The 288,358-nt window shown below is 42.3% G+C and overlaps 1 long non-coding RNA gene across 1 annotated transcript; it reads right to left on the bottom strand.

Moving 5' to 3' along the window:
- Positions 1-84,650: 84,650 nt before the first annotated feature.
- On the bottom strand, positions 84,651-284,850 carry LOC144773483 (uncharacterized). The gene is made up of 3 exons (XR_013599988.1): positions 284,702-284,850; positions 166,653-166,723; positions 84,651-84,776 (listed from the first exon to the last, which is right to left on the bottom strand). It is a non-coding gene; the product is annotated as an uncharacterized LOC144773483 (long non-coding RNA).
- Positions 284,851-288,358: the final 3,508 nt, after the last annotated feature.

Below are 288,358 nucleotides of genomic sequence, written 5' to 3'. Positions count from 1 at the left end.
TCCCAATTATCCTGTTGCGGAACATTCGTTTACGAATGTCCCTAAACTGTTGTTTCCTTCTACTTTCATGCATAGAGTTATCTCTTACTCTAGCAGTAACATTTCTCATTGGCCTTTCCTTACCATTTGAATTGTTTCTCCTTTTCTGGACTGAAACATTTTCTGTAGTAATATTTGTTTTACTAGACATATTTCTTATGACTGTTTTTGGACTCTTACCCGGTGCTTTCTTGGTGACTTGACAAATCTTTTTGTTAGAGGACTGCTGCATTATTCCATGGTCCTGCTGTCTTTGACGTTTTGCAGCCTTTCTCACTCTTTCTTTGCTTGGCATCCTAAAATCTTGAAATAATCTGCAGTTGAATCTGTGGTAAAATATAATAAAAAATGTTATTAACCACTATTACCCAACAGTAAATTAATAACAGTCATCAAAAACTTAACACACTACTTAAGTATATAATATACTGAAGCCTATCTCCAATTTTTCACTGAACAGGACTCATCTCTTCTTAACCTTGGATAAACCTCACCTACTCTGTGTCCCCTGCACATAATTAAATGTAAAGGGGCAGATTTATATTAACTAGCACATCCCCAGGGATGCACCAGTTAACGTGCACCGCTGCTCTGCCACCCACGGTGTGCCGCATTTACAATCAGATAGGACAAAGCTACATCAAAACCCTGCGCCTGCTTGAAGCAGGCATAGATCTTGACGCAGGTAGGCTGAAAGCTAAAGCAACAACTAAGTGTCGTGTGCAGAAGTTACAAAAAAGGAAAAATGGCGTTTAAACCAGTAATGAGCCCATGCTAACTTAACACAGAGTAAAAATATCCAGGATCTACATCAGTTTGGGGTTCACGAACCTGGCAGGTACAAGGCACTAAGGCTTTCCACCGTGCATGTCTCATCCCAAATCATATGTTGTTTGTGAATGAAACAATTTCCCAGACCAAATGCTTTGGATTGGCTACTTCTAAAAAATTTAACACCCCTACTATCCCGGAGTTAGAGGAATATGATAGTTGGAGTAATTTTACTCGTTGTCCATTAAAGATTTACAGGCCCTACTCCGTAATTCTTCCTTTAACATTTCCAGTATAAATCCAAAAGGTTGACTGCTTTGGCAACGTGCCTTATCCACGGTTTAATAACGCTGCCTTTTGCTTTATATAAGTTTTCAAATTGTATGAAATATATACCAATAGGTCGTTATTAACCTTTAGGTAGTGGTTTTCTTCATGAGGTCTAGTCGCTTCCATACACATACAGATTTTCAAAGATGATCAAGAAGTTTATCTGAATGGAGAGGAATGCACTGAGACGCCAGATCATTCACTAATGTGTAGGCACATACAGTTACACGGTTCATGCAACAAACACCGACCAAATATGGCTTGCGTGTTGCAAGGCACACCAGTTCCTGCTATCATCCCCACGTTCAAGTTCTTGGAAAATGGTAGTTATTTGATGCTCAATAATGAAGATTGTTCTGGGTTAATTAAAAGTATTCATTTTATCGTAACAGTAAATGAACGGGTTATTTGCTGCAGAAATGTTCTATTTCCTCCCACACATGAACATACGGAGTTTTCAATCTGGCCACAAATACCAACCTTGGGAGCACATTTCAACGGCATGACAAGAATAAGAGCTCTTTTGTCTCAGAGAGAGGTGGCCTTGACTTCGGCCCGTGAAACTTTCGTGCTTCACATAGCGAACACCCGTACAGAGTTGCAGACCCTTTTAAATACAGATTCGCCTTTCCATTTCAGCAAGATGGTTCGGACTATCTCTAACGCGTCCTCCACAAAGGGCCTGGCGCACTTTTTTAAAGTTGTTACCAGTGGTCTCGTGACTTCATTTGAGAAAATCTTTGGAGTCATCCCTGCTTTCTTTCATTCTATTTTTTCCACTCTGCTTCGTGGATTCCCATTTTTACTTGCATTACCAGCGGACCCTCTTGTGCTTTTTTACATTTTTAAATATGGATGTCCCTCCTGTGCAAGCTCCCGCCCTGCAGCTGCTGACACTGTTCCGCAATCGCATGCTAGAATATTATGGCACAATGCCGTTGGCGATATTAAGCACGGCATATGGATTATCTTTTCGATTCTCCTACTTCACCTGTGTCCAGCCTGTATTTCACTGCCTGACCTGTGATTTCCATTGGGCCATTGATTTGTGTCTCTGCGGACCGGTTTCTCCTGACGTCGACTTTAATCAGCTGATGACTCCTATCATTACTCACGAGTTGGTTTGTCCTGGCGAAAGGATTATGGCTGTGGCATTGATGCATGGACTAATTGGTCCCTGGAATTTACTGGCGGCAACACAGTCTTTCTTGGAACAGAGCTTTCTTGAAAACCCACCGAGCTGTCCTCTGATGTTGATAGAGGATCCGGTGCTGGGAGAGCACGTATGTTCTTTTCCGCTTTTAAATTGGATGGCTGAACTCTTTTCGGATGAAGACGGTGACTTCCTATTGGAGGCTGTTGCAGCTTATTTTGCATACACAGTTATGTCATAGACCTTTTTCATGTTTGATATGCTGAGTACTAGCATTTCATTGACAATTCATTGACTTATTTGTCAAGTTTTTATTATTTAGCTTGCCTATTGGCTTAAGACTTGATAAAGTACTTGGCTGTTTTATTTTTCTTTAGCATTAAATTTTCCTAGTTTTTAATGTTTTACCTTGCGGACTGTCCACATATAAACTTGCAATCTGCTCTCATGAGATGGCACTTCTATTATCTTATTCAGTTCGTTTCCGGATCATGGGGAGGTGTCATCTAGGTCCTGGATATCTTTACACCGTGTTAAGTTAGCATGGACTCATTACCGGTTTAAACGCCATTTTTTCCTTTTTTGCAACTTCTGCACACGACACTTAGTTGTTGCTTTAGCTTTCAACCTAATAGTTCATCGTGATTTACATGACAATAATATGTTATTGCTCTACTATCTGCTTTACTTGTTAAACTATATCTGTACAGCGAGTGCTGAAGTTTCAAGAACAACACGATACAGAATTGTTATGAGGTCTGATCTCCACGACTTCATACTCCTAACATAAGTGCAGCTTCTGCCAATTCTGGGCATGAGGCGGGTTTTATATTGCTTTGCAGAACACACATACACAACACTTGATGCGGTTCACATGAAGAGAGAGCTGGTGTATGCTGATGTGATTCCTTCAAATCTAAGACACTAAAGTATCGGCACGCCCTAAACCAACACAAAGAGACCTTCTTAGCAAATAATATATTATGTGTATTAGGGAGGGTGAGATATAAGCAGCCGCGGGCCGTGGAGGGAGTTACGGTGGGGCAGGGAGGCGGGGAGGGGGAGGGGCAGGGTGGAGCCCTCTCCACCCTGCCCCTCCCCCTCCCCGCCTCCCTGCCCCACCGTAACTCCCTCCACGGCCCGCGGCTGCTTATAAGTGTTGCTAACTCTTATTCATTTACAGCATGTTAACATACTGTCACCATTCGCTTTTTATGTACTACTAACTATGCTGGTAATTTTGCTACTGATAATATGTGTACTTGTATAATCTAAGATACTACGCCTGAGAAGACGGCATTAGTAAATAAACATTTCAAATACACATGTGTTCTTCTTAACTCCATGTTCTGGTTTCTAAGAAATATATAACGACCGACTGTTCATGAGTTCCACGTATCCTGAGGTACTATAAGTTCATATTCTGGATTGTCTAAACATTGAGAGTTTGTTATATCCAATGTGACACTGTACCTAGCTTGCTAAGGGGTTTTGATTACTAAGGTGAGTTTTGGGACACCCTAATTCTCCGAGGTTCCAATCCTCTGTCCACAGTTCTGTCTGAGAACAGAAACCCTGCGACAGGGACACCCCTGAGCCTTGCTGGAGCTTCATCACACTTGCGATACAACTCCAGCAATGCGCCACCTTTACGGCACAGATACGTCACGCATCTGTGCTGTTTTTGCCCCATGATGCGCCGCATTGTAAATGCAGCACACCATAGGTGACGGAACAGCATCACAGAATGACTAACACATCCCTGGTGATGCGCCAGTCATCATAAATCTATCCCTATGCTTCTTATCTTGTTAGAAATGAACCGCCATATGTATCATCAAAGTTTTTTGCATTTCCTAAATAGCGAACTTTAAGGAATAAATAGCGATTCTTTACCATTCCTAGTTTGCGATGACCTATTTGCTAATTCCAAATTACCCATTCATTTCCATGCAGCAGGAGGCCCATAGGAATGAAGGTGCAATTTGCGATTAGCAATTACCTCATCGCAAATTACGAATTTTTCCGAGGGTGCAGGGGTGTCTCAAGAACACCCTGCTGCACCCCTGAAAAAGAAATTTGGGGGCATATGGCGCACATAAATTTTGAAAACATTCCTTTACCTCAAAAACGATTTTCAACTCATAATTTGAAAACACTGCACATGGGGAAATGACTTAAAATGTCCTTAAGACACATAAAAGCGTTTTTTGATTGCCTTTGCAGCATGTTTCAGTCACCTTTAACATGCCTATGTAACGCAAACATTCAAAATCTAAATTTGCCATGCACAGGTGGGAGCATATTTACAAGCAATTTGCTCCACAGACAAACTTCTTACATTGAAATGGGAAAAATAACATCAGAGACTCTCAATTACCTTATAAAGAAGCAGACACCATTATGTCCTTCTCATCAATATTAAAACCATTGCTTTTTCTCAAAAACGATTTACAAGTCATAATTTGAAAACACTCCACAGCTCCTATGCACATAAAAGCCCTGTCAGTACTAATACTTCACATTTTCTCCAATTACAATTTCTCAAAGAAACAAAATCTATTTGTAAAACACTTGAGACAAAGCAACATTTGAAAAACACAACTTTCTTCATAATTTTCTCCTTAAAGCACACTATTTTCTATCTAAATTAAAGAAATCTTTTCTCACCTTAGCAAATACTTTGAGTTTCAAAACAGTCTCAGAAACACACCAATTTGTCTTCAGCAGAGCAAAAGGTATGCACTCCAGAGTCTGCAGCTATCAAAAGCACAGAAATGCTGTAATTCCTCACACATATCTCTCATGTCACCCAATCAAAACTCTTCCCTCACTTTTTTTCAAATGAAAACCCTTCCCCCCTCTGCCATTTCATGCCTTTTCTGCATAGCAACCACCTCTTGCAAGACCTCTGGTGTTTGCAAGTTCACACAACAATGTTGCAATTGAACTCTGAACTCTCAGTGCACCTGCATATCCAGAGCATTCTTTCATTTAATGATTTTTTCTTCGCCACTCAAAATACATCTTTCAACGAACTCATCCATGCACACTAACTTTCTGTTTTCAGCAATCAAAATCCACCAATCACTCTTACTGCTTCATTAACACATTTTACACTCTCATTTTTTCAACTGCCATTTCATTGCCACACTTCATCTGACTGCAGGAGAACCTTCTCTCGCCATGTTTTCTGTCTGGATTGTTGGACATAGTTATATCTATTGGGCTCAAAGGTACGCTGAAAACAGGAATTTACCTAACCTCAATTTACAAGATGTGGAAATTAAGTGGTTTGGCCACAGAGGATTAAAATGTCACCAATTGATACCATTGGTGAAAACCTTTATGCATTTGCCAAAACCTGACCTGTTAATTGTGCACTGTGGAGGTAATGATTTGGGCACTTTGACTGGGGTAGGTCTGGAAATGCTTTTAAAGGACACCTTTGAGCAATTGATGGCACTTTTTCCTCAGACTGCCTTGGTATATTCAAATATATGCCAAAGACAGAAATGGAGGTGGTCGAACCAATTTTGTCCACAAATTGAGAAATCGAGGAAGCATGTAAACAAATCTGTTTCAGCTTACATGAGAGACCATGGAATGGGCTCCCTGTACAACAATAACTTGCGTTACTACATGCAAGATATCTACAGAGGAGATGGAGTTCACTTCTCAGATGAGGGCAACAGAGTTTTCATTTTGAATTTAAGACTGTGCATTGGTACCTACTTATAAGTACCTAAATGTACCATAAACCCAAAAGCTCTTCTCAGAGCTACCCTACATCTGATCACTCACAATTATTATTTTACTCTAACTTTTTTCACTAATTTTCAAGAAAGTACGCTCCCCAGAACGCTTCCCGGTTCGCGAACCGGGCGCACTCCACGCAAAAAAACTAAAAAAACGTTTTTTGTTTTTTTTTTGCCCTGCGAGACCCTTTCAAAGCCACCACATCAAACCTAGGGGGTCAGGGACGATCTACTATGCCCCCTTATGGTCATTTGCCCCTTCGCTTTGGCCTCCTCTTGTCTCTCGATCCTACCGAGAGACAAGATGGCGGCCGCTACGGACTGTTTGGAATGTTTACAGACGCCGAAGAACCAATCAGCTTCGCAAACCTCCGTAACGCGAAAAGTACGCGAAGCGGAGCGCTGTTACAGATATATATCTTTTTTTGAACGTTAATTTCTCAAAATCCACTGGAGCACATATATTGAGACCTAGCAAAGGCACATCGGGCTACCAGTCCCTACAATTTTGCCAAGTTTCGTGCAAATCCATTCAGCCGTTCGATTATTATTATTTTTTTTTTTTTTGCCCCGCGGGGCCCTTTTAAAACCTCCACATCAAACCTAGGGGGTCAGCGACAATCTACTATGCCCCCTTATGATCATTTGCCCCTTCGCTTTGGCCTCCTCTTGTCTCTCGATCCTACCGAGAGACAAGATGGCGGCCGCTACAGACTGTTTGGAATGTTTACAGACGCCGGAGAACCAATCAGCTTCGCTTCACAAAGTTCCGTTGCGCGAAAAGTACGCGTACTGGAGCGCTGCCCGGTCCGCTGTTACAGATATATATCTTTTTTTAAACGTTAATTTCTCAAAATCCACTGGAGCACATATATTGAGACCTACAAAAGGCACATCGGGCTACCAGTCCCTACAATTTTGCCAAGTTTCGTGCAAATCCATTCAGCCGTTCGGGCTAAAAGTGAGGCCAACCGCCCTATGGAAATTAACATGGGAAAAACGCGTTTTGGGACCCCCCTTTTTTCTCGGCCCCCCCTTGACGAACCCCCCCAAAATTTTTAGGGGCTGCTCAGAAACAGAATGTGCCATTTTCCTGAAAATTTCAGCCAATTCCGTCCACAAACGCCAAAGTTATTAGACATAGAATTTTCAAAAATCCCATAGAGAAAAAATCCTAACTATATATACCTACTGGCGACCGCCAGTAGGTAATATATATATATATATATATATATATATATATATATATATATATATATATATATATATATATATATATATATATATATTCACCAAAAAAACATTGGTTCCAGGAATGTTATAGTTAGAATTTAGCATTTAAAAAACCTTAGAAATTCACTGAAAAAACCATAGGTTTCAGGAACGTTATAGTTAGTTGGACATTTCACTCACACAAAACGATAGAAATTCCCCTGTTATAGTTAGTTGAGCTAACTATAACTCACACCCCCGCAATGCACTGCTGATGACATCACATATTACATCATTCATGACATGATCAATGACATCACTGATGACATCACTGATGACATCTCAAATGACATCACTGATGACATCTCTGATAACATCATCCAGTGACTGTGTTTCTTTAAAATGTAAATATGTTTTATATATATGTGCCAAGCTATACTGAAGAATGAATGAGTGTATAAGAGTCAGCATGGTTGATTTAGTAGGTGTGTTACTGGCTATATAGGTGAGTGATTCTATATAGGTGAGTGATTCATTGTGTCTTGCTTAATGCATATGTTAGAGACTTATACACACATTCACACAGTTTAGGTTGTCAGTTGGTGTGTAAGCGGTTGCATGGGTTGGTTAGCAGCTAAATGAGGATCTATATGGGCTATTGATTTGTAGTCTGAGTATCTTTATGGGTGCCTGAGTGTCTGGGTCGGTGAGTGTGGGGTGTGTTTCTGTGCAAAGATGTGTCAGTGGATAATTCACTGGGTATATGTGCTCATCTCTGTATCTCTAAAGGGATGTATGGCTGGGTGAGTGTGTGTACGGCTGTGTTGGTGAGTGAATGGATGCCTCAGTGGTACATGTGTAAGTAACTGCATATGTGAAAGGCAGTATATGTGAGTATTGGACCGTATAAATGACTATATGTGACAGTGAGTGATTGGGAGAGTACCTGTATGGATCAGTGTGTACTTGTATTACTTATTGTATTAGAGTGTATGTATGTGTGAGTATATATTTAAATAAGTGAGGTGGTATGTGTATAACTGCACAGGTGAGTAAATGAAAGTGTGATTGATTATTTCCATGACTGACTAGGGGTGTAAGTAACTCTATGAATGAGAGGCGGTGTGTGTGTGAGTGTATGTATAGATATGTGATTGCATATGATAATGCTGTATTAATGGCTGGCTGTATGTATGAGTAACTGTATGTGTGAATGAGTGGATCTGTGTGTACAGCTAGGAATTAGAGAGTGGATATGTAGTAACCGGTATTGGTGTGTTCATGGTTTTGAAAATTATAGTTTGTATTTCAGAGTGGGTGTATCAACTGTTATATTAGAGTGTGATGAGGTGCATCAGATTTTCACATGGATGATGTAATCAGTGATGTCATCAGTGATGTCACTGACCATGTCATGAGTGAATGAATGATGAATGAATGGCTTTATTTCGATATGCAAATATCATAAAAGCAGAAATACAACAATTTTAAGTTCAATAAGAACAGTCACATTCTATTTACACAGATAAAATCTTATAAAAACAGATAATACAAGCATTAAATAGTCAGGGAAAGCCTATTCAAATGAATTAGCCATGTCCATTTTAAAAACTTCGACACACCGCAAACAACCAGGGTGCGAGTGTCGGGTTTTAAAATACGAAGTGCCTCACTATACTGCCGGGTACCCAACTGTCTACATAAGGGTTTGAGCCATCTCCGCCTCGGCAGTACATATGCTGGAAATTCGAAGAAGATGTGGGCGACCGTCTCTACACGTGATGGGCAGGTCGCACAGGAGGAGGAGCACAGGTGAGAAAGTTTACAACGGGCAGTAAAATCGCCTACGGGTAATGTCCCCACTCTGAATTTGAAGTACAAAGCCCTGTCTGTTGGGTTGGAAATAATGTCAAGATAAGGTTCATAAGCCACCACTTCCTTCATCTTCAGAAAGTCATCTGTGGATTTGCATGGTTTCACATTAGTGGAGTTGTTACGAAGGATCCAGCTCCAATAGAGCTTCTTAAGAACAACTTTAGGGGGGCGGTCCTGGCTTCCCAAGCATCCCCAAGACCCAAAGCTCCTAGCAGCCGTTTCACATCCCTCAGCCACTTGATCTTGGACCAGCCCTCCAATGACATGACCTCTGCTAAAGCCTCTGCATATGAGGCCAACTCGGGCACACGCCACAGTTGCCCCCAGAGCAGCAAGGGGCGAATTTGGGCTTGATCCTTGATCCATTTACAACCCAGGTCCATTAGCACGGGTACTGTTGGGGTGCTCTGCGGGAGAGCCATCAGGTCTTTCAGAAATGTACTCTCTGATCTGGCTAACACTTCAAGATTACACATACCCCACAGTTCCGCCCCATACAAAGCAGCGCTAACCCCTCTAGCTTTGTAGATCTCCAAGACTGGGGCAATAGGCTTAGTTGTAGAGGAGCGTTGCTCCTTGAGTAATGCGCCTCCCACCCTTTTGTGGCTCAATAACATCTTTTGAATGTGCAAGTTCCAATGCATTGAATCTGAGAGACGGATGCCTAGGTAATCAAATTCAGACACCCTCTCCAGGAGCACGGAATTCAGCACCGGGGGGCGGCCCATTTTTTTAGGCGGGTTCAAAACCAGGAACTTTGTTTTATTGGTGTTGATTATCAAGCCCCTTTGCGCGCAAAACTCCTGATAGCTATTTAGGAGACTCTGCAAGCCCACGGGGGTCTTTGAAATGAGGAGGGTGTCGTCGGCAAAAGCAAGGTAGGGATACGCTTGCCCGCCAGGGAGGGTGCATCTGCAGGATGTTTTAGCAGATTCTCCACCACTCCGTTCACATAAAGAGAAAACCGAGTGGGGGCAAGCACACATCCCTGGCGGACGCCCCTTTTTACTGGGATCCTCCCGTTTTTTTCGCCATGCTTGCCCCACCGCACCTGTGCATAGTTATCAGCGTGTAGCCTGACCAAAAGGGACAGGATATACGGGGGCAGCCCCATCTCAGACAAGACTCTCCACAACCCCTCCCGTGGTCGTAGGTCAAAGGCAGTCTTCAGGTCTATGAAGGCCAAATAAAGACTGCCTTTGACCAGCACCACCACCTTCCAGTAGAGAAGAACCAGTCTGAAGGCCTGTTCTATGGTCCCTGTTCCGGAACGGAATCCGGCCTGAAGGTCCGATAGGATGTCATTCACGTCTATCCACTGGAGGACCCTCATCAGTATTACTTTCCCCGCTACCTTTTGGGTTGAGTCAATTAGGCTAATGGGCCTATAATTGTCTGGGTCGTCCCAACACCCCTTTTTGAATATTGGGACGACCTCCGCCCCTTTCCAGGACTCTGGGACTGATGCTCCGTTATTAATAGCATTTAGCAAAGATGAAAGCAGCTTCCCCCACTCCTTCATATTAGCGCGCAACAGATCGCCCGGTATCCCATTGGGCCCAGCTGCTTTGAGGGGCACCAGCGAATTTATTACACTTTCGACCTGCCTTGGAGTAAAGGGATTGCCCAATATATCCCCCGAGGAGTCGACTAGCAAGAGGCTACTATGGGTGGTCGCCAGGGTATGCCCCTCCATAGAGGTATAGAGGGACAGGAAGTGATTGTACCAACTGTGGGCTGGAATGTTGCATGTGATAAGGGTACAGTCTGGCCTATCCCTTGTCCTTATCAAATTCCAAAACCCTCTAGCATCTCTACCTTCGCTTGCTTCTATTAGCTCGGTCCAGTACCTATCCTCCCATTCTTATTTTGCCGCATTGATGGTCTGTTTATACTCCTTCCTAGCGAGCCTGATCTCCCCCGGGCATTTGCCTTTAACAGCTGAAATCAAGGCAGATTTTGTCTCCCTGCATTTCTTGGTGAACCAGCCTGGTTGGTTCTTGGTTCTGTTAACTCCACCCGCTAAGAGGTCCCTATTCGGGAGTAGGAAGAGATTACCCAAGGCCTTGATCGTATTACAGAAGAGGCCTGACACTTCACTGTTCGTCAGGGTGTGATATAATATGTGACGTCATCAGCAGTGCATAGCGGGGGCGTGAGTTATAGTTAGCTCAACTAACTATAACGGGAATTTCTATAGTTTTGTATGAGTAAAATGTCCAACTAACTATAGCGTTCCTGAAACCTATGGTTTTTTCAGTGAATTTCTAAGGTTTTTTAAATGCAAATTTCTAACTATAACGTCTGTAAAACCTATGGTTTTTTCTGTGAATTTCAAAGGTTTTTTAATCTTAATTTCATATTTTTATATTAATAAAACCTATATTTTTTCTAATTCTTTTTTAATATTTTGCAACTATATTATCCTTTTTTTAACTTAAAAAGTATGTAACATTTTAAATCTTCCCCCCCCAAAAAAATGTATATCAGTTTTTCTTTTTTTTACAGAAAACTAAAGTCCCGTACTGGTAGTCTACAAAACTCCTTCAGCACGCGAATCCTATCCACCATATTGAAATAATGCGCATTTGGATTCCAACGCGTTTGTGACACCATGTCCCACATAACAACATATACGGATGAGTTCGCGCCACCTACTAGTTTGGTATGCAACGGATAGGCAGTACCAAGCAGCGCATTACGTCATGTATGAAGGGATCACGCTTGCTGCGTGTTGCATATGAGACAAGTGCACACTGCCAGGACCTGTCTTACATCATAGATGTCTGGTGTTGCTCTGGGTACGCCATTCCCTAATTTTTTTTATGTCTCAAAAGTATATGTAAATAACTTTAAGGTGTATATGACAGCAAGGGATAATCTAAAATATTTTAAACATTTACAAATTTCTAACTGTAATAATCATATTATAGTAAATATATTGTTTCAAAATTGCATCGGGTGTGGTCTCCTTCCGTACTGAGTGCGCAATTACCATGTGACCTTAAAAAAAAGCTTTTGATTAGTTCATAACATTTCCAATTGTGGCAGTTGAAGGACGCTACCCATTTTAGTCATTCTCTCTACAGCATTTCATGAGACACACCTCTTCTGCTTAGAAAGCTTTTCTGAAAGGTTTTGCTATGTACACATATCTTGCACTACACACAACATTCAATGATCATCTTCATCAATATTCATCGTCTGTAAACTAGCCTTCCATCTATGATAGCCATACACCTAAAAGTTACATTACCGAAGTTTTCCCCACTACCAGAGGTAACATAGGTACATACACTGCCCACAGCACAATGTAATGTAATATGGCCCAGGGGCAGTATTAAGCATAGATAATGAACACACGCACACAGATAGATAGTGGAAGTGGGTATGGGCACGTGCGCTCAACACCTTTTTATTACTAGGGTCACATATCCAGTGACGTCTGTGGTGGATGCGTGTGGAGTCCGTCTAAATCAGCCCTCAAGGAATAGTTGCTGCTATCATCTACTACAACAGTAATCATTGGATCACACACAGACATTCAATAATAAATCAAACGTTTGTACTGCAGTAAGGTAGGGACAGTAGTGAATTAATACAGAAAATATTATATTGTAAAAGAAACACAACTTATGGTATACTGAGACAAAATTGATAGATCTGAAATATTACAAAAAAAAGATCGTATCATAAAGGGTCCATCAGTTCTAGTGCACTCAGATAGCCACATCAAAATCATTCAGTATGTCAACAACCAGTGATGATGTGTGCTGTAGACGGGCAGGCCATACTAGGAGTAATATCTGTTGCCATCAACAGAACATCATCTGCAATAGCAACTCAGTCTAAATTGTGAACACTGCTGTCTACAGTGTAGGCCAGAGAGAGCGGTCAGCAAGGGCCCACAGCTACATAAGGTGGAATTCAGCTACACAGTTTGCCATACATGAAGCAACAAAAAGCGTGCCTGAAGTCTGTAATAATACTATGCATGGTGTAGACAGAGCACACTGTCTTTTCCTACAGAACTGCATCATCTACAAGACTAACTCGATCTGAATTGTGAGCACTGCTATCTGCAATGTTAATTGTAGACAGTACTTACACAGACATTCATGAATACTTTCTCTCACTTCCTCTTCACAAAAGACAACAACATGAATTGCAGAAAGATGTGCAATAAATAAAACAAAACAATTCAAATACCATTTCTGCTGTCTACAGTGTAGACTATTCAGTGTTCCTTTGGACTTGCAAGATGAATTTGGTTATTGTAGTAAACCTATTAGTCATTTCAAAAAATGTCTTCCAGCAAGTATGCTAAAAACATAATGTGTGTATTCCAATAGATATTGTAGTTACTTGACTACAGGATTCTATAACTAAACAATCAGCACTCAATCTAATTTGTGAACACTTCTGTCTGCATTGTAGGCCAGACTCACTATTCATTAACATCTGACAGCCATGTACCGTTCAATTCAAAAGCATGGACTTGGTTGCAGCAGATAAGAGGGGGTACACAGAAATAATAACAAACTTCAACTTCTCACATCCTCAATCATACAATCAAGACCCCCTTTCACTGTTCAGACCTGCTGTACCACGGTGTACTCTACTGACTGGTGTCAACCAAGCACAATAATCATGTGCCACGGTTAGCTACGGAAGCACCGAGTCTGATGCACCTCAACGGAGGGAGTTCTATGAAAACCAAGCAACAAGTAATATCGGACATCTTCCATTGTGGAATCAAGACACCGCTCCACTGTTGGGACCTACAGTTGCTTGCACCTAGTTGAAGGGAGTACCTTCATCTCGACTCTCAGATGAAGTTCTAACATCCTCCATTGTCGGATCAAGACACCGTTCCACTGTTGGGACCTAGGTTGTGATGCACCTCATCGGAGGGGGTACCACAAATCATCACAAACTTTAACTTCTGACATCCTCAATCATAGAATCAAGACCCCATTCCACTGTTCGGACCTACTGTACCATGGTGTAGTCCACCAAATACAGTCAACCAAGGCCATTAATCATGTGCAGCAGTTAACTACGGAAGCACAAATTCTAATACACCTCAACAGAAGGACCTCTGAAAATTAACCTGCACATTATATCGGACATCTTCGATTGTCGGATCAAGATAGCGTTCCACTGTTGGGACCTAGAGTTGGTTGCACCTGGTCAAAAAAAGTCCCTTCATCTCCACTCTCAGATGCAGTTCTAACATCATCCATTGTGGGATCAAGACACCGTTCCACTGTTGGGACCTAGAGTTTGATGCACCTCATCGGGAGGGGTACTCAGAAATCATCACAAACTTTAACTTCTGACATAGTCAATCATAGAATAAAGACCCTGTTTCACTGTTTAGATCTGTGATGCACCTCAACAGAGACAGTTCTGTGAAAACCCAGAAAAAGGTTATATCGGACATCGTCCATTCTAGGATCAAGACACCGTTCCACTGTTGGGACCTAAAGTTGGTTGCAGCTGGTCGAACGGAGTACCTTCATCTCCACTCTGAAATGCAGTTCTAACATCCTCCATTGCGGGATCAAAACACCGTTCCACTGTTGGGACATACAGTTCGTTGCGCCTGATCAGAGGGGGTACACAAAAATCATCACACACTTTAACTTCTGACATCCTTAATCATAGAATCAATACCCCGTTTCAGTGTTCAGACCTGCTGTACCGCGGTGAACTCCACTGACTGGTGTCAACTAAGCACCATAATCATGTGCAACAGTTATCTACGCAAGCACAGTGTCTGATGCACCTCAACGGAGGAAGTTCTAAGAAAAGCAAGCGACAAGTAATATAGGACATCTTCCATTCTGGGATCAAGACACCATTCCACTATTGAGACCTAGAGCTGGTTGCACCTGGTCGAAGGTGGTACACATAAATAAACACAGACTTTACCTTCTGACATCCTCAATCACAGAATCAAGACCCTGTTTCAGTGTTCGGACCTGCTGTACCATGGTGTACTCCAGCGACTACACTCAACCAAGCCCAATAATCCTGTACAACAGTTAGCTACGGAAGCACAGAGTGTAATGCACCTCAAAAAAGGGGGTTTGATGAAAACCAAACAACATGTAATATCGGACATCTTCCATTGTGAGATCAAGACACTGTTCCACTGCTGCGACCTAGAGTTGCTTGCACCTTGTTTAAGGTCGTACACAGAACTAATCGCAGGCTTTAACTTCTGATATCGTCAATCATAGAATAAAGACCCCATTTTAGTGTTCGGACCTGCTGTACCGCGGTTTACTCCACCGACTACAGTCAACCAAGCCAAATAATCCTGTACAACAGTTCGCTACATAAGCACACACTGTGATTCACCTTAACAGATGGAGTTCTGTGAAAAGCAAGCAGTAAGTTATATCGGACATCGTCCATTGTGGGATGAAGATACCGTTCCACTATTGGAACCTAGACTTGGTTGCACCCGCACAAAGGGAGTACCTTCATCTCCACACTCAGATTCAGTTCTAACATCGTCCATTGTGCGATCAAGACACAATTCCACTGTTGGGACCTAGAGTTGATTGCACCTGGTCAGAGGGGGTACACAGAAATTATCACTGACTTTAACTTCTGACATCCTCAATCATAGAATCAAGACCCTGTTTCACTGCTTGGACCTGCTGTACCGCATTGCAATTTCAACTTCATGCATAGCAATGGCTGCTTCATTTTCCAGTATTGGTCGTCCAAGAAGATCGTGACTACATGGACCACTAGTTTCACTATCTTGAGAACTTTCATTATTAATTTCAGCTGTAATAGTCTTTTCCTGTTCAACTTCATCATTCAAAATTTTTAAATATATAGCAAAAATTGTACATGCATCGCTACCTTTACATGTATTACAAGAATCTTCGTAACAGTCAAAGTCTCCAAATAATTCACTTTCACTACACCATGGCTTAAACAGTTGCAGAAGTGCTAAATAGTCAAATTCTCGCTTATCTAAAGTTTCACAACTAACTTTCTTGTGGTTTATGAGATTACTCTTTGCATGTTTTACTAAACAACCATGACACCCAACTACTGTATATCTTCCTTCTTTTACATTCTCTTTAACATTTCTTTTCAAGCTGTAATGTTGAAGTACTTCATACAGACATAGATGTTCCAGATATCGACTTCTTTTCGGTTAGTACGTGTCCAACATATTAGTTTTAAGATTGTCTGTACTTTCTGTTTCATTTACTGCTAATTCTTCAATTTCTTCAAATGATTTCAAGACTCCATTTCGTTTGCAGGCAAGACCTAAACTTACCCAAATGATTCTTTGTGACTTTGAATTTGAACTTGAAGAGCACAATCAGTCTAAACATTCATACAATCCAATTTCTCGGTGGGAAAGCGTTTTCAAAGTAAAACTGTACAATTCTTTACTAAGGCTTTTCTCTTGAGCAATTTCTTCCCTCAGTTCTTTCATCTCTATTTTTTCTGATTTTGTTATGTACAATGTACCATGACATGCAACAGGAATTGCGTTATCTGCAGCATACTGAATGTCCATGTTCGCATTCTACATTTTTTAAATGACTGTATTGTAATCATTGATATACTTAGACACTTCTCTTCTTTTTAACTTGTAGTTATTCTTTGGAGATTTCCGAGTTATTGTGTGCCTTATAGAAGAAATAATTTACTCTTCCTTTAAAAATGACTGGACAGGAAAAACCAAACTGACATCTGGTGTAAAATGTTCCTTTAGACTTGTATTTTCTTCTGCAATACTTTCAGCAACTGTGACTTTGGAAACATAAAACTTGCTATCTCAAGCTTCTATTTCCTCTTCTCTTGGTATCCCACATGTCACATACTATTCAATGAAAGACAATACTGTTTCATCAGAATCATTTCCAAATTTAGGTTCATCCTTGTTCCATAGTAGCATATGTAAATGAGGTGCACCTCTTGCTTGATACTCCTTTCTCCAAAAGAAATCGGTAACCTCTCCAAGAGGTGTATTCTTGTTATTCCAGATAAAAGACATCATAGGTTGAAACCTATCATTACAATATCTGCACACATTTACAGGATCCAATGAACACAGTTCACCAAGAGTCTTTATTTCAACATTTTTTATATTTGAGTTTGCATCTCTTAAAAAAGTCAAGTAAATCTTCCCATGCATACTCTCCACAGCTAAGTGTGACAAACCATGTTCTTGTACCTACGTTCCGTAAGATACACTTGAGTTCTTCATGACGACAATACCTATACTGATTTGTTCCACGTTGAGATGCCATCAAATTGATTAAGTGTCCTTCTGAATTTTCATCTCTTTCTTGAACTTTCTCCACAAATGCTTTCACAGAAAGAACTTATTGATTAACTTTAGTTTTAAGTATGTGGTTCATTGCAAACAACAGATAAGACACATCACTTTCAAACAAAAGCTGAAATATGTATAAAATGCACTGTCGAAATCTAGGATATTCAGAATATAATCTGAAATTTCAAATGATCAAATTAAGAAAGTGGTCAAGTCAAGGACTGAAGATATTTATGAACATAACATAGTATATCCTTTGCATTCAAAAGAAGTAATAGGAAGCAGCATTGAGGTATTTGAAATTAAAAAAACACAAGGAACTGCAATGATTGTATGGGAGAAAACCTTGCAAGAGCTGTCTTGATTTAGAATGGAAACAACAGTCAGAAAAACATATTCCAAAACAATGAATAGAAAATTGGAATTCAAGTTATGCACCTTTGAAAATAAGAAACATGGAAGATTCCATCAGCTTCAAATACAAAAGTGTTTTATAAAAAATACTTTTTATCCATTACAGGCTGAAGGAAACATCCAGCATGTAGCCATGTTTGTAATATTGTGAAAGGATTTCATGCACTAATCTACCTTGCTGCAATTATGTATGAGGGAATACTAGGGTACACCTAATAACAACATTACAAAGCCTGTTTCCCTTTATAGGCATTAATAATACTAGGCTAACATAGATTATTATCATATTTTGGGTTTATCACCCATTGACTAGAGACTTTTCTGTGACTATTTCACAATGAGGCCCATGAATCAGAAATGGCCTAAACTTATATAAAGCAAGGCAGGAGGCCTTCTTATTAGACATGATATTATCTGTTTCCACATTTCAACATGGTGCCTAAAACAAAATTCAATGTTAGGTATTAAAAATAGTGCTTTTCCCCACTATTCCCTTTATGACCTTGACGACATGTGCATGACTATAAGCTAAATTATCTAGATCAGTGGTTCCCAAACTTTTGACTCCTGAGGACCCCCATTGAGTCACCACTGGAAGCCGGGGACCCCCAAGCAATTTATATGAGTTAAATTTCAAATATTAAAACAGTAATACAAAAAAAATACACACGTGTGCACACAAAACAAATACTCAAAGTACTTAGGCGCAGATTTACAATAAGTGACGCATCCATGCATTTCAGCAGAGATGCGCCACTTATTGTGCACCATGCCTCCGCCACCATTGATGCGCCGCATTTACAATGCTGCGCCTCATGGGGCAAAAAAGCACAGATGCATGACGCATCTGTGCCGTAAAGGTGACGCATTGCTGGAGTTGCACCGCAAGCGCGACACAGCACCAGCAATGCTGGGGGCGGGGCCCTATCTTGTTAATGCTGTGTCAATCCTTATGCCTGCTTCAAGCAGGCGCAGGGTTCTGACGCTGCATGGGCCCCAAAGTGACTGAGTGAAATCTTGTAGATTTCACTCAGCCACTTTTAGGAGGCGTTCCTGCGACGGAACGCCTTCTTCTGGCGCAGGGCTTTACAACGTGGCACATCTCCCAGATGCGTCATGTTCTAAATACCCTGCACCATGGCGCGTCTTTTGCGCTGCCGCTGCATCACGAAAGTGGCGCAACAGCGGCTTAATAGAGGCGCAAGAGGCTTGTAAATCTGCCCCTCAGGATTTTGGGGCCAGATGTACGACCATTTCATTTAACGCCTCGCAATTGGCGACACATTGCGAGTGGCACATTGCGAGTCGCTAAAATGAAATGTACAACAGTGTGTTTAACACTTTCGGATTCCCAATGGGGTCGCAAATTGCGAGGTTCATTAATATTATTGAGCCTCTCGCAATTTGCGAACCTATTGGGAATGCCAGCCCTCCTAGGTATGGTGGCCTGCTGGGCTCTGCAGGCCACCATGTCTGTGACTGCTTTTAAATAAAGCAGTTAAAAAAAAATGCAGCCCATTTACCGTGCATTTAAAAAAAAAAAAAAAATTAAACGTTTTCGTTTCATTTTCTAAGGGCAGGCGGAGGTCCCTGGGACCACTGCCTGCCCTTAAAAATAATTTTGCATGCATTTGCAAAGGGGCCCATTTGCGAATGCATTACCATCTACTTGAAGTAGGTGGTAATTGTGAGTGTTTTGCGACCGCAAAACATTTGTACATTGTTTTAAGACTCGCTATTTGGATGGGAATGCCCCTTCCAAATAGCAAGTTGAAAAACCTATTTAGCGAGTCGCAAACAAATTGCGACTTCGCGAAATAGCCAATGTACATGACTCAATACGTTTTTGCATGTGAAAGTTACTAACTGGTACCATGCAGTTTGCAAGCAGCTCTCTGATGACAGTTTAGAGATCCCTCTGCTACATTACGATTGTCACTTATGAAGTGCACAGTAACAAAAGAATCTCTGTGATAAAAGCAGTAATCACGAACCTATGCACATAAAATGCTGCTTTTAAAAATGCATGTTACACGTTCTTTGCAGTAGGCACATTAACCCTCTGTGCTACATTAGTTAAGTCAAAGCTGCCACTAAACAAAGCTCTCCTCACGCTCCAGCAGGTACATTAATCACTGTCTTTATCTTGACACTTTTATTGTTGCTGGAAAGCTGCTAATTATACAAGAAACTTTTCTGTGCTTTTAAAACTGTTGCCTGCGGACCCCCTGGGAATGTGTCACGGACCCCTGGGGGTCCGCGGACCACAGTTTGGGATTCTAGATCATCATAACTGTTCTCCCCTTAAATATAGTAGAATTGACCCTTTGAACAAAACATTGCTTATTTCATTCTATAATATGGCAGCCACGATCACCCGTAATTGATAGGGCTAACATATTCAGAATACTAAAGAGGGACCAAGTATTTTCCCATGTTCTTTATAAATGGTGCCAATCAAGGATGTCACGCAAGCAGGACCAGAAAGGCCAACTGAGGAGGGGTTTGAGCCTGTGACGGGTAAGCAACGTAAAATTCACCACTATATGAATGCCATATTAGATCCATAATTGCAGCTGTGTTCATGCAGAGTTAGCATATATGAGCTCCAAATTAAATGTAGAAATGTTCAGGGTTATACAAGAGTACACATAATCTTGTAGTGTATATATACAGATGACATATCTTGTAAGGATCACTAACCAGAGTCTACATATATGAGATTCAAGTGTAAATTATTGTGTGCCAGTCCACAGAATTATGCTTGTTGAAGTCGTATCTAAAACATGTTTACTTACTGATGGTACAAACACTGAGTTACCTAGAGGGGAACAACCAAGCATATTTATTGGAAGAAAAACGTAACTTGTTAATGTGTACAACTTTTTTGCAAGCGTGAGTTGAGAGAAACGGTCCTATCTTTGCCCTGAAACCGCAGATCTTGCTTAGCTGGAGGACTTAACCTATGTATGTATGGGGTAAACCAGTATCCGTTTGCATACCCTGTTACTCATAAATAGATGGGGGCAGAATTTCATTTCTACCCACACTTTTGTTTGGCATCTAATCTCATAAAAAAATCTTACTGTATCTTTTTGGTTTCTCCGTATTATCTTTCTTGCTCAATGCGCAAATTCAGTATTATGTATTGGAGACTAAAAGTTACTTTGGTGACAATACAACTTGCAAGCCAGTGTCTAACCGGATCGGGCAGCTTACTTCTATTGTCCAAACTAAGCACATAACATATAAGGGTGCCATGATATAATATTAATGCAAATCTGATGAAATATTTTCACAATCCCTTTTTTAAAGCTCACCTTATGGGATATGCATGTTGGGTATCACAAGTAATTTATAAGTACCTTTCACTCACCAAGGTGGATACACTTTGGGGGCGCTAGAGGGCGCACTAGCAGAATGGCCGCACTGATGTGAGGCTCCTGCTGCCTGGACTACAAATCCAACATTTATCCTGTGATTCCGCCACCCGTGCTCGACCTGACCACACTGGCCCATGCCTGTTATCTCACTGCGGCTTCGGTGAAAGTTTCAGTGCTCCGCCGCCCTCCTATCCGAAGTTACGTTGATAAGAAGTTTCGGCCGAAGCGGAGCTGTGGACCTGCGGTGACCGCTGGCGGGGCTGGCGGCCTACGAGAGACCGAGGCTCACCACGAGGCAGGTGGGCCCCCACAACATCCTCAGCCGCGCGGCGTCCCTGATCTGATGCGATTCAGCCTAGACCCATACTGCGGCCCTAAGTGCGTCCGGTGGGGCTGTTACCTATGGATTGGGCGCCCATTATCTCGCACCACTGCTTCTGCTGGGAGCGTTGCGCTGATCGGCGATAACGGCCGGTTAAACTGGCGGCCATTTCGTGAAAGGGTTGCTACCAGACGCTGCTGCGTGGATGCCCTTGCCGAGCCCGTCTTCTGGACACTGGCGCCCACGGATTGCAAGAGGTACGCCTAGTGACTATTACTGTGGATTTGGGTACTATCTGCGGTATCGTTCGCCCCCTGCGCCTGAGCTGCGGTCCGTAGTGCCCGAGGGATCAGCGGAGGACCGCCGGCCTCGAGCAGAGAGCCCGCCCTGCACCCTCCGCCTCTGTGACGGGAGCTACACACACGGAACATGCTTGCAAGTCTAGGATTGCTGAGCCCTTACTACATCGCAACTGCAGTGTGAGGCAATCTATTCTCTGTTCTCTCTGCTGGGGCCTGAGGAGTCGCCATTTTGCCACAGACTTACTGCTTCGGCTTGCTCCGGTGCTCATCTGCTCTTGCTAGGCCTCCTCCTTAATGCTACCCCTTCTATGTGCCGTGGGTAATGCGTGCTGGTGAGAGGTGAACTGCACAGCGTTGGCCCGGGCTGCTCCCCGCGACGCCATCTTCCTCCTGCATTGACTGTGGGGCCTCGGCTCTGGGAGGGCGACCACTGATCGTGATCACTTCGCCTCCTGTTGGCCTGTCTTGCGCTGTGGAACCTCCACTGCTTTGACCCAATATCGCCATCCCTAAGTCTGGCATTGGATTGCTCTCCCACTGCACGACCATTCGCTGACACTTCGCGAGGGGGCGCTTCCTAGGGAGCCGCGCTGGGTCGCTTTGCGCCACTTCCAACTCCCTTCGCACTAATTGAGGAGGACTTTCGCTATCCTCTGTTGCGCATACCTGCTAACGACTAACCATGGGCAAACCGTATAATAGACAGCCCAAACTATCGTTCGAGTCAGCTACGGTCAAAAAAGGGCTGCGCAGCACACAGGAGGCGGGAAGCTCCCAAACCGTCGCTGGGATGGACACGGACTCCAACCCTGTCGCCACCGACTTTCAACAGATGCTGCATGAAATGAGGCAGGGGTTCGCTACCATAGTTGACAAAGTGGACAGGATGTCATCAAGAATGGACGCCATGGTACACAAGCTGGATGCGCATGAGGAGCGCATTACGGCGACTGAGCAACGCATATCCGACCATGATGATACGACGGCCTCCCACGCGACACAACTTGCAAGAATGGACAATGTGCTATGGCTCATAGCCGCTAAAAATGAGGAGTTGGAAGCCAGAAGTCGTCGCAATAATATCCGCGTGATTGGGATTCCGGAATCTACCAACACAGGACGCATGGAGGCTATGTGGAGAAAATACTGATCGCGGCGGTTGGCCCTGAGGCCCTCTCCAAGCAATTTATTGTTGAACGTGCTCATTGGTCCCTAGGCCCTCGACCTGCTACTGGAACCCCGCCATGACCCATCATTGCCCGCCTTCTGAATTATCGGGACCGTGATGCTGCACTACAGGCCGCTCGTGCCAACCGTACACTATCCTGTGATGAGGTCCACTTCTCCATCTACCCGGACTTCACCTCGATAGTGCAAGACCAACGGCGTAAATTTTTAGAAGTCAAGAAAAAGCTGAGGGCTCTACAAATTGACTATGCGCTGCTCTACCCTGCCAAACTGAGAGAGACACATCAAGCAAAACAACATTTCTTTATCAATCCTCAGCAAGTGGAAGATTTTGTTAAGAAACTTCAGCGGGAACGTGCAGAGAACAAGCATAATGGTGATGACAGACAAGAAGACTTTCATTCGGCAACTGAAGATGAATGACACTGGACACTGACCACTTGACTCCTGTGCTGTCATTTACGTGCCCATTCTGGATTCCCCTGTTGGGCCCTGATTGTGGTGGACGCTTCGTGAACTCCTGAGGTCGTTGGTCGAGCGCTGGACTATGGTGGTAAAGTATTCCAGGCATCCCCCCCCATTACCTCGGTTGTGCTTTAGGTGGCCGGACAGAAAAAGGCATGAGGAGTGGGGGGTGGTTATGTGCGCTACTAGACTACACCCCAAAGGGTATACCCCATTGTGTTTTTTAACACTGGTGCAAATGTTTGGAAGTTTAGATGTTGTTAAAGGGAGGGGGGATGGGATTCCTGGCAAATTTGGGTTGCTTCAGTGGGTGGCGGGTGGGAGCACTCGATTTGAAGTAAAATGTAACCTTGATGCTAGCCTACTTAGGTGTGTTGGCCTACAGGTTGCAATCTCTATAATTATTCACTGGCAGTATATGTCCTGGTGCAATCTAACTGTGGCGGTAGCTACTTGCTTTAATTTTCCTGTGTATGACTGGATGCCGCGCACTTTGACATTTCTTTGTATGACTTATGCAACTAGACCCTGCTGGGTACTTAAGAGCTGGCCCTTTGCGCATTCTTATATCAAACTCTTTGCAATGCTTGTGTTCTTATTGTCCAAGACTCTGCAGGGAAGGTTGATAGAGTGGCGGGTGGGCGCACGAGGATTACTGTATTATACTGCACTGAGTGTACTTGATGTTTTGACGGCTCTTAAAGCCGCGTTACTGGGGGTTTTGTACAGGGGGAGGGGGGAGGGGGGAACTGTTGGGTTGGGCTGGTTCGTTCTCTCGTTATTCACGACATCTACTGATGACTCCCTTGCAATTGGTGAAGTTGGCCTCGAAAGTTGTGTGCGAGATATCATTCTCGTGGTGCAGGTTACACACACAAGCGACAAATTACTCAGGGACACTGCTGTGCGGGTCATGCTTTCATTTATGATGCTTCCTCACAGGCTCTTGGCAATGGATGTGTTAAGTGATAGGGCTATACACTACTCATGGGTGACGCTGACCTAAATGTATTGACATGGAATGTTAGAGAGCTAGGAGATCCCAGGAAGCGGCGGCAAGTTCTATCTTACCTGGATCGCCATTCAATACACATCTCCTTTCTACAAGAAACGCACTTCAGACCACAAATTACTCATACTTTTGCCAATAGATGGGCAGTCCATGCTGTATTTTCGTCATACTCAACGTACGCTCGAGGTGCGGCGATTCTGGTGCGGAGAGGCACGCCCTTTGTTATGGCTGGATCCAGGGTGGACACTCAGGGGCGGTACTGCATACTATGGGGGCGACTGGGACATGTGGCGGTTACATTAGTCTGCTGCTTTGGCCCCAACATAGATGACCCGGGATTTTTTGCTGAGCTGTGGGCGGCTATTGTGGGGACGGGACCTCACCACCTCATTTGGGGGGGGGGATTTTAACACGACACTAGATCCCACACTGGATAGGTCTCACCCGGCCCCACAACACTACACTAAAGCACGTACGGAATTACGCGCGGTGATCACAGACTTTAGTCTTATAGACGCATGGAGGCGCCTCCACGTTAATATGAAAGAAGGCACGCACTTTACCGTGCAAGCGCGCTCCTGGGCCAGACTTGACTTTATATTACTTACATCCCAACTCTTTACCTCACTTGCTAGTGCATAACACCTACAGAGGACCTACTCAGACCACTCCCCTGTTAAACTCACTCTGCGCTCAGCAGACCTGGGCCCCCCCTCCACTGCTTGGGGAATGCAACCCTCACTATTGTTAGACACCTCCTTCCAGGAGGAACTTCGAGATGAATGTTTAGACTTTTTTAGGAGAAATAAAGACTCGGTTAAAGATGTGGAAACTATATGGGAAGCATTCAAAGTGACGCTACGAGGATTCTGCATAGCTAAGGGTGCTGGGATTCTGAAGACTATTGTTGCTCGTATACTGGCCCTAGAAACTAAACTTAAAACTTTAGAAACAGTGTTAGCCACTACTCCCTCCGATGCGGTCCTACTGCAGATAAGGGAAAATGTATCAGATTACACTGCAGAGGCTGAGAGAGAATCGAATTTTAGAGGCAAATACTGGACTGCTCGCCGATATGGCGAGGGCGACCGGGGAAAGCTCTAGCATCCACGATTAAAATGATGCGTACGCCAAACATGATAATTGAACTTGAGGGCCCAGACGGTGTGGTGGTGCGTGACACTGCACAAATCCTCAATACCTTTGTGTCCCACTACAGCACGGTGTACACCTCCTCCAGAATGGGAGTCTTGCAGCTGCAAGACTACTTGGCTGATATTTCTGTAGGCTGGCTTAGCGATGCCCAACGAGCTTTCCTTGGTGCGCCCTTTGAGCTAGAGGAAGTAAGGGACGCAATAATGGGTATGCAATCCGGAAAAGCCACTGGCCTTGATGGGATCCCGATAGAATTTTATAAAACCTATATTGATTTCATGGCTCCTGTGTTGCGTGAGGTGTATGAGGATGCCCTCGAGGTCGGCCATCTTCCGCCCCCTATATGAGAGTTGCACTCATTACATCGCTGCTCAAGCCTGGCAAGCCTTCGAATAAATGTGACTCCTACAGACCACTTTCATTGCTCAATTGTGATGTAAAGATACTTGCCAAACTGATTGCTAATCGTATCAGCCTTCTGCTTCCCACTCTGATACTCCCTGATCAATCCGGATTTGTACCCGGCAGGGCCACTTCTCATAATCTGCGTACCTTTTTCTCCATCCTCAACTCAGTACATGAAGACCTACCCATGGCAGCCGTATTCCTCGATGCCACCAAGGCATTCGATTCCCTGGAATGGGATTATGTGTTTGGCGTATTGGAGAGGATGGGCTTTCCAGTGATTTTCCTCTCCTGGATTCGGCTCCTTTACGATCACCCTATTGCTAAAATCCTTATTAATGGTCGACTGTCTGAGGCATTCCCCATCACCAGGGGAACCAGGCAGGGGTGCCCCCTTTCACCTCTCCTTTTCGCAATAGCCACGGAGCCTCTAGCCGCAAAGTTACGTCAACATCACAACAACAGTGCCCTTCGTTGCTTTCAAAGGCAAATATTAATATCAATGTATGCTGATGTTATAACTTTGTATATACGCGACCCATGTGACAATTTGAACCCTATTCTACGGGAATTCATACAGTTTGGTAGACTTTTGGGTGTCCAAATTAATTGGAGTAAATCTTGCATATTTCCGCTTACCCCTTCCACCTCACGTTTTGAATTGGATTATCCCATTGCCTGGAGCGACGGCGACTTTAAATACCTGGGTATCCACATAGAGAGGGATAGGGATGAACTTATGCGTGCTAATTATGGCACTACTATGAATCGCATCACTGATAATGTCGCCCGTTGGATTACCTTGCCTCTGTCTATGGCGGGCAGAGCATCTCTGTTCAAAATGGTGATCCTCCCGCAACTACTATATCTCTTTCTAAACATTCCGTTCTACCCTGGCAAATCCTTTTTCCGCCAACTCCGGTCTGAACTCATTACACTTGTCTGGGGCGGTAAATCATCCGTCTAAAATGGGACGTCCTGATTCGGCCCAGCTCCCAAGGTGGTTTCGGGATACCTGATTTCGAATTTTACTACCAAGCGGCTCAGGCCCATTATCCTTATTTCTGGTTCCACCAACCTAGATACATGCCCCAACTGGCTGCTGAGCACTGGCTGGCCCACCCTCTCCCAATAGATGGCGCTCTCTCTGCAGTGGTGTCCGGCAAAGACAAAACACCCACGACAATATTCAGCACGGTTACCGCATGGGCCCGACTGGCATCAAGGCTTGAAGTGACGATGCTGTATGCCCCGGCGCTACCTCTAGTCTATCACCCTACTATGCCCTTACTGCAAGAACCTGGATTCCGTACATTGCTCCACAGGATACATGTGACAACCTGGGGGGACCTCTACCACGACGGCACGTTTCGCTCCATGGCACACCTATATGAAGGGATACAACCTACATCACTCGACGTATTCCTCTACATTAGGCTTCGCCAAGGTATACGAGCACTTACATCTGACTTCCCGCACGAACCTGTCGCCTTTACCCCTTTACAGCTTATACTCAACACTGACGTCCCTCGCAAATTGGTATCCCTAATTTATAGGACAGTCCATACACAAACCGAATACCCATCTTTGGAGGCCAAACAGAAGTGGGACCAAGAGCTGGATAGGCCCCTCACTGACAAACAATGGGCATTCTGCCTCCAACAGACGGAGCGCATCTCTGCTAGCAGCAGGCATAGGATCATCCACTATAAGTTCTTACATCGACTGTATTACACCCCTGTCCGTATGTGTAGACTCCGACTCCGCACCACGAACAATTGTGACAGATGCCATACCGCCAAGGCTGACTTCTTACACTTAGCCTGGACATGTGCCGCAGTTCAACTCTACTGGGTTCAGGTAATGGCTGCACTCTCCATCATGATTCACACTGACATAACTCCCTCCCCAGTACTGGCGCTCTTGGGCTACGTAGAACCCATACAGGCGGTACATCGCAAATTTATTGCGCTGGCTCTTCTAGTTGCAAAGCGGAGGGTGGCGTGTCGATGGGGAAGGGGCAGGGCCCCTGAATTCAAAGACTGGCTGCACGATCTCATTTATTGCCAGGAACAGCTAAATACGTATTCTGAACTATTACCGACTTCTTCACGGCCAAGCGATATTTGGGACCCACTGAGAGGTTATCTCTCCCGTACTACTACCAGCCCTGACAACACCTCGCAGGCCTCCGCCCCCCCCCTCACTGGCTCCTCTTGATACCCAACACATTAGCCACATCTATGCTTCTCGCCTCATGTTCTGACATATCATGGTCATTACACTGCTTCAACTATTGGAAAGACAGAGTAGACTTGCCAGCATGTGCTAGCTTCCCACAACAAGTTACCCCTGCTCTACCCTCGATGAAGCCGACACCTCATACACCTGTATGTATCACAAGAACGGTCAAATCGCCCCTGGATGTCCTCTAGAGAAATGAATGCTTGCTATGATATCTACTATGCTTGCCTGTCATATTTTCTTGTCTCCTGTTGATGCCTTATTGCCGTATTGTACGCCATGTGCCACGGGCTCGTTAATCGCTTGTATTATGCATGAAATCGTGATGTGTAACACTAATGCACTTTTCGATGATAGTTTCATTGTAACATTTTCAAAAATAAAGTTTTAAAAAAAGGTGGATACACTTTGCAATTAACAAATACGTTTAACCGGAGGCTCTCCTTACAAATTACAGCCTTGAGAAAGCCCCTGCCATACAGCCTCACATATGGTGAAACCCGTGTTGGCTGATTTGGAATTGTTGTGATCCAACAGGAATCTTGAGTTCCGGTCTGCAGAGATGTTCGATTTCCCCAGAAGGTATTCCTCTTTGAGAGCGACCTTATGTTCCAGACAGAACATCCAAAGTTTATTTGCTAGATTCGAGAGGTCCGCAGATTTGGTGCGCTCATGAGGGCGTAAAGCCCAGCTGTTAGTTCTAAATAATTTATGTGGTGAGATGATTTCTCTTGTGACCAGATCCCACCAGTGTTCTGATTGAGAATGCAAGCTCACCAACCATGAAGGTTTGCATCTGATTCTGAACCAAAGATTGCTCTTCCGTTCTAAGCGTCTAGGTTCTCGAGTCACCAGGCTTTTTCTGATTTGGCCAAGGGGCAGACGATAGTCCGAAGGGAAGAGCCTGAAATTGGTAAAGGAAAATGAACTTATCTGCTCGGAGCCGAATTTAAAAGAGGCAGATTGTTGATGGCTAATCCCTTTCATGTGTTGCTATTTTTGTATTCTGGAATCTTTTAATATTGTGATGTAAGTGGCTGCTTGGACTGCATTAAAGGAATAATGCATAATGTCAGCCTCCGTGTCTTTAATGAAATCCAGATTTTCTAGTCATGTTAATATGAGAATCGCAACTGTCAAAAACCAAAATTACACACTGCAATGTGATATAGTTCAAGAATTGAATTAAGGAGAATAGAATGGGATGACATTTTAGAGATCATTTAAGTATGAATCAAGGGAAAAAAGAACAGCTAAAGAAAAAAGATATATTTGTCATTGTTATTCACAACATAGTTTTCTTTGGAACTATTCAAGACAACAACTGAAAAAATTGTTTTGAATTGATGCACTGAACATTCACCTGCACATTTGATAATTGTAAGAGTTTCAGTTCGTCCAAACCTCAAGAATGGACTACCCCTTGACAAAGGGTATTATCCAACAGGACAGGAGTGTCGGCCCACATTCTTTTGTCTAACTTCCAAGGTGTTGTGACTAAAATCTTGTTTCAATATTTCAAAACATTGAAAACTTACTAATTCCCAAGTTGGGATGGTAATGTTTTAAAAAATGGGAATGGGTCCCCTTTGGACAGCATCCCACTTGTGAGTTTCAAAAATGTTTGGGTAGGAGGCAGTGGTTAAGAAGACCACTACAAGCACTAAAACAAGCTTTTCAAAACAGCAAACTTTATTTTTAAACACAGCCCCATTTCATTTAAATAAAACTGATTGCAATAAATCACAGATATAGTGGTCTGCTGATCGGTTGGATGACGTTACAATGCATGCCATTACCCCGCATGCCCTTGCAATGCAAATCTTTACTCCGACTTGCTGTTGGGGGTGCGCTGAAAGCTGGAATATTTTAATTTACTATTCCAACTCCAGTGTGAACAACAGTAGGGAAGGTGTTGGAGTTAAATCCAACACCTTCTAACGCCTACTACACACCTTTCGCGTTGCAGCGGCATACGGGGTATTGGCATGCGTTGTAACGCTTGCGGTGTAACGGCTGTTTGCCTTGGTGATCCTATCAGGCCACCATCCCGATCATGGCCTCCATTTGCATTGAGTTGTAATTCGTGAACTACCTCATTAATGTTCATGAGGTAGATCCCTTTATGACCTACTGTGAATCAGAATTTTTTCAAACAGTTTACCAGCTGATAGATGTATTCATAAAATTCTCAAAAATGCAGGTCGCAATTTGTGACCAGTATTTCGTGACCAGTTTTATATATCTGGGTTCTTTTGAATTTTGCAATATTACTTATATTTTGTAACTGACTTAGAAAAATGAAATGTGTGACAAAATTCTCTTTTAGTAACTTAAACAGCATTTCCAGGTCCACACCTACATACGTTAACAACACTGCTAACGGGGGATAAAATCAAGACAAGGGCAATCTGGTGAGGTTATAATAAATGTATTATTTGAAACTACGATTTGATAAAAAAATAAACCATTCAAGCTAGAAGGTACAAAGAAAATAACTAAAAACATCGAAATAATTTCCATATGCAGCTGTTCCTTAGTGTAAAATATCACTACATCGCGAGAGAGCTCGAAAATAACTTTGAATATTTGAAACGTACTGCAAGCCATTTCGCAGGGCTGAGAAAAACCATACGATTTGATGATAGATTTAACACTTTATGGCGTGCAAAATTCAGGATTTAATTGTTTTAAAACGTCAGTATGATATTTCGAAAACAGCTGCTTATTTGGAAAGCTAGCTCATTATTTCACATTTGATGGGGATGTTTTGGTTATGATCAATGCTACTATGTGCAATCCTGCAGTCTATTTTCATTTATTTTTTAATCAGTCTTAACAAATCAATTTCTGTTGAAGTGAGAAAAGTTCGGCTCCAGTCATCAATCCTTGCATACATCTTGATGTTTGTTAATTTGTCGCCATAAATAATTTGAACATCTGCTTCCACATCTCTCTTGTGATGTCAAAGCTGTTGAACCTCGGGCTTTCAGTGCCTTTAAATTAGCATGAACTCCTTCTGCTTCACTTCTGGAATGATCTCATATTTTTTGAATATACATTAGTTATCCTTGACTCTATGCACTGTGGATAGAAAAGAAAGCAGCATTCACCCAGTCTTGTTTTCATTTTGAGTCAGATCGAAATCTGGTGACACCTTAATGCACAGAGAGCAGATGACATAAACTTCACGTGTCCTTGACAATTTTGCACCGGTGCTCGGCAATTTGTTGCTGTTAATAGTCGTTATTCAGAGAAAACATAGACATCATACTCTAGTCCATTTTTAAACCAGCTACTTTTGTTATCTTGATGGAAAATGTATCTGTATCCTAGCATTGTTGAAGGTTCAGGGGGGGTAGCCACACTTTAGCTTTATTATTGTAGATGATTAAATCGACTATCCTGGTTTGAGTGGTAAGCCACAACAGATACAATATGAACTTCATTGCGAGTTGCCTTGGAAAGCATCCCAGGGAGAGAAACACTCTGGGCAACTACAGGTGACCTGGTAATCCTGGATCTGGTTTTTTGGAAGTGCAAACGTTCACTCAGTGATACTGAATATTATTCTGGGAATGGTTGTAGGCAAAGTCACAGCCAGTTCCCAACCGACATCCTACTGCATCACAGGAGAAATAGTCAGTGCTCCACCCTTAATCTTTTTCCCTTCCAGGTCCTTCCATCAAAACACTATTTTCTTCTGAAGCCCCTGCAATTTTTATAGAACTCTGGCATAGAGCACAATGTCTTATAGGATTGTTAGTAATTCTACAAGAGGGAACACTGTATTTTATTGTATTTGGTCAATTGATGGAGGTTGATTCATGGCACAGAGCTCTTTGGTACTTCCGTATATAAGTCATTCACTACAAATGAGTACTTAGCTGTATAAAATGCTTCAAAAGATGTTTCCTATCTCCATGAGGTTGAAATTGGCGTATTCTAGAAGCCCAGCGTATGTTTTTCATATAGTCGCCATTGATTGTGTGATCTCGTTTTTACATTATGAATCGGCCACTAATCAAGCTGTTGTTAAAGTACCATATGATTTGTCAATCCGGGGAGGAGGATAGTGTATTCCTAAAACTGGCAGGTCATGGAAAAATGTTTGATTTGTTTATAGTGATGTTTATGCAGACTATATAATATAAATAACAGGGATGAGGTAGTTTTAAGGATTTGAAAGGACACCGGAAAAAACACCTAAAATGAGTGTTACCAAGCCATGCAAGGCTACCTTGGTGTGGCCCTGTGAGACTTGGTAAATCTGAAGTAATACAAGTAGCGCATGCCGCTGCCTTGCATTACTCTGCCGTATGTAGTCGTTCCACGGTTTGAGCGTTGGTGTTCCCACGCACCCACCTTTAAATGTTGCCACATTCCATTCCCAGATTTACCAAGAAAGGCAAACCTGGGAATGAGTCAAAATGGTACGCCTTCACAGGGGAGGTACAATGACAAGAAATATATTCACCACTCTTTATTGTTTTATTGTTTTCTCTTTCTAAGTGTGCCGCACAAGGGAGCCTGCATGGTGCAAGGCAGCACATTGTGTGCCATCGCAAGGAGTGGACAGTGTGAGAAAGTGGTTCCGACTTCCTAGTCCAACGAGATTGTTTGTTTGTTGATCACCTGATTTTGGACTTTTTACTGTGCGAGAACCTCATGATCTAGGACTCACCCATGGTAAACTCATGGTAAAATGGACTGCACTTGTTTACCACCTGTGGTCACCTTTTAAAATAATGCTGCTGCGACACATCCAGGGTAAGGGTCACTGGGCTGGTTACATGTAGACATGCAAATGCATATGCACATGGGTGAGGGCTGCACGTGGGAGACACCTGTCATGCGCAGCCCAAGAACTGTTCTCAGGTAGCCTGGTGCAGAAGGGGCTACGCAGAAGTGGGCTGGTGACCTGGCATAGGCCTTTATTGGGGTGGTACACATGTAGGGAAAGTCAGTGTCCTTTACTGTCTTGACTGTAGTGACACTCCATTTCACTCCTATGGAAATGCAGCCTGAGAGCACAGCTCCAGTTCCCCCAGAGCCACAGACTCCTGGGTCGTACCAATGTACACTGTAATCTGTGTGAGAAGAACAGTTTTGTGAAGTCCACAAGCAGATCGGTACAGCTTATGGGTCATCCAGAAATGTCATATTTCCCTGACTCTGCTCAAGATCAGAGCCCAGGCATTTTGTGACGCTGCTGGACTGGGTTAATTACATTTATTTCCAGCTGCAGGAACAAAGGCCTCACCCATCAAAGGAAGCAATTAATAGTGTCTAAGTCAGCTCTGAAGAGGCTAACACCATGGACAGTTGAAAGGAGGAACCCCCTAATTGTCCCCTAGACTCTGCCTCTGATTGAACCTCAGGTGATTGAGCCCCAGGACCACAGGGGTATGCCCCAAGGGCCAGGAATGCTGGTTCCCTAACAACCCCTGTGGACGAGTTGGGGAAAGACTGGGAATCTGCGCAATGAAGGAGAGAACCCCAGAGGAGAAATAAGATGAACGACTGGTGCAGGGAGCCAGTGACACTTGCTCCCTATAGAAATTGTCACCTTAGAGAAATGAAGAAAGTGCTCCAGATCACTAGGGTGCATGACCAGGATCAAAATTATTCCAAAATTGTCAAAAGGGTGTCTGGGTGGGACCGGGTACCCCGACAGAGAAAGTACATGGCACGAGGCTACTTCAAAATTAAAAGGTAAATCCAGTGCGGCTCTCCTTGGCAAGCGAGTGAGTTGCTGTTCAAATATGCACCTGCACTCCGAGGAGCGACCCATAATGCCTTACAGGGCTGGAGTACCTTTTTGTGTTCTCCCCCATTGGGTGACCCCTGGAAATCTGGGTCAACCCCAAAAGGATACAAATGTGTGGGGGGAGCTGGAAGAGCAGTGCAGGCTCCACCCAGAAGAGAAATGAAATGTCCCCACCCTCAATTAAGGGTGTCTCAAACAAAATACCCCACAAGGGTTTGACGGGTTTTCAATCCCTCTAAAAGTTAGAACTTTTGTTTTGCAGCCTGGATGTTGCTTCCTCTAGGGATAAAGAATATGGCTGCAAGGCATGTGGTTGCCAGATCAATGTAGCGATCTCACCAGGAACAGATGACTTGGACCAAATCCCTCCCACGAAAGCCAGCGAAAAATGATAACAACTGCCTCTGAATTCAGCTGGGGGAAGGGGAAGTGGAAGACAAAACAAGAGAGACTGCCTCTGGACACTGGTGCTTCTTCTGGAATTTTTCTTGTAAAGCTTCCTGAAATAATAACCACAACAATTATGTTTCCCTGCCTATAACTCTGTAATGTAATTTTCCTAATAACTAATATTTTACCTTTTTAAACCAGAGACCTAGCCTCTCTCTGTGATGTTCTGTCTTTGAATTGTTTGATCAATTATCCAAATTCTATTTTACTCTTAAAAGATGATTAGAGAATGACAGTTTGTTATATCCATTTGTGGCAAACAATTCCATGAATTGGTTTCAACCAATTCGTAAATTATTGCATGCAGTCTTAGTAAATCACTCCTTGTAAATATTGGTTAGCAGTTCTTTATTTTGTAGGCTGGCAATTAATCATCTCTCATATTAGTTTTTTTTAATTGAAAATACATGAGACAATAGGAATAAATCAGTCACATACATAGAATATATGCTGCAAATTTCCAAGGTGTCACAAAAAGGAATAGAAATAGAAAACAATATTAGCAGCATATGAATTAAACAATACAAAGCAGGAAGTAGTCATCAGTATAACACATCATAAATTAAGGTGTGAAGCTATAACCAAAATGGACAAATGAACAAACATCAAGGGATCCAGCTAGCCACGCATTTCACATTTCACACTCCAGATATTGCGAAATTGTGCCCCATATTTGCCAACCAAGCTTCTTTTTTCGATGACCTTTGAGGGCATATAAACTATGCTCCATATTATATACAGAGAAAAGCCGTGCCCTCCATGCCTCAAAGGAGGGCGGTTCTTGTTGAAGCCAGGAAGATGCCATAGTTAGTCTAAATACAGCTGCAGCTAAAAATATTAAAAAAGCCTGTTGCTTTAACATTCCTAATGCACCAGATCCCATCTCTACTCCTAGGAGAATCTGAGTAGCAGATAATTGCGTAGAGGTACCAAAAATCTCTGATAGAAAATTCTCCAGCTGCGTCAATAAACTAACTAAAAATGGACATGCAAAGAAAATATGAACATCATCTGTAGATGGGTGACCTCAATAAACACATTTCCCTATTTGGTCCCCTGACCATTTTGACACCTTATCTGGGGTGTAGTACAGATTAAAAAGTGATTTGAAATGTTGGGCAGATAATTTTGCGGACAGGAATAATTGACTAGCCAAATCAAGAGAAACTTCTATTTGTATATCCTGCCTCCCCAGTTTAATCACCCATTTACGATTTTGTTCTGCCATATCATTAGCCTTAGTACTTAGCCTGAGGCCATATAAAGTACCAATCCTAGCTGCTTTGATATTTCCTTCTATCAGGGGATTAGCTTGAATGATGCCACACATATTCAAAATTCTCCCTAGGTAACTGATACTGTTCCCTGAGTTGTTCAAATGATTAAAGACCACTTTCTGAATGTAAATCACCCACCAACCTTATTCCTTTTAATCTCCAATTATGGACCACCCGATCCCACAGATCAACTGGTAAAAATGTTGGAGATACCAATGGTGTATACCAAGAGATTTTCTCGAACCCATACATGCTCCTTATTGCTTTCCACACTTTTGTACGCAGCCCCCAAAACCTTAAATCTAGTGCGCTTGTAGTAGCTCCAATCTAGGTCTAGAAACAAACAGTTTTTGGTTTTTGGCTTTCACTCCCATTAACATCTGGTATATGGAGGGACACTCCGCAATGTCAAGAGGGCCAACCCCTGTTAACAAAATATTCATGCCTTGGATCATACTAGCGTAATAATACAAAGTGAAATCCGGATCCGACCAGCCCCCTGACTTTCTTGGTAATACCATATATCGCACCGCCCGGCGGGCCTTGCCCCTGGACCACATGAATCGCATGCAAATAGATTGAAGCTGTGCCAAGCTCGCCTTTGAAATTTGTAAGGGCACGCATCTAAAAAAATTACAACATTTTAGGTAATATCATCATTTTTAATAGATTGCATCTCCCTACTAGGGAAAGATGAAGACATTCAGCCCGATCTAACTGTCTCCTTACCCCCAACAGAAGAGCCTCCCAATTTGACTTGACCAAGGCAGTTGCGGAGACCCGAAGCTTGACACCCAGGTACGTAACCTCCTGGCATACCCTTAAATCAGAGTACGACGGCATATTGGCACATAGCAACTGAGTTTTGGCCGTATTCAGCTTATAGCCGGAAACTGCCCCAAACTCTGTAGCTAAGTATTCAATCTCCTGCATCGCTGTAGTTGGTCTAGGCGTGACAACAGCGACGTCGTCGGCATAGGCGAGGACCTTAAACTGATAATGCTGTATGGCTATTGGCTGAATTCTAGTACTGGATTCAAGCATTTTTAAAAAAGGTTCAATATATAATGAAAAAAGAAGTGGGGAGCACGGGCACCCTTGCCTAGTTCCCCTTTGTATGTGAACTGCTTCCGACTCGAGTCCCATGGTGCTGATACGGGCCACAGGTTGGCGATATAATGTCTGCAATGATGTAATAAACTCTGGCCCAAAGCCCCGCGCCTCATTACATCCCATAAAAAGCACCATGAGACTCGGTCGAAGGCCTTCTCGGCATCCAGTAAAATTAAACAAAGTGCCTCCCGAGTTGTATTAGCATAGTCGAAGAGAGTTATCACCCGACTAACATGATTTGACGTTCCTCGATGCGGGATGAAACCATGCTGTGTAATAGAAACTAATGGAGTAATGACTGAAGCTAGCCTATTAGCCAATATTTTTTAATAAATCTTCCCATCCGCATTTAAAAGTGAGATGGGCCGGTATGAGCCGGGTACATTTACAGGTTTATCTTTTTTGTGAAACACAACTATGCATGCTTCATCCCAAGTCTTGGGGACCGCCCCTTTCTGAGCCATTCTGACTATTTCTAGCAGAACTAACTTCAATACAGAAAAAAAAGTTTTATAAATTTCCACAGGCAACTTGCCTGGGCCTGCCGCCTTGCCCACAGCCAACCCATTCACCGCTAATTCTAATTCCTCTAACATTATAGGAGCATCCAACCTTTCTGCCTCGCCTAAAGAAAGATCTGCCGCACAATACTGACGCATGAGAGTGGCAGCACTATCCTCATCATAGTCCTCTCTACGATAAAGTAATTCATAAAACTGTCTAAACACCTCTAGAATACCACTTTCATTCTCAACTGAATGACCGTTCGAATCTAAGATATTATCTATCCGTTGAGCTGCTTCTCTCAATCTTAGTTTTTGGGCGAGGCATCTGCCACTTGCCTCGCTATACTCATAATGCAATTGCTGTTTGATGGAAAAGTTTTTTGCAGTTTCCTGGGACCAATGAAGATTTAGCCTTGCTTTAAGCCGTGCCACTGCCGGTGTCAAAGCAGTTATATCATTACAAGCGTGAATGCCCAGCATAAGCGATTCCTCGGTCTTTATCAGCTCCTGATATAACTCTTGGAATATTGCTAACCTGTTTTTTTTTATTATACAATCCCATACTCAGGGCTTCACCTCTGAAGGCGGCCTTAAAGCTATCCCATACGCAGCCTACATTAGTACTCCCACGATTAATATTAAAAAAAGTAGTAATCCATTGCTTCATATAATCAACAAATTGCTGATCTAATAATAGTTTACGGATTGAAAGAAAACTCCCTTGGCCTAGTGACTGTTACGATACCAGTTATTGAAAAGACTAACGGGCCATGATCTGAAGTAATTCTTGGATATACCTGAATAAATGCCTGATTCAATAGCAGTTGCGGAGGAAAAAAATAATTGAGTCTCACTAACTTTTGGTGAGGGAAAGAAAAAAAAGTATAACCAGCCTCCTCCCCCCGAAGAAAGGCCCAAACATCGACCAACCCGTGTGCATCCATTAACAACTGCAAAGCTTTAAAAACACACGGTTTCCTACCACTGTACTTCAATTTCCCATTGCATAAGATATTGGGTGCCAAATTTATATTTAGGTCACCGCAGAGGATCAGAGGTGTAGGCCAAGTTGAAAGCTCGACGTTTAAGAAATCTAGAGTAACAGCTTCGTCTATATTAGCCCCATAAACTGCGCAGATCGTGAATATTGTGGAACCGATAACACATTCCGCAATTGACCACCTACCCAGCCCATCAGTTAGGATTCTTCTCGTATTACCTATGTGTTTTTTGACCAGGATTGCAACACCTCTGGACATACCAGAGTATTTAGTGCAGACTAATAGATTAAATACCAGCTCTTCAAGCAGTTGCCGTTTTGACCATACTATATGGGTCTCCTGGAGACAAATTATATCGCAATAAAGAAGACGTAGCTCCTGTGCCACCCGCCGTCTTTTATTGACTGAATTCAGCCCCCTAACATTCAGCGTGCTTATCCTAATACCCCTACCTGCCATCAAGCTGTGCCTGGGTTCCCTTCACTAGCCACATACCCTGACTAAAGCAGGCAAAAAGCACTGGAAAAAAACTCATTTCCTTCCTGTACTCATGTATTATTTTCTTTCCCCCCCCGCAGGTCCCCCCCAACACCCCTCCCATAAACCCTTGAATAGCACGCCCCACACACCCTCACCACCAAAATTGAGGCTTAAGGACCATGTCCTCTGCAATGTAGAAGTGATATGTACAGTGCCCCCCCTTTGACTCCCCTGCCCCCCACACTAACTCTCTCACTTGTCAAGTTGAGAATAATCCCGTATTAGTTAGCTTCCCCTCACATGATTCCAGATACCTGTATTAAACATCATACAGATTACCCCAAAAACTTAAAAACTCAAAAATCGAATGTTTCCTGTACACCCCCAGTGATCAAAATTCATTAGTGAACAACAGGTAGACAATTAAGCTCAGAGGGGCGAGAAGGGAATAATAATAAAAAAAACTTCTTAAGAGAGAGAGAATCTCATTAATCTGAAAAGAAAAAGATTCAATATCCCACCCGCGACAAAAAATATAATCCACTGCCGCTACATGATCATTTGCTGGGAAACAGATATTAACAGATATTAACTTTAGCTTTTCTGCCCCTTGTCCATATCATTTAAATAATCCTGTGCAGCGGTCCCAGATGTAAAGTATCTAGTTTGACCCTTTAAAATAATTTTTAGTTTAGACGGGTTGAGCAAAAAGGCCTGGGCACCATATGCTTGAAAAGGTGCAATTAACTTCCGAAGTTGCCATCGTTCATGAACCGTTGCTGGGCAAAAATCAGGGCGCACAAAAAACTCGCACCCCATGCCAACCCGTTTTTTCTCAGGTCGTGCCAAACCATATAGCGCCTCTCGCAACAGATAGTTATTGAGGCAAATTAAAATCGCCCTAGGATATGAATTTTGATCAGCTTGTCGGTCATTTCTACGGTGCTGCACAGCGAATGGAAACCTGTGCGCCCTGATCACCTCAGTTTCCCAGTTCCAGTTATTGAGTTCAGGAAAGGCTTCCTTAAAGAGCTGAACAATACATTTCCGTGGGTCTGCTCCTTCTTTTAACTCCGTTGTGCCTAAAACGCGCGGGTTATTACGTCGCGCGCGATTCTCTAAATCCGTGAGCTTCCAGTCCACGTCTGTTTTGGATTTTTGTAGAGTCTCAATGGCTGATTGCTGTTTAACCAGACAGTCCTCAGCTGAGGAAACTCTTTTTTCCACCTCTACCACATGAGTGGAGACTTCGGCACAAGTCTTTACCAAACGCCGCACTGTGTTTTGGAGTTTCCTTACAGCCCCTTGTGTGCGTAAACCTTCTGCTTTAGTTTCAACATGATGAGCCAATATACTCTTATAGATTAAACCAAGAGTAATCGAGTCCTCCTCAAGATCCTCTTCCCAGTTTGGCTGAGCAAGTGGTAAACTCTGCTCATACAGTGGTCCTTCTCTGGTCTCCGCCAGCTTCCTCACTGTTTCGTAGGGAGGGGAGTGTTCAAAATCATCACCTTCCTCTTCCTCGAGAACATCACCCCAGTCACCTGGGTTACTGAAACTGTCCTCATCGTGCTCCTTGTCAGAGGCAGTTGTTAAATCAGACATGGAGTAGAACTTGCCCTCGGACCCAGCATACTCCAAATCGCTGCCCTTCTCCGTTGCTAATAAAATAGGATCAATGCTCGGCCCTAACAAAAGACCACTATCACCTGTGGTTGCTGCTATAGTAACTGCAGAGTCATCTATTAGTATAGTACTTATATTACATGATAGATTCCCTGGGGCAGGGGTCAGTAGAGCATCTCCTGTAGCAGGAATCGTTTCGTCCTGAGTCAGCCCATTCAGAGCCTCTGGAGCAATTTGCACAGTACATACTGCCTCTGAGCCCGTTTTCGCCTTCACTCCCTGTTTTTTATTAAAGATTGCTGAAACAGTCCGCTGTTTCAGTGGAGTATCCTGATTATTCTGTATACCCTGTGTTTCAGGGGCTGTAGCTGGCGCCTGTTGTAATTTAGTACCGCCGGCGATACTCTGAGTGCCTCCGGTGCCTTGTGATGTTGCGGCAAGATTATTGATACTGTTACAGTTAACGCTAGCTTTAGTGCCTTTGGCTGCACCAACATCATCATTGCTAGGAATGGCAGAGTGCCCTGTATTCACCATATCAGCACTGTGACCCAGGGCAGTTGCACCACCCTCTATCACTATGCCTGCGCGTGTATTCGCCGATGTTCCCCCGCGGGTCCTTACACCACCTCTACCTTTTGGCGCCATTGAAATTGATGCGTTACTCACCGCGCCTTGAAACTGTTGCCGATATCAGTAAACTGCTCAGAGCTCCAGAGATACCACACATACCAGCTGCTTACTGTCGGTGAACCGATGCTCACTCTCACTCCTCGGAGCTTTACAAATTACCGGGTCCTGAGGTCACGAGCCGCCATAGCTGAAATAACCACTCTCCATGGCTGCTACTCCAGAGCGGTCAACTCCGGCATCTTCCCGGCGTCTCCAAGCACAGCACAACTCGTGACCAGCCTCATGTGGAGCCTTCGAAATCGGCATGGAGGCGTGGATGATAGTTAGAGCGAGATGCGTTGACCTCCAAAATCCAAACGAATCAGTGCACAACTTCTCTGCTACTACGTTACTGCACCGCTGCTACAGCTGTTTTTTACAGCACACGAAATCACGGTCCGTGCCGGGGGTAAGGGGGAGCCATGGGGAGCTCTGTACACAACACCTCACACGGCCACTGCTGCGGGAGCCATCTTGCCCATCTCTCATATTAGTTCATAAGTCTTTTAGTCAAATAACTTGTAGTTCAGAAACAAAAAGGCATTTAACCAACTTTAAATAATGTTCTTGAATAAACCCATGAAGTTCTGCGAAAGGTCAAAAACACTACTGTATTCCAAGACGCTGCTTCAAACTTGTAGATTGTAAATTGGAAAATAAACACGACTACTTTAGAAGTGGAAAAAGCTTCTCTTCACAGAATCTTTTCTTCAATAGCCTGTTGCCTCAATTCTCCTCACAGTAATGCTTGCTGACGTTCCACTCGAACGACTGGGGTATCTGCTGACTGAGACGTGCGCTGGAATTAAATTGCAAAGCACGTCAGTATTTACACTGTGCAAGATAAAAACGAAAGTCTCCAATACTTCCCTTAACCCCTCCCATACTCATGACGAGCTCCGCTCGTTATGAGCCACAGTTCCCGTGTGCTCATGACGAGCTAAGCTTGTCATAACGGTCAGAACGCTCACACGCGGGGCTAACTCCCCTGCTGTTCTGAGCGTTCTAAGGAAACGGGTGTAGCCATGATGAACTCAGCTTGTCATGAGCACACAAGCACTGTGGCTCATGACGAGCTGAGCTCGTCACGAGCACTGGGGCTCTGTGCGCGCCCTCCCGCCCCCCAGCACAGCGTGGGAATTACCCCCGCGGCCAAGAGATTAAGGGAGGTAAACTGTGGCCCCAAGGAGCCCGCTCACTAAATTCTCCCCAGGGAAAGAGGGTGCTGCTACTAACGTCCGTCCCGCAGGTTTTTTTCACTTGAAGTGCGCCGACGCATTGCGCACAAAGAAGAGTCTAGAGTATAAAAAAACTATACCGAGAGTTCTTCTAGGAAGTGTTGAATTGGGCATAATAAAGAGTAGAGGAGACACTAAATCCATATAAAGTAGATTTACCGGAAGTCTTCCAGGTAGGACCCAATGTTATCCATCGTGGATATTTTATGGGAGACAGTCTTTCAGGCTGTACTCTTGTTTCCTCAGTAACTAGTTTGGAGCAAGACAATGGCATCCTGACAGTGGTCTACTGTGGACCAATGTGAGTTTTCATGTGAACAGACACCCTCTAGAGGTAAAAGGGTGAAATTGCACAGTTGTGTTTTTATCGGTGGGATGTCCTTTAGGGACAGTGTTAAAAGCACAGTATTTCATAATGAAAATATTTCAAAATATATGCTGAAGCTTATAATTGCATATTGTTGTAATTAAACATGTGATTCCATATAGGGGCTCAATTTGAATTGTGTTATTTAGGTGGAATACACAAATCACTCCAACATGCACACACCTTATTCTTGCAAAGGCTTTTTTTAGATAGTGAGACTGACAACCATTTGTAACCAAAGTATAGATGCTTTATTACCTGTATTAGGTAAACTGTCAATCAGGGTTCCATTTACTTATTGCAATGGCTTCTATGGTGTAATGCTTTATTATGATTACAGCCACTCGTGATCAAAGTTGCATGCTTTATTGCCAGTAGTAATTGCACTCACACTAAGTTATGCTCAAGTATTGCATTGGAAGACAAATGAATGCTTTGACATGTGATTTGTGGAATTCAATCTCCCTTTTAGGAGGGAGTGGTAGGAAATAAGTTTATTTAGACAAGTGTCCATAAACATTCTAAAAACACAGTTCACAATTAAAATCAATAAAATGTCCCATCTTACTGCTCGGCAACCTCTCACATTATAATCATCATAAAATTCTATTTAACTGACCATAAAAACTGAGCAGTTGCAACTGCCACATCTATATTGCGCATTTCTGATAAAAACTCCACAGCTTTCCCCCTACCGTGAGTACCATATTTAGAAAACAGAAGTCTTAAAAACTTAAATTGATTTGCCAAATGAAAGACACAATCCATTAATATATGCAGCAAGGAACATTTTACATTCAAGGGGCAGGGACAGAGACCACTATTAATCTGAACCTAGGCCCTTGCTTGGGCGGAATGAGTAGATTGGATTACATCCCACCCTAACCCTTAATATTTCATTTCATAACCCTGGGTCTGGTAGCTGCAACAAATAAGGAAAGACAGTATCCTGACCCAGAGTAGAAAGTGAAAAGCTAATAGATTGTTTCTTGCTCAGGTAAAATAGGTTGTTGGATTCAGACACCAAGTCAATAGACCCTTATAATACCTGCTTACCTGGGAAGGGGTACCAGGATGCCATTGTACCAATATCTGTACCAATATCTGTATGGAGGTTCCTATGGGCAATTAATCTGGTTCGTACATCCTTTGCTCAACTTCTTTCACTATGTTGGATCTCTACCCAACACATTTTAGAAACTTTGGACACTTCATCATCAGCAGAGCGTGTGTTGAAATATCTTAAGGCCTGAGTAAAGGCCATCAGGGTCCAGGAAGCCAACTTCCGCTTTCTCCTTATGGCTTGTACCATAGTGCCTTGGGGGCGAGATAAAAGCCTTGTACGTACTGCCTCTTCTAATCTATTCCATTTATATGTTGGATCAAGGGAACATATCTCTCCCCCATAAAGACCCATTGGGGAATCTTCCCTTTGTAAGCCTTTAATAGTGGAGTATGAACAAGCCCCCCAAAACTACAATTACATCTTTATAGGCAACTGGCTTGCAATAGGAGGAAAAAGAATGATTACGCAATTTCATCCAAAATTATTTCCATCAGCTTTGGCATAGTTAAACATTAATGTATACTATTGAGGAGTGTGTATAATAAATTTACTTTTCCTTTTTCAGTAGAGAAAGCACATACTGGACAACCATTTATTGAGAGTTATTATTGAGTATTTGTGATTATAGATTTCTAGCCCACACCACCTACCTTGAGTAGGCCTTGGGCTGCTCTGCTTCACTACCCTGAGAGAGTCAACATTACAATGGGGGGTTTTGTTCCCAGTGGAGGGCAAATGCGGACCCATTACTTGTGAAGGCCACACAACTTATGATGCATTTTCCAACAGACAGGAATGCACCATATAATGTTAAATCTGATGCATTCATGCCCTCTCGTTATTATGCAGCGCAGAAAGATGTTGTGCTGCGTTGCATGAACGTAGGCTGTTTTTGCCCACAGTGGTTAGTTGGAAAGCATAAGTGAGAAGAGCTCTAAGAGATTTTTTTTAAAATCAGCAAGATAAGGAATTTACAAAGCAAGGCTCATTCTAGAACATGGTCAAATGTTTTCCTGTTGGTATCATCTGGGTTTTTTAAATGATTTGTGCGGAACGATTGGTGGTGCTCATGTGGTATTTCAGGATTGTAAGTTGTAACTAGGCTTGCCCAAAGTGTGTATTATGCCTGTGTAATCTTGCATAATTTCAGAATTTCACTGCATGTGAAATTATCCCAAATTCTCACCATTTTCCATGAAGAAAATCTTGCTTGATTTTTAGCAACCGGCTTCTGTAAAAAATTTCTTGGAGCTCGACATTTTCTCCTCAAACAAAACCTTTAATTTTTTAACAAGTCACATGCCCACATGTCACTTGAGTTTTTTGTGTGAGGTATTCCCCATGGAGAAAGTTTACTCCAGGTGTGAACAAAATATATGTCCTGCAATATGAGTAATTTTATAAATATTGCAATATTTAGCTGAAAACCCTTCAAAAATGCTCTTGCACCCCGTGTTATGGTCTGCCTTGGGAACACAACTGTCACCAGATTAATATGTGAGCATCAGTAGAGAGGGGTTTTGGCTTCGCCCACATGTTGGGAGTCAGGAGTAAATGTTTTGGTTTGGCAGAAGTATTATGCTTCTACAAAAAGTTACTTGTCCTCCACAAAACTGTGATCAATCTGTTTCTTTGTCCTGCTGCCTGAGCCTGAACTTTCAGGGTCACACACATGACATTGTAATGCTTTAAAAGGGTCTTAGAAGTTTGTTTGAAAGCAGTATGGAATGCCCAGGTCTACATTCATCTACATGAGATTTTAGGTATGGCTTGAGATCGCAACTGTCACTTACTAAGACAGGGGTTTAGGCTTAATCCACATGTTGATTCCCCTGAGTACATGATTTGTTTGGGTCACATGTGTGTGCCTTTGCTAAAAATACTTCTTGTATGGCACTTTATGGCTTGTGGTAAAGCTTATGCTCAATACAGGACTGAGTTAGTCATGGTGACAAGTCATGGATCATAGCTATTGCCCTGATCTGTTTATGAAATGTTATGATAAAGGCACTAGGCATGACATAATTATTGTGAACATCATATGTTAAAGTCAATAGGCATTTAAGTGTTGATTGTTATTTCTCTATATTAAACCCTACTGAAACATATTTTGTTACATGGAATCTCACAGATTACCACAGTAGACATTGGTTTTGGTGTTAGTTACCCCATGTGAAAAACCATTGATATAGAAGGTTTGCTCTGTGAGACTCCTTGTTAGGCTGTCTAATGAGAGACTGTATTTGCATTTCTTTCTAATTTTACGACTGTGTGTCTGATGATTGCCTTGTGGAAACATTTATGTTCAAAGCTGCAAGCCTGAGTAGGTTATGATTACAAGCTATAGGCCTTATTGGTTTTCTGGAAAACGTTATATCATGTGTCATTGGTCTGGACAGCTTATTATGAACCATTATGATAAAGGCAGTTGGTCTATCTTATTGTGAAAAAACAGTTTAAAGCCAATAGGCCTTTAACATTTGGGGTCTCGTGTGACAGGCTATAGGTCCAAATTTTGTTACGCATGATCTCAAACATTACTGTAGTAGGCAGGTTTTGGGGATTGGTCTCCAACTCTCACTTTTATGACTGTATGCAGGATAGTTCCCTTTTAGAAAGTTTACCCTCAGAATAGTAGGCTTGAGTTTTTTATGGTGGCATTCCAATTGTAAAGTTTAAAGGTTTGATTGTTCATTATGACTAGTTATATTAACAGCAGTAGGCTTGGCTAACTTTTTTTGAAAAGCATATGCTAAAGTCAATAGGCATCTAAGGGTTGATTGTTATTAATCAGAATTAAAGCCAGCATATTTTTTGTTGTTTTGTTTCTTATGTTAAGTTGATGTAATCATCCATAAGGTTTACTAGGTGCTGAGCAGGTGTATGGGTTTGAGGTCCTCACGTAGTTATTTGAAGAGCCAGGTCTCTATCTTCTTCTGAAACATACGTAGCAAGGAGGAGACTCTAATGTGTAGTGGGATGTTATTCCATGTTTTGAGTATGATGGAAGAGATTGAGTGACCTCCTGTTTTGATTTTGTGGATGCGAGAGGTGTGTGCTTGTGAAGATGAGGCTGAGTCTAGGTGGCTGGATGATTTGTGAAAGTGTATGCAGCTGTTGAGGTATAAGGGTCCAGGTTTGTGAAGGGCTTTTAATGTCTAACTGAGGGCCTCATCCAGTCCACTACCAAGGTCATGCAGTTGGATAAGTTGGTCCTGGTGGTGACTGTCTTGTTTGTCAGGGTGAGGATGAGTTGAGTTTAATTTGCATAGGTGAGGATGGTGATGACTTGAGATCTGATGATGTTGGAGAGCGGTGCCAGGTAGATGTTGAACAGAGCCGGGCTGATAGATGATCCCCTAGGGTATCTGTATATTAGGTGCTTGTTGTCTGATCCGAAAGGAGGCAGTTCGACTCTTGAGGTTTGTCCTGTGAGGAAGGAGCAGATAGATTCAGGTGAATGCCGTCCATGGATGCCAGTCCAGTGGAGTCTTCTGATGATTGTGTGGTGGGAGACCATGTTTTGAAGTTGTGGGGAAGTCGAGCAAGGTGAGCGCCTTTATTTATCCTCAGTCTAGAATATTCCTGATGTCACTAGTTAGCTGCGATGAGTGCAATGTATGTACTGTGGTTCTTTCTGAAGCTTTATTGGTGGAGCTCTTCTCACATAAAATCTCATAGATGACTTTAGCAGGCAAGGGTTTTTGTGTTGATTACTCCATCTGACAAACCATGGGTACAGAGTATTTTGCTTTGCCATCTGTAATTGTGTATACATTTGAAATTGCATGACCATAGGCTTTATTGGTATGCAGCGTTCCATAGGTCTGGCCTATAAATTAGGAAAGGGTATTAAAAAGGCAGTAGGCCTGGCGTATTTAGTGTGAAAAACTTACGGTTAATCCAAAAGGCCTCCAAAGGTAAGCTGCTGTCACCGCATTATGTTACAGTCCATAGAAAGCTATCTGGTTACAAGTAATCCCACAGATTACCATAGTAGACAAGGGTTTAGGTGTTGGTCATCTACTCCAACAAACCCTGGGATCAGAATTTAAATGTGATACTTGTTATGACCTATTGAGAGGAGTAGTATATTGTTTTGCCAACTGTAATTTTATACATAGTTGTAATTGCTAGTTTATGCCCACTTCAGTAGATTGTTGTCTATAGGCTTAAAAACTGATAAAGGCTAGAGACCTGATTGGTTCATTGGGAAACATTATATCAGGTTCCTTAGGTGTGATCTTTTTGTGATGACAACTTATGACAAACAAGTAGGCCTTACTTACTTATACTGTGAAGCATGCGTTAACGACAAAAGGCACTCAAGAGTGATTTTTTATTGCACTGTGCTAAGGCATACAGGCTTATACGTGTGTAGTATGATGAACATCCTAGTGTGACTACAATGACAGACTAGAGTTTATGAGTCCTGAAGACGTCCAGAGTGGATAAAATGCATTGGCCTTGGCTACAATAACATTTAATTCTATATGAAAATTGAGAAAATTAAGAATGGATTATGATTAGAATTTTTGACTGTCTCTTAACTTTTTCAAATAAGGATGAATGGTGGACATTGCTTAACATTATGTAATTAACGATGCTACATACATAGGAGACTGAACGATCCTTTTGAATGCTAAGTAATATTTTATTTGATCCTAAAATAAGGGATTGATTTATTGTTAGGGAATATATGGGGGCTGATCTCCCATTCTCGTGCACCTTTTCCATTCTTGTGCGTATACTTATTTTGACATGATAATAATGGATAATGATAGGCGTGTTGGTTTTTGTGCTGCCTCAGCCACTGATTGTAAATCCTTTGTTGAATTTTTATATTGTTTTGACCTCTGCATTTTGTTCATAATTATAATTGTATTGTGGTATATATAATTGATGTCTTATGGGAAGCCTTATAAACACAATAGTGGGTATGAGCTCGTTACTGTTTTTTTGTGTGAAATTCTAATGTTTTTTTACTTTTATATGCTAACTATAGCATCCCTGTAACCTTTGTTTATTTAGGTAATTTCTAAGGTTTTGTATATTCTATTTGTTAACTATAACATCCCTGTGACCTTTGTTTTTTGTGTGAATTTCTATGTTTTTTTACATTCTATTTTCTAACTATAACCACTCAGCAAACGTGACTGCTAGTTAAAAAAACCATAGACATTCACAAAAAGTCCCTGCTCATGACCCAAGGACTAAAACTGCACATCACCATAAAACTCTTCTACATCTGGCACACTACCATGCAAAAGTGCTTTATGTATTCCTCATAAACATAACACAGGAGTTTTCATATAATACAGCCTCATAACTAAATTGTTGAGTGGTATAACTTATTTTGTTTTTTAAACATAGGCTTGGAAAGATACGTAGGCAGGTTCCTAAGATATCAATGGATTGCTGCCAAATAATAGAAACACTACTACAATTCTATGTATACAGGACCCTGACTACGCCTTCATTTTACCTCTTCTGCAATACCACCTTCTACATTTCTAGATAACATCACCTCTTTTGCAATAGGACAAACATTTCTCTTTAATCAATAGCATGAACTAATCTGTTATCCCTGAGATAGCTTTTTTCACTAAAGAAAGGTTCTGTACAAGGAGTATGTATCCATTCTCCACTCAAAATTTTACAACAGTTACTTTTGTTCACTAAACTTTTCTTCTGGTGTTGTCTTCTCATGCGCAACATTATCTTGTCAGAAGTCTTTATTTTATTTAGAATCAAAATGAAAACCTTCTTCTTAAACCAAAGGCCTTATCAACTACTCTCTCAAAAAGTTATTTCTGTTTCACTGCATCTCTCCTTCTTTTAGACGCATTATAATTTATCACTACATTCATCACTACTCTACTACACAACATCCTGGTTTCTGATATCCATAAACTGCTTCTGCCTCCTGGTTATGTTGTGTCCATGTTTGTTACAATCTTTTCTCTTCTTTCAATGTTCACTTTGCCCACTCTTGTTGTTTCCCATAGTCATAATTGTCTTTTCATTATTTTGTGATCTTTGCAAATGTCCACATATATTTTTAAGAAATGACTTTGTCCTCTTACCAGTAGCTATGTTTTCTTTAACACTTTCTCTGCATTTTGTCCCTTTTGTAAATTATTTCTGCAGATATACTGTTCTTGCTTCTGTTGATTGTTCATCTGAGCTTTTGTAGGCATTCTAAGTGTGAAAACCTATGTATATCTTGTTCTGTTAAAAAATGAATATTTTAATTTTTATTTTTACCCTAGCCAACATACATACTACTTTAGTAATGACTGACACATGATACAATAACAGTTTTATGGTTTGTTGCAGTTTTAAATCTACATATGAACCTAGCTATATTTCTACATGCACTTACTTCAATATATGAAACCCAAAGCAAAACTTTATGTATTAGTTATATTTAAACATTTTAGCACCATGTCCTACAACACAGCTTTACCATATCCCACTTCTAACTTATACATGGTGAAAGACCAGTTTATCCCTTCTCTAGTAAATTTTAAAATGAACATCTAGCTAGGGGAATGTATTTACAAACTCCACGCACCACTTTTTTCGACACACCATTGGCATAGTGTGATGCTCCATATTTACAAGGTGAAGTAAAACCACTCTGAATGGTACACCACTCTCACACAAAGCAACTCTAAAATGGCAACATCTTCAACTTTCCACTCTATTCACATAAGAAAGGCAGAAAATGAAATCATTTCTTCCATTTTAGACTACTGCATCTCCACTTGTGAATGGTTAGCATCTGTTAACCCTTTCCCTCTCTTTCTAATCAAGGTTCCTGTCAGTGTGTTTTCACAAAGTTTTCATAATCATCGCAGAGAATTTGCAACAAAAACAACAGGAGCTCAAACCTGTATCTAGCTTAATTTTTCTGAAAGTTAAATACTACAGAACAGTTTATTACATAGTCCTGAGTTAGAAATTAAAACTTGCCATTACTTACATTCTGAAATATCTCTGAGCTCAGCTAACACACACAGGATCAGTGCTTTGTCCTTTAAAGTTATATAGTAATTGGTATAATTCTAATTTGCAGAGATAACCTATCTTTAAGTCTCTAGTGTAGGGTAGAGCATGTAGGTTTAGAGACCACAGTTGACATAATGCACGTAAGTGTGTAGTTCTGTGGTGTCCGGTGTCATTTTAAGGCCAGGTCTTCCTTGCAGGCTAGTTTTAAAATAGAACTATGACCAAATTCAACTTCCTAACTCCAAAACTACAGGCATGATTCACAAAAGGCTTCTGCACTTGTGACAGAGATCCCGCTTTCTTTAAGGGACTTTCGCACTTGGGGTGGAATCCCCACAATGAGAATTATCATTGCAGAGATTTTGCCCTGCGTGCAGATATTTCCCCAAGACTGAGAGGCTCCGTCACAAATGCGGAGGCCCTGTGGACATGAGCAAAAACTTCTTGTACACCTATAAATAGCTCCTTGTTGTGTCTTGTTGTAGCAACTATTGGATATTGAAGGATGCTTTTGGTACATTCTACCCCTTCGAAGATGGCAGATAGTTTATGTAATTCTTGTAATGAGGTACGAGTAAAGATCTAAAGGTACATTTAGCACAGAAAGGAGATCTATCTCAAGATGGTGTGATACACTAATGTTATTATTTGCTTTCATAGTTACATGGAAATTAAGATGTATTGACCATTTAAATTCATGCTTATTAGCCAGCATAAAAAGGCTGACTGTTTACAGGCAAGGTGAAACCCAACATATCTGTTTTAATTATGTCACTGTTTCCACTTTATACTATTACCAGTAACAGAACAGAACCACCCATGAGCAAGGCGTGCTGTCCCCGAAAAGTGTTAGGTTTAAGATTTGGCATGTGTCTACATTAATAAACAAACATTTCATCAATATTGATGTTGAAGTCATTTTATTGTCCCCTGAGTGCGTGTCTCTGAACGTGGTGTGAATGGAGGTGATTCCTGTATGTGTGTGTGTGTATATAGATATATGTGTATATATATTACCTACTGACGGTCGCCAGTAGGTAGTTATAGTTAGGACCTATTTCCCACAGGAAATCCGCAACATTCTATTTGGAGTAGCTTTGGCGCCGATTGACGAATCTTCACGAAATTTTCAAAACTCGTGTGGCGCTTTGGTCCGCTCCTATCCTGAAGGATTAGGGGTGACTTGTCAAGCGGGCTGAGAAAAAAGGGGGGTCCGAAAACGTGTTTTCCCCATGTTATTAAGCATAGGAAATTTTAGACACAACTACAGCCCAAACTGCTGAACGAAATTACACCAAATTTTGCAACAAGGTAGCCCTTTTTTAAATGGTGTAAATCCGTCCAGTAGTACCTGAGAAATTAAAAAAAAATGTGGTGAAAAAATCATTTTCCCATAGCAAACTTTAGACACTGTTATAGCAAAAACTGCTGAACGGAATTACACCAAACTTAGCAAAACAATACTGCTTGGCTCAGAAAGAACTCTTTTTAAAAATGGTGTAAATCTGTTCAGTAGTATTTGAGAAATTAAGGAATAAAGATAGTGATATCTATGGCCACGATCATGAGCTTCATGTTAATTGGCTGTCAACAATCCAAACCAGGAAGTGTTGGCAGCCATCTTGTGCCTCAGTAGAACCAAGGCACAGGAAATTAGGCAAACAAGTGCGCAAAATGCAGAAAGAGGGTAGGGTAGAAATACCCTCAGGGCACCAAAAATATATATTTTTAAAAGTGACAAAATCCACGGAGGGAGGGACGATCCTGCCTCGAAATTTAAAAAAACACCCACGCTTTGTTTATTTAAAGCTCCCGGGTGGGCCAGGTCCCGGGGGGCATTTGAAAAAATGTGTGGGAGCCCCCAATCCCCCTCATACTGTCCCGGGGAGCGCCACCCCCAGGGCTTTCAAAATATTTGCGGGGAGGGACACAGCCCTCCCCGCAACCCCGGGGACCGCCCCCCCCGGCTTTTATTTTAAATAGGCCCCCCAAGCCCTGGGGACCGCCACCACTGGGGCTTTATTTACATATTTGCTGGGGGCTCATGGCCCCTCCACAGCCCCAGGGAAAGCCACCCCACTGGGCTTGTTTTATAAAAAATAAACTGCCTGTGTGGGGGGGTCAAGCACCCCCCACATGCCGCAATGACCGCCACCTCTCCGGGTCACTAAATATTTGAAGTAGGGATCCATTGCTGACCCCCTAGCCCCGGGGACCGCCACACCGGGGCTTCATATTAAGTGGGAGGGTCGCTGCATGGCCCCCCTCGTGGAGCCAATGATGGCCCTGGAGACCACCACCCCCCAGGGCCGGCTGCTGCAGTGTCTCGGGGTGCCCACCCCCAGGACACTACTATTTGCTATGGCAGGGCGGGAGCCTCGTGGCTCCCGCCCTGCCATAGAAAACTTATTTTTCATTTTGAAAGAGAGAGCAGGGAAACCTGCTCTCTCTTTCAAAATGCAAACCCGATTGTTTTTCCACACGGGGAGCTGCATGTGTGCAGCTCCCCATGTGGAAAAGCAATGCCGGCTCCTGAAGGACGCGGTGAACCGGTGGGACAGTGGAAGCATTGGGGCTCCCCCACGGTCCCGACCATTGTAAATAGGCCCCGGTGAATGGAGTCCCCGGGGAGAATATAAATTAGTGATAGGAACGGAAAAAAATATTTACTGTAAAATTTGGATTCGCGCACCCAGCGCGGCGCTCAACGCGGCCCCATGGTGTGCACGCATTGGGTGCGCGACGCCAAGCAAAAAAAAGTCATATTTTTTAAATATACATCAAGCTTATGAAGGAATATAAAATCGACATTATATAATATTGGCTTCATGTATCCAATATATCAATGCTACCCACGGAAAAAAACCCTTGTAAATACACACGAACCATGCCCATATGAAGAAGTGGGCCTAAACTGAACGAACGCCATTTTGGTTTCATTTCCCCGTGTCTCGTTCGTTAGTTAGGAAAACACAGGACCTGCTACTGTATAGAGAGCCTGTGAGGCCGGCCTGGGCTATGAAAGGACCATTGATTCTAACTTAGGAAACTCAAGGTCGCATCTGTCTTTCTTGTAGGATGAGCACATTCTTGTAGACGCCATGCCTGTACTCCCGTGCCCTAGAACGAATGGGAGGCACCTTTACTGACCTACCCCCGGAATAACTTGAGCTGAGTTTCGAATTAATGAATTGTGCCTTATATGGGCTTTCCTGTTGGCTTCACGAGAAGCGGTACTTTTCCATGTACGGGGTTTTCATGAGGTATGCTGAAAGTATATATGCACTGTTTTGAATATAATCCAGCAGTCTCCTCTGCGCACCTTTGAGGGTTGTGACGAGAGTGGGACTCCCCTATATAGGGCGCTATGCAAAATAAACGATTGAACCTTCTCCATTGCCGACTGACTTATTCTCGTGAATTGCATTGTAAGTCCTTTGTTGACTTTGGAACGAGCACTTTGGAGAAGTGGCTCAGAGAAACAGTTAACTGTGTATGGAATTTGGTGGTTAGTGAACCACAGGGAATCTGGGGGTCTGACGTGGCAGTGGAGTGACTGCACGGGCGGATGCCGTACAGACTTGTTTGGTGACTATTTGAGCCAACATCGGACGCCTTAGTGTTGCACGGAGGGTGCTCACTCGGCCGAATCCTCTTCGGAAAAGCCCTAGGAGCAACTGGGTAATCTTGGGTTCTGGAGCTAAGTGCCCAGACGCCCGGCCCAACAAGCACAGGACTATGGGATGGTCTGTAAGAGGGTTCGTGGTTCACCTGTCTGGTGATCTCAGGGCAGTCTTTGGACTGTCTCTTTTCTGAATCTTTGGTGGTCTGAAATCCGGTGTGATCGATTCCCCGAACAGGAGTCGACGGGCTCTGTTCGAGTAGAAAACATGTCATTTGGTATTTTGAATTCATTACCGAATTGCTTCTATCGATCGAAATTTATGCACTTTATGTATGTTAAGTAAGTGAGATCATCTGAGTTAGGAGTGAAAGGGTATGTGATGAACGGACGCATCCATGTGAGTAAGTCTGGTTGAAAGGGTATGAGTTATTGAATTTATAAACATGTCGTGTTTTAGTAAATTGTTTTGGGTGCTGCCATCGTCGGAGTGGACGACTGGAAGAAAGACAGCCTGCTTCTCTGGAAGGCAGCCCCAGTTTTGATATGATATGTATGTCAAACATGGTATTTCCCCCATCTTGTTCAATACATTATGGAACAAGTATACTAAAGATAACTCAGATTTACAATGGCCTTTAACGGGGTCTTTTGATGAAAGAAAGATTAATTATTTGCAGAACAAATTGTTTATGAAGAGGAGCCGTCAAACCATGTTCGACTCTCTGAACCTATGGGTAAAGGAGGCGAAACGACAGCGGATAAGAGAGGACAAATTGGGGAAAATTAAAGCTAGACAGACTGTTACCCAAAAAGCTGTAGCATATGAAAAAGAAAAGGTAGAGAAAAATATTGAACAGATGGATAGACAATTTCGATTACAGACAGATAAGAGTTACGTGACACGGACTGATGCAGAAGATGAGATAGAGGAATTATTGGAAGCCCGTCCCCCACCCCCATATGCCCCTCAAGGTTTATATCCTGCAGTCCCAATAGCTGGGACAGGGAGGGCTGGAGCTCCATCTTGCGCAGCGGTACCCTCAGTCGCTACCGCACCGGTAGCCGCGCACCCTCCGGCTCCGTTGTTTTCTCCTCCTACCCTTTGTCCAACTACCTCAGATTTGATTACTTTTCTACCTGAGCCGGTGGCTTTTTCTCCCTTGTCCCAGGTACTTTTGACATCCCCAGCCGCAGGATCAACGGTCTCCCCTATGGGAATGACAGCGGCCCCTTCCGATGTGACACCGCGACGCTCCGTAGGGGGTTTAGAAGGCCGACGAGTTTTTACGCGATCATCCTTAGGATCGGAAGAGAGACGGGCTGTTGTGGTTCAGGCATACCAAAGGGATGCGGAATCCGATTTATACATTAGAAGATATTTGTGAAAGATTTCGAACCAGTTATGCAACAATTGACACTAGAACGCATGGCAATTCGATTAATTTCCTTATGGGAACAATGTTTTGAGGAAGGGCTTGCTCCTCAGATACTACGTGATATCAGGGATCGAGCTTTTAAGTTCGAAATGCAAGTCAAAGAGGTGTTCCACAATGTTGAGACCCTGATACAATACCGAGAACTAATGCATAGAAAGTGTTCAGAATGGGTGGCGCAACATCCCATGAGAGAAGTGCACCCAAGAGATGGAAGTGGAACAGTGACCAGAAATCGTGTAGAGGTACGTTTCCAAGAGCAGTGGGTTTATACTCCTTGGAAGCGAAGTGAGGTTCTTACTTTAAAAGCCCAACTTCGTGACCCACGTAAAAATCCTACAGCCTATTATAAAGAACTCACAGAAGCCGCAAATTCAGCTAGTATGACCTTAGCTGATATTGAGCTATTTTTCGGCCTCCTGATCCCGGTAGATATATGGAGACAGGTGCATGACTCAGATCATGCTGCAGAACTTGGAGGGACCTGGGATCAGATTAAAGTATGGGACGAAGATCGAAAGCTGGGTGATAAACCTAAGGATAAGATTTTAGCTATACCTGTTCGAATCATAACATACATGCAAACTCTTATTCCTCCACGGAAAGTGGATTGGGATAAATTAACGGCTTGTAAACAGAAAAAGGATGAAAGTGTATATGATTTTTTCACCCGGTTTGAGAAAGTATTTATCGACTATAGTGGACAAGATCTGTCCACGGAAGGTGGCTTACGATTATTTGTGAATAGATGTGTCACTAATTTGTTGCCTGAAGTAATTGCACGGTTACAGACTGCCGAGAGTACATGGACCACTTCGACCCCTTCAGTTATTCTCAGCATGGCCCAGTATTATGAACACTAAGAGAATGAGAGTAAGGACAAGTCTGATAAAAAGGTTAAGGAGTTAAAGACCCGAGTGCTGTTGCAACAAGTGAGTAGGGGGAAAAATGCTGGAAGAGGTTCATTTCCAAGAAGGGCAATGATGGGTCGGGCAGAGGAATGGGTCTGACTCCGAGCATAGGGATAAATCAGTGTTCCAATTGTAGGCAAGTGGGACACTGGCGAGCTCAGAGTCCATTATTATGTGGTCGAGGAACTTTTAATAGAAGAAGAGGAAGAGGATGAGGTGGTAATGATTGGAATAGCATGAGACGTGGGGACATGTCCGGTGGCGAGACAGGGAGGAATTACTTTGATGATCCTCAAGGTAGACAATACTATAATGAAGATTATCGAGTGGATGGTTATGATGGAAATAGTTATGCATGAGACAGCCACGGACAGAGCAGGGGCCACATATCAGTACCAGTTGACCAACAGGGGCCTTATGTACAGGGGCAATTGATGGGGACATCTGAGAGGTTTTTGGTGGATACTGGAGCAACGAATAGTTCTGTTGCTCATTCACTGGTCCCAGGGGCTGCTCTGTCTGGGCAACATAACGTATCGGTGGGTTTCTCAGGAACTCCTGTGGTAAGCCCCATTTCTAAGCCACTTCCATTTACTATCAGCCCAGCTTCTGTGGACTCTCTGTTTTTGCTTACTTCCAGTTGTGGCAAGAACCTGTTAGGATTGGACATATTAAAGAAGTTGCATGCTCGCATATACTGTTCTCCTGACGGTGTTTATTTAACCATGCAGCCTCCTACTAAATGCACGTCTCAATGTTTTGTCAAAAACGAACATCTCCCACCTGAATTTTCCAAAATTCCCCAGACCCCTTGGGCTCGAGGGGACACTGATGTAGGATTGTTAAAAATACCCCCTGTATCAATTACTTTGAAACCAAATGCACATATGCCACGTATCCCACAATATCGAATTTCGCCAGAAGGCGAACAGGACTTATTGCACATTATTCGTGATTTAATTAAGAAAGGAGTGGTTGAAGAAACAGCTGCTAATGTTTGTAATAGCCCCATCTTACCAATTTTGAAGAAGGCCCCACTGGATGGTGACCCTGACTATAAAGATACATATTGTTTTGTAATTGATCTCAGAGAGGTTAATAAAGTAGTGATTCCCCAATATCATGTGGTTCCGGATATCACTGCGATTCTTACTATGATTCCCCCTACTGCCCAGTATTTCTCAGTGATAGATTTGAAGAATGCTTTCTTTAGCATTCCAATACACCCTGACAGACGTCATATTTTTGGATTCTCATTAACTGGTCGCAGTTTTAGATTTTGTCACGCTCCCCAAGGCTATACTGAGAGTCCTAGTATTTATAGCCAAGCACTAAAAGCAGTACTGGACGAATTAGTCCTACCTCCTGGTAATGTTCTCATCCAATATGTGGATGACATATTAGTGGCGTCAGACACAGCGGAAGGCTGCAAAGAAGCCACTGTTAAATTATTATGTTAAGGACAACAAGGGGCCCCAAGTGAATTAGCATCGGACCTCAGGGAGCATATTTTGTGAAACAACAACGGTCCATGCAAAAGAATTATATGCAAAGCAATGAATATAGACTGAATCAGTTCTATAGTTGGGGCGACATGTCCAGCCGGACAGAGGTCTTCAATTGTTTACTTAATTGAAATTTTTCATACACAGGAATACCTTCAACAAATCACCAGTGTGGGGCACAAGCCTGTACCCAAACACAGTCAGATCAGTACAAAAGGTAAACAGAGGAAAAGAGCAGGGCTTTTCAAGGCAAAAGCAGCGATTTCTGTAAAGTATTGGGTGTACAGAAATATCAGTTAAACACCATTACATATAACATATAAATCAAGCATTTGTATATGGTCTACAATGAGTCGACGGCGTTTCGGTCCCACTACTTAGTCATGGGGACCATCATCAGGACATTTATATTTGCCTTTAACATTATAAGCCTCTAATGCTTAGAGAAGGGAGGGAAAGAGAAAGTATATATACATTTAATTTATGAACATTTAAAGCATAATATTGGCATATTTCCAAGTGACTTAAGTGAATGGTGAACCTGTTTTCTGTGAAGTTGCAGATCGGGGTTTAGAAAAAATAAATAAAAAAAATAAAAAACTGTTAAATTATTGACCCATTTAGCAGCTAACGGTAATAAGGTATCCTTATCCAAATTTCAATATTGTCGACAGGAAGTGACCTACCTTGGTCATTTACTGTCGAAAGCGGGGAGGAGACTGACTCCGGAACGAATAACTGTTATTACTAACATGTCTGTGCTCCATACTCAACGTGATGTACGTGCTTTTCTTGGCATAACCTCTTACTGTCACCAATGGATTCCTAATTTTTCTCTTCTGGCTGGACCCTTGTTGCATTTAACTACCAAAGATGTACATGAACCCTTGCCCTGGACGGATGAATGTCAGGATGCTTTTGATTCTTTAAAATCTGCTCTTTGCTCTGCACCTGTCTTGGGTACTCCGGACTACAGAAAACCTTTTGTACTTTATGTGCATGAGGTGGACGATTGTTCACTTTCAGTGTTAACACAGGGTTTTGGCGGAAAGCAACGACCCTGTGCATATTTTTCGGCAGTATTGGATAATGTTGCCAGAGCCCTTCCTAGCTATTTAAGGGCTACTGCTGCTGTGGCGGTGGCCATTCGACAGTCGGAGAGGATTGTTTTGAATACTGACCTCACAGTGATGGTACCGCATGCTGTGGATATATTATTGAATCGAACAAAAACCCAGCACCTTACGACTACGCAATTGACTGGTTATGAATTAACTCTATTTGCACCCCACATTACTAATAAACGATGTGCCACTCTGAATCCAGCCACGTTACTACCCCTCCCTTTCAGTGATCAAAAGGACGATGTCCATGATTGTATATTTCGGACTGAAGAAGAAACGAAGGGACGTGCACACCTCACTGACACCCCTTTATCTGAACCCCAAGGGGAGTTGTATGTGGATGGCTCATGTTTCAAGTTACCAGATGGCACGACAACAGCTGCTTATGCTATAACTACTCTCAGAACAGTAGTGGAGACCGCTTGGGTTTCCGATCATTCAGGGCAGTCAGCTGAACTAAGAGCATTATTAAGAGCATGTGAACTGAGCGAAGGTTTGAGAGTAAATATTTTTACCGACTGCCAGTACGCCTTTGGTTGTTGAATGCATTAACCTTACCAGAGAAGGTAGCCATCATTAAGTATAGTGCACATAAGAAAATCACTGATACTACAGGGGAGGGAAATTCCTTTGCTGACCAAGTAGCAAAAGATACAGCGCAAACTAAAATGTCGGCTATGTTCCCCAGTGTATCAGCCAGATGGGTGGCAGAGACCACAGTGTTTGACAATACCATTGAAAGGGTTAGAGAATTACAGAAAGAAGCCACTCCTGATGAACTATTAAAATGGGAACAGGAAATAGGGCGGTTGGATAAAAACAATTGTTGGACTGATTTGACTGAAAAACAGCGATGGCTTTTGCCCAATGCACTGGTGTACGCAGTTGTAGTGATGGCCAATGGGACCGCTCACATTGGAGCGAAAGGTATTTGTGCATCATTTGACCCTGTGTGGAACAACCCAAATATTCCAAAAATTGCTGCCCATGTGGTTAAATACTGCATGGTTTGCTTACAGCATAATTGTGGAGGAAGGGAGACAGTTCTCAGTGGAAATTTTGTGCCCCCTTGTTTACCGTTTGAAGTAATCCAAATGGATTATATTCAACTTGAAAGGGTAAATAATCTTAAGTACGTGCTGGTGGTGGTGTGCGCTTTTAGTAAATGGGTTGAAGCATATCCTACTAAAGACAACACCGCTATGGCCACTGCAAAAGCCCTGATTAAAGAGTTCCTGCCTCGATTTGGTTTGCCTCGAGTCATTTGGACAGACAAGGGGATACACTTTAATGCAGAACTTGTCAAACATATTTGTAATGGATTACAGATCAAACAGAAATTTCATGCAGCACGACATCCGCAGTCTGCAAGACTGGTTGAGGAATATAATGGAATACTAAAATTAAAGATGGCAAAGATTCAAGAGAGCACGGGCTTGAGCTGGCCTGATGCACTGCCCCTAGCACTAATGTCATTAAGAGTAACCCCCATTCGACAGCTGGACTGTCACCTTATGAGGTTGTTTTTGGTCGACCAGCCAATGTGTGGGGTGTCCCGAGACCTAGGTCCTTCCGAGATCTTGATTATCCTATGATGACAGATTATTTGTACGCTTTAACTAAAGATTTGTGTTCCATTCATCAACAGGTGTCAGCTGTATTGCAGCCGCTGTCGGAGGGTCCCGGACATCGCTTGGAGCCAGGACAGTGGGTCCTCATTCGAAATTATCAGCGGAAATCGAGTTTGGAACCAAGGTGGAGCGGCCTCTATCAGATCCTTTTGGCAACACGGACATCAGTTAAAGTGGACAGGAAGAAGCACTGGATTCATGTTTCGCATGTGAAGAAATTACCCCTACTGCTCCCTTTTGATCAGCAGAACCGAGACGGAGTTCTAACGCAAGAGGGAGAGTGGAGGTTGAGTTTTGTGCCTTTCTCGGATGCCCTTGAAATCAGGCAAGAGGAAGGATAGTTGACATCGCAAGGAGACGAATCAGCCCCAGTTTCTGAATCTTTTGACAAGGCTGATTCCTCAGAGGTTTCTGAAAATCTTGTTGCACCGAATGTCCCTGCTGCTGTGTTGTTCCATGACCAGGAGCAACCTGGCCATCTTCGATACAATTTACGGCCCCGAAAACCACGCGGTACCCCAGTTCCGGATTTTAGGAGATAGGGAAAGACTTGAGCTGTAGGGTTGGAGATAGCTCTCTACTGGGGTACTGAGCGAGACACTGGACTGAACCCGTTGAGAGCTTGGAACTGTCACATTGCTCTGTTCAGAAAGAAAGACTGTGTTACAAAAAGGGCCTAAATTGCAACGTTGGAATCGAAGTGAGGATTGTTTCTTTTGAATGAACAATAGGAGCCTGCCTGTGAGGCTCTAAACGGACACAGGAAGAAGAAACCCTCTGGCAGTTGGCTGGCACCTTTTTCCCGAGTTTAGTTTGGACTTTTAGTTAGGATGTACCCCTTTGCCTGATTTGCCCTTGAGGGCGAACCACCCCTTGCTCTCCGACCTTTTCTTGAAGCTGTTCCCATGTTTTCCAGTTGGGCTACCAGAGTGAAGATAGCCTTTGTAATAACTATCACAGTAATTATGATAATATTAATGAGTGTGTTTATGTAATTAGAATTTAAATATCCTATGCATAAGGTATTAGGTACTACAGCAGCCCCACCTGAATATTTCTTTTATACTTTGCCTCCCCATGAGGAAAGACATCGAGAGACATATGCTAAAAATGCATTCATTGAAATGTTGCATGAAGCTCATAGCACTACAAATAAGACAAACTGTTGGGTCTGTGGCCTTTTACCATCTGTAATGCATCGTCACGATTTATTCATTTCTCTGCCATTATCACACTTAGCGAGCTGTGAGGCCTGGTTTTAGATGCTATCCCTCATGTATCTGCATTATGTAGCTGACCCCATAAGATATACCGAAAAAGAATATGAAGCTGTTTTAAGGTATATAGAACAACATCAGGGATTTGACGCTCTGGGAAACCAGGGAGAGGGATCTTTAGATCCAGATGCCTGTATGAATATGTATACCACTTATGAAAATGCTACCTGGTTAAAGGAAAAAATGTTAGATTTTGAACACTTTAACTCCACCCAATATTTCCAGTATTTCCAGGACCGTAATGTTACTGATGACAAGGCAATGCCAGTTCATATATTAAATAGTACTGCTTCATTCTGTATTAAAGGACAGGGTCATGTAAGGGTGGGTGATAGTAGATGTAACTAAACCTACTCTTTACGCACCAATAGCACCCCACCATTGATAACCCCCCCTAATGTGTATTTTTTCTGCGGTGAGAATGCTTACACTGAGCTTCCCCGAGGATGGGCAGGGCAGTGTTATCTGTCTTTCCTTTATCCTCCAGTATATATAGCCCCTTCTAATTATCATAAGACACACCAGCTGACTAAACGCAATTCAGATCTCTCCCGAGCCAGTAGAAGTATCGATGCTGATAGTACAGACCAGACTGATACTGCTTCACAGCAGTTTGTGGACATAGCAAAATGTCTTTTTCCTATATGGGGTCCTATTTTTACCAGTAGAGATAATAATAATAATCTTTATTCGGAATTTCTAAATTAGAAATCCATAAAAGCATGTTAATACGTAGTAAAACAATTTGTATGAAAACAGTGCACAGTGGTTATATATAACAATAAATTCCACATCTGAGAAAGGCGATACATTATTTGAGGAGATTGCTTTTAGAGATTTTTTCTATGGCTATATATACACTTCAAAAAATTGAGAACATGGTAACAGGTAGCTTCAGTGTCCAAAAGCTGTAAGCACAGCATGGCAGGACGACATTGTCTGAGACCCCAGGATTTTAATAAAGTCAATAACCAGATCTTGCGATGTTCCTGATAGAACTTACAAAACAAGACAGTATGGAGGGTAGTTTATATTGACTTTTCATCGCAAGGACATAAGGGTGGATTCGGGTCCCAAACATTTGCTGTTGGAAAGGCTACCAGTCTGTGAAACATGTTTAGTCTGAATCTTATCAGTAGGGAGCGATCAAAGATACCAATGTTAAGTTTTAGATAGGGCTGAATTAAAAGAGTGGATTGGACCATTATCGCGTGTTGAACAGACGGTTTACCTACTTCAGATTGTACTCTCAGGTTTTCCAAATGTCCCAGGGCTAATGCTTTTAGTTGTTTCTTCGTAAGTTCTCTGATTTTTTCGGGGTTTGAATAGTATTGCTCTGCCCCAAGGTCAATGCAGAAGTTCCTGATGTAGGCTAACCATTTAATTTTCAAAGCGTGATCTAATGTCATGGCATCTGCCACTATCATCTTGGTAAGGTCATTTTTTTCCGAAGACCAGATCCGGCGCCATAAAAGTAGCGGTTGGATTTTTGCAAGATCCTCAATGTGTGGAACGCCTAATTCAGCGTGGCAAGCAAAGGTTGAGGATCGCTTTGGAGCCATCAGAAGGAACCTTAAAAAATTGTTTTCTGCTATTTGCAAGGAAGTGACGTCCGTGTGACCCCATAGACTTGCTCCATACAGGGCTGTTGGTATGCATTTGGCCCTATATATCGTTAGCAGTTCCACGGGCGGTCGCTTTCCCAGTTTTTGTGAGAAAGTCACCAATGCCGCTAGTGCTCTTTTAAAGCAGTGTTTCCTCGCCTCCACTGCCTTTTTCCAGGACAGTTTGTTGTCTATTGTGATTCCCAGATAGCAATATTCGGTTGCAGAGTCTATTTTTTGGTTATTAAGGGTAATATTTTTCAGATGTTTTCTCCCAGCACCTGCCGTCATCACAAAAGTCTTTTTCACGTTTACGTGAAGATCTAGGGTACCCATATACTGAGAATACCTGTCAAGAATCTTTTGGAGTTCACAGGGGGTCCGTGCCAGGAGGACAGCGTCGTCCGCATAGAGCAGAGCGGGAATCGGGCGTTGTTTTGCCTGTGGGAGGTCCCGGGCACCCTTAAGAAGCACAACCTCCAAGTTGTTAGTATAGAGGGAGAAAAGAAAGGGCGCCAGGACACATCCTTGTCTGACTCTGCGCTCCACTCTAAAGGACGTTGTCAGCTCTCCCTTTGTGCCAAAACGGACTCTGGCAGAGGGCTTGGAGTACATTTCCCTTAAAAAATTCAGGAGTGGCGGATCTACCCCCATTTGGGCTAAGAGGGACCACAATGTGGTGTGGGAAACACAGTCAAACGCCGCGGATAAATCCACGTAAACCATGTAAAGTTTATCTTTTTTGGCGTGTATATATTTTCCAAAAATCACAGAGAGGTTATGGGCTTGCTCCACAGTTCCAAAACCCTCTCTGAAGCCAAATTGTAGATCGGACAGTATACCTCTCTCTCCCACCCAGTCCTGAAGTCGTTCCAGGATCACCCTACCTGCCATCTTTCCCAATGAGTCCAACAGAGATATTGGGCGGTAGCAAGCGGGGTCCTGGCGGTTGCCTTTCTTGAATATCGGTACCATAACAGACCTTGTCCAAGATTCCAGGATTCCTTTCTTTGCTGCTGCCGTACACACCCTGGTGATGATCGGGGCCCAAAAATCTGTGTTATACTTAAAGAGGTCAGCCGGGACTCCATCCGGGCCTGGCGCTTTTCCATTTTTGCTTGAATTCAAGGCCAGAAGGATCTCGGAAATTTCAAAGTCTATTTGAATAGGGTAGAGCGGAGTTTTTAAATTCTCATCTTCAATATCTTTCTCAGAGGATGGTTTTTGAAAGATTTTAGAAAAATGTGATACCCATTCTGACTCATCTATCGCGACTTCAATTTTTGGATTTGTGTCGTCAGCCAAAAAAGAGGTTCTTATTACTCTCCAGAAAGACTGACTGTTCTTCTCCTGTGCACTAACGTGGAGTTCATCCCATAAGGCTTGCTTTAATTCCGCTTTTCTTTTTTTCCTGGCTGTGAGATATTCCTTTCTTAAGGCGGATATAGTATGAGGATCCCTTTCATCTTTGTTTAGTGCCACTTTCAGTTTTGAGTGAGCCTGGGTACATTCTTGGTTAAACCAGCCTTTTGGACGGCATGCTCCAGTTTTATGTTTTGCTGTAAGCAGAGACTTTGCTTTTTCCATAATTTGTGCAAAGTTATTAAGAAGTTGGTCATCTTCTATCGGTGTATCTAAGCATTTCTTAATTTGGGGGTATACTGATTTTATCAAGTCTTTGGTAATTTCCTCTGGATTAATCTTCCCCCATTTTATTGAGTACCCATTCAATTGGCCCAGATTCAGGTTATCCTGGGTCAGTACACTAGCTATCGTCATAGGGAGAGATTGCTGGTGATTTGTAGTCAATTCCAGTTTAAGAATAGCGTGATCACTTTGGGTATTTGGTATGACTTCAAAGCTGTTTACTCTTGGTTGTAGACTGGCTGATATTATAAAGTAATCAACCGTAGTACTGAAACCTCTTCCTATATAGGTCGGTTCTAACAAGCTAGTTCTGTGATCCGGGATATTTGCTATTTGAAGATCCAAATCTGATAGGAGATCGTTCATTATTCCACCCACGTTATTATGGGAAAAATGGATGAGGAAATCTTCTTTTGTCACCATACCAGGACATTTTTGGTCTGGCTGGGTACATTGATGAATATTGAAATCTCCTGCCCATATTATAGACAGTGCACCCCTTGCTCCTTGTTTCTGTCTAAGGGATGTTAATTTTTCGTAAAGGTGGGCCAAAACTCTCTGGAGCTGTATTTCCTCAAGATTATTATAGAAGTTGATGAGGACTATAAACTCATTTTTAGGTAAAGAGAGACCAATGATCTGGAAGTTAAGCTCCAGTTCAATGATGTTTATTTTTATGTTTTGGACGGTGTTAGCTATGTATATACTTAGTCCTCCCTTTGGTCTACCCTTTTGTCCCCTTAATGCAGGGGAAAAGTATGTCTTATATCCCTGCAGGTGAAGTTCTGATTGTGACCATGTCTCCTGCAGACAGACTATTTGATGTCTGTGTACATGGTACATGATGGTTCCATCCTCCAGCTTTGGTCGTAATCCCGCGATGTTCCAGGAGATCACGCTCAAAGCTGGGTGATTATTATTGGGGGCAGTGTCTGTTTGTAAGTTTTTGGGAATGGGTGGATCTTCGGGGATTAAAAGGTTAACTGGAGCTGGCGGGATAGCTGGAGTTTTAGGTGTCTGTTCTCCAGGCTGTGGTGGTCAGTCCACACACTCTAGACCACTATACATGTTTGTTAATGGTAATCCGTTCCAGTTGTCCCAGCGTGGGGGTTCTCTATATTTTCTCCACTGTTCTTGCCCTCTCCATTCATCCCTTTCTCTGCCTCGATAACGAGGGCCTACTGTGTACCAGGGTCCCTCTGTTTGCGAGGGACCATCTTGAGGTATGGGTGGGTAAAAGAAGGAAAGACGTTTTATTCCTACCCCCCCCGTTTGAAGTGTGGTCCTCTTCTGAGCAAATATGTTCCACTATTCTGGGGTCCTCAAAAGTAATTAGGACGCAGTCCCCATGTATTGTTTTTCTGCCATGGCCAACCCAAGGGGCTCTTCTAATCATCAGAATTCTAGTGGAACAATAGGGGGGTGGTGGTGGACGGTTTATACTGAGCCAATGTTGTATCTTGTTTTTTAATGAACAATTTGGTTCGAATTTTTGGTCTGTCAGCTCTGGAACGCCTGTCAATATAGCAACGAAAGGACTCGCTTCTGGTGGGAGTGTTACTGGTCGTGTTACAGGTCGTGTTTCACCCTGTTGTTGTCTTTCCCTCGGTCGGTATGTCTGGGATTGTTTGGTTGGTGGTTGTTTATTGTTTATGACTGTGATAGTGCCATTACAGGGGGTACTATTTTTCCCTGACGGGATTGTTGAAACTAAAGTGTCTGATGGTTTGTTCTTTGTTGGTATTATAGCTAAAGGTTTCGGGGCTATGGTAGGCACAGGTATCGAGCTGTTTACTTGGGCCGCGGGGATTATATTTACCGGTTTTGGCGCCCCGGGTTTTTGTACTTTATGTGAATTTTGTGCATGATTTGATGAATTAGTTTTCACCGACGCTGTAAGTTCGGCTACGGCTTTTTCTAGTTTTGCCAAGGTGTCTTGGATGGGTGAAAGAGATTTATGTAGGAGAATTCCAATTTTTCCCAATAGATCTAAATTGCAATTACTATCAATTTCGTTTGGTGGTGAGCCCTCGGATTCCGCCACAAAATTCGTGGTGGGTGAAGCATCATGATGTATACTAACGATGTGCCTACTCTGGTTTGCCAGCATGGGGGGACTAAGTATGTTTCCTGTTTCCTCTAATGCGGATGTAGTTTGTTTACTCATTGGTGTTTCATTTGTAACTACGTGATTTTTTCTCTTTTTTATGGCTCCCTCCCTCCTCCCTCTTGCCTGTCTTGCCTCTTCAGGAGTAGGGTGTAAATTTAGATCAGGAGTTTTTTCTAGGTCTGAGTCAGCTATTAGTTGAGATTCTGAAAGTTGTGACACCGATAGATCAACTATATTTGGGAGGCTCTGCCTGTTGTTAGTCCCACCCTCGCTATGTCTTTGACCTTTGGTTGGGACAGGCGTTCTAGCGGTTGCTAGATGACCCAGTGAGGATCGTCGGGCCTCCAAAAGGTCTTGGGATACTCTCCGTTCTATGAGTAAAATACTCTGATCTATAAAAGTGTTAGCCTTTGTTATGAAACTGTCTAAGGGGCCAGTTAATTGCCCTTTTTTTGCTGCTGACTTACTTCTGCTTCCCCTTGGAGACATAATTGTTTAGGTGGAGATATGTTCGGAGGATTTATTGGGCTAGATGTTAGAGGGGTAGCCCGGCCCGGCTCTGTCCGGCCTCTAATGGCCTAAAACGGCCCGCTCTTTGCCCGGTCTTCGCCCCGAGCTGCGTCCCGCGCTGCGGGAAAGTTGTGGTAAGTTATAGGGGGCGTAGAGGGCGGTGGGCGGGCCAGCAGGGAGAGCGGACCGGAAGGTGTAGGTCGGTCTCGCAGGGACTCCTGGTTCCTGGAGTCCCTGCACGCTCGCAGCCCCGCTAGCGCCTCTCACCCGGAGCCGCCCTACAGCTGCAGAGTCTTCCTGGTTTGCCCCTGCGCCCTACGAGGCGATGCGGCACCCGCGAAGCGGGTGCGGCGAGGTGTGGGCGGTGAAAGAAAAGGAGCCGCTGAAGAGCAGGTCAAGGTAAAGTGTCTCCGTGCCAAGTTTGTTTGAGTCCCACTGGAAAGGTAGCGAGGGAAGGTTTTAAATCCTCAGTAGGGCGGTGGGCGGGCCAGCAGGGAGAGCGGACTGGAAGGTGTAGGTCGGTCTCGCAGGGACTCCTGGTTCCTGGAGTCCCTGCACGCTCGCAGCCCCGCTAGCGCCTCTCACCCGGAGCCGCCCTACAGCTGCAGAGTCTTCCTGGTTTGCCCCTGCGCCTTACGAGGCGATGCGGCACCCGCGAAGCTGGTGCGGCGAGGTGTGGGCGGTGAAAGAAAAGGAGCCGCTGAAGAGCAGGTCAAGGTAAAGTGTCTCCGTGCCAAGTTTGTTTGAGTCCCACTGGAAAGGTAGCGAGGGAAGGTTTATATGGGGTCCTATTTTTACCAGTAGAGATGTCAGACGTCTCTCTAGAGTAGTGGAAAATGTAGTTCAAACCACTGCTGGAATTTTAACTAACCTGACGGTAGAGCTTCAGGCTACGAGACTCGTTTAGCTTCAAAATCGGATGGTGCTTGACATCATCCTAGCTGAAAGAGGAGGGGCATGCCGCATGATCGGCAGCTCTTGTTGTGTGTCTATTCCTGATTCTGCTCCAACTATACACTTAGCCATTCAAAAATTACATCGCTTAGCTGCAGAAGTTCATGCTGACACTGATACCTGGTTCTTAACCGGGTGGTTCTGGAACCTTTTATCCACTTGGGGCTGGAAAATCTTTATGATTCTTGCTGGAGCACTAGGGGTGATATTTGCTTGTTGCCTGTGCCTTCATTGTGGACCGGCATGCTGGTCTTATTGCGCTGCCAAGCTCAATTCCTCATTGACAGTTTCACGACAGACGTAAATTGAAAAACAGATAGTGCAGAAAGAGGTTACCGACCTCATGCACATAGATGAAGGTGTGTTCTTGGATTAGAATATATGTTCTATCATATATTGGCTACATCACGCCAAAGGGCGCTCTGAAGGAATATAAAATCGATATTAAATAATGTTGGCTTCATGTATCCAATATATCAATGCTACCCACAGGAAAACCCCCTTGTAAATACACTCGAACCATGCCCACATGAATAAGTGGGCCTAAACTGAACAAACGCCATTTTGGTTTCATTTCCCTGTGTCTCTTTCATTAGTTAGGAAAACACATGACCTGCTACTGTATAGAGAGCCTGTGAGGCCGGCCTGGGCTATGAAAGGACCATTGTTTCCAACTTCGGAAACTCAAGGTCGCATCTGTCTTTCTTGTAGGATGCAAAAACAACAGTGATGGACAGAATGCAGAACAATGTCATACATTCACCCCAGTACAGAGATCTGGGCCTAAATCCATTGTTTTTTTGCACTCCACACCACCCCAGTTCAGACATGGCCATATGCAAATCAGCCTTGACCCTGTGCCTCATGGGAACAGTCCAGCCCGAACTGCCAAGCCATGTCTTTTCTGGACCGGAATCAAGCATCCTAGGACCGGTTTCTGGCTATCAGCCGTCTTCAGCCAGGATAGCTTGACTCCCGTGGTGTGGAGAGCATGGGACTCACGTCTGAGCATACCCATCCCACTCGTGGTGACAAATGCAAAAACAACAGTTGATGGACAGAATGCAGAACAATGTCATACATTAACCCCAGTACAGAGATCTGGGCCTAAATCCATAGTTCTTTTGCACTCCACACCACCCCCGTTCAGACATGGCCATATGCAAATCAGCCTTGACCCTGTGCCTCATGGGAACAGTCCAGTCCAGCCCAGTCCAGCCGAACTGAATTTGTCACCCTGAGTGGGATGGGTATGCTCAGACATGAGTTCCATGCTCTCCAGACCACTGGAGTCAAGCTATCCAGGCTGATGACGGCTGATAGCCAGAAACCGGTCCTTGGATGCTTGATTCCGGTCCAGGAAAGACATGGCTTGGCAGTTCGGACTGGACTGTTCCCATGCCATCTTAGTTTTAATGCGCAGAAGCAAACGTTTCCCTCCAAGCAAAAGATACATCATGTCACGTGAGTGTGACAGACGCATGCGCAGTAAGAAATCCCGCGTAGCAGCAGCCATATTATTGAAGCGGTTTACCATTAGTAAAAGCACATATGCAAGCTTCCCTCAGATGTCGTGCGATATTAATAATACAAACATGTTGATTAGTACATTAGCGTTATGTCGAGAGTACTGAATTCAAGCAAATCACGTTACGTGCGAATCCTTGCTCCATCACCTTCTACAGGATTTTCATACCAGTGGTTACTAGAATGAAAAAAAAACTTTATAGACATATTCGTGATCTAGAGCTTAAATGAATTTTACAATTACATACATACATATGTACAACCTAGGAACACTACCCTATATTCATGGGCTATGAACACTGACTCTGACCCATGCTGTGAACCACAAAAGATAATAATATACAATAAGTGCATAACAATAACACACAATCTCTTCTCTCACCCAAATAGTGATATTACGCATACATTTTTGACCAATTTTTCAAAGATATATCAAAGCTGTCTAATTTAACAAAGAACTAACTGAATCTGTAGGATCCTGTGTCATTTCAGATAGGTACCTGAACTTTACTTACTAACCTTTTACTAGCTCTGGGCTTATACTAAGGCAGTCAAGCGGATTACGACTTAGCTATTGCCAAAACATTCAAAAGGTCAAGAAATAACTAGCAATCTAATTTGACTAGGATGTACTGATTGCTATAAGTTTTACCTCTTTTCAATTTTTGGTTGGAATTTAACTGGAACCGACCCTCATCTTTTGGTGATGGTTACTCTAATTAGCTGCATTATAAATCACTAAGACAAAAGATACAGCTAAGTATCAGTGCCCAATTATTTATGAACAGTGTTATTAGACCTTACACCTTAAGACTCTATACCTTTACCACTATTCAACACAAAGGAAAGGACTAAATATACCTTTATCCATAAAAGCGATGATACAAATCATCAAATGTGTCCTAAGCCATACAGATGGGTATGAAGGGCTTGTGTTACCTGGGAACTAAATAAAGAGCACAGTATAATATTACTATTAAAAATACTGGCCCAATATTATGGATATTAGGGATGTTAACTCATATACTTAGTCAATACTTACCTCATCTGTTATGACATTTCCCTTTATTAGGCACTAACTTTGTGGCTGGCTCAATACTTTCAAGCGGAGGCTTGACAAATATATATTTCTTCTGCAATTGCAAAATGTTCGCCATTAGCTACCTGATGGCTATCTTGACATTGTCGACATCAAATCTATATCTGTCTGAATATAGGTCAAAATGTACTGAGCTTAAAGGCTAGGATAAGCTATCAAAACAAGTGGATTCCTGTGTGCATATTTTAACTATGGGATTGTTTGGATGATAGTCTTGAATCCCTACATGTTGAGAAGGGAAATGGATTGCCTAATTAACTATGCAAACACTTAAGTACAATACCAAGCATAATCATACTAATGGCATCATCATTGATACCCATTCCTGAAGTACATGTGATGATTAAATATTGATGTGGCAGGGTATGCTCAGACGTGAGTCCCTTGCTCACTTTGCCACTGGATTCAGGCAAGCCGGGCTGAAGACGGCTGGAATGCCAGAAACCGGTCCTCGGAAGCTTGTTTCCGGTCCAGGGAAGACATGGCTTGGCAGTTCGGGCTGGACTGTTCCCATGAGGCACAGGGTCAGACTGATTTGCATATAGCCATGTCTGAACTGGGGTGGCAGAGTGGGCTAAAGAACGGTGATGGATTAAACCCAGATCATTTGACTGGGTGTGAGCGTTTGATTGATTCAGATGCTCCCTCCATCACCACCCCCTTTTGTACCGCTTTTGGCCGCCATAAGTGTGGCAGGGTATGCTCAGACATGAGTCCCTTGCTCACTTTGCCACTGGATTCAGGCAAGCTGGGCTGAAGACGGCTGGAATGCCAGAAACCGGTCTTCGGAAGCTTGTTTCCGGTCCAGGGAAGACATGGCTTGGCAGTTCGGGCTGGACTGTTCCCATGATCTATTTAAAACAACAAGGGGACCCCAATTAGTATCAGCGAGGGACCTCGGGGAACTTATCGTACAGACACAACAGTGGTCCCTAGCAAGGAGACAATAATAACCAACATAAATATAGACCCAGTCAGTTCTATATTGTAGAAGACATGCCCAGCCGGACAGAGGTCTTCAAGTTTTATATTTCAATAAACGTTTTGCGAAACAATAATGCACCTTCAACAATTCACTTTCGTGGGGCACAAGCCTGTACCAACCCACGACAATACATAGACACAGACAACATACACAGAAGGGCTTACAAGGCAAAGTCAAAAAAGTCTCTGTAAAGTTTCAAAATTAAACAGAGAGATTCCAGTAGGTACCATTACATACTTTCATGTAGTAAATCATTGTACTGGTATATGGTACACAAGGTCGACGACGTTTCGGACCCCCTTACTAAATGCTGGGGTCCATCATCAGGACAGAACAGTAGTTGCCTTATTAAAATTTGAGCCTCTTTAGCCTAAAGGGAGGAAGGGGAACACAAAATACAATAAGTTGGAGTTTAACCACACACATAGGGTTGGTGACATTGTGTGGTGGTTAATAACCATATTTACCAGGTCAAGTGAATTTTACATTCTAGTGTCAGCAAGCACGTGACTGAGTGTTATAAAACTACGTTCACAGTGTCTAGGTGAGTGGCAATTACCCATTTGTGGAGGGTGAAAGATTCGCGATTTTAAGATCAGGTGGGTGACTATGTAGTCAGATTAAAAACGGCGCATTGGTGCCTCAGGATTGTGAGGTGAAGTTTATGACCGGCGCAGTGCAACAATTCAATTGCAGGTAAGGTGAAGGTGAAGTTCTCAGGAACGATCGGCGCAGTGAAATAGTTCAGTTGAAAGTAAAGGTATATAGAGCTTACCAAGGGGCATAAGGTTAAAGAGCTCACAGGCGAGCTTGAGTTAAAAATGATGGGACAAGATCGGTAATATAGTTAGTCATCGGTATGACTTGGTGAATCTGAAAAATGGGGGGGAAAAAAACAGCAGTTATAAAAGGAACGGCCAACCTCGGTGCCGGTATTCATAGCAGGGTTTAGGGGCTTACCGGGATTACAAGAATAGTGTGTCAAGGTCCGGGGACGGAGCGGGCAGATTGCCACAATACCGCTTGTACCTATGAAATGTTCGATAAATCAGAACAGGGGAACGAAAGCAGGAATTTACACAACGCATGTCTGTTAACACCTGGCGGCGGCTTACCTTGCGGTCCCGGAGATACTGGGAGCGCAGAGTCGCGCTTAGGTCCTGGATCCAGGGGGTGGCCTGCGGGGGAAGGGAGGGGTAATGGCCTGGTTAGGCAGGTTGGGCAGGATAAAAAGTAAAAATGGGGGCATCAGAGCGAAAAAGTGCGCGACTGGTCTTACCGGGTTAGTCGGCTGCACCGGGTTTCCTGGTCGGAGGTATCACGTGACCGGAGTCATTTTAAAGAGGTTGGCCATTGGATGGGTGGGGGGCATGAAAATAAATGACGGACCAACCGCGGGCGGCCATCTTAAGTGAGGCCATAGACAGAAGAGTAAATAAAGGGAGTAGAAAGGAAGTGAGAAAAGTGACTGTTGTGAACAAGTAATAATTTGTGCAAAAACATTATTTACATCGAGTACATTAATTCAACCAGGGCATTTCAGAAGACTCCTTTCAGAGGGAAATATAAAGTTCATTCACTTCAGTTCTTTAAAGAGAGGGATCATATTAAAGTAGTCCAATCCTCTTGCTGGTTAAGGCCAGAGTTCAAACTGTCTGTCCTTATGATCCATTTGAGTTCCTCCTTATTAAGCAGAAGATTGAGGTCTCCGCCTCTCGGGGGCAATGTTACTTGGTTAATCACCGTCCAGCGAATGTCATTTTCGGAGTGCTGTTTGTCAATGAAGTGCTCCACCAATGGGGCATTGGGAGTCCTGCAGCGTATCCTGCTGTTATCACTCCATTTAGACCACCCTCCAAATTTTCCCCCATGGCGGGCATGATTCCTAAGGAAATCTTAACATTTGAGAAGGTGGTCCTTAAAGAAACCAGTGATTTGGCGAAATCACACATTTTCATACCTTATAATATCTCCCTAGAAGAAAAGTCTGCAATCTCTGCACTAAAAAACAACGCCACCCTTATTATCAAGCCAGCAGACAAGGGTGGTGGAATTGTACTACAAAATATCGATAACTATAAGAGTGAGCTCTTACGCCAAGTATCAAACACTGATCACTACTGTAGACTCCCCACTAATCCCACGAAAGAAATCCAAGCCCTAATCAGATCCATCACTACTGAGGCTTTGGACAATGGATACTTGACAAAACATGAGTATGACTTTCTCAACACTCCCACCCCTAGGACGCCAGTGATCTACACTTTGCCCAAAATACACAAGAGTCTGGAACAACCTCCAGGCCGCCCGATCGTTTCGGGCTGTGGCTCTGTCTTGGAACCTTTGGGCCACTATGTTAATTTTTTCTTAAAAGACTTTGTCCCAGCGACTAGGTGCTACATAAAAGATAGCACTCACATGATAAATCTTGTTGAGAACTATCCTTTTAATCATAACACTCAGACCCTGTGCACCCTCGATGTCGAATCGTTATATACGAACATTCCCCAGAGAGAGGCATTGCTTGTAATGGAAAGTATCCTTGACCAAAGAACCCGTCCACACAGAGTGCCTACTCTGTTCATAATTCAGCTTCTCGAAATCTGCCTTACTCAAAACTTTTTTTCATATGATAATGAGTATTACCAGCAGGTCCGTGGCACGTCCATGGGAGCTATTTTTGCTCCAACCCTGGCGATCCTGTACATGGATTGGCTGGAATGCAACACAATCCTTGTTGACAGCAATCCTTTCCACCAAGGCATTCTTACATGGAGACGTTATATAGACGATATCTTCATGATATGGGGTAATAACACTGACACCTTTCCAGCCCTACTACATTGGCTTAATAAGAACTGCAGTGGCTTGACATTCACTCTTACTCATAGTAAAACATCCATCCCCTTCCTGGATCTAAACATCCAACACCAGGATGGACTACTATACACCTCGCTATACCGTAAGCCTACAGAGAGAAACACGCTTCTGAGCTACAATAGCTGCCACCCTAGGGCCTTGAAAGATAGCTTACCATACTCGCAGTTCCTCCGCCTGAGAAGGAATAACTTTTACAAAAAAGATTACTTTTCTGAAGCGAGCATTCTAGCAACTAAATTACAACAAAGAGGCTACCCCCGCCGCCTCATAAAAAACTCTATGAAACGTGCTTGGTACTGCCCACGAGAGACCCTTCTGGTACAAAACCCCAAACCCGCCACAAATAAGTTGGTTTGTGTCACGACCTTCTCTAATATCTCCAATAAAATCACGAAAACAATCAAAAAAACTGGCATATTCTTAACTCGGGGCAACTAAACTGGGAACGCCCCTTTTTGCTTTCAAAAAAAGCAAAAACATTAAAGACCACCTTGTGAGGGCAGCCCTGCCATCCACCACCCCACCAAAAAGAACGCTAGATGACCATTGGGCCACTACACCTCTTAAGGGTCATGTTAAATGTGGAACGTGTGTGGTATGTGATCTTACTATTGAAGGCAAAGAATTTGTGTATAAGGAAACTAAAAATGTGTTAAGAACATTTACAAACTGCAACAGCTGTAATATTGTATATGCAATTTTCTGCCCCTGTGACCTCATCTATGTGGGGCAAACAAAACAAAAAATCAAGTTGCGTATCGCCCAACACCGGAGCAGGATACGCTGCAGGACTCCCAATGCCCCATTGGTGGAGCACTTCATTGACAAACAGCACTCCGAAAATGACATTCGCTGGACGGTGATTAACCAAGTAACATTGCCCCCGAGAGGCGGAGACCTCAATCTTCTGCTTAATAAGGAGGAACTCAAATGGATCATAAGGACAGACAGTTTGAACTCTGGCCTTAACCAGCAAGAGGATTGGACTACTTTAATATGATCCCTCTCTTTAAAGAACTGAAGTGAATGAACTTTATATTTCCCTCTGAAAGGAGTCTTCTGAAATGCCCTGGTTGAATTAATGTACTCGATGTAAATAATGTTTTTGCACAAATTATTACTTGTTCACAACAGTCACTTTTCTCACTTCCTTTCTACTCCCTTTATTTACTCTTCTGTCTATGGCCTCACTTAAGATGGCCGCCCGCGGTTGGTCCGTCATTTATTTTCATGCCCCCCACCCATCCAATGGCCAACCTCTTTAAAATGACTCCGGTCACGTGATACCTCCGACCAGGAAACCCGGTGCAGCCGACTAACCCGGTAAGACCAGTCGCGCACTTTTTCGCTCTGATGCCCCCATTTTTACTTTTTATCCTGCCCAACCTGCCTAACCAGGCCATTACCCCTCCCTTCCCCCGCAGGCCACCCCCTGGATCCAGGACCTAAGCGCGACTCTGCGCTCCCAGTATCTCCGGGACCGCAAGGTAAGCCGCCGCCAGGTGTTAACAGACATGCGTTGTGTAAATTCCTGCTTTCGTTCCCCTGTTCTGATTTATCGAACATTTCATAGGTACAAGCGGTATTGTGGTAATCTGCCCGCTCCGTCCCCGGACCTTGACACACTATTCTTGTAATCCCGGTAAGCCCCTAAACCCTGCTATGAATACCGGCACCGAGGTTGGCCGTTCCTTTTATAACTGCTGTTTTTTTCCCCCCCATTTTTCAGATTCACCAAGTCATACCGATGACTAACTATATTACCGATCTTGTCCCATCATTTTTAACTCAAGCTCGCCTGTGAGCTCTTTAACCTTATGCCCCTTGGTAAGCTCTATATACCTTTACTTTCAACTGAACTATTTCACTGCGCCGATCGTTCCTGAGAACTTCACCTTCACCTTACCTGCAATTGAATTGTTGCACTGCGCCGGTCATAAACTTCACCTCACAATCCTGAGGCACCAATGCGCCGTTTTTAATCTGACTACATAGTCACCCACCTGATCTTAAAATCGCGAATCTTTCACCCTCCACAAATGGGTAATTGCCACTCACCTAGACACTGTGAACGTAGTTTTATAACACTCAGTCACGTGCTTGCTGACACTAGAATGTAAAATTCACTTGACCTGGTAAATATGGTTATTAACCACCACACAATGTCACCAACCCTATGTGTGTGGTTAAACTCCAACTTATTGTATTTTGTGTTCCCCTTCCTCCCTTTAGGCTAAAGAGGCTCAAATTTTAATAAGGCAACTACTGTTCTGTCCTGATGATGGACCCCAGCATTTAGTAAGGGGGTCCGAAACGTCGTCGACCTTGTGTACCATATACCAGTACAATGATTTACTACATGAAAGTATGTAATGGTACCTACTGGAATCTCTCTGTTTAATTTTGAAACTTTACAGAGACTTTTTTGACTTTGCCTTGTAAGCCCTTCTGTGTATGTTGTCTGTGTCTATGTATTGTCGTGGGTTGGTACAGGCTTGTGCCCCACGAAAGTGAATTGTTGAAGGTGCATTATTGTTTCGCAAAACGTTTATTGAAATATAAAACTTGAAGACCTCTGTCCGGCTGGGCATGTCTTCTACAATATAGAACTGCCCGGACTGTTCCCATGAGGCACAGGGTCAGACTGATTTGCATATAGCCATGTCTGAACTGGGGTGGCAGAGTGGGCTAAAGAACGGTGATGGATTAAACCCAGATCTTTTGACTGGGTGTGAGTGTTTGATTGATTCAGATGCTCCGTCCATCACCACCACCCCCTTTTGTACCGATTAAATATTGATGGCATCGACCGCTATATTACATAAATAAATGGCAAATTCTCCATACCACCATTACCCATGAATTGAATAGAAGCTGCTACACATTTCCTTTCCTTACTGCTAACTAATCTAACTCTCAAGTAGAACCTACCTTATTACAACAAAGGTTTGAGCTTTATCTCCGATCAGTGATGACTAAAGTTGGCAGAGATATATCTGGATGATCTGTAATGATATATATTCCTAACTCGACCATGTACAACCCTTACTTTAGAAGTGCTGGTACGTATTTCAATACTATATTGGATAGTAGGTATTTGATTTTTGATAATCATACATTAAGTACTTAGCCTAAACCATATTACTGCGTGTCCCACTTCTCAATGTTCTACCCTATCAAATTTCAATTAAATTTAATTAGACCCCTATATAAAGAGACATACCCAATTGGTATTAACAGACAAAAATATAAAACCAGGGTGATAGTAAGCCAAATACCAGATGATATAGAATAAAAGGTGAGGGTCACAAAGGCCAGTCTCCTCAATGAATCTATTTAATCGCCTGGTCCCAAGGTATCTCAAGATTCAGACCTTTCACCGATGTTCCCAAGATAAAAATCCAGTACACTTCTCTAAGTTTTCCGGTCGTTTCAGTGGTCCTACCTTCTTTTGGACACATTTTCTCCACAATATACCAATGCATATATTCAGGTGCATGGTTTTTCTCTACATAGTGGTTTGCATAGGGACTGATGTTTTCTTTGTCCTGATAGCTGACCTGTGTTCTGTCAGTCTTACATTTAGTGATCTACCGGTTTCCCCTACATATCCCAATTTGCAGGGCATATTATCAGGTAGATAACATTTGATGTTTTACAATTGTTAAGGCTATTAGGTGTTATCACTTGCCCATTGAAGTGCAGTGTTGAAGCTTCTATAGCTGTGGCACATGACTTGCAGTTGGTACATTTAAATGTACCAGTTACTGGATATCCACCAGTAATGCGCGTTTGCTGGTGGGTACTGGTTTTATTCATGCGGGAATGTAGCACATGATCCTTTATGTTTTTGTTGCGTCTGTACGAAAACATGGGTTTGGGGATCACTCCTGTGCTAGATGTGTCCACATTTAGAATTTGCCAACTGGAGCAGACAGTCTATCTGATACTCTCGTTTAACATAGAATGTCTAGTGACAAAAATTATTGAAGATTCCTTCTTGTCCTTGACACTATTGAGTAGATGCTGGCGGTCATAAAACTGAGCTCTTTCATAGGAGTCTCTTACAATTTTTTAGGAAAGCCCCTAGCTAGGAACGTACTTTTCGTTGCTTCTGCCTTAGCATCAAAATCACAAATATTTGTACAGTTGCGTCTAAGACACAAAAATTCACCAAAAGGGATGCTATTTTTTTGAATGGCCTGATGATAGCTGTCATAATGTACTAGGGTGTTCCTGGCAGTTGGCTTAATGAATAGGTCAACTACCAGGATACCTGTATCGTGTTTTCTTAAAACATCCAAGTATTCCACCTGGTCCCTACTGAGGTTGTTAGTGAAGTGTATGTTGGTATCACACACGTTTATCCATTCCAAAAACTTCTGCAAATTGTCATGATTGTCATTCCAAATAAAGAACAAGTCATCTATGAATCGTGACCATTTGGTTACTGACTCATAGAAGGGGCTATTTCATTGAAGACATACTTCTTTTCGAATTGAGACATATAAATATTTGCCACCGTAGGGGCACAAGATACACCCGTGCTAACACCCTGATTTCGCTTGTAAAGCTGATTATTAAATTCAAAGATGTTATCAGATAACACAATTTTGAGGCACTCTAGGACACACACTGATGGGCACTTGATGTTATAAGCATGAATGAACCAATGCACAGCTGCTATGGCTCCATCAATGGGGATGTTACTATAAAGTGCCTCTATGTCCATAGTGACAAAAATTGAGTATCTGGAGAGAAGGCAATATTTTTCACAAGATTGATAATATGGCTCGTGTACGGGATACATGAGAGCATAATATTGCATCAACATATTTAGTCAAAGGCTCAGTTGCTGAGTATATGGTGGTGACTATTGGACTTAATGGGGGGTCTATTGTGCGCTTGTGGACCTTAGGTATAACGTAGATGTTGGCCATCCTGGGTGTCTCAACATTTAAATAGGTCCATTCTTTATCACATATATCACCGTCTTGTAATGCTCGATTAGTAAGCTTGCCTATCTTATTTATTACCTGTTTAGTAGGGTCTCTCGCAATTGGAAGATAAAAGCGAGTATCACTCAGCATATTTTCCATTTCTGTCACATATGTTGAGGTCTCATACACTACAATGCCGCCCCCCTTATCGCAAGCTTTAATGATCCTATCCGTACAAGTTTTTAAATCCTCTAAAGCCCTATATTCCTCTCTATCTAGATTGTAGAAAGACTTCTGGACATGTCTAGAAAGGTTGACAAATTTATTGTACAACACATTCTCAAAAACAGTCACCTCAGGTGTTAACTGGTCAATTGTGGGGGTAAAAGTAGACTTCGGTGAGAGTCCCGATAGATTCAAATTATCCCATTGATTTACTTGATTAGAATAGAATATGCGAAGTCTAATCTTCCTCATAAAGGACTGTAGATCTCTAAATAGTTTGAATTTATTGACCAGAATGGGGTGCAAATGTCAGGCCTTTGGATAGTACTGACACAATTGTGGGAGATGGCAAAGACCCACTCAAATTGAATATCGGTATTGTGTCTACTCCCTCCAATATTTCTTGTTTCGTGTTTCCAGGAATTGGTTGAACCTCATCTATGGATTGAATTGGAATTGATTGAAATCCATTTGTGGATTGGCAAGGAACCTCGGCTGATACTGGGGGCTTCCAATTGCTCCGTTGGTTTCGGCGCCTCCCTAAATAAGGTAGTGGACCCCTTTGCCTACTGTTATTGAATCTATGTGCTTGAAATCCATTAAAAGAAAATTGGCCTTCACCATCCGAGTCAGATAATTTTGTGACTTTCTTACCATAGCTGTATTGTTTATTTGTAAATTGATCAAGCTGACTGAACTGACCACCTTCTGTTTGATTATAAAACTGATCAGCCAGGTATGGATAAGTTGTCTCCTACTGAAAAATCTTATATCCTTATTTAGTTTTTAAATGTTTTGTTTGTTTAGATATTCTGTATAAGAATGAAGGTCTTTTTCAATATCCTCTAACTTCTATTTAGAGTCTTCAACTATACCTGATGCTTTGATTTTATTTTCAAGGTCCAAAATCTCTGATGCCAATTGCTCTATAAACTCTTTTGCTGTTTCTACAATTAGCATCATATAGTCCTGTGAGCAACGATTTGATATCATACCCATCGTTCCAAAAATTATTTTATTTGGATAAATAGTACAGGGATGTTCCTAACTCGTAGACCTTGGGGAATTACCCGGGCCTTAAAATATTTCAGCATGTATTTCCTGTGTAGTTCAATATGCTTCATTTTCTTCTTTAATGCCAGCAATGTAATGGCATCTTCGTTTTTATCAGCAACACTAGCTACCTGATTAACAAAGTTTAGTGAACTACCTACCATATTGGCAAATTGTTCAGCAGTGAATCCATAGGTGGGTAAATTGGACATGTCTATAAAAAGAGTTACATTACTAACCTCTGAATCAGCTAGATATAAAAATAATTAATAACCTATCCAGTCACCAAGCTATAAAGTGCATGCAATTAAACAAAAAAACAAAAAATGGAACACACCAATAACTCAAGCTCAGACTCTTAGACCAACAGATACATATAATGTAATACTACAAACACAATAAAGGATACCCCTCACAGACAGGCTGCAAGATACTTACTCTGGAAAACACACGGGCCCCTGAAAAAAGGATACTACACTCACAACTATTTTGAAGATATTTTGCACTGGGCACGGTGCTGGTTAAGCATAGAAAAGCAAATAAACTCCAGACACACAAAACAATATATGTACCATAACAACTGACATAAGTGATGTCATTTGAGATGTCATCAGTGATGTCATCAGTGATGTCACTGACCATGTCATGAATGATGTAATATGTGACATCAGCAGCAGTGGATTGCAGGCGCGTGAGTTATAGTTAGTAGAAATAACTATAACGGAGGAATTTCAATGGTTTTATATGACTGATATGTCCAGCTAACTATAACAGCCCCGAAACCTATTTTTTTTTCAGTGAATGTATATATATATATATATGTAAATGCATTCGCCTTAGTTATTAATAAACAGAGCTGTCTTCTCACCCCGGCTGTGGCTTCTGCTTCTTTCACTGGAGAGGAGGTTGTTGTTTCATTAATTCTACGCGTGTTCCAGAAGCGCGTTCAGAAGCCCCTTCATCGCGAGTGGCCTGGAGACTCTGGCCCATGCCGCTGCATTGTTGTTTCTTCCTTGCTTTGGAAATTCTCCAGGCTCGCCAGCAGTTCACAAAGACACGGAGCGGTGCAGTTAGGTACTTTACCTTAAACTCAGACGGGATTCACTATCCTCCCGCCTTCGCCCATTTCCTGATCGGACTGACGGCAGATGAGGTTACGGGGACCCGAGGCAGCTCTGCAACTTGGGGGGTCCTGTCAACGCTGTGCAAGTGCCCTACCCCCTGCTATTTTCCCGGACTCTATCCGGAACGTCCCTAAGTTTTACTCACCCGGGAGCCACTGCTGCAACCTGGGAAACTGAGTCCCGAGATCGTCTGGACCAGCTGAACTGAGCTAATTTGAGCTTAGGGGCGGAGCTTACATTGCACCTACCAGAGTGCGGGTGGACTCATTTAAACTGCACATCGTGGGATTCCTTTTGAACTTTCACTGGCGCTGACGAAGGCCACACCGGCCGAAATGCATTCGCCTTAGTTATTAATAAACAGAGCTGTCTTCTCACCCCGGCTGTGGCTTCTGCTTCTTTCACTGGAGAGGAAGTTGTTGTTTCATATATATATATATATATATTACCTACTGGCGGTCGCCAGTAGGTAGTTATAGTTAGGACCTAGCTACCATAGGAAATCCGCAACATTCTATTGGGAATATCTTTGGCGCCCGTTGAGGAATTTGTGTGTAATTTTCAAACATTTTGGCCAGCTCCGCTCCGCTCCTTCCCTGCAAGTTTCGGGAGATTTCGGGAAGTGGGGGCGGAGAAAAAAGGGGGGTCCCAAAACGTGTTTTCCCCATGTTCATTTCCTTAGGATGTTCTGACATGTCTACAGCCCGAACCGCTAAACGGAATTACGCCAAACTTTGCAAAATTGTAGGGACTGGTACGCAGATGTGGCTTTACTATATTTGGTGAAAAATGCTCCAGTGGTTTTTTCAAAAATTAACTTAAAAAACACATATATATCTATAGGCACGCTCTGAGCGCTCACCGGTACGCGTACCGGGGAGCGCACCCGGCGCGCTACGGGAGTGCGCGAGCGGAAAGCTGATTGGCTGTCGGATGTCTGTCAACATTCTAAACAGTCCGGAGAGTCCGCCATCTTGTGTCTCGGTAGAATAGAGACACAAGAGGTTAAAAAAAGGGGGAAATGATTAAAAGGGGGCAGGGTAGACACCCCCTGACCCCCTAGGTTTTTTGAGGGGGGGCCTAGAAGGACTCTGAAGGGCAAAAAAACTTTATTTTTTTTTAATTTTCGCGGGGTGAGCGCTGGGTGCGTTCCCAGGTGCGCTCTCCGGTACGCACACCCAGAGCGTACCACAGGGAAAAACATTGAAAGAAAATAGTGTAAAATAAGAATTTGGAGTGCTTAGAGGTAGGGTAGCTCTAAAAAGAGCTGTTGTGTTATGTGAGTGATTTAAGTACTTATAAGTAGGTACCGATGCAGAGTCTAAAATTCACTTCAATACAATCACTTCGCTACTACTTCATAAATTAGAAATAAAAATGAATAATATGTTAACTAATTTTGAATTTGTAAATATTAATTTATTGTTCAGAATCTTCATAATTTAATAGAACTTGTAGCATGTCCTCATCTGGAATTTCCTCTTCAATCATATGATCAGGAATGTCCTCATTAAAAGTGTGCCATGATGATTCTATTTTATCCAAACATTCGATTAATTCTTCATCAAGAGATTCATCCCAAAAATTATCCGTGTCATCTTGAATTTCAATAAATATCGTTGAAATTTCAAATGAAATTTTGTTGGTCTCCTCATTTTGATTCATTTCAATTTCAAATTTCTTGCTGTAAATTGCAGAAAAAAGTAATCACTTTCAATTATCGTTTCTAGTAATACATAACATAAAAGTAGCTTAATCAAGTATTTAGTTCTTTAAAATTAATTGGGCAGTGTATAGTATCAGATAGGAACTAGAAATATAAAGCACTGCATGTGATGAAGCCTATCCTAATCCATAATTATAACAGAAGGACTGTAAATAGCTAACAGAAAACATTTTCAAAATTATCTTAAAGTGTACAGCATAGTTCCCCTTACAAATTAACAACTACAGACCAAAAACAGGCCACCTATATATAAGCAACACATAACATTAATTTCTCATTACATGTAACATCCTGCTAATCTGCCTAAGATCACACTGTGAGTGAAACTTAATTCACCCATCAGTGTGATCTTAGGCATATGTCCACGATGTTACATGTAATCTACCATGTCTTTAAAAAACATGTACTTCCATATTTTTAAAGACATCAACTAAGCATATTATTCACCCAGATCCATTTAAAATCAAGCTTGACTCACAGTGTGATCTTAGGCACATGACCAGCATGTAACATGTAATCTACCATGTCTGTCTCTGCAAGCAGTATGTGTGTCTCTGGTCATATTATTTCACTGTCTCTACAGACCAAAAACAGTCCACCTATATATAAGCAACACATAACATTAATTTTTCATTACATGTAACATCCTGCTCATGTGCCTAAGATCACACTTTGAATGAAGCTTAATTCACCCATCAGTGTGATCTTAGGCACATGACCAGAATGTTACATGTAATCTACCATCTCTGTCTCTGCAAGCAGTATGTGTGTCTCTGCTCATATTATTTCACTGTATCTACAGGCTAAAAACAGGCCACCTATATATAAGCAAGACATAACATTAATTAGTAAATCGTTTTTGACACAAAGCAAAGCACATGGAATGTAAATCCGCCTTTTGTTGTATACTAATGTTTATATTGTTTACTTATTGTAATTGCTATGTAATAGGTTTGTAGTGGTCTATAATATGTTATTTTTGTTTACCACAGATTATAATCATCTATACAAACAAAGAAAAAAATGCCTTCGAAACAAAGACGTGAAAAAGTTTATAAAAGAAAATTAAGGTCTAAGGAAAAACAAAATCAAGAACCAACCAAAATAAAATCTTCAGAGAAAAAAAAAATGCTCCTGGTAAGCAAACAAATTTTTTTCTCAGAAACTTAATGAAATGTCAAGAAAAAAAAAATTTTTTTGCAAACAAGAATGAAACACCTGTAATTAGAAAGAAGACAGGATGTCCCTTTAAAAATGTTAGACCCATACAAGGAGATGATATTTTCTATACCAAAAGAAGGAGAAATCAATTTATTGAAATTCGTAGACAAATGTTTTATAACAGAATAGTATGAAAATTTATTAAAAAATGTAAAGAGGTATCATAAAAATACCGCTTTTTACAAGAAAAAAAAACATAGTTAAGATTGTGGATCAAGCATTTAAAGTGAAAAATAAATTGTTTAGTTTAGTAATGAATAGAATTCGTCCACTCGATAAGGTAATCAATGTGTTCAAATCAAAATGTAAGTGGAGGAGAGTAATTAATCGGACTCATTTCTGTGATGTTTTTTCTGGAGAATGGAAGCATAGTTCAAGTTGTGAGCCATTTTTTAATGAAGAAAGTTACTTTCAGGATAATGATTTGGTGCATGCAGTTGACACCAGTGGTCGAGCATATGAGGTGAAGGACGGTTGTCCGGTTGAAAAAGAAGAGATTGTGCCTAGAAATACAGAAGAGGTGTTAGCTGATGAAGTTTTAGGGAGATGTCTCAAGGCTCCAGTGTATACATGGAATTGTAGTAGTATTTGTAGTGTGGGACAAGATTCAATTGATTTGTTTCGCACTTTCTTACGGACATATACTAAGAAAAGTGTGAAACAAAAAATGAAAATTTTACAAGAGTTAGATCCTTGTAGAGTGAGAGAAAAAACAGGTTTGCAAGGGCATTCACTGGCTTGTCTTTCAAGAAAAGTATGTCAGAGTGTTTTTCACCATTTTAGGATGTTAGCAGTGCATCATAATAAAGTGAGGAAATTAGTGAGAAGGTTGTATTATGCAAAAAGTCCAGCACTTAAACTAAAACAGTTAAACAGTGCTCTTTTGCATGGAACTGAATTAGATGTCAAAAACATTTCTGATGAAATTGAGTTTTGTTACTTTGGTGAAAAAGATGTCAGTGCAGAAATTGATACAGTAATAGAAGGTAATGTAGAAGAGAATGTCGAGATTTTAAGTACAGAAAAAATTGAAAATGAAATTACAAAGTTTAAGGTCAATTCAAGTGAAAGGCCTAATTTTTCTTATGTGTGTTGTCAACAAACTCATTATAAGCATCAGACTAGATTAGTTGATTTATATAAAAAGCGAAAAGATAAATAATAATGAGTGGAAGGATTTTGCAACTTATTTGTTGGTTGAAAATTGTTTTGATTTGGGCTCTGATCAACGTATTTGTAAATATTGCTATAATAAATTAAATGAAAACAGAATGCCTGCTAGAGCTGTTCATAATTATCTGGAGTTGGTAGACATTCCTTCTGAATTGATGGATTTAAATACCTATGAGTCTATTCTGATTCAATGTGTGCATCCTTTTCAGGCTATTGTTCGCATGAGCCTAAGACAGGGAAATTGCCTCCTTCAGATTTACAGAGAGGATTAAAGGGAAGAGTTGTTTATTTGCCTCTAGATTTTAAGAAAACTATTGATACAATTGGTGTCGAAAAAGTAGAAGACGAACCTCTGGTTATTCTAGTTAATGGTGTTCCGACAAAAAGTAAGAAAATCTGGCAAGAATTAGTGGATTTTAGGAAAGTCAAAAAGGCAACGTTGTATTTGGTAAAAAATAATCAGTACTATAAAAATGTGTATGTGGGAGAAGAGGAAACAACTGTACAAGACGACACTGATGACTCTGCTGGGCAAATAGAAAAAGTTGATGTCTCTAGAAGTGAAGAAATGTATGAACATTATAGTGTTCATCCATTGCATTCCAAAGAAGTAATGGGGAATGCTATTGATTTGTTTCAGATGAAAAAAGCCAAAGGAAGTCCCATTAGTGTATGGGAAGAAAGTTTGGAAGCTCGTTGTTTTCCACAGTTATTTCCAACAGGTGAAGGTGGACGATATGACGACCGACTTGTTCAAATCCTGCATCTGAATACCGGACTTCAAGATTATATGCAGAAGATCCAAGGTTTCGTCAATGCATTCCATATTTGTTCCATCTACTGTTTGAGAGTGACTTGTCTGGACTTTCCTATGCAGTAAACCATATACTGAAAAGCGGAACACATCTACAAAATGTTTCGGCAAGGGATTTTATGGATAAAGTGAAACTGCAAGACAGTGTTTTGGAATCTCAGCTAATTAATCTCATGGCATGTCAGCGTGGTACTAACGAGTATTGGTATCGTCGTCATGGGGAATTGAAATGTATGCTAAGAAACTTAGGAACTCCTACATGGTTCTTCACTCTTAGCTGTGCTGAGTATGCTTGGGAAGACTTACTTGAATTTCTACGAGAGGCAAATAAAAACATTGAAGAGATTGAATACAAGACACCTGGAGAACTGTGCTCTTTGGATCCTGTTAATGTATGCAGGTATTTCATTCATAGGTTTGAAGCTATGATGTCTTTTATTACGAACATAAAAAAACCTCCGCTTGGAGAGGCGTTGGATATCTTTTGGAGAAAGGAGTATCAAGCAAGAGGTGCTCCTCATATACATATGCTGCTATGGATTAAAGATGCACCAACATTTGGAACAGTTTCAGATGAGAAAGTGATGAGTTTCATTGAGCAGTATTCCACATGTGCTGTTCCGAAAAGTACAGAAGAAAAAAATTTAAGACATCAAGTTTTACGCTTTCAAACCCATCGTTGTGGGAAATACTGTCGTCGAAAATACAAATCCAAGGACAAGGTCTACACGAAATGTCGTTTTGCATTTCCACGTCCAGTAACATCGAAAGGAAGAGTCAACAATTTTATGTCTTCTCTGCAACATACTGTGACAAGAAAATGACCCAAAAATACATACAACCTAAGAAGAAATGAGGAATCCAAATTCATAAATGACTACAACCCAGTCATTTTTTCCATGTGGAATGCTAACATGGATATTCAATATGTGGCTGACAACTCTATTGCTGTGGCTCGATATGTGACGTCTTACATCACAAAATCAGAAAAGACGGAACTGAAGGAAATGTGGGAGGAAATTTCACATGAAAAGAGTCTAAGCAAGAAATTATACAGTTACAGTTTGAAGATGTTGTCGCATCGAGAAATTGGAGCATATGAATGTTCTGATCGGTTGTCATCAGCAAGTCTATATGGCAAATCTAGAACCATCATTTGAGTGAGTCTAGGTCTTGCTGCAACACGAAACCGAGTTTTGAAATCTGTACAAGAAATAGAGTATTTGGCGGAGAAAGAACCAGACAGTACAGATATTTTGAAGACAAACATGTTGGATACGTACTATCCAAATATAAGTACTCACCCTGAGAACGTTTGTCTCTATGAAGTCTGCAAACCTATATTTTTAAAAAGAACGTCACAGAAGACATCAATAAAGGTGTATATGCTGTAATTGGTTGTGAAGGCTGTCTAGTGAAACAAAAAAAAGGCCATTTGATTAATCATCGAAAATTGAGTTGTGATTCTCCAGACAAAAGGGAATTTTATTACTTAGCTCTTTTGCAACTCTTTAATCCTTGGCGTACAGATGAGGAACTACTTGGAGATTTTCTTACTTATGAAGATTCGTTCAATGCAACCAAGGATACGATAGAATGTCCTGTTTTTTCAAATTATCTGCAAATGTTGAACGAGGAAATACAGCAAGAAGCTACAATTGCAGCAGAGATTGCTAGAGACAGTTCTCAAGATAGTCAGAGTTCTGCTTCATTGAGTCAGGATCCACTAGGAGGACCAATTATACAAAATGAAGCTGCCACTGCCATGGATGTAGTTGAAAGAGCCATGGAACAAGCTCAGGAGGATGGAGTTCAATTAGAAGATTTGGAAAAAGAACTAAAAGTTGAGCCGAGACAAATATATGACGAAGTCACAGAACACATTGAGCATGGTTTATCTCATGAGAAAAAAGAGTGCTCATGTACATCATTTGTACCTGTCCGACTATATGTGAGTGGAGAAGCAGGAACTGGGAAAAGTTTCCTGATTAAAGCGATTGGAACATATTTGCAGAAAACAACTGAGTCATCGCTCTCTTGTGTTGTTACTGCTCCAACTGGGTTGGCAGCACACAACATTAAAGGGATTACTTTACATCGCTTATTGATGCTGCCAGTGGAGCATGATAACAAATTACAATACACCAAGCTATCTGGATAAGCTTGTCGTGAAGTTTCAAGAGTCCTAAAGAAAATGAAACTTCTTATCATTGATGAAGTAAGCATGGTATCAAATGTAATGCTTGCTTTTGTGCATTTAAGAATGCATGAAATTCTTAATACAGACTATGATGTGTTATTTGGAGGCAAACACATCATTGTTTTTGGAGATCTACTGCAACTTACTCCAGTGAAAGGACAGCCAGTGTTTAAAATGCTTACGCATGAAGATACCAGGAAGTGCTTAGGAAGCATTGGAAATGTTAACATATGGTTAAATTTCAAATATGCAGAACTGCTTCAAAATATGTGACAGGCAAAGGATGAAGATTATAAAAATATTCTACAAGATGTAAGAATTGGAAAACTAACTGAGCATGGCAAAGAAGCTTTACATGGACGATTAATTTCAAATTCGTTTCCAAATAAAAATATTCTCCCAGAGAATATTTTTAAGAAAATTCCTGAAAACAAATCTGTCATACGCTTGATGCCAACTCTGCAAGAATGTTCAATCTTCAACAACAAAATGTTAAAGTTGGAAAATCAAGAGATTGTGAAACTGGAAGCTATTGATAAAATTGAACATGAAGGAGCAACTATTATTTTGTCAAAAAAGTTGAAATCAAAATTGGATTCTTTAGAGAAGACAATATCTAAAACTGCTGGTATGGAAAAGACTCTGTATGCATCTTTAAATTGTCATATAATTTTACAACGTAATTTACATGTGGAAAGAGGTTTAGTAAATGGAGCAATGGGTCATGTTGTGGATTTTGTGAATTACCGAAATAGAGATGGAATTGAATTTATAAAAATTAAATTTGATGGTATTGAAGAAGTACAACAAATCAGTCGTTGTTCTGCCCAATTTTTGCTTGTGAAAGATTTATATGTCTGCAGAAAACAGTTTCCTGTTTCTTTGGCATATGCAGTGACTATTCATAAATCTCAAGGTTTAAGTGTTGATAGTGCTTTGGTGAATATTGGAAATTCTGTGTTTAAGGAGGGTATGGCATATGTTGCTTTATCTCGTTTTCCCTAACACACCCTAGATCTTCCCCTCTTGAGTACTCTGCTATTATTACTATTGTTTATTATTTTCATCAGCGCTGGGACGCTCTAGGGCAGCCATGCGCTTTATAAATCCAATTTCATTTCATTTCATTCATTCTCGAGTCAGAACTTTATCAGGATTGTACTTGATTGATTTTGATGAGACAAAGATTAATGCAGATCTAAATTGTGTAAAAGAATATAATAGGTTAAGAAGAGAGTATGCTCCAAATTTACCTCAATATCCTCTATTTGAAAAGCGTGTGGGAGGCCGAAAAAGAAGAAATGAGAAAAATTGTAGTGCAGTTGTAGCAAAAAGAAAAAAACTAGATGAACCGGTAATTGTAAGCAGAAACTAAATGGATTCAGATAAAGATGTTGTTGGATTTCAGTTTGAAAATAGTTCTGGTGTCAACTGCTATGCTAATGTAGTGGTTAATGTTTTTTTTCTCCAAACTGTACAAGAACAGATTGCTGAAAATCGTGATCAAACATTTTGTTGTTTATTAAATTCTGTGTTAGAGAAATGTAGCAGTGATGGAACAAAAATACAAAGTGTTTCTGAAATTTGAAATGTTTTAGACATATGTTCTGGTCTAAATCAATTTTCACAGAATATTCAGCAAGATTGTCAGGAATTTCTAATGTATATGCTTGTTGTTTTGCAAGATGAAGGTGTAGATGTAGAAAATCTTTTTGGCCTTTCTTATAAATGGCAGCATGACTGCGACAATTGCTCCTTTTCAAGTAGTACTACAATAGACACTGAAAGATTTATATATTTGACTTTACGAGACTGCAAATCAGTGTAATTTAATAATCTAGTTAGACAAGCAAATCAAAGCATGGTCTGTAGTCAATGTTAATCAGCAATGCTATCAACTTTATTTTTACAAAGATATGGACAGTATGTTATTTTAATGTTCCAATGATGTAGACCTGATTAAACTAAATTGACAATATTAATTAAAAATGTTGTGGCTTCTCAATTATCAATTTCAGGAGGAAGAACCTTTACAACTGCAGCAATTATTTACCATGATGGTCCTTCAACAACATCAGGACATTACACAGCTTATTTAAAATGTCAAAAAGGTTGGAAACACTGTAATGATACTCAATTGACTTTCAAACAACGTTTGCCTTCTGACTTACTAAATTCTTACCTAGTGTTCTTACAACCGAAATTTTAGGGAAAGTGATTGGCCTATGAAGATTGCAGCAGTTAATATAACTTTGTTTGCTGTTCAAAATTACTTTCTGAATGAGAGTGATGAAGATAATAAAAAACATGTAGTTCTCATAGAGATAGTATATGTATATCATATAGTGTGTGCTGTGAGTATTATACAAAATAAATATAAAAAGTAAGCTAGAGGTGGAAATAAAACTCTTGTTTCATATTGTAAAAGATGTTGGAGCTTTTCTTTCAGAAAGTCGGGTAAATGAGAAATTAAGAATACTCTGGACTAATTTCCAAACAAAAGGACTTTCCATATACTATTTGGCCTCGTGGAAAAGTGGATGGATCAAAAGTGAGTTTAGATATGTTTTTTCAAAATTTTACATTATTTAAGAAAAGATTTGATGGGTTTTTTAAACACAATCATTTTGATTGTGTTTTTTTTTGCCCGCTGTTATATGATGAGTACTATTGAAGTCACTGTTTTAAGTGAAATTTAATATATTCTGAGAACAGCAAAAATAAACAATGTAACATGTTGTTGAAATTATTTTGTATTTTCGATTATTAAATATATATTATTTTCCCATTCTCTTATGCTCACTTACCTATTTCCACCCTCTATCACTCCTCTTAACTCACCCTCACTGGCCTTTTTTCACTCTCCCTCACCTCCCTTCTCTTATTCCACTTTCTTCACTTATTCTCATTAACCACTCCTTCACGGCCCTTTCCCTCTCTCCCATCCACTACTTTCTAGCTGTCAGTCACTCTACTTCACTCCCCTTCCCCTTGTTTCCTTTCTTTGTTCAATCAATAATTCCCCTTCTCTCACTCACCTTATTACACTTTACTCATTCCTTCTCTCACTTCCTCTGTCCTCTCACATCCTCACTCCCTTTCCCTCACTCCCTGTCTCTTAGCTTCAGTCTCTCGATCCTCTCACTCTCTCTTTCCTCTTCCGTCACGCCTACTCCCTAAAACTCATCCACACTCCCTTACTTACCTTTCTTTGCTCTCTTACTCAGTTTCTTTCTGCCACACTTTCCTTCACTACCTCTATGTTCTCACTCCTTCACTTCCTTTGTCTCAAGCTCACTTGCTTTTATCCTCTTTTTATTTTCCCTTTTTCATCAACCTCACTCTCCTTCACTCACCCTCCCTCACCCTTGTTCCCTTACTGCAGTTCCTTCAGTTATCCTCATTCATCATCTTTAACTACCCTTCTTCTTTCTTTTGTCACGCACTCACCTTTTCCCAGTCCCTTTTTTTTCTCACTTTTCTTCCCTTTTTTCCCTTCCTTTTCTCCCTCAGTCATTCTCCTTCCTTTACTCACCTTACTGCCGTTTAGTCACTCTTTCTCTGACTCACCTCTGTTCTCTCATATTCTCACTTGTCTTCCCTCACTCCCTCTCTGTTACCTTTACTCCCATTGTCTCCTCACTGTCTTACAACCCTACATTCACCATCACTCACCTTCCATGCCTCATTGTCATTAATACACCGTTATTCACTGCTGCTTCTCTGTGACTCACTCCCCTTTCATAACTCCCCTTTCTGCCTTTAGTTTTCCTAATGCATATTCCTTTAGGATCTTACTAACCTTCAGTTTATTTCTCTCTCCTGCTCTTGTTCACTGTCACTGAATGTATCCATGTCATTATCATTTTAGTAATTTGCTCTCTCTCTATTTCTTTTTAACTCTCTCTGACCTTCACCATTCCTTTGTTTTTCTTTCTGAGTCCTTCACTTCTACTTTATCTCTTACTAACCTTTTATGACTTTTAATCTCCTACTTTGTCTCTTGTATTGTAAAATATATATTATAAATATTCTAACTTATTTTTTTTGTCTTTCACAGATATAAATTTTAATGACAATATGTAATTAAGTTTACATTACTTATAAGGTAAGTTTGATGTACAAAATGTACTTTCCCTATACTCTTTTCCTTAAGCTCACTACTCTTCTCTGATGCTCCCATACCTCTGTTCCCTTATTGCGCTTGCCTCACTTATTCTGAATCCTACGTTTACTCCCCTTTTCCTCACTCCACTCTCACAATCACCTTGTTTCAGACCTTCTCCTTTACTTTCTTTCCTCTCTCTTCTCTTACTTCATTCCTTTACTCTTTTCACTTCCCTTACTCTCCTTACTCCACTTCACTAACTCCTTCTCTTACTCCCTCTGTCCTCTTACTTCTACACTCCCCTTCCCTCAATCTCTGTCTGTTAGCCTCATTCTCTACATTTCCTTAGTCTCTCACACCTCTTCTATCACGCGCACTCCTTGTAACTCAGCCATACCCCCACACTCACCTTCTTTCAAACCTTCTCCTTTACTTTTCTTCCACTCTCTTCCCTTCTTTTGCTCCTTCACTCTTTCCCCTTCCCTTACTCTCCTTACTCCACTTCATTAACTCCTTCTCTTACTCCCTCTGTCCTCTTACTTCTACACTCCCCTTCCCTCATTCTCTCTCTGTTAGCCTCATTCTCTCCGTCCCCTTAGTCTCTCACACTTCTTCTATCACGCTCACTCCCTATAACTCAGCCATACTCCCACACTCACCTTTTTTCAAACCTTCTCCTTTACTTTCCTTCCTGTCTCTTTCCTTCTTTTGCTCCTTCACTCTTTTTTCTTCCCTTACTCTCCTTACTCCACTTCACTAACTCCTTCTCTTACTCCCTCTGTCCTCTTACTTCTACACTCCCCTTCCCTCATTCTCTCTCTGTTAGCCTCATTCTCTCTGACCCCCCAGTCTGTCACTCCTCTTCTTTCACGCCCACTCCCTATAACTCAGCCACACTCCCTCACTTATGTTTCTTTCATCCCTCACTCAGTCCTCTACTCTCACTTTTTCCTTTTCTTTCTCTGTCTCTTCACTCCCTTACTCCTCTTGTCTCACACTCACTTGCCTTTATCCAGTCTGTATCACCACTCTTTCCTCAACATCACTGCTCTTTTCTTACCCTTCCACACCCCATTCCTTTACTACATTTTCTTCACTTATCCTCATTCCCCTTCTCCTCACTCACCTCCCACACTCACCTTCTTTCAGTCCCCCTACTTCACTTCCCTTCCCCTCTCGTCCCTTTCTTTGCTTTCTCACTCATTTTCCTTTCCTCTCTCACTGCACTCCACTTCATTTACTCCTTTTGAATTTGTTAAGAATACAGCTCTTTTTTGAGAATTGGAGGTAGTTCTAAAAAAGAACTGTTTTTTCTTCTTTTTTAGTTTTTTTTCTGAACAAAAACAAAAACAGGGAATGCAAAACTGCACAACAGGAGCAAAAAAAAGGGGAAACATTAGGGCTGGGGAGGGCAGCAGTGTTCTTGCCTCCTGTGTGCAATGAGCTTGATGCTCTGCTCATCATAGCAAAGCATTTCATCGCATTGCTTGCACTTTATAGTAATGTCACTAAAAACAGGCTGAATGTTTGGAATCATCTCCAATTCCGGTGCACATCATCTCCCTGATGTTGTGGCTCCTCCAGTAGTTGTAGAGGCACCATCCTTTGGGGGATTACGTGCCAGGTCTCGGACACTCTCCCGGGCATAGTTCTGGGGTGTCCGTTGGACGTGGCGAATCATTGTGGAGTTCCCAAAACTGTACTTCCTTCTAGGGTCCCCTCTGGAAAGCACAGTTTTGCAGATTTTGCATTCCACTTTAGGAGCATTCACCTTTTTTAATCCTGAAGGTATTGAAAAAAACTTCCAAATAAAATGCTCCTTGACCTTGGGCTGAGGAGGCTCTTCCTCAATGAAGTCATCTGACTCCTCATACTCTGGCAGCCATTCTTTACACAAAATGGAAGAACAGTAAAGAACAGGTCTTGCTGTCTCCAAAGTGAAAGAAGAAGTGCAGGAAATGGGTTGGGTTTTCATTAGTTTTAAAAAAAACTGTGAACAACCAATGAAAAGAGTTATTTTAAGGTCACATTACTTGACGCGCTTACGCTGCGTGCACCGGAGCTCTTCCGGGGGCGCTTATGCAGCGCGAACGTAGGCGCTTCCGAGGGCGCTTACGCGGCGCACCTGAATGACGTTTTGCTAGCTTTTTTGTATGCACTCAGAAATAGCGCTCTCGCTCACTGCGCTCTCTGGTGAGCTTACCGGTGCGCGCACCCTGAGTGATCCAAGACAAAATAATAAAAAAAAAAAGACATGAAAAATAGATTGTAAAAAAAAAAATTGTAAAAAACAAATAAATAAATAAATAAATAATAGTTATAAAAACAGCTAATAACAAATAAACAGATTAAAAATCGTAGGTTACAAACTCGATATATAAAGGAATTTGAAATTCACTGAAAAAACCATAGGTATCACAATCGTTATAATTAGGAATTAGCTTTTAAAAAACCTTTGAAATTCACTAAAAAAACATAGGTTTCACAATCGTTATAGTTAGGAATTAGCATTTAAAAAACCTTTGAAATTCACTAAAAAAAAACATAGGTTTCACTTTTGTTATAGTTAGGAATTAGCATTTAAAAAACCTTAGAAATTCACTGAAAAAACCATATGTTTCACTTTCGTTATAGTTAGGAATTAGCATTTAAAAAGCCTTAGATATATCTTCATTGAAAAAAACATAGGTTTCACACATGTTATAGTTAGCTGGACATTTCACTCGCTAATACATGTATTCACTAAGATACACTTAATAAGTCAGTTAACCAATCAATTTAAAAAAAAATCCATTTAGACACGTATTTACCCATTTATTCTTCCATCGACCTTTAGAAATACATATATAAATAATATTTATTTTTCTGAAAGACACACATGCACTGGATGATGTCATCAGTGATGTCATCAGTGATGTCATTTGAGATGTCATCAGTGATGTCATGAGTGATGTCACCGACCATGTCATGAGTGAGGTAATATGTGACGTCATCAGCAGTGCATTGCGGGCGCGCAAGTTATAGTTAGCTGAACTAACTATAACGGGGGAATTTCACTGGTTTTGTATGAGTGAAATGTCCAGTTAACTATAACATGTGTGAAACCTATGGTTTTTTCAATGAATTTGCAAGGTTTTTTTAAATCCAAATTCCTAACTGTAACGTGTGTGAAAACTATGTTTTTTTCAGTGAATTTGCAAGGTTTTTTAAATGCTAATTCCTAACTATAGTGTTGCGAAACCTATGGTTTTTTCAGTGAATTTCAAAGGTTTGGTAAATGATAATTATTAAATGTAGTAAATATTATATTTCTTTCTTTGTATACTAATTTCTTACATTTCTTACATTTTTAATATATACATTTAAATTTATTTTACTTTTTAAATTATATTTCATATTCCTATTGTAAAATAATAACAACATTAAATAAAAAATAAAACATTTGTATTTATTATTTTTTTCCAATATATTAAAATTGAATTCAATATAATTCCTTAATCATTATTATTTAGATAATCGTACCGTATGCATATGCTAATGTAATTACACCAAATTAGGTAGAGTTTGATTCGCAGATTGTGCTTTTTGTTAACCGCATGCGTGCGGTTGGAATTCTGCTGCTGCGCTGACTTTTTCAAAAGCGCACGTGCGAGGAGGCTACCTCATGACGAGCCCAGCTCGTCATGAGCGTCGAAGGGGTTAAATGGAGTAAATCCGTTCAGTAGTTCATGAGAAAACCCAATAGACCATGCATGTAGTCTTCTATGCACCGGCAAACTTGTATTTTATACCTTCAATTCCCCAATCTGTATCCTTACATTTCCAGTAAACACTATCACACTTCTGTTTCAGTGTTGTAGTGTATTTTTTAAATGTCACGTACTTCATCATATTTTTTTTGCTTAATTTTTGTGGGGTACATGCTTTGTGGTTCATCGTATTTGCTCCCTCCTAATTCTCCCATGACTTTTAATATTTATCATTGCCTCACGTGGCCTTCCCAGCCCTGTATTCTTATTGATCGTACCTGCATGATCCTATTAACTCCTTCTGCATCATGGGGCCCTCCTATGCCTTTCTTTAATAAATTGTGCATGCATGAATTTCTGGGTCGTATTTTTGAAGTGTGTCACGTGCCTTCGTGTCTGTTCCTAAAAATTGTACGTGCTTGATGGTATTTTTTTCTGAGTCACGTGGCCCTCCCAGCTCTGTTTTGCTTTATTTTTGTGGGGTACTTGCTTTGTGGTTCATCGTATTACCTCCCTCCTAATTCTCCCATGACTTTTAATATTTATTACTGCCTCATGTGGCCTTCTCAGGCCTCTATTCTTATTTATCGTACTTGCATGTTCCTAATATTTAATTCCTTCTGCGTCATGGGGTCCTCCTAGGCCTTTCTTTCAAAAATTGTGCTTTGATGAATTTCTGGATTGTATTTTTTAAATGTCACATGCTTTTGTGTCTGTTCTTAGAAATTTTATGTGCTTCATCATATTTTTTTCTGCCTCATGTGGCCCTCCCAGCTCTGTTTTGCTTTATTTTTGTGGGGTACATGCATTGTGGTTCATCGTATTTGCTCCCTCCTAATTCTCCCATGACTTTTAATATTTATTACTGCCTCACGTGGCCTTCCCAGCCCTGTATTCTTATTGATCGTACTTGCATGTTCCTATTATTTAATTCCTTCTGCGTCATGGGGTCCTCCTAGGCCTTTCTTTAATAAATTGTGCTTTGATGAATTTCTGGTTTGTATTTTTTAAATGTCACGTGCTTATGTGTCTGTTCTTAGAAATTTTATGTGCTTCATCATATTTTTTTCTGCGTCATGTGGCCCTCCCAGCTCTGTTTTGCTTAATTTTTGTGGGGTACATGCTTTGTGGTTCATCGTATTTGCTCCCTCCTAATTCTCCCATGACTTTTAATATTTATTACTGCCTCACGTGGCCTTCCCAGCCCTGTATTCTTATTGATCGTACTTGCATGATCCTATTAATTCCTTCTGCATCACGGGGCCCTCCTATGCCTTTCTTTAATAAATTGTGCATGCATGAATTTCTGGGTCGCATTTTTGAAGTGTGTCCCGTGCTTTCGTGTCTGTTCCTAAAAATTGTACGTGCCTGATGGTATTTTTTTCTGCGTCACGTGGCCCTCCCAGCTCTGTTTTGCTTTATTTTTGTGGGGTACTTGCTTTGTGGTTCATCGTATTACCTCCCTCCTAATTCTCCCATGACTTTTAATATTTATTACTGCCTCACGTGGCCTTCCCAGGCCTCTATTCTTATTTATCGTACTTGCATGTTCCTATTATTTATTTCCTTCTGCGTCATGGGGTCCTCCTAGGTCTTTCTTCCAAAAATTGTGCTTTGATGAATTTCTGGGTTGTATTTTTTAAATGTCACGTGCTTACGTGTCTGTTCTTAGACATTTTATGTGCTTCATCATATTTTTTTCTGCGTCATGTGGCCCTCCCAGCTCTGTTTTGCTTTATTTTTGTGGGGTACATGCTTTGTGGCTCATCGTATTTGCTCCCTCCTAATTTATCTATGACTTTTAATATTTATTACTGCCTCACGTGGTCTTCCCAGCCCTGTATTCTTATTGATCGTACTTGCATGTTCCCATTATTTAATTCCTTCTGCATCATGGGGTCCTCCTAGGCCTTTCTTTAATAAATTGTGCTTTGATGAATTTCTGGGTTGTATTTTTTAAATGTCACGTGCTTACGTGTCTGTTCTTAGAAATTTTATGTGCTTCATCATATTTTTTTCTGCGTCATGTGGCCCTCCCAGCTCTGTTTTGCTTTATTTTTGTGGGGTACATGCTTTGTGGCTCATCGTATTTGCTCCCTCCTAATTCTCCTATGACTTTTAATATTTATTACTGCCTCACGTGGCCTTCCCAGCCCTGTATTCTTATTGATCGTACTTGCATGATCCTTTTAATTCCTTCTGCATCACGGGGCCCTCCTATGCCCTTCTTTAATAAATTGTGCGAGCATGAATATCTGGGTCATATTTTTGAAGTGTGTCACGTGCTTTCGTGTCTGTTCTTAAAAATGTTACGTGCTTGATGGTATTTTTTCTGCGTCACATGGCCCTCCCAGCTCGGTTTTGCTTTATTTTTGCGGCGTACATGCTTTGTGGTTCATCGTATTACCTCCCTCCTAATTCTCCCATGACTTTTAATATTTATTACTGCCTCACGTGGCCTTCCCAGCCCTGTATTCTTATTGATCGTACTTGCATGATCCTTTTAATTTCTTCTGCATCACGGGGCCCTCCTATGCCCTTCTTTAATAAATTGTGCGAGCCTGAATATCTGGGTCATATTTTTGAAGTGTGTCACGTGCTTTCGTGTCTGTTCTTAAAAATGTTACGTGCTTGATGGTATTTTTTTCTGCGTCACATGGCCCTCCCAGCTCGGTTTTGCTTTATTTTTGCGGCGTACATGCTTTGTGGTTCATCGTATTACCTCCCTCCTAATTCTCCCATTTCTTTTAATATTTATTACTGCCTCACGTGGCCTTCCCAGGCCTCTATTCATAATGATCGTAATATTTTTTCTTTCTACGTCACGGGGCACTCCTAGGCCTTTCTTTAATAAATTATGTGTGCATGAATTTCTGTGTCGTATTTTTGAAGCGGGTCACGTGCTTTCGTCTCTACTCTTATACATTTTACATGCTTGATGGTATTTTTGTGTATGTCATGTGGCCCTCCCAGCTCTGCTTTGCTTTATTTTTGTGGGGTACGTGCTTTGTGCTCATCGTATTTGCTCCCTTCTAATTGTCCCATGACTTTTAATATTTATTACTACCTCACTTGGCCTTCCCAGGCCTCTATGCTTATTGATCGTACTTTCATGATCCTAATATTTAATTCCTTCTGCATCATGGGGCCCTCCTACGCCTTTCTTTAATAATTTATGCGTGCATGAATTTCTATGTCATATTTTTTAAGTGTGTCATGTGCAGTTGTGTCTGTACTTAGAAATTTTACGTGCTTGATTGTATTTTTTTCTGCGTCACGTGGCCCTCCCTGCTCTTTTTTGCTTTATTTTTGTGGGGTACATGCTTTGTGGTTCATCGTATTTGCTCTCTCTTAATTCTCCCATGACTTTTAATATTTATTACTGCCTCTCGTGGCCTTCTAGCCCTCTATTCATATTGATCGTACTTGCATGATCCTATTCCTTCTGCGTCACGGGGCCTTCCTATGCCTTTCTTATAAATTTTACGTGCTTGATGGTATTTTTTGTGCGTCACGTGGCCCTCCCTGCTCTGTTTTGCTTTTTTTTTCTCCCATGTATTTTAATATTTATTACTTCCTCACATGGCCTTCCCAGGCCTGTTTTCTTATATATTGTGCTTTCATAAATATATATGTTGCATTTTTCTGCTCCGCCACATGCTTTGTGTTTCAACATACGTACTCTCTCCTAATCATCATATTTGCTCCCTTTTAATCCTCCGCTGACTTTTAACATTTCTTGCTCCCTCACGTGACCTATAGTTGATTTTTTATGTGCTCTAGTTGGCCTACAAAAGTTTTGCCTCCTCAGACTAGCATAGTTTTAATTCATAATAATTGTTGGATTTATACCCTTGACACTACGGTGTTGTATTGGCCCTTCATTTGCCTTAGGTTCCATAACCATTTTTCCCTCTATCGTACATCTTGTTATGACATGCTTTCTTCAAAATACATGTTTTGGACACTTCACCACTTCATGATCAGTCTTTAAGTGCAATTGCTTCCTTTTGAAAGTGTAATGGTAATTGTTTGTCCATGATTAAAATGTTAGTTTTGATAGTTATGTATACTATGTATACGAAGGCTGCTCATGTAAATGCTACTACTGGGCCTACAGCAGTAATTGTGCCACCCACACAAGAATCTCTAAATATAAAAATCAAGCATATCACTACAGGGCCTGACCGCCCTTTGTTAAACTGTCATGTTTTCAAACTGCATCCATTTGACAGGCCTTACCTCTGTATTTGTATAGACTGTACTCTATATCCCTCGCTTAAACTTTCTGCACACAACATATTTTTCAAACTACATTAATATAAGAAAGGTATTTCTGAATTTTTTGTGTTTGAGAAACGTTTGTGGTAGGTTGTTAAACTAATTTCTTCTTTAAGAAATGTTACTTTTTCAAAATTAATTTGCAGGAAGCATAACCAGTGATAATTCACCAGCACCTTTACCATCTTCAGGACCTGTTCCATCTTCAGGACCTGTTCCAGGTACACCACATTCTGCTACATGTAAATTGTGTATACTATGGCTAATAGAGTATGATGTACATGTTGGTTCCTCTTTAGAAGCTCATGTGCTTTCATATATTTTTACAAGTAATGGACGCCTTCCTCTCAAAAATATATCTATCAACACCAAATATATGTATATTTTCATTCCCATTACAGTTACTTATCTGTAAGTAATAATTTCCCATCAATGTGTATACTGAAATTCCCTACTCTGAAACCTATGATTGCTTTAACATTCAAGTTCGACTTTTGCTCAACATATAAATTTGTTATTATGTTTTCAGTTTGCAGAATGCTACCCAACTCAGCAGCCAGTTGCCCACATTTTTACTAATGTAATATTTCTGGGGAATTATAGACTGAAAATTGCAATAAACCTAATGGAGTCATCACGTTTGACTAACATTTCAATGATAAATACGGTCTCTAACTAGTGTTGTCCTGAACATTGGATTCTTCTGTATTTTGTTTTTTCATACAAGATCGTTCATAGATAAAGACATATCATTACTTTTTAACATAGTAAAGTAAGATATTGCCATTATAGTTATGAATTTTCAATTTTGTTTGTAGTGAAGCCGGATCACTGACATAACCTCGACAGACCGAATATCGACTGGACAAAATATCGATGACAAATTATCGACAACAAAATTATCGATTGCCTATACTTAAACAACAAACCACAAAAATATCGAAACCACAATATCGACTACAAAAAACAACGACTACAACAATATCGACTAACAACAATATCGATTTCTAAAACATCGATAATCACATATTTAAATGAAAAACAGTCAAAATATCGAATACAAAAATATAGATAGCAAATTGATCGATTTTTTAAAATATCGACATTACTACATCCTTGAATAAATCACTTTATTATTTAAAATTGAGTCATACTGATCATAATTATTCAAATATTGTTTATATAAATGTATAAAATATATTAAATATTTTCCTAACATTTATAACACACAATAAATACAAACATACATTTTATAATACATAAACAATGTTTTGAACGACTAAACATTTCTTACTGGAAATTATATATATTTCTCCACTTTACAAATATAAAAATAACATTACCTATACTAAATAAGGCCTTACACATTAAAAAAACGTTATTTAGCGTCATCCATATAAGGAAAGCAATTAGCATAACAGATAAAAAAATTCAAATCCACAAATAAAAACAGACTATCAATTTAAACAACCAATCCTATTTCTGAAACAATTAGACTAATACTATATAAACAAGATTACAGCAAACTAAAAATGCAGGCTACATCTCCTAACTAAAGGAAGACGAAACTCTGCAGGATTTCTGAAAGAAAACTGATTGACTTCAACATAAAGACAGCTACACCTATCTAAAGTAAGTACTACTACATTATTAGCCATCGAAAATGTAACTCTCAAACCTCACACCTATGTTTAAAAGCCAAATACCTAAAATATGTTGTTTTTTTTACTACTTATCCTACAGACAAAAAGAAAATACAGAAGACCTACACAACACCTGGACATCAAAAGATAAATATAAATAAGTAAGTATATAATTGAAATGTAAATTCGACATTTAATAGATAGGTAACTAAATAGAAACTAGCTAAAACACCTCTATCAAAATATCATAATTAGTAATAAAATATTTGTACACATTTTCTCAACTTCCACAGGTACAAAAAGATATACACAGAAAATAACAGTTTGAAGAACATCAACACCTGAAAAGAACTACTTGAATTCATCAAAAGAATTACAGGTAAATTAAAAATGTATTAAACTGTATTATTAGAATACAACATTATTTTTTCTAAAATTGTAATGACATTCTCTTTTAATTACCTCCTAGAAGTACAATACTATCATGACTGAAGGAGCTAAATTCATTTATTCACAAAAAGGGAAAATGCTTCTTTGTTACATGGGATATGTCTACACTCAAGAGAAACAAAAAGATTTGAAAGTGTTTTGGAAGTGTACGAAATATTATGCCAACAAATGTTATGGTAGAGCTATAACTCAGGAAACTACTGTTACTTATACTAAAGAACATAGTCACCCACCCAATGTAACAGAAATAGAGATTAGACAAATGCTAGATTCCCTTAAAGAAGCTAGTACTAGAACTGATCAACCAACAACTGCTATTCTGAAACACCATTTAAGTGTACTTCCCCAACATGCTTCTAGCCAATTACCATCTATCGAATCCCTTAAAAGAACTGTAGCTAGACAAAAAAGAGCAACATGCACTACTCCTGCCACACCAAAAACTTTTGAAGAAGTGCAAATTCCCCCTGAACTCTCTGTAACTCACAATAAAGATAATTTTATACTCTATGACAACAAATCTTAAGATAAAAGAATTATAGTGTTTGCCACAGCAAACAACATGACTAAACTTACCCAATGCCAAACTTGGATGATGGACGGTACTTTTTCTGTATGCCCCAAACCTTTTTATCAATTATACACCATCCATGGTCATTTCCAAAATGCAAATATTCCATTCCTTTATGCCCTTCTACCAAACAAACAGCAAGCTACCTATCAAGAAATACTAACTGAAGTCTTTCAACATACTAACAACTATTTTCCACAAAAAATTATCATTGACTTTGAAAAAGCAATGATAAACAGCATCCTTAAAATATACCCACACACAGCAATACAAGGTTGTTATTACCATTTTAATCAATGTATCTGGCGACATCTACAAAAATCAACCTTGAGTATCCAATACGCCACTGATAGCACATTTGCTTATCAAATAAAAAAACTCATCACCCTAGCCTATGTTTCACTAACAGATGTAACTGAGCACTATAACTTATTAATAGACAGCCCCTACTATAAAAGAAACGAAGAAAGACTAAGCCCTATGCTTGACTACTTCGAAGACACATGGGTAGGAAGGCTACACAGATCAGGCCATAGAAGACAACCCAAATACCAAATAGCTTGGTGGAATGTCTACCTTAGCACACTAAATAAGGAAGCTAAAACAAACAATGCAGTTGAAGGATGGCACAATGCCTTCCAAGCAACTACAGGCCGAGGAACGCCTACCCTTCACAAATTAATACAATCCTTACAAAAAGAACAGAGTTACCAGGAGCTCCGAATGGAGCAATCAGTAACTTTGATCGGACCTAAACTCACCAAAGAAACTAAAAAAATGTATAACACACTCCAAAGTCAAGTTACCCTCTATCCAACTAGCAAAGGACTAGAATATCTATCAATGATTGCCAAAACTATTCTTTAAAACATTACATAACTATACACATTAAATTAAGCATTTATTTTCTAAAATCCTTGATTTTAACATGTAACAATTTGCAATTAAATTATCAAATACATAATATTAACATATATAAAATGTATTTAGATAATGTATTTACAAAATGTTACATACAACGTAAGTAAAGCAAAATTTAAAACAGTTTCCCCACCCATAAAATTATTAGAAAATACTTACATTTCTGTTGCAGCTTCAAACGTAATCCAATTCCAAACAATCCATACGACACCATTGCAAAAACCCATACAATCCATGGAAGCCCAAAAAAAACTGCAAAAATACAAGCAAATCCATAGCGACTCCTTTCCAATGTAATAGACACGAGATACGATAGAAAACCCGAAAAAAGTAATGTTGAAAAAAAAACGCTCCAGGACAACTTGAAACTCAAAAAAATTGTGTGCAAAAATAAGAGTATATAATACTCGTCACACAACTCTGATCGAAAAAGAAGGACCTCCTCAAAAACAGTAAAACGCGACGATAACCTGGAAAAAATAAAATACATACCCACCCACACAAAAACACCCATACATATATAAATACACATATTTGTACACCAAACATATTATCTTTGTAACATTTAAACATATTACCTCACCTCACACACCTACAACTAAAACGCGGTAAAAATCAAATATCGTACACTCTACCTAACACCGAACACACAATCTTCTCTTAATAACCCTATCTACATAAACCTAAACACACCACACATACACTAACAATAACTTCATTAACTTGTAAAATACAATTAAAACAAACTTACCCTCTCTAACGCGAAGCAGCATCCAACCGCGATCTGTTGAAGCACCAAATAAGCCTAAGTAACATTAGGCGGTTAAAAAGTAGTCCCTGTATACAGCAAAATCCTCTTTAATTTCTATATTCCAACACTTAAAAAAATACACTGAGTATTATATTAAGTGTAAAGAATTATTTAATTAGTAGAAAATTATTTCTTAAATATTCATTCCTTTCAAATAATTATTCAACTGTTATCTGATACTTTAAATAATATTTGATGATTTATATATACATTTTGAAAAAAATCTATGTTAAAAAAAATTGCATCTATAACTTTGTTACAAATAATTTGTTTATAAAAATAGCAAATATTAGTTGAAACATTATGTATGTATATAAAAATTTATTTTTGTGTTTATCTATGTAAAAATTAATATTATAAATATTTTCAATATTCATAATATTAATTTAAAAAAAATATGATTTCTTTGTAAAAAACAAAAATTTAACTGTTACAAAAGAAATGTACATATTTATCTATGACAATATATTCAATGTGTATGTGAATAAAATAATTGTTATTAAATGAAAAGTACATATTACCAATTTGTTTCTTTAACTATTTAAATTACAATATATGTTAATAAACCTAAAATTATGTTAATATCATTTATGTGTTAAAAACATATATATGCACTTCATATATTTTTTTGGATAATAAAAACTGTTTAGTTAAAAATTTCAATTGAAATAAAAAATAAATCTCTACTTACAAATTATTTTTTAAATGTGAATAAACTGTTTTTCATTTATTGCATTTAACCCTGTGTATGTTTCCTTCTTTATTATTGTATATAAATATAAATTGCATATGAAATATTCTATATAAAAATGCATTTTAAATTTTTATATTAGTAAAAATGTATTACTCTTTTAAGTACTACAATAACAATAATTATAATTAAAACAACAATTTTCTATGTAATGTAAAAACTTTATTATAGTATCCCACCAATAATAATGTTTTATATAAAAAATGTTTTCTTATTTCCACTGCACCAATTATAAACTTACAAAACCATACTACACATTAAAACCATACAAATTACAATTCCCATTTCACCAATTGTAAAGTCATGCAAGCTGCTGGACACTGAACCCATACTAATTACTATTCCCACTCCAATGGGTGCAACAGTAGGGAAAGTAAATACTTCATATATTAATAAATAAATAACAAAATATTATCAATATAATTTTGTTAACAAATGATTAACTATTTAATTTAATATAATAATTAATATATCAAAATTACTAAATAACTATCATTATTTCTATTACTTACCTAGTAATACTAATTTACAACTAATGACCAATAATTATGTTGATAATTATAAATTAAATGTACATTTTTTCTATTAAATACAATAAAATAAAAGATGTATGACGTTTGAACACATACTTTTACAACGCATACCTTTACAACAAAACTTTAACAACGCAAATACCATTACAGCGCATTTATTTACAACGAATGTTTTTACAAAGCAAATACCTTTACAATGCATAGCATTACAACATAAGTATTTATAATTATCTAATATATTATTTAATGTAAATTAATAGAAAATAATTTAATAAAATTTATTAAAATGTAATTAATGTAATGAAAATTTAAATTGACCTTATTTTTACCCTGTACCCCTCTAGCCTAAAACCCCAAACTGACCCTGAACCCTAAAAACACCCCTTTACCCACAAACTGAAAACTGACCCTGAACCCAAAAAATACCCCTTTACCCACAAACTGAAAACTGACCCTGAACTCTAAAAATACCCCTTTAGCAAGAAACTGAAAACTGACCCTCACCCCTAAAAATACCCCTTTACCCACAAACTGAAAACTGACCCTGAACCCTAAAAATACCCCTTTACCCAAAAACTAAAAACTGACACTGAACCCTAAAAATACCCCTTTACCCACAAACAGAAAACTGACCCAGAACCCTAAAAATACCCCTTTAGCAAGAAACTGAAAACTGACCCTCACCCCTAAAAATACCCCTTTACCCACAAACTGAAAACTGACCCTGAACCCTAAAAATACCCCTTTACCCAAAAACTGACCCTGAACCCTAAAAATACCCCTTTACCCACAAACTGAAAACTGACCCTGAACCCTATAAATACCACTTTACCCACAAACTGAAAACTGACCCTGAACCCTAAAAATACCCCTTTAGCGAAAAACTAAAAACTGACCCTCACCCCTTAAAATACCCCTTTACCCACAAACTGAAAACTGACCCTGAACCCTAAAAATACCCCTTTACCCAAAAACTGACCCTGAACCCTAAAAATACCCCTTTAGCAAGAAACAGAAAACTGACCCTCACCCCTAAAAATACCCCTTTACCCACAAACTGAAAACTGACCCTGAACCCTAAAAATACCCCTTTACCCAACAATCCAAAGCTATAAGATTTTAAAAATAATTATATACTTACCAACACATACGTTGTAATGGTGGTATGCGTTGTAAAAATACCTGCATCCTAAAAACATGTGATCAAAATACATGCGTTGCTATGGTTTTAGCGTTGTAAAAGTTTGATTGTAAAGGTATAGCATTTTAAACGTTGTGTGCTAAACGTTGTATACCTTAAGTAAATATTACTTTTTCCTTATTTATTATTATATTACTTCCCAATCTATTCCCATATAAACAGACAACCCACTACAGAAAAGTAAAAAAATAATTTAACATAATTAGCAAATAATCAATTTGATAAAAAATGTACCAATTATATTTTAATTAATGAACAATAATTTTTTAATTAACATTTAATTAAATATTACTACCAATTAATAATTTTACATATTTAATTGATTATAATTAAATTACTTCCCACCCTATTCCCCTATAAACTCACAACCCCCTACATCACATACATTATTTAAAATAACATAATTAGCAATTACTCAATAAAATTATATTAATTACCAATTAAAATGTATATTATTTCACTACATTATTAAAGTGACAATTATTAAAATATTACTACCAATTACTAATTTTTCCTTTTGTAAATAATTATAATAAAAATACTTCCCACCCTATTCCCCTATAAACCTACAAACCACTACATGACATAAAATTTATACATTTACATAATTAGCTATTAATAAATTAAATTAATTACCAATTAAATTTTATATGATTTAAATATATGATTTAAGTAACAATTATTAAAATTTTACTACCAATTAAGAAAATTACATATTTAATTATTTAAAATTAAATTACTTCCCACCCTATTCCCCTATAAAGCCACAACCCGCTACATGACATAAAATATTTACTTTTACATTATTAGCAATTATTCAATTAAATTAAATAAATTACCAATTTAATTATATATAATTTACATACTTTAATAAATTAACAATTAATTTAATATTAATACCAATTAAATAATTTACATATTTAATTATTTATAATTAAATTACTTCCCACCCTATTCCCCTATAAACCCACAACCCGCTACATAACATAAATTATTTAAATGAACATAATTAGCAATTAATGTATTTAAATTAATTAATTACCAATTAAATATTATATATTAAAAATAAATTTAACTAACAATTAATTAAATATTAATACCAATTAATAAATTTACATATTTAATTAATTATATTTAAAAAACTTCCCACCCTATTCCCCTAAAAACCCACTACCCGCTCCTAGAAATTATTATTGTATTTGAAGAATTTTTTTAAATTATTAATTATTTATTAAATTATTTCTATACAAATAAATAAATAAATACCATATATGTTAACAATAAATGTATTTATAAAACATAAAAACAGTGTACATTTAACTATTAGATATTATTTATATCCATATTATTAGTCGATATCATGACAGTCGATATCATGACTGTCGATAACACAACTTTCGATATTTTTTAACTACTAAAAAATCGATATTTTTTACTAACGATATTACTTACTCGATATTTTAGCTATCAATATTTTTTAACATACATAAAAATCGATAAAAAAAACTTCGATATTACTTACCTCGATATTAATGCCATATCGATATTCTGGAGTCGATATTATGTCCATTCGAAATAATAACTCGATATTTAGACTGCACACCAGTGAAGCCATTTGAATATGTTTGCAACAGTTGTAACTGTCTCTAATCCCGGATCTGAAAACACCTTGACTCGTGCATAATATATTGCAAACTAAGTTTTTAATTGTTAGCATTTAGAGTCCGTTGAAAAGTATTGTGGTGTCTGCAACCAAGATACTTCAACAACATATGTGCAAAAGTTAATGGTAAGTACCCTCAATGAGTGTAAATGCAGAATATCAACATTAAGTGATATAAGTCCTTGGAGTCTTTAGAACGCATTAAGTCTCCAGTTCACATTTGTCTGATACTGGGTGTATATTAGTATGACTCAGAAAACTGAGGCATTTGCAAGGCTCTTTTTAGAGTTACGTCCACTATGTTAGAAAGCTGGCTATGCACCCTTCCAAGTTATGTAGTCATTACCACGTTTCCACTAGGGTCGATTCCGATCCGGTAAAATAATCCGGCGTACGAATCGTATTCGTAGCAGATTCCGTACGAATGGGAAACTACCGTCCGACCAGCGAATTCCGATCCGTTTCCATTGATTTCCGTACGATTTGCAACGACCCGTACGAATGACATTCGTTTACCCGTACGAATAAGCCTCGTGCAGACCACCGTACGAATCGTCATCAGTCCGTACAAACTCACTACATTGATTCGTACGGGACATTCGCCTCACTGCACGCTCCACCAATACATACTACACGCACACCCCTCGGCCAAGCCTACGCGAACACACCCACCCGCCAACGGCCCGTACCACTCACTCACACGCACAAGTACGACACGCACACCCCTCGGCCAAGCCTACGCAAACACCCCCACCCGCCAACGGCCCGTACCACTCACTCGCACGCACAAGTACGACACGCACACCCCCCCAACAAGCCTACGCGAACACCCCCACCCGCCAACGGCCCGTACCACTCACTCGCATGCACAAGTATGACACGCACACCCCCCCAACAAGCCTACGCGAACACCCCCACCCGCCAACGGCCCGTACCACTCACTCGCACGCACAAGTACGACACGCACACCCCCCCAACAAGCCTACGCGAACACCCCCACCCGCCAACGGCCCGTACTACTCACTCGCACGCACAAGTACGACACGCACCCCCCCCAACAAGCGTACGCGAACACCCCCACCCGCCAACGGCCCGTACCACTCACTCGCACGCACAAGTACGACACGCACACCCCCCCCAACAAGCGTACGGGACATTCGCCTCACTGCACGCTCCACCAATACATACTACACGCACACCCCTCGGCCAAGCCTACGCGAACACCCCCACCCGCCAACGGCCCGTACCACTCACTCACACGCACAAGTACGACACGCACACCCCTCGGCCAAGCCTACGCGAACACCCCCACCCGCCAACGGCCCGTACCACTCACTCGCACGCACAAGTACGACACGCACACCCCCCCAACAAGCCTACGCGAACACCCCCACCCGCCAACGGCCCGTACCACTCACTCGCACGCACAAGTACGACACGCACACCCCCCCAACAAGCCTACGCGAACGCCCCCACCCGCCAACGGCCCGTACTACTCACTCGCACGCACAAGTACGACACGCACCCCCCCCAACAAGCGTACGCGAACACCCCCACCCGCCAACGGCCCGTACCACTCACTCGCACGCACAAGTACGACACGCACACCCCCCCAACAAGCGTACGCGAACACCCCCACCCGCCAACGGCCCGTACCACTCACTCGCACGCATAAGTACGACACGCACACCCCTCGGCCAAGCCTACGCGAACACCCCCACCCGCCAACGGCCCGTACCACTCACTCGCACGCACAAGTACGACACGCACACCCCTCGGCCAAGCCTATGCGAACACCCCCACCCGCCAACGGCCCGTACCACTCACTCGCACGCACAAGTACGACACGCACACCCCTCGGCCAAGCCTACGCGAACACCCCCACCCGCCAACGGCCCGTACCACTCACTCGCACGCACAAGTACGACACGCACACCCCTCGGCCAAGCCTACGCGAACACCCCCACCCGCCAACGGCCCGTACCACTCACTCGCACGCACAAGTACGACACGCACACCCCCCCAACAAGCCTACGCGAACACCCCCACCCGCCAACGGCCTGTACTACTCACTCGCACGCACAAGTACGACACGCACCCCCCCAACAAGCGTACGCGAACACCCCCACCCGCCAACGGCCCGTACCACTCACTGGCACGCACAAGTACGACACGCACACCCCCCCCAACAAGCGTACGCGAACACCCCCACCCGCCAATGGCCCGTACCACTCACTCGCACGCATAAGTACGACACGCAAACCCCTCGGCCAAGCCTACGCGAACACCCCCACCCGCCAACGGCCCGTACCACTCACTCGCACACACAAGTACGACACGCACACCCCTCGGCCAAGCCTATGCGAACACCCCCACCCGCCAACGGCCCGTACCACTCACTCGCACGCACAAGTACGACACGCACACCCCTCGGCCAAGCCTACGCGAACACCCCCACCCGCCAACGGCCCGTACCACTCACTCGCACGCACAAGTACGACACGCACACCCCTCGGCCAAGCCTACGTGAACACCCCCACCCGCCAACGGCCCGTACCACTCACTCGCACGCACAAGTACGACACGCACACCCCCCCAACAAGCCTACGCGAACACCCCCACCCGCCAACGGCCCGTACTACTCACTCGCACGCACAAGTACGACACGCACACCCCCCCAACAAGCCTACGCGAACACCCCCACCCGCCAACGGCCCGTACCACTCACTCGCACGCACAAGTACAACACGCACACCCTCCCAACAAGCGTACGCGAACACCCCCACCCGCCAACGGCCAGTTCTACTCAAACGCACGCACAAGTACCGCAAGCACACATAAAGCCAACACCAAAACGACCACAAGGACCTTGCTAACGAGTCGCACTACCACACTGAACATGTCTCCTGTGTACACACCTTTGACAATCAATGTCCTGGTCACAGCCAAGCAGCCAAACAGAGGACAACACCAACACCCACCCCATATAACACCCACCCCAACAATTCACATTAAGCCACACCCACCAATTGACCAATAAAAGGGACCACACATACAACCCATCATCCTTTGCAACATACCCATTCTTGTGAGGAAACAGAGAGCACACCAACAATTGCAGCCACATACCTTCACACATACACCCTATCACATCTACACCAACACCACCCCCTTCACAATCACAAACACACACCCTCATCCATACACACCATCACACCCTCAATCACATACACCTCACACCATGACCACACCCAAGAATCCAAAATTCACTAACCCGGAGATGGAGATACTTACTGATGAAGTCATCAGAGTCGAGCCGCAGCTGTTTGGCGCATTGGTCAGACAGACCAGCCTGGCAGAAAGAACACGCCTGTGGGAGAGGATTGTAGACCAGGTCAATGCTGTTGCACCCATCAGACGCACCAGGGATGATTGCCAGTCCAGGTGGTACGATCTGCGGAGGATGGTGAAGAAAAAGATGGCACAGGATTACGCCAATGCACACCACACTGGAGGCGGTGGTCCCCGCAGACCTCCTGTATACCAGCCCTGGGAGGAGAAGGTCATGGTCCTACTGCCAGCGGTGGGAGTACATGGAATAGAAGTAGCCATTGAGTCTGGTGAGTGTACAAAAAACACAAGTTACATGGGTAGACTAACAACAGTGCCCAGCAGCATGGGGTGGGTGGCCATGACTCCAAGCAGTACACAACCAAATGGTGGTAGTTGCAAGGGGGAGGCACATAGGGTGCAATGTGTAGGGTAAGAGGCTGCTCTCATGCCATATGTCCCAGGGACACACACAAACATAATGACCAATGCACAGGGATAGGTAAATATCACATAAGATACAACACCACATCTTCTAAATATTTACTATTTGCTGACACACCTTACAGAGATGCATCATTTTGTGACAAAGTAAGGCAGTGTAGCAAGAGAGCAAGCACAATCTACCTGTCTCCATCCCTGTCTCGCCCTCTGTCTCTGTCTCCCTCTGTCGCCCTCTCCCTCTGTCGCCCTCTGTCTCCCTCTCCCTCTGTCTCCCTCTGTGTCTGTCTCCCTCTCCCTCTGTCGCCCTCTGTCTCCCTCTCCCTCTGTCTCCCTCTGTGTCTGTCTCCCTCTCCCTCTGTCGCCCTCTCCCTCTGTCTCCCTCTGTGTCTGTCTCCCTCTCCCTCTGTCGCCCTCTCCCTCTGTCTCCCTCTGTGTCTGTCTCCCTCTCCCTCTGTCTCCCTCTCCCTCTGTCTCCCTCTCCCTCTGTCACCCTCTGTCTCCCTCTCCCTCTGTCGCCCTCTCCCTCTGTCTCCCTCTGTGTCTGTCGCCCTCTCCCTCTGTCGCCCTCTCCCTCTGTCTCCCTCTGTGTCTGTCTCCCTCTCCCTCTGTCTCCCTCTCCCTCTGTCTCCATCAGTCAGTGTTTGTCCCTCGGTCACCTCAACGCACATCCCTGGGGCACACACACAGTTGCACACAAGCACTGCACAGGCCTCACAAACTCCATAGAGCTGAATGTTAAGGGATGTCTCACAAGTACCAGCAAACATCTGCTATGTGCCTGTAAGACACCCACCATTTGCTGTCAACACTGTACTGTGTCAGGACACACATTTCAGAAAGCTCTATAGTACACAATGGGCACAGGTGTAGGCAGCACAAGTCCCTCCTATGCTCATTGCTAACACAAACATCAGGACAAGGTCACACATCCTGTGCACCAACACAAAGCCACCATTATGGCAGCATGCCACATGAGGGGACAGCCAAATCATGAACAATGGACGCTTGCAATTCTCAAACAAAGTAATAGCATGGCCTGTTGTACACACCCCTTACAGAAACTCATCCCCGGGGGACAGGCGTTGTATTGCAACACTGTCCCAATTGCCATGTACCACAACAAAACACGTACTCATATGAATATGCATACAACTCATACATGCACATAACAGAAGCTCCAGTCCATTGTGCCCCTCTAAAAAAGCTTGTGCCCCATCTCATTACCTTTGTGGATGTACATAAGTACCAACATGGACATGGGTATTGACAAGGTGATGCGTCTTAGAGAAGTGCCAAGTTCTAAAGCCATGATCTAGAAGTGGGTGTACAGGTCCAGCGGTGTTGGCATTGTTTGGACAGCATGGAACAGCAAAAGACATCCATAGTAGTAGCTGATATGCTAAATAATGATGCTCTGTCTCTTACATCAACATGCTGCATCTAAAGTCTGTGCATGCTTGACGCACACATACGAATTTTCACCATATCCAGGATGTTGCGTGTAACTTACAAATGCTTTACACGTGTGGTGCCGGCAACACAAGACACAGCAATGGCTGTGTCAGTCATTGTCAAGAGATTGGAAGAATGTAAATACCACATTGTACAATTGTTTTTTCTACCACTAAATACACAACTGTACAATGTCAACAATGTATAGCTTGTGGAACAGTGATGCTGATAATGGATAACCAAACCACATGTCACTTGATATTGCCTTAACAGTGTCTGTCTCTCCCACACACAGGGCAACGTGCGGATCTCCCCCCCAGACAGGGGGGCCAAGGATCCCAGTCCCAGGCTCAGCAGGACCCAGACCCCACCGGCAGCGCCGTCCCTCAACGCACTGTGGATGACCCCAACCAACCTGGCTCCTCTGGATCCCAAACCCCTGCAGCAACTGTACCAGCTACATCTCTGCCAACCACCGGACCTATTCCCACCACATCCCAGCAGACAGGTCAGAGCCCTGCCCATGATTCACAAGAGAGCCAGTCTGAAAATGAGGGACACCCTTTGGCGGGCGCCCCTGAGGTTGGTGACAACCTCCACCCTCCCAGCACTCGGGGGGCCCGTCGATCGGATGTGCCCACAAGCGCAGGCCGTGCTCATGTGGGTCAGGGTGGTGGGAGTGGCACAAGGCGGAGGCGAGAATCTGGGCAGTCAGCTGCAGGGACCGGTATGGCTGAACTCGGTAACATCCTTAAGGCATACCGGCGGGACACCATTGAGGTAAGCCAGCTTGCGGAGACCCTCAACCAGGTCAAAGAACAGCAGGCAGAGCTAATAGCCAGGCAAGACCTGCATTATGGACGGGTGGAGGCACACCAGGCTCAGCTCTTGATGGTGCATAGGGACATTGTCCATGTGCTACGTCAGATGGCTGCCAACATGCAGCCCCCTCCCTGTGTCACAAGGCCAGCAACATCACGGCAAAGTGCAACACCAGCCACAGGGAGGGAGGAGAGGGAGGAGGAGGAACCCTCTGACGTAGCGTCCCATGCACCGTCCATGCCTGCACATGAGGGTCCCCCAAGAAAGGTGGGTCGTCCACGGCGAAGACGTTGAGGGCCTGTGGCCCATGGACTTCTCCCAGGACACTGGACCTGGCATATAGTCCCTGGGTGCAACAGCATCCCCTATGAGACTCTCCCACATGGACTTGCTGGTCCCAGTCTGCCCAATGATGTAAGGCACTGTGGGCTGGACTCTGTTGACTGAAACAGTAAGGCATCTCATCTCCAGCTGTGAATTTTGGATTCCCCCCCTTTCTGTACAGCACCTATTCACGTTTCATGCACTAGAGCACCCAATAAATAATGTAAACATCATACGCATTTGGTGAGTAATCTTTGAAAAAGCATACATGTATATGTGTCTGCAAATGTCATAAATGCAAGGTATACAACAAACAGCAGTCATCCACACACTTGGATCAGAATCTGAGTGAGGACACACATTGGTCAGAAATTTCCACAAACTACATACATGGATGGTAAGACACACCTGTGTGGGACAGTCAATGCTGGAGGGGGGATTGAATCCCAATACTGCTAGCACAGGCAGGCCCAGGAGAGTAACTTTGAGGAGTACATGTCAGTTTCAGAAAAGTAGTAGTCCATGTAGGGAGTACCTACAACTGTGTCCTCAGGTATGTGAGCTACCATCAGCATGATGCATTACTGTGTATGTGATTAATGCCGCACAGGATGACGGTGGCAGGACAGACTGTGGGCAATGGGCTGGAGCACTCTAGACAAGCACACCTGATTAGGTGACCTACCCCTATAGAGCTACAAGTACTATACTACTGTAATGGGAGCAACGCATACAGAACAACGACACACATCAGACAAATACCAACCCCGGAACGGCCAAATCACACCACACCCAAGAGACAGGGTCATGGTGTGTGTCCCATGTGCCAACTTGACTGACTGTGACAGCAATGTTGAAGTGGTGTGAGCATGTTGTGTTCTGGCACGTGACTGTAAGCTAACTGTTTTCTGATCTAGTGGTGTTGACAAGCTAACACTGTACAATATTGTGCCTATGTAAGGTGTGTGTGTGTTGGACACGCCACATGACCTGGTGGTACGTAGACCCAATGTCATGTGAATCTGCATAGTCGTGCCAGTATGTGTTGCACACACACGCATAGCAGCAGCTATGGCTGAGTACAAAGCATTTTTATAGCACGAGGGTGAATGTCTGGTGTTGTCTGTGTGTAGGGTGGCTGGAGCATGCTCTATTAATGGATGGAAGGAGGGTCATCCTGTAGGTGTCTGTGTTCCTGGATAGTGTGCGCTGCATGTTGGCTGTGTATGCAGCTGCAGCAATGAGTGAAGACATGACGGCAGGAGGGGTGTGACTAATTGCTAAACAAACACATAACACAAGGGCACCCGCAATGCACAAAGTGACATGTGGATGTGAAGGCAGGAGTGTCTGCCTCACTCAGGATCACTGACAACAAAATGGCACAGTAATCACCACACATCACAGTCACTGGATCAGGGCCCTTACGGTCAAGTGGGGCACAAGACACACAGCGTCAGCATGTGTATACAAGAGCTAGTATGTTCAAATCAAAACTGCACCAACAAAGACATGTACCTCACACACAACATAGTATTCTAGCCTTCACCCACCCCATGCGTGTGGTCAATATACAGTTACACACCTAAGAAGCATGAGGTAACTACGTTCAAAATAGTATATGTGCACATTAGACGGACATGTGTGTTGAGCCACAAGCAGGCACTATATTCTGTAGTAGTCTGACGTCATGCACAACATGATAATCTACATTGTGAGCCCATGGAGCTTTCACAATCATACATGTGCACTGTCAATAAGTCCAATTTACCCTAATCATGATGTCACCTGTAATGCCGCTTTACGAATACCTACAAGGCTGTCAACGACTGGCCGTACCTTTCTTCATCAGACTGGTGTGATGCTCTAAGGGTTCCACCGCCAAATAGCCCATTGGTCTGAGTACAAACAACAGACACAAAAGGGTGATCAGGCGAGGGAAGGAGAGGATGGGAACTGCTGGGAGGGAGACCTGAAACAGAGGCAATTAAGCATTAGGACAACATTCTCATGTCACAGACACTTCAAAAACCTCATTAGCTACACTGTACCAGTCACACCTGTGAAGTGTACTGTCTGGTGAAAAATAATGATGATTAATCATGCCATCACATCAGATACGATGCTGTGACACAGACACATAAAAACTGGGACAGTCTGTCATCCATTAGAGTCATGTGTAACGCTCACAAGTGAGCACCCATGCTAAAAGATCTATGTAGTATAAACACATTCCCAGGCACAGATGAGGTGGACCTCAGTAACAAATGGAAACATATGGAAATCCAACAACCGCTAACTCTAAAGTCTGTATCTGATATTGGATAGCCATAAGGGCCATGTAGGCTAACTTGAGCAAATCCACTACAGCTGTTAGTATCACATATGATGAGGAAGCTAATGATCGACATGCAATGAAGGCACTCTGTAGCCAGTCTTTTGGTGTGTCAAGTATGCATCACAATGCTAAACATGATATGCAGGTACAATATATATTAAGTGCAAGTGATGTCCATCCAAGCTACATAATCAGACCCTACCATAGCACAGTAATGGTGCTGGCGACCAGAGATTCATGTGAATGACCGCACTCCACTGGTGCAACACAAAAATTCACATATGCATCTTTCACACTTTTTACTTAGTCATGATAAACATACATGGCATCATGTGCATCTAAACATCACTGCTACTCACTGTGAAGGCTGGCGTAGCAGTATTCTCAACCGGCACTGAGGTAACGACATGACAGTGACATGATATACTGCTGCAAGGGGCAATGCATCCATGTTAACTGATTCACAGGACAGTTGTCTTAAGATGTGGAACATACACTGGGCAACACCGACACCACATGGTTTTATGGTAATCACACTGGACTGCCCCACAAGCTGGAGGTGAGGATCCAGTCACATTCTAATGCATACAGTGAGGCTGCAATCCCCCACAGAGTCCGTGGTTGTGACCTCTGACACAATGTCATGCCATGGTATGTGCAATGTTGCTGTGGCAATGTCTACACACATTGATGCATTCACCAGAGTATCAAAGTACAACAGATGACAGAAGGGGTGACTATCCTGTCATGGGAGTGGCCATACATGTCATAAGGTACATAATGGAGTAGCATGTATGCAAGGTGACACTACATGCACATGAACATGTACCACACGTTTCTACACATACCAATGGTAAACAGCCTCATATGAGTCCTTACCCAAATTGACTTCTCAACATGTCCAAGCATGCTCCGTTGATGTGGCTGACGTTGCAATCATAATGAGCAGTAGCAGGATGACCACGATGTACCCCAACGGACAACAGGCAGGGCGAGCTGTGGATGAGAGTGGCACACAAGGGGTCAAGTTCTGTATAATGTCATTTTGTCAATGTCTCTTGAATAGCCAGATGTAGTATGACACCTGTACATTCCAAGTGCACACATAGCACGTATGTGTGTAGCATTACAACTGAACATGTGACACAGCACAACACACATCCAAGTGATCTTGCTTACAGTCTGTTGCATACACAGCATGCTACCCATGCAACTCTATAGTCCATCTCTTACATAACAGATGAAATGACTCACCATCATGAAAAGAAGTTGCGGATGAGGTGACCGCGGATATCATCTTCACCCTCCTCGTCACTGGCATCCTGGCCAAGGCCTTCATCCTCAACGGGCGGATGTTCCAGCTCATCAGGATCCAGGTAGAGTGGCACAGCCTTCTCCACTGCCATGTTGTGTAGCATGCAGCACACGGTGAAGATGTCACACACCTTGCGTGGGCTGTATTGGAGGGCTCCGCCTGTCTTGTCCAGGCACCTGAACCGGCTCTTCAGGAGTCCAAAGGTCCGTTCGATCACCTGCCTGGTCTTCACATGAGCATTGTTGTAACGCTGGTCTGCAGCTGTCCTGGGGTTGCGTAGCGGAGTCATTAGCCACGGCATGTTTGGATATCCAGCGTCTCCTGCAATTTGACATCATGTACAAGAGTGAATCATATGATGCAGATCATGAAGTTGTGACATACTGACATACAGAGCTCACAGTGTATACTCACCAACTAGACATGCCCGGTGGTTGTGCAGCTGCAGCATCATCTGTGGTACCCTGCTACGCCTCATGATGAAAGCATCGTGGCACGATCCTGGATAACGTGCACAAACATGTGAGATAATCATGTTGGCAAGACACACCACCAGGGCATTTATCGAGTGGTAGTGTTTCCTGTTGCGATACGCTTGCTCCTGAGCCTGTGGTGGGACAAGAGTAACATGTGTACCATCAATTGCACCAATTACATGTGGCATGCGGCCCAGGGAATAGAATTCCCCCTTGACATCTGTCAACTCTTCTGGAGTAGGGAATGTAATGAATTCATCAAGGTGGAGCAACATTGCTCCCAAAACATCACCCAATACCCGGCTAAACATGGTCTGAGACATCCCTCCCACATCAGCTATGGTAAATTGGAAGGTACCTGTGGCAAAGAAATGGAGGGCTGCCATCACCTTTGCCTTGGGTGTCAGTGCAGTAGGATACCTGTGGCGTGGTTGTAGGTGAGCCTCAAGCCTGCCCGTCAGGTCCTTGATCAACTGTCTCCCGAACCTATATCGACGGATGCAGTTGCGCTCCCTCATGGCTTCCAAGTCAGGCAACGGCCTTTCCAGAGGGGGTGCCCTGCAAGACACAATTTTAAGGAAATGTCTTCAACTGTCTGACTAAGACTATAACAATGTACATGGCACAAGCAACACTGCTTCAAATAATGTAGACAATTTGGAGTGTGGCGTGGGATACACACTGATGCCAGCTCCCACACACTCCTCCGTGGCAAAGGTAAATACCTGTAGTGTGTGGAATGGATGTGACATGCATACAAACGATCAGATGTAAAGGTCTTAGTGACCATGACAATGTATCATGTCAGTGAGACACGTCATGTCAATGTCAGTAGGAGGTTGTCTGCACATCCAGAGGGCTGACTGCAATACACACACACACCACAAGTGCAATCATTTGCACTGTTCAGCCTTAGTCATGTTGCGGTGTGTACTTTCAGTGACAATGACATGACCATCATCATACAGCATGATAATTACATTTGTCACTGATGGTCTGTGATGCCATCACACATGTGAACGGGTCATTAACACACGTGGCATGGTGTGTGTACATTAGTCACCCTGCCATCACAGCAAGGACACAACATAGATGCTCCTACAGCAGATGCACAGTACTTTCAAGGACTAGTTACTTACCTTTTGTAAACCAATATCTGTAAGGAACAGTAGGCAGTAGCAAAGTGTCACATTTCAATACATACATAGCTTAGGACTCATTAGCCTCCCTGGGTGCCATCGATCTGACCAGTGAGTGGTGGCAATCCAGGCCACACCGGAACAAAACCAGTGTTGTAGATTGGCATCCGACAAGGGCGTGGCCACGTTTTGGCCGTACCTACAACGCATACACTGGCAGCTGTTACACAAACATATCCCACAGAGAGTGTGGGTAGCAGGCAAAGATGCATGTCAAGTAGCTAAACATCACTCCCAGAGTCAGGGAGGATGATGACATCTTTGCGTAGTGCCTGTACCTCTTGGATACCCTCTACAGCGTAGCAAACGGGAATGTGTTCTGTGGTTTTGAGGCCTGCATGCAGATGCTTCCTGGGATGGGGTGGTAGGACAGGGAACATGGTCAGTCCGGGTAGGGCAGTGGGGGTCTGACAACGTGCCTATGTACAGACAAACATGCTGCGTGGCTGTACATGCTTGCCAATATACATACAGTACTTTCATCAAGATAGGCCTGCAGAGGCTCAGCGTAGCGTTAGTGTAGTTGAAGGACCTGAGTGACAAGTTGGTCCTCACCGCAGCAACAGGGAGATGAAGGGCCATGGTTCCAACCGCCCACATAAACACTACACTGAACGTTGCCCAATCATCCAAATACATCTTTTGAGTTGAGACATCACCTGTGTCTGGCTAGGTGTCCACAACACTCGCATCCCCCAGTCCACCTGTCCTGTGGTCTTGGGACTGACACTCACGTGCCACTGGGTCTTCTTGACCCTCCCAATACTCATTAGCGCCAATTGTAATGAGGTGTGGCCAGCTCATTGATGTTTACATTCCCATGCAGCATTAAGAGCGGTGTTCTGCCACACAGTTACCACAGCGGAGCCGTACAGTGTGTGGTATCGGGGCCAGCACCACCCCAGAATGGCGCCACGGCTGACACCTGGGGTAGATCTGGCAGTGAGGTTGTGAGTTGAACCAGCGGGGACCAGGATGAACATTCCGATCATGTCTGTCACAGCGGTTCTGGGACGTATGCACCGCCTGCGTCCGTCACTCAGCGAGTGATGGCGTCAGGGGCATATCAACAGAGGCGCAACTGCCCCTGACGGGTACGGTGGGCCAGAAGCTGATGCGGAGTCAGTGGGCGGGGTGAGGGACATCATGGACATGAGGAAGTGCACTTACTCCTCCTGTGTCACATGCAGGGCTGGGACCGTAGGTCGTGGTGCTGGCTACGATGGCTGGTATTCTGATGGAGCCGTGTGGTCGCTGTCACCCTAATCCCATGCAGCATTGCACTTGCATCGTGGTTATTTGTTAATGCAATTACACATCTCTGACTTCTTTTGTTTACCTGACGAGTTTGGCCTGGGGAATGATGTACTAATAAGGGGCTCACATGTCTCCACACCCACACACATGCACTGGTCCTACATCCCAACCATGAGCTATTGTGGTGCTGTGCCAACTGCTGGAGTCTGAGTGGCTTGTGGGACATATCACACCTGGATTCATATGTCAGGTCCCCGCAATTGGAGCAGCTCTTGTTGTTGTGCCTGACGTGAAAACCGTGGAGACACAGACGGTGAGGGTCACTCACCAACATGAGGCCTTTTCATTCCTCACAGGCTTTGTAAGTGACATCCCTATTGGCACGGTCTTGAGTATGACAATAAAAGGTAAATGTTCAGAAGTGTTAGTACAATGATTTAGGGTACAAAATGTGTAAGCTTTAACTTAGACCGGACCTGCGTTGGTGTTGAGAAACAGACAGAGGACCTGACGTGTGGACGCAGAGGTGACATATGACTACTCAGATAACGTCATCAGGGCACACACAACGCCAAGGATACTTGCAGAGCCAGAGGATTTACACACCAACACACAAGTGTACGGTATTACGGAAATTGCCATGTCCAGGATGACATGTGGGGATATTCTGAGGTGAGTAATACTTTACTGACCTGTTCATGGCATATGCTAACAGCATGCACAATGTAGCACATGGCACACACATGACGTGGTCACACAGGGTCATGCTGTGCGGCTATGACACCTCTGTGACAGTGGGCATGTTCCTGTCATCATGTGCCAGTTCCCTGTACTGAATTGTGGCCCATTTGAGTGTTCATGTGCCTCGCTACATGTTGCAGACGTTAATCGTGTTGAAATTGTTGAATGCATGTGATGCACATGTGCATCATGATTGATGACATGTTGTGCAAGCTATTCACACATCAACTGAGGCACAGGGTCACAACCCCTGTGCTTCTTCAATGTCTGCCAAACCTGGCACATACTGATGTATGTGTGCCATGCTGATGTATGCATCCACATGGTTGACATGAGTGTAGACTACATCCCTGCTGTGTGATTTCCTGGTGTGACTCTCCCAATGGTGACATGAAGGTGGACAGGGACGCAGCCTACACAATCGTTCACTTGACCATGTCTGACGCAATGTACGCATCGTTTCCCTATCGCCTTTAGGCTCTACGCGAGCTAAGCGTACCCCAATGGTACGTGCGTGTGTACGCATCGTTTCCCTATCGCCTTTAGGCTCTACGCGAGCTAAGCGTACCCCAATGGTACGTGCGTGTGTACGCATCGTTTCCCTATCGCCTTTAGGCTCTACGCGAGCTAAGCGTACCCCAATGGTACGTGCGTGTGTACGCATCGTTTCCCTATCGCATTTAGGCTCTACGCGAGCTAAGCGTACCCCAATGGTACGTGTGTGTGCACGCATCGTTTCCCTATCGCCTTTAGGCTCAACGCGAGCTAAGCGTACCCCAATGGTACGTGCGTGTGTACGCATCGTTACACCATTCAATGTGTAGCATTGGCAATGGCAATGTCACCATACTTGTGTGTGGATTTTAAAAAATGCATAGGGAACAACTAGGGGAACAGTGTACTGTTCAAAATGCAACCAGGTTGTCATGGATACAGAGTTTTTTTAAACTCCTACAGGTGTCCTGGAAGAATCAGTTAGCAAAAAGTATACAATGTTGCGAAAGTTGTTGTTCTGCTCTGGCTCTATTTTCAAACCATGCATATGTGTGTAATGGGCTTAGGTGTGATGTGATTGGATGGAACATAGGATGCAAATTATGGTGGCCTATCACACACTACTCCTTGGACTCACAGACCCTCTGCAGCACAGATATAAGGCTGCATGTGGCTGTGGGAGGGCACTTGCCTGCACAACATTGGTGTGCTAACCACAGCTGCTGTCTCTGAATCCTCTGGACCCTGATCAGCTGAACATGGAGAGGGCACCTGCATTCACTGATGGTGAAAACAAGGCCCTGCTGGATGCCCTCCTGCCAAACTTCAGCAAGATGTATGGGAGACCAGAGGATCAGGTGAGTAATGTGTGCAATACCTTGGAGTGTGCACCTGTTGTGTGTGTGACATCATAGCCACTGTGTAGTAATAGTGGATAGATGCAATTTTGTTGTGAGTAAGTGCCAGGGTGCACAGTGTTGTTAGAAGAGAGTTATTTGTTGTAGTGTGGTGTGTGACAGCATGTCACGTGCTGCATTGCACCCAGATATAGCATATATTGTTCAGTGAGTGTCATGCTCAAATAGTGTTTTACAACCCTCTTGTAATCTGTTGATTTTCAATGTCATGCAAAGCAGTTGTGTTAGCACACAGGCCACATACTCCTGGACAATGATGCTAATGTGTGTGCCATACGTTGCCCTGTTGTCCTCATGTATTTTGTGCACATATGGGTGTCTTGGGAACATGCACCAGGTATACTGATGTTCTGTAACTTTACATTTGTGACAGGTATCTGCCTATGAGAAGGGTGAAATCTGGGTGGACATCGCCAGGGCTGTCCGGAGAGAGGGGGGGCCTCGCAGGAGGCTTCGAAACATAAAGAAGAGGTGGCAGGACATCCGGTGCTGGAGCCGCCGCATCGCCCGAGTCCAGCTGAAGCTGGAAGCTCCACGCCGGCATGGCGGCAGCCGCCAACTCACCCCCAACATGCTCCGGGTCCTGGAAGTGGTGTTCCCAGACCTCCATAGGCAGTTGCAGGAGGGACAGCAGCACGAAGGGGGTAGGTACATGTCTGTTTGTAGTCATGTGTGTGTGAAATGGTACCTGAAGAGCTCTAAGGCATGGTCACACTCCCATAGTTTGAGTGGTGTGGTCAGACAGGCAGTTCATGCATTGGAATTCGATTGTCCCTCTGTCAGCAGCTGCTTCTTTACATGCCTTGCCCTACTCCACAGTAGAGGTTTGCTTTGGCTAATGCTTGTTTTTGACATGTACAGTGTCTCAGATTGCATCTTCCTTTGCACATCATCATGTTGTAGGGGGGTATGTGACACCTGTTTGTACCTTAAATGTAGCACCACATGTGCACTATGTCTGCCCTTCTTCATATTGTGGCACTGTTCTTGAGTCTCAACAAGTGTTTTATGCACAAGTCAGCCTCAGTGGCCTTTGTCCATGGTACACTTTCTAATTATCTTGTGTTAGCTACAGGTGCACAATGTACATGTGCTATATTTTGGGCTTCTGTATACTCACACTGGGCAGTGCGTGTGTGCATATTCTCAACATCTGTGGCATGTTCTTTGTACATAGTATTGATGGTTTGCCACACAATGTGACTTTGGATGTACAAAGCGGTGATGGCAGTGTGAGGTGATGGAAGACTTGTTTCAGGTCCCAGGATGGCATCACATGGCAGTTCGCCCAGGACTTTTCTAATGTGGCACAGAGTCAAAGGGAATCAAACATGACCAGGTCTCTATTTGGGTGGCAGGGTTGGCTAATGAACTGTTATGCATCATCAGCTATCCTGTTGTCAGGCAGTGGATCATCATTGTGTCTCTCATACAAGTATTTTCCTTGCCTATACCTTGTCTCCTACCTTACATTGAGCTTTGTGTCTATGACATTTCTCCACAAGTAGAATTGTCATTATGAAGAGTTATGTGTCATGTGACTCATGATGCATGCCATGTTGAGGAATGAGGCCAAATGATTTGCAGCTGATATGTCTGATGTGTACAGGTGACTGATATGTTTTCATTCTTCTCCTTGCTCACAGCATCATCATCTGAACCTGGAGGAGACACAGGCGCGGACCAGGCGGAGGGACACACCGACAGTGCCACCTGCTTTGAGGTGTCAGAGGGAGGCAGTGGCACAGAGTGGGAGGAGAGTCTGCAGGCCGGACGACATGTGACTGACACATCTTACCATGCCGACGAATCCGAGACAGACTCTCAGGAGGGGGGGGGAATATGCAGCAATGGTCACTCATTCATCTTCGGCTGCCCTCCCCTCCTCCAGTCCCATCTCCAACCTCCCAGTCCTTGGTGTGCCTAGGGTCCGTGCTAGCCCCCGTGTCTCCTTTGTTCCCGGCACCGCAGCCCCTGCCCCTGTGTCCCCTGCTGCCCTCAGTGTTGAGACAGTGGACCTACTCCGGCAGATTGCTGTAGGTCAGACATCCATGCTGTCTGTCCTCCATGGACATACACAACTGATGACACAGGTGGTGTCGTTCATGGAGGGCATGTCATCAGCCATGTCTGATCTGCGTCGGAGTGTGGCTGCCATTGAATCAACACTGACGGCACCTCTCTACACCCAGCAGCATCTGTCCCCCCCCCTCCTTCAGAGCCATCCACCTCTGCCTCTCACATACCTACACAGCATACACGCACACGCCACAGGTCAGACACACCCAGCGCACACACACAGCATAAGAAGCTCAAAGCTCCACGCACACAGTCTCAAGGGAAAGTAGGCACACCCACAGGGAGAGAGGAGACACCTCACACACGCATCCACACACCCAGTAGGACAGACTCACAGCCCTGTACCTCCACCCCCAATGTGTCCCCAGGTTCAGGTGGTAGTTTTTCCGCCCTGGCTGAGGTGTGCAGCCAGGTTTTTGAATCTACTTTCGGCGAAGCCCCAACCAGTGTGGATGATTCCACTACACCTGCACCCACTCCACCTGTCCTTCCCTCTCCTGTCCATGCGGTGCCGGAGCATTCCACAGATGGTGCCCCCATAGTCAGCACAGCTGATTAAACGCCATGTGCAGGCAGGTTTGGGTGAGATGACACCCATGGAGGCACAAACTGTTGCAGAGACTCTATAGGACTGGCCATTGGCCTTTAATGAGCGAGGACTCTCATTTGCTTTTCTTTTGTGATTCCGCTGAATAAAGCTAATATTTTCATTTTCAGATTTGTAGTTTGTGTGATGATGTCTGTGACTGCTGGGTGCCTGGGAGCTGGTGTGATGTTCACATTTAGGTCTACTAAAATGAGTCTATCTCCTGAGGGTAATGAGGTTGCAATGGTATGTTTTTGATGTACGAGCTGGGCACTGGTGGGCACTCTGATGCTGGGCACTGGTGGGCACTGGTGGGGGTCTCAGCCACACACACACTCTGATGCTGGGCACTGGTGGGCACTCTGTTGCTGGGCACTGGTGGGCACTGGTGGGGGTCTTAGCCACACACACACTCTGATGCTGGGCACTGGTGGGCACTGGTGGGGGTCTTAGCCACACACACACTCTGATGCTGGGCACTGGTGGGCACTGGTGGGGGTCTCAGCCACACACACACTCTGATGCTGGGCACTGGTGGGCACTCTGTTGCTGGGCACTGGTGGGCACTGGTGGGGGTCTTAGCCACACACACACTCTGATGCTGGGCACTGGTGGGCACTGGTGGGCACTGGTGGGGGTCTTAGCCACACACACACTCTGATGCTGGGCACTGGTGGGCACTCTGATGCTGGGCACTGGTGAGCACTGGTGGGGGTCTCAGCCACACACACACTCTGATGCTGGGCACTGGTGGGCACTCTGTTGCTGGGCACTGGTGGGCACTGGTGGGGGTCTTAGCCACACACACACTCTGATGCTGGGCACTGGTGGGCACTGGTGGGCACTGGTGGGGGTCTTAGTCACACACACACTCTGATGCTGGGCACTGGTGGGCACTGGTGGGCACTGGTGGGGGTCTTAGCCACACACACACTCTGATGCTGGGCACTGGTGGGCACTGGTGGGCACTGGTGGGGGTCTTAGCCACACACACACTCTGATGCTGGGCACTGGTGGGCACTGGTGGGCACTGGTGGGGTTCTTAGCCACACACACTCTGATGTTGGGCACTGGTGGGCACTGGTGGGGGTCTTAGCCACACACACACTCTGATGCTGGGCACTGGTGGGCACTGGTGGGCACTGGTGGGGGTCTTAGCCACACACACACTCTGATGCTGGGCACTGGTGGGCACTGGTGGGCACTGGTGGGGGTCTCAGCCACACACACACTCTGATGCTGGGCACTGGTGGGCACTCTGATGCTGGGCACTGGTGGGCACTCTGATGCTGGACACTGGTGGGCACTGGTGGGGGTCTCAGCCACACACACACTCTGATGCTGGGCACTGGTGGGCACTGGTGGGCACTGGTGGGGGTCTTAGCCACACACACACTCTGATGCTGGGCACTGGTGGGCACTCTGATGCTGGGCACTGGTGGGCACTGGTGGGGGTCTCAGCCACACACACACTCTAATGCTGGGCACTGGTGGGCACTGGTGGGCACTGGTGGGGGTCTTAGCCACACACACACTCTGATGCTGGGCACTGGTGGGCACTCTGATGCTGGGCACTGGTGGGCACTCTGATGCTGGGCACTGGTGTTATGCGGTGCATTACCGTACCCCGAAGTCGATGACGTAGGTGCGGTACGTCTCCGTATTACACTGGTGTTGTGCGGTGACGTACCGTACCCCGAACTGGATGACGTACATGCGGCACGTATAACACTGGTGGAGTGCGGTGACTTACCGTACCCCGAAGTCAATGACGTAGGTGCGGTACGTCTCCGTATTACACTGGTGGAGTGCGGTGACGTACCGTACCCCGAAGTCGATGACGTAGGTGCGGTACGTCTCCGTATTACACTGGTGTTGTGCGGTGACGTACCGTACCCCGAGCTGGATGACGTACATGCGGCACGTATAACACTGGTGGAGTGCGGTTACTTACCGTACCCCGAAGTCGATGACGTAGGTGCGGTACGTCTCCGTATTACACTGGTGTTGTGCGGTGACGTACCGTACCCCGAGCTGGATGACGTACATGCGGCACGTATAACACTGGTGGAGTGCGGTGACGTACCGTACCCCGAAGTCGATGACGTAGGTGCGGAACGTCTCCGTATTACACTGGTGGAGTGCGGGAGTGTGTGGTGCAACGTACCCAGACATGACAGTCGTGCAATTGAGATGTGCCCGTGTGGCAACACGTACAGGTATGTTGGAGTTCGTTGTACTCACCTTCTGCGCCGTCGTCGGTTTCTAAATACGAGGTGGTGGGCGTACAGGATAGGGATGACACGGACGATGGCGTTCATGTCCTGCTTGTCGTGTACCGGGTGCCGGTTTTGCCGGAGTGTGGGTTTACGGTAGTTTGGAGCTCTCGTAGCAAAAGAGCCGTACAGAGTATGTTCAACACGGATCGTACTTCCTGGGTCGGAAGGTGCGGTCTATTTACGTACGGACGCTGCGTGGTGCGTCAGCCGACTGCAATTCATATGGATTTACGATTTGTACGGTGTTTTTTACGAGTCGTACGGAGTGACGCTTTCTTTTGTGATCGTACTTGCTGAATCGTACGGGGACGCCTACAGGTGCGATTCGTACGGGGAAAAACGCTCCGAACAGCAATTCGGAGCGCTTTTTACCGGATCGGAATCGACACCTAAGTGTTGAGAGATCACTATGTTTACCATGTAAATACAAATAAAGTTTTCATTTCAAAAAGCTATTGACCTTTAACCACTTGGATGCTAAGACTATTTTAGATCTTCAATGTAATTTCCATTGAAATCAATGGAAACTCCATGACGAGCTGGGCTCGTCATGAGCGTCGAAGGGGTTAAACAAAGCAATGTTAATAACAAGTTACTTTTCACTATCTTCCCAACAGGCCCAATGTTTCGAATGCAGCAGATGACTCCACCTTGAATTTATAAAACCAAATTTAAATCCTACTTACCTTTCACTGGTTATATGATCGCATGCAAGATGTCTAATTAGATATCTGCACACTCCTGCAATCTAGTGTTGTGTCCAGATTATTATAAAAAGTAATGTTGAGACACACTTCTTTCACCTGTCACAATTTGCACAATCCTTTTAGAGTTGGACCAGACTTCCTCTAACATTCCTACTTAATTTTCTTTTTGAAATTGAGCAATTATTTTGTTTAGCTGTTGAAATATAAATTTAAATCTTCATCCTCTTTGAAGGTCAACAAGCAATACCGCCCCTCTACACATTATTGTTCAATGGTAGTCTAAAAAGTAGTGGTAAGGTAATTCCACTATCATTAAGGTAGACATCTGACAATAGAATCTATGATAAATTTACACCACTATTCCATGGTCATAATCCAAAAGGTGTGTTTAGACTCAACAAAAAGAACAATTATGCACTTTTTATGCTGGACAGTATTGCTTCTAAACACCCTTTCACTGCTTTCTTCCATTCCTTCAAAAAAGATGTCATGGATTTACATGCATAGTCTTTCAGGTCTCTATATCTCTAACGTAAAACAAGTGTACTTGTTTTTCTTTTCTTTTGTCACTGACATATATAAACTCATCAGTCACTCCTATGGTAAGCCTTTACAATCCTGACAGCTGAGTGCTGGGTTTTGTGTGATAGGATGCCCATGCATAACCAAGCTAAGTTTTCTTTAGCTGCATGGAAACATGTAGTGTAACCTGTCAAACACTTTGAAATGCTACCCTCCCACTAGTCCTAGAGGCGGATGTATAATTCAACCGTCCTTCATAAAATAGAATTGGATGCCACTAAGTACAAAGTGTTTCTGTATTATGCAAGCCCTAATGTAATTAAAAACAGGAAACAAGAGCATTGCTATCCTCCACATTAATCTTTAGACATTTATCAAGCCTTTTTTGGTATCAACTACCCTGGCCGAAGGCAGTGGGAAATTTACGCACTTGCTCCCTTTCTTGGCTGGGGTTATCAATTCTTCTTCTTGTAATACCATTCAAAGTGCTGGCCCTTTATTGAGCCTTCTTGGTAACTATTACTCGTGAATGGCAGTAGGTAATTTCCACACGTGCAGCCTTTCTTATTACTTACATTATTCATCTTCCACTCAATCAGCACATCATCTCCACATACACACACCAACTTGCAGCCTTTCTTGGCTAAAGTTAACAACTATTCTTCTATTTCATATCTGTATTTAAAGTGCAGGCCCTTTATCGAGCCTTTTTGTTGTAACAACTACCCCGGCTGAAAGCAGTGGGACATTTGCGCAGTTGCATCCTTTCTTGGGACGCACAGTCTGTGTAATGAGCTGGGTATCCAAAGATCTACTTCCCTGATAAGACAGTGGTTACTTTGCGCGTCTGCAGTCTTTCTAACGTTTTACCTTATTCATCTTCCATTCAATGAACACATCATCTACACATACACACACCTACTTGCTGCCTTTCTTGGCTGTGGTTATCAACTATTCTATTTCATATTCGTATTCAAACTGCAGGCCCCTTATCAAGCCTTTTTGTTGTAACAACTACCCCAGTCGAAGGCAGTAAAAAATTACACACTTGCTGCCTTTCTTGGCTGGGGTTATCAATTATTCTTGAATTTCAAATTCTGATTCCAAGTCGAAACTCTTTATCGAACCATTTTCTTGTACCTGCTACCCCGGCCAAAGGCAGTAGGAAATTTGCACACTTGCTGCCTTTCTTGGCTGGGGTTATCATTTATTCTAAAATTCATTCAAATTCAAAATGCAGGCCCTTTATTGAGCCTTCTTGGTAACTACTACCCGTGAATGGCAGTGAGTAATTTGCACACTTGCATACTTTCTTGCGTCCTTTCTACTGCACAGTATGTGTACTTTGTGCACCTGCATTGTTTGCTTAGATGTGATACCCATTTCTCAGGCTCCCACTGCAGAATCCGACGCACAGTCTGTGTAATAGACTGGAAAACCAAAAACCCACTTCCTTTACAAAGCAGTGGGTACTTTGCAGATCTGCTGCCTTTCTTAATTTTCACCTTATTCTGCATCCACTAGCAGAAACACACCTACCTGCTGCCTTTCTTGACTGTCTTTGACAACTATTATTCTAATTCAAAGTAGAGGCCCTGGAAAGAGCCCGTTGTTGTTATTTTTCAGCCCTACCGCCCAGAGTGGGAACTTAGGGGCCGATTATGATGGCGGACGGACCTGAGTCCGTCCGCCACCATAGAGTAGGGGGGAACGTCCGCATGGGCAGCGGCGTTCCCCCCGTGAAGATTAGGATGTGACCGCCAGGGTGGCGGTCACATCCTCTATCCTTAACATTGCGGCGGGTGCAGCTTCAAGCTGCACCCGCCGCAATGTAAAAAATGCATACTTTGCTTTTGTATGCAGAAAGCGTCAGGCACCGCGCGGTGCCTGCCGATCTCTGCATACAAATGCAGGGGGGTACCATAGGTACCCCCCATGTGCACCCCCACCCCCTCTTCACCTAGGGGGCCCACAACGGGCCCCCGCAGTGAAGTTCAACATGCTTTTCCACGGTGGAAAATCCGCCACGGAAAAGCATCTTCTCAAGCATTTCCTAATATGGTGGACGGTGTCTGAGAGACACCTCCACCATATTAGAGCTTTTCCGCCGCGGTTGTAAGCCAACCTCGGAGGAATTTCTGCGACAGAAAACAGGACCCACCAGCCATCCTAATGTGGCGGTGGGTCTCTGGTGGGTCCGCTGCGGTTTTTCCACATCCTCTGGGCCGGCAGTGACTTCCGCCGGCCCAGAGGATGCGGAAAAACCGCAATCCTAATAGGCCCCTTAGTGCAATTGCTTTGCTTCCTTAGATGTGGTAGTCATTTCTCAGCCTCCCACTGCGGAGTCTGACACCCTGTCTGTATAATGAAAAGGATATCCCAAGATCCACTTCCCTGACAAGGCAGAGGGTAGTTTGCGTATCTGCAGCCTTTCTTATTTTTCACCTCATTCATCTTCTACTCGATCAAGACATCATCCACACGTACACACACTTACTTGCTGCCTTTTTTGGCTGGGGTTATCAATTATTCTTCAATTTCATATTCTGATTCAAAGACAAGGCCCTTTATCGAGCCTTTTTGTTGTAACTACTTCCCCAACTAAACACACTAGGTAATTTGCACACTTTTGCAGCCTTTCTTATTTTTTACATTATTTATCTTCCCCTCAATAAACACATCATCCGCACCTACACACACCTACTTGATGCCTTTCTTGGCTATGGTTATCAACTATTCTTCTATTTCATATTCAAAGTGCACACCCCTTATTGAGCCTTTTTGTTGTAACAACTACCCCAGGCGAAGGCAGTAAGAAATGTACACACTTGCTGCCTTTCTTGGCAGGGGTTATCAATTATTCTTATATTTCATATTCTGATTCAAAGTCAAGGCCCTTTATCGAGCCTTTTTGATGTAGCTACTACCTCGGCCGAAGGCAGTGGGAAATTTGCACACTTGCTGCCTTTCTTGACTGGAGTTATCAATTATTCTAAAAGTAGCTACAAACTCAGGAACAATATTTTCATTTGGAAACAAATTGTAAATTATCGTATCCGTAAAACTTCTTTCCCATGTTCAGTAATTTTTCCAATTCTTATATCTTGTAGAATAGTTCCATAATAAGCATCATTTGCTTGTCGCATATTTGTAATAAATTCCTTATATTCAAAATATGACCAAATGTTAACATTTCCAATGCTTCATTACATCTTTTACTTATACTACCTGTGGAGCATGACAACAAATTGCAATACCACAAGCTATCTGGAGAAGCTTGTTAAGAAGACTCTTGAAGAAAATTAAACTTCTAATTATTGATGACGTAACCATGGTATCAAACTTAATGCTTGCCTGTGTGCATTTAAGAATGCAGCAAATTCTTAAAACAGAGTATGACATATTAGTCTCAATTTATTTAAGGCAGAGACAATTGTACTATGACCTCAGATTCTGTTAACTGAACAAAATAGCATTCATCGATGTTTGTATCGAGTACTACCTTCGATATACACTGCAAACAGCAGACTTCACAAGTTCAATTCAGCTTTGTGTGTACATTTCTCTTCAGTTTGTGTGCTGAGAACTGCCTTCAATCAATTCTGTGCTCAGTAGAGTTGACAACTAGATACCAACAGCGCCAGCACTACAAAAACATTCAATACAATCTTGATTTATTTAAAACAGACACAATTTCACAATGTCCTCAGATTTTCTTAAAGTTTGAACAGTAGGAAATTCAGCCTTCATTTCTTTACTTTAGAGATATTTCTACTGTATGTCTTCAGATTTTGTTTAAATAAGTGACAAAAAGCATTCCTCCATGTGTGTGTCAACTACTGCCTTCGATCTACACTACGGACAGCGGTGTTCACAACTTGAAATCAGCTTTCCATCTACACTATGCACAGCATTCAAATTAGCCTTATTTATGTAAGGCAGAGACAATTTTATTAATGGATGGCACAAGAAACATTCCTCAATGTCTGTACTAAGTACTACCTTCAAATGTACACTACGAACAACAGAGTTTACCTCTTTATACCACGAGTGATATCAGTACTACAGAAAACATTGAATCCAGCCTTCCTTTATTTAAGGTAGAGACTAATGGATTCTATGTCTTCCAATTTTGTAAAAGACTGTGACAAATAGCATTCATCTATAACTGTGCTCACTAAACCCTTCAATCTACACTGCGGACAGCAGGTTTCACAACTTGAATTCAAGTTTCCATCTACACTAAGGACAACATTGAATCCAGCCTTGCTTTATTTAAGACAGACATTTGTACCGTGTCCTCAGATTCTGTTAACTGTGACAAAATAGCATTCATCGATCTTTGTGTCAACAATTGCCTTCAATCTACACTGCGGACAGCAGGGTTCACAACTTGAATTCAGCTTTGGAACTAAATTTGTCTTCAATATCTGTGCTGACAACTGCCTTCAATCTATTCTGCGGTCAGTAGAGTTCAAAACTTGATAGCAGGAGCTCCACTACTACAGAAAACATTCAATCCAGCCTTGCTTTATTTAAGGTAGAGACTAATGGATTCTATGTCTTCCAATTTTGTAAAAGAATGTCACACATAGCATTCATCTATAACTGCTCACTAGAGCCTTCAATCTACACTGCGGACAGCAGGCTTCACAATTTCAATTCAGCTTTCCTTCTACATTAAGGACAGCATTGAATCCAGCCTTGCTTTAATTAAGGCAGAGAGAATTGCACTCTGTCCTCATATTCTGTTAACTGTACAAAATAGCTTTCATCAACGTTTGTGTCGATTAGTACCTTCGATCTACATTACGGACAGCAGGGTTCACAACTTCAATTCAGTTTTACATGTAAATTTCTCATCAGTATGTGTGCTGAGAAGTGCCTTCAATCAATTCTGCGCTCAGTAGAGTTCACAACTAGATACCAAGAGCACAAGCTCTACAGAAAACATTCAATACAATCTTGATTTACTTAAAACAGAGACAATTGCACAATATCCTCAGATTTTCTTAAAGTTTGAACACTAGGAAATTCAGCCTTCATTTATTTAATGCAGACAAAATTCTACTATATGTGTTTACATTTTGTTTAAATAAGTGACAAAAACCATTTGTCTATGTCTGTTAACATCTGCCTTCAATCTACACTGCACAGGGAATGTACAAGCGCAGCGCCAAAAATACTACTCACTCAGTGCACCATAAATAATCACAAAGAAGAGTGAACACTTTTATGTCACAGTGAGACATACTGTCCCTTTTAAACGGAATTGATGCAGAATTCAATCAACAAAAGACATTACTTCAATTACTGTACCTCCACCCGACCACACATCATCACAGGGTACGTTCAAGCTCAGCGCCAAAGGTATTACTAACTCAGTGCACCACAAATCATCACCACGTGACCGTATTGAATGAGATGACTTATTTCGAAAAAATATATCATACTTTTTGAAGACATACTTCAACTTACTTCTGTGAATGGACAACCAATATTTATTGGAAATCTTGATTTTAAAGACTTTGCTACCAATGCGTCCTGCTTGGACCACACATCATCGCACACTCCAAAGAACTTTGTTGCTTTAGCTGCACACTTGCTTCCTTTATTGGCTGGGATTATCAATTAGTCTTCAATTTCATATTCTGATTGAACGTCAAGGCCCTTTATCGAACCTTTTTGTCATTTCTACTACCCCAGCCGAAGGTTAATACTCCAAAAGTAATCTGTAAAATTTGCCAAACAACTCTTTCAAAGGGTTGTCATACAAAAAATACTTCTTTAGCACAGCAAATATAGTGTGACACATGAAGAACTTGCACCCCAACAACTTTGCTTGAGCTGCAACACAAAGATTGAAGGGCAACCCACCTGCTGCTGCAACAGCATCTTCGGCAACCAGTCCATACTCACATATTAATCTTGATTGTGGTAAACTTAAATTTCTATGCATTTATTGCGATTAACTTTTGTGTTACATGAAATAGTCTATCAACCTCATCAAAAATAAGAAACAGGAGCATCGCCGTCCTCAACATCAGTCACTACACATTTATCAAGCTTTTTTGTTGTAAGAACTACCCCGTCCGAAGGCAGTGGGAAATATCCACACTTGCTGCCTTTCTTGGCTGGAGTTATCAATTATTGTTCAATTTGATATTCTGATTCAAATTCAAGGCCCTTAATCAAGCCTTTTTCATGTACATACTACCCAAGCAGAAAGCAGTGTGAAATTTGCGCATTTGCTGCCTTTCTTCGCAGAGGTTATGAACTATTGTTCAATTTGATATTCTGATTCAAAGTCAAGGCCCTTTATCTAGCCTTTTTGTTGTAACTACTTCCCCGGCTAAAGGTAGTGATTAATTTGCACACTTGCAGCCTTTCTTATTTTTGACATAATTCATCTTCCACTCAATCAACAAATCATCTATACGTACACACACCTACTTGCTACCTTTCTTGGCTACAGTTATGAACTATTCTTCAATTTCATATCCATATTCAAAGTACAGGCCCTTTATCAAGCCTTTTTTATTGTAACAACTACCCCGGCCGAAGGCAGTAAGAAATGTGTACACTTGCTGCCTCTCTTGGCTAGGGTTATCAATTATTCTTGAATTTTATAATAGAGTTGTGACAAATTTAATTAAGAAAGTGAAGATTTTTTTTAAACGCATTTTATAAGAAAAAGAAAACTATAGAAAATCTACTTGAGAAGGCTTTCGAATTAAATTTTTAAAAATATGTTTTAGTATTCAATACAATTCGATCACCTTTAATGAAGATCAAAAGTAAGTGGAAAAGAGTAACTAACAGAAGTAATTTTTCAGAGGTTTTTTTGGGTTGAATAGAACCATAGTTCAAGTTCTGAGCTTTTTTTAATGATAAGAGTTATCTTCAGAGTAATGATTTGTTGCTTGCAGATGACACTAGTGGTTGTGCTTATGAGGTTAGAAATGATTGTGCTACTGAGAAAGAGAAAGTTGTTCCTAGAAATGTAGAAGAGGTGTTAGCTGAGGAAGTTTTAGGGAGACGTCCTAAAGCTACAGTGAACACATGCAACTGTAATATTTATACTGTAAGTCAAGAATCTATTCATTTTTTACGCAATTTCTTACATAACTATATAAGGAAAAGTGTTAAACAAAAGATTAAGATGTTGCAAGAATAAGTCCCTTGCAGAGTGACAGTAAATATTGGTTTGTAAGGTCATTCTCTGGCTTGTCTTTGTAAAAAAGGTTGGACAAAGTGTTTTTCACAAATTCAGAATGTTACCAGTTCAACATACTCAATTGAGGAAATTAGTCAGAACATTACATTACGCAAAAAGTCCAGCACAAATGTTTAAAAAAGTTGAAGAGTACTCTTTTCAGCTTAGTTACTTTGGTCCCCAGGAAGACAGTGCCGAAACTGAGATATTAATAGAAGAAAATGTGGAAGAGAATGTACAATGTTGTACTGTACAAACTTTTGAGCAAGATATTACAAAGTTTAAGGTGATTTCACGTGAAACGCCACATTATTCTTCTATTTGTTTTCAACAAACTCATTATAAAAATCAAACCAGGACTGTTCATCTGTATTTAAAAAAGAAAAATGAAAATAATAATGAGTGGAAGCATTTTGCAACTTATTTGTTGGTAGAGAATTGTTTTGATTTGGGTTCCGATCAGTGTTTTTGTAAATATTGTTATAACAAATTACATGAGAACAAAATCCCTGCCAGAGCTGTGCATAATAATCTTGAGTTGGTAATTATTCCTTTCCGAACTGATGGATTTAGATACCTATGAGTCTATTCTTATTCAATGTGTGCATCCATTTCAGGCTATTGTTCGTATGGAGCCTAAGACAGGAAAATTGCCTCCTTCAGATTTACAAACAGGATTAAAGGAAAGAGTTGTATATTTGCCCGTAGATTTTTTATAAAAAATTGAAACAATTGGTGTAGAAAATGTAGAAGATGAACCTTTAGTTATTCTTGTTAATTGCGTTCCTACTAGGAGTAAGAACATCTGGCAAGAATTAGTGAATGTTAGGAAAGTGAAAAAGGCAACGTATCTGGTAAAAAAACTAATCAATTTTATAAAAATGTGTATGTGAGCTGTGCTGAGTACACTTGAGATGATTTACTTCAATTTCTTCGAGACACAAATCCAAAGATACTAAATATTGAATACAAGACACCTGGAGAATTGTGCTCTTTGGATCCAGTTAATGTATGCAGGTATTTCAATCATAGATTCGAAGCTTTAATATCTTTTATCACCAATAAAAAAAATTCTCCTCTTGGAAAGGTTTTGGATTTCTTTTGGATAAAAGAGTATCAGCCGAAAGATGCTCCTCACATACATATGCTAATATGGATCAAAGATGCTCCCAAATGTGCAACTGAGTCAGATGATACTGTGCTGTCTTTTATTGGAAAATATGATACATGTGATATACCCAAAAGTACACAAGATAAGGACTTAAGACATCGTTGTGGGAAATACTGTTGTCGAAACTACAAATTTAAGGAAAAGTTCTACACCAAATGTCATTTTGGATTTCCATGTCCTGTAATATTGAAAGGAAGACTGAACAGTTTTATGTCATCTTTGCTACATACTATCACAAGAAAGTCTCCAAAAAATACATACAACTTAAAAAGAAATGAAGAGTCAAAATACATAAATGACTACAACCCAGTCATTTTGTCCATGCGGAATGCTAACATAGACATTCAATATATTGCAGACAATTCCGTTGCTGTTGCTCGGTATCTAACACCCTACATAACAAAATCAGAAAAGACAGAACTGAAGGAGATGTGAGAATAGATTTCCTACGAGAAAAGTCTAACTAAAAAATTATATAGTTACAGTTTAAAGATGTTATCTCATCGAGAAATTGGAGCTTATGAATGTTCAGATCGCTTATCATCTGCAAGTCTGTACTCCAAATCTAGAAGAATCATTATGCTGAGTCTAAGTCTTCATGCAACAGGAAATCGAGTATTTAAATCTGTACAAGAAATGTAATATTTAACTGAAAAAAAGCCAGAAAGTATACGTATTATAGTGTACTGGTTCATAACACTTCCTATTCCAAATGTTCAAAGATCCCTCCCTTTTTATTCATTCTACTTTGACTTGTGGAAGAGGTGTGGCGCCGCGGCCAGGGCGACTGACGCTGGAATCTGGGGACCACGGTTCGATCCCCGGCTCCGGCGGCAGGTTAGCCCAGCACCATGTGACTCTGGGCAATAGCTCACTTAATCTTCCCGACGTCCCCCAGCGCCTAGAGACCCTTACGGGTGATTGTGCACTTTACAAATGTGGACTTTACTTTACTTTTACTTCCTCAGAAGGACCATCTCTTCTGAGAATCCTGTCAAATAGAAGGAATATCACCATAATAACAGCAATGGACTCATCTTCCAGCTTTTCTTCCGAAAGAGATTTCATTCCTGAAGAGCCGCCAAAGAAGAAGAAAAAAGCTCTAATTTGGAACTTATTTACTATCCCTGAAGGGCAAAAACATGTCAATGCTCCGTTAGTAACCTGTAAAATTTGCCAAACAACTCTTTAAAGGAGTAATCCATTAAAAAAATACTCCTTTGGCATACCAAGTATGATGCGACATATCAAGAACTTGAACCCCAATAACATTGCTCGAGCTCCAACACGGAGTTTACAGGAAAACCCACCTGCTGCTGCACCAAGCACATCGATTGCCGCAGCAGCATATTCACCAAGCAGTCCACACCCACAAATTGTTCCTGATTTTGGTGAAATTAACACTCTATGCATTTATTGTCATGAACTTTTGTCTTACGGGGAACAGTCTTTCGACCTAATAAAATGCTGGGAGCAGGAGCATCGCTATGCTCAACATTACCTTTTTTGACATTATCTTGTAATTGGTATCCACTACTCCAGCCGAAAGCAGTGCTCAATTTGCACACTTGCTGCTTTTCTTGGCTGGGATTATTAATTATTGTTAAATTTCATATCCTGATTGAACGTCAAGGCCCTTTATCGAGCCGTTTTGTCGTAGCTACTACTCCAGCCGAAGGTTAATGCTCCAAAAGTAATCTGTAAAATTTACCAAACAACTCTTTCAAAGGGTAATCCATCCAAAAAAGACTTCTTAGACACAGAAAATATAGTGCGACACGTGAAGAACTTGCACCCCAACAACTTTGCTTGAGCTGCAACACAAAAATTGCAGGGCAACCCACCTGCTACTGCACCAAGCACATAAACTACTGCAACAGCATCTTCGCAAAGCAGTCCATACTCACATATTAATCTTTGATTTTAGTAAACTTAAATTTCTATACATTAATTGCGATGAACTTTTCTGTTACGTGAAACAGTCTATCAACTTCATAAAAAACAGGAATAATTGATAACCCCAGTCAAGAAAGGCAGCAAGTGTGCAAATTTCCAACTGCCTTCGGTCGGAGTAGTTACAACAAAAAAGCTTGATAAATGTCTAATGAGTAATGGTTAGGATAGATATGTTCCTGATTCTTCGTGTAATACAAATTCAAAGTGCACACCCTTTATTCAGCCTTCTTGTTAACTACTTCCCGTAAATTGCAGTGCGTAATTTCCACACTTGCATCCTTTCTTCCGACGCACAGTGTGTGTAATGAGCTGGGTATCCAAATATCTACTTCCATGATAAGGCAATGGTTACTTTGCGCATCTTCAACATTTCTAACGTTTTACCGTACTCATCTTCCAGTCAATGAACACATCATCCACATGTACACACACTTACTTGCTGCCTTTCTTGGCTGCGGTCATCAATTACTCTTCAATTTCATATTCTGATTCAAACTCAAAGCCCTTTATCGAGCCTTTTTCTTGTAACTACTTCCCCAGCTAAAAGCAGTGGCTAATTTGCACACTTTGCAGCCTTTCTTATTTTGTACATTATTCATCTTCCACTCAACCAACACATCATCTACACATACACACACCTACTTGCTGCCTTTCTTGGCTATGGCTATCAACTATTCTTCTATTTCATATTTGTATTAAAAGTGCAGGCCCTTTATCGAGCCTTTTTGTTGTAACAACTACCCCGGCCACAGGCAGTAAAGAAATTGCACACTTGCTACCTTTCTTGGCTGGGGTTATCAATTATTCTTCAAGTAATTCAAATTCAAAATACAGGCCCTTTATTTAGCCTTCTTGGTAACTACTTCCTGTGAATGGCAGTGGGTCATTTCCACACTTGCATCCTTTCTTGCGACGCACAGTCTGTGTAATGAGCTGGGTATCCAAAGATCTACTTCCCTGATAAGGCAGTGGTTACTTTGCGCGTCTGCAGCCTGTCTTACTTTTTACCTTATTCATCTTCCACTCAATCCACACATCATCTACACATACACACACCTATTTGCTGCCTTTCGTTGCTATGGTTATCAACTATTCTTCTATTTTATATCTGTATTCAGAGTGCAGGCCCTTTATTGAGCCTTCTTGTTGTAGCTACTACCCCAGCCAAAGGCAGTGGGAAATTTGTACACTTGCTGCCTTTCTTGGCTGGGGTTATCAATTATTCTTCAATTAATTCAAATTCAAAATGCGGGCCCTTTATTCAACTTTCTTGGTAACTACTTCCCGTGAATATCAGTGGATAATTTCCACACTTGCATCCTTTCTTGCGACTCACAGTCTGTGTAATGAGCTGGGTATCCAAAGATCTACTTCCCTGATAAGGCAGTGCTTACTTTGCACGTCTGCAGCCTTTCTTACTTTGTACCTTATTCATCTTCCATTCAATGAACACGCCATCTACACATACACACACTTACTTGCTGCCTTTTTTGGCTGGGGTTATCAATTATTCTTCAATTTCATACTCTGATTCAAAGTCAAGGCCCTTTATTGATCCTTTTTCATGTAGATATTACCCCGGCAGAAGGCAGTGGGAAATTTGCGCACTTGCTGCCTTTCTTCACAGGAGTTATCAAATATTGTTCAATTTCATATTCCTATTCAAAGTGCAGGCTGTTTATCGAGCCTTTTTGTTGTAACAACTACCCCGGCCGAAGGCAGCAAGAAATTTGCACACTTGCTGCCTTTCTTGGCTGGGGTAATCAATTATTCTTGAATTTCATATTCTGATTCAAAGTCAAGACCCTTTATCGAGCCTTTTTGTTGTAGCTACTACCCCGGCTGAAGGCAGTGGGTAATTTGCACACTTGTAGCCTTTCTTATTTTTTACATTATTCATCTTCCACTCAATCAACACATCATCTACACATACACACACCTACTTCCTGCTTTTTATTGACTGGGGTTATCAATTATTCTTGAATTTCACATTCTGATTCAAAGTCAAGGCCCTTTATCAAGCCTTTTTGTTATAGCTACTACCTTGGCCAAACACAACACAACATGGCAGGACTATGAAAAACATCTAAATCTACAGAACTACATGCCAAAAAGAAATGCTTACTGTGTAAGTGACATTTTCCATTGTTAAGATATAAAATCTGTCAATAGAAAAGAAACATGTTCTCAGTGAAGTGAAATGACTTTTTGTTATATATTGAAACTATTTTCACAACTTCTTTACTGTTGCATGTTGTTACAGTGTTATTTTCCTCCTCACGTTCAATATCTTAAGCTACACTGCAACTATTTTCACAACTACATTACTGTAATATCGATGTTTGTAGTACTCGCATAAAACATTTTATGACACCTTGAAACTATTTTTAAAACTTGTTTACTATAATATCAGTGTTTCAACTGCTTTCATAAAACTTTTTGGGATATATTGCAACTATTCTAAAAAATGATTTACTGTAATATCAGTGTTTGAGTTGGTAACAGAAAATAAATGTGATACATTGTACTGTGTGGCTCACTACAATATTAAAACAGAAATGTGATCGTTTTTGCTGGAACTTTAAGGATACCGAGCGGGGTATTCAAGGTATAAAACACAAGTTTGGCGGTGCATGGAAGAGTGCATACATAGTCTATATGAGTTTGAAGCAGTCCATGCCTTAAGGCCCACTTTGCATCATGAGCACTTCAGTACTACCTGAATGATTCCAATTCTGCAAGAAGTGTGTCTCAAACCATTATTATTTTCTAATAATACATTTATTCTTGTAACATCTCATAATTTCATAGAACTTTTAAAATAATTTCATCATGTATTTTATTTTCCTGCTTATCAATTTGAAAAGTCATATAATCATACTCAATGTCATCTAATGCTTCCACAAAATCAGCATCCAAGATTTCGTCTACAAAATTACAACTGATATCTGCAGCATTAATTTCTTCCTCTTCGTTGTAGCTACTTACAAAAAGTATGTTCAGCTCTTCTATGACACTTTTATTAATTTCGAAACCGTCTTCCAACTTGTTTTGTTGATTTTCAATACTATTTTTCCTATTTTTTAGGTCCTTCTACAAAAACATAAACACTTCTTTCTATCCTGACTGTAATATCAGCATATTTTGTACTTGAGTGTATATTATTTTGAAAACATTCGAAAAATAAATACAACAAATACAGTGTCACTATGCATTGTGTCAAGTGCTTTACTTATCATATACAAGAATATGTTACCTTTCATTGTAATCACATACAAACCAAAACAAAATACAACACTGCAACTAAAGCACATTATATAATGGTACAAAGCGTCTCATTGGAATGTTGGGTATTAGGATAACATACACAACTCACATATAAAATTATTTTAGAAACTTGTTACTTTTTCGATGATAAGGATTAGTAATATCTTTCCGATAACATTTGAATATTTAAAAGGGTGAAGTAAGAGGTGAAGAACACAGGTAAGAATTTACATCTCAAGATGCAAGAATGGATGAAAAGGGTGGTCCAAAATCTCCATCTACAATACCCAGTGGAGACATTTTAAAAGCGGGTACACTGAAGGAATTCTATAATGTGCAATAAGTGTTGACGATTACACCACACAGAATGGGCAAGAACAGTGGATAATGGATTGTATGTGCTTGGACTATGATGAGAATACACTGTAGAAGGACCACGGTCAAGTGCAAAGATTAAATACTTAAGACATAGCAAATGAAGTGACAACAAGAACCAGGAGGGTCCAAGAGTGGTGGAGGATCGTTTTTTTAACCCGTGTCCTACCTACTGTGTTGTAAACTTAAAACAGTGACGACAGCAGTGCCTTACTTTCACTTCCCCCATTAAATTGTCAATTAGGGTGGAGGTAGAGAAAGGAAAGGAGTAAACTACATGCCTACAGATGTACTGCTATGTTCAGAACACTGGATCAAGCACTGAATATACAAACTCAGATACAAAAGAAAATACACAAAACATACACAAAGGAAATCTACACAAATAAGACGGTGAATCGTGGAGAAGTGTGGCTCAGTGGTTGAGGCGGCAGACCCGGAAGCTGAGATCGGCCGTGGACCAGGGTTCGATTCCCCGCCTCGGCGGGTCTCGGGCTCAAAAATTCCACGGACTCGACAATTCTCGCTCCGGTGCCTACTCGACTCACGGGGTCACACTCTGCGACTCTGGGTAATAGCTTGCTTAATCTCCACTACGGCCCCTCGCGGCGGGATGCCTGGCTTTCACCTTGTGGATACCCTGCCGGGGTATCTCACAGGGGAATACCAGGACGGGTTCCCTAAGCAAGCGCCTTGATACCTTCGGGTGATACGTGCGCTATATAAGTCGCAATACAATCTTGAACACAAACTGGTTAGTCAACAAAACAACAAAAAGGCTAAGGACACTGTAGAACTCATTGTCAGGTCCATGAAACTGAGCGGGCAGCTGGTAGGAGCCTACACAGGACGATGGCAGTACGAGGCCCCTGGAGAAGTTGGGGGAGTGGCCAAGCTTAAACCCCGGAGGGTGGCGTTCCCATGGCTCCTAGGGCCTTACAAGCCCCCATCTTGGAAAAAATAGCCCCCAGGGGCTAATTAAGAATGAAACGGACTTCTATTTTTTTTTCCTTTTCTGCCGCGTACGCGTACGATACACGTACCCCACAATTTCTTATTTTTTTTTTAAACTGCGACCAAAAGATCCATGTAGGACCCCCTGACCAGGTCTAGAGGGTCAGGATGTTTCTACCCTGCCCCATTTCCTTATTTATCAACTTTCTTTTACTGTTTTCTTGTCACTCGGTTCTACCGAGACACAAGATGGCTGCCAATACTTCCTGGTTTGCAGTGTTGGCACACAGTAAACATCCAATCAACATGCAGCTCATGCTCGTAATTGAACGGATCTCCATACGCGTGCAGTACTTCGTCTCTAGATATCGCTGTGATTTTAAAATCACAATCTGCGAACTGAACTCTACCTTTCTGCCAAATTTGGTGTAATTCCGTTCAGCAGTTCGGGCTGTGGCCCTGGCTGAAGGTCCCTAGGGAAAATTGCATGGGGAAAACACGTTTTGGGACCCCCTTTTTTTCTCGGCCCCCACTTGACGAATCACCCCCAATCTTTCAGCGAAGGAGCGGAGCTGAGCAGGCCATTTTCTTAGAGAAATTCGAACCGATTTGTCCACCAGCGCCAATGTTGTGGATTTCCTCTGGAAAGTAGGTCCTAACTATAACTACTTACTGGCCAGTAGGTAATATATATATATATATATATATATATATATATATATATATATATATATATATATATATATATATATTCACTGAAAAAACATAGGTTTCACACATGTTTTAGTTAGCTGGACATTTCACTCATACCAGGAATCTCCAGTATGCGCCAGGGGGCTGCATTGCAGAGAGGTGTAATGAGGCCACACCCCTTTTTACACCTCTCTGCAATACAGGCCCCGGGCGCGTTTGCAGAGGGGGAACTAATTCCCCATGCATACTGGGGGTCCATGGGGGCCAACTAGCCCACCAGGAACCTCCAGTATGTGCCAGGGGGCTGCATTGCAGAGAGGTGTAATGAGGCCACCCTCCGTTTTACACCTCTCTGCAATGCAGCCCCCTGGCGCGTTTGCAGAGGGGGAACCATTCCCCCTTGCATACTGTGGGTCCATGGGGGCCAACTAGCCCACCTGGAACCTACAGTATGCGCCAGGGGGCTGCGTTGCTTTGCCCCGGGGGGTGGTGGTCCCTGGGGCAGTGTGCGGGGGATTGGCACCCGAACAACAAAATGAACGCAGAAAACTCCAAACTGTCCAGTAGCTAAATGTCTATTTCCTCATCACTCGTGATTTGCCCCAGAATCTCCCAAATCTGCCTCTGCCTGGGTATTGCTGTCTAAGGGTGGTTTTCCAAGCTAGCCACCAATATGACATTTATGTTCCACACGGTTAAATCGCTTTATAGGTAAGATATTCATTTAACAGACCTCATCCACAGCTTCCCTGCAGCATCTGTCATTCCTTTGAATCTTCCTCCCCAAGGTTCCAACTACCCACACCCTTTCATAGCTTGCCTTAAGGCATCATATATACCTTCCTACTCAACTATGAGTAAAAAATAAATGTTTGAATGACTAGATGTTATTATTATTTAATTAAATAAAAAAGACTGCAGAAGCCAATGAGTAACTTTTTCTAAGAACAGTAAATGTTGACTCGTGTGTCTGCACTGCTGCCTGGATTTAGTACAATAGCATGTGGTTTGTAAGTCAAAAGGTGATTGATGTGCATTGTATTATTTTTCATAAGTCACTAAGTACAATCTATCATTTCAGGCCCCATGTTGCTGCTGTTCTTACAGTACATTAAACAAAAACAAATGTATCTCAGTCACTGCATGATTAAAATGTACAAATGCATGAGCAAATTAGATCGATTTGCTAGAATCAAAACTTGTTTAATAGCTTTTTAAAACAATCCTGTAATTTATGCTTACTATTTAATTGAAAATACAGCAATAGAGCTAAAAAACACTTTTAGGGTATTGGGTCCTTTTTGGCACCTTTGCTGTTATTTAAACTCAAAATGCAGAATGAACAGTTCTAATATATGCCATTATCTCATTAAGCTTGAAATCTACAATTTTTATTTTGAGTCATATTTTGATTTTAACGCACTAGGGGCCTCATTTACAAAGAATTGGCGTTGGGTAGAGCCACAAGCCTTTTTGTTACTCTGCCCGATGCCAATTTGAAAGGGCAGGAATGCACTGCATTTACAAGATACAGTGCATTCCTGTCCTTTCAGCCAGAACACACAATTTGGTGCTTAGTGCCAACACAGGCTCTCTGCAAGGGTATCTGCGTTGTTGGCAGGATTGTTTTTGTGGGACACCTTCCTGCACAAAAATGCTCCATGGAGGCGATTTCCTATTTCTAAGTGTGTTCTGCAGAATGCAGCACACATAGAAAGAGAAAACAACTAGAAAAAATAAGGATATTTCTGCTTGTTATGCTTCCCCTGGGGAGGCATACAGTTTTGAAGCATTCCCGGGTTTACAGATCCTTGGAAATATTAGAATGTGTCAAAATCTATGGATGTGCCAGGAAAAATACACTACAAGGCCCATGGAATGCCCCTGATGTAGAGTAAGGCAACAAAGTGACTTGCACTGCATTGCCTTACAACATAACAATGAGGCCATGAAAAGCAACGCAAACTGGCTTTGCGTGGCCTTGTAGATGTGGGTCTGCACTCTGCACTGCCGGCTGCGCAAGGGGCTTGTAAATAAGCCTCTAGGTTTGCAGCATATATCTGGATCACAATGAACATTGGCACTGCTTTAGAGTTGGGTTTACTGATCAGAGGTAAGAACCTGACAGCAAGATACTGAGATATGATCTCCAGATGCTGATTTCAGAAGCGTTACACCATTTCCCTCTTGGGATACTGGATAGTATGCTTGTGGCTTTCAAATATGGTAGATTATCAAACCTAAGATCATAAAACCTTTTCTAGTAACATGATTTTTTGCATTTCTTTATACAATCTAAGTATCATAACTAAAAACATGTTAAACATAAAACACCTAGGGCACAAATTATACTAGGGTTGACCTTCAATATGTTGTTGGCAGTGCTGCAGCCACAAATGCTGCACTGTGTGAGAAGGAGAGAGCAAGAGAGCACCATATATACAAAAATATGGCACTCTCCTCCCCTCCCAGTAGTGAGTCTAAAAGAGGTTTTGTATTGGAAGAGAACTCTTCCAGTACAAAACACCATGCTTAGACTAACTTGAACCTTTTCCCACTTTGTATCTGGGTGGCACAGTGCAACACACATACATCGGAAAATAAATGAGAAATGAAAGCATTTCTCTTTCATAGCGCCAATACAAAATGGGCTCTATTTTCTCAAGTTAAACCCTGGGTACTTTTTTGAGTAAATGAGGCTTAGCATCAAAAACCTTGGGTGGTTGCCTGGGAATCCCCATGCACCACCCATGATACGCCCCCTTGTCACTAAGTAATGCAAAGCAGTGATCTGTGTTTGCTGTGCTCTACTTTCAAGTATTTTCCAGCACTGGAAAGTAAATAGGTAAAAAAAGATATAGAACCCTTGAACCGCTGTGTCGGGCCAAGGAACTAGAGCCACCAAGAGCCCTTGCTCCATCTGATCCTGCTTCCTGCGCACGAAGGCACTTATCTTCGGCCGCAAGCCCCACTACGTGGGACCCTTGAAATTGCTGTGGTGAGGCACGGAACTACAGCCCCCAAAAGCCCTTGTCCACCTGACGCTCCTTCCTGCACCTGGAGGCCCTTATCTTTAATGTATTAGCTCATCAGACGCAAAGTCAATCACAGTGCAACATGGACAGTGTCACAATATTTTTTATATTTGTGCCCTAGTAAGTTTATACATTATTTGATCTGTAATACACTATTTCTAACTCCATGGAGAAGAAAACACTTGCAACCTGGGGGGGGGGGGGGGCACAGAAGATCCTTGCTCGAAACCCAGTAGAAGAAAACTGGTTTGTAAGTCGGCAGCCAACAACTGTGTTTTGGATTGCATCAATGATCTATTAGTGTAAAGTGAAGAAATCTTAGACCCCGCCACTCCTTCAGCTACACTTGACACCTTTCACTTTCCAGTTGAGCTACCGCACTCTTCTAGCCCAAATCTTAATCCCAATCATACACCTGTGAAACGTATACCTGCCATTTTCACCAAAGGAAACACACAAGCACCAAAAATCCCACCCAAGCCACCATAATGCCATTGAACATACAGTTACCACTGAAATAGCTGAGACAGGGGTTTCCACAATTTCTATTGCTGCTACGGACAAAACTATAGAGGGTACTGGTACCGACATTGACACTAACATTGTTTATCCAACAGGTTTCTCCCTGTACAGCATCTGGCCTGTAATGAGTAGGGAGAAGAGTCTGAGCTAATGGGGGCCCCTCTCCCAAGAGGCTCACCCTTGTACATACAGAGGAAGATATAATCGACTGAAGGGCTGAGGACACCCCAGTGGAGGCAGTTATGATGGGACGGGATATGTCTATAATTATTTCAGATCTGGTTGAAGTCACTTCACTCGATTCACTAATCCTAGCTCTCATGGACACGTCAAATTTCTGCTATATAGAGGTCCCCTATAGAACAGAATCCCAAGTCGAATGCTGGATGCACACTTTAATTTAGTAATGCCAGTGATTGCATAGTCCCCTTAATGTCCATTCCCACTGAGCCCCCTGATATCTTCCCCAGCAAGAACGTTTTAAAATTAATGCAAAGCTGTGACAGAACATTAGCTGTCAGTGGGCAATACCCTAACTATAGGCGAGATCAGTTCCAATGTCCCGGTAGGAGTATCTATATGGCGAATGTGCTCAAAATCCCATCAATTGTGAATTATGAAGGTAAAGACTCCCTGATAAACAAATCTTTTCATTGGATCCGTAAAGTGAGGGGGTGTAGATCCATCATCAGGGAAGACATTTTATGGGCTAAAAGGTTAACTGATAATACATTCCCAATGGATTGTATCGAGTTACATCTAATACATGGGGATCTAGCCCACAACCTAATAGCACTAGAGGCAAGATGATGTTCCCCTACTCCTACTGGTATTCTACGAAAATACAGACTCAATTACAAACTTCTAATCGACACAGCAACTTATTGGTTTCAGATTCATCTTTGGCCACCTATGATTGACTGCCATGCAAATCCTGCCCACCCAATATAAAACCTTTACATCTAAGTAGGGCTAACCACCTAGAAAACAAAGCTAGGCTCCAAATTGACTCAATGCTATCAATACCAAAGCATAATAGCCAAGGGCCTCCCGATCAATTGCAGATTACTATTGGCACCCTCGATGAGGGGTTCTTATCATTGCGAGAAATCACTCCAGGCAAGCGGTTTGGCGTTGCTATGGATGGGAACCAGTCTCCATGAATAGCCTCCAGAGGTTGTTAATCAAAACTCTGCATACTATATTGGAATGTGGCTGGAGTAGGGACTAAGGTGGCACATGCTCACTGGTTCAATAGATAGAGCAATTTGATATATGCATTTTGAATGAAACCTGATCCACTACTCCTGTTTTATCCCATGGTATGTGTCGTTCTGTAGCCCAGCAGTTACCAGTAGACCAGGAAGACTGGCTGAGGGCTGTTAATATAGGTTAAAATTGTGCGGCACTGTACCACACGAGAGCTTAATACCAACAGCTCTCATATATTTTGCCATTCACATTAGGGTTTGGGACAGCACAAGGCAAGTGAAGGAAGTAGCCCTTAGGAGCCACCTGGGTTATTTACAACTACCTGCAGTGCCTTCCCAAGTAATGAAGAGTCGGTCAGACAGTAGAGAATACAATCATACTTTTATCAAAAATGCTCTGCAGGGGAATCCAATCTGACCTGCACTCTAAGATCTCAGCCGAGGGTCTGACCCCCCAACAGTCTACAACACGTAATGATTCTTCCCAAGAGCCTCCAATCACACCCACAGTGGAAAGTTACCAGCCTGGGGCGAAAATGAACAAAGAGGGCACAGAGGGATGAGCTACCACCTGCCAGATGGGTACATGCTACCTGCAACTCAAGGTTACTGTGCTGAGCCTCAGCGTCTCCTAACATGGGAGCAGAACCACACAATCAGATAGGTATGCAAGGGCAGAATGGTCTATTCATTAGTAAGTCGAGAAACAACCTTGACAGCCTTCAACATAAGAGAAAATAATAAAGTACAGTGTTCTGCTGAGGCAAGCAGTACGAGTAATGAACCCTAGTTCAGGCACAGTCTAAGCAGCCTAATAGGGATTACGAAATACAAAATGGAGTCATACTCGCTAACTGAAGCATGAACATTACGGGAATAACTCAGTGGGTTGCGTAACAGGAATACAAATGGCGTCTATTTATCCACACACTGCTAACCTAATATAGCATACAACAAGTGCATTGCAGGAATGGGATTTTCAAACCTAACACTAGATCTTTTTGATGTCTACAATCAGCTTCAAGGCTGATTGTAACTCACCCATTCTCCAAGCTTTAGAAGATTGTCTTGAGGTGAGGGAGCATCAGGCACCACTAATTTTATCAGGAGGCTTTAATGTCACCTATGAACCCCTAGATACACGGGAAGTAACAGATACTGATAATGTGGATGAGTTATGGCTCATCCCCCCTCTTGAGTTACCACCTAATACAAAATGGACATGTACAGTGCTACAGCTTCATGCTCTCACCCTTGAGCATGGGCTTAGGGTAGGAAACCTTCGAACCACGTTAGATAAGAGGGGTGCGAATACATATAATAGGACTTTAAATATGAGCTGTATCGAATATATTCTGATAGACATCTGACTGTGGCCTGGAGTGATGGACATAGTGGTCAGAACCACCTCCGATAGCCATCACAACCCACTTGAGCTTACCATAACATCGCTATGGGCTAAAAATCCTAGTATTTCAAGTATGCCCCTTACAACAAGGGAGGTTTGGCCATCCAATGATAATAGGTGACTCAAATGGGCCTGAGTAGCTACTGATACTTCAAAACTCAATGATATAAAGTCTAACCTCATAGACAGTAATAGTGAGTTATATAGCCTGCTCGAGCAGCACGATGGGCCTACTAAGATCACAGCTTGACACACACATTTGTTTAGTGTCCTATTTTAGTATGCCCCAACAGCCCCAGGCAAGCATAAATCCGCCAGTCCACACTTCTCCTGGTTCAATCAAGGGTGTAGGAACTTAAGATCAAACCTGGCTATTGCTATTACACAAATAATCTGGTGGAATTAAGAGAAGGAAGGAGAACATATAGGACAGCCTTGACCAATGCCAAAAAGGACTGGGAAGAGAGACGATGGCTTCAGATTACCGATGCTTGTGTGAGGAAATACTAGCAACAGTTTTGGTTTTTAGTTGCGAAGGGAGATGCAGAAAGACCAAGGCCACCTACTAACAATATTGCCATCTCCGCCTGGCACAAACACTTCACAACAGTATATACTGGATCAGGGGATCCGGCTACTGAAGCTCCTTTCATTAACCATACTAGTACCAAGACCCTCAGTCTGTTGTTGCAAGCTGAAATCATCCTAAGCATGAACTCTGTTTGTTGGAATAAAGCCCAACAGACAGAATATCTGGTGATGTCTTCCTAAATGACATCGCCAATTGGTGTACATACTTCTAGGCCCTGGCCAATGGAATTGCTGCAGGGGCTCCTATACCCCCCTTGTGCCTTGTGCCAATGTTATCCCCATTTTTAAGAAGGGTGATTGCTCACTACCATCCAACTACAGGCCTATTACCCTCATCGATGGTGCTCAAAGGGTCTTTTCCCGTGCTCTCCTTACGAAGAATACAACCTGGATGGAGGAGAACAATATCCTACCCTCCTACCAAGAAGGTTTTAGTAGAGGTGGGAAGAATTTGCGTAATCGCCTTATGCAAATCTTCGCGAAAACGCCAAAATCCCCGCAAACCAGCAGAAATATAACAAAGGCGCGGAAGTGCTTGTCCCGCCTGTTCACGATATTTTTTTGCATGATGGCATTGGAAATGTGTCACCAACTTGGCCATGCGGTCGCTTATGGGTGCGGCCATCTTGTTTTCACTTGTGCTGCCCGCTCGCGATGCTAATCTTCTGTTCCAGGTCGCGCAATGCATTTTCACATCTGTTTGCGATAAGTATTTCCTGTTCGGGAATGCTATTACGTGTTCGCGATGCTTTTTGCGTGCTCGGGTGGAAAATATCGCACAAACTTGCCCACGCGGTCGTAATGGGCGCGGCCATCTTGTTTTTCACTCTATTGCTATGGTTCTGGGGCCTGCTTTTCAATCCTCTCTCTATCTTATCAATCCTTTGTTTGTGGAAACTTTTTTTTGATCTTTTTTATTTATTATCTCTCAGACTATTTTTTGTTTTTGTCTACTTTTTGTGTGTTTTTAAACAAATTTTTCACTCTTTTTTTATTATCTGCTTTTTTCATTTCTTTCACCTACTTTTTTAGTTTCTACCTTTTCTTTCCCTCCCCGCCGCCTACCCCAGAACCATGTTAAAGGGACACCGGGCTCGACGTAGCCAGAGCCGCGACCGTCTTCCTTGAGGAAGGCGGCGCCCACAAGGGGTGCAGGCATGGGCCTTATTTGGGGAGGTGGAGTTTCACGCACTGGTTTTCTTTGTGCAGCGCCACCTCCCCTTAACCCTGGTTGCTGGCCTGGGTCCGGGTACGGGTGTAGGAAGGTAGATCCCTGACTATGGTTGCCCCCAACTTTTTGCCTGGTGTTTTGCTGGTTTTCTGACTTAGTTGACCTGGGGCCCTGCTATTCAGGACCCCAAGCCTACTGATCTCTCTGTAAAATGGATTCCATGTATCCTAGGTACATAACTAATTGGATACTGAGTCACCTTATCAGTCCCTGTACAGTGTACCTTAGGTACCCAGGGCATAGGTGTACCCAGGGCCTACCAGGGGCTGCAGCATGTATTATGCCACCCCTGGCTGGCCATCCAAATCTGACACAACTGGCTGCACGACAGCTGGGGCAAGGTGGTGTAATCACCCTTTGCTTTAGATATAGTATACATATATCTAACCCTAAAATGGACAAACAGATCTCCTATCAGTCACTCCTATGGCAGGCCTTGACAATCCTGAAGGCAGAGTGCTTGGAATCGTGTGAGATAGTGCTCTGGCATGAGCTGAGCCTGTCTGCGGCTTTCGGGATCCATCCCTTAGCCGTTTCCATGATATCGCATACCATATACTCTTAAGTGCATTATAATCCTCGCGGTTATATGCCAACTCTGATATCGCTTTATCAAAACATGTCGAGTAAGGTGTCATACGAATTGGAATACTAACCCCTCGCCAATTCTGGCGACGGGGTTAGCATTCCACCCTTCTAGAGGGACACGACATGTATGTAACCTGTAACCCCTGTTAAAGTCAGACAGAGCCTTAGCTCCACAAAATGGATGTTGCCACCGAGACACAAGTCTGCCCTCCTGCTGCTGGGAGTCCTCCCAGCCCAGGAGGCAAGGACAAAGGGTTTCCTGCCAGGGGCGGTGCCAGCACCGTCCAAGACAGGATTTTGTGTATCCAAGGTAGGCAGGGCTTTAGAGGAAGGTGACTGCAAGTGGCACCCCGGTGCTCACTGTGCATAGGCCGGCTGGAACCAGTTCCAGGGGCACTCCAGCCCCTGATCTGGGGAAAGCCCACCAAAGGAGAGGGGTGTAACCACCCCCCTCCTAGTCCCACCCATAGGGCAGGACTTAGTCGCGTGCCAGCCCCTTTTTGCAGGATAAAGGTAGGACCTGGCCCCCTTCCAAATCAGATCATCTTTGAATCCTGAAACTACTTTCCACGAAAGGAACTCAAGACTTCTTCCCAAGATTCTCCCTTGTGACTAAGGAGTAGTCACCCTGCAGCAGCAGGCACCAACCAAGCATCGCGGTTTGTTGCCAGTCTCTCCTCCGGATCAAGACTGCTCCAGCACAACGAGAACCGGCTTCCCTGGCACCTCTGACCTCAACCTACATCATCAGCCCAGCTGTGATCCGTGGGTGCGACGAGACCTCGAGGGACCGGCCATCTTCAGAACTGCACGACGCTTGTCCAGCATGACCACCGAGTGACCCTCGACTGAGTGCTTTGGGGTAAGAGAAGCCAAGACCCTGAGCAGCTCCAGCACCGAAGTTCAGCCCCCCTGCATCCACGAGATCTGCGTGGGGCCCTTCTGCTCTTTGCTGCTCACCGCGTTGTCCAGTTCGCTTGCCCGTTGGCTAGTGGCCCTCTCACGACGCTCCACGACGACAACCACTGCTGGTCTGGTTACTCCAGACTAGCCCTTGCTCCCCTCCAAAAGAGGAGCACCCTGGACCCTCCTGGTCCACTCAAGACGCCATTTTAGGTCCACCGCGTGGGCCTTGCATTTGCCAAGACTTGTTGCCCAATCCTGGGTCCAGCGACGTCGACAGCAAGTACCTTCGTGGGACAGCTCGCACCTCCATCCTGGTCGCTGACAACGCCTCCTGGTCCGAGAGACTGCAGAGCCCAGCAGCGCCCACTCACCTGGCTGAGGTGACTTCGTCCGGTGCCATCCTGGTGCCCCCTCAAATCACTGGCTAGTGATTCAGAACTTGGTCCCCTCTGCTTACAGGTTTCTTCTTCCCTGATCCAGGCTTGGATCACCACGAACTCCTTCACTGGTCGCCTGCCAGCAACTTCTTTCTTCAGGCTCCTGGATCTTCAACGAGGGTTTCCGACGCAACTTGAACCCTATGCAGCCGCCGCCCCTGGGCTAGGTAAATCAAGTACTCCGGTGCTTCAGCATAGTCCAACACTCTAAGTGTTCGGATCCACCCTTGTTTTCGACCCACCTAGTCGGGTTCGCCCGAGAACAGTAACTTTGTCTTTGCTAGCCTCCATAGACTTTTTTCCCGCCTTACGCGTGAGAGTTCCCACTCTGCACACGACGTCCACAGGCCTCCTGCTTCTAATCTAAGGGTTTAGTATTGTAGGCCTAGCGTTTCTAAAGTCTATGAGAATAGTTACTTACCTGCTAGTAACTTCGCATTCCACTTCTTGTGTATATGGTTTTTCGTGCCCCTCGGGCATTTGTGTAAATTGTGCGACTTTCAGTAATTCTTTAAGAGTTTTGTTGTGTGCTTAGCTCCCTGTCTCATAAAGAGCCAGGGTAGTCTTGTTATAAATAAATATACTTTATTTTTGATAACAACTTGTGTGGTGTCCTTTCACTTGGTGTTCAAGGGGTAATGTGATGGTAAAACAGCTGGCTTAACACGCCCTCTAGAGTCTTAGCCTTAGACTGCTCGTATCCATGCTACTAGGATAGCTGGTCTATAAGGTTGACTTACAACCAATCATCAATAAGGGTTGTTTGGACTGATACAGAGTGCTCACTAGAATAGTGAACATTATATATCAGGCCAACTTCTCACATTGGTGAGCAGCGGTTGGGATTTGAGCTTGCTGTTGTTTTACCACACATATCCTAAGAATATCATTTGAAAGATCACATAAGTACTAAGGTACATATAACTAAGCTTAGAATACTCTGAGTTCTACTGAACCAGCTGTTGTAGCTCCTAGGGCCTAGCACACCCTAAACTACAACTCTAGCAAGGGATCAGTAGGTAAACAAATAGTGTAGGTAAGTGCACCACTTACACCTCACGAGAAAAGCATGTCTAACCATGGAGAGTCCACTGAGACTCCCCTGGTAAGCATTGACCCTCCACAGGTCCCTTCAAGATATGCAGCTCTCAGTTTCCAGGAGATGAGACAAGTGTGTACCTCCAGGAAACTGAAACAGGGGTCTAACCCCACCATTCCCTTTCTGATAGGTCTCTTAGAGACATATGATGCTAGGAAAGCATCTCAGGGAGATGGGAATATGCCAGCCTTAGAGGGACACCTTGGTAATCCAGACCTCCTTGGCACTGAAAATGCAGTTGAGGGGGAGGATCTAGAGGAACTCTCTGAGGGTGAGGCAAACAAGGGTCCTGAGTTAGTCAGCAGACTCACTAGGGCCAACTTAGACCTACTTAGGGAAGGAGCTGGGGGACCCCCAGTGCTGACCCTAATGAGGCCTAACCTTGGAGTTAGGAGAGATAGATCTCTTTCTAGGGACTCCATTAGATCTCTGCACTCTAATGCCTCTTCTCAGGGGAGAAGGAACTCTCCCCAGAGGAGATTGATTTCCCCTCAGAGAAGAGAGCATGAAGCAAGGATGAGACAAGCTAAACTGAGGATTGAAAGGGAAGAACTTGCCCTGGCCAAAGAGAAGCTTGCCTTTGCTAGAGAGCAGCAGATGAGTGGGATAGTTCACACTGGTGGCAGCAATCTCCCAAGAGAAAAAGAGAAGGGTTTAGATACTAAACACCTGACAAAAATAGTGCCTCCCTTTAAACAAGGGGATGACATCCAGAAATGGATGGCTGCTTTGGAGAGGGCCTGCACTGTCCAGTGCATTCCCCAGAGTCAGTGGGCAGCTATACTGTGGCTCTCCTTTGATGGGAAAGGTAGAGATAAGCTCCTCACTACAAGAGTGGAGGATGCTAACAATTATCAGGTCCTGAAGAATACACTGGTTGATGGGTTTGGTTTAACCACTGAGCAGTACAGGTTGCTATTCAGAGACACCCAGAAAACTCAGTCTCAGGACTGGTCTGACTTTGTTGATTGTGCCACTAAGGCTTTGGAAGGCTGGCTACTGGGTAGCAAGTTTACTGACTTCACAGGATTGTATAATCTTATTATGAGAGAGCAAGTCTTAAATAATTGTCAGAACCAGTTATTACACCAGCACCTGGTAGACTCTGATCTGACCTCTCCACAAGAATTGGGTAAAAGGGCAGACAAATGGGTCAGAACCAGGATTAGGCCCAAGAACCAAGGTGGTGACCAGAAAAAGGAATCAACCAAGCCTCCAGAGAAGGGTGGGAATAAATCTCCAGATCAAACCACATCAGGGCCCCAAAAATCCTCGGAGGGGGGTGGGTCCCAGAATCCTTCTAATAACCAGAAGAAACCTTATTGTTATCCCTGTAAACAGGTGGGTCATTTGAAAACTGACAGCAGTTGCCCAAAGAACAACAATAAGGAGAACATACCCCCAAGTAACATTCCCAAACCTCCTGTTACTACCAGTAGTAATCCCCCAGGTGGTGGGAGTGCCCCCAAGAATTTGGGTGCATTTACTTTGGGAGTTCCTGGGGAATCTGGCCTAACCAGGTCCCCAAACTTAGATACTCTTGTCTGTGAGACTGGCATGGGGTTTGCCAACTTCACAACTTGTCCTAACACTTTGGGCAAGTACAGACAGGAGCCCCTCATCAATGGTATAAAAGTTGAGGCCTATAGAGATACAGGGGCTAGCATCACTATGGTGACTGAGAGTCTAGTCCCCTCAAGGCAACTTTTACCTGGTGCCACATACCAGGTGACCAATATTGATGGAGTACAGAGAGATCATCCCATGGCAGTGGTCAATCTCAGCTGGAGAGGTGTCACTGGCCACAAGAGAGTGGCAGTGTCACCAAACTTGCCTGTAGATTGCCTACTGGGGAATGATTTAGAGCTCTCAGCCTGGGCTGAAGTAGAGCAAGAAACCCATTCTAAAATGGTAAACTTCCATGGTAAGGTTAGTGGGGCAGTGATAGCCACAGCCCCAGTCCAAGATGTCCTCCCTGAACAGGTCAGGAGGGCTGTGCCAGTCACAGCCCAATCTCAGACAACTTCCTTCCCAGAACAGGTTGTAAAGGCTGTGATGGTCACAGCCCACACCCAAACTGAGCCCCCTCCTGAAAAGGTTGGGAGAGTTGTGATGGCCACAGCTCAAACTCAGACAGATGATAGTGTTGTGAAGCCTGAAACTATGGATCACTCCACTCAGACAGAGAGCATTGAGGAGGAAGAGAAATCTCCCTCCCACCAGACTTTAGGAAAGGGTCAGCCTCCTCAGGGAACTGATCTGACCCCTTGTGAAGAAACTGCCACAGAGGTAGTCAGGCCTAGCCTGGCAGAACCCCTGATGTCAGTGGACCCTTCCAAGGTGGGACCCAGTCTGGAGCAGGTAACCTGCCCCTCTCTACCCTGCCTCAGTCAGCCCAGGGCTGTAGAGGTCAGGGAGGCCAGTGGTGGACCCCAAAGGGCCCCCTGTCCAAAAGAACTTCCCAATCAGCAGATTAAGGGCACTGAAGCTAGTAATCCTAGCCAGGTGAAAATAAAACAAACTCCTGAGGGATCCCCCTTAAACCTAGTTAGGGAACTCCCACAGATGGACACTGTTGGGCACAGCCAAACCTGGGACCTGAGGGCCCCAAACCTGACCTGTCCCCCCAGTAAGCCAAACAGAGAGACTCAGCCTCCAGCTTTAGGTAGCCAGAGGTTGACCCTGAGAGCTCAACACAACTCAGTCTAGGAAAGAAAGACCTCTATGGTGGATAATGATTGGAGGAAGCTGAGCCCAAAATTAGTGGAGCCTCACTTCAGTATTCCATCTCAGCACCAGCCTTTTACTTTGCCAAAACACACCACAGGTAGAGATTCCCTATGGTGGAGACCCTCAGACACCCTTAGGGTGAGGGATTGCTTAGTGGACCATGAGATAGGGGGTAACCATGCCAGTGCTGGTACTTCCTTATATGGCCACTTAGGCAATATAGGCTTACCTGTCAAGGATAGCCTTATCTCCTTTCGTTTGGGGGGGGGTTATGTAGGAAGGTAGATCCCTGACTATGGTTGCCCCCAACTTTTTGCCTGGTGTTTTGCTGGTTTTCTGACTTAGTTGACCTGGGGCCCTGCTATTCAGGACCACAGGCCTACTGCTCTCTCTGTAAAATGGATTCCATGTACCCTAGGTACATAACTAATTGGATACTGAGTCACCTTATCAGTCCCTGTACAGTGTACCTTAGGTACCCAGGGCATAGGTGTACCCAGGGCCTACCAGGGGCTGCAGCATGTATTATGCCACCCCTGGCTGGCCATCCAAATCTGACACAACTGGCTGCACGACAGCTGGGGCAAGGTGGTGTAATCACCCTTTGCTTTAGATATAGTATACCTATATCTAACCCTAAAATGGACACACAGATCTCTTATCAGTCACTCCTATGGCAGGCCTTGACAATCCTGAAGGCAGAGTGCTTGGAATCGTGTGAGTTAGTGCTCTGGCATGAGCTGAGCCTGTCTGCGGCTTTCGGGATCCATCCCTTAGCCGTTTCCATGATATCGCATACCATATACTCTTAAGTGCATTATAATCCTCGCGGTTATATGCCAACTCTGGTATCGCTTTATCAAAACATGTCGAGTAAGGTGTCATACGAATTGGAATACTAACCCCTCGCCAATTCTGGCGACGGGGTTAGCATTCCACCCTTCTAGAGGGACACGACATGTATGTAACCTTTAACCCCGGTTAAAGTCAGACAGAGCCTTAGCTCCACAAAATGGATGCTGCCACCGAGACACAAGTCTGCCCTCCTGCTGCTGGGAGTCCTTCCAGCCCAGGAGGCAAGGGCAAAGGGTTTCCTGCCAGGGGCGGTGCCAGCACCGTCCCAGACAGGATTTTGTGTATCCTAGGTAGGCAGGGCTTTAGAGGAAGGTGACTGCAAGTGGCACCCCGGTGCTCACTGTGCATAGGCCGGCTGGAACCAGTTCCAGGGGCACTCCAGCCCCTGATCTGGGGAAAGCCCGCCAAAGGAGAGGGGTGTAACCACCCCCCTCCTAGTCCCACCCATAGGGCAGGACTTAGTCGCGTGCCAGCCCCTTTTTACAGGATAAAGGTAGGAACTGGCCCCCTTCCAAATCAGATCATCTTTGAATCCTGAAACTACTTTCCACGAAAGGAACTCAAGACTTCTTCCCAAGATTCTCCCTTGTGAATAAGGAGTAGTCACCCTGCAGCAGCAGGCACCAATCAAGCATCGCGGTTTGTTGCCAGTCTCTCGCCCGGATCAAGACTGCTCCAGCACGACGAGAACCGGCTTCCCTGGCACCTCTGACCTCAACCTACATCATCAGCCCAGCTGTGATCCGTGGGTACGACGAGACCTCGAGGGACCGGCCATCTTCAGAACTGCACGACGCTTGTCCAGCACGACCACCGAGTGACCCTCGACTGAGTGCTTTGGGGTAAGAGAAGCCCCGACCCTGAGCAGCTCCAGCACCGAAGTTCAGCCCCCCTGCATCCACGAGATCTGCGTGGGGCCCTTCTGCTCTTTGCTGCTCACCGCGTTGTCCAGGTCGCTTGCCCGTTGGCTAGTGGCCCTCTCACGACGCTCCACGATGACAACCACTGCTGGTCTGGTTGCTCCAGACTAGCCCTTGCTCCCCTCCAAAAGAGGAGCACCCTGGACCCTCCTGGTCCACTCAAGACGCCATTTTAGGTCCACCGCATGGGCCTTGCATTTGCCAAGACTTGTTGCCCAATCCTGGGTCCAGCGACGTCGACAGCAAGTACCTTCGTGGGACAGCTCGCACCTCCATCCTGGTCGCCGACAACGCCTCCTGGTCCGAGAGACTGCAGTGCCCAGCAGCGCCCACTCACCTGGCTGAGGTGACTTCGTCCGGTGCCATCCTGGTGCCCCCTCAAATCACTGGCTAGTGATTCAGAACTTGGTCCCCTCTGCTTACAGGTTTCTTCTTCCCTGATCCAGGCTTGGATCACCACGAACTCCTTCACTGGTCGCCTGCCAGCAACTTCTTTCTTCAGGCTCCTGGATCTTCAACAAGGGTTTCCGACGCAACTTGAACCCTATGCAGCCGCAGCCCCTGGGCTAGGTAAATCAAGTACTCCGGTGGTTTAGCATAGTCCAACACTCTAAGTGTTCGGATCCACCCTTGTTTTCGACCCACCTAGTCGGGTTCGCCCGAGAACAGTAACTTTGTCTTTGCTAGCCTCCATAGACTTTTTCCCGCCTTACGCGTGAGAGTTCCCACTCTGCACACGACGTCCACAGGCCTCCTGCTTCTAATCTAAGGGTTTAGTATTGTAGGCCTAGCGTTTCTAAAGTCTATGAGAATAGTTACTTACCTGCTAGTAACTTCGCATTCCACTTCTTGTGTATATGGTTTTTCGTGCCCCTCGGGCATTTGTGTAAATTGTGCGACTTTCAGTAATTCTTTAAGAGTTTTGTTGTGTGCTTAGCTCCCTGTCTCATAAAGAGCCAGGGTAGTCTTGTTATAAATAAATATACTTTATTTTTGATAACAACTTGTGTGGTGTCCTTTCACTTGGTGTTCAAGGGGTAATGTCATGTGATGGCAAAACAGCTGGCTTAACACGCCCTCTAGAGTCTTAGCCTTAGACTGCTCGTATCCATGCTACTAGGATAGCTGGTCTATAAGGTTGACTTACAACCAATCATCAATAAGGGTTGTTTGGACTGATACAGAGTGCTCACTAGTATAGTGAACATTATATATCAGGCCAACTTCTCACAACGGGCTCCTGGAGCGTCGGTAGCGGTGGAGAAAGGTGCGCCAGGCAGTGTTTCGCTGGTGCACACAGAACCAGCTGACGCACCGGTGGTCCGATATCCTGGCCCGGAAGCAGGACCTGCTGGACCTGCTAGGAAGGGAGGTCCTGGGTATTGGTGAGTAACTATTTAATTATTACTACTTTGTGTCTGTTCTTCTGCTCTGTGTTATATATTGTGTATATCTTGTTTTTCCAACCAGCTAGAATGCTGCTGCTTACATTACAGGTACATTACTTTTAAAAGTCTTCTGTGATTGTTATGACACAGGTGCTCTGCGCTACTTATCTTACTTGTTTGCAACTTTGCGTTTGTGCTCTCTTAGCGTTATTATGTAGGAGTTTATTTTAGAGCACTTAAGTTAGGTAATGCTAGAGTGAATTTAGTCCTTCCTTTGTCCTGTCACTAAGAGATGGGGTGGATTAATACTTAGGTTTAGTTACCTATTAGTATGAGTTTGTAATTTTTTAGTGGTGTGCGTGACGCCCCCTCTGTTATGTCACGCGCTGCTAGTGCTTACCCCAGTCCTTAGTAGAACCTTTTGTAGTTTGTTCAGTGAGTGGTAATAGGCTTAGCACTAGCAGAACATCAGCATCAACCAACCAACAATTTGGTGTGTGAAAAAATGTAGTCGTGTGTCCTCCATTTATGCATTTTTGAGGACTAAAAGAAGTGGAAAAGCATACTTAATGTACAATTGGCACGCCTGGAATAGGTGGGCTAGGCCAGGTGGTACGTACTACTTAGGCTTAGTTAGTATACTGGAATCAGAATGGAACACTGGATTAGTGTTGATAAATAATAACTAGTCGATCCGCGAATCCCTCGATACTTTTTGTAGACCAGATGAGATAGGTCAATTTTATTGCAATTGTTGTTCATATAAATGTATTTTGACAGTCCTTTAAAAATATTGTATTTGTTTCACACCAATCATCAATGTTTGTCTCTTTCTTATATCTTTCATGATCTGCACCCAGGGGCAAGAAGACGGGGTCAGAGTGGGATGGGAGGACCAGGACGAGGGCTCTTCTGCTGGCCCCAGTAAGTCTTTCTGTTTTTAATATTAATAATTCTTAATCCCTAAATTCTACTGCACCATATTTTTTTTAACTATTGTTTCCGTTTCCTAATGCTATTTTTTACTAACAATTATCCTTCGATCTAGACTATCTGTTTCTAAATTCTTGTTATCCCTGCCTATAACTGCCTCTGCTATGATGACTCTCTGTACTACTACCATTAGTCTGTCTGTAGCTAAGCTTGCCCAGTTGGCCACTCTTTATTTAAAAGGTTTTAAATCAAACTCAGATTCACCAGTAGCTCTAGCCATTGAGTCCAGTCCTTTGGGTTGTCCTCTTGTACTACTTCTAGTCTTATTAATCTTGAGGATTTTCGACAATTCCCACCGACAAAATGCCCAACCAGATTTTACTATTTTGATAGGATAGGACATACTACTACTGTTGTAGCGATTTTGCATATACAAACCTTTGCACAAGAAAATAGGATGTTGGTGATGGGAGGTTGGACCTTCCTCATACCTCAATCAGAACCCACCTCAATCCCCTGCCCGACTAGTTATAGTAGTGTAGCATAACTATTAGCTCTCCGAACCCCCCCAAGATACCCAACAATGAGTAGACAACCCAGAACATAACACTCCCAACCTCTCAGTTGTGGAAGCAATGGACATGCAGACAACCTTTCTTTCTCTCGCTTAATCGTGTAAGTCCACACCAAATACCACCAAGTCTATGTAAGTTCAAAAGTTTGATTTTCAATTGACAAACTCTGTATGTTGTTCTATAATGCAGCACCAACAGCAAAATGCATAACATTAAAACAAGAAACATTGTTACACTTAGTTACACTTACAACAACTTTACGTCCATAGAACGAACATAAAAAACATGAGAAATCATGATAACTGAACAGTGCTGGAAGCACCACCATCCCCTTTGTAGGAATATAGTTTATACAAAATTATAGATGAAGATCTCTGAGCAAATTCTGGGGACCCCTCACCTTAGACGAACTTAGTACTGGTTACATCATAAGCTCTGCAAAGCTCTGGTTCGTAGAAGGGAATCTTCAGTCTGTTATGAGAAAAATGGTGCGCGTTAGTATATTGCAAGCATTTCTCAGTCGTGCCAAAAAGTGTAGTATTTTTATGGATAAGCAATGTGGACTAACACCAGAACTCCATAAAAAAGTGGCTTGTTTTGGTTGACCTTGTACGCAGCGGCTTAGACAGTAGCAGTATGAGGTCATGTGGGCTCAAAGGCGTCTTATTCAACACGTTGTTAGGTAATGTGTGCAAAAAAGAAAAAACACAAAGGTCAAATGGTTGCATGGCTCGAGCTAACTAAGCAAAGACTAGAATGACCTAGGGACCATATAACTACTAGTGTCTACTCTACTACTACCTGATTTGTACTTTTGATGTATGTTGTATATGTATGTATTACTATTTACTGCGTTATATCAAAATGTGGAGAAGGAAGAGTCTGTGAACCATTCAGCTTCCCTAATCTTAATATCAAAAAATCAATGGGGGAAGGGATCACTTGTCCTGAGTAACCAGGGTTATTTGCTATTAGTTTCGGATACCGATAAAAACCCCTCATTTATGTACCAAGGCTCGAATTATTAGCAACGTGACAGCATCATCACCGGGTTTGATCGTATGCTTCCTCCACCCGGAGGTGAACCACTGGTTAGTACAGTAGTGATCAGTGATGAAAATGTAAGTGAGAAGTACTTAATAAAAAGCTTGAATGACCAGACATGACAAATTTTTATTGGGTTCGGAAAGCAAGCCTGGTTAAAAATGTGGGCGTGCATAGGAAGTTAAGTTATAGGGCTTCCACACTGTATAATGTCCATAAAAAGGTCGACATGTTTCAGCCACAAACTGCCCAGAAGGGGTCAAGTTGACTTTCTTCAGGACCTAGAATATATAGTGAAAAATATTATGGCAATGTTCTATTGTGGGGTAATTCACAGGATTTTTGGCCCTGATTATAAGAAGGTCAATTAGTACCTTATTTGTGTTCATTTAAAACTTCCTCGGGCGTGCTGAGAAGGCGGTACCTGCTCTTGCGCAGGTGGTACACGACTTGTGCTTGCTCTTCGTCTCAGAACCCGGAAAACCTAATTGACTTCTCACTTACATTTTCATCACTAATCACTACTGTATAACCAGTGGTTCCCCTCCGGGTGGAGGAAGCATACGATCAAACCCGATGATGATGCGTTAATATTATTTACTCATTTTTCAAACTTGCTACTGAAAAATAGGGAGAGGTGTATATGACACCTAAAAAATGAGTAAAGCGAAGGCGACGCAGCTGGTGACGGAGAGGATGCGGCAGTTGTTAGGGGAAGATGCAGGGGGTGAGCCAGCAGCAGTGGCGGGCGGTGGTAAGTTAGATTCCTAATCCTTACTTATTGACATTACACTCACTGCAAGGGTGTACTGTATACTGTACTGTTGAGACTTACTAAGTCAGAAGTTGTTGTGAACGGTTGAAGAGTAAAGATACCTTTTAATTGGCATTAGTAAAAGCATTAGCGATGGGAGTGTGTCTGCATTTCTGGTTCGAAACTTTGAATCACAACAAACCCATCTTCTACTCTTTTTATTTCATTGTACGAGTTTCAGCTGTCTGCATTTCGCAGTACACTCATCTGAATCCTCATGAATCTCCTAAATCCATTTCCCTCAAGACAGATGATGATTGGATTATGCAAAATAGAAGAAAAAATAACATCTTTCCTCGTCCCTCCAAAAGAAGTGGAACATGATAATGACTACTATAGCTATCCTCCTTTCTGATCCGAGAGAGACTGCCCATTAACTGTAGATGAGATGGAACAGGTAATGAATGATGCAATGCATTGGATGCAGACTGAGTGATTTTGTTGTGGTTTGTAATAATCTACACAGTAAAAGTAACTCAAGGCAATGTTTCCCTTCTTGCAACTATTTTTAATAGGAACTGAGTACTTCTACTGCAGCCCAATACATTGCTTTTGAATATAGGAAGGGGACTCAATCTATACACTGCACACTGAGTAGGACAACAGAACCATGATGATGATGGCGAGAGAGAAGGCCCCTTCACCCTTCTAATTCATGGCTTATAAGGTACACAAACTGAATTCCTGCCTCAGATGCCTGGTCCAAAGCAAAACAGGAAGCTGTCCAGTGATGATATTAAACTGCACTATGTGGCTGATTCTATTCAGCAAACCTCCCTTGGCACCAACATGTTTTTCAAAGTAGGAAGTCACAAACTCTGCTACTCTGAACGATTTAACCCAAGAAAGAAAGGTGAAAGCAACCACACTGATATCGTGAGCTTCAGTTCATGGACTGTAGAGCTATATCTCCAGTTTTACACCAAATGCCAGCTTCTATAATAGAACCTTGTGCTTCAACAATCCAACAGTGTCTACTATGGCTATGGTTTACTATGCTCCGCCAAAGGAACCCACATAATTTGAAATGATGCCCTTTAAAGAAATAACATGTTATTAAAATGATTTTGAATGACAGAAAATTCTGAAAAACTCCACCGCTGGCTCTCTGCTTCCTGTTGCTTCCATGATAAATATTGAATTCCAACACCGCCCTATTTCTGGATTACTACTGAAGTTTTCTTTCTAATTTAGCTTGTCATGCTGATGACTCAATCGTTGATAATAAATGAACATTACATTCCTGGTATACCTCTGACAATGTATGTGGTCCAATAACTTCATCTACCTTCTACTTTTCACAGAGCATGGCAGATGTTTATGCTATGAATGACACAGCATATCCTGGATGGATTAGTTTGAGAGAAGGCCCCCCATCAGATCCAGATCATGGGACTGACTTAGAGACTGCAGATTTCTTATGTTTTAAAAATTGATCTTGATGATATTATATCTTGTACCCTTTCAGATCAATGGGACAATAACATTGTTAAAAGAATGTTGAAGTGTAAACTCTTTGTCCAATAAGGATACTTATGTAAATGCTAGAAATCATAAAGAAATGTTTGATTTCCAAAACTTTGGTCATTATTACATACACAGAACCAGCACTACACTTGAAATATATATTTATAGACAGTAGGAGTGTTGTGGGTTCCACCCATATATAGCCACCGGAATTTCCAGAAGAAATACCCCTTTTTTATTAGCATTGATCGGTCGGTTCAAACAGCTTTTCATTATTTAAAGAAAGAAGAAAAGCCACGTAAAAATCTAATTACTAATCACACATTCATATAATCCCTTACTTTTTTGAAAATGTTGAAGTGCAAGGGAGTGAGTATGAAATTGATATTTGTAGAACCACATTTTGGAAAAGTCAAGGCAAAGGAGCCTTATTTAGAGCATGCATAATTCCTAAGAAAATTATTTCACGAAAATAAATTGTGCAGCCAACTGTATGTCTAGGATTTAGTTCTATTGGAGATTTCAAGAAGCCCACAGTTCCAAATGTAAATTCAACAGAGTTTCCAAGATGGAAAAGAAAGGGAAATATTACAGATTCAAAATTAAATTAAATGATCCCAAATACTATAGACAATTCAACCATATTAAAAACCAGAGGGATGGTTCTGTGGCCAATTGACATAGATGTCTGCATTACATGATTTATTACTGAAATGTCTGATCCTTTAGCTAATTGCCCAGACTTAAAGCACAGTAAATATGTACCTATAACTGCCATCACATACATTGAGGGTAAGCTGTGCCAATGATGGCAAGCAAATTCCAGCATCACAGCTGTGAAGGAGCAGCCGTCCACAATTGGGAAGGAGTATCTGTCCACAATTGGTGAAACAATGGATTTAAGTGACTTCCTCATGGGTACAATTTTCTGGAAGGGGTCCCCAATTATGCAGTGGCATTCACGGTTTTAGAACTGTGGGATTGTGTGAAAAATAAAAAATAGTTTTCATATTGAGCCCTGTAGTGATTAAGTCCTCAGTGTTATAGATAGATAGGCCACGAGGGAGCATTCCTAGAGTTTATTGTTTTTTCCCCCTCTTCTCCCTGGCCTGAAAGTACAATGTTCTAGAGGGGGTGCACAATTATGTAGTAGCATTCACGGTTTTTGAACTGTGGGATTGTGTGAAAAATAAAAAATAGTTTTCATATTGAACCCAGTAGTGATTGAGTCCTCAGTGTAATAGATAGATAGGCCTAGTGGGAGCGTTCCTAGTGTTTCTTGTTTTTTTCCCAACTTCTCCCAGGCCTGAAAGTACAATTTTCTAGAGGGGGTCCCCAATTATGCAGTAGCAATCACTGTTTTTGAACTGAGGGATTGTGTGAAAAATAAAAAATAGTTTTCATATTGAGCCCAGTAGTGATTGAGTCCTCAGTGTAATAGATAGATAGGCCTCCAGGGAGCGTTCCTAGTGTAACTTCCTCATGGGTACACATACAGTTAAAGATAAAGGTTTCCTATTAGCAGAGGGTAATACAATTGCTAAATAAATGCAAAGATACTCAGAAAAAGAAGCAGCTGAAAGAAATTGAGAAATTGACAGGGAAATTATGCAAACTATATTTGAAGGCATTACACATGGTGTGCATACACTCTCCAAATTACATAAGTACTAAAATGTATTCATTCTTTGATCCTCTAAAGGAAAACTTAAATCTCCTACAACATGGACAGGCTAAGTTGCAAGCTATTAAACAGTTAAACAGAGGGCTCCATAAATTAAATTCTAGCACAATGCCTTGGTAGCTTGTTAACAAAAGTGGCATATTCCAGCACTATTATCTGACCTCAACACAAAAAATCATGCATTTAAAACAAACCACATACCCCCTATTTTGTATTGAAGAGATGGAATAAGCCACCTTTTCTGTAGCAGAAGACTCTCACATCAAATGGCACCTACATAGAGTAATTTCACTGTCCATGACAACTTTTTATGTACATGAATACCAGAAACACATCTTCAGGTTGGTATATAAATATGCACAATAGTTTCCTTTACAATGTGTGGGAGTTACCATTTGAATCAGCCTCCTACACACAAAACAATCCTGTGTTCATAAGTACAAATTGGGTTTTCAAATCCTAGGGGTTGTCATGACCCTAACCTCCTTGTATTCTCACTCCTCCTGTACCCTGTGTGTGGGGGGCTTGTGAGATCGAGCACACATCTCAATGCTTCCCTGGCTGTGCATTGGACTCACTGTCCCATAGATTTGATGACATTCTTGACATGGCAATTATCCCTGGGGCCCTAGGCCACTGAGTCATGAAACACCAAAGCACAAACAGTATCATCCGCCAGGGTCTTCAGTATGACTCATGATGACTATGGTGTTATTTGGACTGACTCATCATGACTATGGTGATATTTGGGCTGACTTATAGGTATATGACTACGGTGATTTTTGAACCTACTCATCATGACTATATTGATATGTGGGCTGACTTATAGCCCCCCTCGATAGCTCACGCTCAGATTACCTTGTTATCTTGGAAGTGGGTATGGTGTTTATACCGCATGCAACCAACAAAGCAGGGATTAGATTACACACTGGTTGATGAGGACGGATCCTCTTCAGCCATCCTTCTCACCTGAACATATCTACGGCCTGGATGAGTTTTCTGAATTGCAGCTCTCCTGTGAATCTCCGACGCTGCAGACATCTTCTCCCCTGCAAATCCAGCGATGCAGAAAACACTGCCGCATTGGTTCAGCTGCAAATCTCTGATGCTTCAGACATCTTCTCCACTGCAAATCCAGTCAAGCTGAGAGCGCCATCACTGCAATGCTGCACCTATAAAATAGGAAGAGAAAACATGGTTAAATACCTTCCTTAAGGTTAGTGCACTAACTGAATGCATATCAATGAAAGACTTGTTTTTAAGATGCTGAAATCAGAAAACAGGAGAACTCTTGAGCATTGAGACATTGTGGGTATTATTTAATTTGCATACCGAGGCCTTGGTGTTAGCACCAAGTGACATTCTTATGTCACATATTTTATTGTGCTGTAGTCAGTGAATCCAATAGCATGCTCTTGATCACCTTGTGCCTAGTGTTGAGCAAACAAGGTGTACCTTAGTGTGTGATGTGAAAACACAATATAGCTTTTGACTGGAGTGCCACAACTCCAAGGATAACAGTTGACCATTGGAAGTCTGTGCAGCAATAGAGTTATTATTGTGTAAGTAACTGTTAGTACACATGTCAAATGCAGCAGGGAATATTTAAAGACTACTTATTTAGTCAAAAACCTCTCTTCTTGTATTTGCAGCATAGCTGCCCTCACACTACATAGAGCACATATCACAACAGGGCTCTCCAGGATTGAAAAGAGACCCACGTACGACTCGAAGAACAAGGTGGCTGATCCTGAAGGCACACAAGTGTCTATGTTAGTTATTTTGTCACATCCCCCATCCCCCTTCCATTCTGAGTTTGCAGTTGATTAACAGTTACAATTCCCTGATCCCAATAAGAGAGATAGGTAGTCGAGCATCACCTCTGTGATCAAGAGCCAGGTGTCACCCACTCCTTTGGGATTCTATTAGTCTGCATAGGGCCTGTAACCCTTTACAGCCAAGATTAAGTTGTAAATTAATAGAGGCACCTGTGTCATCTGTGCCAAGCCAGAACACACTAATGGATAATGGGGCTTATTTAACAATCACATTTGATATGTGTAATCCAAGCCTGCATGATGCCAAACATTGTAATGTATTTAAACCTGCACACAAAATAACTGAAGTGTGTCTTGTCAGAGGCACATGCATCCATTCCGTTTTAATAAAGCGTTTGATTTGCATGATTACTTTAGTCAAAGCCTAGCGTAGTAATATGCCATTAACATCGCATGCGTTGTAATTGCATGCGATGTTAATGACATCGCGCCGTCGTAGCATGCGTACTAAAAGCATGCGATGTGAACGACGATGCGATGTCAATGTCGCGGTGCGATAGCACCGCGATGTTTTGACCCCGATGCGATGGGTGTTTCCCAACCCAGATCTATGACTGGGGGTGATTGTCTGAAAAGTTTCAGTGCTCCGTCCATCATCTCCTTGTGTTTGCCATTATTATGCAGAAAGATTTCTTCTTAACCTCAGAGATAGAAATTTTTGACTTACAAACAGCTCATTTTGCATCTGCAATTGAAAAACTTCTGCAAACCCAGTATCTCACTCACTTTACAGACTTGTGCACACAAACTTTAGTTCATCCAACACCATTGGCATAGTGCATTTCTTCAAGAACATTAGATTTGTTTTTTCAGCAAATCCTTTCATTTTTCTAATAATTGTTCTCCAGTCTATATCGCAAAGTTACAATAATTCTTCTGATCATCAGCTGTGGAGTTCTAATCTTTCTTCTGAAAAAGAAATACAACCAGTCACATCTAAAAAATTAATTCAGAATGGGAGAATTCCACTGAGAGACAATGCAGAAAAACCCTGGCATACAATCTGGGATATGATTGTGTGACTACTTTAAGCGAGTACTGCACTCGGTCTTTCACAATTTGGCTACCTCTCAAGTGAGAACAGGCCTTTGGTGTATATGTTGCTGGCAAGAAACTGTTCTGTAAGTTCCGCAGGAACTGCCACTAATGGATTTGATAAATCTAATACAACTGCTATTACAACCAAAATATTCACCAAGCCTACTACTGATATAAAGCCTCGGAAACGGTTTCTCCAGTCCTGCGAGACGTGATTAATTGTTCCTTTGCAGCAGGGATGGTACCATCACCCTGGAAACAGGCAAGAGTGAAGGCACTTCTAAAGAAGCCCAACCGTGACCCAGAGGACTGGGCCAACTACCGCCCTATCTCCTTGCTACCAGGCATAAGCAAGTTGGCGGAAAAACATGCTAACATCATATTATCCTCCTTCTTGGAAAACAACAGTGTCTTACACCCCACCCAGACAGGTTTTAGATGTAAACAAGGCACGGAGACAGCTCTTATTGCAGTGATCGAAGAGGTGAGAAAAATCGTGGATACCGGAAGCTGCGCGGCCATTATTTTATTGAACCTCAGCGCAGCTTTCGATACTGTTAATGTTATGTTATGTTATGTATTTATTTTTGTATAGCGCATATGTCACCGTTCGGTCTCAGAGCGCTTGCTAAATCTGAAAGTTAGAGAGACGGGTGGCAGTGTACAGATTAAAATAGCCAGGTTTTTAGATTCTTACGGAAAGTTTTGTGGTTAGGGTCAGTTCTAATGGATAATGGTAACGAATTCCAGGTGGTGGGGCCTATTTTGGAGAAACTTCTGTCCCCATTTCTAACAGTCCTGACCTTTGGGACTTTTAAAAGGTGTTTATTTGATGAACGTAGACTCCTTCCTGGGCAGTAGCCCTGGAGCTTTCTCTGAAGGTACTTTGGCCCCTGTCCATTGATGGACTTGTGCATTAGGCAGCAGATCTTAAATTTGATGCGCTTTCTAATTGGGAGCCAATGAAGAGTCCTTAGGCACGGAGCTGGAGGGGTACGGGGAGGGAGGTAAAGAATCAGCCTTGCAGCAGAGTTTTGCAGTGTCTGAAGTTTAGTTAGGAGATCTTCGTTCACATCAGCGAATAGTGCATTCCCATAATCAAGGCGACTGATTATCAGGCCCTGGATGAGGGGTTTCCGGGAAGCAAGTGGAATCCACTTGAAGATTTTTCTCAGGCTTCTCATTTGCTCAATTCAGGTATGAACCACTTTATTTATGTGTTGGGACAGAGTCAGCTTATCGTCGATGATGATACTTAAGTTCCTTGCTGAATTTTTAGGAGCTGGGCAAGGGCCTAGGGATGATGGCCACCATTCTTCCGACCATATTTTATTGGCCTTGCCAAATAGCAGAATTTCCGTTTTCGCGGCATTTAGCATTAAGTGGTTGGTCGTCATCCATTCTTGAGTGGAGATCATGCACTGTTGGAATCTCCCTTTGGCATCTGAGTGGTTTGGTCCTAGGGTTATCAGGATCTGGGTGTCGTCGGCGTAAGATAACGTCTCAAAGCCATGAGCTTTGATTACTTTAGCTAGAGGTGATAGGTATATATTAAATAAGGTTGGGCTCAAAATCGAGCCCTGTGGGTCACCTCTATCATTGTACACATAAGATGAGGAGAACGGCCTAATTTGACCTTTGATTGCCTACCTGTCAATTAGCTCTGAATCCATCTGTGTGCTTGACCCTCGACACCAATCTCAGTTAGCCGCTTTAGTAGGACGCTATGAGAGATGGTGTTGAAGGCCGCCGAAAGGTCAAGTAAAATCAGGATGGCCGATTGCTTGGCGTCCAGGGACAGCCGGATGTTATCTACAACCTCCAGGAGAGCTGTCTTGGTGCTGTGGCAAGCTCTAAAGCCCGATTGGGTGGAGTCCAGTAACATGTTGTCCTCTAGATGTTTGGTTAATTGGGTGTTGATTAGTGATTCCATTATTTTGCCAAAGAGTGGCAAAAGAGAGATAGGACGGTAGTTTACTGGTTGCTCCGGGTCAGCATTGTTCTTTTTTAAAATGGGTCTTACAGTAGCTTCTTTCCAGGACTCAGGAAAGATGGCTTGGGCTATAGATAAATTAAAGATTGCCGTTATTTCAGTCATCATAGCAGGAGCTATTTTTGTCAGGATCTGAGCAGATGCGGGATCACTAGGGGAACCTGATTTTACTTTCTTTAATTTGTCTGTGACTTCTCCCACCGTTACAGTGTGGAATTCGAGAAGGGGTTTAGGCAGGGATCACTCGATAATCATGCAGAGGCTGAGTGATGTTGGGATAACAGGGCTGGCCTTAAGTTGGCTCCAATCCTTTCTCACAAACAGAATGTTTGCTGTTTTTGAGGAAGGGACAATGTCGAAGCAGATTCCTCTGCAGTACGGCCTCCCCAGGGTTCCTCTTTAAGTCCTACCCTGTTTAATATATACATGAGGCCTTTGGCTCAGATGGTTCTACCCTGGGGGGTTGAGTTGGTCACCTACGCCGACGACACACAGTTGGTAGTCGCCCTTTCCAGACATAATACCTCAGGCTCCAACCTCTCTTCATGTCTTTCTAAAGTCCTTGGATGGATGGACGCATCATTCCTGAAGCTTAACGGTTCTAAGACCGAAATTATGATGCTAGGACACATGGCACCCACCAATTTAGACCCTTGGTGGCCGAGTTGCCTTGGGTCACCGCCCCCTCCCAAGAAACAAATCAAGAGCCTGGGTGTCTGGTTGGACCCCAACCTTAGTTTCATGATACAGGCAGGTAAGGTTGCGGCAACCTGTTATGGCATAATCAGGCTACTTAGAAAGATTCTAGTTCTTCTTCCATTTGTAGCCAGGCGTTTGTTGGTCCAATCGCTCATCTTATCACGTTTGGATTACGCGAACGCAGTTTATTTGGGCGCTCCATTGGGAACTATTAAGGTTCTGCAAACTGTACAAAATTGTGCCGCTCGTCTGCTTATGGAGGTGCCTAAGCGTAGCTCGGCCAAATCCGCATTACATCAGCTGCACTGGCTTCCAGTTCAGCAAAGGATCTGGTTTAAAGCCATGTGCACCGTCCATAAATCTATCTTCGACTCTGGGCCTGCTATACTACAACCTTTGTTTCAACTTCACCATAGTCCACGGACCCTCAGATCAAAATTATAAGAACCTGTTAACAATTCCCAGGATTAAAAGGACTAGAATGGGTGGCCGTCGTTTCTCTCTTCATGCCGCAAAGTTTTGGAACAAGCTTCCCGACGGCATCCGAGGGGAACCTAATAATCTTGCCTTCAGGAAACAGTTAAAAACTTTTATGTTCCCTTGAGCTGGAGGAATGACTAGGTACTTAATGCGCTGGGATGCCTAAGGGTAGCCGTGCGCTATACAAATGCGTAATAATTCATTCATTCATCATTGCAGTTGCTGATTGTAATATATGCACAATATGATGGGCGAGTCCCTCTTCCAATGTTTCAGTAAATAATAGCGTTGATGCTTAAACAGTCAATGTCACCAAGAACAAACATGAAAGGGATATCACTTTTCTTGGATGCTCTGCATCTGTTGTAGCTGTTCTATTGCAAATGCCCATCTCCCTTCATTATCTGGTGCTAAACCCAAAGTAAAGATACAACACCGGGAACATAATTGTGCCATTCCTGGTGCCGAATCCTCAAGGAGAAAAGCCAAAGTCCCTGAAAATGATGGACAATATGGCGCATATTAGCAACAAATAGCGATAATTATCGCTAAATGTGCTTATCACATTATTTTTTATAGCCGGCTATCGCCAGATATCATCGCAGAGATAACGTGCTATTATCAATGTTTATCTCCAAAGCGATAAAATATCCGGCGATAGCGGCAAAATGCCTGACTATCGCTGGGAATCCAGCAATATTCAGGCATCATCGCTACTGGGGACTTAACCTGAATATCCACCTCCCATTGTATTTACGGGTTAAGAAGTGGCCTGAGCATGCGTTAGGTTTTAGCGATAATCGCGCTTAGCGCGATTTTTTTTTTATCGCTTTGCCTTCCTTGCTAATAGGCAATAGCTGGGTTAGCGACTGTTTTCAGTTGCGAAAAGTTTGGGTACGCCCACTTTGCATGTCATTAGCAATAAATATCACTAACATGCAAAGCGGGCCCCAAACCTGTAGCTATTGCCTGAAAGCTGTCGCTAACTGCTGTAACTGTTTATATGCCCATGTCTGGTATCATTTTATATGTTTTAGGGACGGGAAAGTCAAAAATAACATCAACATTTTTTTCTGATGACCATAATATCAAATAATCACGGAATATTTCAGATAAACAAAGTTTGTATAATTTTTTCGTTGACTTATATGACAAAGTGTGAAGGAACGTAAATATTACAATCAGTTTGTAACATTTTTTCGTTGACTTATATGACAAAGTGTGAAGGAACGTAAATATTACAATTACCTTTTTGTGTTTTGTTTTGTAAATATTACAATTACCTTTTTGTGTTTTGTTTTGTAACTTTGTCTTTATTGTTTGTTTTTGTTGTTTATCAAAAATGTTTCATGTATGTGTTACAGGTTCTTGCGAGTTGCTGTGAGATACAGTGAAAATGGACGTAGAAAAATGTTTCATTTGTGAAGTGGTGTTTCAAGAAGATGACGATGTATCTGTACTCACTGAAAGAGGAGTGACTGGAATTCCAAAAACATGCAAGGAGAGAAAAATATCTCAGTTTTACGTTTGTGTTGGGCAGAAAGTTTACAAGAAATGTAGAGCGCATTTTGTTAACTTTAAAACCCTGTTTCAGGAGAAAGAATCAGATCCCACAACTGCTTGTGTTCTACGGTCGTGTGAAACCCCGTTAGATTTTAGAATTTTTTTTTCTGTGGTACTAAGTTGAGTTCAGTTTATACTTCAGGGAGAGGAAAAAAAATGTGTGGTTTAATGCACGAACAGTTGAATTCAAATCATCAGTTTTACAAAAATGCAACAAACGCAATGATGAATGGGCAGACAAAGTTAAGAGACGTATCCAAAATGTGTCTGATTTATATGCTGTAGATGCATGCTACCACAAACAGTGTTAGGTCAATTTTTATACTGGACAATTCATTCCCGGGCAGTTCACTGATTACCCCCCAGTATGTTCAGGTCGACCAGAGGACTCAGTTTGCCAGGAAACTTTTCTTCAAGTAGTTAAATACATGGAGGAAAATGATGAAGAACAAACTACTGTTAAAGAACTTGTTAATAAAATGCTAGAATTACTGCCAGAAGATAGCGAACCATACAGTTCGAAGTATATGAATCAAAAACTCAAGGAGCATTTTGAAGATGAAATCTTCATAGGAACAGTTGCCGGGACTGCTGATGTTATTACTTCTAAAAGTACAGCTGCTCATGTATTGCAAGAGTACCACAGTCATAGCCATGAAGATGTTGGAGAGGATCGAAACAATCTCCTTATGGCAGCTGATGAAATAATAAGAAATTATATTAAAGACATCCCTGTAGAACCAGAAATATATCTACCCATTGAAAACATGAGTAGTGTCGACTATAATGTGAGCTATATTCCTGATTTGTTAAGGCTCTTATTATCAGTTTTTGTTACTGATAACACCAACAGAGAGAGAAAAGTAGCTTCTATATGACAGGGAAATATGCAAGCTGTGCGCCCACGTGTCTTAGTTGCACTGTTGCAGTTAGGGCTGGCAATTCAATTACATGACAACACAAGCTCAAGATTTGTAGTTGAAGCAGTAAATCATATGAGATTCTGCAGCTCCTATTCAGAAGTTCTTTGTTTTGAATGTTCAGCTGCAGCAGAAAGAAGAAATACTATACCTTCCTTGGAGTCCGAATCAGACATTCCATGAGCTGCTTTTTGCCTATGAGAGATATGTGTTAACAAAGTATGGCCAGGCAATAATAGTATTCGACGGATATGGAGATACTTTTTCTACAAAATCGTGGAGGCTATTAAGTCAGCCAAAACTCATCCTACAGCCATTGTTGGCGAGGACACCGATCTTCTCATACTACTCCTTCATCATTTTCAAGAAATCCAATTTGATATTTTCCTTTCCCAAGAACCTAGGAAATCTTCCAAAAACATAACTGTGTATGATATGAGGAAATTAGCAAAAGCTTTAGGTAATGACTTCTGCTCTCACATCTTATTTGCTCATGCCATAGTAGGATGTGATACCACCTCCAAACCATTTGGATTAGGAAAACGTGACTCCATAAAGTTATAAAGAAAATCAGGCAGCTTCAAAGAAAGTGCTGCCGTATTCCAAACTTCACAAAAATAAACAGAAGAAATTGAAAATGCTGGTCTTAATGCCATTATATTGTTGCATGGAGGAATAACAGGAGACAGCACACTACATGATATGAGACTTCGAACTTTCACTTCAAAGACAGCAAAATCAACAATACATGTGAAACCGGAAGTCCTACAGAGGATGCCTGCAAATTTAATTTGCTCAGAGTATATCATCAGGTGCAGCAGTGGATGGGTATTCATATGGATCCGTTACCGTGGGGATTTGAAGTGAAAGATGGAAGATTGGCTCCCATTTTAATGAGTCAAGCACCAGCACCAGATCATTTATTAAAATGTGTGACATGTGGCTGTATCAAGAGTCAATGTGTGACTCTGCAAAAGACAGGGAATAGTGTGCACAGATGCGCGCACGGATTGTCGAGGAATAAGCTGTTGCAATTCCATGGAAGTGGACATGGATGATGATTGAAATCATTCTATTCTTATACTAAGGAGTGCTGTTTGAATTTATCTCTTTAACAATTTTCATTTGTCAGTGTCATATTGAGAAGTGCTATATTATCTTGTTGAAATTTGTTTATCCTTTTCAAATGATGTTAAAAAAAATTACATAAAAAATAATGTCAAAACTATATTTGGCATATTAACATATAATTATCGTTGTTTATTGTGTTAATCCCAATTTGATATTATGGTCATCAGAAACAATTTTTGATGTTATTTTTGACTTTCCCATCCCTAAAAACATATAAAATGATACCATACATGGGCATATAAACTGTTATACCCTATATCTCAAATAATGGGCAGCCAGTTTGAAAAATCCGCCATATTGGATTAACGCGTCATGATGGTAGACTTTTCACCATCGTTTTCTACGGAAAATTTTCAATAGGAATCCACTCACAGAAATTGTATTGCAATTAGTTCTAGGTTAGCCCATTTTTTGAACTAATTTGACTAAACTATTAGTTATGGACATATTGCCTTGCCTGGTTTGTTTGCCGTGTGATCCATGTTTAGAAACTCAATGTTTATGCTTGCTATTTAATGCTTATGCTAAATTTTAGCAATGATAGGGTGAAGCACTTAAAAGTAGCAATAGGATGTTACAGTTGTTCAAATAGTATTCACTTGCCATGTCTTGTATTACAGATTTTTCTACATCCTGTGTGGCCACCAACAATATTATATGTACTAGACTTGGGTTTTAGGAAATATACATTTTAAGGTATTATTCTGTGTTTCTTAAGGCTATCTTTATAGTGTTATTCATTAATTAAAGAGGGCTTGGCGTTACACTGTACCCTTGAAATTATATAAAGGGACTAATCATGACCAAAAACACTACCCCTGCAGTGTTGCTTTTTGGGTTGTAGTCCAGTAGGATTTCTTATTCATACTGGTGCATCAGTCTTTACACCAGGGGGGTTAGAAAAGGAGCCTACATCTCTTTGCAAGATAGTGACAACTCTTTAACAGGTTACCTCACTCAAGTCTGAAGGCGGAGGTTCTGCTTGCTGGTCAACTGACAGAACCAGATAGGAAGTTAAAAAACATAGATTGGGTGGGGCTCCCCTATGTCAGTCAGTCAGTCAAGTTCACTTTATTCGATTTGTTAAAAATCATAAAAGACTTTAAAACATTTAAATACAAATTTACAAATGTACAGGATACATAGATTTACAACGACCAGGCAAGAGAATTATATACAACACTAGGACACAGAGGCAATACAGATAAATGATAAGTGCAGCTTAAAGAGCTTAGGTAAGGTCCCCCAATGCCACCAAATTTGTTTTAGTTCTGTGAGCCGCCACCAAAAAGCTGGCTACTCCAAATATGATGGTAGTACTGCCCAAGGACATTAAGTAAACTAGAGCTGGCCTAACTTGAACAAATCCGGCCATTCTTAGAATTGGGACCAAATATCTTTTCCTAGCATCCGAATATAAACTGCAAAACATAGTAAAATGCATAGTGTCCTGGTGGGAAAAATCATCACATTTACACGGAGGGCCCTCTTCTGGTTTACTCCAGGACGGGTAACGGCCTAGGGAATAATGGATTAAATTAAATCTAAATTTTATTAACAAATGTCTATGGAAGGGCTTAGTTACAGTTTTGAGATAAGGCTCAAGGGAAGGGGAACTCAGCAGCAAATAATATGATCTGACGGCGGGTTTATTAAATTCTTGCTCCTCCCGAGTCAATCTGGCCCTTTCCATAAAGATCGCTTTGGTCTATTTGATATCCTCCCTCTTGATGCAGGAAGGGGAATTAAAAAGTTCCGGACGTCCTAGCTGTAAGAAAGTATGTCTCACGTACTCCAGCCAGGCTATTCTCTTTGCATAGTCCAGGGTCATGACATTGTGTAAAATAGCATGGTTGAGGGTTAATTCATCATTTAGCCAGGTCTTTAACCAAAATAATAAAGGAGCCAGTCTAAGTTTATCGGTAAAGTAGTCTAGGCCCACCTCCCCATGAATAGAAAAGGTAGGGGTAGACTGAGGGACAGAGAGAAGACGTCTCAGGAACTTGTTTTCCACTGTTTGTATTGCGTCCTGAGAAACGTACCCCCACAGTGGAGACCCATACATAACAACAGATATACACTTGGAATTGTAAATTTTTAAAAGTGCCTCCATGGGCCTGGCCCCTAACCTGTTTGCAAATCCTAGAAGGGCTGAGGAGGCCCTCGCCAGAGATAAACTTTTGATCTTATTTTGAGGTCCCTATGTGCCCTGGTCATCAAAACTAACCCCAAGATAAGGAAAAACTGTCACCCTGGACACTGCCTCGCCCTTACAGTAGAAGGATATAGGTTTACCCCTATTTCTGTGGTGGCCCACCACCATCGTATGGGACTTCTTCGCGTTAATTTTTAAATCAAGATGGTCCATGAAGGCACCAAATGATGCCAATAAGCGCTAAAGGCCCAGCCCAGTGCGAACTATCAGGACTGCTTTGTCTGTGTATAGGAGAGCCGGGATGTTAACTTCTCCTACATGCGGGACGTCCCCCTCCAGTGCCTCAAGATGTTTGCCCAGACCGTTTATATAGATGGTAAAGAGGAGGGGTGCCAGGATGCAGCCCTGGCGGACTCCTCGCTCTGATTTAAAACAATCAGTGCACCTGCCTTCTTCGTAACCCGCACTGTGGCAAACAGGTCCTGGTGCAATGATGCCATGAAATTCACAAGTGATTTGTCAATCCCAGACACCTATAAGATTTCCCATTGTTTTGACCTGTTCACCAAGTCGAATGCAGAGGAGAGGTCCATGAAGGCCAAGAACAAGAACCCCTCCTTGGCAACCGTATACTTGGATATTAAGAGGTGAAGGTTGGAACACTGGTCCAAGGTACCTCTTTTTGCCCTGAAACCGTACTGGATATTTGATAAGCCCCCACACCCCTCGATGTTGCCTCTAGGTTTAAATAACAAGACTCTGCCTAAGATCTTAACTGCAGAGTCTAGGAGGGAAATGGGCCTATAACACCCTGGGTCATTGCGTTGGCCCTTTTTGAAAATGGGCACGATGATTGAAGTGGACCAACTACTAGGGAAAATGTTTTCATTTGCAGCTGTAAAAACGTGGGTTTAAACCCCTGCCCAGAATTTAGGGGAGTACCTGTAGAAGTCAGCCTGGACCCCGTCCGGCCCCAGATCTTTCTTCTTAGACGTCTCCAAGATAGCTCTCTCTACCTCGGCTTGGTTAAAGGTTAGGGGAGCGCACTCCAAGGCCGTCCATGGCTTTTTGGGGGCGCCAGGCTCTTTGTCACCATATACCTCTCTAAAGTGGCTAATCCACTTTTCGTCTGGAACAACACAATCCAGGACCGTGTTGTCCACATCTAAAAAGAGGGGTTGGTTAACTATGGCCCAAAACTGGGAGCTGTCGCGAAGTATGTCAGTAGACATTAGTTTTTCCCAGGCCGAGTTTTTTATGTCCTTTTTCCTCTCGTTGATTATTACCTTATATTCCTTTCTCAACGAGGCTATCGCTAACCTGTCTCTCGGGGAGGTTTTTAGGGCTGCCATTAACGCCTTATGGGCTTTAGAGCATTTTGTGTCAAACCATCTGTGTTTCTTATCCACCATCTGAGATGGCTTGGCCGTCAATGCTCCCGAGATTTGGACACAAATACACTCAAATGCCCCCATGATCTCTGGGGCAGAAGCGCAGCGGTCCTGGCAAGTTGTTATGTACCCCTCAATGGTGGGAAGTAGGTCATCCATAAAGTTCCCCGGTACTACGTTGGCCCATTTGAGTCTTCTCCCTTGATCTACAGGGCGTAGGGCAGGCCCCGGAATGTCATGACGAGGTTTAAATCCCATGTGGTCTTCCCAGAGTAACTTAAGCAAGACCGGGTTGTGATCACTATAGGTTGAGACTATAGCGTTGTAGAACACAGCCCTATGTAATATGCCCGGGGTCATGAAGACATAATCCAGAATGGTACCGGGGTCAGAACCTTTAAACGTGACAGTTCTTATCCTTCCCTCTGAGATGCAGGCTTCATACAAATTATGGTTGGCAAGCAACTCCTCAAGGGCCTCCCCCGACTTAGTGTGCTCAAAATGGGGGGTCCCTGTGCCTAACAAACCCTCCTGTTCACCTAAAAAACACGGTCACCACATGGATGAACGTTAAAATCACCTAATAAAATAAATTCGAAATTAGTGTAACTTTTGTTTTGACTGAGTATAGTAAGAGCGTGGTCCAGAGCAGCTATGTGGTCGTTTCCATTGGCCCTGTCCCAAGAATTATAAAAATTTAATATTACAATTTTGCAGCTATGTGATACAGCCCACTCTACGATTAGTAAGTTTGGTGAACCACTTGGGATCATCTTAAAAGTGCCCTTGAGATTTAGTGAGAATAAGAGGTATAAGCCTCCCTTTGGTCTACCGGCTGTGCTCGGTACAGCTGGGATTGCAAATGTGGTAAAACCATCCAGCCAGAAGTTTGGAGAGGTATCCCAGGTTTCTTGACACGCTATGATGTCATGGCTGCTGATGTACCCAGTCCAGGCAACATCAGCCTTCTTTGATCTGGAGCCAGCTATGTTCCAACTGACCAGTTTGCAAAGCCCGTGGTCAACAAGGAAGATGGTACTAACACTATCCGACAGAGGAATGGTTGACTGTCAATCAATTTCCTCGATGTCAGATAGGGGAGAAAAACAATTTCTCAAGGGTAGCCCATCAAACTCCTTACTTTGGTGCATAGATTATATAAATGGGACGTTCTGGATAAGGTCCCGCCTTGGTTTAGTGTGTGTGTGCTGTATGTAACCCTCTTGCCCTGTCCCGCCGACTTCATTGTTTGGGCTCCTTCTTATTTGCGCTGAATAGTTAGGCCTGGTTTGAGTCATAGGAGGGGGTTAGAAGAACCCCAGGGGGATTGGTCTCATCTGGTCTCCTCCCCTAACATCAGAGCCGTCCCAGAAAAGTCTATCGGCCATGTCAGGGCTGTCAAAATTGATAACAGCACAGTCCCCCTGTACTAACTTTGGTCATTTCCCGATCCAGCCCACCCTGTTAGCAAATATGATCCTGTCAGCCACTCGAGTCCCGCCACTACTAGCATCTGCGCACCAAGACTTAGCCTTAATTATTAAATCAGCCGCTGATTCTGTCCTGCCCTCTACTAATGGGGGTACGCCAACAAAGATGGCCACCAGTGGCGCGGCCGCCGGGGGTAAATCAAGAATCGATTTACTTCCCCTGGCCCTCTTACTCGGGCCTGGGTTCGGTGGGTTAAGTGGATGACTAACACTCCCTTGAAATCCTGCCCTGTGGCGTCCTGCGCCTGCGGCTGTATTAGCGCTCTGAGGATTTCCTTCGCCCTCCATGGTTGCAGGCGACCCGGAGCTACAAGACCACCGAACCTCTACCAGAATCAAGTGGGGCGACCCCTGTGACAGAATGGAAGACTGGGGTAAGATCATTAACCAGTTTGTCAATTAATGAGCATTTATTCAATAACCCAGAAAGGCAAGTGTTCAGTGTGTCCACTATGTCCTTAGCGATCCCCACTAGCAAAGGCTCGATCCGAGCAAGGAACAATGTCTCTAACTGGTCTCCCAGATTAATATCAGGACCAGGGGGTACAAATGGGGTACCCTCGGTGTACTCCAGCCTCTCCAAGTTCCGTGTGACAGCACTGCCAGTGGTTTGTTGGCTCAATGACGAGTTCGGGACCACAGGATTCCCTTGTGGAGAACAAACAGTTTGTATCAACAGCAAGTTCACATTGGATATGACCACCTTAGGTTCAAGAGGGATAACAGGAGCATGTTTGGCGACAGAAGATAGTGGGAGCGTGGGAGATAGGGTGGCCGATAAGCCCAGTTCAAGTTCGGCATTTGCAATTTCCTTAGACAACGTGCCCACTGCAGATGACAGGTAAGAAATGATAGACTCAGAGTGTCTAGGTAACTTAGCCTTCTTTCCCCCCTCATCAGTCAATAAAGTTTTCTTTCGCTTACCCATTGCGTGATGTCAAGGGAGTTGCCCTGCCCTGCCTCCTCCGGCTCCGGATGGCCACAGACGGCCCGCCCTCTGCCCAGGCTCCGCCCGGCGTCGCCCACGCGCGTCCCGCGACACGGGAGGAGAAGCTCGTCTTTATGCACCTCCGGGCGCGGGATTGTGAGGCGGCGTTTCAGCGTCCCTGTCAGGGAAGCAGGGGACACTGGAGAATGTAGGCTCAGTGCCGCTCTCCCTACACGGCGGCCGTACGCCCAACAAACAGCAGCGAGGGAGAGCCTGAATGTCCGCGGGTCCTCTCCCCTCAGGAAATGCAGGTGAGCGAGTTGTTTTGCCCCCACGAGCCTGAGCTCCCCTATGTTTATCAATGTTTATTGGGACACATCTGCCAAATCACATTTCATGCCTTGATTTAGGGGGTTCCAAGGATTTACATGGCAAATACCGAATTAACGAGCTACCGTTAAAATTTCCCAGACTCTTTCTCGTAATAATATATAGGGTTATGGATGGCTGATTTTGAATGGTCCTCTGTTTACAATTAAAGTGTTATTCTAGAAGCCAAGTGCTTAAAATATTTGTTACTTCTTCATTATAAATGAAATAAAAATAAAAAAATTAAATAAAGCCACTTACATTGCGCTCATCGCAAGTTAAGTGGTTTTAGTTTATTTTATTTTATTTTCCCTATTCCATATTCTGACGAGCTCCCACTCCCCACCCCACTGCTCTTATCTGCACTGGCCACGGCTGATAACAAATTCCTCCATTTTTTTAAATTTCCCTTTAAAGAGGGCATTTAATGAAGACGAAAAATACTGCCCTCTTTACTCAGTTCTGCTTCACTACCAATCACAAACAATTGGCCTTCTAAATTCTCACTTTGTGTGATAATGTTCTGCAGAGGTTTTCAGACATAGTGTGACATCATTTACAGATGAACCCTTTGAGAACATAATTCCAAACTCATTTTTTTACTGTTGAAACTTATATGTAAGGTGTAAAGTGACAACCTGACTCATAATGATTGAAATCATTCTATTCTTATACTAAGGAGTGCTGTTTGAATTTATCTCTTTACCAATTTTCATTTGTCAGTGTCATATTGAGAAGTGCTATATTATCTTAAAATCATTCATCCAATTGTAGTGTAGCTGTAGCTTCGACGTACTTCTTATTTAGGACCAATAAGGCAGTACTTTGTCAAATGAAGCATAAGTGCAAGTTGTAAAATTGTTCTAAGTAGGAAAGTTGTCTTCTGCAATGTTGTTGTGTGCTTTACAGTGACCTGCACATTTACAACTGGAGGCAGGACTTGAGGGGGTTACTGGGCTATGATGCTTATGTTTTTTCTTTTGCTTTGGACCTCCCCCAAATATGTCCTTGAGAGGTGTTGAAGAACTTTTGGCCTGTTCATTTTAAGGTGCAGTTGTGTTAATTACAACAGATTTTAATATAGCAAATGGACTTACTTATGATGTAAACAATAATGCTAAGCCGACAATATTTGTAATGTTTAATTTTCATTTTCTCTGCAATCATTTATTCAAATATGGTGTCATAAACATAATGCAAACTTTATTCCCCACGGATAAAACTTGCGGCCTAAACGCTAGTGATGGCTAATTGAAAACTGGCTGGATCTCAGGATTACGACTTTTTATGGGACTTACATATAAGCAGTAATGTGTCCAAGCAGCAGACATGCCTGTGTAGCCTCAGTGTTTCTCCACTTATTGGGTCTAGTATCTAGGATTTGTCAAATAGTTTGAGGTAGATTACATGTCAACATTAGATTTAGACACCTTGCATTAAAAAGAGGACTACATGATCTACTGCAAAAACTGAAGAACTGTGGACATAATTAATCCACTAACTAGTCTATAATCTGATCCACCTCTATAGGATGAAGTGAGAAGGTTAAGTGCAATGGTAGGGAGTTTGGATTCTTTCTGTTTGTAAACCTGAGGAAGCCTTACATTTACCTTTAAAAACACAACCTGAGTTAAAAAGTGAAAACAGGGAAGAAGATTATGTGGCTAAGAGACCCTAATTGGGCAGCATCATCGATTAGAGTCCCAGGACTCCAAACATTCACTGGATCAACTTCACAGTTCGCAGAAACAGTGACAGGATGAGAATGATTGTGGTAATCAGTATTCGTTCAAATCAATTAATTCATTGATAATCAGCTAGTTGTGATACAAAAAGGCATTGGAATTTGAGATCAAAGTCCTGAAGTATGAATCCTAGGTTGAAAACCAGTCACTAGATTTTGCACGCTGTCAGATTTGCGACCTGGGTCATATTTTGCGATGTACCTGGCCTTTCAGCCACATTGCAAATATTAATTCGAAGAAGGTTTCCAAAACCTCCAACCTCCTTAAAAAGTAGGAGGCCAAATGCATTTCTGAGACAAGTAATGCCTGCAAATACAGGGATGGAGGACAGCAAGAGACAGCAGACCACCATCCCTGTCTTCTCATTGCATGGAGCAAAGGGATATGGGCTTCTTAAAAGAAAAAAACTTTACATTAGAAGAATAACACCTGAGAAGGATACATTGGTGCCCTAGACCACTCTCTGCTCGCCCTTAGTCTGCCCACCAAGATTTATAAGGTTAAAGTTGTCCAACCTGACCTGCAATCCTTTGTGACTTAATTACCACCCCAGGTCAGGTGCTAGTAACTGATCAACCACAAATGTCATCAGAAAAAACGGATACCTTACATTTCTAACTGCAAACAGTAGGGTGATGCCCCTTTAAAAGCCCTCTTATTTGTATATTGAAAATAGTCAGTCAGTCAGAAACCTTTATTCGATTCCAAATGAAACCATAATAGTTCACAAGGAAATCATACAATAATAAAATAAGACAATATTTCCAAAAAAGCATAAAAAATATCTTTGGCAAACAATTAGATACCTGATTACATACTTTTACATTGCATATCATTTCTTTATTATAAAACAATTTTTATAACATTAAGCACAGAGCTGCAAATTGTGGCATTTGCTAAGGAATGTAAATAATGAATACCCTCTTTATGGGAGCGGAAACATTTTTTGTTTAAAATTGGTTTAAGAAAGTGCACCCTGGGTCTTTATATAATGTGCAAAATAGCATTAGATGCATGGTATTTTGTTGGGCTATGTTATTACAAGGACAGGGGGGTAGCCTCTCACACCACTCCTCCTGTTTTGGAAAAGCCACAAGACAGTGCAGCGTGCCTAAGCAAAATCCTGTCATTAAAAAACGTGCATTACTCTGCAAGCTAAAAGACAAATAAAATTGTTGCTGTTTTAAGCTGGATAAGCGCCAGCCAACCATCCTCGTCCTACTTGATTTATCTGCGGCATTTGACACCATCTCCCACCACATTCTAATTCAATGGCTGTGGGAGATTGGTGTCAGAGGAAACGCCCTAAAATGGTTTTCCAGCTATCTATCCAATTGCACAACAGTGGTCCAGATCGACAAAAACAGACGGCGAAAGACCTGTAAAATGGGCGTTCTTCAGGGCTCTATTTTGAGCCCAACGCTTTTTAATGTCGACATGACTCCTTTGGCCAAAGTGATTAGAGCCCATGACTTTGACGTTCTGTCTTATGCCGATGATACTCAGATCCTAGTTACACTAGACCCTGATCAAAATGAAATCAAACAACGTTTCAAAAACTGCCTGATACAGGTTGAGGAATGGATGACCACTAATCACCTGCAGTTAAATGGCAGTAAATCAGAGATTAGGCTCTTCGGCAAAGTAGTAGAACATTGGACAAATGACTGGTGGCCAATCACTTTAGGTAGCTGCCCAATATCAAAGGAATCAGTCCGAAATGTGGGTTTCCAGATGGATAATAAATTGACCATGAATAACCCAATTAATCACATCATTGGTACCTGTTTTGGACTGATGCGTAGCTTGATGAAGATTTTCAAGTGGATCCCCGTACAGGCCGGAAAACCATTAGTCCAGGGTCTAATAATAAATAGATTAGTCTACGGAAACGCGCTCTTAGCTTCCATAAATGAATATCATCTGAGCAGGCTCCAGGTTTTTCAGAACACTGCAGCTCGGTTGGTTCTTAACCTCCCACGAAGAACTCCATCAGTTGCCTGTTTAAGAAGCCTGCAATGACTTCCGGTAAAAAAGCGAATCCTCTTTAAATTTTTATGCCTGGCTCATAGACAGATGTATGGAAAAGGCCCTAAGTACTGGTCCAAAAAATTGAGATGGTATCGGCCTAAAAGAGAACTCAGATCTGGAAACGAACTCCTATTGACTCCTTTAAAAATACGAACGTCCAGAAATGGTGGTCGTGCATTTTCGTTTCTGGCTCCTGCTTCATGGAACAAAATGCCCATTCATCTCCGTAGTATCCCTGAACACGGTTGTTTCCGTAAGAGATTAAAGAGCTGGCTTTTTGCAAATTAATTGCCCTTCCCTTCTGTCAGAGACTGCTGCAAGCGCCATGAGACTCCATGGATGTGATTTGTGCGCTATACAAATGTCCCTGACTTGACTTGATGATAAAGTCAGCTCAGATCCAAAAGCTTCTTTTATGGACATTTTCATGTTTGGCAGTATACACTCAGGCTTATAATAAAAATCTTCTAACCCTATCTTATAAAAAGTTTGTTTAACGTAGCGTAACAAGGGGACCGCCATTGCATTGCCTAAATTCATGCAATCTTTTAAGACAAGTCAAGAGAAATGAAGTTCCTATGAGGACCAAATTATCCCCCATAAAAACAGGGGTGCCATGTGTATTCTGTCTGTAATATGATCCATGCCAACCTCGGAGTGGCAAAATGATGTAGGGGACGTAGACTGGATAAATAAAAGTCTCTTCAAAAATGTGTTCTCGATTATTTGAATTGGGGTACTCTTTTGATATCCCCACACTCCTGCACCGTAAGTTGCTCCCAACAGACATTTTGATTTGTACAGGGTTATCAGCTCTGCAACAGGCTTATTGTCAAGTTTGGCCGCAAATCGAAACAACCCCTCAATGACTTTAGAAGATTATTGCACCCGGGATACTAAAAGTTGATCCCAATTTAAATTAGAGTTAAAAACATTCCCCAAATAGCTAACAATTTTTACCTTCTCAATAACTCTCCCATTCAGTGTGTATTTTTGTGTTTTCGTTAATTTTGGCCCACATACCATGACAAAGGATTTCTTATAATTCACTTTCAGGTCTCGTGACATCATATATTTGGTGAGAGCATCCAAACATCCCTGTAGGCTATTGGCAGTCAAGGCCATCAAGACCGTATTGTCAGCATACGAAATTAAAGGTACTTGGGCACCTGCTATTTTTGGGAAGTCCAAGTGTTTCTTCAACAGAAACTGCTCCAGCCCATTTGTATAAACTAAAAATAAAAACTGGGTTACAATGCAGCCTTGCCGGACCCCCTCTGTCAAAGCGATGAGCTTGGTCTTCTCTCCGCCTGGGCCATAACGAATAACTACAGAGATAGAAGCATGTAGTCTGCGAAAGAGAGTGACATGTGGTTCCTCAAAGCCCAGATCTTCCATCAGTGCCCACAACTTGCTCCTGCACACAGTATCGAAGGCACTGGACAAGTCCATGAAGGCCAGGTGGATCGACGCCCCCCTGGCTTTCATGTACTTGCCCATGATCATCGACAAGTTGAGGCACTGTTCGACAGTTCCCATTCCTTTCCTAAACCCATATTGGGTATATGATAATAGCCCAGCATTGTTAGCCCATAACTCCAGGTGTGCCAGAATTACCCTCCCATCACCTTACATGTGGCATCTATGAGGGAAATCGGCCTGTAACAGGTCGGATCGTTTCTATTTCCCTTTTTAAATATTGGCACTACCACAGCTTTCTTCCAAGATTTTGGGATCTGGCCCGTTATGGAGCTCTAAAAATATTTAATAATACAGGGCCCCAAAGTGCCGGATTTCTTTTAAAGAGGTCCAAAGGTACCCCGTCAGGGCCTGGGGCTTTAGCGGCAATGCCCTTTCTAAGGGCCTCCTCCACTTCGCCTAAAGTTAGGGATACACTTAATTGCCAGGCTGATTCAGGATTAAAAAGTATATCTGACTGACCGGTAAACTAATATCATTTGGGTTAAAAATCTTCGAAAAATGAGACTCCCAGGCTAAACCTGTTACATTTGTTTCCCCATTCCTGCTTACATCCTTGAAGAGTGGATGGTTAATCACCTCCCAGAAGGGCCTAGAATCTCTTAACATTCCTGCCTTTTCTAAATCTTCCCAGGCCTGGTGTCTCAATTCTTCTTTCCTACGCCCTATTGTGTTTTTATAATACCTTTAGCTTCCTTAATCAAGGCCCTATCCCATGGTACTGTGCTTAATACTGTTTTTAAAGCTCTATTTGCCGCTAAGCACTCCAAATCAAACCATTTATATTCAGGGCGATTCATTTTTTTTACTGATTTAAGCAGAATTTTTGCCACATCTTCACATAGGATTTCAAAACTCCCTATGATGGATTCCAGAGGGGCTAAATAAGTTAAACAGGTCATCACGTCAGTTAAGTTAGACTTACTTATATTCTCCTCAAATCTAAAGTATTTCATTTCAACCTTACCCCTTGATTACAGTTATATTATATAGGACAGTCCACAGCCATCCCCTTTGGGGCCTTAATTTTGCGAGAGGCTATTAAAGGATTGTGGTCACTGGCAGGGTTCGGTTCAACCAGGAAATTTTCTAAAAGATCAGAATACCTCCTGGTAATCCACATAAAATCAATTGTGCTGGTTATGCCCCAGCCCTGAAATGTTGGGAAATATACCACCGGGCTGTCCACTAGGTTGTTTGCCGGGGATAAGTCGTTAAGAAGAATGATTGAGTTTAATGCATCCCCCTGGGGAGTATGTTTAAAATGGGCAAGCAGAGAGTCATCAAGATCATTCAACTCGCACACTTTGTTACTGCTGTGCTGGCATAGTGTACAGTTGAAGTCTCCAACCCAGATAACACATAAAGGGGAGAATTTTAGTGCTATTTTATCAATATCCTCTTCTAGGTAATTTATGACCCCTGTGCTTTGCTCATCAAAAATGTTATAGTACCAATTGATTAGTAATAAACTTACATCTAACAAATTAAAACACATAATGAGTTGGTACCAGGGTGAATCAATTACCTTTTCGATTATGAGCGACTCATACCCCACTGAGATCAGTATTACCAATCCCCCCTTGCCCTCCCTGACAGTGATGGTTCCGCTTAGACATTTAGCGACAAATATCCATCTATGTTAACATCTGTTCTACATGTTTCCTGGGTACAGATAATATCAAATGGTTCTATGTACCGAACCCAGACCTCATCTATTAGCTTTGGAATAATTCCTGCTACATTCCAGGAAAGTAGATGTAGCTGGTGACAATTTCTTTGGAAACAAGGTGCTTGCATGGCTTGCCGTTAGGGCCACTCTGGATCTGGTCGGATGGGGCAGTAAATAAACCCAATCTTCCCAGATTCTCACTCATATTCTGTAGCTGGAATAGGGGGCGTTTATCAAACCCTTGACTCAACTTCAAAGGATTTTGCCCAAAATTATCATTAAGTACCACAGCATCCACACCAGTTTTATGAGGATCAAGAATGTTTTCCTCCAACCTCCCCCCGTTGGTTGGCAATCAATCTATTGCAGCCAAATCGCTCAGTGGGGACAATCGATTTCTATGGAACCAGGGTTGTATCTCAAGGGGCTTAGGGCGCTGATGGATCGAAGTATATCTTACTTCTTCCATATTATGATTTAATGGTTTGGGTGGAGGATAAAAAAAGTACCGAGATAATATGATTGTACCCAATTTGATTTTGATATGACGTCATGTCAAGAATTGATTTGACTAGGCCTTGGAATCTAAAGGTCCGCACGACACAGTCTCCTGCTAGATTTTTGGTCTAATCCTGTTTTTGTATTTAAAAAATGTAATACCCTATTCCTCAATGAGGACCAATGTTCCCTCTGACCTAACTGTAGTACTGGGACATTAGCTAGGATAATGATGTAAGGTGTAGCTTGTGGTGGGAGGTGCAGATCAATATCGATCTCACTTATGATCGGATTGTCGCTCTCCTGACACATAGTGGGGCCTTGACTTAAGGGATTGTTGACTGATTTAGAGTGCTCCAGGTTTACCCTTTTCATATCCAAAGAATTATTTTGTATGGGCTGTCCATCTCTTCACATGGGATCCTGGATCTGTAATGCTAAGTGGCTATCATATGGGTGAGCCTTCCTTTGGTCTAAACCATCCTGTATCTGTGCTTCAACTGAAGGTGTCATGATCTTTATTTCCTCCCCAACTGCCCCAACCACATTTTCTGTTGGCTTACGCATGTGAGCTAATGAAGGTGGGGGTACATTGATTTTCTCCTCAAGTGAATGTGGCATTTATATTCCAATATCAGTCAGTTTTAGGAGGATAGGGTTTAAGTGTGCTACTAATACCGCGTGTAGTTTGTCCCAAAAAAGCCCCCCTTCAACTGGTGGCACGGGTATTGTGGGGGTCACCTCTACTTGCGATATGGTCCTATTGGTTTCCAAATTATGGTCATTGTCTACGTGCTCACACTGATCAATCTGTAGCCTAGGTATTTCATTTTTTTTTATATATTTTTTTTTTAAAGTTCAAAAAACCTTTATTTATGTATACACAGGCTCCACAGCTTCAAGCCAACAACCCAGAGGCAGGCAGCATCTCAAATCCACGTAGGTATAGTTCTATAATACACAGCCTTATAGCCGACAGCACCACGTGCCCGGCGGCGATCCATGTCAAACACTATCCACATATTGTGTAGCCTCGTGATATATATATCCTGAATACCAATATAAAGAATCTATAGATGTGTAACAATAAACCCCCCACCCCACCCACCCAACCAAACCTCAGCATATCGTACCCTGATACCGAAATTTCTGATAATCAATCAAGAAATGACAAATCTGCAACCAACACGCTCCATATCCACTCCACTCATCTCAAACATATACACGCATTCACTCCTCCATCACATCAACCCACAGCTCACACAGACATCCATAGCCCACACACCGCCCCCTTACCCAACAGTCATCTAATGTCCGCATAGTCCCGATCCCTCTCGACCCAGCCATTCCACCAAGGGTGCCAATATGTCAACTGGTCTGGACCTTTGAGGCATAAGTTCCCAATAGGATGTTAATTGCTCCTTACAATATACAGCCGATCGTATCCAGCCTGCCACTGTCGGTGGGCCGTTCTCTTCCAGTATAGCGCAATCTGACGCTTAGCTAATAACAGCAACATGGCCAATAATTTGCGCGATTTGCAGGGTATGTCCATTACAAAGCCCAATAATGCCATACGTGGGTCCATATGGAGGTCTAGCTCTATAATGTGACCGATATTTCGCAACACTTCCGCCCGGTACGTTTCTACCTGGCCGCACTCCCAAGTTAGGTGAAAGAACGTTGCCTCCAAATTCCCACACCTCCAGCATTTTGCGTCGGTTTGAAGTCCCATCCGCAAAAGCTGTTTAGGCGTTCGATATGTTCTATGCAGATAATTAAAATGTATTAGTCTCAACCTATAACTAGGTGAGAGATTTTCAAGCTGTGAACAGCAGAAAAGCCTTTGTTTATCGGTAATGTTATACTAGCTTCCCTCTCTCAATCCGATCGTGACGAGCTGAGTATGACAGGCGCGGTGTCTTGAGTGATCCTATAGATACGTGTTATCAGCTTACGAGGGGAGTCGTTAGATAGGAGGTCTTCTAGTGCAGGCAGTACAGATGGTGCTGCCGGGAATTCTGTGTAGCGAGCCCTACTTGACGCTCTAAGCTGATAACATAACAAAAGGTCAGAGGCCGTAGGGTCTCCAGGCTCACACATTTTCTGCAATGATAAGAATGTATTGTTTGGGTACAGGTCGCCAGCGGTGTTCAATCCTCTGCTATGTGCTCTAATCGTAACTGCTCTATCCGTCAGTGGGCCCAAAAGTGGGTTTCCCCCTAAGGACATCGACGGAGCGAAAAGCTCCGCAAGTCCAGCACGTTTTGCCAGTTTCGACCACGCCCATCTCACAGCTTCAACCGTATTCATATCAGTTGGGGATCTTTTATATGGGTGGTAGACGGTACATTGAGTGGGGTGGGCGCAGCCACATCCAATTCAATGGCCACATGTGGTTGAAAAGGGATAGGATGTTGCCAATAATGCAAATATTGGGCCTGTGCCCTATAAGCGTATAGCTCAAAATCAGGAGCCGCGAGTCCTCCCTGATTAAATGGAAGGGTTAAAAGGTTGCAGGATACCCTCAGCTGTCTACCCGCCCAAACTAGCTCCAAAATGGCTGTCCTCAAACGTTTAAAAAAGTGACCGGGAAGTGGGAGGGGAATATTGACAAATAAATATAGAAATTTAGGCAAAATGACCATTTTTGTTATTGCAATTCGACCCGTCAAGGAGAGCGGCAACGTTTTCCACCTCTGCACCTTGCCTTCTAGCCAGTCCATAGCTGTGCCATAATTGGCCAGCCATATTTCTTGTATGGATCTGCTAAACTAAATTCCCAGGTATTTTACTTCATCCGTCACCCATTCTATAGGGAATTCTGTATCACATTGTTTAGTGTCATCAGTCAGTGGCAGCATCACAGATTTTGCCCAGTTGATCGGTATGCCCGTTAAGCCTCCGTAGCGCACAAACTCTCTCATTAGAGGGTCAAAGTTCTCTTTGGGTTTAGTAATATAAATAGTCATGTCGTCTGCATATAGTGAGATAAGTAGACCTCTCGAAGTGAACCCTATGCTGTGGTGTGTATGATGCTGTCTCAAACGGGCCGCTAACGGCTCAGTAGCTGTGGCAAACAGAAGCGGCAACAGAGGGCAACCCTGCCTAGTGCCTCTCTTAATGTGAAATGGCTTCAAAATTTGTCCATTAACCTTCACCCTAGCCGTAGGGGCAGTATACAGAACCCTGATTTGTTGTGTAAATAGGAGGCTAAATCCCATCCTCGTGAACAAGGCGAATAGAAACCTCAACTCCAGAGAGTCAAAGACTTTGGTGGCGTCTAACAATGCAGCAGCCGGTGGCCTTTTCCCCCAGGATCCAGATAGTGCAATAGGCCAAATAGCACTCTTAAATTGTGGGAGGTGGACCTGCCCGGGACAAACCCCGATTGGTCCGACAACGCAATTTGGGGCAGCATAGGTTCTAGTTTATCCGCCAATAGTTTCGCATATATTTTTGCATCCAAGTTGATTAACGAGAGGGGGCGGTAAGATTCGGGGCTAGTCGGATCTTTATTTGGTTTCAGGAGAGTGATAATCATGGCTTCCTGGACCGTGGGCGGCAGCGTCCCCGATTCCATAGCTTCAAGATACACCCTGTACAGTCTGGGTGCAACAATATCTATATAATCTTTATAAAAAGCTGCTGTAAATCCGTCTGAACCCGGGGCCTTGTCACCCGGCATGCCCGCTATAGCTCCCCGGACATCCTCAACATTGATTGGAAGATCCATATACTGTCTCGCCCCATCATTAAACCATGCTAAACTAATTGTATCCAGCTTCCTCGGGGGTTATCCGAGAGGTATAGAGTGATCCATAAAAGTCGGTCATAGTGTTTAGTATGTCCGGGGGGGTCCTAGCTATTCGTCCATCAGCATCTCGTAGCTCTGTGATGTATCCCGCGCCTCTGGGCACTCGTAAAAGAGATACCAGTGTTTTCCATGCACGTTCTCCCTCCCCGTATTGCCTAGCCTGCGCATATTTGTTGAGAAAGGCTGTCTCTCATTCCGCCTCCTCTTGATACTGCGTAAGCGTGGTCCTAAACTCTGCCTGGGAGGAGGATGAAGGGAGCTCAGCGATCACATTTTCAAGCCGCGCAAGTTCCTTCTCTAGTCGCTCCAGAGTGTTCCTAATGGATCTGAGCACACCTGTCTTGAGAGCCATGCATCTACCTCTCGCCACCACCTTGAAGGCTTCCCACAGGGTACCCGGCGATTCAACCGACCCCTCATTCAATTCATAATATTCAACTAATTTCTCGCTGAGTTCTTCTCGAAAGACCTGATCAAGCAGGGCCCGCGAGGGAAACCTCCAGCTAAAGGGCTGTATATAGGGCGGTGGTATGGTTAAGTTAACTCTCACTTGCGCATGATCGGAAAGCGATCTCGGGAGGTGATTTGCTTCTGCCACTTGGGAATGTAAGTCTCTGGATAGTAACCAATAATCTATTCTCGACCACGCACTACGATGCACTGTTACACAAGTACCCACCCGTGTCTCCGGATGCAACGCTCTCCATGAATCCACCAAGCCAGCCTCCGCTATAATATCACTCAACACCTCAGCTGCCTTAGGGTGATGTTCCCGGGGCACTCCCTGTCTATCCACCGAAGGGGACAGCACCACATTAAAATCTCCCCCCCACAACACCGCTGCCCCCCGTCACACACCTGAAGCTTATGCCATACATTCTGGAAAAAGGATGGGCAGTCTGTGTTAGGGCCATAAACATTCACTATCAACACTTGGACGCCACAGAAAACCCCAAATAGTAATATATATCTACCTTCCGGGTCTATGATTGTGGAATAAGTTTTCCACTGTAAACCTCTACGAATTAATATAGCCACACCTCTGGCATAATTGGAGTATGGTGCCTCCACTATCTCCCCCATCTGCAGTGTCTGAGCATGGGTGACTTAACGACTGCCAAATGAGTTTCCTGCAACAAACAGATGTCTACATCTTTATGCAGCATATAGGAATGTACCAATCTCGCCTTTCGCCGGTCATTCAACCCTCTTATATTCCAAGTAATACAGGTGATGGTCTTCACTGGGATTCACACATGAACATATAATAGACCTTACTGAATCTTTCTTCTGTGAACAGAGATATTCCAATACTTATAAACATACCATATATATCAGGGACATTTCCCTTTAAAATCCAATCGAGCACTCCAGGCTGTCTCCGCCTGCGTGGACCATGAAGCATTGGTAGATTAGCCCAAATCCAGAGCATAGATCTGCTGAGTAGTATCTGCTGAGTTATAACATTCCCCCCCCCAACATCACCCCTAAAGCCCACAACCGCAGGGTCCTTCCTGTCCCACCCACACCAACCCCCCAAGCAGGTTGTGTATTCTCCCTCCCATTTCCCCAACTTTACGTTCCAATGTAAAACATAAACAAAGTCAGAACTACGGGAATCATCCCAGGGGGTACGCAGGGTGGTCGCCATAGTCCCTGTGCTTGTGACAGGGTGGCCGAGGTGCTGGCGCCACACCTTCATCTCAAGGACCTGCCTGTTACCGGGTGAGCCACTGCGTACATTTTAACGGTCCAGCCTCAGGATATACTGGGGCCCGTGTCTTACGCCCATCAGTACACCTCCTGTTAATAATAAAATGTACATCAGAGCAAATGACCCACCGCCGAGAAACATTTATACTATCTTAATACATATTATATCACAACTAATTCAATGCCACCTAGCCTTTCAGTGGATTCCTGTTCCCCCGGTGACTTCTGTTGCTTCTGATCTCTGGCCAGTTGTTTGGCATAGTTCAGCGGCGCCTCTGCATCGACAAAAAAAGTGGGCCTGCCAGGTCCCTGAACTCGCAATTTCGCTGGATATATCAAAGCATATTTCGTCCCTGTTTGCTGAAAAATATTTTTTGCCGGTATGAACTCTCTACGTGCAGCCTATACCTGCAGGGTGAAATCCGGATATAACGCTATTTCGTTTCCGCGATATTGTATCTTATCCTTCTCTCTAGCGAGGCGCAATATTGCGTCCCGATCTCTATAGTTTAATACTCTGGCCAAGATCGGTCTGGGAGGAGCACCCGGCTTGGGTCTGGGTCTCAGGGACCTGTGAGCCCTTTCAATCAAAAACATCGGAGACAGGCAATCCCCAAAGAGATCCTTCATCATAGTCTCAATGTATCTTTCCATATTAGGAATGTCTGTGGATTCAGCAATGCCCGTGATTTGTACATTATTTCGCTCGATCTCGCTTCCAAATCCTCGTTCTTCTGTTGAATCAGGGCCAGCACTTTATCCATACCTCTCACTTTCTTATCCAGCTCTGTTTGGCCTTCCCCCGTCTCAGTAACACGCGTTTCCAGCACGCCCACGCTACCCTCTCGTTTGTCCATCCGCCTCGTGATGCTGTCCATGCGAGCGGCCAATGTGTCCATTTTTGCGTCTATGCCCTGCAGGCTTGTTTTCAACTCCTGAAATATGGATCGCACATCCGCAGCCGGCAGCTGTCCAGCGCCGTCCTCTGTCGCCTCATAATCTGTATGCTCCGGGTCGGACGGTTTAGTATTCTTTTTGTCGAAGTTTATTTTGGGCTGTCGTGTTTCTGGTTTGCCCATCTTGGCACTCGGGCCGCCGCACCACCCAGCAGCACGCCCCCACCTCGGCCTTAGTAGGCTCCTCAAGCTCGGCCCTCGAAGGTATCGCAATCTTGCTCACCAGAACAATCCTGCGCAGCCAATGCACGTAACTGTCATGCGGCGCACATCAGCGAAGGGCACTCCTCTTCGTCCTGACTGTTTGGAGAATCAGTGTCCCAAAGCATCCCCAGCGAAATTGGCGATGTACCTCCTATCGGCGCCGTCACGGAGCCTCCTCCACATTCACGCAGCTGTTCCAGAAGCAGTCTATAGGCAATGTATTCTGCAGCCAAACTACTATATCCAACACTGCACGTCAAATATCCTCTGCGGCAGCCCCCTCTGTACCATCAAATCTCCGCAGTTGTGGTAGTGCGGGCCCCTCAGCAGCGCGGCGCCCTCACCCTCTACAATCCAAAATGGCGGCAGTGATTATCCCGAGGAGTCGCAGTGCAACGTCAATACTCCACACATGTCCCTCCGTGTGACACTGCCAAAAAGTGAAAGCCCATCAGTTGCATAGTATTTGCCATCCGCTAAATTTTGCAGCTCAGGTGTACAAAAAAAAACGAAGTTCCGTGGCAGGGGAGGCAACTGAGTGGCGAGATCAGTGCGACCAGTTTAATGGCAGCCGGCCTGCAAGCACCATTGCAATGCGCCAAACATCGCTTTCCACCGAGTTATGAGGCTGCCCTTGTCCCCAGACGCCAGGGTCCCTCAGTCCAAGCAATTGCCACTCCACTGTCGGATCTCCCCCACTGGTTCAGATATTACATGTCCTCAGTGTAACAAAATGGCAGCCACCAGCCACCGACGCAGACTGTGGGGGGACCACCCGATCTCCCCCTACCGATGTCCCCAGTGTGGCTTAATTAGCTCTCAGCCCCAACTGTCCCAAACCTGCAGTGCTGCCTCGCTGCGGGCGCCGATTCCGATTAGCTGGTCTCCGCCCTCTCGTAGCTATCTTCCATGTCTGGCAGTCCCACCTCGTAACTTGCCAGCACTCCGAGAAAGGCCCCCTCAAAACCAGCCAGTTGTGTTGTTTTCACTGCTCCATCTATTGCGCCCAGAAGTCCGCCGCTATATTTCAAGGGTGGCCCCCTCCGATGCCTCTTTCCGCCGTCCAGCTGGGCTCAGCACCGATCGTCCCCCGGCTCCAGCTCGTTGTTTCCTCAGGGCCCCCAGCATGCAAGTCCCGGGCCTCACGTCACGTGGGCCTCTCTTCCGCCTAGCAAAGTGCGCGGTTACTGCTCTCCGGCCGTGATCGCTGGACCTCCAAGCTGACAGCCGATCAATGCGGAGTAGAGCCGCAGGCTTTGTCCCCAGACAGATCCGAAATACAGCGTGGGTTTATCGGATAAATATCGGATTTTATGCTCGGCCGGGGGAGCTGCGACGTTAAGCAGCCATTCCGCTCAGCGGCCAAGCCACGCCCTCTAGCCTAGGTATTACATAGGTCGATTTAAGATGTTTAGCTATTACCTGCCCCTTTTTTTGGGGGCCTTACTCACTCGCGACAGCTGTGGGCAATGCGTTGCACCCTGGAAGATGGAGTACGCTCCCAGGATGATGTGGCAGGCATCGGGAATTAGAAGGTGACCAGTCCGGTGGAAAAGAAGAGCAAAGGACCCGACGCCACGTCCCAACAGGAACGGAGATCACTTCACCTCGTTTGGCACGCAGGTGTAAAAAAGATTAGCTGGGGCTCCCGCACTGCGTGGGGAGAGGCAGTGCTTTATGCGCGTTCACCATGACTCCCTCTCACTCACGGCAGCTGTGGGCAAAGCGTTGCACCCTGGGAGATGGAGTCCGCTCCCAGGGTGATGTGGCAGGCACCGGGAATTAGAAGGCGACCAGTCCGGTGGAAAAGAAGAGCAAAGGACCCCACTACACCCACGTCCCGCCAGGAACAGAGATCACTTCACCTCATTTGACAGGCAGGTGTAAAAAGATTAGCTGCGCCAACATATTTTTATGAAAATAGTCATAAAAAGAAACTTTGTGGGTCAGAAAAACTTTTCCGACTTGCAAAGTACTTTGAGAACATAGTGGCCGATTACGAAGGCGGACAGACTTGAACCCACCCGCCGTTGTAGTTGGGACTGGGACGGCCCGCCTGTAAGGAGGCAGTCCCGCCCCCAGATTATGACACAAAAGCCACCGTGGCGGTCACATACTGCTACATTGACATTGCTGTGGGTGCTGCTGTTTGCAGCACCCGCCGAAATGCCAAAACAGCATGTTGTGCATTTCCCTGTACTAAATGGCAGAGACCACGAGGTGCCTGTCAGTTAGTGCAGAGAAATGTAGGGAGTACCATGAGTACCCCCCAGTGCACCACCACCTCCCAACACAAGTGGGGTCCGCAATCTGGCCCCCAAATCCAATCCTGGCCAGCCTTTCCATGGTGATTTTATCACCATGGAAAGGCTGGCTTGAGCCAGCATTGTAATTTGATGGACAGGACCCGTTATAAACATGCTGGCTGTATCCGCCAGGCAATCGGATCGCCATGCTGCCCCAACAATACCCCCCGCCATCTATATGGTGGGGGAGAAATTGCTGTTTGATGGCTGAGGGCCCACCACCACACAGCTGGGATGGCAGTGGCAGGACATCAGCCATTGTAATCAGCCCTTTAACATTACACTCCATTCTGGTACCAAATCTTTTTAATTGATGAACCACTGTCTTCAATGGCAAAAGAGTTTCATACAGAGGTACTGTAAAATAATAATTAGGTAACATTGAAGCAATAAAGTCTCAAAACGTACTTAGAAGTAAATATCTTGCAGGTGTGTTGGAAATGAAATGAAAGACAATGCACAGATTGTAGCTTCAGTTAAACAGGACACACATTGCAGGCAATGGCATACATTTTGTGTCTATGGCACAAATATCTTTTCATAAGTAGCAAACCATGACCTTGTATATGAGCAAGAGTCAGGTATATCACACACATTGTGCTGATAATGCAAAAAAGTAAATGAGAGATGCTGTAACCGGCCAATGAATGGTTGAAATAAGAAAAGCTACACAAACATGAGAATACCTCACATAAACTGAAACAACAGTTACCTAAAAAGTTGTAGAATTCGGTCCTTTGTGAGAAATCCAAATATTCAAATGTCACCCTCTATTGAAATGTTGTTTTACTTTTTTGTTTTATAAATCTAATCTTACTATATTCTGTTATGTACAATGAGTTTCATTGAACATTTTATATCAATCAAAGCCGTATCTGTGAGAAAATGGCTTATTACCTTGTGTGCTTGGAAGCCCACCTCAAGTAATAATCTCACTAATCTTGTTAGATCCAGTAAAGGTTTCAGTAATTTAAACCATATTATAAACCCTGGTAGCTATGGCACAGGGTAGCAGACAGCCTTAATGTAAGAAGAGGTGTAATGTAAAGCATTTAGAAATGAAAAAGTCAAAAAAGACAAATCAATAGAAATTCCACTCCAATTTATAAAAAACTGAGAATATTTGAATGAACAATATCTCATCAAAATGACAAAGGATCCAATCAGGGGACCCAGAGAGGTGAATAAATAAATAAAAATAGTGCCAGAAAGCACAAAGTGCCAACCACGGACAACTGGTCATTCTAGGAGACAAACGTAATGGGAGCTGTGGCAAAGTCAGGCCCACGAGCAATGCTCCTGGCAGGTTGGTTCCAGTCAGTTCTTCAGGAAAATATCCTTGAGAAAGTTCCTCAGTCCCAGGTTTTAGGGTTAGGCAGAAGGAGTACACTCTGACACTAATCTATGGACCCCAACACCTTAGATACACCATTTAGAGATCAGGACTCACTCCAGTAGAAGCCACCAGCAGGGTCCAGAGCAGGTCCAGTTATAACTGGCCAGTTGGGCTCTCAAGGAATGTAGGATTATACGTTGTGTCCCAGAAGCTTAACCAGAGATCAGCCAATTAACTCTTGGGGTCCACTTGTCAGTCCTGGGTACAAGTAGGAGCAGGTACAATTCTTAGGGCTCTTCTCTACGGTCCCAACAGCAGGTAGCATTCTTCTTCTGTCTTCCACAGGTCCAGAGATTTTCTGAAGATGGTGCCCAAGGGTTCAACTTTTATACCTGGCACTAGCCTATGGGTGGGGTTGCCTCCTGGCCTCTCACTAGCCACTAAGGAACAATTTCCCAGAAGTATTCCTTCCCACTTTTGCAGCTTTCTGTGTGTGCTCTACTAGTAACAATCCCACAGTGGTCCTCTCTATCTAAAAGCAAGATGGCAGAACATTTTTTTCCTTGTGCAGAGCTTCTGTGCCCAAATCATAGGCATGGCCAGGGAAATTAGCAAACCATCCTCTGTGGTCACTCAAATCGATTTTGGGGCAGTTCCTCTCCCACTGGGATGAGACGCTGACTGCATAGCAGGACCTTAGAGGTGGGAGGCCCAGGTGGGAGATTCATATGTCTGTGATAGGAATGGTCCTTTGAAAATATTTAAGTTTATGGTCATCCTGTCGGAGGAAAAGGACAATTCTCTATACCCAAGACTAATGTACCAGCATTGGAAGTCACTTCACATTTAATCAAGGAGTGAGTCAGCCCCTGGGTGACAGTTGGAAGATTGAGCAAATGGGCTTCTAGAGGCTTTAGTTAGGCTAAAGTTACCTTATTAAAGGTACCTTGTGCGAGATATTTGTTACAAATCGACCTTACCAACACATTAGATGTGTATTAAATATTTCCAAGAAGTATGTTTTTATCTGGGACTTAGCAAAGACAACATTATTTAATTTTACCATTAACACCCAATGTTTCCTATGGAACAGCTAACCCTGCTTAAGAGGGAAGAGCTTGTTAGGCCTCTATTGTAAGGACATGATTCATTTTAAACGTTTACATGTCCTACTCTTAAATACCATGCTGCCTACCATATGGACACCTAGGACTAACTTTGGGGTGACTTATTTTTAAAATTAGGGTTTAGGCTTGTCAAAAGGGGCTATTTTGACAGGTCGAATTCAAAGTGCACACCTACACAGCCAGGCTAATGGTGGTAGGCCTGCAACCATATTTTGCCTTGTCACTTTAGTGGTGCCTTAATATGTGCTGCAGTTCACTATGGCCATTTAACTTACAGGCCCTGGGTCCACTTGGTACTGTATGCTAGGGTCTTATAGGTAAATAAATAGGCAAAGTAAGAGTATAGCCAAATTCCACATATTTTAGGGGTCTTGTTAGCAGAGTCCAATGCACAGTCAAAAAAACAGAAGCATCAGTACAAACAATTGGGGTTATTATACTAAAAAGGCATTTTCTTACAACACGCTTAACTGATCATAAAAATGGGCATAATTACTTTCACTAATTTAATTATGTTTTTATTTATAAGGTGTTATAGAGCCCAACCAAGGCTCAAAAAGGCTTAAGAGTGCCACACATATGGAGTGAGAGTATTTAGTAACTCCTGAAAAGTAACATCAGCAATTGTGGTAAAATCACCATGCAATACATTTTATTCAATTTCGTAGGGAAAAACTGGAGAAGCAACGCGGAAATGATGCAGCAATATTAGGGAATGTCAACTCGATAAAAGTATTAATCAACACTTCCAAATTAACTATGTTCTCTAATTATGGCGCCCTGTAGGGCATCCTTTCATCTACACTGTTACTTGGTGTGATCATGTTTTAATTGCCATTTTCTTGATAATTCAATGTGCGACCCCTACTTGTTATCATTAATTACAACAGGCATTTGCAACATTTCTACTCGTATGGTCCATCTCCTTCACTCTGGTGGGGTATTACTGCCAGTGTCCTTGGCAGCTGCCACAAACAGTGCACCTCCGACTGTGTTGCTTGTTTTTCATTGTCAGTTAATTTCCAGTTAATTAAAATGTCCTATAATTATAATTTACCCCATACCGGGTGACTTTTCCCTCCTTGTTTAATGGGAATGTGTTTATATTTCTGTAGTTTTAACCCTCAACAAGCTTGTCTTTATCATATTTGCATGTCCTTTGTTCAATAAATGTAACCTTGCTATATCATTTAATTCGATTTTGATGGTTCAATATTCAATAAAATTATATTTTGATAAAACAATATTGTAGACCAACATGACTAATTAGCATTTCAATCATTAACTATTCGGAACAGATTGACCTGGGATATTGTTAAAGGTTCATTGGTGTAGTTGTTTACATGACACTGGGTGTATCTTGAATTTACACACGCTGTATATATTTTTTTACGTTTTATGACACTCTAAATGACATTTTAAATTATGTTTTTTATTGTCTTTTTGTGGAGTGGGTTTGCATGTTCACATGATTGTGAATTTTATCAAACATAATAAAAAGATTGAATTGAATTGATAATCTCCTCGTAATGTCTACACTCCATGTTGCTCCTCGAGTCTCATACTGAAGTGGGCAATGGTGATGAAACAATCTTGTAAGGTGTGATGACCTGGTGGAATTTGATTTGTTCCAAGTTAAAATACGTAAGGAGCTCTGTAGCATGGAGTGTGGAGAGGAAGTTTGGGATAACTTCCCCCCTGAGCTTCCAAGACACTGGGATACAGCTTGTTTTGATCCACCATTTCATTTCCGCCTGGTCTACTCTGAAATGCTGCTACGCTGGTGAGGGATGCAGGAGTCCGTTTAACAATAAAAACAAAAGAAAATGTAAGGACTGTGTTGCTCAGAAATTAAAAATGATACACATAGTAAGCAGTGGCGGTTTGCATATGGCGTGCTGCGGGCGGTGGGGGGAGGGGCAGGGGGAGGTGGTAGTAAACACAGACATACGACGGAACAGAGGAACGTAATAATTACTTTCCTCAGCGTATGTCCAAGATTATTACCCCCCACTCTGCCTCACCGCCTGCAGCACACCCTATGCGAGCCACCACTGACAGTAAGACGGTATTAACAAAGATTCTCTTGTAAAAACATTGCAACATTATCCCAAGTTGTATTAAACACATGCAATCAGGCAATGGGAATTACCTATGGCTGCATTCGAATGAGTACACCTTCCTTTCTAGAATTTTATTAAAGTAAGAGGGATTAGACAAATGCCATAACATGATCCCCTATTTGTTTTCCAGCGGTGAATTGTTTGGGAAGTCTGATCTTTAGACTGATTGGAGCAGGGCAGCTGTTGTAAAAGTTTGTACCAGCAGATTATATGGAGTATAGCCTTTTGTCATTTGATGCACCGAAGTTTCTCTGAGTTGGAGCTGTCGATTGAAAGCATTCACTGATATAGTCCAGCTGCACATAGGCTCTGATACTTCTCTAGGATCTTATAATGCCTCATTATCGGTCTCATGTGCTCTAGATTTTGTCAAATCATCCTCAATACCTTCGTTATTATTCAAGTAACTTAATGAAAAACACCAGCATCAATGAAGCTCTGATAAATCACTAAAAATCATTAAGCAAAAAACAAGCATTTGCAATACAAATAGATATAGCTTTAGAAGAATGTTATAAGGTAATGGGAAGAATCACAAGTAGATAGCATGGTAATGGATATGTGTTTGTGTGGAAGCAAGGAACTGTAAAATACTATTGCTGTAGTTTAAAAGGTCAGTTGACAGTTTCCCTGGCAATCCAAACCAAACAAATCCAAGTGGGTTAATGGCTGCCCTCCTCCAAGCTGTGCTGCTGTCAGAGTAAAAACACCACAAATTATCTAGTCATCTAAGACACGTTTATAGCTTTACAATATTGTGTGTGTCCCTGAAAGTTCAAGCTCAGGCAGCTGAAAAAATAAACAAAATTATCACAGCTGTGTAGAGGTCAAGCCCTTTTAATTGTGAAACCACACCCTTCTGCCCAATCAAAACATGCCCTCCTAGCTCCCGTCATGCAGGGGGAGCCAAAGCCCCTTTCTCCTGGTGATTCTCACATATTTAACCGGCAACAAATGTGCAGTCAAACCAGACCATAATATCACAAAGTAAAAAAATTGACTTTAGCAGGAAACGCAAAGACAGTTAGACATTTTTAAAGGAAACCTCACTTGTTCTAAATAGAGTTAATGGCTAAGTTAACAGAGGCATAGACTGGATAAACCTTTTCTAGTACATTTATGTTTACAGGTTTGTAGACTTTCATTTACAAAATTTGGAATGGGTGATCAGGAAATGGATGTAGCAGCAGGCTATGGAATGTTCAGCCTGTGTTTAGGGCACAACAAATTCTGTAACATAAATTATGTGATGTTCAGTGACAAGGAAGACCAAACATGAGAGAAAAGGAAGAGGAGGAGAGTTTGACATGGGATTGAAGAAGAAAGGGACAAAAGGATTGGATAGTGGGTATGGTATAGGAGACATAAGTAGAAAAAAATAAAGGGAGGAATGATAGAAGGCCATAGGAAAGTCCATGCATTCTAGCGTAAGAAAGGGAAAAACAACAGTTGATGGACAGAATGCAGAACAATGTCATACATTCACCTCTGGGCCTAAATCCATCGTTTTTTGCACTCCACACCACCCCAGTTCAGACATGGCCCTATGAAAATCAGCCTTGACCCTGTGCCTCATGGGAACAGTCCAGCCCGAACTGCCAAGCCATGTCTTTCCTGGACCGGAATCAAGCATCCTAGGACCGGTTTCTAGCTATCAGCCGTCTTCAGCCAGGATAGCTTGACTCCAGTGGTGTGGAGAGCATTGCACTCATGTCTGAGCATACCTATCCCACTCGGGTGACAAATGCAAAAACAAAAGTTGATGGACCGAATGCAGAACAATGTCATACATTCACCCCAGTACAGAGATCTGGGCCTACATCCATCGTTTTTTTGCACTCCACACCACCCCAGTTCAGACATGGCCATATGCAAATCAGCCTTGACCCTGTGCCTCATGGGAACAGTCCAGCCCGAACTGCCAAGCCATGTCTTTGCTCAACCGGAATCAAGCATCCTAGGACCAGTTTCTGGCTATCATCCCTCTTCAGCCAGGATAGTTTGACTCCAGTGGTGTGGAGAGCATGGGACTCACGTCTGAGCATACCCATCCCACTCGGGGTGACAAATGCAAAAACAACAGTTGATGGACAGAATGCAGAACAATGTCATACAACCACCCAAGGACAGAGATCTGGGCCTAAATCCATTTATTTTTGCACTCCACACCACCCCAGTTCAGACATGGCCATATACAAATCAGCCTTGACCCTGTGCCTCATGGGAACAGTCCAGCCTGAACTGCCATGCCATGTCTTTCCTGGACAGAAATCAAGCATCCTAGGACCGGTCTCTGGCTATCAGTTGCTTCAGCCAGGATAGCTTGACTCCAGTGGTCTGGAGAGCATGGGACTCACGTCTGAGCATACCCATCCCACTCGGGGTGACAAATGCAAAAACAACAGTTGATGGACAGAATGCAAAACAATGTCATACATTCAACCCAGTACAGAGATCTGGGCCTAAATCCATCGTTGTTTTGCACTCCACACCACCGCAGTTCAGACATGGCCATATGCAAATCAGCCTTGACCCTGTGCCTCATGGGAACACTCCAGCCTGAAATGCCAAGCCATGTCTTTCCTGGACCAGAATCAAGCATCCTAGGACCGGTTTCTGGCTATCAACCGTCTTCAGCCAGGATAGCTTGACTCTGGTGTGGAGAGCAGGGGACTCACGTCTGAGCATAACCATCCCACTCGGGGTGACAAATGCAAAAACAACAGTTGATGGACAGAATGCAGAACAATGTCATACATTCACTCCAGTACAGAGATCTGGGCCTAAATCCATTGTTTTTTTGCACTCCACACCACCCCAGTTCAGACATGGCCATATACGCAAATCAGCCTTGACCCTGTGCCTCATGGGAACACTCAAGCCTGAACTGCCAAGCCATGTCTTTCCTGGACCGGAATCAAGCATCCTAGGACCGGTTTCTGGCTATCAACCATCTTCAGACAGAATAGCTTGACTCCACTGGTGTGGAGAGCATGGGACTCACGTCTGAGCATAACCATCCCACTCGGGGTGACAAATGCAAAAACAATAGTTGATGGACAGAATGCAGAACAATGTCATACATTCACCCCAGTACAGAGATCTGGGCCTAAATCCATCATTTTCAATCCACAGAATTCAAGCAAGCCTGGCTGAAGACGGCTGAAATGCCAGAAACTGGTCCTAGGAAGCTTGTTTCCGGTCCAGGGAAGGCATGGCTTGGCAGTTCGGGCTGGACTGTTCCCATGAGGCACAGGGTCAGACTGATTTGCATATGGCCATGTCTGAACTGGGGTGGCAGAGTGGGCTAAAGAACAGTGATGGATCAAACCCAGATCTGGTGACTGGGTGTGAGTGTTTGATTGGTTCAGATGCTCCGTCCATCACCACCCCCTTTTGTACCGCTTTGTTTGCCATAAGTTGGCAGGGTATGCTCAGACGTGAGTCTCTTGCTCACTTTACCACTGGATTCAAGCAAGCCTGGCTGAAGATGGCTGAAATGCCAGAAACCAGTTCCAGGAAGCTTGTTTCCGGTCCAGTGAAGCCATGGCTTGGCAGTTCGGGCTGGACTGTTCCCATGAGGCACAGGGTCAGACTGATTTGCATATGGCCATGTCTGAACTGGGGTGGCAGAGTGGGCTAAAGAACAGTGATGGATCAAACCCAGATCTGTTGACTGGGTGAGAGTGTTTGATTGGTTCAGATGCTCCGTCCATCACCACCCCCTTTTGTACCGCTTTGTTCGCCATAAGTTGGCAGGGTATGCTCAGACGTGAGTCCCTTGCTCACTTTGCCACTGGATTCAAGCAAGCCTGGCTGAAGATGGCTGAAATGCCAGAAACCAGTCCTAGGAAGCTTGTTTCCGGTCCAGGGAAGGCATGGCTTGGCAGTTCTGGCTGGACTGTTCCCATTAGGCACAGGGTCAGACTGATTTGCATATGGCCATGTCTGAACTGGGGTGGCAGAGTGGGCTAAAGAACGGTGATGAATCAAACCCAGATCTGTTGACTGGGTATGAGTGTTTGATTGGTTCAGATGCTCCGTTCATCACCACCCTCTTTCGTGCCGCTTTGTTCGCCATCAGTGATGCTCTCTTAGCGGAGCAACCTAACAGTTTGGTCCCGGTCAGTTCTTAAAGCAAAAGTCCTCAAAAGTCTCAGTCCCAGGCTTTAGGGTTGGGCACGAGGAGTACACTCTGATCTGAAAACCCCGCACCTTAGACACACCATTTAGAGATCAGGACTCGCTCCAGTAGAAGTTGTATTATTTTAGCCCATGAACATTTCAGGCAGATTAGCACATTTTCCTAACCTGTGTCTGTAAAATACAAATGTAAATTGGAAAGAAAATTGCAAATTCAAATTTAATGCACATTTATTGACAGAGCTCAAATATATTTCTACATTTCCTTCCATGTGAAGCAATTTGCAGTGGGAACTTGTTATCATGGGATGAACAAATAATGCATGAAGGAACAGGACCAGGTTTTAGTCAATGTATCGATGTGTGCAACTGTACTTCAAAAAATGTTTTATGTACAACTTAAGGCTCCCAAGACCCCAACTCAACTACAGGTGTGGCAAGAAGCAAATCAGAGAAAGGACATTACTAACATTTATCTAGTATTTTTTAGCCTGGCAGGCCAAACTCATACTATTGTAGAATGTGTGAAAATCTAAACACTGCATTCCAGAACCTTCAAGTGTCCATGTCTAAAATTCTCTCTTTCCTATATCCATGAGGTATTGGTCCAACAATTTTCTGATGTCAGCATTACATTCCTAAATAAATAAGCAATGTCGTCTACTGGAAGAATGCTTTCCGTTTCATCATCGTGTAGCTCTACAAATAATATAGAACACCATTTTTAAAAGTTAAGGAAATAGATCAAATTCCATTTTCATCAACAACATGATTTTCAGGGTGCTCTCTATATTCCCAATATTTGTTAAAACAATACTTTAGGGAGAAATAGGTTTTGGCAAAAAAAATACGATACCCCTTTAGCTAGGAGCAGGAGGTAGAAACATTATATCACAATTGCTTAGCTTAGGATGCTATGAACTATGAAGGAAGTTATACCCTATTATCAAAGATGCCCACTGTTTCTCTTGAACACAAGATCATTTGTGTCCTGCTGGGAATCATTGTTTATTGGCAGTATATTGCTGCATAGTGCATCATCCACAGAAATGTGCAGCCACAGTCCAGACAAACATGTGCAGCACTCCATGATGGCCACCAGTTTTCCCACTCCGAAAAGAACCTAGCACAAATCGGTTTAGAGTACCATTTCCCTATGCATGAGCCACAGTGAGGGCCTGATTATGACTTTGATGGTGCAGTGCCGGGTAATCCCCGCCACTGCACCTCTAAAGCTCTGGTCTATACCACCCACCAGATTAAGAGTTTCCTCCTGTCTGGCAGGCTGGTTTTGGCGTTCTCATGGCTGTGCCTCTGAAAATGGGCACACCAATGGGAATTCCATAAGCAGTTCCTGCACGACATGGACTGAAAAGTCCATGCCTTACAGGAACTGGGGCACATGCACACAGGGGTGCACGTGTTGTGCCCGCCTGTGTGCATCCCCATTTGAAGGCGGCACAGGGGGGCCTATAGGGCCCACCTTTCTTTCCTTCCCGCCAAAGTGTTTAACCTCTATCACACCGCCAGCAAAGAGGAAACTCTTAATATTCTAGGCGGGATTACAATGGTCCTGTCAAGCATATTGCTGTCACTTGACCACCACAACACTGCCAGGGACCCACGGTTCCCTGCCATTGTGGCGGGGCTATGGCAGTCCAACCGCCCTTGTTGTAATAGGACAATCGGTGACCACCCCCACCATGCCCCCATGAGTCTGGTGGTCCATGGACCGCCAGACTCGTAATTGAGGTCTAAGTGGTAAGCAGTCTCCCCTTCACTTCCTCGCAGGTACTTGACACAAGCCCTATTAAGTAAAGCTTGAGATATTTTTGATATTTGGTTTCAGATTAGGGGTGTGCCCGCAGAATTAATGGATGTTTTTGATTCCCCATTCCTCTTGTAACACTGAGTTCCAGCTAATTCCACCAATTGACGCATGGTGGAATTTTTTCCTGTGATGCTCCAGAAATGAGGCCGAAAGGGTAATGATACCCTCTCATTATTTTGCTCGAATACATAGAATGTGTTTGAGATTTTTATGGGGATATCATCGAGCAAGGCGATCTCTCAAAAAATGCACACCACCAAGGGACAGAGGAGGCTGGGGGATCCCCAATTTTCAATTCTATCACTGGATAGCATTATTTCAACATATGGGGATTTTGTTTTTGTCAGAGGATCTTACTGAAGAATTTTCAGCTCCGTCTATTTACGAAATGCTCTTGGGTCAGCAGGCTAAACAATGTTTGAATAGAATTGTGGAACCAAGTTATTACAAAAAGACCAAATTTAAAATATTTTATTCGGCTTGCTTTGTCTGGAGGGCAATGAAGAAGAAATTTGGAATTCTAACTAAGTTAACATCGTATACACCAATCTACAATTGCCCTATTCTCCCTGAAATTTATAAAGATAGGGTGATGGCAAGTTGGGAAGCGCAGGGGGTACGGGTCTTGGGCGATTTGTTCCAGGGGAAAAGTTTTGTCTCCTTTGACTTCATATTGGATAAGTTTAAATTACAACGTGCAGACTTTTTTAAATATCTTCAACTCCGAAGTTTTTGTGAAGAGAAGCTGTTAAATAATAAGCTTTTCTTAGATAAAATAGTGATTATTGAAGCAATCAAAAGAAGGCTTAAAATGGGTCATATGTACCAACTTCTTTTGGCAACGGAGGAAGATGATCTTATGGCTATAGAAAAGAAATGGCAAGATAAGTTGGGTGTAGAGAGAACTATGTTAGAAAGAAGTTTGGAGATAGCTAATAGTGTTTTATTAAATGGATCTCTTCAATACCAACATTATATGTCGGTGTTTGATCTGTACTATACGCCAGCTAAATTAACAAAATGGAAGTCTGGACGGGGGACCAAATGCAGTCGCTGTAATCTCGCTGCTGCAGACACGATTCATGTTTTTTTTCTTTGCCCAAAACTTTCTAAATTTATTTCAGAAATTGAGAGATTGTATAGGGACAGTCTGGGCATTGGTGCAAAAAATTAACTGCACAATCGGTTATATTTAGTGTAGAAGAGAGTCTACCCTATAAAAGATCGGTAGCAGAAAAAGCTTTTGTTTTTATAAGCATGTCTGTATACAGATTCTGAATCACTTCACAATGGATAGACCCGGAACCACCAAACTATGTAAAATGGCAAGCTAAATTGGTATCTATATATTATTTGGAATCTTCTTTGTATAAACTAAAGGGAATTAGACGGAAAATGTTTGGGGATAAAATTTGGTTACCAATTGAGAAATGGTTGCGGCAGTAATGACTCTGCAGCCTATATTAATATATGTTTCAATACGTACGCTGCTGAGATGCTTTATAACCCATGAAGCTTCAGTGTTTGATTTGTTGCATTTTTGTATTTTGTATTCAGCCGTTTTTTTTATGTTTGCTGGTTTAAAAACTCAATAAAAAAAATTAAAAAAAGAAATGAGGCCGAAAATTGGCATACACGAGCACGATTTTTGAATGCGGGTGGTCGTGACCGATCTCAGTCAGAGGGCATGTTCTCAAGTAGATTTGCTACAGCTTGAGTAGATTTTTTATGAGCAGCAACAAAATCAACTCAAATGGCTGCAAGCTCTTGCGCACCGCATGGTGCCGCTTGGGTTGGGTTTTCAACGCTGGCCCTGCTACTGCCGCTAAACTGCAGCGTGAGCAGTGAGACAAGCATATGTCCACCTGTTGGCGGAACTCCGTGGAACGTCGCAGAGTTTTTATGTAACTCTCGAATTAAGCGAAGTGAAAATGCACCAGTTCCACCCACCCCTATTTTAGATCACCTGTGCAGATGTGGTGTGATGAAATGGCAGCTTCCTTGATCCTCCCAGAGTTAACAATCTCCTTTTTTTAGGCAAGGCTGATATATTTTTTGACGGTGTGCATTCTAGATAAAATTTTAGGGACCACTCACAACTTTGCATTTCTTTAAGGGTGTTTCAATTTCAGAGACTTTTTAATTATATTGCAATTCTGTCATTGTTCATAGCTACTTTGTGCACATCAGCAGGGAAGTAGAAGAAAACCATTACATTTCCGGTGTCCTCTAGTTTCATTCAAAATATATTTATTTAAAATGCCTCCACTGAGGCTTGATTTACCTGCCTCATAGTAGAGGCAATATTTCTGTAGAGACCAACAGCCAATATTTAAAACAACCAAGTCAATTCATAGCAACAGGAAATATCTATCATTGCATACTGCATTAAAATGAATATATAGTGTATGCTGTTTGAAAGCAGCAAATTAAAGGCATTTAGAAAGATGAACCTAGCACTGTGAACGACATATTTCTTAGTTTAGCATCATTCCTTGCGTCTGACATTGCCAATGCAGGTTTTGCCAATGCTTTTCAAGAAACACTAGGGTTTTAGAAATACAGCAGATTTTGAGAAACAGTTCAAAATATCACACTCAATTAATCACTGACGAACACTCCATGAAAGTCAAGTGTGTTGGCATTCTATTATGAGAGAAAGGGCCCAGGAGAAGGCCTCTGAGAACCAGCAGAGTAGTAAATGACTGAATCGTAGTGCAGACTGAGCTGAAAGTAGTAACTCAGAGTTGTCAGAAAAGGTCAGGATTTCCATGATTTTGATCTATGTTGTGCGTATTTCTTTCTTTTTTACTAATATTCTGTAAAACCACGCACAAGGCAGTATATTCAGAGCCCATTTGCAGATCCCTAACACAGCATTGTAATGATATCGGGAATATCACATAGGGAAGACTACGGGTCGAAACACTACTCCTGTGTTAACTTCCAGGTTGCAATTAAGAATGTGTTAAGTCACTAGTTAATAGGGAGCCGCATACTTCCACTTGTAAATCAAGCAAAAGCAGGTTGTAAGTGACTTCTCATCAGCGGTAAGATTCAGCTAGATGAGGTTAAGTGCTCAGGAATCAGGAATAAATCAGGAAGAGTAGCTTGAAACATTGTGATGTGATGGTGATAGGGGCCTTGCCTAATTTACAACCCAGCGTTAGGCCACTTGTAAATAAGGCACCCTTTCACGCTGTGTTTGGCATTAAAGCTGAGGGCAAAGGGTGTTGCGGTGGGCATTCCACTGCAACATCCATTGATTTTAATGCTGACCCCTATTTACAAGGGCAGCATGAATAGGAGGCAGCAACAAAATTAAGACCAGGGAAAACCTGTTCCTAAAAAGATGAAACAAGGAGAAATGCTTTAGCTGTTTCCATGTGTGCTGCCTTGTGCAGCACACATAGAAACAGCAAATGGCCTATCATTGTTTACATGCAGGATGGTCCCCCTTCCTGCACATAAACAATCCTTTTAAAAAAATGCTGTTTTGCAACTTTTATGTGTGCTGCATTAAGCAGCACAAATAGAAATTACAAAACAGCATTTAAAGATTGTTTATGTGTAGGAAGAGGGACCTTCCTACACATAAACAATCTTCCCCTCAACACAGGCACCCTTGCACTATGGTGCAAGGGTGCCTGTGTTGTTCCTCAGCAGCTACTGCTAGCGCCAGCGCTGGGGCAAATGCAGGGCTGCACCAGATATTAGTAAATATGGTGCAACCCTGCGTTTCTATAGTGACAAAGCATGTTGTTAGCATTCTTGGTTTATCGACATGCTACGCCACTGTATTGTAAATATGCCCCTAAGTGGCAGCATGGGGTGGTACCAGCACACCTGAGTGGCAGCAGCAGGGATCTGTATCTTTTAGAATTCACATGTCTCTTTGGCCGGCCGTCTTGGGACTTCCAGCCAGACATGTGCATTTTAAAAGTTCTCTAACCTAGCTGTCTAGACAGCTGGCTTAGAGAAAGTGCAGGCCTCCATTGCTCTTAGGAAGATAGGAGAACCTGCTCTATCCAATCCTGGCACTGCTTTTATGCTATGAGAGCAGTGCCAGGATTAGGTAGTTCAGTTTCATGCATAGAGAGCTTCCTGGAAGACACCGGAGGAGGAGGATGTTGTGCTGTAAATGTCAGTGAATTAATTTATTTTGTTTTGTGCTCCCCACCATAGGGCCCGGCTCAACGTATATCCACTTCTAATGCAGATGAATCAGTTTGTGGGTGAGAGCCTAGCAATGGATTGGGTCAGAAGGATGAAAGCAAGTATTCAGAAAACAGAAGGCTAGTGTGGGACATAGCAACCAGCCTACAAGTCACTGGAACAGAGCAATTTTGGCTCCACCCTTTCACATCTTGCATGGCATATATGCATGCATGTAGTGCCATCTATTTTACAACTTCACTATCAGTGATTTCATCAGTGATGTCACTGACCATGTCATGAATGATGTAATATGTGATATCATCAGAAGTGGAATGCGGGCGCGCGAGTTATAGTTAGTCGAACTAACTATAACAGAGGAATTCAATGGTGTTGTACAAGTGAAATGTCCAGCTAACTATACCACCCCTGAAACCTATGGTTTTTTCAGTAAATTTCTAAGGTTTTTTAAATGCTAATTCCTAACTATAACACCCCTGAAACCTATTTTTTTTCCAGTGAATTTGAAAGGTTTTTTAAATGCTAATTCCTAACTATAACACCCCTGAAACCTATGGTTGTTCCAGTGAATTTCAAAGGTTTTTTAAATGACAATTTTAAAATGTAATAGTTATATTTATTTGTTTGATACTGATTACAAATTTTTTTTAACTATTTATTTTTACATATTTTATTTTTAAATTACATTATATATTTTTAATGTAAATGGGAAAAAAGTTTTTTAAAATATTGAAACTCTAATAATGTTTTTTTTTTTGTTTTTTTTGTAATATAGTTATATTATTTTCTTTATTGTCTTTTTTTTCAATCTTTTATGAGGAGTCGCGCACCCAAAGCCTACTTTTCTCAATCACTGTGCAGAACCTAGCCGCCATTTTATGATTGTTGTGTAGGATCCGCATAGGATGTGTGATGGGTGTGTATTTTCGTGTACGATCGCTATGCGACTGGTTCGCGACTCCAGACATACGCTACACATATGCATTACTTTACGCATCGCACACGCGCTTCCTTGTGACGTCATATACATGTTCGACGCAGTGGGTGCGCGACTCAAATTTTTAATGTCTAAAATGATATATATATGTATTTAATATACATATTAGGGCAAGACATTATCTAAGCCGGTGGTCCCCAAACTTTTTTCGGCGGGGGCCACATCAACTTTCCTTTCTGTGATGAGGGGCCGGGGTCAGTCTTATAACAGGAAATGATATGGGCCAAAGTGACAACCAGTATTACTGTGGAGATTATAATGACATTCTTTTTTGCAGCTGCCCTTCGCTGGGCCTTGGCGCCACCTGTTGGTTTGCAAAAAAAGTATTAGAAAGTCCACAGATACTCCTTTTATTTTATAGATATAGATTAGATTGGAAAATAAAAACACAAGCTGATTAAACATTTTTTGCCACACAGTGAAATAACATTAATACAGAATAAGTGTAATAAACAAGCTGACTTTAGGGTGGTCCTGGAAGCATGCAGGCCCTTCAGGAATGGCAGATAAAAAAACACAAGCAACTAATGAGCAGATGACACGCTGCAGTCTCATTTTATATGTGACATTACTGGTCAAGAAACATGTAGCCTATAAAAAGAGCATTACTAAACTGGCATTTTTTCATAATTATAGTTGCTGAAATCAGCAGGCTTACCATATCAGTGTGAGCTGTGGGCTTGCTTCTGACTGGTGAGGAGATTGATGTCAGATTCCATTACAGTTACAACCAGTCTCAGAGACTGATGCAGGTGTTGATCTGAGAGTCTTGATCTTGTTGGATTTTTTTATCAGCTTCATGCGTGAAAAAGTTTGCTCACAGATATATGTGCTCCCAAAAACTATGGACATCTTCATAGCGTGCTGTCTGATGTTGGGGTAGGTCTCGTTTTGGAGGGAAGCATAGTACTCTATGAGACAGCTGAGATTGAATGCGTCTTTCAGCACATCACATGTCTGCAACTCAGCCAGTTCAAATTGAAGAGAAAGCAGGGTGTCATTAATGTCGGCAGCAAAAGGGTTTTGAAATCTGCAAATTTCTTTAACGTGGGCATGAAGCTCACGGAACCGCATACTGAACTCCGCTCTCAGCGTTTCCAGTGCGTCCTTGCACTTCTTGGTTGGAAACCGGACCGATGGCTCCTCAGCTGAGAGGCTCCGAGTAGCAGGGAGATGGGTGAAGTCTTGTTTATGCACTTGTCCAACAAGCAAGGCCATTTTAACCTCAAATGCTTTGACGTGGGAATACATGTCACTGATTAATGTTCCCTTGCCTTGGAGCTGTAAATTGTGGCCGTTTGAAATCTCTGTCACATCTGTTAAAAATACAAGGTCCCATTTCCATTCTGTGTCGATCAGCTCTGGGACGGTTTTTCCCTTTGTCAGGAAAAAGGCGTTGATTTTGGGTAGCAGCTGGTAGAAGCGCTTCAAAACTCTACCCCGGCTTAACCCTCTGACTTCCGCATGGTAAAGCACGTCTCCATGGGCAGACACCAGCTTGGATAGAAAAGCTTGGAACTGCCTGTGTTTTAGTCCGTTTGCTCTGATAAAGTTTATGCAAGACACAACGACCTTCATGACAGATTCCCACTTCAGAACTTTGCAGCACAGTTCTTGCTGGTGAATCAGGAAGTGGACTTGTAGTGGGGGGTGAGACCTCGGCTGGGTATTCCGACCTTGCCCATTTATATGCTTTTTTCTTCTTTTCACAGAACTGGGAACGAGTCCTAAAATGGCTGACTCCACAACTTTGTTAATGTTGTGGCAGCCAATCAGATCATATTTTTTGATCTGTTGAGTTCCTTGGTACTCACTCCGCTGCCTGATTTATACATACATTTGCACCCTTAATTTCTCAAACTGAAAAGATTTACATTAAATAACAAAAACCACGCTTTGACGATCTAGAAGCCCTCTGTTAATACTCAGGCTTTGCAAAAAGATATAGCAGGTTGCGAGGTGAGGCAAAGTTGCACCACTATCACAGGGGAGTGAAGGGTCGGGCCGTCACCCGAGAAGAAGGGGAAGGGAAAGTCAGTTACGCGCCGCATAGGGCCCAGCCCAGCCTTTTCTCCCTCAGGTCTCCCACTCACTCTCACGTCCCGGTAGTGCAGGTCCTGATTTTCCCGGGCACAGGAGTCTAACACGTACCGCCTGCTCTAGCCACATTCCTCCGGGACCGTGGTGGGGCAGAACACGGGGTCGTTGGTCTCCAGACCGGTCCTCTGTATCCTGCGGCGACTTGATAGGCAGCGTCCTCCCCTTGTTAGGATTTCTTTTGACTTGCAGCTTGGCTCTCGTTCCTTGTCTTCCGCCTTTCAGATACCTGCCGCGTCCTCTTTTTGATGCAGGCTCCTTTTCCTTTCCTGGCTTATAAGGTTCCCACCTCCAGGGGGCGTGGCCAGCATCGCTGCACAGGCACGATTCCGGGAGCTGAGGAAAAGAAGAGGGATCTACAGCGTCAACCTGGTCAAGATTGTCAGGGTCACCAGGAGGATCCTGACAGTGGGCCACACCAGTTGATTAGACGGGCCGGATGTGGCCCGGGGTTCGTAGTTTGGGGACCCATGAACAAAGCTAATCATAAAATAATATACTTTTACTTTTAATAAACTTATATTACTTTTTAATGAAATTTCGCCGGTGCGCACGGTGCGCTGACCCCATGTGCCCTGAAAAAAAGATTTGATTGGTTTATAGCATTTCCTATTGTAACTATTGAAGGACCCCACCCAGGAGAAGTGTGGCTCAATGGTTAAAGCGGCAGACCCTGATGCAGAGGTCTGGCCCGGGACCAGGGTTCAATTCCCGCCTCCGCGGGTCTTGGGCTCAATTTCCTTGGACCTGATAATTCTTGCCTCGGTGCCTATTCTAATCATGGGTCCCACTCTGCAACTCTGGGCAATAGCTTGCTTAATCAACACAACGGCCCCAACAGCACTGGGATGCCTGACTTCACCTTAGGGGTGCCCAGGAGTGGGCATTTCACAGGGAAAAGCCAGGAAGGGCTCCACAGCGGTATGCGTACAGCGCCAAGACGCCTCAGGGTATAAGTGCGCTATACAAGTACGAATTAATTTCATTCATTCATTTCATTTCATTTCATTCATTTCAATCATTCTTCTTAGACCTTCTTTGGAGGAACATCTCACACCAAAGAAGATTGTTTTTGTTGATTTCCTTTGTGCTATTCCCTTAAATCTGCAAACAATGGCTTCCGGACGGCAGCCAGCACTGGATTCTGAGAATTGTTTGGATGAAGAATTTGTTCCTGAACCTGTACGCCCTGAAAGAGATACACCAATGGGTTGGAAAAAAAAATCAATTCCAGAAGGGCTAAAAGGGTGAACGCCACTAAAGTGACGTGCAGAATTTGCAAAAGGGTTCTTTCAAGAGGTGATCCGAACAAGAAGTATTCTTGCGGTACAGCAAGTATGTATAAGCACCTGCAACCTGGCTCGCGGGGAGTGCAGAAGACTTCGAGAGAACCCTCCCCCTGAAGTGGCAAGTATTTTTGCTGCATCTTCAGCACATCCGGACATACAACCAGAATTTGGTCAACTGAAGATTCACTGTATCAAATGCAACAAACTACTCTGCTATGGAGAGCAGTCCGTTGATCTAATCTGCACAGCACAGAGAAATCACAGCTGTTAGACTTTTGTTTATTTTTTTTCCTGAAGTTGACTGTTTTGTTCATCCTGTTCTCTTTTTCTTTTAAAAAAAACCCCAAAAAATCACAAAATAAGTTAAAAAAAATACAGAAAAAATATAAAACAAAAAAAACAATTATTTTCAGAACTAACTTCTCTGGTTAAGAAATGAGCTATATTTGTATGGTAGTGTGTGAAAGTTTGGTTGAATGTAAGCGTAGTGCATAATTGACTGAAAGAATGCATTAGTAGTGTATGGTGAATGTATAAGTGCAAAACTATAAGGAAGTGCTGCAGCATGACACTGTAAGCTCTTCAGCTGCATTGTGCTGTGGTACTTCCGAAGCACAGGGATGCAACATATGTACATAAATAGAAGTATATGCTTCCCTCTGCACTGCTGCTTAAACTACAGCCATGCGGTGACACAGGCACCCTTGCACCATGGTGCAGGGATATCTGTGTCATGTGGAGTTTGTTTTTGTGCAGGAAAACACATCTTCCTGCACAAAAACACTCAGTGAAGGCATTTTTGTCCTTTAATGTATGCTGTGCAATACAGCATATATTGAAAGAGAAAAAATGAAGAGAAATGAAAACAATTCTCCTTGTTGTGCCTTGCTACACCAACTGTAGGATGGTGCAGCATTCACACACATGTCCAGATTTATGATTTCTGATAAATCTGGAGATGTGTCTTGTTCCATGAGTGTTCTGTGCAAACATGCACAGCAACACCTATAAAACACCCCTTCAATGTAAAGTGGTGTGTATGATGTGGTTGTATTTACATGGAGAAGAAAAGCTACACAGAGTGCCTTTTCCTCTCCTTGTAAATATGAAAGAGTGTCTTGCGCTATCACTATGTTACATAAAGTGACATATTGTTGGCACAGGATGCTTCTAAATTTGCCCCATAAGTGCTTAGGTATTGGCAGACTGTTACAATAAGAACATATTGCTAGTTCATTGTTTGAAAAATTGCATGAGAGTGACAGGAGGTAAGCACAGAGTTATCTCTCCAAAGATGCTCAAAGAAGAATGATTGAAATGATTGCGGTCCTTCAAAAGGCACAATGGGAAATGTTATGAACCAAATAAAACATTTTTGTTTCAGGTCACATGGTATCCTATGACAGAGAGATTCCAAAACTACATAGGTATAAACTGGGTATTTTGAAGACTGTATTAATACGTTGTAGCTTCTTGCAGGTCTGCAAGCATAGTATATAAAGAAATTGACTTGTACTAGGGTTAGTGGCTAGGCCAATCCTTAACTATATGACTTATGAGTAGAGTAATTTCAGTACTTCAAAGAGACAACAAGATCAATTTATAAGTACTTAGGTTTTGACAAAGTGATAGGACATGTTTATAGAGTGGTGGAAGGAAGGGATGGGGCCTGATGTGACATGTGCAAACACACTCTGTGACGTGTTTTAAGTTGAGGAATTTAGTTTCTTTTAATACTGAAAGTCCCTGGTTCCTACTAGCCCACCATGTCTCTCTATTGAACACCACACAGCTGCGTTGAGGAGAGGTGGTCCGAAGCCATGTCCCATTTTACACCTCTCTGCAATGCAACTCTCTGGCACTTTCTGCAGATATCTGGTGGGTTAGTTGGCCCCCAGGGACACTCAGGATTCAAGGCAACTTTATCCCGTAAAGAATACCTATAATGTCTGATAGTACCTTGCTGGACTTACTGTGCTGGAGATGTAACCTGTAAAACTTGATAAATAAAGTTTTTTTAAAAAACTTTATCCCGTAACTTAAAACTCCCACAAAGCATCTTTCCACACATATCTATTCCATCCACCCCCCCTTTCTTCACCAGTATGCAAACATAGTCCATTGTGCATATTAATACTTAGTTAATCTTACCTTCACGGTAATAGGTATAAAAAAACGCTAAACATTTTTTTCAATTGTTTTTTATAATTTAAATTTCTGAAAATTCCATGTTTTATAAATAGGATCTGTGAAAGAAAAAAAAATGCTGTTATAATATATCATATTATTTTTTTACAACATAACATAATTTTAACAATATATAAATTATTTTCTTTGCCTTTTTGGCTTTTCTCAGAATATATTGAATTTCACTACAAACAGTGATTTTAATGTTACTGATCACATAAGAGCGGGCAAAAATCCAACAATCAATAAGATTAATTAAAAAAAAAAAGTGTGTCTAAAATACTATTAATATACTCAACTATTTCGGAAAATTCCATACAAACTACATCCTCAATTACATACCATTTAATACAAATCACACATATATAAAATGCTTCCTTCTAAGTGAATTTTCGTACTTAAATATGAAAGAACTCAAATAATAATTCAATAAATAATTCTTTGTTAATTTCTGTACACTGTAAATGATGCTCTTTAAAAATATATATGCTGTGAGAATGTGCAACAACAAGTCCACAATTCAAATTCATACCTTTAATCCAGGCCAAATGGTATTGCTGAAATCTTTTAAACTGAAATTGTCCAATAGTAATCATATTAATACATTTTAACATACTCCTAATAGGCTGAATTATGTTCCTAAAACTTTGACTTTAAAAATTTTAGGTAGGAATTTGGTAATTCGTAAGGCAAACGTTTAAAAACCAATCAAGCATCATTACAATATGTCCATCCTTTATTGAATCTTAAATAGGCAGTGTAATGTCCAGATGTTGCAGAAGGACCATCATGGAAAATTATTGTTATTGCTACAAAAATTCTTCTTGATATTGATCGTTGACTTGCTACAAAATGTTTTATTAAAGTTTCCAATTTTCTGCCATCAGCTGTACAACGTTGCATCATTAAAATTATATATTGTCCATATCTATGTATAAATAATGTTGATAACATTTCTGATTTGCATTTGCTACACTCCATGTTTTGATTTGCTGCTTTAACATGTTTGTGGAAAGACACTGGCACGGGGGGACTCTGACGCTGCAAGCGATAGAGCAGACGTTAAAGAACAAGGCACCAGGCCCTGATGGGGTCCCCGCTGACATTTTTAAATACGCCCCGAAATTTTGGTCAAAACTTTTGTGTAACGTGTTTAATGTTTTGGACCCAAATAACATCCCAGTATCATGGAAGAAATCAATCATCATCCCGGTTTTTAAAAAGGGGGCTAGACAGGACCCCTCATGTTATAGGCCTATCTCCCTGATAGACTCCTCAGTCAAAATACTGGGTTGTGTTATCCTATATAAACTAATGGAGTGGCTGGATGATAGAGGGGTCTTGTCGAACGTGCAATATGGCATTACAGCAAAAAGGAGTACCCTAGACCAAAGCCTCAATCTTCAACTTTTAATCGATAAATACATCAAAGCTAAGGAAGGGTCGATGTACCTGGGGTTCATGGACCTCTCCTCGGCATTCGACCTAGTGAACAGGTCAAAGTTATGTCTAATTTTTATAAAAAATGGGTTTTGTTCACGCCCTAGTTAACCTTTTGGCTGATTTGCACTCCGGTCTTCTAGCCTCTGTAAGGGTTACTTCTGAGGGACGCTGTACTAAGCATTTTAACTAAGAGAGGGGGGGTCAGACAGGGGAGCATTCTGTTTCCCCTTCTTTTTACATTATATATTAACGCCCTGGAGCCCGCATTGAGGGAAGTGTCACAGGACATACCGCGTATAGGGGATCAGGTTATAACGGTCCTCTTGTATGCGGATGACGCTGTCCTCTTCGTCCGTACGGGGGTAGGACTCCAAAGGTTGTTAGACGCTTTTGGGAGTTTTATGAAGACATTGGATCTAAAAATGAATGCCAAAAAATCCCAAGTTATGATCATGGGGAAGTGCAGAAGGAAAAATAAAGTTAAACCTTTCTTCTGCTGTGGAGAAGAAGTAAGAAGAGTGCCCACATTTCCCTATCTGGGAGTTCTTTTTGATGACAGGGGGAATTGGGGCCCGCAACAAAAAAACAGAAACATTGCATTTGCAAGAGCAACCTCTGCACTCTTGGGTTTTACTAACAAATTAGGGGCTAGACCAGTAGAAGCAATATTGAAGGTGTACACAGCCAAATGTCTTGCAGTTGCCACTTATGGTAGCTCAATATGGGGTTACTGCCCCCAAGACAGAATTCAGGTGACCGAAAATAAATTCCTGAGATCAGTTTTAACAGTACGCAGTCCACACCTACCTATACTATCCATACTGAGTTGGGGGTGTGGCACGTTTCTGATATAATAAAAATAGCCCCTCTAAACTGCTGGTTGAAGACCTGGCTAAATCAGGAAATCTCCCTGAACCACATCATCCTGAAAGATTGTCTCCTGCTGGAAAATGTTAGCAAAATCCCTTGGCTGACATATATTAAAACAAGTCTTCATAAAATAGGGCAACCCGAGCTCTTCTCTTCCCCTGAGTTCATTACATCTAAGGACATCTTACTAACTAAAAATGCTATGTTGCAGTTGTTGTCATTAGAGAGAGAGGAGGTAGAATTAAGGAAACCAACTGTTAGAGCTAACCTTATCTTAGTTAACTCACCTGGACCCGAATTCTATCTCACTTTGGTTAACCGTCCCTACCATAGGCATCTTTTAACTCGTTTTTGTTTTAATTTGATTAATTTGACCTTAGGCTGCTTCCCCAAATGATGTAATCCGGAAAAGGCTTGCCCATGTAACTGTGATAATTTTTCCACACAGGAGACAACACATTTTTTAATGTTCTGTGAACACTATGCGGACATCAGGAAGAAGTTCCTGCTTCCTATACTGAGGGAGGCAGGGTTTCTACAAGTAAAGCCAGCTCTCCTGTACTTACAATTATTAAACACCCACCGTATAATTTTCCATGTTGCTAGCTTTTTAGTAGCCGCTGTCCGGATCAGGAACAAGATTAATCGCGTCCCAATGAACTTGATTGATCCTAATTAGAATGAACTTATTTTAGACATCGACAGTGATGTAGCAATGTAAACCAAAATAGTAGATTGCCATTTTTATTCTCATTTTATCAAATTTTAATGGCCACATATTTGTCATATTTTTGTATAATATTGTTGTATATATTGTGTATTATATTTTTAATTGTACCAATGTCTTTTTATGATATTGATTTATCGAATAAAGTATTTGACTGACTGACTGACACTGATTTACAGACTGGTAATGTCAAATATATAAATCTTTCAGGGTCTATGTTAGTGCTACATGTGAAGATATCATTTTCACATTGAGGTTCCCATTTATTAGAAAGGCCAAAAAGATTTTTTATTTCTATTCCTTCATTTTCCAATACTGCAATCATATACATTAGAAATTCCTGAGCATCTTGTTGGAACATCTGCGTAAATTGTGTAGAACCAGAAACTATATCCAAAAGATTACGAATATCAGAAATGCTTTGCATTTTACTTTTATCAGTTCTTAATTTTTCATAAATACGATTTAACAAGGAACAAAATCTTTTTTCCTGATTCTCCATAATTTGCTGTTGGAAACTTTCTGGAAAAAAAGCAACATTGACCACTACATTAGCATAGCAGTTGATACCTGAACTATTTTCAAACTGATAACCAACAATCTCTTCAACAGTGTCCTTTTTCTTTTTGCTTGCAATCTCAACATTATCTTGATTTTTTTCCTTCTCTGTAACTTCACTACAGATATTCTCATATCTTTTTGTTTGACCTACCACACACTTTTCAAACACAGGATATTGACCTAAATTGGGAGCATAAGCTCTTAACCTATTACACTCTTTTACATAGTTTGCATCTGCAGTAATCTTTGACTCATCAAAATCAATCAAAAACAAATCAGATAAAGTTCTGACTTAGGACAAAGCAGTTTATGCCATACCCTCTTTAAACACGGTATTTCCAATGTTCACCAAAGCCCTGTCTACACTTATTCCTTGAGATTCATGAATAGTGACTGCATATCCCGGAGAAAGTGGAAACTGTTTTCTACGGACATATAAATCATTAACAAGCAAAAAAACAAACTGAACAATGACCAATTTGTTCTACTTCTTCAATTTGATAAAAAGTAGATTTTTAAAAATTCTATTTCATCTCTATTTTGATAATTTCCCAAATCCACAACTTTACCTATTGCTCCATTTACTAACCCTTTTTCTACATCCAAATTACACCTTAAAATTACCCGACAGTTTACACATACATATAGATTCTTTTATAAACCAGCAGTTTTAGATATCGATTTTTCTAAAGAATCCAATTTTGTTTTCAATTTTTTCCGTCAAAATAATAGTGATTCCTTCATGCTCTATTTTATCAATGGCTTCCATTTTTATTATTTCTTCATTTTCTAGGTTCAAAAGTTATTCATTGAATATAGAACACTCACACAGTGTTGGCATTAAGCAGATTACAGATTTATGTTCTACAATTTTCATATATATTTTCTCAGGAAAAATATTTTCATTTGGAAAAAAAATTGAAAGTACTTTGCAAAGCTTGTTTGCCATGTTCTGTCATTACTCCAATTCTTATATCTTGAAGAATAGTTCCATAATCAACAGCATTTGCCTGTCACATATTTGTAATGAGTTCTTTTTAATCAAAATATGACCAAAATTAACATTTCCTACACTTCCCGAAGACTTTTTGGTGTCTTCATGCACAAGTGTAGTTAAAAACTATGACATGTTTTCATGGTCTACAGGTAGCATAAGTAAATGATGCAATGTAATTTCTTTAATGTTGTGTGCTGCCAACCCAGTTGGAGCAGTTACAACACAAGAGAAACAAGAATCAGTTGTTTTCTGTAGATAACTGGTCAATACTTTAATTAAGAATCTTTTTCCGGTTCCAGCTTGACCACTGACCTACATACGGATAGGTTAAATTGATGTGCATGTGCATTCTTTCTTTTGATGAAGAAATCCATGGTCAATCTGTTGTCTCACTTGGTTATATATTTCTTTCTGTTCAACATTTAGTTGTTCTTTCAAATTGTTTAAGTCCATAATATCTTCTTGAGCTTGATGCATTGCTGTTTCCACTTCATTCGCTGTGATTGCTGCTTCATTTTCAAGAATTGGTTGTTCTAGTGGACCTTGACTCAGTGGAGCAGAACTTTGACTGTCTTGAGAAATGTCTCTAGCAATCTCAGCTGCAATAGTAGCTTCTTGATCAATTTCATTGTTCAACACGTTCAGATAATTTGCAAAAACAGTACATGCTATTTACAAGCATTGAAGGAATTTTCATAGCTTCGAAAATCTCCAAGTAATTCCATTTCTGTACGCCACGGTTTGAACAGTTGCAAAAGTGCCAAATAGTAAACTTCTCTTTTATCAGTAGTATCACAACTTAGTTTTCTGTGATTAATCACATTTCTTTTCCTTTGTTTCACCAAACATCCTTCGGAAATGAATCACTGCATATTTTCCTTCATTGATGTTTTCTCTAGCATTCCGTTTAAAAGTGTAATATTGCAGCACTTCATAGAGACATGTGTTCTCAAGATGATCTATTTGGATAATATGTATCCAACATGTTTGTTTTGACAATACCTGTACTTTCTGGATCTTTTTCTGCTAAATATTCAATTTCTTGTACAGATTTAAGTACTCGATTTCGCATAGCAGCAAGACCAAGACTCACCCAAATGATTCTTCTAGATTTTGAATATAAACTTGCAGATGATAACAATCTGAGCATTTATAGGCTCCAATTTCTCTATGGGATAACCTCTTCAAACTGAAACTGTACAATTTCTTACTAACAAGGAAATCAAAAAGGGGGGAGTGAAGAGGTGGTGCCGTTGGGCAACGAGGTGGGCACGTCCTCCTCTTAACAGGGATTAAGGTTAATCAAACAAGGGCCACCTCGCAATGGGTGGGTGTATATCCGGATGTACTTGGAATACACCTTCTTTGTTAAAATACCCCTCACACACCAAAAGGGCCCTTGGTGTCATGCTTCATCATCGGGGTCTTCCCGTCCCAGCTGCGGGGCGGGGCAGTGCTGCGACAGGCGGATACGCCGGAGCACCTTTAGATGGGAGTGCTATGTGTTGGGAGTGAGTGTCAGTGGGGTCAGGAGTGATATAGTGGTGAGTAGTTAAAAAATACCTGGCCTAGTGGAAATTTTTTTTTATTAAACACTGGCTGGTATTATTAAAAGAAAAGTGAAGCGGAGAGATGGAGCTAATTAATGGTCTCTCTCTCCTGTGTGGGTCAACATGTTTCGAGGCGCAAGGCCTCTTCGTCAGGACCTTGGGGGAGATCCCCCTGTCACTCACTAGTGTTTTCTCCACAGAGGTAGAAAATGTGTATATACAAAAAAAGTGAAAAAAGGCTATGTGTGTAACTACTATTAATAATTACAACACTATTATGCTACCACACTAATAATGTAGTATGCCTGTAAGATAAGAAAAACTGATTAAAAAAAGATTACAAATGCGCCGATCCCAGAGTGCGCTTAACTCTAAGTCACCTGTAAGGAAAAAAGAGAGGCACACACACAGATATACCGGTATGCAGTAAGGGATCTAGCATGAATCGTGAAGGGATTTGAAGCATATCTTCAGCCACACTCAGTCATACACACAAGGTAAGTAATCCATGGGGGATGTGAATAGCCAGGGATTTAAAATACATACTTTTCAATGGAGGAATCACTGCCTCATGAGCCAGCTTTTAGACAGAAGGGTATAGTGGGGTCCCAACTGCAGAGGGGAAGAGAGAGGTTGTACACTGTAAAAATGTCCCATTAGTCACCAGGTAAGAGTATTTTCTGGGATACACAGGTTCCTCCCATGGGAACGGCTGTGCCGTACTTACTGAGCCCCTAGCACGCTTGTGCTTCCTCCTTCGCCTGCTGCTTCCGTGGTTGTGAGGGAGGACGGGCGCGCCGAGTTTTTATATGCTCCATTGATTGGATAATTAGTCAATTAGCTATGGAAAACCCGCCGAATTTGTAAAGACTATAAAGGGCAGTAAGGCGGGCGGCCATATTAGAATGATTACTAGGTCCCTTTAATGCATTAAAGATCTCCGATTTGTTAAGTGCGGAGTTCAGGCACTGATTTTTGCTGAAGTCCGTAGCCGCTTCCACACTGGGGTAGACGGGGAAGGTTCTGACTAGTTCGGCGCCGCGCTGTGATGCACGACGCGCATGAACAGCGCATGCGGCGGTAGCAGTCCGGCGCATGCGCTGTTCATGCGCGTCGTGCATCACAGCGCGGCGCCGAACTAGTCAGAACCTTCCCCGTCTACCCCAGTGTGGAATCGGCTACGGACTTCAGCAAAAATCAGAGCCCGAACTCCGCACTTAACAAATCGGAGATCTTTAATGCATTAAAGGGACCTAGTAATCATTCTAATATGGCCGCCCGCCTTACTGCCCTTTTTAGTCTTTACAAATTCGGCGGGTTTTCCATAGCTAATTGACTAATTATCCAATCAATGGAGCATATAAAAACTCGGCGCGCCCGTCCTCCCTCACAACCACGGAAGCAGCAGGCGAAGGAGGAAGCACAAGCGTGCTAGGGGCTCAGTAAGTACGGCATAGCCGTTCCCATGGGAGGAACCTGTGTATCCCAGAAAATACTCTTACCTGGTGACTAATGGGACATTTTTACAGTGTACAACCTCTCTCTTCCCCTCTGCAGTTGGGACCCCACTATACCCTTCTGTCTAAAAGCTGGCTCATGAGGCAGTGATTCCTCCATTGAAAAGTATGTATTTTAATTCCCTGGCTATTCACATCCCCCATGGATTACTTACCTTGTGTGTATGACTGAGTGTGACTGAAGATATGCTTCAAATCCCTTCACGATTCATGCTAGATCCCTTACTGCATACCGGTATATCTGTGTGTGTGCCTCTCTTTTTTCCTTACAGGTGACTTAGAGTTAAGCGCACTCTGGGATCGGCGCATTTGTAATCTTTTTTTAATCAGTTTTTCTTATCTTACAGGCATACTACATTATTAGTGTGGTAGCATAATAGTGTTGTAATTATTAATAGTAGTTACACACATAGCCTTTTTTCACTTTTTTTGTATATACACATTTTCTACCTCTGTGGAGAAAACACTAGTGAGTGACAGGGGGATCTCCCCCAAGGTCCTGACGAAGAGGCCTTGCGCCTCGAAACATGTTGACCCACACAGGAGAGAGAGCCCATTAATTAGCTCCATCTCTCCGCTTCACTTTTCTTTTAATAATACCAGCCAGTGTTTAATAAAAAATTTTTTCCATTAGGCCAGGTATTTTTTAACTACTCACCACTATATCACTCCTGACCCCACTGACACTCACTCCCAACACATAGCACTCCCATCTAAAGGTGCTCCGGCGTATCCGCCTGTCGCAGCACTGCCCCGCCCCGCAGCTGGGACGGGAAGACCCCGATGATGAAGCATGACACCAAGGGCCCTTTTGGTGTGTGAGGGGTATTTTAACAAAGAAGGTGTATTCCAAGTACATCCGGATATACACCCACCCATTGCGAGGTGGCCCTTGTTTGATTAACCAATTTCTTACTAAGACTCTTCTCGTGAGAAATTTCTACCCACATTTCTTTAAATTCCGTCTTTTCTGATTTTGTAATGTAGGATGTCACTTACCGGGCAACAGCAAGGGAATTAGCCACCATGTACTGAATATCCATATTAGCATTCCACATTAAGAAAATAACTGGATTATAATCATTTCTGTATTTTGATTCTTCACTTCTTCTCAAATTGTATGTATTTTTGGAGATTTTCAAGTGATGATATGTCTCATAGCTGACATAAAATTGTTTACTCTTCCTTCGGATATTACAGGAAGTCAAAATCCAAAACAACATTTGGTATAAAACTATTCCTTAGACTTGTACTTTCGTAAGACTTGTTGTCTTAAGTTGTTTTCTTCTGTTCTTTTTATTATAGCTCATGTGGCATATTCTTCAATAAAAGACAAAACAGTATCATCCAAATCAGTTCAGAATTTAGGTGCATCCTTGATCCATATCAGCGTATGTATATGAGTAGCACCTCTAGCTTGATACTCCTTTCTCCTAAGGAAATCCACAACATCTCCAAGAGGAGGATTCTTTTTATTGCAGATAAAAGACATCATAGCTTCAAATCTATGATTGAAATATCTGCATACATTAACAGGATCCAAAGAGCACCATTCTCCAGATGTCTTGTATTCAATACATTTTATATTCGAATTTGCCTCTCAAAGAAATTCCAGTAAATTATCCCAAGCGTATTCTGCAGAGCTTAGGGTAAGGAACCACGTAGGAGTTCCTAAGTTCCTTAGCATACATTTAATTACTCCATGACAACGGTACCAATACTCATTAGTCCCACGCTGACATGCCATCAGATTAATCAGATGAGATTCTAAATGATCATCTCTCTGATGTACTTTATCCATAAATTCCTTTGCTGAAATATTTTGAAGATGTACTCCTGTTTTCAATATGTGGGTAACTGCATATGAAAGTCCAGACAAGTCACTCTCAAACAAAAGATGAAATATATATGGGATACATTGTAGAAATCTTGGATCTTCTGCATACAATCTTGTTGTCCGATATTCAGATGCAGGAATCTGCACTGATCATTCATCATATCATCCACCTTCTTCCTGTTGGAAACAATTGCGGAAAACAACAAGCTTCTAAACTTTTTCCCATACACTCATGGGACTTCCCTTCGCTTTCTTCATTTGGAATAATTCAATAGTATTTCCCATTCCGTTTGAATGAAGTGGATGTACACTATGATGTTCATAGATTTCTTCACTTTTGGACATATCCACTTTTTCAATTTGACCACTTGACATTTCAGTATAATTTCCTAAAAGTATTTCTTCTTCTCCCAAATACACATTTTTATAGTACTCATTATTTTTTATCAGATACAATGTTGCCTTTTGCACTTTCCTAACATCTACTCATTCTTGACCGGATTTCTTACTCTTAGTAGAACACCATTAGCTAGAATAACTAGTGGTTCACTTTCTACATTCTCTACACCAATAGTTTCAATATTTTTCTCTAAATCTAGGGGTAAATATACAACTCTTACTTTTAATCCTCTCTGTAAATCTGAAGTAGGCAATTTACCTGTTTTTAGGCTCCATACGAACAATAGCTTGAAATAGGTGTACACATTCAATCAGAATAGACTCATACGTATTTAAATCTATCAGTTCTGGAGGAATAGTTACCAACTCTGCATTATTATGGACAGCTCTAGCGGGCATTTCATTCTCATCTAATTTGTTATAACAATATTTCAAAATAAGGTGGTCGGGACCCACATCAAAACAATTCTCTACCAACAAATACGTTGCAAATTCTTCCACTTATCATTATTTTCTCTTTCACTTTTTAAATATAGATCAACAGTCCTAGTCTGATTTTAATAGTGAGTTCGTCGACAACAAACAGAAGAATAATTTGGCCTTTCACTTGAAATCACCTTAAACTTTGCAATTAGCTCTTTAAAATTTTTTGTAGTAGTATGTTGCACATTCTCTTCAAAATCTTCTTCTATTAATGTGTCAGTTTCTACACTCTCTTGTTCAGGACCAAAGTAATAAAACTCGATTTCATCACAAACCTTCTTCACATCTGTTACTGACCCACGCAAATGAGCACTGTTTAATTCACTTAACATTAGTGCTGGACTTTTTGCGTAATACAATCTTCTGACGAACTTCCGCATTTGAGAATGATGTACTGCTAACATCCTGAAATGATGAAAAACCCTTTAACATACTTTTCTAGAAAGACAGGCCAGAGAATGACCTTGAAAACCAGCATTTTTTCCTCACTCTGCAAGGGTCTAGTCCTTGCAATATCTTAATCTTTGGTTTAACACTTTTTTTACTATAATGTCGTAAGAAATTGCATAAAATATCGATAGATTCTTCTCGTACACTACAAATACTACTGCAATCCCAAGTGTACACTGGGGATTTAGGACATCTTCCTAGAACTTCATCAGCTAACACTTCTTCTGCATTTCTGGGAACCATCAACTCTTTCTCAATTGGACAACCATTTTTTTCTTTTGCTTTTATTCATATTCTTTTTTCTGGTTGAACTATTCCTAGTACTTTGCACAATCTGCACACTGTTTCTAGGCTTTGAAAGTTTTTTAATGAATTCTTTTGTTGTCTTACCGGAAGACTTTTTCTTTTTACCCACATGATGTTGGTCATTTTCTTCAAATAATTGTCCTTTTTCTGTCCTTTTCTCTTTCGTTATTTTTCATGCATGATAACTTTATTTTAATGATGATAAACAATATCTGTAAAAAATAAGCATAAATAAATGTATTTTAATAAATGTATAAATTATACTTTTCTATAACTATACAAAAACATTGTATAGAAAAACATTTAACCACTTTCTTTTATAATCACTAATTGAAATTGTAATTGAAGGTGTAAAGATAACTGTATAGTTGATCGGGGGTTCGCATGTGTAACGGACAACGGTTTGTACCAGTGTTTGTGTTAAGTCCTGGGAGTACTTAGGCACTGACTGAATGATTACAGTCCTGCAAGGAGAATGCCTGGATGAATGTATACGTGTTTGGGTGTTGGTGCAGTGTTTGGATTACTACATGATACTGTGTTTGCTGGAGTGTATAGGTACTGCCTGAGTAAGTAAAGATGTGAAACACAAGTGTGTAGGTGGTTAGATGACTACATGCATAGTGGACAGGAGTTTGTATAAGTATATGTGTTAAGGCCTAGCTAACTGTATGAGTGCTTGGGTATCAAAACAATGATTAAAGTACTACAAGGAGAGTGCCTGCAGGAATTTATAAGTGGTTTAGTTTTGGCGCAGTGAATGGATTAGTAGATGGTACTGAATAGGTCACTACAGGATTGGAAGAGCAGCGAGAAGGTGTTTGCTGGAGTGTATGGATAGTGTCTGGGTAAATTAACGTGTGTAAGATAAGTGTATAGGTGATTAAAGGACTGCATGCACATTGGACAGAGGTTTGTAGCAATACATGTTGTAAGCCCTGGATTACTGCATGAGTACTTGGGTACTGACTGAATGATTAGAATACTGCAAGGAGAGTTCCTGGGTGAATTTATAAGTGGTTGGGTTTTGGTGCAGGGAATGGTTTAGTACATGGTGCTGAATGGGTCACTAGAGGAGTGCAGAGGGAGTAACATGGTGTTTGCATGAGAGTATGGATACTGACTGGGGAATTGAAATCCTGAAAAACAAGTGTGTAGGTGGTTATATGACCACATGCATGGTGCAGAGGAATTTAAAGCAGTCCATGTGCTAAGGCCCTGGATCTCTGCATGGGTACTTGGGTACTGAATGAATGATTAGAGTTCTACACGGAGAGAGACTGGGTGAATTTATAATTGGTTGTGTTTTACTGCAGTGAATGGATTAGTACATGGTTCTGAAAGGGTCACTAGAGGAGTGCAAGGGGAGTAACAGGGTGTTTACAGGAGTGTATGGATACTGACTGGGGAATTGAAGGCCTGAAACACAAAGGTGTAGGTGGTTATAGGACTACATACATAGGAGTTTGAAGCAGTCCATGTGGTAAGGCCCTGGATCACTGCATGAGTGCCTGGGTACTGGCTGAATGATTAGAGTACTGCAAGGAGAGTGCCTGGGTGAATTTATAAGTGGTAGGATTTTGGCGCAGTGAATGGATTAGTACATGGTGTAGAATGGGTCACTAGAGAAATGCAAGGGGTATTATAGATTTTTTTAAAGTTATGTGTCAGCAAAGACATACAGTAACCAAATGCTTCTCTCACAATGGTTGCTCAAATGCACACAGACACACAATGTGATTCTAGACAAGAAACACTATTCCTTCGACTTTAGCCAAAGAGAGTCACTAGTCTGGAAGGTGTAAAGTCACTGCACACATTCTACATATTTCACTACTGCTCTCTAGTGTGAATACATGACTCATTCTGCAAATGCATAAGCAATGACTGGCTTCTAATACTACTAAAACTTGACAACAGGATAGGGGTTTAAGCAGTTATGTGTCAGCAAATACATGAAGTAATGAAATGCTTCTCTCACAATGCTTGCCCAAATGCACACAGACTCACAGTGTGATTCTAGACAAGCAACACTATTCCTTGGACTGTAGCAAAACAGACTCACTAGTTTGGAAGGGGTAAGGTGACTGCACACATTCTAGATAGTTCACTGCCGCACTCAAGTGTGAATACCTGACTCTTTCTGTGAATGCATAAGCAATGACTGGCTTCTAATACTATTAAAACTTGAGGACAGGATAGGTTTTTAGGCAGTTATGTGTCAGCAAAGACATGAAGTTACCAAATGCTTCTCTCACAATGGTTGCCCTAATGCAGACAGACTCACAGTGTGATTCTAGACAAAAGTATCACTATTCCTTGGACTTTAGCCAAACAGACTCACTACTCTGGAAGGGGAAACATCCTTTACAACGCAACTTTTACCATGCAGTGCTTTTACATCGCAACTTTTACAACGCAAACCATTACAACGCATTGCGCCGGGGGGCGCTCTAGGATAGGGAATAGATTTAATTTACTATCCAACACCTTCCCTACTATCCACGGGGACTGGAGTTGGACTAGTAAATTAAACTATTCACTATCCAGCACCCCTCAACACTATGCGTTGTAAAGGCATGCGTTGTAAAAGTTGCGATGTAAAAGCATGCGTGGTAAAAGCATGCGTTGTAATGTCATACATCCCTCTGGAAGGGGTAAAGTGACTGCACGCATTCTACATATTTCACTACTGCTCTCTAGATTGAATATATGACACATTTTGCAAATGCATAAGCAATGACTGGCTTATGTGTCTAACGCCAGAGAAGAAGATTCCCTCTTTCAAGGCTGTCCATATTGAAGGTGTACAGAATATTTGGCGGCTCACCGGAGTGGCTTATTCCATTGCTTGCTGGAAGTAGTTGGTGGTAATAAAGGCTTTTAAGTTAGCCTTTGGTGATTTCTCAGCTATTAAACCTCTAGTTGCAGACTAAGACTAAAAACTAGGTTGCTCTTTCCCTCCTTGGATCTACCATTTATGTTGTTCTTTCTGAGTCTGTAGAGAGTGTTATTGAGACATTTTTAACCCTTATGGTCTTTTTCTTGATGGATACTACAGCAAGGAGTATTAGGGAATTGGGTTATCTTCTCTGTCTAGAGATTTATGAGGATACAATGGTCTTATCCTTGGAGCCAAACTTTCTTCCTAAGGTTAACACCTTTTTTTCATGAAAGTCAGGAAATTGTTCTTCTGGTTTTAGGTAAGAGCAGAGCACTAAGGATCTATCTCCAGGTATTAGCAGGCCACACAGAAAGACTAACAGTTTGTTTGTCAATTTCAGTCCTGCTTGAACAGCAGTTATTTTGCTGGCATACATGTAGAGGGTAAGGATCCTCCTGGATCAATAAGGGTAAATTCTACAAGATATATGGCCACCTCCTGGGCGAAATGTGCAGGGGTTCAAGTTGTGGAGATTTGCAAGGCTGCTACTTGGTCTAATCCTGCAACCTTCACATGTCATTATAGGTTTAATGTTGCAGAAGAATATAAGTTATGTTTTTTTTTTTTAATTGTATTTTCCAAACCAGCCACAGGTTGAGCGCTGACCTTTTTTTTGTACTTGAACATAATACCTATGGATGCATAAAGTATCCATTTTGCGAATCCTAAATAGCGAAAAATAACGAATCGCTATTAAGAATTTGCAGAATCAGATGCAACATCAAAATTGCTAAATATTTGTGATTCGCACCCGGCCGCAATCGCCACATGCGATTCTGCAGAAATCCCTCCAAAATTGCAAAATCGGCTGTTTCCAACACCCTAATTGCGATTTCGCAAATACCGATTTCGCTAATACTGATCTTGCACATTGCAAGATCGCAAAAACGTGAAGTTGCATTTGGAGCCCAATGATGACAGCACTACCAGGAAGTAGCCTGCTCCATGCATCATTCAGAGGACAGAGCTGGATATAGAAGGAGGCAGAGCACTGAGCTCCAGGATCCACACCCTGCGGTGCCCATACAGGAGTGCAAATCAAACCACAATGTCCCAGGAAGCTGCAGGACCAAGTGAAAAAGACCGCAAGCGCAAAATCAAGTTTAGTGAGAAAGAACTTGAGTACCTGATTGAATGAGTGAGCAGGGACCACGACCAACTGTTCAGAAAGCTGTCACGGAAGGTGCCCGAGGCAACCAAGAAGTGCATCTGGGTGCACATCAAGGCAAAGGTGAACACGGTGGGAGCGAATAGCTGAGAGACTTGGGGAGAGAATTGCTACGGGAGGGGGACACTCCACAGTCCCTGAAAACACCCCCATGGAGGACCTAGTGGAGGACACCAGACACCCTGAAGCCTGCGTGGGCGTTACCATACTGGACACCTCCCGCACCACAAACCAAAGTCAAGGTAAGAGGCATGCTACTGCGACCCCGAACCCTAACAATGTCCATGCCCCCAGTGCAATCCATATTTTTTAGCACAGTATTCCAGTCCCTGCTCCTCCCAAACGCCCACATGCATTGTGGAACCTGTAGTGTGTAAAGGTGCCTTGATAGCCAAACACAGACAGATTGGTAAAGATGCACAGACCCAAAAGCCAGCCAGGGAATGCAGACATTAACCAATAGCGAGCCTGCATGCATGTTGCAACATCCCAGGTGCCTTAATCATACCAGTAATCATGCACTCATCCACATCACAGGTGCTGCGGATACTGACACGTCGACAGTGACATCCTCCACATCGCAGGGACACCTGAAGAGACAAAGGGTGAGAGGCAGCCTGCACCTGCACCTGAACTGACACCCAGGGCCACCCCTGCTGCTACAGGCGGAGCAAAACATCACTTCTCGACACATAAGGAAGTGGAGCAGACCCCACCCCCACCCAGGAGGCAGACAGAAATCACAGCAAGTGTGCGGGCCCATGCCAGCAGCAGGTCAATGTAGCAGCGCTCCGTGCCCACCACAGCAGCCATGGAGCAACACGCACACAATGTGGGCCTGGGCAATGAGGCTCAGATGCTGCGTGTGCACCGCAAACAGGCACAGCACATGGCAGCAATGCAGTTGCAGCTCTACAAAACAGCACACAACATCAGTCTCCTCACATAGGGTGTGCAGGAACTGACCACGGTGGTGAAGGAGATCAACCAGCTGATGGTAGCGCAGCAGGACATCATCCGCAGATGCCACAGGCAGCTGCTCACACGGCTGTCAGCCTACACCTGTTCCAATCACCTGATCGGGAACGCCACATCCCAACTCTTGCGAAGATCATTGACCATGCAAATCCAGATGGTCCAATGCTGTGCTGACGTAGCAAGGGCCCTGGAGCAGGTCACCAACGCTGTGGAGCACCAACAGGCAGCAGACCATAGCAATGCAAGGGGGGGAGGATGATGCCAGCGAAGAGGCATCTAGCCTCAGCAGCCTGTCTGTGCCAGTGCAAACAAACAGGAGGCGCAGTGTCCGGCCCAACACTGCATCCCGACAGAACCAGCCAAACGTGGAGGGTGAAAGGCAACAGGGTGCGCACGGCAGGAGGCGCTAGTTTCATTACATTTCAGGTTGTGCCGTGGTGAGGCAACCATGCACATCAGCTCAGGTTACATGACCTTGGATGTTTAAAAGCTGTACCCTTATTTTTTGCTGATGGAAGTACTTTGAGCCTGTATGAAATAAACACAAGCTTTATTTTAACAACAAATCATCCTCATGTCAATCTTTTGATGTGGCTTGCATGAGTGCAGTGTTGTGTGAGGGGTATGGATGCACTAGAAATAGTTCTGTGTGATGTGCACTCGGCGCCTGTGACCTTCAGCAGGATTCTCCCTGTGTGCATGATGCACAGGTGCAGGTGGCAGGTTGCCCCCATCCGACTCACTACCAGGCACCTCAACAGGTATCCTCCGCTTGGTGGCATTATTGTGAAGCATGGCGCACACGGCCACGATGCGGCAGCATATCTTGGGCCGTTATTTGAGGGCCCTGCCAGTCTTGTGGAGGATGCGGAATCTACTCTTTCACATGCCAAATGTTCGCTCAATCACATTTCTGGTGTATATGCGCACCATTGTACCTCCGTTCCTGTGGTGTTGCTGGGTTGAGGTATGGGGTGAGGAGGTATTCACGGAGGGCGTAGGCGCTGTCACCTGAAGGTAGGAGCAGAGGGTCAGTGCCTGTTATGCGCGGCAACATGGTCTTAACATACTGTATGTGGTCATGTGTACATACCTAGGAGATGTCCCTCGACAAATTAAACCCTGGTCAAGCGGGTGTGTATGCCGCTGTGCCGGAAGATAAATGAATCATGCAAACTCCCTGGGTATTGTGCCACAATGTCTGTAATGATGGTCTTCGCATTGCAGACCACCTGAATGTTGAGGGAGTGATAGGATATGGACAGATGTTTATGTGGGTGCAGTCGATGCAGCCAATTACATGGGGGAAATGGGCGGTATGATAGAAGTCCAGTTTAGTTTGCATAAAGTCCTGTTGGGTTGTTGGGAAGGTGATGTAGTGATGTATCCGGCTCAGCATGGCATCCAGGAAACTCTGTATCCAGCGTGAAAGTGTACTCTGGGATACAGCCCCTGCAGCTGCCACTATCCCCTGGAAGCTGCCGGAGGCCAGGGGGTGCAGGCAGCACAGGACCTGGACATGGGTGGGGACTGCATTGGTCCTCCGTGTTGGGTGCTGCATCAGGGGGTCAAGGTCTCTGATGAGCTTCTTAATCATTGCCCCATGGATCCTGTATTTGGAGTAGATCTCCTCTTCAGTCTGTCCCAGTAGTGTAATCCGCAGCCGGAAGATCCATTCATAGATCCTGCGTCTGTTCTGGGCTGCAGCCTGGAGCCTCAGCCGCCTTGCCACGATGTATAGACCTGTTATTGTGACTTTCCTCATGCTCCTAATGAGTCTCCTTAAGTGTGTTTGATTTAGCCAACACCTGTTTGTTATTCCCAACAAAAATTTTTTTTGCCAATTTGACTTCATGGTTACCATCTGGTTTAGCTTCTCCTTAAATTGCGACTCGTTTTTTGCGAATTATGGTATTTTTGCCTTTTGCGATTGCTGATGCATGTGGATAGCGATTTGTTTGCTAAGTCACTATTTGACTGCAAATTCACTATTAAATTCGCAGATTCTGTGGAGAATCGCTTATAAGGAATCGCTCTGGGGGTTTCTACGGATTTAGCGATTCTTTGTTTTGTGAATTCGCAAATTGTTGCTTTTCTACTTGATGCATTGCGGCTGTTTCGCAGCGATTGCAATCGCAATTTCGCTTGATGCATCTATGCCATAGTTCCTATAATTTGATCACTAGGGTGTGCAAACAAAGTTTTTGTGTTTTTGCTTTACTTATGCTCCTTGTCTTTCTTGTCTTTGTATTTCTGATAGTGTACTATCAGACCTTAATGAAGGCTTCTTGCTTGAATACATCCTCATGTAGTAAGGAATAGGATCGAAGTGAGGAGTTAATACCTGGATTAAATAGCAGTAATCTTCATTACTCTGATTTTCCCCAGCTCGTTCCAGAAATGTTGCCCCCCCCTATGTCCCTCCCTACCTGTGGGCCTTCATCAGATGTCTCATAGAGGAGCTTGGGACATCAGGAAGTTCCTGGGGTCGTATTACTGTTTGTAAGGAGGAGGGTGCAGCATAGACATAATAAGCAACTTGGGAAGAGGATGACGAAGGTGGATTCCTTTAGAACAACCTCATGCAGTAATTACTTGTACTAGGAAGGGTTAATCTGAGCATTGAAGATTACTTGTAAAGTAATCCATGTAATATTACATAGCTCAGGCACAATAATAACAGTTACCATTACACGTTTGATCCTTCACCCTGGAACATTCGACCACCAAACTACCCAGCTACCTCACTTTCCGTTTCCAGTCCACCAACTTCAATTATAAGTTCATGATCTATAAAATGTATCACTGAGTTAGGCAGAGTAAGAATGGGTTATGATTTGCATGAAGCTTCTTGTAACTATCCTCTCAATCAACCCGTCTCAGAGCCCTCAATCATAAAGGCATCAAAAGTCCTAGATTTCCGTGCCCACATTTGTAGGCTGACACATTAAAATTGTAAAACAGATTTGACATCGTGCTTTCTTAGACTGCCCATTAATTTCCAATTCCTGGCAATTAGTTTTCCTGTAAGCAGTGGGGGATCTCTCAGTGTCCACAATTGGTGTTAATTTCCTCCATTTTGGTCCGGTTCCAACCCCTAGATTATTAAAACTGATTCTTCCAGTATAGGGACCACACAAAATATTTAACAACTGATAGTTTATCTGTGCAGTATGTGTATTTTGGAGCACAATGCAGAAATGGTTCTCTCTTCTCTCCTCCCCACACAGCTTTTCATCTTGCATGCAAGAATATCATTATACACTCAAAATCGAAAATTAACAGAAGATGAGAAGATAACATTGACTAAACGTGGCAACATCCAATGCATTAGACATTTATCAGGGTATACCGTGATTCATATGGTTTTGGTATGATAGGATAACTTAATGACATAGGAGGGTAAATTATATTACTAGGTAGGGTGCTTGTAGGATATTGGGTTACTAGCAAGGGGCATGAAATTCTACTCAAGCAGCAGCTATAATCTCTGATAGGGTGAAACACAAGCAAATCATAAAATGAACTTGTTATTTACCCTCTGATAGATTGGCACAAAAGCAGTTCGGCTTAAGTTAAAGGCAATGTGTAAAGTATTTATTCAGTGCTTCAAACTGAAATATAGTGAAAACAGAACTCAAGAAAAATATCACACCAATTTAGCAAGATAGAGTAAAATGTGATAAATTATTTGATACCAAAACGACAAACATCCAATCAGTAGAACCAGAGATATGCAATTTTATAGGTTGAGGTAAAAATAGAATCTAGAAACATAAAGCACCAACTGTGCTTATCTGTTCACACCAGACAGGTACGCTGTCACAAGTTCAGGCCGACTGTGATGGACTGTGGGGCGGACACAGGGACTGAGTAAGGCGCACTGCACAGAGTAGCTTAAATCCTGGGTTGCAGTGAGTTGCCCGTTTTGAGTGTTCATTGTGCAGCAGCAGTTCAGAGGAACAGCGGGGCTGCAATGTGGGCTCCGCCGACAAGGCACATGCAATGTAAAGGCCTTCGCCGAAGATGTGTTGCACAACTGCAGTTCAGAAGAGATGTGAGGCTGCGATGTCGAGTCCTGCATCATCGCTGATAATGGCTTTGATGAGATGCTTATGATGTGAGGGTCATCATCGAGGATACTTGTGCAGTGGCATTTCCAAGAAGACTGCGAGCTGCAATGCAAGGATGGGTGTTGGGGATGCATTACGCCGTGGCAGTTTCGATATGGCTGAAAGGGGATGCACCGTGCTGCATCGTTTATGCTTCAAATGACCTCAGCTGGGCTGGCTGAGCACTTTTAGGCTCACTTGCCTGGGTCTAAGACTGGAGTGTCACCCCTTGAAGTGTAGGAGTAACAGCAGAGTCCTGGTGCTGGGTTTAAGGTGGTTAGAGCTTTTTCTGTCCCTGAGGCTCTGACTAGGAGGTCAGCCAACTAGCCATTGGAGTCACTCTGGTGGTCCTGAGCTATAGATGCAAGTCTAGCCCTTTCACTCAACCAGCAGTGCAGCAGGGCAACAGGGCAACAGAGTAACAGTCCTTAATGTAGAGCAGCACAGCAGTCCTTCTGAGTTTTCCACAGGTTCAGAGGTGCACTGAAGAGTTGGGTCTGAAGTCCAATAGTTATAACTGGTGCCAACTGTGATGGTCAGAAGGTTTCCACCCCCAGATGTGTCTGGAAAGAGACACTGCCTCCCTGCCCTGGCCTAACTTGTCAGACTCTTTGTGAGTTAGCTCAAGCAGTGACTTTGTAATGTCCAAGTGTGGTAGGTGACAGCTCCTCTCCCTCACCAGGTCGGAGATAACCCATCCTGCCAACACCTATTTCCTTTGTTTCACTCTCAGGGAGAAACACAGAAAGACAAACTGACAGCTACACCTAGTTATTTGACCCAGGATGCAGGCTGCAGGAACCGAAGGACTACGACAATAAATACCTACTTTTCCCGGCCAATTGAGGCTCTAGACAGTTTCTTTGGGTGGTTAAACTCTAGACACCAGGATATTAAATTCAGCTACACTAAGAGTAAGACCAAATTGACATTTTTGGATGTGGATGTCGTCTCCAAAGAGAATGTACTCACAGTGGCATTACACCAGAAAGAAACAGACCAAAACACGATTTTGCATTACAATAGCTTGCACCCAAAGAGTTTAAAGGAGAATCTCCTGTATGGCCAGCTACTACGTATTTGTAGAAATTGTTCAACTAAAAATGATTTTGATCTATATGTGGGTAACTTTTGTGATCAGATGAAAGTGATGGAGCGAGATTTAGAAATACATTTATTTCTGCTCGCAAAGTTAATTTCCTATAATAGATAATAATACTAATGAAGTGTGCAGTGAAGATATTTTCTTTTTTTTAAATTTTTTTACTATCCTCATTTAATGCCATGGTTCCAAACTACTGACAACTTAGACAGGAGAGAGAAGAAAAGGAGTGCTGATGTGCTGCCTCAGTCAAGACTGGTAGGGAGGACGAATTGTGGGTGCCCTATCCCAACAACAACGACTGGCTCCCCCTTAGTGTGATCCCTATTGTCCAATTGCCAGATGTTGACCAATCTCTGGTTGCCTCGATTGCTAACAACAAACCATGTACCGGGCGGAAGGGGGAGAGCGGCCAGGGGAAGTAGCAGGGAGGATATTAATCAACGTAGTTTAAAATTGCAGATCACTATACGTGGGTTACTAATATATGTGCTCATATATGTGCTTTATGTTGCAAATGCATGTGTGTGTGTGTATTAAATAAACTAATTTTGTTTATCGTTTCTGTCAGTACTAAATGCGGCTGTTTTATTATGGCATGTGCTTATTTCTGTGTGCTTATGTTTTGTTTTTCTGTTTTAAATGTTGCACAAATCTGTTTGTTGCTTCATTTGCTTCTGCTAGGTAACATAGATTAATGGGTAATAATTAGCAAAGGTGGGTGGGTAACAGAACGAACTTTATTTCTTACATTAATCGACGTTTTGTGTTTGTTTATACATTAGTTTTTGAGAATGGGCCTAAAGAAGATGGCTGCCAGTACTGCAGCCTTCGAGGCTTGACCAGAGCAGTTCTTTTCACTCATGCGCGGTACATTTCAGCTGAGCTGATAATTTCTATGCAGAAGAAATCCTGGTTGTATCAAATGTGTTCCTTGGTGGCATTTTCAAGGACGGGACGGATGTGGTTCTGCCAAGTTCAGGAAGCAAAATTTTCCTCCGTCAAAAGTATCATTTTGAGGAAGCAAAAAGGATGGTGAGACTAAGAACAATAAGGGCAAAGATGAAGCCCCGGACTTGGTCATGAGCGTGTGACCTCATTGTGGACTGTCGTGGCTTGACCAATAAAATATCTGGATTAATAGAAAAAACATACGCTGCTGTTACTTTAGTTAGTTAGAAAGGTATAAAAACTGTCCCCCTGGGAGGGAGAGCGCGCTTGCTGCTCATCTTCTCCTGCGATGGTGATGTGCTGATGAACTTTCCTGGAATACGTAAGCATCAACAGGGCTAAAAGACTTTTACTTCCTTTTAGTTCCTTGCTCGCTCGCTATGTTCCAGTTAGAGGCCTTCGATCCGCTGAATTGCTCCAACTTGTCGTGCCACGGGTCAGGCTGGCAAGATGGGGAGCTAGGGCCTTTTCAGTTGTGGCCCCTCAGCTCTGGAATTCGATTCCCATTGAGCTTAAGAGGTTGCCATCTATTGAGTTGTTCAAAAAGGAGCTAAAGACATGGTTCTTTAGGAAGTCTTATCTCTAACTGAACGTTCCCTGGAGTGATAAGCTGTGTTTCTGATGTTAGGCGCCTTGACGCCCATGGGGCAAAGTATGCGCAGAATAAAAACATTTTCATTCATTTTCATTCATTCACTTTATTCCTTTAGGTGAAGTGAGTTTTAGACAGGGATGCTAGGGTTTAGGTAATAGAAAACTGTTTATTCATTCTTGAAATATGCTTACTGATTTTGCTTTTGACTGTCAATACTTTTGCTAATCCTCTAAAATGATGATGCTTGAATAAAACGATTCTAATAAAAATGCATTTTCCTTGAATAATAGTTAATAAATAAGATTTTTAAAAATACAAGCTGGCCTTGTTATTTTATGAGTTTAGGTTACCATTATCAGATTCCTTCGCCTAAGTGGCTTAATTAAGTGCAAACATTTATATAACCATGGTGAGAACATTATACTGCAGTTGTATATAAATGTGTATATAATTTGTGAATAGGTTTATTAATTAGGTCACATGATTCAGTTGCTCAAAACATGTCATGTCAGTTATGGGCCTTGTGAATGATTTATGATTAATGGTGAGTATTGTGGAGTTGGGTAGCGTTGCTTATGGTATACTTTCTATAGGGGCGCTGGATCAATTTCCTGGTAGCAGAGTTACGGTTGCTATGGTAATCGACGTGCTACATGCTAGTTACATAGGATTGATGATTAACCTATGTTGAGTTTTGTTCAGTTGTTATATGTAGTCGAAAGGTTTTTCCCTGCAGTGTGGAGATTCCTAGTTGAGCCGGCATATGAGTAGTGTGACAAAGTGAAGTTGCACAGTGCATTTGTTCTGTTTCAAAATAGTGGTATTGTTATCACTAGTGTTGTGGACATACAACACAAGTTTAGGGATTTTAGGTATGCTTGGTAAAATGTATTGTGAGGATTGTCTATGAAATTATAGCTTTGAGTATAGGGACAAAGAGCCTGTTTTAAAACTCACTGTGAAAAGAGTAGTAGAATTAACCCGAGCTTGTGTGAAGGGTAAGGTAGCGTGGTCTATTTTACTGGCAATTGTGGATTTTTATGGCTCGTTAAAGTCCTGCCAGGATTTCATGTATGTATGGTTAGGGAAACTTTCCGTTTGAAAGTGTGTAAATGATGTTGTAATTTCGTTTGAGTCAAACTTTGAATTGCTACTTTATGTGCATTCAGAGGGAAACGGGTTCGAATATTACCTGTTAGAGGGGTAGAGTAGTCCTACTTTATCAGCGAATGCATATTCTGTGAGAGTAGCGTCGTCTACTCCCGCAAAAAGAATACTTGAATGGTTGTATAAACTGTCACTTTATTTAGTGAAACGGACAAATGGTTTGTTTATTTGTTGTTATTAACTGAAAACCATTGAGAAAATGTTCTTTAAAATGGCGCTGTGAAAAGTTTTTCTGAAGGAGGGGTGAGCGCTGGGAGTGAGAGGTGAGGAGCTGCAGTGGCTGTGTACGTCACAGGGTTCGCGCTGTCATTGGCTAACATACGTCATAGCTAGCGCACTGATTGGTTCACGTGACTCTAACAAGCTGTTAGCTGATTGGTTCTTTGGGAAAGCAGTAATTATATTGGTTAAGCAAGGTGGTGACGTAGCTTAACCTGAATGGCTTGTTGGTGTGTTTCGCGCACGGATTGGCTGGTTTCGCGTAACATTTAGGAAACATTTACGATCATTATAAATTAAACAAATTTGATTAAAACATGAGTTATTATTATAAAAAAGAGGAGAAAAAGCTTACATTGCTTCAGAAATGTAATTTTTTTTATTTCACCTGAAAATTGAAACGCGTGGTGGAAAATTACTTCACAAGTATAAAACACCCGCAGCCTATATGGAAGGTGAATATGGTTATCATACTTGCCTTTGTTTTGATGCTTGGATGCAGTATACTAAAGATGATGGTGTTCTGGCTTGGCCGGAAGATGGTTCATTTAATATGAGGATTTTGAAAAATTTAAGAGAAAAAATGACAGCTCTTGTGCCGAAGCCTAGACCAACACAATTTGAGGCTTTAGTTGAATGGGAGGATGAGATGGTTCAACTTCAGCGGGAAGCAAGTGGTATAATGAGACCTCCGAAATCATCACATTTTAAACATGAAACTCATGAGGATAGAATGCGTCAGTGGAGACAGGCAGATATGTGTGATGGTCTCTATACAGTGATGGAAATGATTACAGAAGTACCAGGTCAAAAGAAAACTCAAAAGAAAAATAATACTGTTGTAGAAAGTGAATCAGAAGACCCAGTTTTAGAAGAAATGTATTTGACTAATAAAAAACAGACGCCTTTAAAGCCAGCTTGTCATTGTCTACTCCGATGGTTTCTACCGGAACCACACTAAGTGCACCTCCATTAAATGAGGGTTCACCCAGATTGTACCCGAATAATTCTGAATCTTTTGAAACTCCTGAAAGGTTAGAAACAAGAACAAATTCTAGCGGTTATGATGAAAGCAGAAATTTTCCTGAAACTCCCATGGGAATAGAAGTTCCTAGAAATTCAATGGGAGCTGATAGAAATGGGGAAGTTGCAAATACTTCAGAATACTTACGATCAAAAGAAGAATTAATTCGGCAGTTAACTAAAGGCATGGAAGCAGTGACAGTTCCAGTAACGATTGGACCTGTTCAGACTGTTTTTGATCAAGGGGAAATTAGGCAACCGGGTTTGACAGTTCCATTAAATGCAGAAATTCAGAAAGTGGCTGAAAATTTTTACTCAGAATTAACTGAAATACATCGAGAAAAAACAATGATGCCTGATTTAACTTTCAATCCAGGTTCATTATGTAGAACACCAATGGGTGCTGAGTCAGATACTGAATCTCCAGAAAAAAGTTTTGAGAAAACAGACTCTATTTCAAAACTTGATGTTGCAAAACTTAAAGCAGATTTAGAGGAATTAATAATTGGCACTATTGGTCCTGACAGTTTGAAGCATTATCAGGATGATGAACTGCTGTTCATTTGCAGGAGCATTCAATGGAAAACAAAGAATAAATATGATCAATTAGAAGAATTGGCTGCAGAATTAGAAATTGATCTGAGCAAACAGAAAAATTTTACAAGGCATTACAGATTAGATTTTACTGAAAAGGATATTGGAAGTTTCACTGCAATGGGAAGAATTATGCATCTAAAGGATTTGATTGTGTACATCAAAAAATTGGGCCACTTAAGTAAATGGAGGGTGAAGTGGACCAAGAAGAAGGAGGAAGAGTGGAGAGAAAAATTGTCAAATCAGTACCCAATGAGAGAAATAGCAGGTGGTGGTTATGTCCATGTTCCCTGGTCTAGACAGGACATTCTGTTATTCACAAATGATTTCCCTCGGCTAAGAGAGAAGCCTGTGGAATGGTATCGGCAGGTAGACAGATTCATTAAGGTATCAAAAGTTCTGTGGGTTGATCTTGATGGATTCTTTGACATTGTTGTCCCATCAGATCTCTGGGCAGAATGTTAAATTGCTGTGAGTTGGCCTAAAGTTGAACCACCTCGAGATAAAGAGACAGGTGCTCCATCGTCAATTGTCATGGAACTGTATGACAAAGTGATTTACTGGTTAAAAGGAAAAATTGCCCCAAAGGAAGTAGATTGGGTAAAAATAGACAGAACAAATCAGGAGCCAAAAGAGTCAGTTCACTCATTTTATGAAAGATTACTGTTGGTCTTCAAGCAGTACAGTGGCTATGAGAAACTAAGTGAAAAGGACATGAGCCACTTCATTTACAGATTTGTTTATGGTTTGAGACCTGAAATTGGTGATATGATCAGGAATGGAATTGTCGAATGGCAAGCACTCTCAGTTGATGACATACTCAGAAAGGCAAAATACTGCAGTGATGAGATAGATTCCAAACAAAAGAGATTAAAAGAGAAAGCAACGTGGGCACAGGTGAAAGTAGCAGAACAACAGATCGCAAGTTTGGAGATTAAAAATGTAAATTTTAACCAGAATCAGGGTCAAGGAAAATTTAAGGGAAGTTATAACAAACCAAAATGTAATTTTAACATTGAGGAGATGAAGCAAAAATTGCCCTGTTTTAATTGTGGGGAAATTGGACACTGGAAGCGCAAGTGTAAGAATCCGCCCAAAAATTTCAAAATGCATCATTAAATCCACAGATGCAGAATGATGTAAATCTGCAGCAACAGCTACAGCAACAGTTAAACGAGTTGAGTCTTCAGCAACAGCTACAGTGACAGTTAGCGAATCAGCAGAGTCAAATTCCACAGCCTCCTCTCCCAAACAGTAGAGGTGCTCAAAGATATAATTCAGAATCAGGATTCAGCGGAGCTGATCAGGTAATAAGAACACAAAGAACAAATGTGCCAAATTTGTCTATACAATTTTTAATGACAGAAAATCAAGGAAGTGATTCGGAGGATTACTTATGACGGTGCCCGAGAGAAGGGGAAGAGTGTGTGATTGGAGCCACTCTTGAGGTTGACCAGTCTGGTCCACTTATTAATGGCAAAGTGAATGATGTAGATATCACTTTTCTTGTGGACACTGGTGCTACCCGTTCTACTGTTAGATCAGTGGAAATAGAAAACCTCCCTCTCTCTGGGAATTCCATCCAAGTAGTTGGTGTAGCAAAGCAGCAGATTAAAACAAGTCTAACTGAGCCTGTTGATATTGAAATTGGCAAGTTCAAAGATAAACACAGATTTGTAGTTTGTGACAGCAGTCCTGTGAACCTGTTAGGGAGAGACATCCTCTGTAAAAATGAACTGCAAAATGTATTGCTCACCGGAAGGTACTGCAAAGTCAAAGTCAAAAAGTTTATTTGTACTGGTACTCAACAGAGGACCACAAAATATACAAGTTACATATAAAATGAGATTCAACATTATCAATACAGAGATAAGAACGATTTTAAAAATTTATACAAGTTAAAACAAACAAATTCATTCGGAGGTTGCTTGCAAAGAGCAATAAGTTCACTCACTGTCGTGATTCTACATGAGCAATATATTGGTGCTAAAAATCTAGTGCGCGCAGAAATTACAATCTGGTTCGGACATACAAATAGAACATGTTCCAGAGTCTGATCACCCCCAGCGCACAATGTACATAAAGCAGATTCCCCCGGGGACCATCTTGAAATAAATGAAAGTAAGGGAAGAATGCCTAGTCGAAGCATAGTGATTGTTCTCCTAGCTCCATGTGTTAGGGTTAGCCCGATATAAGGCCGACTTTGTTTAAATTCTAAGGAATCAGCAAATAGTTTATAAGTGGGTAATTTGGTGCAGTGTCGGGAGTCCATTTCGTAACTGAGCTTTGGGGTAAAGCATTTTAAGAACAGTTTTAGTTGTGCTGGTGACCAATTTTGCAGCATATCAACGGTAATATTTGCTACACGAAATGCTTCAGCCATGTTCCCTCTAAAAACTTGCTTTTTAGCATCGGACTCAAAGGTTTCTTTTTTCAACAGTGACCTTAGTGTGTTCTCTTTTGCGTGCAATAAGTTGTAGGCCCACCTTATTACATTTGCAATTGCTACTGCATAAGAACTGGTCACTGATAGTTCCAGTCTCAGTGCTTGGACAGGAACTGCATCTGACAGTTTCATAATTTTCCTTAAAATCTTCCCCTCTTTCCGATCCATAAAAGCCCATTGTTTTATGGGGATGTACTCCGTCGCGTAAGAAAGTACAGGAGGTATTTTTACTTTATAAATGTTTATCAGAGAAGAAAAATGTCTATTCCCTGTTGCGCTATATAGTCTCAGGAGGGCCGCTACATGTATATCTGATTTCCTTGACAAATTATTCAATTGCGTGATGTTAGATAAGTTTTTTGAAAGGATCCTGCCAAGGTAGGGATAGTTCTTAACTTCTTCTATCTTTTCCCCTCCTAATCTCCAGGTATATTTCGCACTTTGTTTCCTCCCCGAAAAGGCCAGCACTTTTGTTTTTTGTATATTTGGGACTAGATAGTTTTCTTTAGAGTATTTGTGTAGAATATCTAGTGACGTTTGTAGTCCGAAGGGGGTAAGATCCAACAACACTATGTCGTCAGCATACAGTAAAGCAATTATTTTTTGATCAGCAATTTTTGGAGGTAGGTTAGAACCCAATTGCAGGTAATGGCACAGGTCGCTTAGGTAGAGGGAGAATAATATTGGGGCTAGAAGGCACCCTTGCTTTAGTCCATTTTCAGTTTTAATTCTTTCCGTATAACCTCTTTCTCCCCCCATTTGAACTTGACACCAAGTATTGGTGTGTAAGCTGATTATAGACTGTAATAGTTGTTCATTTATGCCAAGTCTCCTCAATTTTTCCCACAATGTTGGTCGGTCTACCCGGTCAAACGCTGTAGAATAATCTATGAAGGCAGCGTATACAACCTGATTTTTTTGTGTTATATATTTGTCGATGATGGTTTGAATAACTGCGATGTTGTCAGTTACCGAATGTTTAGGCCTGAAGCCTGCTTGAAACATCGGTATCCGGCCAGTCGTGAAGGCCCATTCTTTTAGACGATGTAAAATTTCTGCTGCAAATACCTTGCCCACGGAGTCCATAAGTGCTATTTGACGAAAATTGCTTGCCCGGGTTTTACTTCCCTTTTTGTGGATCGGGATGATTATACTTCCCTGCCATGATTTTGGGATTTGGCCAGTATCTAAGATGTAATTAAAAAGGGGATGTAACAGCTGACTCCATTCCTTTGGGGCAATTTTTAGTGCTTTGATCGGAATCTGATCTGGGCCAGACGCTCCTGTTGATCTTGCTTTACGTATGTTTAATTCCACAGATGTTGCGGTGATTTTATTTAATGAGAGTTTAACTTTTTCTTTGTTGTAGACCCCACTGCTTTCTGATGAAACTATTGAGTTTGGTCTGTAAAGGTCTGTCAGAAAATTTTCCCAGGCATCCGGAGGGACCGGTATTGATTGTAGTTTCTTTTTGGATCCAGTAAGTTTTCCTATTAGGTACCAATATTTGCGCTGGTCGTTCTTGTTCGCCGCTATCTGTATATCTACCCAGTTACGATCTTGTACAGTTTTTTTATGTCTCAGATTCTCACGTCTTAGTTGATTTTTGGTTTTATTTATTTCCTTTTTTATTTCTGGAGTGGGATTCATTTATTGGGCGCGTATATATTTGTTTAGTTTTTTCTTTACCTCAGAGTTCTTAAGGGTACGGTTATTTTTATCTTTATTCTTACTGTTACCAGCTGAATCCTTTACTATCATCTTAAGGATAAGAGATCTATACTCTATTATGATGGATTCAAAATTTTCAATGTGATTTTCTGAGAACGTTCTCGTTAAAAGTTTTGAATGATCAATCAGAGACGTAATTTTGTCGATGGTATAAGAGTTCCAGAATATGCGTCTCTTATCTTTATTTACAACTACATTGCTTTTTAGATATGTTATATGACGAGGTGCAGAAGATTTAGGTAACCAATCTGTTGTCAAGTGCATTTGGGTATGATCGCTTTCTTGACAAAACTGGTTGAGCAGATATGAAACTGTTTCTAGCAAGTCATAACTTGTGATTACATAATCAATTATAGATGAAGTCCCATTTCCCCGTCTGGTATAGTTTGCAGGGATATCCCCTTCCATGCTACCATTCAATATTACTCCATTGATGTTTGTCAGAGTTGATAATAACAGTTTCCCTCTTTTGTCGGTCTGTATGCCCTCCGGGAATTGTGGAGATATTATGTCCAGACCTTCTTCTAAATGTAGTTTTGCCCATTTATTAATTTCAAAATTAGAAATTTTACTATTGAAGTCGCCAACAATTAAGAAGGATGAGTGAAGATGGTTTTCTGTTATACTCTCAATCCTTTCCATGATATTTAAAAGTGTTATATCATGCTTTTTTCCTGGAGGAGCGTATACATTAAAGATGAGAATTGTTTTAGGGTGAGCTGTACTGTGTGTTTTAACGGAGATTTTGATGCACTGGAGGTTGTCTGAGTTGGTATCTAATATTTCCTGGGCCCACAGATATTCTTCCCTTAACAAAATAGCTAAACCGCCTTTAGCATGACCTCGATGTGTGTTTATTGCCGGGATTTCGTAAACAGAATAATTTTGAACAGTTGTAGGTTCGGTTGCCCATGTCTCTTGTAAAATCAAGATATCCGGCCAATTTCTAGTGGCCATGGACAATTTGTTCTTTATTCCACCTGCGATGTTCCAGGAGGATATTTTTATGCCAGTGCTAAACAGATTGTTGTTGAGATCTCTTGGGTTTGTTGCTATTTAGAGTCTCTGATACCCAAGCCCAAGACTTTGTGCTATTACCGTTCTCAGGTATTTTGGGAGCTTGATACCAAACGGCCCGTTGACCTTTGTTCACCAGAATTTTTAGTTTCTCTTGCCCTATAGAATAGATGTCTGAGTGCTTGATTGCTAGGTCTTCCAACACTCCATTATCTCTTGGAAATTGTTTCCTGTATGAATTGGAGAGTGCACTAATTTGGGCATCATACCCAATTGAAACTGTACTGACCATTGATTCTTTTTTTTCCACAACATCATAGCCTTGTTTGTATAGTATCTCCTTATCATTCAAGATGATTTCTGGGATAACAGACGACCAAAATGTTACCCTTGCTAATTTATTGTTGTCTTTAATAGGAAAAGTTACTAAATCAAGTTCGTGGCTACTCAGTGATTGTAGAGACTTAATATGGCGTAGTAAGTGTATTATCCTTCTTCTGTTGAGTGGGGATGAATCACTAGGAAAAAGTTCTTCGAATTGTATAGTTTTGGGAGAAGACTCTTTTTCTCTTTGTTTGTTCCTATCCAGATGTTACATGGTTTTATTATTATTATGATTTTGAATTGGATCCTCTAGGGGTCTAAAAGAGACGAATTCTTGAGCTCTTGGATCTAGTTGTAACGACTTCTCTTCAAAGTTTTTCCTAGTTACTGATTTTGGTATACTTTCAGATGCTGTTATTTTTCCAAATTCTTCCTCTTCCAGGTTTTGTTTTCTAGCCGACTGTCGAAATTTTAGTTTGTGAGCTTTCTTTTTTTGAATCCTCCTTATTGGTTTTTTTCTCCTTCTTTTCCTTCCTTCTATGTTACTTTCCAGATTCTTTTTTTCTGTAGATTTTCCATTATCTTGTGCTGATATATTAGACATAGGTATTTCCTGGTTATCTGATATAGAATTATTTACCGGTGTAATTGTTTCGCTTCTTTTTTTAAATATTGGGAAATTGTTAATTTTTTGCTGATGTTTTTCTTTGAAGAGTTTTTTTAAGGAATATATTGTTGAATCATTTGGATGTTTCATCTTTTGTTTTTGTTGTGTTTGGGTCTTAGAAGTTTGAGTGCCGAAATCACGTATACTTTTCTTCTGTTCATTATTATGTTCTTTCAATATATCACTTTGCTCAGATCTTGTTTTCGTTGGTAAATTGTTTGCCTCTACTAAGCAGAGGTCTTTTTTCTTTTTCTTATTAACTAGATGTTATAGTATCCCTATCTGAACGTCCAGGGTTTGATCAGAATTATCAAGAATATTTCCCAGAAAAGAGAGAACAGATTCTAGAATCTCTTGCAATGAAAACAGGGCTTTTGATATAGGTGGTGTCGAGTCGATAATATTGTTATTTGTTTTGGAGTTGATATTGAAGGGATCAAATGAGAGATCAGTTAAGGTAATTGGAGGAGATGTTTTATCTTTATTGTTCTGGCTTATTGCATGATCCAAGTTTTGCAGTCCTAAAACAGATTTGTTGACATTTAAATCAACCGATAGCGCTGAGCTCCCTTCAATTTTAATAGGAGTAGAAGTTTTTAGAGTAGTCTGGTCTTGTTGAGGTTTAAGTAGATCAACTGGAGTGCAAAGTGATTTACTACTTAGATCAGTGACTAGAAGACACAGTTGTGATTGTTGGTTAGGAATCGTTGGAGTGCATTCTAATTCCCTTAAAATTACGGAAACGTTGGAAGAGGTTTCTCTGGCGGATGTATTCAATTCTTGAGTGTCTTTCGTTTTAAGTGTGGTAAAGTATGTACTAATTGCCGGTGTAACCGTTATCCGACCAGGTTTAATTGCCTTGTCGGTAGATTTCCGAACAGCATTTTCTGTCCCCATTCTTTTCATAAATATCGTACGGGAACGTAATTTTTTGAAACCCATGTATTTGCCTATGTACTTTAGATTGTTGCGGGTTATGGGTTCTCAGACGATAACACCGATGTAGGTTCTGATGTGAACTATAGGTTGTAAGTTGACTTACCGAGTGCTGTGTTCTCTGTAGTAATAATCGGGGTGAAAAGGGGGGGGGCCCGGCCCGTCCTCGGACGTCCCCGGACGGCCACAGACGGCCCGCCCTTTGCCCGGGCTTATCCCCGCGCTTGGTCCCGCGCGCGTCCCGCGTCGCGGGGATCGCGATGTTTTTTGAACGTTTCGTTGGGGGCGTGTCCGTGGGCGGGTCGCCTGGGGGAAGAGGAACCAGCTGACCTTCGCTAAGGTTTCTGGTCCTCGCAGTCCCCCAGGCTAGGTGCTCTCGCTGTATGTGCCCCGGCCTCAACCCCTCTGACTCCAGCTGGGAGCGACAGGCAGAGCGTGCCGAGTGCAGCTCGCGCTCACACCAGCGAGTCAGGGGGAGGCAGCACCACGACGCGGAGAACTACAAGCGTCAGCCCCAGACAGCCAACACAGGCTTCAGACAGTGAAAGAGATTTTCTTGCACAGCGGTGCAGAGTACGACGATTCAGCAGCAGTTCTCAGCTCCAGTGAGTGGTACTGAGTTGCAGACATTTGAGGAGGATGGGCTTTATAAATTGACAATGTTAATGTTTGAAGCAGAGAAAACAAAATTATTTCCTGTATTTGATAAAGAAAATTTGCATGAAGAATTGAAAAAGACAGTCAAGAGTGAAATTTGGGATTTAACTGGAAGTGAAATGGGTCTGATGAAACATGTTGATCCAGTCAAAATTACAGTAAAGCAGGGAATAGATTTTCCAAACATTCCTCAGTACAAGATGAAGGCAGAAACTATTGAAGGTCTCATTCCTGTGATTGAAAAATTCATAAAGCAAGGTGTTTTAAAAGAGATTGAGAGTAGCCCTTGTAATTCACCGATCATGGGGATCAAAAAGCCAAATGGAACGTACAGGATTGTTCAAGACCTGAGAAAAGTTAACCAGATAGTTGTTCAATGTTGCCCAGTTGTTCCAAATCCAGCAGTGATTCTTTACCAAATTCCACATGATGCAGAATGGTACACTGTCATTGACCTTTGCAATGCGTTCTTTACTGTTCCATTGCATCCAGAGAGCCAGGAAATCTTTGCGTTCAGATTCCAAGGTCGCACACTAGCATGGTGTCGTATTCCTCAGGGGTATACAGAGAGTCCTTCTATCTTTAATGAATTGTTAAAGAAATCATTGGAGAATTTAAATTTACCTGGAAGGTCAACATTGGTCCAGTACATTGACGACTTACTTGTTGCAGCAAAAACACGAGATAACTGTGTCACAGATACAATTACTCTTTTGAATCATTTGGCGGATGAGGGACATAAAGTGTCACCCGCAAAATTACAGTTTTGCAAACAAGAGGTAAAATATCTTGGTCACAGAATTGCAAAAGGAATCAGACAAGTGCCAATTGAGAGGATTAAAATGATACAGGGAATGCAACCTCCGAAAACTCAGAGACAGGTCAGAATGTTCTTAGGAATGGTTGGCTATTGTCGTCAGTGGATTAGTGGATTTTCGGTAATTGTGAAACCACTACAGAGACTAACAAAGTCAGATATAAAAGACCCAATTGTTCTTACTAAATCTGAGATGGAAACTTTTGAAAAATGAAAAAGAAGTATGTGTGAAGCTCCAGCCTTGGGCATGCCAGACTACGAAAAAGATTTTGAGCTGTACTGCAGTGAAAGAGAAGGGTGTGCATTGTCTGTGTTAATACAGAGACATGGAAAATTGAGACAACCAATTGCATACTTTTCAGCAGTGCTTGATCCAGTTGCAAAAGCATTACCAGGCTGCTTAAAAGCAGTAGCTGCAACCAGTGTGAGTCTTGAGCAAAGTGAAGGAATTATTAATGGGGTTTCCTGTAAAAGTCTAAGTTCCCCATTCAGTTGAAATTCTTCCCACCGGAAGCAAAACGCAGCACTTGACAAGTAACAGACTTACCAAATACGAGAAAATTATTGTGGGATCAGATAATGTCTCGATAGCAAGATGTGTGAACTTAAATCCTTCCACATTATTGCCTGATGGTACTGTTACAGAAATAAGGAATGAGAATGATGTTGATCATGGGTGCTTGGATGTTTTGGAATATTGCACCAAGCCAAGACAGGACATTAAAGATGTTCCTCTGTCTGAATCAGACTATGTTTATTTTGTTGATGGTTCTTGTTTGAGAACAGAGGAAGGCTTTTTGAGAGCAGCATACTCTGTCTGTACAGTTGCTGATGTTGTGGAAGCATCATGTATTGAAGGAATTCGTTCAGCTCAAGTAGCGGAATGGATTGCTTTAATTCGTGCATGTAAAAGAGCAATACATTTGAGAATTACTATAATAACTGATAGTCACTATGGGTACGGAGTTGTGAATGATTATGGACAGCTCTGCTCTCAAAGAGGCTATTTAACGTCTGCAGGTTCACCTATCAGAAATGCAAAATTAAAAAAAGATTAATTGATGGCATTCAATTACCAGAAACAATTGCTGTTGTGAAATGTGCAGCATATACAAAGGGAAATGATTTCATTACCAAAGGAAATGCTTATGCAGACGAGATTGCGAAGTACTGTGCAAGAAACAATTTTGCAATTAACCGGGAAAAGAACGATGAACATGCTTTGAGCTCACTAATGCTAACATCAGTAGTTGAAACATGGCAGGAAGTTAGAGATTTACAGGATGAAGCTGATGATGAAGAGAAAAACACATGGTTGAGAGCAGAATGTAGACAGCGGGATGAGGATGGAATTTGGACATACAAAGATGGCAGAGTAGTTTTACCAAACTGCATGATTGCTGACTTGGCCAGAATGTATCATGGTCTGGGACACATTGGGAGAGATTCTATGATTAGGCTTTTTAGATAGACTTGGTTCAATACAAAGTTCAGAACAATTGCAGAATCTCTTTGTCAAAGGTGTTTGACTTGCCAGCAAATGAACCCAGTCAGGAAAACGGTTGTGGGAATGGGAACCATAGGACGGGAGGGTGGTCCATTCACCAGATTATAGATGGATTTCATTGAAATGCCGCGACATAACAAATTGCGTTATGTTCTGGTGTTTGTCTGTTTGTTTTCAAGGTGGGTTGAAGCGTTTCCTACACGTCACAATGATGCAATCACTGTTGCAAAATTACTTTTGAGGGAGATTATACAGAGGTACAGTTTCCCAGTGACTGTGGAGAGTGATCGTGGAAGATATTTTGAAAACAGACTGTTACAATTTATTTGTGTGGCCTTACATATAGAGCAGAAGTTGCATTGTGCATACAGACCAGAGGCATCTGGAGTTGTTGAGCAAATAAATGGAACAATCAAGAACAGGATTGCAAAAATGTGTCTAGCTACAGGCATAAAGTGGACAGATGCTCTTCCACTTGTTTTGATGACTTTAAGAAGTACACCTGATAAAAAGACAGGTTTAAGCCCACATGATATTCTTATGGGCAGAGTCATGAGACAGGCTTTCATACCAGTGGGAAAGTTGATGGCTATAAATGATAGCGTCATTTTAGAGTACTGTAGGAATCTATCTGATGTTGTGACTTCTGTGTCTAATCAGGTGGGAACTGAAGTGCAGTCAAGAGAAAAAGACCAAGCACATGATCTGGTACCTGGTGACTGGGTGAGAACAAAAATTCTTCGAAGAAGAAATTGTCTGGTACCAAGGTGGCAGAAACCAAGGCAGGTTATTGTTGTCACAACAAATGCAGTAAAGTGTAAAGGCATAAAGAGGTGGGTTCACGCGAGTCATACAATTTGTGTGCCTACACCTGAAAATTCTGATGAAGAAAGTGATACCACAGCTGATTCAGATTCAGAAGAAGAACCTGAACGAAATCCAGATTCTGAAGATCGACAGGCAGGTCAACATCGGGAAAATTCAACTGTAAATGGAGAATTGAGTGAGAAAGATTTGGATATAATAGTTATAGACTCTGAAATGTATGGAGATCTGCTAGAAAAAGAAGCAGAAGAAGAGTCTGATCAGGTTGTGATTCAAGACCAGGAGAGTATTGAAAAGCAGAGAAAAAGCTCTGAATGCAGGAACAAGAAATCAGAAACTGGGAAGTTGAAGGTAATAGAAGAAGAAGAAGAAGACAAATTGCCAAGTACCAGTTACAAGGATTATGTTCCTAACGGAGTGAGGCTGCCGAGTAAAGAAGTACCTGAGTCCAGAATTGAAATATCTGACAGTGAAACTGATGAGAGTGATGAAGATTCTCAAATAAGAAAATTCAGAAAAAGAGCTTGGAGAACAGAATGTAATGTGACCGAGCCAAAGAAGAAATTACCAAGAAAAGGTGATAATTGGCCAAGTGAAAACGAAGGTCTAAAATTCAGATTAGTAAAGAAATCAAAAGAGCAGGTAAACGAAATTTCTAGTCAGAGGGATCCAGAGAAGAAAAGTGAAGCAGGAAAGAAAATAGAAGTTATTAGTAGAAAAACAAAACGAGTTCTCAAGCCAAATCAGAAATATAAGTCTCCTGAGTGGACTTATATTATAATTCCACCTGTAGTTGAGGTAAACAGTAGCAGTCAGGAAGAGGTTGAAGAAAATAGTGACAATGATTGAGGCATTTTTCTGTTAAAATATAGGGTTTTTGTTTTTGGCATAAGGCTGAAGAAATTGTGTTAGGTGACACAAGGTCGAAGAAATTGTGTTAGCTGGAAAACAAATTGTGACGCAAGGTCGAAGAAAAGCTGTTAGAGGGTTGAGGGTTTAAAAAAAAAAAAAAAAAATGAAAAAGGGGGGTGTTAGAAATTTTTATTTTAGATACTTAGACATTTTTAAAATTTTTACATTTTTGTTTTCTTTCTGTTTCTTTTTTTCCCCTTTACAAGCTTAGTAAAAATGCCTTATGTTTTTGTAAATAACAGCTCAAGATGCTCCATCTTAAAGAGATGCTGTAAGATGTCTCTGATTTGTGTGCTTTTGATAATTCTGCTCTGGTTATTTTTTTTTTTTGAAAACTTTTTATTGATTTTAAAACAAGAAAACAAAAGAACAATACAAAACAAGGCAGTACATTAAAACGTGTCATCACGTGGTCCGTGGGGGGGTACATAGAGGAATCAAGCAGTAGTGCAATCAATAATTGGGGGGGGAGAGGGGGGAGAAAGGAGACCAAAATACATACAAAATAACTATGTTCCTGCGGAGGAAACGTCAGGTTGGGAGGAAGACAAATCAGCATCAAATTCCGACATTGGGGGAGTACATATATCTCCACGGTATGCGTTCCATTGGGTCCACACTTTCCCCCACTTGCCTGGTTTGCCACGGGAAACATACACAGTTTTTTCTCGAAACATGCACCAATCCATGTTTTGTGTCCATCCCAGAAGTGTCGGAGGCTTCTGAGCGCCCCACAATTGGGCAATATCACGCTTGGCTACCATGTTTCCCAAGGTCGCCCAGCGGAGCTGCGCTCGATTGTAGTCATTCGGCTCCCAGACATTCAACAAGCATCTTCGCGCTTCAGGCATTAATCGCACTCCTGTGACCTCACTCATTACTTCATGCACGCGGTTCCAATAACGTATCACAGCAGGGCATTCCCAGATAATATGAAGGAACGTAGCCACCATACCGCATCCACGCCTGCACAATCCATCCATCGAAAATCCCATACGAACCAGACGTGGGCCAGTCACATACACCCTATGCAGAATTTTCAGTTGGACGAACCGAAGACGTGCCGGGATAGCTACTTCCTTCGGGGAAGAAATACCGGACTGCCAGTCCTCATCATCGAGTTCCAGACCATCTCCGGTCCACAACCCTCGAAGACTATCTAGTAGATCAGTCCTGGTATTGATCAACTTTTTATAAATTAGCGAGATCGTGCTATCAGGAACGTGACCATCCAGAATCCGATCCTCGAGCGGGGATGCCTCCGGCACGTCCGAGCCTAGTGGAAAAACAGACAAGACCGCATGCCGGACTTGCGCATATCTGAAGAATTCCTTATCATTCAGCCCATACTTAACTTTCAATTCCTCACACGTCTTGACCCTGCCCTTGATCCATACGTCATCTACCCTACTGATCCCGATCATGTCCCACCAATCAAATCCCTTCGATTGCCAAAGGGAGCCCAGTTTATCCGAAGCATATAGTGGGGTAGCCCGGGTCGGCCTATCGGCCCATCCCGTGGCCGCCGTAGCTCTACGCCACACCTGCACTGCTGTTTTGGTGGGGCCCGTAAGAGTGTCACCAGCTGATTTCGCATATAGAGCCCTATTGTAGTCCCCACCGGATAGCAACCATCTGTCCATCGCAAAAGCCGGGTTTAGTGGGGGAGTGTAGGTGCCATGATTGATGGCCCCCAATTGAGAGGCCCAGTAATAGCGACGAATGTCCGGGAGAGCGATGCCGCCATCGTACCAAGGGAGTGTAAGCTTCGAGAGGGCGATGCGAGGACGGCCCACCCATAACAATTGCCGCTGTAGACTCTCAATCTCACGAAAATATTCCGCTGGCACTACATCAAGCGTATTTTGAAGCGCATAAAGGAACCGGGGGAGCGACATCATCTTAAACAACGCAGCTCGTCCCAAGGGAGAAAGGGGGAGCTTGCTCCAAGTCCCGACAGCCGCCCGAAGGCGTCTGAGAGGGGGCAGCAGATTGCGCTCATACCGAAGTGTGGGGTCCAAGGTGACAAAGATTCCCAGATATTTGAAACCATCTAGTACCACCGGAATAGGACAATCACGGGGCAGGAGGGGAGTATCACCGGAGAGAACATAAACGCAAGATTTAGACCAATTTATAACTAAGCCGGAATTTTTACGGAAAAAAGTCAAAACGTCAAAAAGGACGATTAACGACTGTCGGGGCGATGTGAGGTACAAAAGGATGTCATCTGCATACAGAGATACACGGTCTTCAAAGTCCGGAGACCATCGAATACCCTTCATGGATGGTTCCCATCGCAGCCAAGCCGCCAGTGGCTCTAAAGCAAGGGCAAACAAGAGTGGGGACAGAGGACAGCCCTGGCGCGTACCTCTACCGAGAACAAAGGAGACCGAGACACGTCCATTCACCACTACCTGGGCTAAGGGATCAGCATAAAGCAATCAAACCCAACGGATAAAGGTGGGCCCAAACCCGAATTTGGAGAGGACCGCCCAAAGATAGGGCCATTCAATCGTGTCAAACGCCATGGTGGCGTCCAAAGACGCCAAGATGGCCGACTCTCTCAATGTCCCGGCTCGCGCGAGGACTCCATGCAAGCGCCGAAGATTAAGTGCCGTATTGCGATGTGGTATAAATCCGGACTGGTCCGGATGAACCAGATCGCCTATAACAGCCACCAGACGATTAGCAAGAACTTTGGCCAGGATCTTGGGTTCAGCATTTATTAGGGAAATAGGCCTGTACGATTCGCAGCGGTCACGTGGCTTACCCTCTTTATGTATAACCACTATGGAAGCCAATCTCTGGTCAGGAGGAAGAAACCCTTCCGCCAGTGATTCCAGAAACATAGATCGCATATACGGTGCCAGTACATCCGGACAAAGCTTGTAGAGTTCTATAGGGAGTCCATTAGGGCCCGAGGCCTTCCCGGAGCGAATCGAACGGATAGCGGTCGCAACTTCATCCGCCGTAGGCGGAGCCTCTAGCAGGTCCCGCTCAGATTTAGACAAACATGGTAGCGAGATATCGCGTAAAAGCATGTGGGAGTCCTGCTCCGGTCTATCGGACACAGGGGAGTACACTACCCGAAAATAATCGGCGAACCTCTCAACAATCCCAGCAGGGTCCGTGATACTTTCACCATTCGCGTCAACTATAAGAGGAACCACTCGACTCGCGCATGCTCTGGTTAGTTTTAGCTGTCATTTTTCCTTTCGGGATCGATAAGGAAATGCACATGGTCAATATGACAAGCAAAGCTTTAGTTACACAAGACAAACATAGTGCAACAGGCAAAACTAACAAAGTTATTGATCATAGACCAGAGACTCATCAAGATAGGCCTGTTGGTGACTTTTCTAGCAATACTTTTTCAAGACTTCTGGCTGAGTATGTAAAGGTTATGGAAGTCAAAGACTGCTACATCTGTGTGAAATTGCCTGCTTCAGTTTCTGAGGGAGTGACGTACAATATGCTTCCTCTTACTTATGGTATAACCTGTAGTGAAATAGCTAGTTTATTTTATCAGACTGGTCGTCTAGAGTACTATTACTCTAATTATGACGAAATTTTTGCAAATCTGAAGATTGAGAAAAGCTTAAATAAACACAAGCAAGCTAAACAGATGAGGGAATTCTTTATAGTAACTAACAAACTCACGTATGAGTACGCTTTTAGAAACAATTTGACATGCAAGTTGAGAACTGAGGAGAAATCTTTCCTGAACCTTGTTGAGGAAAGAAGGGCAATCTACAAAAGAAATGAAATGATTAAGCAGACAAAATCTTTGGCAGAAGGAAGATGAAAAATGTAATGGCAAATCTTTTGATAATGTTGCAATTCACATAGACAAACCAATTAGTGGCAAATTTTGTATTAGAAGAGATAATACGTTATTTGACAATTATTTTGTTGGAGCTAGCAATTGTGAGGACATATATCAAATCATGGGGGGTTGGGGTTTCAAGGGTGGCAAAGACCCATTTTTTCCTGAAATCTATTTTGTTTGTGGAGACAAAGCCTACTATAACCTCCCAGATCATTGGTATGGGACGTGTTTTGTTGGTCTTGTTTTTCCAAAAATATTTCATGTTGACAGAAATGTAGAAGGCTCATTTGAAATTAGTAATCATGTAAATAGGTTCAAAAGAGAAAGTTTCTCAGAAGTTATGGGAGACATTTTTGAGGCAGTAATACCTTTAGTGGGTATAACCCTGAATGCAGGAAGAATCAGAAAATTGTCCACAATTGTTGACAAATTGTCAACTGACACAGCCAGTGGTTTCCAATTACTGGATACTGGATACTGAGTTTATTGCAATACGGTCCATGGTAATGCAGAACCGTCTTGCGTTAGACATTCTCCTAGCAAAAGAGGGAGGAGTTTGTGGCATTTTACATGTTCAACACTGTTGCACCTACATTCCAGATGAGAGTAGGAACATTGAGATGTACATCAAGAACATCACTGAGCTTCATTCAGAAATAGTTCCCTTAGAAGAGGATGAATTTTCAGAACGTTTGTCCAAAAGATTTCAAGCAATCAAAACCTGGTTTCAAGAGATTGGTGGTTCAATTCTTGGCAAGATTCTGACACCTTTGTTTGTAATAATTTGTGTAATACTTTTGTTGAAGATTAGTTGCATGTTACACAAGAGGAAAAAATACCTGAGGGTAAAGAAGAGAATTTACAAAATAAGAAAGGAACAGGAAAGGAAGATTGAACTAGAAGAGTTTCGTACAGCTCAATATGAAAGTTGCAGGCAGACTTCAGAGACAAGTCTTTAGAAATACTAACACAAGTGAAAACAAATCATGTTCATCTATAAGATAAAAAGTTGCTAAATTTTTGGGTGTGTGTGGTGATTTTGAAATCGCCAGATGAGGGAGTTGATGGAGCGAGATTTAGAAATAAATTTATTTCTGCTCGCAAAGTTAATTTCCTATAATAGATAACAATACTAATGAAGTGTGCAGTGAAGATATTAATCAACGTAGTTTAAAATTGCAGATCACTATACGTGGGTTACTAATATAAGTGCTCATATATGTGCTTTATGTTGCAAATGCATGTGTGTGTGTAATAAATAAACTAATTTTGTTTATCGTTTCTGTCAGTACTAAATGTGGCTGTTTTATTAATGGCATGTGCTTATTTCTGTGTGCTTATGTTTTGTTTTTCTGTTTTAAATGTTGCACGAATCTGTTTGTTGCTTCATTTGCTTCTGCTAGGTAACATAGATTAATGGGTAATAATTAGCAAAGGTGGGTGGGTAACAGAACGAACTTTATTTCTTACATTAATCGATGTTTTGTGTTTGTTTATACATTAGTTTGTGAGAATGGGCCTAAAGAAGATGGCTGCCAGTACTGCAGCCTTCGAGGCTTGACCAGAGCAGTTCTTTTCACTCATGCGCGGTACATTTCTGCTGAGCTGATAATTTATATGCAGAAGAAATCCTGGTCGCATCAAATGTGTTCCTTGGTGGCATTGTCAAGGACGGGACGGATGTGGTTCTGCCAAGTTCAGGAAGCAAAAGTTTCCTCCGTCAAAAGTATCATTTTGAGGAAGCAAAAAGGATGGTGAGACTAAGAACAATAAGGGCATAGATGAAGCCCCGGACTTGGTCATGAGCGTGTGACCTCATTGTGGACTGTCGTGGCTTGACCAATGAAATATCTGGATTAATAGAAAAAACATACGCTGCTGTTACTTTAGTTAGTTAGAAAGGTATAAAAACTGTCCCCCTGGGAGGGAGAGCGTGCTTGCTGCTCATCTTCTCCTGCGATGGTGATGTGCTGATGAACTTTCCTGGAATACGTAAGCAGCAACAGGGCTAAAAGACTTTTACTTTATTCCTTAGGTGAAGTGAGTTTTAGACAGGGATGCTAGGGTTTAGGTAATAGAAAACTGTTTATTCATTCTTGAAATATGCTTACTGATTTTGCTTTTGACTGTCAATACTTTTGCTAATCCTCTAAAATGATGATGCTTGAATAAAAAGATTCTAATAAAAATGCACTTTCCTTGAATAATAGTTAATAAATAAAAAATTTAAAAATACAAGCTGGCCTTGTTATTTTATGAGTTTAGGTTACCATTAGCAGATTCCTTCGCATAAGTGGCTTAATTAAGTGCAAACATTTATATAACCATGGTGAGAACATTATACTGCAGTTGTATATAAATGTGTATATAATTTGTGAATAGGTTTATTAATTAGGTCACATGATTCAGTTGCTCAAAACATGTCATGTCAGTTATGGGCCTTGTGAATGATTTATGATTAATGGTGAGTATTGTGGAGTTGGGTAGCGTTGCTTATGGCATATTTTCTATAGGAGCGCTGGATCAAAAGCAAGAGGATACCCCAAGAAAATGCTAAAATATGCCATGAATCGCGCATGGTTCACGACACGTGAAACATTGCTACAAAAGAAAACATTGCTACAAAAGAAAGCAAAGGCGCTGCTGGATAGGTTGGTATGTGTTTCAACCTTTGGTCCAGACTCAAATACATTTAAACAAATTGTGTTACGTAATTGTCATTGATTGGAAAATTTGGAATTTCCATTACCACGGCCTTTATTTGCAATGAAAAAGAACAGGAGTATAGGCCAAGAGACAGTGAGGGCAGACATTTTAACAATAGAACTGAAAAAAGTTCTGCGCACACAGTGGGGCATGAAACCCGTGGAAGGCCATCACAAGTGCGGAAATTGTGTTGCATGCGAATCTACAATTGAAGGCACTGAGTTTATACACCAAGAAGAGAAATGGAAACATACTTTGTTTACCAACTGTAAATCCAAAAATAGTGTGTATGCTGTAGTTTGCACTTGTGGCAAAATTTACATGGGCAAGACAAATCAGCAAATTAACCAAAGGATCACACAACACAGATCTAGAATCAAGAAGAAAGTGAGTACTGCCCCTATGGTGGACCACTTCACAAAGCTCGCGCATTCAGAGCGTGATTTTAAATGGACCGTTTTGGTCGCATTGAATCGATCTAAAAGAATGGCAGATGTAGATTCTTTATTGCTGGCCAAAGAGGCATACTTAATAATGAAGTTCAATAGTGTCCTTTCAGAGCTATCACAAGTGTGATGTGTCAAATACATACATGGTTAGTGTGAAAAGAGAGAAATTTCAGAGGGTCTGTGTCAATGCTTGATGTGTTAAGAACCCTGAATTGCATAAAATACGATAATATAAATTGCCATGGACTACATTAGCTTCATAGTTCAATAAATGGTGTGAATGTTAAGTCTAGTATTTATGCATTGTGCGGGTAAATATTAAATAGAAGAAAGTACGCTGCTGTGCATAATAATATAACTGCCTTTCACTTTTGTTAATCAATAATCCAGCTGGTCGTGTGAATTTTAGAGTCAACAACTATGCAATGTTGAGGGGTAAATATAAAAAAGCTATTTGCCACGTACAAAAGTTTGTAAACTACAACTCCCGGAAGCTCGGGACCAATCACCTCTAAAACCGGAAGGTTCGCTAGGGAAACACTTCCTTTGTCAACTGATGCGGCAGTGTGGAATGGCGTAAGGATTTTTCCCATGAGAAACTAGAGTGAGGTGAGGAACGTATTCCGGGTTTGAATACGAGTGTCGACTGAGGTCTGAATGTGACTTTAATTGTATACACGTTGTCATTCTTTTGAACAGAAGCGCAAGCATTATACCTAAAAGAGGAAGATCAATGAGAAGCGTCATTGAAACGCTTCGCGTACTACAGACATACAAGGTACAATATCGCTTGTTTGAATAGCACCAAGTAAATAAAATGAAGCGCTAATTTGTGAAGCGGGTAGTTACAAAGAGTGTGGCTTCCTTTGGCAGATTTGCTTTAATACCAAACACGACCCCCTCAAAATAGCTGCCTCAGCACCTTCAGAACAGTTGTTTAAGGTATGTTGAGCAAAATAATATGTAAGGAGATTAAACAGAACAGCTGTGCCTGGGTGTACTTCAATGACATTTTTTGGCTGCATAGGGTTTTCAACAGTTGATCCACCGCTAAATCCAGAGCGCTGCTTGGTCATTCAGAATTGGTTAGAGTCAAATACCGGCAGGTATGATTATAATGCAAGTGAAGGGTTTAATAAATATCAAGAAGGGTGGAGGTTAAAGAGTGATTATTCTTTCTATTTGTGTTGTAGATTATTCCAATGTGTTATTACTAAGAAGATTTGATGAGAGCCCATTGAGAAACCGTGTGGCTTGAAACGCGTCGGCAATTTCAATTAAGATGGCAAATATTGATATGGATGCACACATAATTCCTCAAATAATGGACTGAATTGTAGGAACACTAAAGAAAATGTAGTGGTGTCTTTTGGAGTGTATATGATACATTGTTTTTGTGTTATATTTACGTTTATGATGTCAAATTAATGTTTGTGGTTATTGTATAAATGTGATAAATGTTGTGTAAATTGTTATGTATGTAAATATGTATATGTTACTTGATATCTGTTTCATTATAAGGTCCTGATATAATACATAAAAAAGAGTTGTTAAAAAATAGGGTGAGTGAATAACCCATCACCAAAGGCATATAGTGTGGTTGTTGTAATAAATCAAGTGTATAATTGAGTAGTATACCAGGTTTCCCCCCTTGTTTTTGAACTTTCTAGAGGAGGCATTTTCAGTACCGTGACTTAAAATCTAACTTTACCATTAAATAGAGTTTTACATTACAATTCCTTAAACAACAAACTTGACATCCCTACCTTATCCTGATTGAAATGTGCCAGTTAATATATTATATATTTAATAAGTGAATTTAATGATATCCTATAGAAAGATAAGCCTCACAATAGTGCAAAACCAATCCAACAAAAAAAGATGACTCAAAATGTTCCATCCGGGTAATGGAAGGTAATGCCCAAATCGATCGGTTGGTGATGTGTTTTGCTCTTATTGACTGTTAATCTAGACAGAAAAGAACACAGTGTGCAAAGCGCACAGTCATTGCAAATGGTCCAGCATCCAATGTATGATGAAGCCTATGGTGAATACATGTGCCTTTTGCAATGGAAGAGACTTTCAATTCTCAGGGACTTATTTACAAGCCCTTTTTCTGCACATTGCTGGCCCCGGAGTGTCACTTTTGTGATGCTCTGAAGGTGCACAGTGAAGGCCATATCTTCGAGGTCACGTAAACCCACCCTGCTTGGCTTTTCATGGCCTTGAATATGTGGTGTGAGGCAACACAACGTAAGTCACTGCGATGCCTCACACTGCATCAGGGGGGGGTGCCATGGGCATTACAGTGGGCCTTCCCACTCAACGCCCATGGTATTAGACACATTCCCAGATTTACAACGTAGTGTAAATCTGGGAATGCATTAAAACCATGCACCTCCCCAGGGCAGGCAAAACAATTGTTTTTGTGAAGGAAAGTGCCCTTTTCCACATAAAACCAGATTTCAACAATGCAGGTGCCTGGGTGCCTGCATTGGTGCAAGGCTGCCTAAAAGGAAAGGACAGGGGTGCATTGTATTGCTATAAATGTCCTTATGGCGCATATTTTATAATATATTGTAAAGTTGTCTGACACTCTTTGTGAGCTGGTTTATGCTATATCAGGAAATAGCTATTATAAATGAATGCATTCGCAAGTCTGACACTGAAACTTGAATATCAAGGTCAGGGGTCTTCAAAGGGTAGCTCAAAAGGTACTTGCACAGCGCTAGTACCCTGGAAGTAGCTCCCTAAATTGTATCCTCAGCGCAGTATGTAATTTAGAGGGTCTATTCATATTGTTAAAGGCAGCCCGGCACATGTCTATTTCCTTGAAGTGACTGCAACCCAAACCAATGGCAGGGCCACAAACTTACACACAAAATTAAGCTGACAGCCTGCAGTACCTGTAACATGAGCAAATGTCTCCAATTAATATAGTCACATGGAAATTGGTCACTTTGCAAGCCCAATTCTATCAGTCATAAAATACATCTGAAAATGTTACCAGAAAAGAAGTGCCAGCAAAAGGCAGTGTGGTGTCATTAACGTGTGGGACTGCCTGAGACACAGTGCAAGTAGGTAAGAACTGAGTATTAGCAGCCCTGTAGTCAAGGATAGCTGAGGCAGGATTGAGTGTGAAGACAGGTAACATGCGTGTTTGCTTAAGACAATTGGAGTTGTATGTGCATGTATTTATGTGCTTGTGTTCAAATGTTTCTGTGTGCATGTGTACACATGTGTACACATATCTGCTTTATTATGTATGTGTTGTGTATATGGCTGGAGTCAGGTGACTCCTTGAAATACATTGTCTCTCCCCGGAAGCTCTATGTGAAGTCAGGGAACACCAAATGTATGTTTCTGGTGCATTTATGACTATTGCTTACATTATGTTGGCACTTGCAATCTTACAATCTTAACTCCATGTTCATTTAGCTTGAAGATATAGACATATCTCAAAGGTCTGTAGCTGTGAAGTGAGGAATAGTATATGAATGCCTTTCACATATATATAACTTGATGATTCCATTTTAGTCAATATTCTGAAAATGATATTTTGACATAATTATATTTTGCACACAATATTGTAATACCCATTTGGGTGGTCATTACCAGAAGTCTTGCAAGGTAAGGTTGCTATTATGATTGTATCTGATGTGGTCAATTTTGCAGCAATTTTCAAAGAAATTAGTAGCTCAGGGCTATTTTCACTGATTGGAAATAGCTCTCTATTTACAAAAGTTTGAAGATCCATGAAGTAGACGTTACATATGGTCTCTGAAGAGTCAAGGCTTAGGGAAAGCACCTAAAAAAATAGCACATTGTTGGCTATCTCTTCTTTTCAGTGTTAAAGGGAATCACCAAGCCATCACATTGATAGCATTGACATATGTGGAATCTTTCACAATGTCAAATATAAACTTTGCTTGGAGTTCCATCACTGACACTACATCAATGCAATCCTATTCAGAGCAAGGTGCCACGTTAATGGCCAGACAATCCTTCATGAGTCACTGAGTGAACAGTGTAAATATCATATCTGGTGGCAAAATTCATATTTAGATGGCTTTTCTTCAGGGCTGCCTTGACACTTTTAGCCACAGAGACCTCATCAGTCTCCACTGAGGAACACCCAGCCAAAGTTGCCAGCATGGAATCCAGACTAATAGCAGCAAAAAGGTCCATCTATCCCCTGGTCAGAAGATACAGTCATTCAAGGAATCTAGGCAGATCTCCTTTCTTTGGTTCCTTTTATTCGCTTAAAAAATATGCAGGACTTTACAATTCACATGTAGACAGGGAGAAAGATGCACTTGGACGTGTTGTAACATACCCAAACCAGTGCTGGGTTGTTCTATCTCCAATCGAAGTTAATGATTGGTCATCAAATACCTAAAGAGCTCAAACAGATTGAAACAGCTGGCAGAGAGTTAAGATTGGAGACCTCATCATTGTACTTCAGGAACAGCCAGGAAGAGATCGAAGATTGAGATGAGCTATCCCATTTTTCTAAGATGTTGTATTTGTAAAGTGAAAATGAATTCAATAAAATGCAAAATCAGGAAAATTGTGTGAATTTGTTAAATGAATGTCAAAGCTTTTGCCACTGCCATCTCTCCCTCTATATTCCAACAAAGCTAATCATGCCACATCATTCCTCAATAACAAGGATTCCCACAATGCTACATTAGTGAATTTGTCACACATTTGAAAATTAATGATGGGTGAAACAAATTAAATTGAAATTATTTTACCAACCGATCATTGCTATTAAAATAATCTAATTAAATTCACGGAATTCATACATTATTAATTTACAATGCAGCAGATATATTCTGCACAGACACCTCCTGCTAATGCCTACCTACTGAATGGATTTCCACTGAAACAAAAGAGAGTTTATTCTGACTTAAAATCTAGGTTCATTTAAGGTTAGAGTAATTCTGTTTAGGTAAAAGTCTGCTTTTTCACGTCCCCAATAAATTTCCCTACCTGGATAGGTCTGCATGAAACTTGAAATAATTAAACTTACCCAGATAAGCTTACCGCACTGCAAATGTAATGCATATTTTTCAAATGGTATCAAAGTACCTGTACATTACTCTGATTATCCATACTTGTCCAAATTCTTAATGAATAGCATGATCCCACTGACCTCCATGCCCAACATGGCATAGTTAAAAATAAATAAATCCCTACTCCCTTTAATGTGCTCGCCTTTTCAATGAGGAAAAACTCCTCTCCCTGGAGTCAAAAGGACAGGGTGCTAAAAAATGCATCCAGTCAGTCCAGGGCCCCTGGAATTGAGGTTGAGATTGAGGGAGTAGGGATTTGTGTAAGTGCTGGGTTGAGTCAGGCTAATTGGAGTATTGATTGTAAATAATGAAAACATACCTCCTCATTCCTACCTTATCCCAGTCCTTACTCCATGATGATATGTCACAGCAAACTAATGTGATTCCTAGTTCCAAAAAGAACTGACGCAAGCTTCAGTGTAATGGAAATGGACAGGAAATCATTAATTATAGGAGCCTTTTTGTTAGAAGTCGAACCATCATCCTGAAAATTACAGCAAAAGGATAGTATACATACATGGACAAAATACCACAGAGAGGTCATAGCATACAACCCCCAAGCTCCCACCTCCAGAAACAGGGAAAGGGGAGCTGAGCATTGCTTTTGCTGCAATAAAGGTTTGCCTCTGTGATGCCAAATCACTTGCACACACGTGCAAGGATGGGATGATCCAAGATGATTGGGATGGAGTCAATAACTACTGAAGTGATCTGCATTGTTCATGTAGATGATGCTGAAAGGGTTAACAACTAAGTTTCTGTCCACCTACCAGTTTGGACAGCAAGAAAAGCCAGAGAAAAAAAGCCCATCCCTCTACTGCGTGTTCACTCAGGACTTTGCAGTAGAGTTATTTGGTATGGATCAAGACTACCTGACCATGAAAATGATGAGCAAACCTGAAAAGGGCATGAAGCATTGCTGCCAACTCCCTCCAAATGGAGGAGGGAGAGTGCTACAGTTGAAACCATTTACCTTGAGACCCCAGCAATGCTCGACCTTTCTTTATGGCATCTGTTTTAATGATACAAGTCTCTGGGAGAGGTGGTGGAACGTCCATTTTCAGAGTTTGCAAGAAGTAACTACAAATGTTGATTGTTGCAGATGCTGCTTGAGACTTGTTGCAGGTTGTCGATGTACTAGGAAGACGGGAACCCTTTCTGGAGGAGAAGCCAGACCAGAAGATTTCATTGTGACATGGAGACACAGAATGCCTCAAGAAAGAGAAGCAACACAAATGAAAAATATGGTCACATCAAGATCAACATGTGCCCCACCCAGACGTGGTTTCCTTGCTCATTGTGCCACTGGATTCAAGCTAGCCTGGCTGATGACGGGTGACATACCCGAAACCAGTCCCAGGATGCTTGTTTCTGGACCAGGTGTTATAAACGAAATTGAGGCCCTAACATAGGTACTCTGTCTCAGAGGCACAAATCCTTCGTGTCACAGAGACAGGCAGGACCTTTCACCCAGTTAAGGCCCTTTGACCTAGATTAGCCCTCCCTTCACAATAACGAGCAACAGAGAGGCCCTTATCTGATCAGTGTGCTATGAGTACAGAAGACGGTCCATCCTGAATACGTAATCTCCATGTCCAACAGTGACTAACCTACGTCACAACAAATTCTTGTAAACAGACCCTTTCTCCAAGAACTTTGCGTCAATCCAAGGCACCTATCCGGTATAAATATACCTCCCATTGCCCAAGCAAACAAGAGGAGACAGAGACTTCCAGGGCGACACTCTGCCCGAGGCACAGCAACCTGCGTCATGCCACGGCTCCAGCTGGCAGAGGTCCATCACCCATCTGTCGGTGTCCAGCTCAAGATCAGGATGAAGTCCCACTAAGGTAAAGGGGATAGACTAACTCCTAGAGGGATTATTCTCGGCTCTCTAAGACCTACACACATGCTAGGTACACTTAGGTACATCTAGTTAGGCATCATAGGGGTATAGGCTTTATCTTAATGCATTCTGTATTTCCTGTATGTGTTCATTACTATTGCAAAATGGTAGAACAATGCCTTTTTATTTCACTGTACTGCTGGCCATAATTCTCTGCTACTGTCGTACAGTTGTCACAGCACATATAACCAGTAGTAGAATAACAACTGTGCAATACATTTTATTGTAAACACACCTGACTGGTTCTTCTAAGTACTTCTCTGAGATGAGTGACTGAATGAAAAGTAGTATATTGTTTCCATTATCCTGAGGGATGTGGGTTTTATGTTATGTGGTTGCCAGAAGCTATTCCCTTCTTGTCTTCAAGTAGTTTCTAGTGGCCTCTGAGCTAGCTGGTACACAGTAATTAGGTTTAATATACATAATAGGGGCATACAGACCTCAGTCCTATGCCAAGCCTATCGTGTATGTTATTCCAATGCGCAGAAGCTATAACGGAAATAGGAACTACACCACATGGCGCCCAACCCTGATTGCGGCACTTATTTAACAGTAGAATGTGAGTAATTCAGTCATGCTTATTCTCAGAGACTCCTACTCACAAAACGCCAGAGACATCTGGAGTGGGTAGGTACAAAATTCCGCCACAGCTGAGTAGTGAAACCTCCTATGTATTGGCTGTTGGTTAATCAAGCTTGAAAGAAAAAGTTCCCAAACAATTGTGCCTTTTTAAAACCTTATCTGAAAATCCTTTTTAGGACATTTTGTTTTCACAACACAATGTCTGCCGAGGCAGCTGCTTCTGTCACTGGGACACAGGTCTCAAACGACAAAGAGGAAGCAATGCAATACATTTTGCACCCAAAATCAGGCATGCACTAACAGAAAAACCCCTCAGACATGGTTTAACAGACCGAGGAGGTACAGTAATATTTATAGAGGCACACAAAGATTATCAAACAGATGTGTTCTAGTCTTGGGTTACATTCTCAGCAGTAAATGCAACAACTCGGACTTTTCATTCTTTCATACATGAAAACGTCCCAGCGGTCTACACTCCTTTTGAGGAGATTAAGATTCCGCTCACTAACCAGGACTACAATTTCTGGTTTAATGGCGCCCTAAAACAAATAAATAAAACAAGGCTCGGTCCACTAGGTAGACCAGGAGCTACATGGCCGACATTAACTGGCTACACACCCATCCTGACATTGATATAATGCAACAAGATGCACTGCTCTTACAACACAAAGAGTTGGTAAAACTCTTACAGAGCCATGACACAACTTGTCGTGAGGACACTTGGTGTCCAGCCCACGGTAGCTACAAATAATACAGCTCCTACACAGAGCACCGCTACTAAAATCACTCCACAAAACTTACACACAGTAATGGGTAAACTGCATACGAAACGTGAACAGATTCCTTTCTGGGTAGCTCAGAAAAACACCCAGTTAGACGCAGTATTTCTAAATACCACACCAAAGCATATAATACTAACACTCTGCTTGCCCATGGGGATCACACCACAGTTAGAGGACCGCACCAATTGGGGTACAGTCTTGGCTGCCATGTATACCAGAACTCATGGTATTCCTTCCTTAGGAGTAATTCCAGATGTCTTACGACAGTTATAGAACAAGTATGGAGCTAAACCAGCTCTGAGCTTAGGTATGAAATTACTAGGTAATGATGACCAGGTTTCAACAATAATACTAGCTAACATTAAAGGGGAAGCAGCTTCAGTGGCGATCCGCCAACACTTAAGAGAGGTCAGTCTTATAGACCAACCACAAGAACTTCCCAAAATAATTAAAACTGCATATGCAGAACTGGGAAGGGACAGTTTGGGTGGAAAAGCTTTTAAAAACCAAAGCTAATGGGCAGTCCTGAGAAGGACACTTCTAAGCAGACACCTACTTCTTCTAAAATAAAGTGGGAAAATAATAAAAATAAAACATTTTTCAGAAAAGATTCTCAGTCCCGAGGTAGGTCTCCTCAACAGGAGCCCTCTGCAGTGAGGTATAACCTTTGGAATAGGGATAATATTAGGAAACCTCCTTGCTTAATTTGTAAAACACATAGTACCGGGGCTGTCAACAGGAGGACAGTAGAGCTTGCACCATCCGTTACCCCTGGCAGCACTGCCAATGACAACACCAACAGACTACTAATCATCACACTCTTAAAAGTGTGACAATTCATACTATTACAGGCCCCCAAAGCTATAAGAATGGCTTTGGAGGCAAATACTACTAATTGCAAATATTAATTTAAATAATGAACAGAAGTTGGTGAGCTCATACCTAAATTGGCAGACATCACTACCATGTAGCAGACAGTCATAAGCCCCGGCACAAATTAAGCACTGGAAACATGACAGGTATCAGGATACTGATACACATTCCTCCCTATAAACAACACAGGGAGAGAAGGAAAGTCAGCACACAATGAAGAGTGTAAGCAGTCCAGGGACAAGCATGCTCAAGACTCTTCTAAAACAGAAGACAAGTCACACTTCAATTTAAAAAAAAAGAAGAAAATAAAAAGAAGAAAGTTGCATGTCTCAAAGTTAGACTTCCACAGAATCCTAAGGACTCAACTTCTGAACTGGGATTGGGCTCAGAAAATGCTAAGGCAGAGCGGCAGAAGTAACCATAGCTCACCAGAACCTGAAGGAATTTCTGGACAGCAAAATTGAATGGTTACATCACCGTGGAAACATCAGACAGAAGGGTGAGCGTCCCACACAAGTTATATGAAATAACACTCCGCACGGAGGTGGACGAACACAGGAAAGTAAAAGGTCTCTTTGCGAAGAACCTATAGTCTGGTTTTGACATACTATTAGCAGAATAAGATTAGCCGCCAGCATTCCTCAGGGAGCGCCCAAAGGGAGAAAGTATATTTTTCCTGAATTTTTTCAACCATGTTCCCTGTTCACCTTAGACATAAATATGCACAGGAGAGGGCAGTAGCCCAGACTCCAGCATTGTATAAAAATCACACTGGATGGGATGAGGACTCAACCATGTGATCCCGTTAATAGTTTCACCGCATGCTCAAAGACAATTTCGTATTAAGCAAGAAGCTAAAACATAGGTCACTTAGATCTTAGATCAACTTGAATCCAAGGGGATCATTTGAAAATGCACTTCACAAATGAACAAACCCTTGCATCACTTATCAAAACCTGATAATACATTTAGTCTAGTTTTCAGACACTTGAACGCTTGCACAAAGACGCATGCTGTCCAACATGCAGATAGTGCCGCAGTTAATGAATAACATTATGTGGGAGAAAATACAAATCAACAGTTGTTATCTCAAATGGATGTTTCTGTCAAACTATAGCACCTGAAAACAGGTACCTAACAGCATTTAGTATATTAGAGTCCCAGAGTCAAAATGTTGTCATCTCCCCCGTGGGTATAAGAACAGCTCAGGGGTATTTTCTGAAAGAATTACTGAATTGCTAAAGCACTTTGATGAAGAAGTGTTGTCCCATATTCTGTGATATTTATCTAAATGGACAACCTTTTGGGGAAACACTTGACCCGGGTGAGCACCATTATTATGGGATTGGCCTCTGGGGGCAACACATTTAATTTTGAGAAAATCAGACATTGCCCACCTCAGTATTCTATTTTTGGGATATGAGCTTTCAAGTGAAGGGAAAAGCCTGGTAGCTAACTTTTTAGAAAAGTCTGCGCTGGTCCGGCCTCCAAAGAGATAAAACAATTTCCAATCAGTACTGGGATTCTTAGATTTTGGCAGAACATACATTTTTTGATTTCACAGAGAAAGTAAAACCTTTCTACGACGTTTTTCAAACCTGACTTTTCAGTCAAACACTGGACAGAAGAACACACCAATATTCTTTGTTCACTCCAGGAAGATATTATTGCTTCCAAACACATGCACACACGTGTAAACTTGCACCACATTGTACTCAGTATCATTTTGGGTCAATGTGGGTACACATATTTTACCTTTTAATAAAGGTCAAACTGTACCAATCATATACGATTCTCATCTGTACACAAACACAGAAATGAGTTTTAATTCAACAGAAAAAAAAATTCTAACAACCATTCAGGCTGTAGCAAAAGAAAGAGCACTGGCTCATGGGAAGAGGCAATATTGTCGTCACCCCTGTACTGGGGCTAGCATTCCTAATGCCAAAACCTTACATCCAGAATGGATACAAATGGCTATTTCTTTTGCTGCATCAGACTTTGAATGCAGATTTGATCCTTGTTTAAAAACACAGGCATTCCGGCAATATGAAAAAGAACACCACCTACCAAATGAAATCTTGCCTCTAGATCAGTATGAATTTAAAAAATCCACACTGATGGGTCTGCCCCACCAGCCGCTTTTGTTAACCACATCGATGCTCGATGAGTTCCAGCCCTGTGCTGGAATATGCAAAAACCCATTATTCATGACGAGCTGGGCTCGTCATGAGCGTGCTGGGAGGCTACTGCATGACGAGCCCAGCTCGTCATGAGTGTGGAAGGGGTTAAAGATCAGATGCTGGATGGCAAGTTCTGTCCTCATTGCACCAAAAAAACTACCTCTAGGTAATAGCACGGCTTGGTTGGCAGCTTTAAAAGCCCTGATACTTGCACTTGTAAACACGGATCGAGAATTCCCAACACTCATTGTGTTTGATTCCTTTTACTGTGTGCAATGATATAATAAACATTTACACCATTGGGAACAAAATGGGTTTAAAGATGAAACAAGGTGGCATAATTAAACACAAACATTATGGGAACAAGTAGTGGAGTTGAGAAATGACCTACCAAAAACTCACGTGATTAACACGCTGAGTCATCAACGTGATGGCGTGCAGGTTGAAGGGAATTCAGTGGCTGTTAAAGCCACAAAGGGGGGCTGTTCACACAGCTTCCATAGCTGCGCACACTCGTCCAACAACGAGAATAGACGGTTAGAATATGGTGGCTGTAATTGCTTCACGCAAAAGCAGCACAACAGTGCCTAAAATTTCCACTCAAATACTCCTACAAGTTAGATGCAAACAACATTCCATATGCTCAGATTCCTGGAGTGGGGAATAGAGTATTTCCAAATATGGATAGTAGGCAGGAATTAATCATTTAAAGCACACAAGGGCATGGGCTCCGCACATTCAGGGGTAATAGCTACTACTTCTTCATTGCAACAGTGCTATTAGTGGCCTGGGATCAGAAGACAGACTATTGGCTTTGTCTTGAACTGCAACATCAGCAAACGAATGCCAGGCTACACCATCACAAGACCCGCGCAGGTCCCATTGCTAGACAGCCTCAGACTGTCCACTTGATCGTGTCGTGTAAAGGACCACTGCGGCCCATCTCACATTTTGAGGTGGCTTAAAAATATATCTTAGTGGCAGTGGGTCCTTGCTCAAGTTTCCTATAAGTATGGCCTCAATACTTGGCTGACGCTCAAAACTGTTATAGAAAGATTTGCGAGTCCACAACAGGAGATATGCAATCAACGTTACACCCTGACTGTGGCCCCACACTTGGCTCTCGAGCCTACTGAGAGGCCACGGAAGGGATGGACGTAGTATTGCGGTACTCCTCTCCAACGCCATCCTAAGGGAATTAAGGTAGAGGAGAGGAAGGACTGGGGCATAGAGCAATCATTAACAGCTAGGGTATTAGGCGGGGTATTAATGGGGTCAAACACTTATATGGATTCAGGGGAAAATACACACTCAGCCAAGAAGCTCTCTAGGAGGTGTCACCCCATTTACAAATATGGGAACCTGATCGTACATGTGAAGGCACAGTGGTGGATGAAACCATTCTGTATCTATGATCATTTGGCTGTTTTACAGGAACTAAAGGAAACAAACAAACAAACAAAGATTCTGTCAAAGTGAAACAGGCCGCCACTGGGAAGTCGAGGTAATCACGGCAAGTCCTGTCTGACTCCAAAAGTCGTGGATCTGGGCAGAGAGAGAAAAAGATTGCAGACACAAAGGAATTTGGGCCCTCATACAGAAATACATGTGCCACTCCTTAAAGTGAAAGGAACAAGAATTGAACTTTTGCCGCATCCTGCCATGATAAAAACACCAGATTAATTTCAAATAAAAGAATCAACCAAAACATATGTGGCCAATACTGAGCAGTAGGCCTCGTGAATTCCACAATAGTAGACGTCCCTCTCACTACTATTCAAGAAATTCAAACTGAAAGGCTCATCAGGTTTGAGCAATCAAATCCATGGAGTGGGGGACTATGCAACAATGCAATGGAACCAGTTCTCCTTGAATCAACCTTTCAAATTCAAAATAAAAGTCAAGACAACACTCAAGTTGCAATTTGGCCAAAAACAAATGTGTACACAAACGTTTTTTCAACAAAAACATAAAATAATAAATGCTTCAATGTTTTTCAACAAAAGCAACAATTAATAAAAGCTTCTAAGTTTTTCAACAAAAACATCAAATAATAAATGTTTCAACGTTTTTCAACAACAGCATCAAATAATAAAAGCTATAAAGTTTTTCAACAAAAGCATCAAAAAATGAAAGCTTCAAAGTTTTTCAACAAAAACATCAAATAATAACTTCAACATCTGAACGTTTTTTCAGCAAAAGACATCAACTATTAACTTCAAAATTTCAACGTTTTCCAACAAAAACAGCAGAAATAACTTAAACTAAATACGATGCAATTTCAACAAATGATCTTACAGCTACTGGCTATTTCATTAACTGTGATACGTTTTCCATGGCTCCACGTGAACAGGAAGAGACAGCCAGCACAAAAACAAACAACAAACATACAAGTACAAACTTTTGAACCTTTTTACTTTCCAAAAGATACAGACCTGGCTTCACCATGGGTAGAACTATAGGGTATTTCTTGGTTCATCTTTTCTGTTCTGGCTTTGCTTAGAGCTAGCTTTTAGTATGACTCTTAGTGGACACTTTCTACAACACAGGATCAACATAAAACTGAAGCCACGTCCATTTTCAATTCAAATGCAAAAGAGACTTATAAATGTATTCGACCTGAACAAACCTTTATATTCTAAATGATGTTCTTAATCATTCAGTTTTTAATTCTGATTAATGTATTTTGAACTTTCATTTATTTTCATTTATTTTTATCATGCATTCAGTGATGTAATTGCCTTCAGTACATTTTTCTGAAAATTGGGTTACTGATACAGTATATAATATGCTGTCTGTTATAGTAATAATTGCTACATTTTCAGATCATGAAATGTTAGAGATTTATTCATATTGCAACACTTTATACCTGTTACCTTCAATAAGGTTATCAACTCCTACAGAATTGAAATGCATCTAGAAATGTGGTTGTTTAAATACCAGTAGGAACGTTGCCAAACACCACCATTTATACATCAGCAGGGGCAACATTAGATGCTATTTACAACACAACAGGACAGACCCAGTTAGGAAAGTATGGGTGGTTTGGCCTTTTGACGCAAATACCTGTCACAGAAATGATTCCTGAACGTCACCAAGGTACTCAGTATACATAGGCCAGACCTCTGTGTACAGATAACATCCAGAGGTAGTGAAATCCTACAGTGTAGGGAAGCTGTGCCTTTTTAAAAAAAAGCCCCAACACTGAAATTAGTAAAAACGAAAGTTTCCTTTATAAAATTCAATGCTTAAGGCAATCTGAAAACCATGCTTGTGCAGAACCTTTTATTTTTTCATTTTACATCAGCTAAAGAAATATTTTTTCTTTTTTGCAAAATAGCACTCTTAAATACAGGCTGCCCCTTTTTCCTTTTTGATAAATTTGGTCTTTCACATACAAGCAGTGTGATACACCTTGGGCATACCTCGAACATGAACTATGCCTCTCATGGTTTCGAATATTTAAAAGACCAGTCTGAAAAGACTGCAACGTACCTCTTCCAAAGGAAAACGCCAGTGGCAATTACCACCATGCAGGGTCTGCTGAAGTCCCATGCTTGGCTGTGTCCCAAGCGTATTCCCATCAAACCAAAGCATTCCTTGCAAATCCAGTGGGTGCCTTGTGCTTCATTTAGCAACACCAAGGTATGGCTTACAGCACCGGCTGCCTCAGAACCAGCTACTGGCAGCACTATTTTTTCTGTGCTCCCACAACGATTATGCGTGGTATTAAAAAGGTCTGTTCACTGCAGCAGATAGAAACGAGAATGTTGTGACTGCCAGCCAGCACTTTTTATCTCTAGTTATGCAAAACATGTCCTGAAACACATTTTTTCTCTTCTTGTGTCAACTTTCACCTAGTGCTAGGAAGCATTCCCTCTAAATTGACTTTTTTTTTTGTTCTAAAGAAAGCATGGTCTTCAGAAAAGCATATGAGAGTGTTGTTTTATAAACAGAAACTTTTATAAGTAACTACTTACTCTAAAGAGTATATATTTTTTTAATGACTCTATAGATTTTTCCTGTCTCCACAGTCTATAGTAATTTTACATATTTTAACAGCTGCTATTTTTACAGCTCATAAACCATTCTCATGCAACTACCTGCCAATTATATGCACAGGCCTATTTTAGTCACATAGCTTGCTTTTAATGGGTTATTCACGATTGTCCATAGATTGGAGTGGGTGTTATAAATGCATTTGAGGCCCTAACATAGGTACTCTATCTCAGAGGCACAAATCCTTCATGTCACAGAGACAGGCATGACCTTTCACCCAGTTAAGGCCCTTTGACCTAAATTAGCCCTCCCTTCACAATAACGAGCAACAGAGAGGCCCTTATCTGATCAGTGTGCTCTGAGTACAGAAGACGGTCCATCCTGAATACGTAATCTCCATGTCCAACAGTGACTAACTTACGTCACAACAAATTCTTGTCAACAGAACCTTTTTCCAAGAACACAAAGTCTTGTCAACAGACCCTTTCTCCAAGAACTTTGCATCAATCCAAGGCACCTATCCGGTATAAATATACCTCCCATTGCCCAAGCAAACCAGAGGAGACAGAGACTTCCAGGGCGACACTCTGCCCGAGGCGCTGCAACCTGCGTCATGCCACAGCTCCAGCTGGCAGAGGTCCATCACCCATCTGTCGGTGTCCAGCTCAGGATCAGGATGAAGTCCCACTAAGGTAAAGGGGTTAGACTAACTCCTAGGGAGATTTTTGGCTCTCTAAGACCTACACACATGCTAGGTACACTTAGGTACATCTAGTTAGGCATCATAGGGGTATAGGCTTTATCTGAATGCATTCTGTATTTCCTGTATGTGTTCATTACTATTGCAAAATGGTAGAACAATGCCTTTTTTATTTAACTGCACTGCTGGCCATAATTCTCTGCTACTGTCCAACAGTTGTCGCAGCACATATAACCAGTACTAGAATAACAACTGTGCAATACATTTTATTGTAAATACACCCGACTGTTTCTTCTAAGTACTTCTCTGAGATGAGTGACTGAATGAAAAGTAGTATATTGTTTCCATGATCCTGAGGGATGTGGGTTTTATGTTATTTGGTTGCCAGAAGCTATTCCCTTCTTCTATTCAAGAAGTTTCTAGTGGCCTCTGAGCTAGCTGGTACACAGTAATTAAGTTTAATATACATAATAGGGACATACAGACCTCAGTCCTATGCCAAGCCTATCGTGTATGTTTTTCCAATGCGCAGAACCTATAAGGGAAATAGGAACTACACTACACAGGGAGGACCTAGCTTGGCAGTTCGGTCTGGACTGTTCCCATGAGGCACAGGGTCAAGACTGATTTGCATATGGCTGGGTCCAAACTGGGGTGACATTGTGGGCAAAAAAGCGATGGATTTATCCCAGATCGCTTGACTGGGGGAGATTGTTTGAATCATTCAGAATTCCGTCCATCATTTGTTGCACTTACACTTTTCGCCCTTAGTGGGACGGGAATGCCCAGACGTGGGTCCCATGCTCACTGTGCCACTGGATTCAAGCTAGCCTGGCTGATTAAGGGTGACATACCCCAAAACCAGTCCCAGAATGCTTGTTTCCGGTCCAGGGAGGACCTGGCTTGTCAGTTCGGTCTGGACTGTTCCCATGAGGCACAGGTTCAAGATAGATTTTCATATAGCTGGATCCAAACTGGGGTGGCGTTTTGGGCAAAAGAACAATGGATTTAAGCCAGATCTCTTGACTGGGGGAGAATGTTTCAATCATTCAGCATTCCATCCATCATCTGTTGCAGTTACACCACCTCTCTTTATGGCATCTGTTTTAACAATACGAGTCTCTGGGAGGAGTGGTGGAACACCTTTTTCAGGGTTTGCAAGAAGTGACTCTCTTCAGAGGGAGCCTGTGATCTCACTTGCAAAAGAGAGACTTTCGGTGCCTTTACTGACCTGCTGGGAAGCTGGGGTCTGGAGCCTGCATTCTGCCTCGCCCGCCCGCCCGAGGACTACAACTCCCGCCATCCCTTGTGGCGCTACACGCCGCACACCGCGTAATCGCGCCAGGATGCGCTGAAAAGGGCGGCCGGGATCCCACTGCACGGGAGCCTGTGATCTCACCTGCAAAAGAGAGACTTTTGGTGCCTTTGCTGACCTGCGGTGACGCTCGGGTCTGGAGCCTACATTCTGCCTCGCCCGCCCGCCGGAGGACTTCAACTCCCGCCATCTCTTGCGGTGCTACACACCAGGAGGTGCTGAAAAGGGTAGCAGGGACCCCGCTGCGTGGAACACGCCGGGTGAGCCCCGAGCCAAGGGAGGGCCCGTTTGAGCCCGTTGGAGACCGGGGGAGGCTGGGCTGGGCCCCCCTCTGATGTCCCCACCACCAACGACTTGGTTGCCTGCCTAGTAAGTGTTGTATTATCTATTACTGGACTTTATTTTCATTTTATTGACTAAGAAATGGCCAGGCTTGAAGGAAGGGGGAAGAAAGCTGTAGGGGGTTTATGTAGCCAGGACTCATGACCAATTTATACCAAAGGGCTACATCTGTTTTGGCTTATGAGATAGCCATTACAGAGCGCTGTCTCTCTATATACACTGTGTTTGCTAAACGATCATCTCTGGGACCTGACTAATGCAAGCACACCAGAAAAACACCAACTAACAGCCTTTGCCTCTGGGTCACCGAGCCAGAGTACGTGCCAACATCAAGTCACAGGATCATCACATTTGGACGGAGAGATTTCTCACTCTATGCCAATGCCATCTAATGCATTGCTAAACCCTATTAGTGGTTCATTACCACACACTACGGAAGCTCCTAGAGACCCCCTGCAACCCTAGGAGCATATGCAGGGGGTGGCCCTGAAGAGGAAGCAAGGAGGTACGCCTCAGAGGGGAAAAAAGCCTAAACTCTCTAACCCAAATAAGCCTGGGGACCCATCAAACACAGAGTTACCCATTATTGAAGTCCCCCAGGAGAGACCGCCCGTTGCCAATAGTATGAATGCGGCAGATTCTGTCATTGGATCGTCCCAGCTTGAGGATATTTACTGGTAAAAATAGGTGGTCTCATAACATCGTCCTTACAGCCTTTAGTAGAAAGACTTTGATTAATTGAGAACAGGCTTGAAAAATTTTAAGAACTCACGGCGACCACCTTGGGAGGTATTAA

This window comes from Lissotriton helveticus, chromosome 1_1, assembly GCF_964261635.1.
Source record: "Lissotriton helveticus chromosome 1_1, aLisHel1.1, whole genome shotgun sequence".
Taxonomy (NCBI): domain Eukaryota; kingdom Metazoa; phylum Chordata; class Amphibia; order Caudata; family Salamandridae; genus Lissotriton; species Lissotriton helveticus.
This window is presented reverse-complemented; position numbering and strand designations above follow the sequence as displayed.